Source organism: Triturus cristatus, chromosome 5_2 (assembly GCF_964204655.1).
Source record: "Triturus cristatus chromosome 5_2, aTriCri1.1, whole genome shotgun sequence".
Lineage (NCBI taxonomy): Eukaryota > Metazoa > Chordata > Amphibia > Caudata > Salamandridae > Triturus > Triturus cristatus.
Window position 1 is genome coordinate 542,206,492 of NC_140588.1, and position 288,358 is coordinate 542,494,849.

At 46.9% G+C, this 288,358-nt stretch overlaps 1 protein-coding gene across 1 annotated transcript; it reads right to left on the reverse strand.

Annotated features, from left to right (window-relative positions):
- Positions 1 to 30,383: 30,383 nt before the first annotated feature.
- On the reverse strand, positions 30,384 to 31,319 carry LOC146823280 (olfactory receptor 6X1-like). Its single transcript, XM_085606398.1, has one exon. It carries the CDS (start codon positions 31,317 to 31,319, stop codon positions 30,384 to 30,386), a length of 936 nt encoding a protein of 311 aa, XP_085462524.1.
- Positions 31,320 to 288,358: the final 257,039 nt, after the last annotated feature.

A 288,358-nucleotide genomic window follows, 5' to 3' on the forward strand; every position in this document is an offset into this window, starting at 1 on the left:
AATTGTAAGTTTGTGCAGGTGAGCTTATAGGCAAAAAGAATATCGCCAATTAGGTTAGAATAGCGGAAACCCTAGAAGAAAAGTTTTGGCAGCCATTTGTGAGTGTGTATTTTTATAGTGCCATTCAGCTCCTGTTAAAATATTGGCATATGGCAGAGTAAAGAGAGAGAATATTCATTTTTTGTTTAACAAAGAAACAACATCTAACATAACAGTTTCGCATAGTTTTAAGTATTGTTGCAATATTATCAAAATCATGTACTGCAATTGTGACTACATCGAACACTAAATGGAATAGAATTCAAAAAAGGATAGAACAAATATTCTCAAATTGAGCAGAGCTGTAGAACATATATCACATTGAATCTTATGAGTTTAAATCTATTCAAAATCTACGCATAGTATATATTCAATTAATGTGCATATTTCCAAAAAACCTGTCTTCTAAATTTACATAAAATGAAGAAAACGGGAAAACTAACAAAGAAAGAGCTTCTCATAGTGAACCAAAATATGGAAATGAACACATTAATGGGCATACCTAGAAATTTCAGCATTAGAAATCAATATATGGGTCCGGGTATTGGTACAGTCTTATTTATCTCATCTAGTCATTAGGAAAGACATATAGTTCTTTATCAATGTTAAGGCCCCTTTCTACCGCGCAGAGGCGGATAATCCATTGTGCCTCAGCTTTTCTGAACGCTAGCATCCTGTCTCCCCCTCTAGCATCTATCCGGACTTCTCCGATGCCATGGAAACTAAGATCTGTTATAGTTCTGTTTGGATGGTTGATATTGTAATGCACAGCTAGAGGGTAGCTAGAATCATTATTTCGGATAGCCCTCATGTGTTCTTAGATTCTCTCCTTCAACGGTCGTATTGTGCTGCCTATATAAATTAGGCCACAAATACAGCGTATGCAGTAGACAACATATCTTGTATTGCAATGAATAAACTGTTGAATCTGGTATGTTGTGTTTGTGTTATATTTGAATCCCTTCAATGTATTGCAGGCAAATTGGCACATATTGCAATGAGCACATTTAAAGAAACCATTCGGTTTACAGGGTAACCAGGTAATGTCAGTTTGTTTAGGTGGTAAATAGCTAGAGCACAGAAAGTCCCTTAATGTTCTGCCTCTTCTATAAACAATGGTGGAACATATTTTTTCATAGAGTTATCTAGATTGAGAAGATGCCAATGTTTCTTCATGATTTTATTTATCTGATGACTTTGTGAATTATAGTTAGTGACAAGACTGATTTTATCTCTGTTTTTCTTTTGCTGCACGCTACTTGACTTTTTCAATATTGAATGTCTAGTTTTCTGTAAAATTATTTTTTTGGATTGGTTTAACACTTGTGGAGGGTATCCCTTATTTTGAAAACGTGTCTCAAGATTTGTCAATTCCTTATTGAACACATCTTCCTCACTACAATTCCTCCTTAGTCTGGTCATTTCTCCAAAAGGAATTGCATTGACCTGCATTGTAGGGTGGGCACTAGAAGCATGCAATGTGGCATTGCATGCCGTTGGCTTCCTATATAGCTAGGACAGGATTTTATTGTCCTTGATGTAAATAGTAACACCCAAAATTTTTATTTCAAATTTGTCATCTCTGAAGGTAAATTTCAGATTGTAGATATTATTATTAAGATAGTCCGTCAGGGCCTCAAACTGGGTTGCACTACCTGCCCAGATGACAAAAATATCATCTATATAGCATGTTCAGTAAACTATGAGTCCTGTCAGTTCCGGGGGACCTAAAAGCCACAAATGTTTAGCCTCAAATCTACCCATATACAGATTAGCGTATGATGGGGAAAATTTCGATCCTTTTTTGGATTCTATTCCATTTAGTGTTCGATGTAGTCACAATTGCAGTACATGATTTTGTTAATATTGCAACAATACTAAAACTATGCGAAACTGTTATGTTAGATGTTGTTTCTTTGTTCAACAAAAATGTATATTCTCTCTCTTTACTCTGCCACATTCCAATATTTTAACAGGAGCTGAATGGCACTTTTTGTCTATTAGCTCACCTGAACAAACTTACAATCTGATATGACTATGATTTTCACCTAAATAGAAAAATTGCCTTTGACAAATATTCAGGTCAAGGAAACCGAATTAAAATACAGAGATTACAACAGGCACCATCTAGTAATGGCCGCTGTTGGTCCAATAGGGAATGGTGACCCTTGATCTTATGTCCTTCCTTTATCTTTATTGAATCAGCGCATTACTAAATATTGGATCCGGAAATGCGTCATAGGTAATGGACGCAATAGAGTTTAAAAGTAGAACACTTCGCAACTCATTAGCAAACTACTCGGTATGGCCTCTACACACGGCAGAACTCTCATTGACAGGTTAGTGCAAAATAAAGAGTAGCGTTAGAAAGTCGGTAGTTTCATAGTTTTGGAACTCGTAAAACTTTAGGGCCACCACTCCTTCCTTTTTTTTTCCTAAAAAACAACTGTTATGACAATTTTTAGTATCGAGATCAATGATGTACGACGGGTTTCACTCAATATAACTGAACTGGGGTTTTAAACAGCTATCGATTATAGTATTTCCCCACCTTTTTTGGCACTTTAATTGGAGACATGCACATTAGAAACGTGTCGGATGGTTATTCAAGGAGAAAATATACGCAATGAGTAGAGCTTTATCTCAGACACAATGATTAAATTTATACGCGTTTTGTTTTTTCCTTATCCTCTAGGGGCTCATCATAGCCCTACGCCTCCGCTTTTCAATATGTAAGTCTTTATATACATTTTTCAATCCATAATACAATTAAGTAAATTTGTAGTTACAACTGAGATGAATGTTTTTCTTTCTTTTTTGATAATATTTTACAGGGACTTATGTTGAACCATGATATAATAAGATATAAGACTTTTTAGCTTCTGGTAAAGTTTGTCTTATACATTGGATATACGTTTAACGGTTTTTTATTTGTACTTAATTATCAATGTGTGGTTGAAGTAAGAACCCCTCTCTTCAATGGTGATCTTTATATCTAAAAACTAAAGAACATGGAAAGCCTATCGACATCGGGCTAATTATTACCAGTTCTTTGCTTTCTGTATCATATTTACTCCGTGGTAATATCGATACATTATAAAATAATGAGTTGGCAGAAATTTAATTTTACTTTCACATGTTGTTAGTTTTACCTTTGAGATATGAATTTTATCTTCTGCTAACTTATGACTATGGGGCCTATTAGGATGGTGGTTGGAAAAGCACCCCGACTGCCATGGAAGCGGAAAACAACCGCCCGCCGGCACTGTGGAAAACCCGGCGGCCAAATTAGGATTATCCACCCAAAAACACATACCGCGGCGGAACGGGGCCAAGAAAACATCCCGTAGCGGGCAGTGATTGCCAAAATTCGTCCTCGGTGGTCGGATACACAGCGTAAAAACACCAACCCGTCGCAAGACCAACGGAGACACCACACGGGAATTCAGGATATCCCCGATGGTCCCGCGGTACATACCGCTGTTTCCGACCACCGCAGTCGCACAATGTGATGAATGGGAGAGCCAGCAGAAAAGCTGCAGCATAGCCACCGCTGCGGACGATCCGTGAAAAATATGGCGGACGAAGCAAAAAACCCACAATAAGGCCAAAAAGTGCACGCAGCAAACTAGCCATCCCCCCAAATACACAAAACACACCCTAATTACACAACCACATGGCAAAAAGAAAAATACAATTCCCAGGACAACACACCTGACAGCAATACCCCATTTGGACACACCCACATAGCTGAGTATAAAACCAGCCCCTTCCCTGACCACACTCCTTTGCAATACTCCAGGAGAGAAGGGACACACAGCCAGCTTAAAGGAGAGGCAAAAGAACACAACATCACTAGCCACACCACACACAGCACCAGCACCACTTCCACACCTGCACAACTAACCTCCTGCACATCACACACCATACACATCACAACCACAACCACCACTCACACTACTGCACCCACAACTACTTTGCCCACCACACACCATGGCCACACAGAAAATGCCCAAATTCACAGAGAGTGAGTTGACAGGCAAGGTAGATGAGATAGTCAGAGTGGAACCACAGCTGTTTGGTAGCCTGGTCTAACAGACACCATTAGCCAAAAGGGTACAAATGTGGGCAAGGATAGTCCAAAGGGTCAATGCAGTAGGGACCACTCCAAGATCAAAAAAGGAGATCATGAAGCGGTGGCATGATCTGAAGAGAGTTGTCAAGGAGAGGAGAAGCAACAACAGTGAGCTGGCTCAGAGGACTGGCGGTGGCCCTCCCATTCCACAAAAACCATTCACACCATGGGAGGAGAAGGTGCTTGCCATATTGCATCCAGAGAGTCTCACAGGAATAGCCGGGGGAATGGAGGCTGGTAAGTACAAACAAATGACTACCACCACAGTGCTATGTACTGTCTCGCACAACTACAAAGCTACACCACCTAGGACAAATTCCATCCATCTGCACCACACACTCACAAAAACATGTCTCACAGATCCAACATTCACTTACTCCCATTCACCCCAAACGTAGCTACCAACATTACCATGGGGGCATGTGTACAGGCAGACAGCACTACAACTCCCAACAGATCCCCTTGTCCCACAGCATCAGCAATATGGAGCCCTCCACCCACCCTCCCAGAAGCATGTGTCAGCCATTACATTACCCTCATCAAACTTATAGGTAGGTAGCCATCTGCACAATGAGGGTGTGTGTGGGTGAGAGGCCTGTACCACTACTCCCACCATGCCCCCTGCCCCCCACCTCAGCAGGATGGAGCCCTCCCCCACCCCACCTAGATGCTGTTGGAAGCCATTGCAGTATACCAAACAAACTCACAGGTAGGTAGCCATCTTCCCTGGGAGGGTGTCTGTGGGTGGGAGGCCTGTACCACTACTCCCACCATGCCCCCTGCCCCCCACCTCAGCAGGATGGAGCCCTCCCCCCACCCCACCCAGAAGCATTTGGAAGCCATTGCAGTACACCAAACAAACTTACAGGTAGGTAGCCATCTTCATAATGAGGGTGTGTGTGGGTGGGAGGCCTGTACCACTACTCCCACCATGCCCCCTGCCCCCACCTCAGCAGGATGGAGCCCTCCCCCCAGAAGCATGTGTCAGCCATTACATTACCCTCATCAAACTTACAGGTAGGTAGTTATCTTCCCTGGGAGGGTGTCTGTGGGTGGGTGGCCTGCACTACTACTCCCACCATGCCCCCTGCCCCCCACCTCAGCAGGATGGAGCCCTCCCCCCACCCCACCCAGAAGCAGTTGGAAGCCATTGCAGTACACCAAACAAACTTACAGGTAGGTAGCCATCTTCACAATGAGGGTGTGTGTGGGTGGGAGGCCTGTACCACTACTCCCACCATGCCCCATGCCTCCCATCTCAGCAGGATGGAGCCCTCCCCACCCCACCCAGAAGCAGTTGGAAGCCATTGCAGTACACCGAACAAACTTACAGGTAGGTAGACACATTATTCTGTCCTGTGACCCCACTGAGCAGGATGTAAGCCTCCACCATGCACACATAGATGTGGCACATAACAAACCCAAATGTATGCACATTACAGGTAAGTAGCCAGTACGTGCACCCACACATTCATCACAAAAGAAATGGTGCCATATGATAACACTAGCCCTCTCATTGCACAAAGAGGCACACCTACCCCATTGCCAATCACAGTGTGCACACAGGTAAGCTAAGGTAACTGTCACAGCTACCAAAGTGTGAAACACCAATGCACATGTAGAAGAAAGTCAGGGCACAATCATGCACAACACCTATTTACATGTGCATCGCCATGGGGTAAGTGCAACAAGGACCATTCGAAAAATACGAAAGCATGTGTGGTGGTACAAATCAAGATATGCACATGACAGGACAAAGGTATGCAGGAGAAGACAATGGCCAGTTAATGGCCAGATGTGACGACTGCCAGGTCAGACAAATCAACAATGAGTCCTCAATGAAAAACATGTTGTGCCAGTCCCTAGATGACAACAGGTCCCTGTAATCATTAATTATGCATGGGTCGCATGGTATGTCTTGACACCTCACACCATGGACAAGTAATGCATGTTCCACTGCATCATGTCAGGAAGCACAGTAGTGCACATAGTAAACAATGTGATGATCAGTCAATTTTGCAGTGTACAAAAAGTGAATGACACACAGCTAACACAAAGCTTGCCATGTGCACTACAGTGACCATTTCCCATCTGATCCACAGGTGACCAAGAACTCACTGCAGAGGACAACACCAGCAACCTGCAAAGCCAGTCTCCCCCCGGTACATGGACTCTTGGATGTTGACTCCCAGGATTCCATGGTCGATGAGCTCGAAGACGGCCCATCTGGTGTGCCAGGGAGCAACAGGTCTCAGGACCCCATCGTCCCCCCACCACATCTGCGGCAATAACAACTTCACAGCAGACCCCTGCTGTCGCGGCCTGTGCAGCCACCGCCACCACCATCATGTGCTGCCTGTAACACCCTCCCTGTCCCAGAGGATGACCACCCCACACCACCGATGGAGGAGGGCAGGGAGAGGATGCGGGTGCCCACAGTGGTGAGGCAACAGGTCCGTGGCAGCAGGGTAGGTGGAAGGAGCAGGGTCACCCACAGACACCAGGAGGTTGGGATCCAATCCCTGGAACACATCACCAGAGTCCTTGGCACATACGAACAGTCCCAGGGATGAACGGGTCAGTCGAACAAACTGTTGCACGAGCTCATCCTGCTGATGAGGTCCATCGACACCCGCATGGGACAAATCATGTACCTCTTGGGCCAGCAAGTGGCGGTACTGAGGGACAGGCCTGCGCCACAAACAACACCTCCACCTCACTCTGGTGGGCCGCAGGATGACAGTTCACCATCTTCCCCAGCGCCCACAGAGAGGGGTGAGTCCTCAGACCCCACTGGCCCTGCAGCAGGGCCCCCCCTGCCAAACGACGAAGGGGCCGTCCTAAGAAGACTCTGGGAGTATCTGAGGCAAAGCACCTGCCAGATGCCAGTCACGGAGCCAGCCATGATGCCAACCCTCTTCACCACTGCATTGACTTTTGGACTGTCCTTCCCCACCCTGCCTTGTGAATGGCATCTGTCTGTTGGACTGGGTCACCACATCAATGTGGTGACTACTCGATTATCTCATTTACCATAACTGTCAACTCACTGCTCCACCACCACCCCAATGGAAATGTACTCCCCTTCACATCTCACAATTGCAAATAAAATATCCTTACACACATGTTGTCATGTCTGCTCCATCTTTATTGCAGGATGTACAGTCTTCAACATGATCGCAATGTACCAGGAGTATGGGCTGTATGTAGGCAAGGAGAAGTTGAAGACACCTTGGGAAACACAACAGAACAACATTCACTGGTCTGGGTGTGGCATCACAGACATCACACAACACCTACCATCAGGATAACCCAACATGCACACGTCACAATGGGCAACAGGTGTCAAAATACATGTCCTGTAGATGTTCCCAAATGACCTGTCCCAGAAACATTGCCAACCACTGCTGAGTCCACAACTGGCTGCTGTTACAATTCTCACATACCCCTTCACGACAACAGCAATATCATGACACAATGGGTATGTTGTACATTGTCACCCACCTTCAAGTGAAGTAGCGGGCGATGAGCTGTTCACGCAGGTCAACACCTTTGTCCTCTCCACTGTCCTCATCACTGGACGCGGGTTGGTTTGCAGGCTGGGGCCTTGGGTCCTCACCATCATCCCGGAACAGGGAATCTCCTTGCGAATGGCTAGGTTGTGGAGCATGCAGCATGCAGCATGCAACTATAATCTGACACACCTTCCCGGGCGAGTATGCCAGTGCACCTCTGGTCTTGTCCAGGCAGCGGAAACGTGACTTGAGCAGACCAAAAGTATGCTCCACCACATGACGTGTCCTCCCATGTGCCTCATTGTAGCGGACGTCAGCTAGGGTCCTGGGATTCCTCAGTGGGCTCAGCAACCAGGCACGGTTGGGATATGTAGAGACACCTAGGTATGACAAACACAAATAAACATTGCAATGTTGCTGAGGCAGAGAGCAGCAGGTCACACTCCCAGCACGCCACACGACTAGGCATACTCACTCACAATCCATGCAAGCTCTGGAAGCAGATTAGCCATCAGCTGGGGCACAATGCTGTTCCGCAGGATGTAGGAGTCATGGGCTGAGCCTGGGAATTTGGCACACACGTGGGAGATGATCAAATCTGCCAGGCACACCACTTGCACAGTTATGGAGTGGTAATGCTTGCGATTCCTGTAAATGTGCTCACTTGCCTTTGGTGGCACAAGCCCGAAATGGGTGCAATCAATGGCACCAACAGCACTGGGGATGTGTCCAAGGGGATAGAAGTCTCCCTTCACAGCTGGCAGTTCAGCACCCCTGGGGAAATGGATGTATCTGTCCTTGTGTGTCATCATGGCGGACAGTACATCATGCAGCACCATGCTGAACATCAGTTGTGACAGCCCACCAGCACTGGCCACTGTCTCTTGGAGCGATCCAGTGGCAAAAAAATGCATGGCCGCCATCACCTTATAACTTGGGGTGAAAGCTGTTGGATATGTCCGGCGAGGCTGCAGGTGGGGCTCCAACAGATCACAAAGGGTTTTCAGGGTAGCTCTATCCAGACGGCATTTCCGGATGATCGCCACATCCTCCATGTCCTCCAGCACCATCAAGTGACTATTCAAATTTGGCCTCCTCCTATTTGAGATGAAAGTGGACACATGCCAATGCAATACATCATGAGATGGGCACAGCATATCACGTTCTGGATGACACAACGACAACAATGTCTGACATCAATATTGAGTAACAGACCAGCTCACATGTAGGGACACCTTTAGCTACACAAAGGGCACACCTGTCAACTTACACAAGACAAGTACCTCAAATAACACCGTGGTCAATGTGAATGCACATAGGGATATGGCCACATTTCACATAGCCACGCCTGGTAGTGTAGCATCCAGCATATGTGTAACAAATCAACCCCACTGTCTCCTACCTAGCTGCTGTACTTGTCACACCTTCATGCGTCATTTCAACCTGGCACACATCCACCACACAATGATCACGGTCGGCACAGGAATGATGAATGTGTGCATGAGCAGACATGAGAGGCCATGCAAATAGCTCATCATTCATTGAGACGAGCATTGCTGTGATTGTCACTGCATCTCAACACATTGACATGTGTCCACAATGTAGAGTCCAGAACAACACTGCCCTGCCTACACGACCATCAAATCCATAAGTGACATGTGAGTGAGTACAGGCCAATCTACGATATCACACACACAAACATGGCATGTGTAGTCACCGGTGGAGTAAATGGAACATTGGCATTGTGTGCACAATGATGTGCGATTGACCATGTGGGTACTGTGCACTGTTGATGTTTGTCAGATGGCCATTGCCATTGTATGGCACCCATATCGCGGTAGCTACCGCCTGGCCTCGGCGGTGTGTCACCAGCACCCCCATTATCACATGTGCGGTAGTGATAGGCATGGACTCAAGGGGAATGGCGTTTGGCATGCTCCGCAGCCAAAATCACGGTAGCGCACACCGGGCCCCTGCAGGGTGTCACCGCCATGGAGCCTGTCCTAGACCCAATGGGAACCTCGATAGCGGGGGCATGATGCAATTTTGAAGATCACTTTAGGTGTGCTCTGTCACCGGTGAGGCGGTTATTGGATGCATTTGAAAGATGCACCATCGCGCTAGCGCACACCAGGCCCCTGCAGTGTGTCACCGCTATGGGGCTTGCCCTGGAGCCAATGGGAACCTCGATAGCGGTGGCATGATGCAATTTTGAAGATCACGGTAGGCGTGCTCCGCCACCGCGGAGGCGGTCATTGGATGCATTTGAAAGAGACAGACCTGGACCACCAATTGCTGCAGCTTGGCACCTTTGAAACGAACCCAGGAGGCTATATATGTGTGGGAGTGAGCCTCACATTTTCACTGCTCCCAGAGCCTGCTGCCAGACACCCCTCACCTGCTGCTGCCTCCAGGGACTGCTGCCTGAGACCCCTCACCTGCTGCTGCCTCCAGGGACTGCTGCCAGTGACCACTCACCTGCTGCTGCCTCCAGGGACTGCTGCCTGAGACCCCTCACCTGCTGCTGCCTCCAGGGACTGCTGCCTGAGACCCCTCACCTGCTGCTGCTTCCAGGGACTGCTGCCTGAGACCCCTCACCACCCAATTACGCTGCTGTTGTCTCATGTCCACAGTGATGGCAAGGACAGAGAAGATCCATGCCAGTCCCTTCACGAGCGAGGAACTGGAGGTCCTTGTGGATGATGTACTCACACAGTACCCAAGGCTATATGGTGCCCCAAATGTTGTGGTAAGTCTTCAACAGTGGGGGGAGGTAGGGCAGGGGGGCCACACATGTAGTTGGACTGATGCAGTATGTGCCTGGGAGTATTGGGTAGTGTCATGCACTGCCTGACATGCTGTCTCCAGGGGGAGGGTGTGTGTACCCAATGCCACAGGTTTGCCTCCCTGCACATGTATGTATGAGTGACCTGTGTTGTGTTATCAGCCATACAGTGACACAGTGGGTTGTTCATACTGTAGTCAGGACAGTGATTGCTTGGCTGAATGGCTGTGTGTGCCCCTGTAGTCCGTCTCAGTATGAGCCCAGCTGGCCAGCACAGTCCCCGCCTACAAAGACAAGGACACATCACTTCACTTACAGAGTATGACATCAGTCTTTTCACATTGTACTCCAGCTATGGGCCATCTCAGCACTGTAGATTGCACACAACCAGCTTTGTGAAGGGGATTTTGGATTTGTGAAATCATGTCCCTCAATGTGACATCCACGACACAGTTATCTATTCACAGGGCAGGGACATTGAGGGCTGCACAGTCTTGGACACAGTGAGTCTACCCCCAAACACAGGTTGATATGTGATGTATGTGTTGCTCAACCCAACAATGGACTGAAGATGTGGGCAGGGTAAATAGGTGTTTCAATGCTGGCAACCGGCATGTGTGTGAGATGTGCAGGGACTGTGTCCCCCCTCCCACCTGCATGCATATACATCAGCTTTTCCCATGCAGAGGTACCATGTGAAATGTACTCTAGTCTCTGATAGACATATCGTTGGATATGTGATGAGTTTATATCTTGCTGCTATACTGAGAGATGTCGGTACATAACACTGTGTCACTGATCACCTCTTGTCTCCTATGCCTGCAGCTCAAGGTACACCAGCGTAAGGCCGTGTGGAGGGCCATTGCAGCGAAGGTTTGAGCTCTTGGGGTCTCAAACAATTGGCGCACCCACTGCCACAAGAGGTGGGACGACATCAGCTGGCTGGCAAAGAACGTGGCGGAGATGACCTTGGGGCTGCTTCCTCACCCTGGGCGTTTGGCATGGCGCAGCATGACACCACTAATGGGGCGCATCTTGGCGGTGACACAGCCTGAGCTGGATGCACATTTGAAGGAGCATCCGCAGCAAGCCAGGGGTGAGCATTTGGGGAGGGTGACTTTGGCTGGGAGTGGCTGCATGTGTATAGAGCCTGTGCCAGTGCTGGCCTATGTGATGTTGGTAGTGTGATGCAGTGGCATGTAATTGGCTGCTGGGCTGGGTGCTGGTGTCATGCATTTGCCATACCTGTACTTACAAAGGTGATTAGAATGCTGTGCATTCCCATTGCATTCTGAGTTGTGCTCTTCAGGTTTCTTCTGCATTGGGGTAGTCTTGGGAATCCCATGGGAGGAAACAGCAGTGTGCCCGATATGACTGTGCCTTCATCAATGCATCAATTGCATGCACCCAGATTGGGGAGGCCTAGACATCTGACAACATTGTGCACCAGTCTTTGGGCCCCGAAGTGCGACATGGTGGGTGTCATGGGCTAATGGCCATTGTGGACTGTCATGTTGTGGTCTGTGTCTGTGTTGTCCCCTCCTGTTCCATCCCGATCTGTTAGTGGCAACAAGTAGTGTGCCCCCATCATGTCCCTAGGTGTGCTCAGAGTTAGTTGTTTGTCTATTTGAATAGAGCCACAAGCAGGGTGTTGTGCTGTGTGGTCATCACATGGCTCACTCATGCGTGAATTTCCAGTTTCCACGCACTGTTTGAGTCTATATAGTGAGTTGGCACGATGTGATTGCACAGGGTGGTGTGCAAAATGTAGATTTGGTCATCTTTTGTTATGCATTGCTTGCATATGTTTGTTCTGTTGCTGCCAATTACCTGACCCTACATCTCTCTCTCTCCTGCAGCATCTCCTGTGGTCACGGAGGGACAGGAGACGGACACCGGTGGGGGTGAAACTGGCGCAACAGCTGCACAGGAGCCCAGTGACACAGACGTCACCAGCGCCCCAGAGGGGGAGAGGAGTCTGCTGGAGGAATCCCAGGCTGAGATGCAAAGCACCACATCATCTGATAACAGTGGGGATGCATCCATGTTGGCGGGCACAGGGAACGGGGACTCTGCATCGTTTTCCACCACACAGCGGCCAGTGCCCACGCTCCCAGCCACTTCCTCTGCTGCTGACCGTGTCCGCCTCAGTCATAGGGGAAGAGTTTCCTTCACCCCTGGCACCGCTGCTCATGCCCCTGTGCCCCCTGCTGCCATCAGTGCTGAGTCTGATCACCTTTCGCACCAGCTGTGTGTAGGCTAGACAGCTCTCCTCAATGCCTTCATTGACCACGACAAAAAATTGGCCCATGTGGTTGCTTTCATGGAGGGCATACATTCAGAGGTGGGTGGGCTGCACCGGACTGTCCAGGCTTTGTTCTCCACAGTGATGTCTGCCCTTCAACCGGCACTTACTCACAGTCCAGCTCCGGTCCCTTTGTCCACCCCCCTGGCAGTGGCCACGTCTAACGATAGTGACCACGGTCCACATACATCAAAGTCACGATATGGCACACGAATCACACAGCAGCAGCAACCCAAGTGGTCCCAGGAGCAGACACCACCCGCACAGAAGACCAAAGCCACCCAGAGCGCAGAGAGAAAAGCCCATCAGGTGACACCAGGGGACAAAAAGCAAAGCAGCAGGCCTCACGCACACATGACTCAGAGGCATCCCCATCCAAGGACTCTCCTGTCCCTAAAGCATCTCGCAAATAGAAGCATACAGTTTCTGTGCCTGCCACTGAGGCGGTGCATGCCAAGGGTACACCTAGGAAGGGCTCCAAGGCAGACTCACCCACCATCTCAACTCCCATTCCAAGCCCAGTGAAGCAGGGGAAGGAGGGTACTGTAGGGGTGACACCTAGTAAATAGGGGAACGGGGGCAGAGGCGAAGCCAGGCTAAGCGTACCGCTGGATCCAGCACATCACCAGAGGGGGTGCCAGCGTCTGCACCTGATGCAGCTTTGGTGGTGAGCGTTCCTGTTGTGCCCACACCACTTCCAATTGATCCAAAGTCAGGCAGGCCATTTAGGGTCCCCAAGAAGTGGAAGGTCACCCCTCCACAATCACCCATCTGCATGACTCCACCTCCACGTGCCACTACACCACCTGGTCCAAGGATCCCTCCAGCTTGCCAAACCACTGAGAGCTCTACCTCAGCTGTTCCGCTCTCTCTGCGATCAAGTGCCCCAACAGTCTCCGAGACACAGCCAGCTCCCAGTCCGTCTGACAGCCAAGTCTGAGTGTTAGTCACACTCACACACCTGCCTCTCACACAGGTGGGCCTGTACTGCACACTGTTACCCCCTAACTGTGTTGCTGACCATGGAAAGGTACAATCGCACACATTCCCTGTGCAGCTTCTCATGGACCTACTCTGCACTCTGCCCTGGCCACTGGCCTTGTTGTTCACTGCTGTTTTGCCCTTACATGTGCAGCTTCTCATGGACATACTCTGCACTTTGCCCTGGCCACTGGACTTGATGTTTTGCCCTTGCCTGTGCAGCCTCTCATGGACCTACTCTGCACTCTGCCCTCGCCACTGGCCTTGTTGTCCACTGCTGTTTTGGCCTTGCCTGTGCAGCTTCTCATGGACATGCTCTGCATTTTGTGCCTTGCTCTTCTCTTCTCATGGTTCCTATCTGTGCAATATGTGAATAAAGACAGTTGCTCCTGTTGTCTATTTTGTCAGTGTCCTTACTGAATAAAGTTATTTTCCTGTGTGTATATGGTTTACGGTGCCACATGCTCTGTGTGCCACTTCAACATGGTCAATGTTTGGGCTCACTTACAAATCAGTTTTCTGGGGTGACAGGGTCTTCAGTTCTTCCTGACCCAGATACTTGTGGGGGCAATGGTGTAGTTTTACAATGGGAAGCAGTTGTCATTTACTTAATTAGTTCATGTTGGCTATATTGTACACATGTGAGGTTGGGGGGCACTGCCGGCACAGAGTGCGTTTCTGCACACAGTATTGCAGGCAGGCTGTCCAGGGTCATCATGTATGTGTATTCTTCCTTTATGTGTACCCAGTGGTGTATGTGTGTGGTCATCTTGTTATGGCCAGTCATCCTAGTCCCATGGCTTACTTTCCACGTGTGCTCTTGGATGGTCAGGTAGTGTGCAGTGTGAAGGGGGTAAGTTTATGGGGAGTGTTGATGTGTGCATGCCCCCCATGCATTGTCAACTACACACAAGTGTCACCCAGGACTTGTATGTCTGTTGTTTTGATTGTTCAGCCCTGTGGATGTGGTTGTATGCACATGTGTGAGTTGTGTGTTGTGCACTGTGCAGTGTGTTGGTGTGTCCTTGCAGTTCTGTCTGACTCCTACTTGTTGTTTTTGTCACTTGAGAGTATGGAGAGTGTGTGACTGGCAAGTCAGTGTTGTGTTTTGCTGCACATCCATGTGTCTTGTGACTGTTTGTGGGGACTGTGCAGACCTGCTGTTCCACACTGCCATTGTGGTTGTGTTTTCTCATGCATTGCTGTCACATTGTGCCTTCTTGCCTCCAGTGTGGCATGTTGTATGTGTTGTCATACCATTCCCTATCTGTGCTTCAGATGCCTACCCATTGTGGGTCTGCTCTCCCTCTCTTTGTGTATGGTACACTCCTGCCATGTCCCCTACTGACATGCAGTACACTTCACTTTGGTGTCAGCTGTCCCCTTGGTTTACATGTGTGTGTGCCTCCCCATCACTTCATTTGTGACACTCTGCTTTATGGTGCAGTTCTTTGGCCAGGGTCAATGTGTCACTCAGGGCAATTGCCCAATGGGTTGTATGTGATGTGCTGGTGCTGTTTGTCAGTCATGGTTACTCCTATGCAGTCCAACTGTGTGTGCTGCCCAGTCCTCTGGTCATGTTGTTTCCACCTTTGTGTCCCAGACTTGTGCATCTGTTGGTGTTGTGTTGGATGTATGTGTGTTGTCTGTGTTATTGCTTCCCTTCCTGGGTGTGCTGTTGTCTTTGTGCTGTGCTGTATTGTGTTGTGGGGGTTGCTGTTCTGTCACTGATGTCTGTGTGTGGCTGGTATCTTGGTTTGCACATACTGCTTGTTGTGCATGCAGTGCTGTGTGTGTCTGTTGCCTTGTCATTGCCTGGTGTGCATCCCCTGATGTACTTCTGTGTTTGCTATGTGATTTTGTTGCCTGTTCATTTGTTGTTTGTTTGATTTGGCTGTGTTGTTCTGTGATGGTGCACTTCTTGTGTGGGCTGTGGTAGGTTGTCTGTGCATTGTTCCTGAGTGATGATTGTGTGCCCTTCTGTTGTGTCTGTGCTCCCATTGCCTTTCCACAGTTTAGCTGCACAGGGCATGTGTGGTCTTGTTGTGGTTCTGTGTGTGTTCAGGATGGGTAATGTGTTTGTGCGTTGTTTTTGTGAAGACATTTGTTGAGGCATCCCTGGTGTGTGTGATGTTTTGGCTACCCCCAGAGTGTGTGATTGTTTGTGTGTGTGTTGCCTGGCAAGTATTGCCAGCCTTCAGTGTGTTTGACACTGGTGTTGTGTGCTGCTGGTGTGAGGGGGGTATGTGTGTAGATTCCTACAGGTGTTTGTCAGTCATGGGGTGTGTCAATGGGCCCTGTATGTAGTGCTGCTGGCGTACTCGTGTGAAGTAGTTGTATACATATGAGTGGCTGTTCACAGTTTGACATCAAGGCCTTCCTTTCATCCGTGTGCCTCTACATGGTTTTCCTTGCTGTCTCCCTGTGTTGTTGCACTGTGATGTCTGTGGTTTGTCCTCACTGACTCTACTAGCCATGTGTGCTTTGATGGTCTGATGGTGTTGTTCTCTGCTCCTAGTCTTGCATGTGATGTACACATGCTTGTTGTGTGTCTCCATGGCCTTCCATTGTGTGCAGCCCACTTTGGTTTTCCTATTTGTTGTGCTCCATTGCTGTTGGCATGTGGGGTGTGTATGTGTCTGTGTGTCAGTCTGTGGTATGTATGTGTGACTATGCAGGCTGTGTGTCCATTTGGATGTTAGTTCCTTGTATGTGTTCATTTGGTGCTTGTCCTCATTTTTGTTTCCCTGAGTGTGGTGGTGTGTTTGTTTCCCTGGCCCTGTGCTACTGTCCTGTGTGTTGTGTGTTCCAGTGCAGCCACTCCTGCAGTGTCTGTCTCCATGATTGTTTGTTGTGTGGTACAGGGTGTGAATTTACCTGGCTTCTTGTTGTGCATGGTGTGCACAGGAGGGGCACATGGCATATGCCTTCATGGGGTGTGCTAGTGTGTGGTGGGAGGAGGTGTGGCCCCGTGGTCTTTGTGCCCTGCCCATGCCTGGCACTGGCCCTGCCTTCTGCATTGTGCGCATGTATTCCCTTGTGTTCACCGCTGCGGTGACGTGACCGGGACATTGCTGCATGATCGCATAAGATGTGTGTCCAGGATGCAGAGGGGTGACATGGTGGCAGGTGGGTGATGTGTGTGTGCCCTTGTGGATGTGTCCCTGTCCCCCCCAGGGTGTCTGATGTGGATTTGGACCCTGTGTCAGCCCATGTGTTGTGTTTGTGTTATTGCGTACCGGCGGCGGCGGCGGCGGAAGTCCATGAGTTCCTGGTGATGTATCATGTACAGCACCGGAAAGACATGTAGAGCTGGATCCATGGCGGTCATGACCGGGTGGTGTGGACCGGGACTCTGGTTTTGCGCTCCGCTGTCGAGCTTCCGCCGTCTCTGGTTGGGCGGTATCTCTGCTGCGGTGCGTCTGCTTGTTTGGGTCATCCTAATTTGTGGAGCAGAGCAGACGTCATTCCGCACGGCAGAGAGTCTCTATTGGCTCCCACCGTCGCGGTGGCCGGCGCACTTTGATGGCAGTGCGCATCACACCGTGGCGGTCGGGAAATGGGCTATGTTTGCGCATACTAATATGGATGACGTGAGGAACGCTGCTCGCGGGCAGAAAAAAGCATTTTTCCGCACTGCCAGCACCACAGTGGTGTCACCGCCCGACATCCTAATGGACCCCTATATCTCCTAATTTAACTTACAAGGCAGACTATCCTCTCTTTGGCATTGTAGAAGGCCCCCTTTTCTTTTTTACTTTTAGAGGCTCAGAAGACAATCATTGGATTCACTGAAATTGTATGATGCTATTATCGTTCTGGGCTAAATACACGAAGTAACTGAATAGGTATATACGCTGTTTCAGTGTACTTTCTATTAATTTTAAGACAGGTAGAATGCAAATGCTTCTCTCTTCGATTAGGATCTTTTATTAAAATGTCCTGCTTTATTCTTCCTAACCTTGTTAGAAATTGATCATCTTTACTGGAAGATAGTGAACGTCTACAGAATACACATGAACCCTATCCATTATTTATCTAAGGTAGAGACCTTCAATTGATATACCATACATGGATTAACTTATATTGGTTCCTATTACTTTTAGTATACTTACTATTCAATTCACTAGTACTTCCTTTTTAATAAAAGAAAAATTTCTTTGAGCACTACACAAATAATCTCATGTGCTGCCTGGTTATTTCGGGTCTGCTTTTTTTAACCTCTTGCACAAAAAAATCTTTGTGTTTCCTGTCACAACACTGTGGATAGGAATTAGAGTTAACTTTCCGTCTTCTTTAATCGTTTCGTGTTTCCAACACTTTTCCTTTTTTCCCTTTCTTCTTTCTTGCAAACATTTGATATATCTTTATGGCATTATTTGCAGCCTTCAAAAAGTTACTTTGTAATGAAACACGTGTCGGCCGCCGGTCCAACACCCTACAGGAGGATCACTGCATTATGTTTTCAATCTTTGAAAAATGATGTTATTGTAACTTTCTGCTTATTGCCAAATTTGTGTGTTCTGTATATGTATTATATTGAACAGCAAGCTAAACCCTTTTTTCTCTCTAAATTGATTCACGTAGCAACAGGAAAACTATTGATGAATTAACATTGAATTGATTAGAGTGCTGAGGTTTATTCTCATGTTAGATACTGCAATCTTTGCAGGCTGATCTTCTTGCATCTAAATACTTACTGACACGTGACAACCACACAAACCTGGTAATAAGAATTGTGCCAGGCGCAGTGGGTTTCACGTATTTGACATTTAATGAAGGTGACAGTCCCTATTGCTTGTACACTTGTACACTTCGGCTGGAATGCGCTTTTCTTCTGTCGAGAAAGTATTGACTGCTGTGCAGATGGTGATTCTAAAATAGAGAGCGCTGTTGCAGGGGAAACGCATGTTGGTTGTCACACCGTATCCTGCCCTTGAGAGCTAGTGTACCGAATTCTAAAGCTTTGCATCCACGTTGGATACAATTTGCCACTTCCTTGATGTCTCTGGATGTCATGTTTATCTTTGATTCCTCATTGCAAACTCAGGAGTACTTGCAGTATGAATGTGTTCATCCTGCTCCTCAGTCCATGTGCCTGCTTGAGGATTACCATTGTATCATTTGCACTGATGGTTCAGCGCAACCGACGACGTAATCTAAGCATGCTTATTCAGCAGCCTGCGCAATAGTGGTAGGTACCATAGTGAATGGCAAATTCAAGTCCGATGTCGTGCACACGCAGACATTAGGGGACTGTACTGCCCAATTGGCAGAGCTACATGCTCTGGTGCTTGCACTAGAGTTTGCTGATCCCCGTGTGACTACTCTTATTGTAAGTGACTCTTACTACTGTGTTCAGTCTTTCAACGACAATTTATTCTTTTGGACTCAGAATGAATATCGTGGGCCCGATTCACAGAACTAACTTAAGACAAAATCATAAACTTACTACCATTTTCGTATTCACAGAAGGCACTTACTCATTTTGGTATTCACAGAAGACACTTACTCACTTCGGTATTCACAGAAGTTAGGAGCCCTAACTTTAGGACTCCTAAATGCCTTCTGTGAATACCGAAAGTCTTAAAATTAGGATTTTTCTCAGTTTAGGAGTCCTAAAGTTAGGACTCCTAACTTTACTACTACTAAACTGAGAAACATCCTAATTTTAAGGCTTTAGGTATTCACAGAAGGCATTTAGGAGTCCTAAAGTTAGGACTCCTAACTTTACTACTACTAAACTGAGAAAAATCCTAATTTTAAGGCTTTCGGTATTCACGGAAGGCATTTAGGAGTCCTAAAGTTAGGAGTCCTAAGTTTACTACTACTAAATTGAGAAAAATCCTAATTTTAAGACTTTCGGTTTTCACAGAAGGCATTTAGGAGTCCTAAAGTTAGGACTCCTAACTTTACTACTACTAAACTGAGAAAAATCCTAATTTTAAGGCTTTCGGTATTCACAGAAGGCATTTAGGAGTCCTAAAGTTAGGAGTCCTAACTTCTGTGAATACCGAAATGAGTAAGTGCCTTCTGTGAATACCAAAATGAGTAAGTGCCTTCTGTGAATACCAAAATGGTAGTAAGTTTAGGATTTTGTCTTAAGTTAGTTCGGTGAATCGGGCCCCTTGATTCTAAAGGTAGCACAATCAAACATAAAATGCTTTGTGTTCGAGTCACAGAACTTAAAGAACGTCTGCCTCTCGTAAATGTAATTCATACTTTGGGTCACCAGTGCGTAGGAGTACACGCTGTTGGTAACAGTTTATTTGACGAGGCAGCAAAAACAGCAGTGACAACAGCATATTATCAAGCCCATTATCGCCTTTTTTAGCGGCAGTTTTGTGCCGCTAAAGCGGCGATAATGTTAACACCCTGCTTGATAATATGCCCCTTAATTACTGTATTCCAAGTCTTTTATGGATCAATTAGCTATAGGGGGCTATGAGGTGTAGAAAGATACAATTGATCTTAAATCACTTTGGGGTTCTAAAGGCTGGCAGGTGCAGGGCACCGAGGCTTTGCATCATGCGTGCCTCATCCCGAACCACATATTGTTTTTGAATTCTACTATTTTTCAAACAACTTGCTTTGGATTGGCTACCTCTAAAAAAACTAATGCCCTTGCCATTCCTGATCTGGGTGCTTATCCTACTTGGGACAATCACACAGATATGTCCCTTGATGAATTGCAGTCCCAAATTACCAATACCTCCTTCAATATTTCCAGCTTGGATCCCCGAGGATGGTTATTATGACAAACAAGTTCTGATTCATGCCAACATCATTTTCTGGGTTTGGCCCTAGGCTATACACAGGTTAGGATGGACCGCCATTTGGAAAGCTCCCATTCTTTTACTACCTATTCAGTAGGCAAATTATGTCAAAACTGGCTTAAACATTCCACCTTAGCGTCAGTTAAACTTCATTTGTCGCAATTGACTGACGATGTTGATCTGAATGACTTTGTTAAAGGCCCTGTAGGAGGCAGGTCCAAAAGATGGGTATATGCTATTTACAACGAAGTTTGAAAATTATCTCAAGTTGAAGCTGCTTCTAGACTGAGAGCTATTGATCAAGCTAATTTAGAAAAAGTGCTTGCTGTCATTGATAATAGCATTAATACTCTTTCTCCTAGAATTTACACATTGGATAATATTGTTTCATCTGTTGTGGCTATTGTACAGGATGAAGGGCCTCATGTAGGTAGCCAAATACCGGTCGGTAACGGCCGATTTTCGGTAAATATGCCGTTACCGACCGGTATTCAGACAAGTGAGATGTAGGAGTCCAAAAACCACTTTTCGGTAAATATGAGGCGGTAAATACCGATTCATAGTTACCGAATTCTAAAATACCGATTCATATTTACCGAATACATTATTAACGAATCGGTAAATATGAAGTGGTAAATATGAAGTGGTAAAAATTGAAAATGACATGTAGGAGCAGTCGGTAATTAAGAAATCCAGGAAAATCGGAAAATAAGAGTCGGTAATTAACACGGATGGAAAGCAGGTGGTAACCATCAACAATGCACATAAGCAATCCCAAAATGCAACAGCGTGGACAACATGGCCGCCATGTACGTCATTGCAAGGCGCCTACATCTACAGGCAGCAGGACTGAGGGTGTGGCGACGGGAGGAACAAATCTACAGACAGCGCATCACACTATTCCAGCTGACTGATGCAGAGATACATGAGAGGTACAGGCTACACCCCGAAACCATCATGGACTTAATCAGGGACCTTCACCCACTCCTGGACCAGCCAATAAGAAGGGCGCACGCCATACCCCCACATGTGCAGGTGCTCTGCAGCCTACATCTGTTGGCATCCGGCAGTTATCAGGTGGTGATAGCTGCGGTGGGTGGGGTATCCCAGAGTTGCCTGTCACGTTTCTTCAGGAAGTTCCTGGATGCCATGATGCAGAGAATGCACCACTACATCAGCTTCCCAAACACACAGGCTGCACTGCAGAAAACAAAAACAGACTTTTATCACATGGCACAGTTCCCCCATGTCATCGGCTGTATTGATGGTACACACATCCCAATCTGTCCTCCAGCTGACACAGAGCACATCTACAGGAACAGGAAGTCCACCCACTCCATCAATGTGCAGGTGATCTGTGATGCAGGGAACATCATCACAGATATTGTTGCAAAGTTTCCTGGGAGCACCCACGACTCTTACATCTTCCAGAATAGTGGGATCTACACACGACTGAGAGCCGGAGAATTCGGAGAGGGATACCTGCTGGGTAAGTAACAGTGACGCCCCTTGAAACCTGCAAATCAGAGTGTATAGAGGCATGTAACTGATGGTTCCCTTTTACTCATCCAGGCGACAGTGCATATGCATGCCGTTCATTCATCCTCACTCCCTACCTACACCCAGCAACCCAGAGTGAGAGACGATACAACGTGGCCCACAAATCTACACGCAATGTGGTGGAGCGCACGTTTGGACTGCTGAAGAGCAGGTTCCGCTGCCTCCACAAGAGCGGAGGCGCACGCCAGTACAAACCCATCACCTGCTGCAAGATAATTGCCACTTGTGCAATGCTGCACAACCTTGCCACGAAAAAAGGTACAGATGTGGAACTAACATATTTTGAGGACAACGAGGATGAGTCAGGCCAGCCAGAGGGCAGCGCAGCTAGAGTGCCAACTGCAATCGATGGGAGAGAGAGACGGGCAGAGATCACATGCAACTATTTCTGAGTAAGTGAGGGGACACAGCGAGTCGTGAGAAGTCATGACGTAGTTTAATGTGGCACCACGCCATGAACACATGAACAGGCCAATCTGGCAATATGCCATCTATACAATGAGTATGTCCAGGGTTACGTCACCCATTAGCAAGTGGATAAGCAGGGCCACATCAATGTTTGCGCATACGCGCTGCAGTGGTGGATTGCACGGCCTGTGCATCCTCACTAGAGCCAACCCCAAGCCGCCTGCTGCTCCTGCGTGCTTCGGGGACGGGGGGTGTGATGCTGCTGCTGGTGTCGATGCTCTCCGCAGCATCCCCTGCAGCAGTTGTCGACGCCTGACTTGTCAATAGCACCCCTAGTGCACTTGTCACCTGCACCATCCCCCGTGACAGGTCGCTGCAGCACTGTGTTAGGCCCTCCTGCATCGTCACAGAGCGCCGGCAAAGTAGGGAAGTCGCAGTTGCCAGACGGTTGAGTGCCCTGCTGGTAGTGTCCCTTCTCTGGCGTTCCCGGCGCCGTGCTTCGATGTCAGCATCTAATTTGCTGCACAACTGCTGGATTGACTGGGACATGTCCCGAATGCCCGCAGCCATGCCGCCAATGTTTGTGTCCATGTTGACTAAGCTTGTCCTCATCACCCGCATGTGCCTCTGGACTGACATTACTGCCTTTGATTGCAGGCGCTGTTGCTTCAACATTTGGCCCTCGAGCCCCAAGAAGACACCATGGCTGTCAGTGGGTGCTGGTGGACTCTGGACACGCGACCTGCGGCGCCCTCTTGCTCCCGTCTGTGCTGCCTGTGATGTTTGGGGCACAGTGGGATGGCTCCCTTCCTGGGGCCCGGTGCGGTCTTCTGGGCCCATGCTGTCGTCTGACGGGGTGTCTAAGGCTCGTAGCCTGGCTGCTGGACGCCTCCTCATTCTCACACCTGCAAGCGGAGATGTGGCCGGTGAATCGAACATGAGTGGCGATGCTGGCTCTGGTGGTGGTGATGCTGGCTCTCGGTGAGGTGATGCTGGCTCTGTGTGCGGCGAGGCTGGCTGCGTAGGTGGTGCGGCTGCAAGTGGGCCTGCTCCCTGGTCTGCACTCGTGCTGGCTAGAGGTGATTTTTTTGGCCGGTGTGCCGTCTCCCCTGCAGCATGCCCTGTACTGCATGATGTCACATCTGTGGACAGAAAAACAACATTGGCTCAGTGTCCCCGAAGGGCTGCATTGCAAGCGTCACAATAAATCATTTCACATTCCAATCTGTCCTCTGTCTCCTTGTGCCTCGAGTGCGTGACATGCCTTGTTGCCCTGTGACATTTACGTCATGGTTAGTGTTGCCCTGACTACATCTCCCGGAATGCATTGCCTGTCTGCACTGACACGTGTGGACTGCAGTGTGATTCTCGTGTCACAATGGGGGATGTGGGATAGGGGTAGGGGCGGCTACATTGCTGTGCTTTCGTCTTACCTTGGTGTGTTGCGGCTCTGGCAGAGCTGTCGGCGTCCCCAAGACCCACGACGCTCTCTTGCTCGAGTGTGGCCGCCACCAGCTCCTCCAGTTCGGTGAGGGCAGGTGCCCTGTTGGTTCCACCTCCGGTCTGGCTGGCCTCCTTCTGGATGTCGCCCATCTTCCTCTTGGTCACAATCCTCAGGTCATACCAGCGCTTTTTGAGGACCTCAATTTCCCTGTGGGTCACTCCCACAGCATTGACCTGCGCCTGGATGGCCAGCCATATGTTGCGCTTTTCGGCCTCAGGCACTTGCAGGGATTGCCTCCCAAACAGCTTCTGGTGCTGCTTCACCACCTCCTCCACCAGCACCTGGAGTTCCTTGGGGCTGAATTTGAGCTTCCTCCTCCTTTCCCCTCCGTCTTTCTGTGTGCTCTGGCTGGACATGCTGTTCGTTTCCCGCTCGCACATGCAACTGCTCCCTGCCTCTCCTCTGCACTCCGAGCCTCTCCAGGGTCGGCTAATTATGTACACCTGCCTGGGTGTGGCCACTTCGGCTAATTGTGTACACCTGCCTGGGTGTGGGCAGTTCCTGGTTGGGTGGGCTGTCGTTGCACAGGATTAGCTGTTTCGTCAAGTCATGTGATGTTATTTACCGAATCCGTACGTACCGATTCGGTATTTTCCGATTCGGTAGATACCACCTCGGTATTTTCCGATTCGGTAGATACCACCTCGGTATTTTCCGATTCGGTAATTATCACCTCGGTATTTACCGAATCGGTGAATTCCGATTCGTATTTACCGACTGTTACCGAATCGGTAACTGTTACCGAATTTTTACCTACATGTAACTTACCGATTCTAATTTACCGATTCGGTACGGCTCGGTATTTAAGAACCGGTAAAATTTATTTACCTACATGAGGCCCGAAATGTCTGTTTTATATCATGGACAAAATCAATTACGTTCCATAATGCAGTTTGCATGGACTTTACAAACATTGCACCGTGCGTGTAACACCCAAGCTCCGAAGTTAGCTTGCATTTTAAAGGGAAATCTAGTGCCAGCTATAACAACGTCTTTCACTTTCCTTGCTAACGGTAGTTATTTGCTTTTAAATAATGAAGTGTGCTGCAGGATGCTAGCATGGATTCCGTACATTGTAACTGTCTCCCAACGTGTAATTTGCTGTAAAAATGTGCTTTTCCTGACCCCGCATGGGAGACTCGACATATCCATCTAGCCTTCCATACCAACCTTGAAAGCAGAGTTCAACAAGATGAGCAGAATAAGGGCTCTATTGTCCCAAAAGGAAGTCGCCCTAACTTCTTCTCGTGAAACATTTGTCCTTCATGTAGCTAACACCCGCACCGAGGTGCATGCGCTTTTAAATAGTGATCTCCCACTACATTTCGGTGCTCTGATTCATACTATATTCAATGCCTTGTCAACAACTGGCTTGGCGCATTTTTTCAAAATTGTGGGCTCCGGCCTTTTGACCTCGTTCCAAACAATATTTGGAGTGATACCGGCGTTTTTTCATTATATTTTTTCCAGCATCTTTGGCGGGTTACCATTAATTCTCGCCTTGGCTGCCGGTGTGCTGCTGTTGATTTGTTTGACCCGAAATGGCTGCACAATATGTGCCAAAAGACCTACCCTGGCTGTTCCAGATTCGCAACCGGATGCTTGAATACTATGGAACGCTACCTCTGGCAACTTTGAGTGCAGCCTATGGATTATCCTTCCAGTTCTCATACATTACTTGCGTGCAACCTTTTTTCCATTGCTTGGATTGTACATTTGAATGGGCTCTATATTTGTGTCTCTCCAATACGGCGTCTCCTGCCCCAGATTATGATCGACTGATGAGTCCCTTAGTGGCTCATGAGTTGGACTGTTCTGGTATCAGGATTATGGCCTGCGTGGCTGCGCATGGAGTTCTAAGGAATTGGGATATATGTGCAGCGGCACATGACTTCCTGGCACAAAGTTACCTCGAAGAACACGCAAGTTGTCCTCTGATGGTGCTAGAGGCTCCGGCTATTGAAGAACATATATGTTTGTTTAGTTTATTAAATTGGATGGCTGAATCCTTTACTGATGATAACAATGACTTCCTCTTGGAGGCTGTTGCAACATACTGTGCCTATACGCTGATGGATTGAATTGGCAATTGTCCGTCTTCAACGCGTACTGTTCTCATATTTTTTAACTATTTTTTTCTCTCCAGGGTGGGCAGTATCCCGCCCCTTCTTGGTGTTTTTATTTCTTTTACCTCACAATTTCGAACTTATTACTAACCAATTATCCGGTTTGGCAAACTATGAACTTGGTTCTGTCTCACTCGAACTTGAACTCCACGTTCCTAAATTGCTTACCTTTTAGTTTGTGGTCCGATCAAGGGAGGGTGAGTGAAGACAGGGTTCTGCTTGCACACATTGCTATGTTAGCATAAGTGTATTAGAAGTTTAAACACCATTTTGCCACTTTGCCGCTTTTGCACACAACACTACATGTAACTGTTATTGTAAGTTAAACTGCTTGCTTTCCTTCGCATGAGAACGCTCTGTTTTTCACATTCCTAGACTTACACCACGTGCAGTCTGTGTGCAGAAGTCTTCAAGGTCAAATAACAATGTATGTTGTTGATTCAGGTTGATCGGCCCACGCGTTAGACACAACACACACACAGCTTCAAAGATCTGAAACTCGGGTGCCTTCAATATTGCATTGCATGCATGATGCTGGCACTTGGAGAAAACCTTTCCATCTACAGAGAGCGTTGTTGATCCTGTGATGTGATTCACCTTAGCTGATCTTGGAGGTATGGGGTTCCCCGTTCAAACCTAGAGACCTTCTATTATTATAAAACCTAGTTCCTAGCCAGGGAAGGGTGGTTCACAAGGCGCAATAAAACCTGTTTCCACTATCATTATAACATGATTTCTCCCTTTGTGTTTTATTGAATTGTAACAAAGCTGATTGTTTTATTTCTAATCATTTGCCTGCTTATGTTAGCCAAAATACTGCATCTTCGAGCACGTAGTTAAAAATAAACATTTTAAACTTTTCCGTGTCTCTGATTATTCACGTTGTGGACTGGTATGAGAATAAAAACGAAAGAGTGTTCTTGATTCCCACCATTCCTGAGAGTACCTTAAGTCACTTGTTCTGGGTTGTCTAATCATTTGTAGCTTTGCTGTAGTACGGAGAACGAATGAGACACTGATGCTAGTCGGGTAGGTGTTCTGGGTGCTGAGGTGAGTTTTTTGGTAGACCACAATTCACTGAGGTCCTGGTTTCCTGTGCATAGTTCTGTGCATGAGAAGAATCCCCGCAACACTACTAGACTTGTGAAGAATTCTTCCAGGAGTAAAAAATGCTGTGCTACAAGGATTGTCACTCTGTTGGACAGCTGCTCTGGAAGAAATACTTTTCGGTTTTGCTGTGCTGCCCAGCTGCCTGCTAATCTCAATTGAAAACCAGAGTGCCTCCAAGGTCTTGCTGGCTTTACCCCTGTTCTGAAGTCTCAGGGCCATCAAATGACTCCCTTAAAACCTTCAACTGCACCTGGACTTTGCCATCTGTTAGTCCTGCCCTGCCAAGTGGTGACAATAAAGTCCTGGGCCCTTGAAAGTTGATTTTTGCTTAGATGGTCCATCAAAACTGATGCATTGACGACTTTGTGCCAATTGGAACTGACACATCACATTTCTATGAGGCTGGCACTGTACTACATCAGTTCAACTGACTCCATGGCTCAACAACAACGGACTGCACAGCTCAAAGATGACACATCCTACATCATAAAGGGGTTCGTCGACAAAGGCTTTATCAACTGAGTGTATCAGAACTGATGCATCACCTGCATCCATGATATTGACAAATATGCCTTCTCCTCTGCACCTCACATCGAGCCTCCCTCCAAGGTACTATTTCAGTGGGACCTGAGTAAGTCCTGTAGCTGCCTGCCTTCCATTGCGGTTGGCATGAACTTTGGATTTACCCTGGTCTAGTGCAACCAGTTGTCCCCGGTAGATGCTATATGACTCTAAGCACTGTAATTAGATTCAATCTTTAAAAATGTTCAACTCCAGTTCTACTTCTTGGATTTTTGTTGTTTTGGTCTTGATTTAGCCATAAATGATGTATTTTCTATTTATCAAACCATGTGTGAAGTATTTTTGTGATGTGCTCATTGTGTTACTGTGTGTGTGTGTGTGTTGCATGAATACCTTACATATTACCTCTTTAGATAAGCCTGACTACTCCGTGCCAAGCTACCGGAGGGTGAGAACAGGTTATCTCTCAGTGTGTATCTAGCTTACCCTGAAAAGAGTGGTGGTTCCTGCTTGTACAGGGTGCATACTCTGACAACCAGAAACTCAATTTCTAACAGTTGCAATCTGCAGCACACATAGAAAAAGGAAAATTCCTCACAGGATTGTTATTTTGCAGGCACCAAACAATCTTGCCTACAAAGCATGCACCCTTTCAACATGCCGCAAGGATACTTGTGTTGGCGCTAGGCTACCCCTAGTGTACCAGCAATAGGAAAGGACAAGAAAGTGCTGTATAATGTTAAATACAGTGCTTTGCTGCCCTTTTTCATTTCTGGCAGTGGAGCACAGTAAGGTGGATTTCTGTGTTGCACTGCATGATAAAATGATAAACATCGGTTCAAATTTCAGTCAGCTTATGCTCATCTGGCCCAGCTAATGAAAACTTTTGATTGACTGCCCATTTGCTACGGACCCATTGGTGAATGATGCCAGTGCTATATAGGGCAGTTGTTCCTGCATACCTTTATTTATCTAACAGGAACAAATATCCATTTTGGGAGATGGTTATTAAACAATGAAAAACATTGTAGAGTTGGTGCATCAAACATGGCACCTATTTGGAAATGCTTTGGTGCCTTCAATGGATCTGCCACCAAGGTATGAGCGGTCATAGCATCCACTGTCCTGGTGGTCCACCTGTCATACTCTAAATTAGACCCATAGGAGGTGATTATGATGGCGGGCGGATCGGCACTGCCCAGCCAGCGGCCAGCGGTCGCAATCTGCCCGCCATCACAACCACATTTACCCCCCACCATATTCCCATGGCGGGGGTACCGCGGCGGATGGAAAGTCCGCCCACCGCTTTTCCACCGACCGGCAATCGTCACAATCATGACGCCTGGCGGTTCAGGCCCTTCCATGGCGGCGATTGGAAGGGCAGGCGGAAATTGCTGTGGGGTCCATTGCGGGTCCCAGGAGGGGTGGAGGGGTGAAGAGCTGCACTTTGGTGGGTACCTATGGTACCCCCCTACATTGCCATGCTCAAGGTGGCAGACACCGCGCGGTGCCTGTCACGTTGTGCATGGCAATGCACAGCATGCCTCTTTGGCATTGTGGTGGGTGCTGCTTACAGCAGCACTCACGGCAATGTTGGAGATGTGGGATGCGACTGCCAGGGTGGCAGTCGCATCCTAATTGGCGGTGCTGGACCGCCGCACCCCTGGCAGCCAGTCCCAGCACCGTTAGGGTGGCGGGCAGACTGAAGTCCGCCCGCCATCCTAATGGGGCCCTAACTGTCAGTTAAGAAACCTGACTTGCCCCATACTCTAGATAATGGAGGTCTTTTGAGGAAACCTAACATTAATTTTGGACTGGTCCCTGTTTTCAAGAGGTAGTACTGAATCCAATATGAAAACAACCTGGTGGACTTTCTGTGCCATATGAATAGTATGGTGAAAAATATCTCACCTACAAATTAATATCCACATTGTAACTAAGGGCCTGATTTAGATGTTGAGGGACGGGTTACTCTGTCACAGCAGTCACGGGGAGTCCATCCCCAAAATATAAACCCCATTATAGCTTATGGGATATATGTCAGCCGACGTGATATCCATCCCCATTGTGACGGAGTAATTCATCCGTCAACATCTAAATCATGGCTTAAGTCCAGAAACTGTGGAAACTTTTCACTAAATCAGACCCATCATCTTCCACAATAATCTCATGTGTTGAAGATGATAAAAATCACTTTCACTTATGTCTGTTTATGATTATAGCTCCTAAATTGAAGAGCTTGATATATCTAATGCCATGTTAGGAAATTGATTTGTAAAAATGTATTTCATTTGAGAAAATGTGGAAATTAAACAAACATTTGATAACTCTTTATTTGTAGAACTTATTTTCACTTTTATTCCATGAAAACACTGCCCATGTAAGTTCAAATCAAATAACACGCCTTAGAGTGCATTACCTTTTATAAAATCATATTTCACTAAGAGGACACAGTGCATCATGAAGTGTCCTCTATCAACTGCAGGGAGATAAAACACAATTGATACTGATGGAAGTAATAGTGTTGAATTCAATTTGTAGAATGCTTAGGTAAGATTGTGATTTTCTTGAGGTGTGCAATTTATATGTGGCATGATACCTGGTCCAGAGCATTGTCTTAGAATACCTTTCTCTGTCTCAGCATGGCTCTTTTAAAAGCATCTTTAACATCTTTATTCCTTAGACTGTAGATGAGTGGATTTAATAGAGGCGTCACCACAGATGGAAACACCGAAGCAATCTTGTTCATCTGGGAAGAACTTCTTATCGGACGTACAAACATAAAAATGATGGTCCCATAAAATATAAAGACCACAGTTAAATGAGAAGCACATGTTGAAAATGCTTTGTTTTTTCCCTCAGTGGTGGGGAATTTGAGGATGGTGATGACAATATAGACATAGGATGTCAGTATTACTAGAAAACATCCAACTATTCCTATAAATGCAAAGCTGAAAAAGTAAGTTTCAATGAAGAATGTGTCAGTGCAGGTGAGCTTTATCAGTGGGGCAAAGTCACAATAGTAATGGTCAATTACATTGGAGCCACAGAAAAGCATCCGAGAGACATAAACAGATAGGAAGGTAAATACAGAGAAACCAGTTCCCCAAGCCCCCAAAACCATCATCAAGCACATCCTATCGTTCATGATTGTGGTATAGTGCAAGGGATTGCTAATCGCCATGCAGCGGTCAATAGCCATGACAGCAAGAAGGATATTTTCTGTTGATCCAAAACAGAAATGAAGATCCATCTGTGTAATGCACTCATTGAAAGAGATTGATGTACTGCCTTTGAGCAGGATTACGAGGAGTCTGGGGACTGTGACTGTAGGGAACCAGATTTCCAAGAAGGAGAAGTTACAGATGAAGAAGTACATTGGTTTGTGAAGGTGATGATCAGCTCTGATAATGCCAATAATGTGTACATTTGTGACAATAGATAAAATATAGGTGGCAAGAACAATAGGAAAAAGACAGGTCCGCAGCTCTGAACTGACAGAGAAGCCCAAGAGAGTGACGCTCGATAGAACTGTGCCATTTTTCATTTGCATAGATTCATACTGCAAGAAAAAAAGATAGATGTTATAATCAACTGGCTATCAAGTTTTTAAATTCTTGTTTTATTTAGCTGAAGGATTTTATAGCATGATCCAGGTTGAAGTGTAGATGTCTACCTAGGTAAGTGGACATAATATCGACTTTCTAATGTCGAAATACATTAATATGGAGTTTAGTATATCGACAGTACTAAATATCGATGTAATGTATATCAATGTTAAAAATATTGTTTTTTAGTGTTGTAAAAAATATCGAAGTTTGACATGTCAACTGGCAAAATATCTTTATGTCAAAATATCATTATAGTGTTTTTTTATGTTTGATGTTTGTTTTTGGAATAATATTAGTTAATTAATATTGTAAAAATTAGAATTTGTATTTTAATTTTTAGGAGCGGGATTTTGGGTTTATAGGGGATAAGGGTGTGGAGTGTTCTAAAAAACATTTATTTCAAATTTTAAATAAATTCAGAATTTATAAATGTAATTTAAAAATGTTTTTTAGGAGTGGGATGTTGGGTTTATAGGAGATAAGGGTGGGGAGCGTTTAAAAAAAATTGGTTTAAATTTGTAAATACATTCAAAATGTATAAATGTAATTTAAAAATGTTTTCTTAGGAGCGGGATGTTGGGTTTATAGGGGATAAGGGTGGGTATGTTTTGAAAAAAGCAAATTGAAATTTAAAATACAAATGAAATTTCTAAAACTAATTGTAAAATGTTGTTTTAGGAGCAGGATGTTGGGTTATAGAGGATAAGTATGAGGAGTGTTTTAAAATATTTTCAAATTTGTTAAAAATTAAAAATATTTATTCAAAATTGCGAATATAATTTTATAATGATTGTATTGTTGTTTATATTTTGAGTGAAGGTGTGTTATTTCATTTAATTTTTGTTAAATTGTAAGTAAAATATTTAAAAAATATATTTTTTATGAAATTGTTTTTTTTTTTAAATTACTTGTAAAATATTGTGTTAAGAGTGGATAAGTTTAATACATATTTTACCATATGGATTAGTAGTTATTAATATTTAATAATCAATTTGTTATTAGTTTTATAATAATTATATATTCAAAATTGTTAATAATATTTAACATGTTTTAGAAATTAAAAAACTAAAAATTATAATAATACCTTTGAAATGTTAAATTTAATATATGTATTATGTATAATAATTAAAAAAATAAATTATAGGGGAAATATATTAATTTCTAATGTGTATTATTATTTTTTTTTTAAATAAAATTACAGAATATGTGTATTATATTAGAAAAAATATTCTGAGTAATCCAATTAAATATTGTAAATTTTTAAAATAGAGTAAATATGTTTTATGTATAGTATATTCCAAGATGTGATATTAATTGGAGTGGGAACAGTACATTATATATGTTTAGTGTCCAGCACCTTCCCTGACTTAATAGTAACTGGAGTGGAATTAGTAAATTATATAGTTTTAGTTTCCAGCCCCTTCCCTGACTTAATACTAAGAGGCCAATTCCGATGTCGGTCGGAAGGGCTCCGACCGATGGTTGGAGCCCTCCTGCCCGCATCAGAACGTGGCGTTCGGATTCCTTTCCAACCGAGCCATTCGGATGGGCTCAGTCGGAAAGGAATCCGAACGGCACGTTCCGATGCTGGCCGAAGCCCTTCCGTCAGACATCGGAATCGGCACCTAAGTGGAGTGGGAAAAGTAAATAATATTTGTTTATTGTCCAGCACCTACCCTGATTTACTACTAACTGGAGTGGGAATAGTAACTTATATATATTTATAAGTCACTACCACCGGGTGTACAGGAAATACTGGTGCTCATATAGTGATCACACCTCATACACTCTCACTATAAATAAGGTTTAGGTGCTTCCAAAAAACAGGATGGAAGAGAACACCCTAAATACAATCCAAGGATTGTACAATATTTTAACAATGTTTTGGAGCACACATATTATCAAATAACAGTTGTGAAACAAAATCAATAAATAATCAATTGGGCTCTTGTTGTTTTTTTTCTTTTAATATCATCAGACTCCAATCCCTTATGCCAACACGTTTCGCCGTGGTAAGGAAAACCACCGGCTTCCTCAGGGCTCGAAATAATACAAATATGCGCATTTACAATTACATTCTTCAGCGCTAATAGATTAATGTTATAGAGCCCACATTACCGACAACCTTGTGCACGAAAGTCTAGTCAAGCTTACAACAAGTGCACCACATTAACATACAGGCTTACATTCAAGTAGAAAATTATTTCTCATTCATTGATGTAACATATCTCATGATCAGTCTACAGTATTGTATACCATTTACATACAGTGATTGATACATTTCCCTATTGTGATTTGTTGTGTAATTGTGACCATATTCCTAAAACTCCTCACTAAGACCACAGTGTACTTATATTTATACAACCCATGTGAAGAAAATAACTAAATAGAAGACCACGTCAATAGACGCAGGTACTTAAGGCTTCTAGTGTTCAATTCCTATCGAGCCAAATAGAATGAGAAATCTCTTATTATATAGAACAAGCGAGGCGAAGGTCCAACCATGCATAAGTTTTGCTCAGTAACCAAAATATTTTCAATATAGATCCTGCCTCATTAATGGTAGATCACCACCATAAGTTCCTTTTCTTCCTCTTTATATTGCAAGTGCGCGTTGCAATCTCTATTTGTCCCAATCTAAACAAATACATAATGTTCCTATCAGTACATACTGTTATATCTTGTACTGACTTTGTTAATATCATAGCCCATAGTGCTACCTTACTCTTACCTTCTGATATTACGCTCTGGCGTGGTGTAATCCCAAAATTAGCTCTATAAGTCTATCTTATGCCAAATATTCCGCTTTAATTACACAAAATCTGAAATACAATTTATATACGACCGAGTCTTAATATATAACCAAGTCTATTATCATTAATAATTAACATTACATTCATTAAGTTGCCGATATCCCTAACCGTTATATTCACGTCTCATCCGAGATCAATCACACCTGTCTCGTTTTCCGGTCGTCACCCCCGTTTCCTGACCAAAGATAAATATCACAGTTCAAGTCTCCCCCGCTTACAACTTAGGGCCATATGTAGGTAGACTAACATTTACCACTTCATAAATACCGAATTTTACCGATTCGGTATTTATGAAGTGGTAAATGATATGTAGGTAATCCATCGGTAATATTTACCGATTCGGAATGGGTCGGTAGTTTAGAATCGGTATTTACCGATTCGGTAATGGTAACTGGCTTCCCATTGATTCCTATGGGCCAGGAGGCCCATAGGAATCAATGGGAAGCCAGTTACCATTACCGAATCGGTAAATACCGATTCGGTAATGGGGGGAGCACAATCAAGGGTGGCAGGGTGTCACAGTGACACCCTGTTGCACCCCTGATTCCTGCATGTGTGCACATGTGGCACACATACATGCCCTAAGGGCATGTATGTCTGCCACATTGCACACTTCAAAGTGCAAAAAAATGTTTTTTTACAGCTATTCGTCATTTACCACCAACTTTTAGTTGGTGGTAAATAACGAATCCCCACAACAACCACACACTCCCCCTACATATCATTTCAGGATTCGGTATTTACCAAATCGGTAAAATTACCGAATCGGTAATTTTACCGATTCGGTAAATTACCGAATCCTGAAATGTGCCCCCTACATACCAAAAGCCTGAATACCGGTCGGTAACGGGATATTTACCGAAAATCGGCCGTTACCGACCGGTATTGGGCTTCCTACATATGGCCCTTAGTCTTTAGTTACAAAATAGATCCACAATCAGCGATTATAGTCTCCCTTACCTAGTTCCTGCAAGCATAGACACCCGAGTACAGGAGATGATTCTCTTGCTTCCGGCTTGGTGGCTAAGGGATCCGTTCATTGAAATTGAAAACGGACTCCACCAGTTCCCTTTTTTTTGGCCGCCATCTTAGCATGGCTAAACATCACTCCATTGTGACGAGCGTCATGTGTTTATTTTACCCTTATAATCTTTTGCCCTTACTATTCTTGCATCATCTCGTGTGAGTATAAACAATAAATGCATGAAACCTACTCTTCATCAATTTTCTCACAATATACATTGCCCCATAATTTAATTTGATACGGCCATTTTTTGTCTCTCTTCTATCTTACCACGACAATCCACCTCATATATTCGGACATATTTCTAGTGACGTCTCAATGTCAGAGAAATACAAACTCTTGTTTATAAAGGGAGCTGAGCGAGCAACCTCACTACTCAGCTTCGGGTCCTAACTCAACTTAGTGTATCTCTGGAGACTCTCGATGTGGTCTCGTTATATACGAGCATTAAGAATGAACTGGGACTAAAGGCACTTAATCATTTTTGTCTACGAGACCAGCGAGCCACTGGGAACACACACAAATGATATTAAAATATATATGTTTATAGTTTGTTGACCTAAAAAAATGTATATAGTGTGTAGTGGGAATGTGTATAAATAATAACATAGTTTACAATGAAAAATAATAAAGTTAAATATATATATTCATTAAAGACATAGAGGTCCATTAGGGTGGCGTGTGGAAAAGCACCCCGACCGCCATGTAAGTGGAATGCAACTGCCCGCCGGCACCGTGGGAAAACCGGCAGCCAAATTAGGATCAACCGCTCAAAAAATCCGACCGCGGCGGAACGAGGCCAAGAAAAAACGCCTGTAGCGGGCGGAGATGGCTAAAATCCATCCGCGACGGTCGGATTTGCGGCAGAAAAACACCAAGCGGAGAAACCGCGCTGGAAATTAGAATATCCCCGATGGTCCCGCGGTCCATACCACTGCCTCCGACCGCCACGGTCACACAATGGGATGAATGGAAGAGCCAGCGGAAGAGCTGAAGCACAGCCACTGCGGCGGACGATCCGTAAAAACATATAGCGGACGAAGCCAAAAACCCACAAGAAGGCCAACAAGTGCACACAGAAAACTAGCCATGCCCCCCAAATAGACAAAACACACCCAAATGACACAACCACATGGCAAAACGAAAAATGCAAATCCCAGGACAAAACACCTGTCAGCAACACCCCAATTGGACACACCCACATAGCTGAGTATAAAACCAGCCTCTTCCCTGACCACAATCCCTTGCAATACTCCAGGAGACAAGGGACACATACCCCAGCTGACAGGAGAGGCAAAGGACACAACATCACTAGCCACACCACACAGCACCACCACCACCTCCACACCTGCACAACTAACCCCCCTGCACAACACACACCATACACAGCACAACCACAGCCACCACTCACACTTCTGCACCCACAACCACTTTGCACATCACACACCATGGCCGCACAGAAAATGCCCAAATTCACTGAGAGTGAGTTGAAGGCCATGGTAGATGAGATAGTCAGAGTGGAACCACAGCTTTTTGGTACCCTGGTCCAACAGACACCATTAGCCACAAGGACACAAATGTGGGCAAGGATAGTTCATATGGTCAATGCAGTAGGGACCACCCCAAGATCAAAAAAGGAGATCATGAAGCGTTGGCATGATTTGAAGAGGGTGGTCAAGGAGAGGAGGAGCAAGAACCGTGAGCTGGCTCAGAGGACTGGCGGCGGCCCTCCCATTCCACAAAAAACATTCACACAATTGGAGGAGAAGGTGCTTAATTTGAAGGGAGTGAGCAGTTCCTAGTTGGACATGGGGGAAGGAGGGAAAGACAGGTCTTTCTTTGTAATACCCTCACACACCCCAAGGGATGTCATGCTTCATCATTTGGGCATTTGTCCCTCGTCAGGCCGGCGCTACAATGCCTGACGGACTCCCGAGACTGGGGCTCTTTGTCGGGGATCTTTAGAAGAAGCCGTTTGGTGCGTGCGGGTGTGGGGGCTAGGTAGTGCATGAGAAGGGAAGTGTGATAAAATAGGTCTGGAGCAGTCCTGCTTAAGTCAAGTTTTTATTATTAGGTAGCTCTAGCCTACTTAAAATTGGTGTGTGTGCCCCTGTATTGGAATAATGTTCCTAAAGGGCTTGTAAAGTGTCGATGGTCAACATGTTTCGTGCCTAGACTGCCCCTAACGGGTCAATTGGCACTTTGTCAGGACCATGAAACTAAATGTGATAGGTGCACTACCGTCTGGTAATATGAGTCAATTATACCAGGGACGGTAGGGAGTATCCTAGTAAACTTGTACTGGGGAATACTTTAGACCTGTGGAAACGGGGAGAAAAAGGGGGAGAAAAAGGGGAACGGACAACCAAGGGAAACAAAACAAAATGAAGCTAAATTAAAATAGAGGCAATTGTCAACTCTATAGCAACATGTTCAAATCGAGAGAAGAGGAGTGACAAGTAAAATAATCAAAATAAATTGAGACACACTATTACGCGTCAAAGATAAATGTAGAAGTACTTGTCATGAGGGTGCCTGGCCCAAAGTTGGTGTTCAAAAGTAAAAGACGCGGTGTATAAATAAGTGGCGCTAGTACTGTGACTAGCTGTCTAGCAATACAGTGGCTATGAAGTTGTCACGATTAGAGGGCGCAAGGGAATTCATGCAAAGTGTGGTATGTGACATCGTGAGAATCACAATTGCGTATGTTAGCTGCTGGTCTTTAGAAACATCTCTGGATTGTAATGCGGTACACAATAACTATACGGTAAAGGTACAATTAGACGAACGTCAGCACCTTGAAAGCGCACTGTGATGAAGGACGTGGTTGGTCATGCGCCAGAGGTGGGAAGAAAATCACGAGCCACAGCTCCGTGTATCTCGCAAGACAAAGCGAAGCAGTAGCCCTGAGTTGCTCCCCGGTGGTGAAAGGTGGCGTGAACTAATTGTAAAAGCCGGAGACCATAAGAACACATATAAACCATCGTGACCCTGGCAAGACGGGTGCGCAAGGATTACTGACAGCGCGGTAAAGTAGTGATGGGGTGGTGTCAATGGCTGGGCAAGACAAAGAGTGAAGTGATCAGGAAGGCGCGGTATCACGTACTTCGTGGGTAACGTAGCAAGGATGGTAACTCTAAACAACAGAGACAATAACAAGGGGAAGGAACAGTAATGCACTCACTCCTAGCTAAACAGTCTAAGGCTGGCGGGGATAGACCAGAGCAGGTCGTTGCTCCGATCGCTGTGAAAACAGAGCACTAAAAATCTAGTATCAAGCGGTGGTAGCTTACCCGTCAAATGGGAAGTGTAGGCGTATACTCACAGGTGTAGGCAGGCAACTAGCAGTCGTCCTACCCTTGCTCAGGGTCCGGTGAGGAAGACTTCCGGTATTCAGCTATAAATATCGGTGTGTGGAGCGTGATTGAGCGTGGCAGCCATGTTGGAAGGATGGTATTGGGAAACTTTATTGAGAGGAAAAACGTTTGTGTATCCAACTCGAGTGTGTGGGATCTTAATGGCACTCAAAGGAAAGAATTAAATTGAGTAGTTTCTATCTTGGAAAACCGGTATTCTGCTGAGATAGGCCATGTTGGAGGGATGTGTAAGGGGAACTATTGACATATGTTCGTGTTTGCTACTCGAGAAAGTGTGCTTCTATAGAGCGGCACTCAAAAGAAAAATGATTCTTTTTTTCAGAGTTAAAGTAGAAAACGAAATAGATAGTTGCTATCGTAATTAGTGATATCATGTTGGAAGGTGTATGATACCATTGATTTACCCATTGGTGATAGGTTGATACCTCGCGTAGACAGTTAATTGGAGGGAAGAATACTTAGTGGTGTTTTATCTATGTCTAGAAGTCATCGTTATAAGTATATTACATCAGTGACATATACATGCCTGACTAAGGTGTCCTGTGCTTGCTGGAGGTGGTCAAAGGTATGTCATGGTGGCGGCCAAATGGATGATGAGCGGCAAGGTGGCGCTGCAAAGGAACAGGAAAGAGAGGTCCTAGTGGTGCAGATCTGCCCAGGGTATGTCATCGTTGAGTCCCCTAGTGTGTCCTCCCAATTTAAATACCCAACATTGTTCTTTCCTGCATAAGGTTTCCGTACTGAAGGTGAGAAAGGCTTCTAGGACCGTCCATTTTAATTAGTTGGGGGTCTGATTTTTTTCTACATAGTGCGAACACATTTTTGTATAAAAAAAAGGAGAAGGTGCTTCCCATACTGCATCCAGAGAGATTCACAGGAGTAGCCGGGGGAGTGGACGCTGGTAAGTACAAACAAATGACTACCGCCACTCTGCTATGTACTGTCATGCACAACTACAAAGCTACTCCACCTAGGACACATACCATCCATCTGCACCACGCACTCACAAAAACACGGCTCACAGATCCAACATTCACCCACCCCCATTCACCCCGAACATAGCTACCAACATAACCATGGGGCATGTGTACAGGCAGACAGCACTACAACTCCCACCAGGCTCCCTGGCCCACAGCATCAGCAAGATGTATCCCTCTCCCACCCCACCCAGAAGCATGTGTCAGCCATTACACAACCCACATCAAACTCACATGTAGTTAGCCATCTTCCCTGGGTGGGTGTCTGGGGGTGGGTGTCCTGCACCACTACTCCCACCATGCCCCCTGTCCCACAGCCTAGCAAGATGGATCCCTCCCCCCACCCCAGCAGTTGGAATCCATTACACCACCCTCATGAAACTTACAGGTAGGTAGCCATCTTCCCCGGGAGGGTGTCTGGGGGTGGGGGTCCTGCACCACTACTCCCACCATGCCACCTGTCCCACAGCCTAGCAAGATGGATCCCTCCCCCCACCCCAGCAGTTGAAATCCATTACACCACCCTCATCAAACTTACAGGTAGGTAACCATCTTCACAGTGAGGGTGTTTGTGGGTGTGAGGCCTGCACCACTACTCCCCACATCCCCTCTGTCCCACACCTGAGTAGGATGGAGCTCTGCCACTCCCAGAAGCATGTGTCAGCCATTACACAACCCACATCAAACTTACAGGTTGGTAGCCATCTTCACAGTGAGGGTGTTTGTGGCTGGGAGGCCTACACTACTATTCCCAACATCCCCTCTGTCCCACACCTGAGCAGGATGGAGCCCTCCCCCACCTATAAGCAGTTGGAAGCAATTACACCACCCACATCAAAATTACAGGTAGGTAGTCATCTTCACAGTGAGGGTGTTTGTGGGTGGGAGGCTTGCACCACTACTCCCAACATCCCCTCTGTCCCACACTTGAGCAGGATGGAGCCCTCCCCCACCCAAAAGCAGTTGGAAGCCATTACACCACCCACATCAAACTTACAGGTAGGTAGCAATCTTCACAGTGAGGGTGTTTGTGGGTGGGAGACCTGCACCACTACTCCCCACATCCCCTCTGTTCCACACCTGAATGGGATGGAGCCCTCCCCCACCCAGAAGCAGTTGGAATCCATTACACCACCCTCATCAAACTTACAGGTAGGTAGCCATCTTCAAAGTGAGGGTGTCTGGGGGTGGGGGTCCTGCACCACTACTCCCACCATGCCACCTGTCCCACAGCCTAGCAAGATGGATCCCTCCCCCACGCCACACAGAAGCATTTGTCAGCCATTACACAACCCACATCAAACTTACAGGTAGGTAGCCATCTACACAGTGAGGGTGTTTGTTGCTGGGAGGCCTGCACTACTACTCCCAACATCCCCTCTGTCCCACACCTGAGCAGGATAGAGCACTCCCCCACCCAGAAGCAGTTAGAAGCCATTGCAGTACACAAAACAAACTTACAGGTAAGTAGCCAGTACGTGCACCCACCAATTTTTTCCAAATTATATGGTGCCATATGACAACACCAACCCTCTCATTGCACAAAGAGGCATACCTACCCCATTGCCAAGCACAGTGTGCACACAGGTAAGCTAAGGAAAATGTCACAGCTAACAAAGTGTGACACAAGTAGAAGAAAGTCAGGACACAATCATGCACAGCACCTAGTTACATGTGCATCGCCATGGGGCAAGTGCAACAAGGACCATTAGAAAAATATGAAAGCATGTGTGGGCACATACGAACAGGCCCAGAGACGAACAGGCCGGTCGGGCGAACTGTTGCACGAGCTCATCCTGCTGATGAGGTCCATTGAAAACCCACATGGGACAATTCATGGACCTCTTGGGCCAGCAAGTGGCGGTACTGAGGGACAGGCATGCACCACAGGCAACACCTCCACCTCCCTCTGGTGGGCCGCATGATGACAGTGCACCATCCTCCCTTGCACCCACAGAGAGGGGTGAGTCCTCAGACCCCACTGGCCCTGCAGCAGCCCCCCCCTGCCAAACAATGAAGGGGCCCTCCCAAGAAGACCCAGGGAGTATCTTGAGGCCAAGCACCTGCCAGATGCCAGTCACAGAGCCAGCCATGATGTCAACCCTCTCCACCACTGCACTGACCTTTTGGACTGTCCTTCCCCACACTGCCGTGTGAATGGCATCTGTCTGTTGGACTGGGTCTGAATACTCGATTAGCTCATCTACCACAACTGTCAACTGACTGCTCCACCCCACCCCACAATGGAAATGAACACCCCCCTCACATCTCACCATTGTAAATAAAATATCCTCACACATGTTGTCGTGTCTGCTCCGTCTTTATTGCAGGATGTACAGTCTTCAACATGATCACAATGTACCAGGAGCATGGGCTGTATGTAGGCAAGGAGAAGTCGAAGGCACCTAGGGAAACACAATAGAACAACTGTCACTGGTCTGGGTGTGGCATCACAGACATCACACAACCCCAACCATCAGGATAAGCCAACATACACATGTCACAATGGCCAACAAGTGTCAACATACATGTCCTGTTGATGTTCCCAAATGACATGTCCCAGAAACATTTCCAACCACCACTGAGTCTACAACTGGCTGATGCTACAATTCTCACATGCCTCTTCAGGACAACAGTAATATCATCAGACAATGGATATGTTGCACATTGACACCCACCGTCAAGTGAAGTAGAGGGTGATGAGCAGTTCACGCTGGTCAACACCTTTCTTCACTCCACTATCCTCATCACTGGGCACAGCTTGGTTTGCAGGCTGGGGCCTTGGTCCTCACCATCATCCAGGAGCAGGGGAATCACCTTGCGAATGGCTAGGTTGTGGAGAATGCAGCATGTGACTATAATCTGACACACCTTCCTGGGCGAGTGTGCCAGTGCACCTCCGGTCTTGTCCAGGCAGCGGAAACGTGACTTGAGCAGACCAAAAGTACGCTCCACCACACGACGTGTCCTCCCATGGGCCTTATTGTAGCGGAGTTCAGCCGGGGATGTGGGATTCTACTCCCCACATCCCCTCTGTCCCACACCTGAGTAGGATGGAGCCCTGCCACACCCAGAAGCATGTGTCAGCCATTACACAACCCACATCAAACTTACAGGTAGGTAGCCATCTTCACAGTGAGGGTGTTTGTGGCTGGGAGGCCTGCACTACTACTCCCAACATCCCCTCTGTCCCACACCTGAGCAGGATTGAGCCCTCCCCCACCCATAAGCAGTTGGAAGCAATTACACCACCCACATCAAAATTACAGGTAGGTAGCCATCTTCACAGTGAGGGTGTTTGTGGGTGGGAGGCTTGCACCACTACTCCCAACATCCCCTCTGTCCCACACCTGAGCAGGATGGAGCCCTCCCCCACCCAAAAGCAGTTGGAAGCCATTACACCACCCACATCAAACTTACAGGTAGGTAGCAATCTTCACAGTGAGGGTGTTTGTGGGTGGGAGACCTGCACCACTACTCCCCACATCCCCTCTGTTCCACACCTGAACGGGATGGAGCCCTCCCCCACCCAGAAGCAGTTGGAATCCATTACACCACCCTCATCAAACTTACAGGTAGGTAGCCATCTTCAAAGTGAGGGTGTCTGGGGGTGGGGGTCCTGCACCACTACTCCCACCATGCCCCCTGTCCCACAGCCTAGCAAGATGGATCCCTCCCCCACGCCACACAGAAGCATTTGTCAGCAATTACACAACCCACATCAAACTTACAGGTAGGTAGCCATCTACACAGTGAGGGTGTTTGTTGCTGGGAGGCCTGCACTACTACTCCCAACATCCCCTCTGTCCCACACCTGAGCAGGATAGAGCACTCCCCCACCCAGAAGCAGTTAGAAGCCATTGCAGTACACAAAACAAACTTACAGGTAAGTAGCCAGTACGTGCACCCACCAATTTTTCACAAATTATATGGTGCCATATGACAACACCAACCCTCTCATTGCACAAAGAGGCATACCTACCCCATTGCCAAGCACAGTGTGCACACAGGTAAGCTAAGGAAAATGTCACAGCTAACAAAGTGTGACACAAGTAGAAGAAAGTCAGGGCACAATCATGCACAGCACCTAGTTACATGTGCATCGCCATGGGGCAAGTGCAACAAGGACCATTAGAAAAATATGATAGCATGTGTGGGCACATACGAACAGGCCCAGAGACGAACAGGCCGGTCGGGCGAACTGTTACACGAGCTCATCCTGCTGATGAAGTCCATTGAAAACCCACATGGGACAATTCATGGACCTCTTGGGCCAGCAAGTGGCGGTACTGAGGGACAGGCATGCACCACAGGCAACACCTCCACCTCCCTCTGGTGGGCCGCATGATGACAGTGTACCATCCTCCCTTGCACCCACAGAGAGGGGTGAGTCCTCAGACCCCACTGGCCCTGCAGCAGGCCCCCCCTGCCAAACAATAAAGGGGCCCTCCCAAGAAGACCCAGGGAGTATGCCAGTCACAGAGCCAGCCATGATGTCAACCCTCTCCACCACTGCACTGACCTTTTGGACTGTCCTTCCCCACACTGCCTTGTGAATGGCATCTGTCTGTTGGACCGGGTCTGACTACTCGATTATCTCATCTACCACAACTGTCAACTCACTGCTCCACCCCACCCCACAATGGAAATGAACACCCCCCTCACATCTCACCATTGTAAATAAAATATCCTCACACACGTTGTCGTGTCTGCGCTGTCTTTATTGCAGGATGTACAGTCTTCAACATGATCACAATGTACCAGGAGCATGGGCTGTATGTAGGCAAAGAGAAGTCGAAGGCACCTAGGGAAACACAATAGAACAACTGTCACTGGTCTGGGTGTGGCATCACAGACATCACACAACCCCAACCATCAGGATAAGCCAACATACACATGTCACAATGGCCAACACGAGCGAGGAGCTGGAGGTCCTGGTGGAAGAGGTTCTCACACAGTACCCACGGCTATATGGTGCCCCAAATGTCGTGGTAAGTCTTCAACAGTGGTGAGGTAGGGCAGGGGGGACACACATGTAGTTGGACTGATGCAGTATGTACCTGAGAGTGTGGGGTAGTGTCATGCACTGCCTGACATGCTGTCTCCAGTGGGAGGGTGTGTGTACCCAATGCCACTGCTTCCCCTCCCTGCACATGTATGAGTTACCTGTGTTGTGTTGTCAGTCATTGTTAGACCCGGCCTCGTAGCATGGCTCTTCCTGTCCTCGCACGACCTAACCTGGTACCAGGGACCCCAAGCACACGGCCCAGCCGATCCTTCCCACCAGAACACACACACGCCGCCCGGGCCTCCCCGACCACGGCCTCTCTCCTTTCGGCCACCCCGGGCACGCGTGCCCACTTCGTGCACCAAGATGGCCGCCCGGCCCCAGCACAACCCGGGTCTAGAGGCGCCACTCCGGCTGGAGGACATCACGCTTCCAGGGGATGAGAGAGGGAGGAGCAGTTTCTATCGCACCTCTGAACTCCCCTGGGACGATGGGTTTCGATCAGCCCGCCGGCCTCCCTGAGGGCTGGCTCCACGCCTGCTGGGTGTCTGGGACTCCTCCCGACCCGGCCCTGAAAGGATCAAAAGACAATAGCAGAAAACCTCGACAAGCGACCCCCAGGTGACAAGACCCCTGCCTGCACAGACTCCGGACATCAAAGAGGGGTCGACCTATAACAAGGGGTGCTCTGGGACTGTCCGGCAGATTCGCCTTGGAACATCTGAGCCCTGCTGAGTGACTCGCGGCTCCACGAAGAACGTAAGACCTCCGAACCGGTGCTTGAGCCCTGCTGAGTGACTCGCGGCTCCCTGAAGATCGTAAGACCTCCGAACTTGTGCTTGAGCCCTGCTGAGTGACTCATGGCTCCCTGAAGATCGTAAGACCTCCGAACTTGTGCTTGAGCCCTGCTGAGTGACTCGCGGCTCCCCGAAGAACGTAAGACCTCCGAACTTGTGCTTGAGCCCTGCTGAGTGACTCGCGGCTCCCTGAAGATCGTAAGACCTCCGAACTTGTGCTTGAGCCTGCTGAGTGACTCGCGGCTCCCCCTGACTCTCTTTGGTCCCGCCGGACCCCACGACGACAAGCGTATCCCCCAGCTCGAGGATTGTGAGCTGCGCGCCGGGTACGCTCCTGCATTTGATCCGATCCCCCCAAAGACTGTCCCGCTACCTCCTACCCCCGCCAAGACTCTGTGAGCCCACGCTCTGCTTGTAAATATCTGCCTTGCTGATCATAAAGATCCTACCACTTCGATTTGATAAAGCTTGAATCCTAAGAACCCTCGGTGTGGTGTCTCTTTGTCGTGTGGTGCCAAGTGTACGATCCAAGGTACGAGATTCCTCCCCTGCGGAATCTCCCACCAGTGCCCGGCTACGATACCTTGAGGGTGGGTCTCAGGACAGTCAGGGCCCCCTCCGGGCTCTCCTGAGGTCGCCTTCTAACATTGGTGGCAAGCGACGGGATTCGGGCCCATAACCTAGAGATCGTACCGTGAACGACTGACACACTACCGACAAAGATGGCAGAAGGAAGCGCCATGAGCCCCGCAGAAACCAACACCAACAGGGTGTTCCAGGTGGAACAACTAGAAGAATACACGCACAAAGAACTGAAGCAATTCTGCGAAGAACTTAAAATCGCTACCACCGGTCTCAACACCAAAGAAGATTTGCAGAAAGCACTGAAAGCTTGGGTGGATGCCGGGGCCTCCCGCCCAGAAGGCATGGGGGAGCGACACGACGAAGCAGAACCCACCCAAGGCGAAAACAGCAGCAATCAGGTGCGAGGCTTTGTGCCAGACGGGGGCCTTTCCCCGGAAGAGCTCGCAGACAGAGAGAGAAGTCGCAATCACGAACTCGAGTTAGCCAAACTCAAAATCGAAGGCGAATTGAAATTAGCAGAAAACAAGCTAGCAGTAGAACAAATGCGCGTACAAGGCGAATTGGAGGAGAAGAAGCTCCAACGGGAGCACGAAGGAAGGAAGCTTCAACTAGAGCACGAACGCAGCTTGAAGGAGATCGAGCTCAAAGCCAGAAACGAGGAAGGGAGGCCCCCGGGGAACCGAGAGGCGACCTCCCCGGCGGAACAGAAGGTCCACATCCCCAAGGACGTGGTCAAAGAATATTATAAAAATGATGACATTCAACAATGGTTCAGGGCCTACGAGGTCGCCATGACCTCTCATCGGGTCCCGCAGAAGGACTGGGGGGCAGGGCTGTGGGGACGGTTTCTGAGCGAAGGAAGGGACACCCTGCTCGACCTACCCCTCTCCCTGCAGACCTCCTACAGCCACATGAAAGAGGCTCTCCTCACGAGGTACGGCCTCACCCCAGAGATGTACCGTCAGCGATTCCGGGACTGCAGGAAGATCCCGGGCACCACCTGGGTGGAGTATGTAAACTTTTTCAGTCGGGCCTTCGATGGGTGGATCAAGGGCAGCAAGGTCACCACCCTCGAGGAACTCACCGACCTCATGTTGTGGGAACACCTGGCGGCGAACTGCTTTGTGGAACTACGCCAGCATCTGCTTGACAGCAAACTCACCGATCCCCGGAAGCTGGCTGTGGAAGCAGACCGCTGGACCAACACCCGGGTCCCCCGGAGCAGTGTAGGAGAATACCCCCGAGCCAGTCAGGGACCACCCCGCCAGAGAGGGGGAGGGAACCAGGGAGGGCAGAGAGAGTCCCAGTCGAGTCCCCCGAAGGCCCAACCTCCACCTTTCCCGGCGCCCCCCCCACCAGTCTCCGGACCCCCCGGGAGACGGGGGCACTGGGTAACCATCACTTGTTTCCGTTGTCAAAGGCCCGGGCACTACGCCAATGACCCGGAGTGCCCCATGGCCCCCCAGGTCCCCCCTGCTGCAAACCCTGCTAGACAGATAGCCAACGTAGCCCTGGGGGAGGAGGTTGAGGACACCGGGGAGTGGGAACCCGCAGCTATGGCCCTAGTATCCCTGGGAGACAGAGAGATGGTCCCTGGTAGCCTCCTGCCCTCCAACACGAAGAAGTACGGGCAGCTCGTCAAAATCAATGGCCACCAGATAGAAGCCCTGCGAGACACCGGGGCCAGCATCACCGGTGTCCTCAGGCACTTAGTCCCCGAGGAGCAGATCCTACCCAACGTCTTTTGCCCCGTAATTTCCGCAGATAATAGAGAGAGTATGTGTCAGGTAGCCCTGGTGCCGTTTGAGTGGGGAGGGGTGATAGGTAAACTGAGGGTTGCCGTAAGAACCTCCCAGCCGGTCGACTGCCTCTTAGGGAACGACCTGGAGAGTTCTCCCTGGAAGTACGTCGAGCGCAAGGCCCACCTAGAGATGATGGGACTCCCCGAGTGGGTGTGCGCCACCACCCGATCTATGTCCGCCCGACTCACCCCCCTGGGGGAAGTCGAGGACCCCCCGACCGAGGGAGTCAGAGCAGTCCCCGCCGAGGGTCCTCCCGTCCCCCCATCGGGAGGGTCAGTCGCCAGCGACGAACCCTCACCGTCCGACACCACCCCGGTCCCCGAGTTAAGCAATCTGGCCGAATTGGCCCCGTGGCGCCACGAGGGCGGGCCCACCCGGGAGGAGTTCTGCCAGGAGCAAGCCAGCTGTCCTTCCCTGGTCGGACTACGGCACCAGGCCGAGGGCCAAGCCGCAGGCGACCAGACCGGAGCACACCGAGTTTATTGGGAGAATAACCTCTTGTACAGTGAGCAGAAGTCGGTGGAGCTAGGATCCGGCCGGGTGCTGGTGGTACCCCTACGCTTCCGAGACTTCCTCCTGGGCTTGGCCCACGACGTCCCCCTCGCTGGCCACCTGGGTCAAGACAAAACCTACAGCCGTCTCGTGACTCACTTTTACTGGCCTAGGATGAGAGTAGCTGTAGAAGCCCACTGCAAGTCCTGTCCCACGTGCCAGGCTAGTGGGAAGAGTGGGGGGAAGCGCAAGGCTCCCCTCCAACCCTTCCCGGTCGTCAGTACCCCATTCAAAAGAGTCGGAATCGACATCGTGGGGCCCCTGGATCCCCCCACCTCCCAAGGTCACCGTTTCATTCTGGTCCTAGTGGATCACGCCACCCGATACCCTGAGGCGATCCCCCTATGCACCGTCACGGCTCCCGTGGTGGGCCGAGCCCTGATGGGGATCTTTTCCCGGGTGGGTTTTCCCCGCGAGGTCGTGAGCGATTGCGGCACTAATTTTATCTCGAAATACATGACGTCCCTGTGGCAACAATGTGGGGTGTCCTATAAGTTCACCACCCCGTACCATCCCGAAGGGAACGGCCTAGTAGAAAGGTTTAACCGGACTCTGAAGGGGATGATCAACGGCCTAGAAGAACCCCTATGGCGTAAGTGGGACGTCCTGCTCCCCTGCCTCCTGTTCGCTTACCGGGAAGTCCCACAGAAGTCCTTGGGGTTCAGCCCGTTTGAATTACTATATGGGCACCCCGTCCGAGGTCCCCTCAGTTTGGTTAAGGAAGGGTGGGAGGCAGCACCCCAGACCCCCCCACGAGATGTGTTCCAATACGTTCTGGCCCTCCGGAACCAGACCAGGAAGTTCCGAAAGCTGGCCGAGGCCAACCTGGAGGCAAGCCAAGAAGAGATGAAGCGCTGGTACGACCAGAATGCCACTCTGGTCGAGTTCCAGCCGGGCCAGCAGGTATGGGTCATGGCCCCCGTGAAGCCTGGCACCCTCCAGGACAAGTGGACCGGGCCCTTCAAAGTGATTGAGCGGAAGAGTCCAGTCACGTACTTGGTGGACGTCCAGTCGCCCCGGGATCCCCTGCGGGTCCTACACGTGAACCGCCTCAAGCCTCACTTCGTACGGACAGAACTGAGCCTCCTGCTGGCCACCGATGACGGGGCCGAAGATGAGTCCAATCCCCTCCCGGACCTCCTGTGTGTCAAGAAGAAGGATGGCTCTGTAGAGGGAGTGAACCTCCCCCCATCCCTCACTGACCAGCAACAAGCGGACTGTCGCCAGCTCCTAGGACAATTCTCCGACCTCTTCTCCCTGATCCCCCGAGTCACCGACTGGTGTGTCCATGACGTGGACACCGGGGACAGCCTGCCAGTAAGACACCGAGCCTACCGAGTCCCTGACCGAGTCCGGTCCTGCATTCAAGCTGAAGTCTCGAAGATGTTGACCCTGGGGGTGATCGAGCCATCCGATAGTCCCTGGGCCAGTCCCGTGGTCCTAGTTCCGAAGGCAGTGGCCCCCGGTGTCGCCCCCTAGCTCCGATTCTGCGTGGACTACCGGGGGCTCAATGACGTCACCCGGGCCGATGCCCACCCCATCCCCCGAGCAGACGAGCTCATTGACCGACTCGGGGCGGCCCGGTTCCTCAGCACATTCGACCTCACCTGCGGATACTGGCCGATTGCGCTCACAGAGGAAGCCAAGGAGCGGTCCGCCTTCTCCACCCCAGATGGGCATTATCGCTTCCGCGTAATGCCCTTCGGAATGAAAAATGCCCCGGCCACCTTCCAGCGCCTGGTGAATAGGGTCCTGGCCGGGATGGAACAGTTCAGTGCGGCCTATCTAGACGACATCGCTGTTTTCAGTTCCGGATGGAGTGAGCACCTCCAGCACCTCCGGAGAGTGCTAACCGCCCTGCCCCAGGCAGGCCTCACAGTAAAAGCCAGCAAGTGCCAGATTGGGCAAGGATCAGTAGTCTACCTGGGGCACCAGGTCGGGAGCGGTCAGGTCGCCCCTCTACAGCCAAAGATCGACGCCATCCTAGCCTGGGAACCACCCACCACCCAAACAGAGGTCCGAGCCTTCCTGGGCCTCACCGGCTACTACCGAAGATTCATCCGGGGGTATGGCAGCCTGGTTGGCCCCCTCACTGAACTCACATCAAAAAAACAGCCCAAGAGGGTGCAGTGGACGACTGCCTGCCAGGAAGCGTTCGATGCCCTAAAGAAGGCCATGTGCACGGCCCCCGTCCTCCAGGCTCCCGACTACTCCAAGGAGTTCGTAGTCCAGACCGATGCCTCCGAGCATGGCATTGGAGCCGTCCTGTCCCAGGTGAATGACCAAGGCCTAGACCAGCCCATCGCCTTCCTCAGCCGGCGGCTGTTGCCCAGAGAACAGAGGTGGAGCACCCTTGCGATGGCTCATGCAGATGCGAGGAGAAAACCCCAAGCTACTGCGGTGGTCAATCTCCCTCCAGGGGATGGATTTCACCGTAGAACATCGCCCTGGTACGGACCACGCCAACGCGGACGGCCTCTCCCGGTTCTTCCGCCTCAGCGAAGAGAACCCCCCAAGATGATGGGTAGTTCTCTCCGGCTTTCAGCTGGGGGGGACGCGTGTTAGACCCGGCCTCGTAGCATGGCTCTTCCTGTCCTCGCACGACCTAACCTGGTACCAGGGACCCCAAGCACACGGCCCAGCCGATCCTTCCCACCAAAACACACACACGCCGCCCGGGCCTCCCCGCCCACGGCCTCTCTCCTTTCGGCCACCCCGGGCACGCGTGCCCACTTCGTGCACCAAGATGGCCGCCCGGCCCCAGCAAAACCCGGGCCTAGAGGCGCCACTCTGGCTGGAGGACATCACGCTTCCAGGGGATGAGAGAGGGAGGAGCAGTTTCTATCGCATCTCTGAACTCCCCTGGGACGATGGGTTTCGATCGGCCCGCCGGCCTCCCTGAGGGCTGGCTCCACACCTGCTGGGTGTCTGGGACTCCTCCCGACCCGGCCCTGAAAGGATCAAAAGACAATAGCAGGAAACCTCGACAAGCGACCCCCAGGTGACAAGATCCCTGCCTGCACAGACTCCGGACATCAAAGAGGGGTCGACCTATAACAAGGGGTGCTCTGGGACTGTCCGGCAGATTCGCCTTGGAACATCTGAGCCCTGCTGAGTGACTCGCGGCTCCACGAAGAACGTAAGACCTCCGAACCGGTGCTTGAGCCCTGCTGAGTGACTCGCGGCTCCCTGAAGATCGTAAAACCTCCGAACTTGTGCTTGAGCCCTGCTGAGTGACTCGCGGCTCCCTGAAGATCGTAAGACCTCCAAACTTGTGCTTGAGCCCTGCTGAGTGACTCGCGGCTCCCCGAAGAACGTAAGACCTCCGAACTTGTGCTTGAGCCCTGCTGAGTGACTCGCGGCTCCCTGAAGATCGTAAGACCTCCGAACTTGTGCTTAAGCCTGCTGAGTGACTCGCGGCTCCCCCTGACTCTCTTTGGTCCCGCCGGACCCCACGACGACAAGCGTATCCCCCAGCTCGAGGATTGTGAGCTGCGCGCCGGGTACGCTCCTGCATTTGATCCGATCCCCCCAAAGACTGTCCCGCTACCTCCTACCCCCGCCAAGACTCTGTGAGCCCACGCTCTGCTTGTAAATATCTGCCTTGCTGATCATAAAGATCCTACCACTTCGATTTGATAAAGCATGAATCCTAAGAACCCTCGGTGTGGTGTCTCTTTGTCGTGTGGTGCCAAGTGTACGATCCTAGGTACGAGATTCCTCCCCTGCGGAATCTCCCGCCAGTGCCCGGCTACGATACCTTGAGGGTGGGTCTCAGGACAGTCAGGGCCCCCTCCGGGCTCTCCTGAGGTCGCCTTCTAACAGTCATACAGTGACACAGAAGGTTGTTCATGCTGTAGTCAGGACAGTGATTGCTTGGCTGGATGGCTGTGTGTGTCCCTGTAGTCCATCTCAGTGTGAGCCCAGCTGGCCTGCATAGTCCCCGCCTACAAAGACAAGGACACCTCACTTAACTTAGAGAGTATGACATCAGTCTTTTTACATTGCACTCCAGCTATGAGCCTTCTCAGCACTGTATTTTGCACACAACTGTCCTTGTGACTAGCATTTTGTGTTTGTGTGATCATGTCCCTCAATGTGACCACCATGACCCATTCATCTATTCACAGGACAGGGACATTGATGGCTGCGCAGTCTTGGACACAGTGAGTCCACCACCAAACACAGGTTGACATGCGATGTATGTGTTGCTCAAGCCAGCAATGGACTGGAGATGTTAGCAGGCTATATGGGTGCTTCAGTGCTGGCATGCTGCATGTGTGTGAGATGTGCAGGGACTGTGTTCCCCCTCACACCTGCATGCTTTAACATCAACTTTTCACATGCAGGTGTCCCATGTGAGCTGTACTATAGTCTCTGATTGCCATATCGTTGGATATGTGATGATTTTGTATCTTGCTGCTATACCGATAGATGTCGGTACATGACACTGTGTCACTGATCATTTCCCCCTCTTGTCTCCCATGCCTGCAGCTCAAGGTACACCAGCGTAAGGCCGTGTGGAGGGCCATTGCAGTGAAGGTGCGGGCTCTGGGGGTCTCAAACCGACGGCGCACCCACTGCCACACGAGATGGGATGACATCAGCCGACTGGCAAAGAATGTGGCGGAGATGACCTTGGGGCTGCTTCCTCGCACTGGGCGTCTGGCACGGCGCAGCATGACACCACTAATGGGGCGCATCTTGGTGGTGACACAGCCTGAGCTGGATGCACGTTTGAAGCAGCATCAGCAGCAAGCCAGGGGTGAGCATTTGGGGAGTCTGACTTTGGCTGGGAGTGGCGGCATGTGTACCGAGCCTGTGCCAATGCTGGCCTACGTGATGTTGGTAGTGTGATGCTGCGGCATGTAATTGGCTGCTGGCCAGGGTGCCGGTGGCATGCATTTGCCCTACCTGTTCTTACAAAGGTGATTTGGATGCTGTGCCTTCACATTACATTCTGAGTTGTGCTCTTCAGGTTTCTTCTGCATTGGGGTAGTCTTGAAAATCCCATGGGAGGGAACAGCTGTGTGCCCGATCTGACTGCGTACATCAATGCGTCCATTGCATGCACCCATATTGGGGAGGCCTACACATCTTACAGCAATGTGCAGCATTTTATTGTCCCCAAGGTACAACATGGTGGGTGTCATGGGCTAATGTCCATTGTGGACTGTCATGTTGTAGTCTGGGTCTGTGTTGTCCCCTCCTATTCCATCCTGTTCTGTTATTGGCAACAAGTAGTGTGCTCCCATCATGTCCCTAGATGTGCTCAGAACTAGTTGTGTGTCTGTTTGAACAGAGCCACAAGCAGGGTGTTTTGCTGTGTGGTCATCACATGGCTCACTCATGCCTGAGTTTCCAGTTTACACGCACTGCTTGAGTCTATGTGGTGAGTTGGCATGATGTGATTGCACAGGGTGGTGTGCAACATGTAGATTTGGTCAACTTTTTTCATGCATTGCTTGCATTTGTTTTCTCTGTTGCTGCCACTGACCTGACCCTACATCTCTCTCTCTCATGCAGCATCACCTGTGGTTACGGAGGGACAGGAGACGGACACCAGTGGGGGTGAAACTAGCACTGCAGATGCCCAGGAGCCCAGTGACACAGATGTCACCAGCACCTCAGAGGGGGACAGGAGTCTGCTTGGAGGAGTCCCAGCCTGAGACGCAAAGCACCACATCATCCGATGCCAGCGGGGATGCATCCATGTTGGCGGGCACAGGGAATGGGGACTCTGCATCGACTTCCAACACACAGCGGCCATTGCCAACCCTCCCAGCCACTTCCTCTGGTGCTGCCCGTGTCCGCCTCAGTAAGAGGGGAAGAGTGTCCTTCACCCTTGGCACCGCTGCCCCTGTCCCCCCTGCTGAGTCTGTGGACCTTTTGCACCAGCTGTGTGTAGGCCAGACAACTCTCCTCATTGCCTTCATTGACCATGACAAGAAATTGGCCCAGGTAGTTGCTTTCATGGAGGGCATACATTCCGACGTGGGTGGACTGCACCGGACAGTCCAGGCTTTATCATTAACAGTGGCGTCTGCCCTGGAATAGGCACATTCTCACTGTCCAGCTCTGGTCCCTTAGTCCACCCCCTGGCAGTGGCCACGTCTGACGATAGTGACCATGGTCCACATACATCAAAGTCACGATACAGCTCACGAAGCACACAGCAGCAGCAACCCAAGCGGTCCCGGGCGCAGACACCATCCCCACAGAAGACCAAAGGCACCCCAGAGCGCAGGGAGAAAATCCCGTCAGGCGACACAAGTGAACAGAAAGCAAAGCAGCAGACCTCAGGCACACATGCCTCAGTGGCATCCTCATCCAAGGACTCCCCTGCCCCTAAAGCATCGCGCAAAGATAATCGTACAGTGTCTGTGCCCACCAAGGAGGTGGTGCATGCCAAGAGTACACCTAGGAAGGGCTCCAAGGCAGAATCACCAACCACCTCGACTCCCATTCCAAGTCCAGTGAAGCAGGGGCCGGAGGGCACTGTAGGGGTAACACCTAGTAAACAGGTGAAGGGGGGGCAGAGGCAAAGCCAGGCAAAGCGTTCCGCTGGGTCCAGCACATCACCAGAGGCGCTGCCTGCACCTGCACCTGCTGCAGCTGTGGTGGTGAGTGTGCCTGTTGTGCCTACACCATTTCCCATTGATCCAAAGTCAGGCAAGCCATTTAGGATCGCCAAGAAGTGGAAGGGCACCCCTCCACAATCTCCCAGCCACACCGTGTCTCCCGGCTGCATGACTCCACCTCCACGTGCCACTACACCACCTGGTCCAAGCAGCCCTCCAGCTTGCCAAGCCACTGATAGCTCTACCTCAGCTGTTCCGCTCTCTCCACCGTCAAGTTCCCCGACAGTCCCTGAGACACAGCCAGCTCCCAGTCTGCCTGACAGCCAAGTCTGAGTGTTAGTCACCCTCACACACCTGTCTCTCACACAGGTGGGCCTTTACTGCACATTGTTGCCCCCTGACTGAGTTGCAGACCATGGAAAGGTACAGTCACACACATTCCCTGTGCAGCTTCTCACGGACATACTCTGCACCCTGAACTGGCCACTGGCCAAGTGTTTTGCCCCCAGCCTGTGCAGCTCCTCATGGACTCAGTCTGCACTTTGTCCTGGCCACTGGCCTTGTCGTTCACTGCTGTGTGCCCCATGCCTGTACAGCTTCTCATGGACTCAGTCTGCAGTTTGTCCTGCCCACTGGCCTTGTCGTTCACTGCTGTGTGCCCCCTGCCTGTGCAGCTTCTCATGGACTCAGTCTGCACCCTGGACTGGACACTGGCCAAGTGTTTTGCCCCCAGCCTGTGCAGCTCCTCATGAACTCAGTCTGCACTTTGTCCTGGCCACTGGCCTTGTCATTCACTGCTGTGTGCCCCCTGCCTGTGCAGCTTCTCATGGACTCAGTCTGCACCCTGGACTGGCCACTGGCCCTGTTGCTCTTTGCTATGTTGGACTCTTCCCTGTGCAGCCTCTCATGGACTCACTCTGCACTTTGTCCTGGCGACTGGCCTTGTCGTTCACTGCTGTGTGCCCCCTGCCTGTGCAGCTTCTCATGGACTCAGTCTGCACCCTAGACTGGCCACTGGCCTTGTTGCTCTTTGCTGTGTTGAACTCTTCCCTGTGCAGCTTCTCATGGACTCAGTCTGCACTTTGCCCTGGCCACTGGCCTTGTCGTTCACTGCTGTGCCCCCTGCCTGTGCAGCTTCTCATGGACTCAGTCTGCACTTTGTCCTGGCCACTGGCCTTGTCATTCACTGCTGTGTGCCCCCTGCCTGTGTAGCTTCTCATGGACTCAGTCTGCACTTTGTCCTGGCCACTGGCCTTGTCATTCACTGCTGTGTGCCCCCTGCCTGTGCAGCTTCTCATGGACTCACTCTGCACTTTGTCCTGCCCACTGGCTTTGTCGTTCACTGCTGTGTGCCCCCTGCCCGTGCAGCTTCTCATAGACATGCTCTGCATCTTGTGCCTTGCTCTTCTCTTCTCATAGTACCTATCTGTGCAATATGTGAATAAAGACGGTTTCTGCTGTTTATTGTCTATTTTGTCAAGGTCCTTACTGAATAAAGTTATTTTGATGTGTGTAAATGGTTTACTGTGCCACATGGTCTGTGTGGCACTTCAAAATGGTCAATGTTTGGGGTAACTTACTCTCTTTTCTTCAGAGGTGACAGGGTTACATTTCTTCTTGACCCAGATGCATGTAGTGGCAATGGTGTCAATTTTGAATGGTTAGCAGTAGTCATTTACCTGATTAGTTCATGTTGGCTCTTGTACACATGTCAGGGGGGGGTCACTGCCAGCACATAGTGGGTTTCTGCACACAGTATTGCAGGCAGGCTGTCAAGGGTCATCATGTATGTGTGTTCTTCCTTTATGTGTGCCCAGTGGTGTATGTGTGTGGCCATCTTGTGATGGCCAGTCATCCTAGTCCAATGGCTTACTTTCCATTTGTGCTCTTGGATGGCCAGGTAGTATGCTGTGTGAAGGGGGTGAGTTTGTGGGGAGTGTTGATGTGTAAATGCCTCTGCAATGTCAACTAAACACACATGTCACCCAGGAGTTGTGTGCCTGTTGTTTTGATTGTTCATCCCTGTGGATGTGGCTGTATGCCCATGTGTGAGTTGTGTGTTGTGTACTGTGCAGTGTGTTGGTGTGTCCTTGCAGTTCTGTCTGACTCCTACTTGTTGTTGTTGTCACTTGTGAGTATGCAGAGAGTGTTACTGGCAAGTCAGTGTTGTGTTTTGTTGCACATCCATGTGTCTGGTGGCTGTTTGTGGGGACTGTGCAGACATGCTGCTCCACACTGCCATTGTGGTTGTGTTTTCTCATGCCTTGCTGTCACATGGTGCCTTCTTGCCTCCAGTGTGGCATGTTGTGTGTGTTGTCATGCCATCCCCTATCTGTGCTTCAGCTGCCAACCCATTGTGGGTCTGCACTCCCTCTCTTTGGGTATGGTACACTCCTGCCATGTCCCCTACTGACATGCAGTACACTTCACATTGGTGTGAGCTGTCACCTTGCTTTGTATGTGTGTTTGTGCCTTCCCATGACTTCATTTGTGACACTGTGCTTTGTGGTGCAGTTCTTTGGCCAGGGTCAATGTGTCACTCAGGGCAGTTCCCCAATGGGACATGTGTGATGTTCTGGTGCTGTTTGTCAGTCATAGTTGCTCCTATGCAATTCAACTGTGTGTGCTGCCCAGTCCTGTGGTCAAGTTGTTTCCACCTTTGTGTTCCAGACTTGTGCATCTATTTGGTGTTGTGTTGGATGCATGTGTGTTGTTTGTGTTTTTGCTTCACTTCCTGGGTGTGCTGTTGTCTTTGTGCTGTGCTGTATGGTGTTGTGTGGGTTGCTGTTCTGTTACTGATGTCTGTGTGTGTCTGGTATGCTTGGTGTGCACACACAGCTTGTTGTGCATGCTATGCTGTGTGTGTATGTTGCCTTGTGATTGCCTGGTGTGCATCCCCTGATGTCCTGCCTAGTTTGCTATGTGATTGTTCTGCCTGTGCATCTGTTGTTTGTTTGCTGTGGCGGTGTTGTTCTGTGAGGGTGCACTTCTTGCGTGTGTTGTGGTATGTTGTCTGTGCATTGTTCCAGAGTGATGAGGTTGTGCACTCCTGTTGTGTTTGTGCTCCCATTGCCTTTCCCCAGTTTAGCTGCACAGGGCATGTCTGTTGTTGTTGTTGTGGCTCTGTGTGTGTTTCTGTTGGGCTATGTGTTGTTGTATTTGTTTCCACGTTTGTGGTGGCATCCCTGTGTGTGTGTGTGATGTTTGTGGCTGACCCCAGGGTATGTGGTTGTGTGTGTGTGTATTGACTGTCAAGCATTGCCAGCCTTCAGTGTGTTTGGCACTGGTGTTGTGTGCTGCTGGTGTGAGGGGGGTATGTGTGTAGATTCCTACTGGTGTTTATCAGTCCTGAGGTGTGTAGATGGTCCCTGTGTGTGGTGCTGCTGGTGCACTCCTGTGAAGTAGTTGTATGGATGTGTGGCTGTTCACAGTTTGACTTCAGGGCCTTCCTTTCATCCTTGTGCCTATACGTGGTTTGCCTTGCTGTCTCCCTGTGTTGATGCACTGAGCTGTCTGTGGTTTGTGTTCACTGACTGTGCCAGCCATGTGTGCTTTTATGGTGTGAGGGTGTTGTGCTCTATTCCTTGTGTTGATGTGATGTACACATGCTTGTTGTGTGTCTCCATGGCCTTCCATTTGTGTGCAGGCCACCTTGGTTTCCATATTTGTTGTGCTCCATTGCTGTTGGTGTTGTGTGTGTTTCCCTGGCACTGTGCTACTGTGGTGTGTGTTGTGTGTTCCTGTGCAGCCACTCCTGCAGTGTGTGTCTCCATGATTGTTTGTTGTGTGGTGCAGGGTGTGTATTGCCCTGGCTTGTTGTTGAGCATGGGGTGCACAGGAGGGGCACATGGCATGTGCCTTCATGGGGTGTGCTAGTGTGTGGTGTGAGGGGGTGTGGCCCTGTGGTCTTTGTGCCCTGCCCATGCCTGGCACTGGCCCTGCCTTCTGCATTGTGCATATGTATTTGCTTGTGTTTGCCGCTGCAGTGACATGAGTGTGACATTGCTGCATGGTGGCGGTAGCTGTGTGTCCAGGATCCAGTGGGGTGACTGTATGGCAGGTGGGTGATGTGTGGGTCCCCTTATCGATGTGTCCCTGTCCCCCCTAGGGTGTCTGATGTGGATTTGGACACTGTGTCAGCCTGTGTGTTGTGTTTGTGTTGTTGTGTACTTGCGGCGGCAGCGGTCCATGAGTTCCTGGTGATGTAGCAGGTACAGCACCGCAAAGACGTGTAGAGCTGGTTCCATGGCGGTCGTGACTGGGACTCTGCTTTAGCGCTCCGCTGTTGAGCTTCCACAGTCTCTGGTTGGGCGGAGTCTCCTCTGCGGTGCGTCTGCTTGAATGAGTCATCCTAATTTGTGGAGCGGGCCGGACGTCATTCCGCACGGCGGTGCGTCTCCATTGGCTCCCACCGCCGCGGTGGCGGGCACACTTTGTTGGCGGTGCGTATCGCACCACAGCGGTCGGGAAATTACCATACTAATATAGTGGGCGTGATGTCTGCTGCACGCGGGCAAAAAAATTGCATTTTTACGCACCACCAGCGCCGCGGTGGTGCCACCGCCCTACATCCTAATGGACCCCATATTTTTCATATAGTACATTGAAATAAAATATAATTTTTAATATTAAATAAAACATTAAGAAATTGATTAAAAACATAGTCACTGTTAGACCTGGCACCTTGGCGTGAGTTTCCCTTCCACTTTTTGATGGTGTGCCTCGATTGTTTTGCTGGTGTTGTCCGCTCAGGGCACTGCGCCACGGCTAATCCGTGCCGCAGTGCAAGTGCTCCCTAGGTAAAGTGTACCTGTAATTGATGTCCATGATTGGTTTATTGGATTCACTGTCAGTCCCCAGTAAAGTGCACCAGGGGTGCCAGGGCTTGTGAATGCCAATGTTGCTGGTGGGCTTGCAGCGCTGGTTGCGCCACCCACAGAAAGCGGCCTTGTAAAATGTGTCTAGGGTCTGCCACCGCAAACCCTGTGCGCGGTCTGGGACCGTCGCGCTGACAGCGCAAGTGCCCCCACTTGCCAGTCCCTAAACCTTCCCTTACCTACATATTAGCCACCCCTCTGGTAGGCCCAAGGGCAGGGTGCATTGTAGGCATAAGGTAGGACATGCCCTGATGTGTGTGGCATGTCTTAGTAGTGAATTACAGCCATTTTCGTTTTTCACTATTGAAGGCTACCTGCTCTCCATAGGCCAGAATGGGCTGCTGGAGTCACTACACGCTGTGATCCCAGTGGACTCAGAGAGCATGGTAGAATGTCAAGTTTAGTATGCCTGAACTCAGAATAATAAAATACTTCTTGTAGTCAAGTTTATTTTAACCCCTTCAGCGCGGCGGGAATTCCCCCGCGGTGCTGAAGGGTTCGAGCGCGGGCGGGGCCATGACGGAACGGTTCCGTCATGAGCACAGCGCAACCGATGCTCATGACGGAACCGTTCCGTCATGGGCATGGAAGGGGTTAATATCCTGGGTTTGTAAATACTACTTTTAGAAAGTTAGTATTTACTGACCTGGCCATTTCAGTCCGCCTCTGCTGTGTGTGTGTGTTCTGCCTAGCAACAGTAAGGAGCAGGGTTGGGGAATCCCCAGAGACAGGTTGGCTGCCAGGTGGTGGGTAGAGAGATGACACCAGGATGGGTGGGAGGAGTACACCTTGACTCTTGAATAGACCTGTGCTCTGCCACCACAAAGCCGGCGCCGCCCCCTGTGGAGCGGCTGATGTCTCTGCCCTGCTGCTGAAAGGAAAGAGCAGAGTCACCATAACAAAGTGCTCCAGAACTGGACTGAGCCAGGCCCAGGCCCCCTGGCGCTAAAGAACAAAAGAATCATGGTATAAAAGTAGGAGCCTGGCTCCTAAGAAATCAGAATCCTGTTTTACCACAAAGAACCTCTGCCCGACTAGAAGGAGAAGAAGACGCTGGAGGAGCTGGCCTGCTGCTTGCCTTGCTGAGAAAGGAGAGGAAGAGACTACTGAAAAGACTTTGCTGCTTTGTGCTTTAAACATTCTCCAAGGGCTTGATCTGAGCTTGCCCCCTGAACTGAACCCCAGGACCAGTGGGTTCTCTGTGCTTTTGCTCGTCCTCCGATTCGAGCCGTGTGTGCATCCCGCTGGAAAGAGACTGCGCCCCTCATCGCCCCTCCTAGGGCCGTGACACTCAGGAGCTTGCCTGCCTCAACCCCGTGAGAGCCTCGCTCTGTCCGGAGCCGCTCTCTGTCCCCGGGCTAGGTTGCCTGCACCCCTGTCACCGCCTGCCACTGGAGCGCGCTGAACGCGCTATCACCCCTCCGGCCGGAAACCGTCCGACGACTGTGATCTACGCCGGGTCATCCAGCTGCACTGACCGTGCCCTGTGACCCCGCTTCGCTATCCCCGGACATCTCGGGCCGCGCCGCCCCCGCTGTGGAGACCCCCCCTGCACCGCTGTGCTGAGGGTCGCTGGCCGCGCCTGCCTACCTGCCCACACCCGCTGATCGAGGACCCAAGACCACTTCCCAAGCTGAGAGTCGCACCGACCTGTGCCGACTCTCCACGTCACGAACGAAGTTCCAGTATCGGGCTCGGGGCCCGCAACGCCTTATTTCCCCGTTCGCAGGAGCCGATCTCTGTGAGTACTGGAACCACAAGTAACATTTGCGAGAGACTACAAAGTACCCATTTGAAACTGCGAACAAGGAACATTTGCCGGCTTTATAACCTGGTGGCATAGCGAAAACGTTATTGGTCTTGTGATAAGTCTGCTGAGATATATATACCTATTTTTACATAAAGAAGCGTATTTTTCTACATATCCAAGGCTGGTGTCCGTTTCTGGGGGGATTGATGTATTTACTGTGTGTGTGATTGTAAGTGCTTAACCAACAACGCCTGAGGAATCGCCTTGGCTGCTCACGCCACGCACCTAGAGGGTGAGCAAGGGTCATTCACAAGGGGTTATCCTGCGCCCTGACGTAGAGGAGAGGGTTCCTGCTAGACACAAGGGCAACCTTGTGCCAACCAGAGACCCCCGAGTCTAACATTGTTGGCAGCGGCTGGGATTTCGGATTTGCATTTGTAATTTGCATACAGTGAATTATTAATCACCAGATAGTGAGAGCAGACCAAGTAAAGCAGCCACAGGTTTTCATTTTTTAACTTGGTTGAGACATCTGCCATTGTTGCAACCATGCCTGGCTCACTCTCCGCTGGAAGAGCACTCTCTGTGATTTCTGGAATGGATGAGGTGGATTGGGAGGGACTGGAAGGCTACACGATAGAGCAATTGAAAGGCTACAGTGTAAAATTCAGAGTTCCCCATGCTGGATTCAAGAGAAGGGTCCAGTACACCAAGGCGTTGAGAGCCTGGAAGGAGTCAAGAGATCCACAGAATGCGGGGGACATCGTTCCACCCGACAACCTGGGGGAGCCCAGCAGAGTCCGGTCGCCAGAGGAGCTGGCAGACAGGGCCGCAGACAGTGCGCATGCAATGGAGATGGCAAAGTTGGCAGGACAAATGGAAATGGAAAAGCAGAAGTTGGCCCTGGAGGCACAACAACGCCAAATGGATCATGATATAAGATTGAAGGAGTTGGAGCTGAAGGCGAAAAGTTTGGACACCGCTCCTTCTGGTGGCAGCACTCCACCGGTGCAGGTAGAGTCCAAGGTGTACATCCCCAAAGATGTAGTAAAGGAGTATTTTAGAAAGGATGACCTAGGGCAGTGGTTTAGAGCCTATGAGGTGGCCATGTCTTCACACCGGGTCCCTGAGAAAGACTGGGTAGCGGGGTTGTGGGGAAGGTTCCTTGCTGAAGGGCGTGACACACTGTTAGATTTACCCTTAGATCTCCAAGCCTCATACCCCCATATGAAGGAAACTTTAATGACCAGGTATGGGTTAACTCCCGAGCTATATCGACAGAGGTTCAGGGAGACTAAGAAGATCCCTGAGAGTACGTATGTGGAGTATGTAACTTTTTTCTGCAGAGCACTGGATGGTTGGGTGAAGGGTAGCAAAGTGAATGATTATCAAGGGCTGCTTGATTTAATTGCATGGGAGCACTTGTCCAGTCAATGTTTTCCTGAGCTACGCCAGCACCTGATTGATAGCAAGCTGTCCACCCGAGGAAGCTTGCTGAGGAGGCGGACCGCTGGCTCAGCACCAGGGTCCACAAGGGTCAAGTGGGAGACTCCGCCAAAGGTGGGCAGGGTCCCCAGCAGAAGAGTGGGGGGGACAGGGGTAAACAGAAGGGGTTCCAAAAAGGCCCCCAAAGTAATCCCCAAGGGAACCAGCAGAAGGGTTCTCAGCCTCCCCCACCCCCGCAGCAGAACGGTGACCCGACAGGTAGACCTGTTCCAAAGGGGCCCTTCAATTGTTATAGGTGTGGTGACCCGGGTCACATTGCCTCTGATCCTAAGTGTCGCCTGTTTGGTAAGACCGCACCCACTGGTGCTCCACCCCGGCAAGTAGCTAGTATTAACTTTGGGGAGGAGGTGGCAGTCCAGGAGGGTGGGGGTCCCGGGCAGATGACCCTAGTCTCGCTAGGAGACAGTGAGATGGTCCCTGAAACTTACTTACCCTCTAACACTAAGAAATATGGGCAAGTAGTGACCATCAATGGAAAGAAGGTTGAGGCTCTTAGAGATACAGGAGCCAGCGTGACCTCGGTGAGGCAACACCTGGTGTCTCAAGAGCAGATTGTACCCCATGCCTACTGTAGGGTTGTCAATGCTGACAACATAGAGAGTCGTTGTCCAATGGCTCAAGTTCCCTTTGAGTGGGGGGAGGTCTCTGGTACTCTACAAGTCGCTGTGAGAACTGACATGCCTGTAGACTGTCTGCTAGGGAACGACCTGGAGAGCTCCCCTTGGGAAAAGGTGGAGAAGACCACGCATCTGAGGATGGTGGGTCTACCCGACTGGGCATGCGTGACCACCCGGTCCATGGCAGCCAGTAGGGGTGTTGAGAGGGTCCTGGAGCCTGAGGGAGAGGTCCAGGAACCGGCCTTAGGGAGAAGGCGCAGGAGGCGTGGGAAACCGGCCCCCGAAGTTCCCACGGCCCAGGAGGAAGTAGACCCTGAGGGGGATGCTCTGGAGCCTACCGGGGAACAGATTGCCGAACTGGGTGACCTGCCTGAGCTGACCCATTGGCAGCAAGAAGGAGGTCCCTCCAAGTAGGAATTCTGCAGGGAGCAGAAAGAATGCCCTTCTCTCGTGGGTATGCGGCAGCAGGCTGCAGACCAGGCCAATGGTGTTCAGGCCAAAACACACTACGTGTACTGGGAGAGTGACCTCCTGTATTCCGAGCCTAAGGCTGCTGAACCTGGGTCAGCCCGTGTGCTGGTGGTACCCCAGAAGTTCAGAACCTTCCTACTGGGGCTGGCTCATGATGTGCCTTTAGCAGGACATTTGGGGATGGACAAGACCTATGACAGGCTTGTCACCCACTTTTACTGGCCCCAAATGCACAAGAATTCAGATTCCTACTGCAGAACCTGTCAGACTTGCCAGGCAAGTGGTAAGAGCGGAGGGAAGCACAAGGCTCCTCTGCAGCCCTTCCCCGTGGTCGGTACGCCATTCCAGCGAGTGGGTATTGATATTGTGGGGCCTCTGGACCCCAAGACAGCCCTGGGCAACAGGTTCATCCTGGTCTTGGTGGACCATGCCACCCGGTACCCTGAAGCCATCCCTCTGAGGACAGTGACGGCCCCCGTGGTGGGACGAGCACTGATGGGAATTTTCTCCTGAGTGGGATTCTGTTGGACAGGCCACATGAAGGGCTTGCTCCCTCCCCGCATGACACGGCCCAAGCCCCGGCCCTCCAGGTGTGACCCACAGGACCAGCCCGCAACCCGTCTCCAGACGGAACTCCTGCCCCCGGACATCTGTGTATCATGGGGCCGACCCACTCCCGGCTCCCCCGTCCGGACCAGCCGCCATCTTGGACACGGCACCACGAGGCCGCATGGCCTCAGCTCGACCCTAACCCTGGGCCTGGCCAGGCCCCGCCATCCCGGCACCACCATCCACCCAGGAGGTGAACGGACCACTTGGCAGGTCGATGGGAGAAAGGAGTGTCGATGGCTCTCCCCCGCCAGGTGCCGATCGCCCTCCAGCTCCCCCGGGCGCTGGCTCCACCCCCTGCTGGGTGTCTGGACTCCCTCATCCCGGACCTCCCGACCTCCAAGTGCGAGGGTCTGGACATCAAAGGGCGCCAGACCTATAACTAGGGCAGCTCCAGAGCAGGGAGGTAGTTGTATCCTGGAGTCGAGAGACACCGCGAAGAACTCATCCTTGACGGACTACCGGTGCTGCCGTAGCCCTGCCTTGTGAACTACCATCCTGCCTGCTGGCTCTGCCGCGGCTTTCTTCATCCTCCATCCTCGTCGGGACCTGCTGGCGCTGCCGCGGACCGTGTAACGACCATCTTCCTCGGGACCTGCTGGTGCTGCCGCGGACCGTGTAATGACCATCTTCATCGGGACCTGCTGGCGCTGCCGCGGACCGTGTAACGACCATCTTCATCGGGACCTGCTGGCGCTGCCGCGGACCGTGTAACGACCATCTTCACCGGGACCTGCTGGCGCTGCCGCGGACCGTCCAAGCTAGACCACCAAGCTCGAGGATTGTGAGCTATCCATCATTGCATCTACCAGATTGGTAACCAGACTGTCCCGCTACCCCCTTTCCCAAACCCAGAGACTAAAATCGAGGGGACCCCGGAGTCCAGACCTCCTTGTACCATTTCCTCGTACCTTAAGAAACTGCTTATAAAGAGCGTTAAAACCTATCCTTGTGGTGTGGACGTCTGTGGGGGGGAAGTTACTTGTCTGTACGATCGCTGGAGACGGCTCTCCCCGGAGACCTCTCCCCTTGTCCTCGGCCGACCCTCCCGGTCCGTCTAACAGATTCCCTCTAGAGGTGGTGAGCGACAGGGGGACCAATTTCATATCCACATATATGAAATCCCTGTGGAAGGAGTGTGGGGTAACTTACAAGTTCACCACTCCTTACCACCCCGAAGGAAATGGGTTGGTTGAGAGATTCAACCGAACCCTAAAAGGCATGATCATGGGCCTGGACGGTCCAATGAGGCGTAAGTGGGACGTCCTCTTGCCATGCCTGCTCTTCGCTTACCGAGAGGTGCCACAGAAGTCTCTAGGGTTCAGCCCCTTTGAGCTTCTGTATGGTCACCCGGTAAGAGGACCTCTGAGTTTGGTAAAAGAAGGCTGGGAGCAATCTCCCAGGAAACCTCCCCAGAATGTATACAGTTACATGCTGGCCTTCCGAAACCAGACTCGGCGTTTCAGGCAACTTGCTGAGGCACATCTGGAAGCCAGCCAGGAGGAGATGAAGCGGTGGTACGACCAGAATGCCACTCTGGTAGAGCTTCAACCTGGACAAAAGGTGTGGGTCTTAGCCCCAGTGGAGCCTTGTGCACTTCAGGATAAGTGGACAGGTCCATTTGAGGTTGTGGAGCGCAAAAGTCCTATCACCTACTTGGTGGACATGCAGTCTCCCAGGAACCCTTTGAGGGTCCTACATGTTAACCGCCTTAAGCCCCACTTGGAGAGGACCGAAGTGGGCATGCTGCTGGCCACTGATGATGGAATGGAAGAGGAGACCGAGCCTCTTCCTGACCTCTTAGTAGCCTCTGAGAAAGATGGGTCAGTGGATGGAGTTAACCTCTCACCCACCCTGACGCCCGGAAAACAGGAAGATTGCTGCCACTTGCTGGGGCAGTTTCCCGATAGGTTCTCCCTGGTTCCTGGTGTCACAGATTGGTGCGTCCATGATGTGGACACAGGAGACAGCTTACCTGTGAAGCACAAGGCTTAGAGGGTAACTGACAGGGTCAGAGCTTGCATCAAGGAGGAGGTCTCCAAGATGCTTGTGCTAGGGGTGGTTGAGTCCTCCAGCAGTCCTTGGTCCAGCCCCGTGGTCTTGGTCCCCAAAGCTGCTGCGCCGGGAGCCACACCTGAACTCCGGTTCTGTGTGGACTACAGAGGACTCAATTCAGTAACTAAGACTGACGCGCAACCCATCCCCAGAGCTGATGAGCTCATTGATCGGCTGGGGGCTGCCCGGTTCCTCAGCACGTTTGATTTAACGTCTGGGTACTGGCAGATCGCCTTGACCGATGGGGCCAAAGAGAGGTCAGCATTCTCTACACCAGATGGGCACTTCCAGTTCCGAGTCATGCCATTTGGAATGAAGAATGCTCCTGCCACCTTTCAGAGGTTGGTCAACCAGGTACTGGTTGGGCTGGATGCCTTCAGTGCCGCCTACCTGGATGACATCGCCGTGTTCAGTGCCACCTGGCCCGAACACCTGCGCCACCTCTGGGAAGTGTTGATGGCTCTGCGCCGAGCAGGCCTCACGATCAAGGCAAGCAAGTGCCAGATCGGGCAGGGTTCCGTGGTGTACTTGGGACACCAAGTGGGGAGTGGCAAGGTGGCACCCTTGCAACCCAAAATTGAGACCATCCTGGCTTGGGAACCCCCCAAGACGCAGACCGCAGTGAGGGCCTTCCTGGGGCTCACTGGGTACTACAGGAGGTTTGTCAAGGGATATGGAACGATTGTTGCCCCCTTGACAGAGCTGACTTCCAAGAAGCAGCCCAGGAACGTGATCTGGACTGACACCTGTCAGAAAGCTTTCGACACCCTGAAGACTGCCATGTGCACGGCGCCCGTGCTCTTGGCCCCTGACTTCTCCAAGGAATTCCTAGTGCAGACAGACGCTTCAGAGCATGGTGTAGGGGCTGTTCTCTCACAGATGACTGAGGAGGGCTGGGACCAACCTGTAGCCTTCATCAGTAGGAGGTTACTTCCACGGGAAAGTAGGTGGAGTGCAATTGAGCGAGAAGCATTTGCTGTGGTCTGGGCGCTGAAGAAGCTAAGACCCTACTTGTTTGGGTCTCACTTCCGGGTTCAGACGGACCACAGGCCCCTCAGATGGTTGATGCAAATGAGGGGTGAGAACCCGAAGCTGTTGAGGGGGTCCATCTCCCTACAGGGTATGGACTTTACGGTGGAACACCGTCCTGGTACAGATCACGCCAACGCTGACGGTCTGTCCAGGTATTTCCGCCTTAGTGACGAGGAACCCCCTGGGCAAGGGTAGTTCTCCCCACATTTCAGCTGGAGGGGACACGTGTTAGACCTGGCACCTTGGCGTGAGTTTCCCTTCCACTTTTTGATGGTGTGCCTCGATTGTTTTGCTGGTGTTGTCCGCTCAGGGCACTGCGCCATGGCTAATCCGTGCCGCAGTGCAAGTGCTCCCTAGGTAAAGTGTACCTGTAATTGATGTCCATGATTGGTTTATTGGATTCACTGTCAGTCCCCAGTAAAGTGCACCAGGGGTGCCAGGGCTTGGGAATGCCAATGTTGCTGGTGGGCTTGCAGCGCTGGTTGCGCCACCCACAGAAAGCGGCCTTGTAAAATGTGTCTAGGGTCTGCCACCGCAAACCCTGTGCGCGGTCTGGGACCGTCGCGCTGACTGCGCAAGTGCCCCCACTTGCCAGTTCCTAAACCTTCCCTTACCTACATATTAGCCACCCCTCTGGTAGGCCCAAGGGCAGGGTGCATTGTAGGCATAAGGTAGGACATGCCCTGATGTGTGTGGCATGTCTTAGTAGTGAATTACAGCCATTTTCGTTTTTCACTATTGAAGGCTACCTGCTCTCCATAGGCCAGAAAGGGCTGCTGGAGTCACTACACGCTGTGATCCCAGTGGACTCAGAGAGCATGGTAGAATGTCAAGTTTAGTATGCCTGAACTCAGAATAATAAAATACTTCTTGTAGTCAAGTTTATTTTAATATCCTGGGTTTGTAAATACTACTTTTAGAAAGTTAGTATTTACTGACCTGGCCATTTCAGTCCGCCTCTGCTGTGTGTGTGTGTGTTCTGCCTAGCAACAGTAAGGAGCAGGGTTGGGGAATCCCCAGAGACAGGTTGGCTGCCAGGTGGTGGGTAGAGAGATGACACCAGGATGGTTGGGAGGAGTACACCTTGACTCTTGAATAGACCTGTGCTCTGCCACCACAAAGCCGGAGCCGCCCCCTGTGGAGCGGCTGATGTCTCTGCCCTGCTGCTGAAAGGAAAGAGCAGAGTCACCATAACAAAGTGCTCCAGAACTGGACTGAGCCAGGCCCAGGCCCCCTGGCGCTAAAGAACAAAAGAATCATGGTATAAAAGTAGGAGCCTGGCTCCTAAGAAATCAGAATCCTGTTTTACCACAAAGAACCTCTGCCCGACTAGAAGGAGAAGAAGACGCTGGAGGAGCTGGCCTGCTGCTTGCCTTGCTGAGAAAGGAGAGGAAGAGACTACTGAAAAGACTTTGCTGCTTTGTGCTTTAAACATTCTCCAAGGGCTTGATCTGAGCTTGCCCCCTGAACTGAACCCCAGGACCAGTGGGTTCTCTGTGCTTTTGCTCGTCCTCCGATTCGAGCCGTGTGTGCATCCCGCTGGAAAGAGACTGCGCCCCTCATCGCCCCTCCTAGGGCCGTGACACTCAGGAGCATGCCTGCCTCAACCCCGTGAGAGCCTCGCTCCGTCCGGAGCCGCTCTCTGTCCCCTGGCTAGGTTGCCTGCACCCCTGACACCGCCTGCCACTGGAGCGCGCTGAACGCGCTATCACCCCTCCGGCCGGAAACCGTCCGACGACTGTGATCTACGCCGGGTCATCCAGCTGCACTGACCGTGCCCTGTGACCCCGCTTCGCTATCCCCGGACATCTCGGGCCGCGCCGCCCCCGCTGTGGAGACCCCCCCTGCACCGCCGTGCTGAGGGTCGCTGGCCGCGCCTGCCTACCTGCCCACACCCGCTGATCGAGGACCCAAGACCACTTCCCAAGCTGAGAGTCGCACCGACCTGTGCCGACTCTCCACGTCACGAACGAAGTTCCAGTATCGGGCTCGGGGCCCGCAACGCCTTATTTCCCCGTTCGCAGGAGCCGATCTCTGTGAGTACTGGAACCACAAGTAACATTTGCGAGAGACTAAAAAGTACCCATTTGAAACTACGAACAAGGAACATTTGCCGGCTTTATAACCTGGTGGCATAGCGAAAACGTTATTGGTCTTGTGATAAGTCTGCTGAGATATATATACCTATTTTTACATAAAGAAGCGTATTTTTCTACATATCCAAGGCTGGTGTCCGTTTCTGGGGGGATTGATGTATTTACTGTGTGTGTGATTGTAAGTGCTTAACCAACAACGCCTGAGGAATCGCCTTGGCTGCTCACGCCACGCACCTAGAGGGTGAGCAAGGGTCATTCACAAGGGGTTATCCTGCGCCCTGACATAGAGGAGAGGGTTCCTGCTTGACACAAGGGCAACCTTGCGCCAACCAGAGACCCCCGAGTCTAACAGTCACAAATGTAATTTTGTATTTGATGTTTTTTTTGTTGTCAATGACATGGGAATGGTAAAATAATATATATTTTATTAAGTGCAAGAGTAAAAAAATTATCTTTATTTTTCAGACATAAAAGATTTGGGGCCTCATGTAGGTAGCCAAATACCGGTCGGTAACGGCCGATTTTCGGTAATTATACCGTTACCGACCGGTATTTTGGCTATTGGTATGTAGGTGGACGAAGTTTGGTTTCGGAATTTACCGAATCGGTAAAATTACCGATTCGGTAATAATACCGAATCGGTAATGTTACCGAATCGGTAACTTTTCCGAATCGGTAATTTTACCGATTCGGTAAATTCCGAAACCAAAATCGAGATGTAGGGGGAGTGTGTGTGTGTGTTTAAGAGTCGGTATTTACCACCAACTTATAGTTGGTGGTAAATAATTAATGTATGTGTTAATGCATTTTTACGCGCGTAGCAGTGTGCAATGTGGCATACATACATGCCCTTAGGGCATGTATGTGTGCCACATGTGCACACATGGCCGAATCAGGGGTGCAACAGGGTGTCAATGTGACACCCTGCCACCCTTGTATGTGTTCCCCCCATTACCGAATCGGTATTTACCGATTCGGTAATGAGGCATACCTTCCCATCAATGGGAAGGTATGCCTCATTACCGAATCGGTAAATACCGATTCGGTAATTACCGAATAGTAACGAATCGGTAATAAATACCGACTCATTACCTACATACGAGTTACCACTTCTAAAATACCGATTCGGTATCGTTCGGTATTTTAGAAGTGGTAACTGGTATGCTACCTACATGAGGCCCTAGGTGTATATGTATAGATTTACATATATCATTTTTTGCAAACGAATGTTTTCAACATTGGTACAGTTTTTAATACAATTATGTACATTTTGTAACATGAAATAGCACCGTACCCCACCACCGTACCCCAGCCGCGTACTTGGAGGCACCGTACCCCACCACCATACCCCACCACCCTACCCCAGCCGCGTACTTGGACGCACCGTACCCCACCACCGTACCCGAGCATCTCGTATGTACGAACCGTACAACAACATTGCATATGTGAGCACTGTATAACAACATCGCGTATGTATGTACGCACGTTACATACGCTAAAATGACTCATACAGAACCAGGACACTGCAAAACAGCACAAGGAGGGTCAATTCGAATCGCACAACACCACAAAAAACATCTACAGTACTAAAAACATCTAAAAGACTGACCTGGCACATCCAAACAGGCAAACAGAGGCCCAAACTCACAACCAACTCTTATAACACACCCACCAAAAATTCAAACCCAGCCACACCCACAAATGGACCAATAAAAAGGGCCCACACTCACAAACCATGAGCCTTTTCAACAGACTCACTGTTGACAGACACCACACACAAACAACTGCACCCATACACCTTAACTGACACACATCACACAACCTCCTTCACACATACCCCCTCTACACATTCACACACACACCTACACATTCACACCCACACACCCACAACCATCCACACCCACACCCCACACCATGCCCACAGACAAGAATCCAAAGTTCACAAGGGAGGAGCTGGACATCTTTGTCAACGAAGTCATCAGAGTCGAGCCACAGCTCTTTGGAACATTGGTCAGACAGACCAGCATAGCTGAAAAATCCCACCTGTGGCACAGGATCGCCGATCGGGGTAATGCTGTTGCACCCATCAGAAGGACCAGGAATGAATGCCAAGCCATGTGGTACGATCTGCGCAGGGCAGTCAAGCGCAAAATGAACGAGGACTACGCCCAGAGTAACATCACAGGAGGTGGGCTGCCCCGCAGACCGGTACATTACCATCCCTGGGAGGAGAAGGTGATGGCCCTGCTTCCGCCGGTGGGAGTACACGGAGTCGAAGGAGTTGCCGAGCCTGGTGAGTACACAAACAACTTACGTAACATGGGGCTAATGGCATCTGCACCCCAACTACAACAAATGCACACACCTACCCCCCAAGCCCTCACCGGACACAACCACACTTAAAAACAACACTCATGCCACTAACATGTGTATGCCCCATTCACAAAGCAAGGCCATGCCATGTCCCAGCCTACACAAACCCAAGACTGGATGTCCGGGATGCTGGGAGGGTGGGGATCACCAAACATATTGTACAACTCAGAAACAGACACCATTGCCCTCAGCCCATATGGCCCAGGTACATACCCATGCACCATGCGCAGTGCACAGGGACTGGCAAAGTACTTACAAGGTAGCTGACACTTGGCCCTGCTGTAGCCAGCACAAGGCCCTCCTGTGACAATTGCAAAATATAACCCTAACACAACCAGCTCAGATACCTAGGACAGGAACTCACACTCACTGACATGGCAGCATGCTCCATGGGGGGACAGATACATCACCTGGGAGACCCACTGCCAAATCACACTACACCCACCAGCAGGCACCATCAATCAATCAACAATCAATCAGGGTAGTTGTAAGGCGCGCTACTTACCTGTGAGGGTCTCAAGGTGCTGAGAGGGGGGGGGTCCCACTACTGCTCGAAGAGCCAGGTCTTGAGGAGTTATCTGGAGGCAAGTAGGTCTTGGGTCAGTCGTAGATGGGTTGGGAGGGTGTTCCAGGTCTTGGCGGCGAGGTAGGAGAAGGATCTCCCGCAGGCGGTCGTACGTTGGATGCGGGGGATAGCTGTGAGGGCGAGGCTGCCGGAGCGGAGCTGGCGGGTGGGGTTGTAGAAGCTGAGTCTGATGTTCAGGTAGGCTTGTCCGGCATTGTGGAGTGCCTTGTGTGAGTGGGTGAGGAGCTTGAAGGTGATCCTCTTGTCAATGTGGAGCCAGTGCAGGTCCCTCAGGAGGGGGGTGATGTGGCTGTGGCGGGGGGCGTTGTCGATCAGTCGTGTGGAGGCTTTTTGGAAGCGTTGTATCCACCGTTGGTGTTTGGATGGGAGTCCTGCATAGAGTGCATTGCCGTAGTCCAGTCAGCTGCTGACGAGGACCTGTGTCACTGTTCTACTTGTTTCGGTCGGGATCTAACAGTCGATCCGGCGGAGCGTGCGTAGGGTGTCGTAGCAGGAGGAGGAGACGGCGTTGACATGCTTGGACATGGAGAGGGAGGATGCGAGGATCAATCCTAGGTTGCGTGCGTGGTGGGTGGGTGTTGGTGCTGTCCCCAGAGCAATCGGCCACCAGGAGTCATCCCAGGCTGAGGGTGTGGGTCCCAGGATGAGGACCTCCGTCTTGTCTAAATTCGGTTTCAGATGGCCGCTCCGCATCCAGTCGGCGATGGACCACAGCCCTTGAGGATGTATTTTTTGGCGGTGTGAGGGTCCTTGGTGAGGGAGAGGATGAGCTGGGTGTCGTCGGCGTAGGAGATGGTTTTGAGGTGGTGGGGGCGGGCCACTTGTGTGAGGGGGGCCATGTGGATGTTGAACAGCATCGGGCTGAGGGATGATCACTCACCCCTTACACAAGCACACACCCCCGGGGCAGCCAATGGAGTTACCCACTCTCACAATGGACATGTGACACAACAAGATCAAGCCACAGCCAAAGAAGCATCCAAGCCCAAATTTGACATGTCAAACACCCTGGAGAACATTTCAATCAGTCCCCTGCAACATACCCATCCACAAGTGAACATTGATGTGAATGCTAGGCACATACAACTACCTGGAGGAACTGTGGCAAATAGAATATGTGTGAAACATGGATGTCGCATTAAACAGCATTAACATTGTCTCTCTCTCACACACAGGGCAACGTCATGGATCTCTCCCCAACAATGGGGGAGAAGAACCACAGTCCCAGGCTCGGGAGGAACCTGATCCCACCGGCAGCAACACCTCACAACACTCCGCGGATGACCCCAACCCACCTGGCCCCTCTGGTGTCCAAGCCCCTGCAGCACCTGCTTCAGGTACATCTGTGCCAACCACCACCACCATTCCTGCCACATCCCAGGAGACACCCAGGGGCCCTCCCCACACTGAACAACTGAGCCAGTCTGACCTGGAGGGACAAGGTTCGCCGGGCACCCAGGAGGAGGCAGACAACACCGACACTGCCATCTCTCAGGGGTCCCGTAGACCCGATGTGCCCACAACGGCAGGCCAGGCCCGTGTGGGCAGGGGTGGTGGGAGTGGAGGCAGGCGGAGGCGAGAACCTGACCAGCCAGCTGAAGGGACCGGTATGTCACACGTCCGCAACATCATGGAGGCATACCGGCGTGACACCAGGGCCATCAGTCAGGTAGTGGTGACCCTCACAGACATTAAGAATCAGCAGGCCGAGCAACACGCCAGTCAACAACAACACCAAGTACGGATGGAGGCAAGACTAGCTGAGCTTGTGGCGGTGCAAAGGGACATAAGCCATGCACTCCGTCGGATCGCCGACAACATGGGCAACCCTCCCTGTAACACCAGGCGCAGACCAGCACCAGCCACAGGGGGGAGGAGGAGGAGGATTCGTCCGACGGAGCGTCCCAAACATCTTCAAGGCCTGCATCTGAGGGTCCCCGGAGGAAGGTGGGTCGTCCACGGAAAAGACCGTAAGAGGCAGCGGATCATCCACATCTCCCAGGTCACCTGGACTGGCACCTGGCCTTCATGCGCAACAGCAGCACATCATTCACTGACATTCTCTGCCACATGGACTTGCTGGTCACAGTCTGACCAGTGATGACCAACACTGTGGTCTTGACTCTGATGCCTTCAAATGCCAAGGATAGCATCTCCCCCTGTGAACTTTGGATTCTATGCACCCGTTAGAACACCTTATTTTTTCTAGCAAAACACGCACCCCACCGAGAAAAAAACTATTTTATTTTCATGAGATGTTGCCGTCATTTTGCATTAGTCAACAACATACGTGTGTGTTAAGGTCAAACTATGCCTCAGTGTGGAACCAACTCCAGCCATCCCTACCCTGGGATCTGAGTCCGGTACAGGACACACATGGGTCACAATGTATCACCCAATACAGCCTGGAAGCCCAATACTTACCCGTGATGGCCTCAAGCTGCTGAGGGGGGGCTTGAAGTACTGTGCGCACACACTAATCAGGAAGACGATGATGAAGGCCTACAGGTCATGGCTCATGTGGAGGTTCCCGGGGAGTGAGTCCCAGGTATGTTTGGCCAGGTGGGAGAACCATCTCCTTCATGCTGGAGTGTTGTGGATGTGAAGAATGGTGGCCAGGCCAAGTTCGGATGTATTGAGTTGGGCCAACGGGGTCTTGGATGACAGACGTACAAGGTTGGTATTGGGCTCTGGGGTTGTTGACTGCCTCCTGAGTGTGTGTGAGGAGTGTGAAGGTCATCCTGCAGCACACAGTGATCCCTTGCAGCTATCTCAGGTGGATGGTGATGTTGATGGGCCATGGGATGTTGAAGCTGAGTTGTGCAGATGCACCCTGGATGTGGACAATTTTCCCATGAGTTAGGATGTACTTGCTCCGTAGAGGGCGGGGCAGTAGTTGACACGGCTGGTGTCGTGGACCTGGGGGATGGTCTGTCTTTACTTGGAGTGGATCTATCAGAGGATCATGTGCATCATGCAGAAGGTTCTGCAGCATGAGGTACAGATGATGGTGATTTGCATGGCAAATGTGAGTGACAAATCCATGAAGCACAACATCTTGTGTGCGTGGCCACTGGGTACTTGTGTAGGGCCCCTGCGGGTGGGACACAAGGAGTTGAACCAGTTGTAAGTGGACAATCCTCAGATGCTTACCTCAGTCCTGTACAAGTTCAGCCTCAGGTGTCTGATGTTCAGCCATTCATCCACAAACCTCATGCCTTCTTGAACATTGGAACTGGCAATGGCTGGGTCTTTGGTGAGGGTGAGCAGCACCTGGGTGTCAATGGCATACGACATGATGATGAGGTTGTGTGCGCATGTGATGGTGGAGAGGGGGGTACTGTACACATTGAAGATTGACACGCTGAGAGATGAGCCCTGGGCCATGTCCCAGATGATGCCACTATACCACATGCTGAAGGCCTGAGTCCCACTCCCATGGCCTTGCTGGTGTATGGAGCCAGTGTGGAGCAGGAGGGACATGATCTGGTTGGTGTGACAGGGCCTGGAAGGAGAAGCAGCGCTGTGTCGGCAGTTGGAGTTGCATACTCAGCATGCAAAGGTGTCATGTGTGCGCTTAGGGTATGGCTGAGAGCAGGCGGTTGAGTTTCGGATAGACATTGCTTGGAGGGTGGCTACAACCTGAGACTGTAGTGTGATGTGGGTCATGCAAGGACATGAGGGTCGTGCAATGTGCATGTTGCATGTGCTGACGGTCCTGCCTTTGGCACCGCGTGTACCCAACAGTGGCACAGACAAAGTGATGACAGCCAAATGAATGGCTGGAGGTAGGCAGGGAGGAGCATCTTTGAGGCATGTGTGTTGCGGAATCCCGCAACTTTGTGGGCCCTTGCTGCAGGGGCCGCAGCAGCAGGTGGTATGTCCTTGAAACTATGCCAAAAGTAGCACACAAAGACAAGGATGTCAGAAAGGACAAATGCAACAGGCGTAAGTAAAGGAAGGAGTGTCCATTTACCCATGGAACACCCAGAGAAAATGGATGCACAATCACCAAAGATGACTGACACAGGATCATGACACAGAAGGCCAAGCCGCGCACAGGAGACACACCCTCAGCAGGCGTTGACGGTAGGCCTGGGCAAAAATTTCGTTCCGTTCGCGGAAATTGCGATAATTTGACATTTTTGCGTTCCGCGGAGAGCGCGAAAATGTCAAAAATTCCGGTTTCCGCAGCTTGGCGATAATTTGTTTCTTGCTCGCGCTGTAAAATGATACATTCTCGCGCGCGCGCGATCGCCTTACCTGAATCCCTGCGTTCGCCGACAAGTTTTCTTGATCCGGTCGCGTTCTCCATGAGATGTTGTATTGTTTTTAGCCATTTGCGCTGTCTCGCGACAGTTCGCGCCCGCAGTGACGTCATGCGTCGCGCGATCACGTCTTTCTTCTCGCGATCATGCACCGCGAGAACAACTCAAAACAAGATGGCCGCGCCCGCAAGCAACCACATGGGTAAGTTGGCGACCCGCAACCATGCAGAAAATCTCGCGAACATGCCGGACAAAAACTTCCGCATCTTCGCGATATTTCTGCTTGTTTGCGATAATTTTAAACATTCTCGCGATAATTTGCGAAGGTTAATTCCGCAAATTCCGCCCACCCCTAGTTGACGGCCCGTCGTGGGGACCAACATGCCCAAATACATACACAACCAAGGACTTCATGCACAATAGAGATTCTGACCCATGAAGACCTGCATGCATGTAGCCAAACTACACATAGACTCATATGCACAATCTTTGACAACTATGCCAGAGATGCCACATGCAAAGTGGCAAGAGACCTGCATTGACAGGCACCTTGGAGGGTGAGGAACCCCTTTATTACTCAGGCTCACACCAAGGGAAAATCATCAATATGAACAGACACACAGGTCATTTGGCTGAACATGTGGGACCTACACTGGACACCCCCTTCACAACACAGATGTAGTAAATCCTAATGGCCTGGCACACAAGTTAAGGGGATGAGCCAAAAACCCCCTTCTGCACACGGAGAGGCTGCAATTCCCCATTGAGGCTGTTATAGGGATGTCCCACACCATGTCCACCCGTAGCATCCCGTATGTTTCTGAGGGAAGTTATACACACATTGATGACTTCATCAAAATCCACTAACCATTAGAGATGACTGTCACGAAGGTAGACTATCCATTCATGGGAGTCATGCTACATGTCATGTGCCCCACAGTGAGTCGACATGTATGCATGGTAACCCAACATGCACAGGAGCAGTCCCCACACATTCCAAACACCTAACAACCCCAAAATGCCTTGCTGCAATCCTTACCCAAAATGACTTTTCCACATGTCCGTGCATGGAACGCTGATTCAGCACACGTTGCAATACTCATGAGGAATAGCAGGAGGCCAATGATGACATGACCAGACAACATGCGCAAGAACCTGTGGATGACAGACACACAGCTAAAAGATTGTTATCCGCATACATGGTCATTTACTTGACAGGAATAATGTTGTCACCATGCAAATATAATAATTAGGGTCACAGCTAAAATGATTGGAATGACATCATCACTCGAGTGACACATCAGAACACACATCTAACTCACTTAGCATACAGTCAGCTGGACACACACATTGCAACACATGCCACACAAGGCTCCAAGTGTGCACACTCAGACCCAGTGACTCACCATTATGAGAAGAAGTTGCATATGAGCTGACTCCGGATATCCTCCTCCTCCTCCTCCTCCTCACTTGCCTCGTGACCAAGATCTTCATCCTCCACGGGTGGATGTTCCTGCTCATACTGCTCCAGGATGAGTGGCACTGCCTTCTCCATTGCCATGTTGTGCAGCATGCAGCACACGAGGAAGATTTTGCAGACCTTCACCAGTGCATATGGAAGGGCCCCGCCTGTCTTGTTAAGGCACCGGAATCGGCTCTTCAGGAGGCCAAACGTCCTCTCAATCCCTCGCCTGGTCTGCCCGTGTGCATCGTTGTAACGGTGATCTGCAGCTGATCTGGGGTTGCGGAGAGGCGTCATCAGCCATGGCATGTTGGGATAGCCAGAGTCACCTACATGGAAACATCATGGAAAAAAGTGGGTCACGAGATGCCGTAATATACAAAGATACCGCAAAACACAGTACAAACAGAGTATACCCACCAACAAGACATGCTCGTTCGTTGTGCAGCCGCAGCATCATGATGTAGGCATTGTGTGCTGACCCTGGAAAACGGGCACAGACATGGGAAATCAGCATGTTGGCAAGACACACCACAAGGGCATTAATAGAGTGGTAATGTTTACGGTTGCGATAGGCGACCTCCTGTGCCTGTGGTGGTACAAAAGCCACATGTGTCCCATCAATGGACCCAATTACCTGATGCATCCCTCCCAGGGCATAGAAATCTCCCTTGACACCTGTCAACTCCTCAGGAGTCGGAAAATGGATGAATTCATCCAGGTGCTCCAACATGGCTGCCAAAACATCATGCAGGACACGGCTGAACATTGTCTGGGACATGCCACTAACATCAGCTATGGTGAATTGAAACGTACCTGTGGCAAAAAAATGTAGGGCTGCCATCACCTTCATCTTGAGGGTCAGCGCAGTAGGATAACTGTGTCGCGGTTGGAGGTGTGGTGCCAGCCTGTTTGTCAGGTCCTCAATCAACTGTTGGGTGAATCTGTAACGGCGTATGCAGTCACGTTCCCTCATGGCACCCAAGTCTGGCATTGGTCTGGGGACAGGCGGTGCCCTGCAGAAATAGGGAACAAATAACGATGAGTGAGAACAAAACAACATCAATGTCAATGAACTGAGCACATGCTCAACTGCTAATACACATCTGCTAAATACAGAGTCTGGTCTGTGCAATACATCCAGGACACGTATGCTAGCCAGGTGATACTCCTACGAAAAGCCAGCTACACCCGTTGATTGGCAAGTGTACATGACATGCCCTGAAACGAGCTGTGGGCCAGTGTCAGTGAATAGCCATAGAAATCACAAGAGTGACATACATCCACATTTCAGCATTTTAAGGATGTCATCTCATTCAGACAGCTGACGGCAAGCTAGACGCACAGATCACATGGAAGGTCAAATGTACAGATCACACACATTGCGATGAAGGGGTACAGGTCAAATCAGAAAAAACAGACATTGAGACGACGCAGATATGTCCTCATGTCTAAATATCAAGTTAGATGCATACAGACAGACGTTATGTGGAAATCCACATGTGGCATGGTGTGCGTAGATGTGTGCCATGCCCATCTAGACACAGACACATGTTGGATGCAGGAGCAGCAGATGCAGTGGACGGGACACCAACAGCAAGCTCATGGGAACACATGACACACACAGGACATAGTCACATCGGTGCACGCTGGTCGTTAAATGTAAGTTGTCAGTGTCACTGTCCCTGGCACCAGGGGACAGTTGCGGGTGGTGGTGACTGGGCCATACCAGTGATGCTGTGCGTGACACGTTTGTACTACATGCACACATGTGCAAAGTGTGAAGGGGAAGTGTGCCACATAGTGTCCCATCACACATTACATGTGTACACAGGTCATCACACATCAATTGCGCAAATACATGAGGAGACATGTGCAATATCACTGCCTGACACACCTAGGCCCTGCACATATAGGACAGCAATGACAATGACTTGATGTACATCCTTCTGTGGGTCTGAGAACTCCATTCCTTTCGTGTGGGCATCCTATCAACAGTGTAAGCGTGTGAAACGCACTGTACACATGCTCTGAGGGCGTGTGTACGGTCCATATCACTAGAGTTGTGTGCCCGTAGGAGCACTCGTGGTACGGACCGTACACATGTACGTGTACTCACAGTGCCTACATGTATGTGTACTCACAGTGCCTACACGTACGTGTCTGCAATGGTAGTACACGTACCCGTACGTGTCCGCAATGGTAGTACACGTATCCGTACGTGTACTCACAGTGCCTACACGTACGTGCCCGCAATGGTAGTACGCGTACGGGTACGTGTACTACCAGTGCCTACCTGTATGTGTACTCACAGTGCCTACACATATGTGTACTCACAGTGCCTACACGTACGTGTCCGCAATGGTAGTACACGTAACCGTACGTGTACTCACAGTGCCTACACATACGTGTCTGCAATGGTAGTACACGTACGGGTACGTGTACTACCAGTGCCTAGCCGTACGTGTACTCACAGTGCCTACACGTACGTGTACTCACAGTGCCTACACGTACGTGTCCACAATGGTAGTACACGTACCTGTACATGTACTCACAGTGGCTACTCATACGTGTAGGCACTGTGAGTACAAGTACGGGTAGGCACTGGTAGTACACGTACGGGTACGTGTACTAGCATTGCAGACACGTACGTGTAGGCACTGTGAGTACACGTATAGGTAGGCACTGGTAGTACAGGTACTGGTACGTGTACTACCATTGCGGACACGTACGTGTAGGCACTGTGAGTACACGTACGGGTATGTGTACTACCATTGCGGACACGTACGTGTAGGCACTGGTAGTACACGTACGGGTACGTGTACTACCATTGCGGACACGTACGTGTAGGCACTGTGAGTACACGTAAGTGTAGGCACTGTGAGTACACTGTGAGTGACGATTATATGTTTTATATGTTTGTCCTATGTTCGTTTGTTTTTCATTACAGATTTTTCCTTTCGACGACTTGGAGAAAGGTTTTCCTAACCGTGAGTAGCGGGTTAGGTTTCACTGACCGAGGGCAGGGCACAACTTAGCGAGTGTGCACCACCCAGGTCACGTTTTATGGTCCTGACGAAAACCTAAGCAATAGCAACTGATGGTTGAAACATGTAGACCTTTAATATTTTTTCACTTCCTTTTTTGTATTTTTAGATACCGTAGGTCAATTTAACCTTTTTTGGTATCTTCACTACTTTTTAACTATTGTCCAAATTACCCTGGAATAAAATATTTTCAATTGGGTTAAAACTGGCCAATTTTTATCTAAATTCCCTATTCACCTTCATCCAAAAAAACCAGCTCCACTGTAGTCAGGTGTCGCAGCACACCCGGATGGCACTCGGCTATCTGGGTGGGACCTCGATGATGAAGCATGTCACCAACCAGGTTGGTGAGTGAGGGGTCTTCTTAAGAAAGATTATTTCTTAATTTGCTCCACGTGCCAATATTCTATAGAAAGTCTTCTGTCGATTGGGAGTACTCCCTATTTTTGTTTGATACTATTGATTAGGGGACTGGGAGTAACCCCCTCCAATGGTCACCCATTGTGAGAATCCCTTTCTCTCCATTTTGTTCTGAAAAAATACACATACGGGTAGGCACTGGTAGTACACGTACGGGTACGTGTACTACCATTGCGGACACGTACATGTAGGTTGCGGACACGTACATGTAGGCACTGGTAGTACACGTACGGGTACGTGTACTACCATTGCGGACACGTACATGTAGGCACTGGTAGTACACGTACGGGTAGGCACTGGTAGTACACGTACGTGTACTACCATTGCTGACATGTACGTGTAGGCACTGTGAGTACACCTACGTGTAGGCACTGTGAGTACACGTACGGGTAGACACTGGTAGTACACGTATGGTACGTGTACTACCATTGCGGACACATACGTGTACTACCAGTGCCTACACGTACGTGTCAAAGGCACTGTGCAACTGGTGCCATAGGGGTACGTGTGAAACGCACCGTACCTGTGTGTGGATTTGAAAATTACATAGGTGACACATAAGGGACAAGTATTAGGCACTAAATGCATGCTGGTTGTCATGGATACAGAGTTTTCTGTTCAAATTTTCCATCAGGTGGCCTGGAAAAGTCAGTTGGCCACAAAATACAATGTTTCAAAGTGGTTGTTGACTTGACATGATTCAGAAATTTTGAACGATGCAAATGCTGTCACTGGTGTATGTGGAAAGGGATTGGAGTAAACGTAAGATGCGAATGAATCTGACCAATCACTATGTACTCCTCCAAATGAATGCCCCTCAGCAAGACAGATATAAGTCAGCCAGAACCCATGAGAGGGCACTTGCCTGCACAAGTTTCCTGTCGACAACACTGCTGCTGTCTGTGCTTCCTCTGGCACCATGTCAAGGTCTGTGGAGAGGGCCCAGCCATTCACCCAGGAGGAGAATGAGGCATTGCTGGATGTCATCCTCCCACAGTACCCTAGCCTGTATGGGAGACCAGGGGCGCAGGTGAGTGCTGACTCCACTAGCTTTGACTGTGCACCTTTTTTGTGACTTTCACTTCTGGCATTGTGTCCAGGTGTGACAGACATGCAATGTTGCTTAGAGTGGGTCCCGGGGGGGGGGAATGGCTTATGTCTCCCATGTAGAGCATGATGTAGTTCATGTGTGCACTCCTCACTTGCATTGTGCTTACTGTGACATTCACTGCATAGAGCATGACACATTCAGCCTGGCTAATCCTTTGTGGCATTTTTTGTATATTGTCCTGAGGTGATTCTGTGGTCCCCCAGGTGTGACAGGTCACTGTTCCCACAGATGTGTGTGAGTTGAGTGGAGCTGTGGTGAGAGTGTCCAAGTGATGTGTACGCCCCCTGGACATTGATGTGTGTGAATGTTCCTTGTCATGTGGGTGAGTGTCTTTGTGAAGTGTTGCCCCACAGCTGCATGGAGAAGTAAGCCGTGCTGTGTGTCTGACTTGCTGAGCTAGCCCCACACCTGTGACACCCCACAGGCAAGTGGCACATGTGCAGAGTGAGATTTGTATCCGCTGTTGCCAATGGCATGTGATTGATCTGTGCCTGTGAGTGTCTGTGTACTCTGCTGAGGTTGCGTCAGTGGGCTGGGGCATGTAACTGCTTGAAGGTGCTGTCCATCAGCCTGGTGTCTCTTGTGATGCACAGTGTGTGCCATGTTCATGGAGTGTGTCGCACCCCTCATGCCACCTGTGTACTTTACATGCCATGTAGTGCATTGGGGCTTCCACAGAGGCCAATGTCCATATGACTAAGATGCAATTCCTTGGCAGCATCCTATGCCCTGTTCAACATTTCAAAGATGTTCAAATGTGTGTCTCTCTGACATGGAGTTGGTGTAGTGATGTTGTCTCACTTTGTTATCTTCACAGGTAACTGCCTACGCCAAGGGGGAGATCTGGAAGCAGGCCGTCAGGGCCGTGAGATCGGTGGAGGGTCGCAGTCAGCACCTAGCGCAAGTGAGAAAATGGTGGCAGGACATCCGATGCTGGACCCAGAGGATCGCCGGGTCCTGCTGGAGGACTCACCTCCATGCCGCCACGGCGGGTGCCGACGCCTGACCCACCAGATAAAGTGTGTCCTGGCGGTGGTTTTCCCTGAGATGGATGGGCGGTTACAGGAGAAACAGCAGCAGCAGCAAGGGGGTAGGTACATGTGTGTTTGTTGTGTGTCACTAGCTTTTGGAAGTGCTCAGTCGCCTGGATACACTGCCAGGGTTTATATGTGCAGTGCATATCCTTTTCCCCCAAGTCAACCGGTGCTGTTCTTCCTCTCTTCCCCTCCTTGACATGTGTTCCCTGGTCTGTGTGTAAACACTATTGCACATGGTCATCTAGGCTGCCAGTTAATCCACGTGCACATTGCTTTCTGCATCATGTGTGGGGGTGGTCTGTGACATGTGTTGGTACCTTGCCTGTGCCCTGTCCTGTTCAGTCATTTGGGGGTCCATATTTGTTGGCACTGATGCTGAGTCTCAACATAGGAGTGTGAGGATTCAAATTAACAGACTTGCAGCATGCAGGGCCGATGTTGTGGCCTCAGACATGATGTGCATGAGTGGGAGATATGCATAGTGTCGGGACAGTTGCTCATGTTACAGTCAGATCATTCCAGGACCATTGAGCAGTGTGCCCACTACAGTTCCCTGAGACACCCTTGCCTCTGATTCATGTGTGTCATCCAACACTGTGCCCATTCTCTGTGTGTTCAACATAGGTTGGCCTCTGTGGCATTGTTCCCTGCCCTCATTTGTATTAATGTCAAGTGTGCTACATGTGTCCACTGGACAGGGTGACCCCATTTGGCTTGTGCATCCTCACACTGGGCAGTGCCTGTGTGTCTATGTACAACTATCTGTTGATGGTTGTTTGTCACAAATATGTGATGGCAGCCTCACGAGGTGAGTACATTTGGGATTTCTTGATGCACATTTTAGTAAACCCAGATTAAGAGGTGTAACTTCTTGAGCTGTCTCAATCACATTGTGTCAGGTATGAGGGGTTTGTGCAGGCAAGGCCTACATGTCCAAACTTTATGGCTCCTTGCCAGGTCTGACCTGTGTGATAATTGTCTGGACAGACACTCAACATGCAGTGACCCAGTCATGTTGTGCAGGGGTACATTTTAGTGCTTTGCTGCATGTGTCAAAAGTTAAAATACATGATTCCTGCTCATCCATTTTTGGCACCAGTGTGTGGTCCAGATGCTACGTAGTTTGTTCTTTGTGTGGTTACATCTGTGTGGACATTCTTGCTTGCCATGAGTGTGTCTCCTCACTGCAGGTGATCCTTATTCCGACACTATTGGAGGCCCATTATCTTATGCATTGTCCTGTGTTTGGACATGTGTGCCACTCCACATAACGGACAGTGGGTCAGATGTGTTGGCAACTGTGTCATCATGGTACGGATGGCCATGTGACAGGTGGCATGATTCAAGTTGTTAGCCAAGAAGTCTTGTACCCTGGCACTCACTACACTTGTCAACATGTCTTCATGTTTTCAATGCTTGACTTTGATGTTTTGTTGTGAAGGACAATAATGTGCCTGCATGACAGATGTCTCCCACGGAAGTGCACAAGAAACCACCTTTACACTTTCAGGAGACACGCTGGCACATATTAAAGAAAGGCACAGTTCGAATAACACTTTTTTAAAGATAATACATATCCATGTTCCCACAGTGTGGTGGCATTTGGGTAAGTCCTTGGTTGTTGCTGATACAAACTTACGAGTGTCAAGTCATCCAGACCGCCGTGGGGCCATGTATATGTACTTAGTGAAACCCCATTTCTTTCTAACAGTAGCTTGTTTGAATAAGGCTGGCAGCTCATACAATGACTGTGTAAAAGTAGTTTTGTGTGCGCCTCCTTGTGTGCCTTCTTTTATACAGGCACATGTGTGTTCTGTTCACAAAGTGGCACATTCACACATTCTAAACATGTAGATTGTGTGAAGCGTTGTGATACCCAAGGGATCACAATGTTTTTCGTTCGGGTTTCCAAAGTACTCACAGGTCTCTGATTGTGGGGACACCTTCAGCATTGTGGTCTGTTATTTAGCCTTGGGTGCACCAATACTATTTCGTTCACAGTAAACAAGAGGTGGCATGCCTTCATAGTATTGCTGTGCTCATCTGTTCCCAGACACTAGCTTCTCAGTATAATTCGATATCAAGTCATTTGCTGTTGTGTCCTAAATTTCCTTGTTTCCAAGTGGCATGGTGGGTCAACCAACTGAGGAGTGCAGGGCTTACATATGTGCAGAGTAATGTAGATGTTATTCATGATGCTTTTCCTGATAAGCACTGTGACCTATTTTGCTTGGACTCATGTGTCAGGTGTATACAGGTAACTGATTATTTTCTGTATCTTCATCTTGCCCACAGCATCATCGGAGGACACCGAGGGAGACACCTGCACGGACCTTGTGGAGGGATCCAGCTCCGGTGCCATCACTGCTGTGGAGTCTGCGGGAGCAAGTGGCACGGAGGGCGAGGGGAGTCAGGCGGAGGACCTGTCTGGTGGCGACACCGACTACGACGCTGACGGGTCTGAGGCTGAACTCCTCGAGGAGGCGGAGGATGCTACAACACCTGGCAGCAGCACAACATCTGTCACCGCCTCCTGCATTCCCATCACCGCCCTCCCAGTTGCTCCGGTCCCTTCTGTCCGTGCAGGGCACCACCGTGTCTCCTTTGTGCCAGGCACCGCACCCCCTGCCCCTGTCCCCCCTGCTGCCCTCACTGCAGAGTCTGTGGACATTCAGCGGCAGTTGCAGGTTGGCCAGACATCGATGCTGAATGTCCTCCATGGCCACACCAGACTGCTGACATAGATGGTGTCGATCATGGAGGGCATGTCAGCAGCGATGTCTGACCAACGGATGTTGCTGAGGTCCATGGACTCATCACTGACGGCAGCAGTAACTCTCCTGCAGTGCTTCGTCCCCCCCACCCCTGCACCATCCACACTTCCCACTCCCATGCCTGTCCCATGCACACCCAGACATTCCCAAGCATGCACCCCACCAGACACAGGCAGCACACAAACACGTAAGGGCAAGCACACACCTCCTGGCACGCACACTCAGGGGGATAAAGGCGCACCCACTGGGTCTGGGGCACACAGGCATACACACAGCCACAGTCTGAGTCCGCATGCCTCACTACCCAGTCCCACCAAAGACACTCACCTTGGCTCCCCTGCCACACAGTCAGACAAGGAGAGCTACTTGGCTGTGCTGGGCCTCAGCCCCACTGGCTCACCAGCCCGCAAACGGGCAAGGCGCTCCCCGGTTAGGGGAGTTGATCCTCCCCCTGTCCACCCCCTCCCCCAGTAGCGCTGCACCCCATCCCTCCGACCCCACCCCCTCCTTTGTACCTGTGGTTTCTTCCGGTGCAGGGGATACTCTGGACGACCTGGCAGAAGTGTGCAGCGCCGAGCTCACCTCCACCTTTGGCGCTGCCCCACCCCCTGTGGTGGAGGCGTCCAGCCCTGCACCCACCACACCTACACTTCCACCTCCTGTCCCTGTGGTGCCTGGTCCTTCCCCACATGATGCCCCCCCAGTCGACGAACCTGAGGGTTCTAATGTGCAGGCAAGCTAGGGGAGACACGTGCCCATGTGTCTGTAATCTGGACTGGCCATTGGCCTTTGTATATAGTGTTGTTGATACAATTTTATCTTATGTTGATTAAAGCATTTTCTTTTGACTTTGCACACTATTGCATTTCAGGTATTGATGTTGGTGCTGATGCTCCAGGAGTTGGGGTTGTGGTAATGTGTTATGTTTTGGGCAAAGGTTCGAGTCTGAATGTCAGGATGTGGCCCATGGGATCTGCGTGCCATCACACGGTCTCTGCAAAGGATCTTTGGTTGTATGTGTTATTTGTTTTTTGAGACATTGTACCAAGGTGTGTCCCTTCCTCCGTGGCACCTGACATCTTCCCTGCAGAGAGTTGCACAATTGTTTTGCTGACCTGTGTCTACATTCCCTTTGTTGGTGACGGATCCCTTCAACTATGGCCATGCCTGCTCAGCAATGTCTCCGGCTGCATCGTCTGTGCCATCCTTGCTAGTCACTGTACTTGTGTATTATGTTGCCATGCCTTCAGGGAGTAATTCTCCCTTTTCCGCACTATGCATGTGTGTAATCCCAGCCTAGCACACATATGGTACTTGTTCTGCAGGGTATTTGGGCACCTGACTGACAATTGTGGGCATTGTATCTGTGGGACCTCCACCCTATTCCTTCCATGAGAGACAACATCTTGGTGGCTGTCCCAGCACCTGTACATTCCTATAAGTCCTGGGATGTGCGTGACAGTGTGTGTTCCCTTTGGCTCTCTTAGTTTAGTAGGCATTGACATGACTATACAGTCTTGTGGCATGATCTCTGTGTGTGTATTGTGCTGCATCCGCCAGGGGTGGGTATGCATGTGTCATTTGTCCTCACACCCACATGTGGTGTGTCATGCAGTGGGGGAAAGACATCCATCCTCATGGGAGTGGGACACTGCTGTCAGAGATGTATGGTATGGCACTTTCGACATAGTCGAAAAATTAGGGATGCGTACATTCAACCATGGAGTTGTGGTCATCTGATAATTATGTACACACCCCATGTCTCTGTCCACTGCTGGGAGTGATAGGCACCCACCCCCATGTCTCTGTCCACTGCTGGGAGTCCTCTGCACCCACCCCTCACATGTCTCTGTCCACTGCTGGGAGTGCTCTGCACCCACCCCTCACATGTCTCTTTCCACTCTGGGAGTACTCTGCACCCACCCCTCACATGTCTCTGTCCACTGCTGGGAGTGATAGGCACCCACCCCCATGTCTCTGTCCACTGCTGGGAGTCCTCTGCACCCACCCCTAACATGTCTCTGTCCACTGATGGGAGTCCTCTGCACCCACCCCCATGTCTCTGCTCACTGCTGGGAGTCCTCTGCACCCACCCCTCACATGTCTCTGTTCACTGCTGGGAGTCCTCTGCACCCACCCCCATGTCTCTGTCCACTGCTGGGAGTCCTCTGCACCCACCCCTCATATGTCTCTGTCCACTGCTGGGAGTACTCTTCACCCACCCCTCACATGTCTCTGTCCACTGCTGGGAGTACTCTGCACCCACCCCTCACATGTCTCTGTCCACTGCCGGGAGTCCTCTGCACCCACCCCCATGTCTCTGTCCACTGCTGAGAGTGATAGGCACCAACCCTTCACATGTCTCTGTCCACTGCTGGGAGTGATAGGCACCCACCCCTCACATATCTCTGTCCACTGCTGGGAGTACTCTGCACCCACCCCTCACATGTCTCTGTCCACTGCTGGGAATCCTCTGCACCCACCCCCATGTCTCTGTCCACTGCTTGGAGTCCTCTGCACCCACCCCTCACATGTCTCTGTCCACTGCTGGGAGTACTCTGCACCCACCCCTCACATGTCTCTGTCCACTGCTGGGAGTCCTCTGCACCCACCCCCATGACTCTGTCCACTGCTGGGAGTCCTCTGCACCCACCCCTCACATGTCTCTTTCCACTGCTGGGAGTACTCTGCACCCACCCCACACATGTCTCTGTCCTATGCTGGTATTCCTGTGCACCCACATCTCACATGTCTCTGTCCACTGCTGGTATTCATCTGCACCCACACCTCACATTTCTCTGTCCACTGCTGGTATTCCTCTGCACCCACCCCTCACATGTCTCTGTCCACTGCTGGTATTCCTCTGCACCCACCCCTCACATGTCTCTGTCCACTGCTGGGAGTACTCTGCACCCACCCCTCACATGTCTCTGTCCACTGCTGGGAGTGATAGGCACCCACCCCCATGTCTCTGTCCACTGCTGGGATTGATAGGCACACACCCCCATGTCTCTGTCCACTGCCGGGAGTGATAGGCACCCACTCCTCACATGTCTCTGTCCACTGCTGGGAGTGATAGGCACCCACCCCTCACATGTCTCTGTCCACTGCTGGGAGTCCTCTACACCCACCCCCATGTCTCTGTCCACTGCTGGGAGTCCTCTGCACCCACCCCTCACATGTCTCTGCCCACTTCTGAGAGTACTCTGCACCCACCCCTCGCATTACTCTGTCCACTGCTGGTATTCCTCTGCACCCACCACTCACATGTCTCTGTCCACTGCTGGTATTCCTCTGCACCCACACCTCACATGTCTTTGTCCACTGCTGGGAATCCTAGTCAGCCACCCACCAACCCACCAGCACCCTTGGTGCAGTACACTGCTGTCCTGGCCATACACCCCCCCAATGTACTGGTTATATGCTGCACCAGGCCCTAAACCAACATTCTTGGCGTGTTTACGCCTTGTCTCACAAATGTACTGGTGCCCTAGGGGTACGGGTGATGCGGTCTGTACCCCCGCATTCATCGGTTGGGTATGGTCCGTACCACGCGTACCCCTACATCAGCACTGCAATGGTGGTACGGACCGTACCGACGCTCTGAGGGTGGGTACGGTCCGTACCACCATTGTAGTGGTGATGTAGGGGTATGTGTGGTACGGACCATACCCACGCCCTCAGAGCATGGGTACGGTCCATACCACCATTGTAGTGGTGATGTAGGAGTACGCGTGGTATGGACCGCACCCATGCCCTCAGAGCCCGTGGGTATGGTCCATACCACGCGTACCCCTACATCACCACTGCAATGGTGGTACGGACCGTACCCACGGCCTCAGAGCGTGGCTACGTTCCGTACCATGCATACCCCTACATCACCACTACAATGGTGGTACAGACCGTACCCACGCTCTGAGGGCGTGGGTATGGTCCGTACTACGCGTACCCCTACATCACCACTACAATGGTGGTACGGACCGTACCCATGCTCTGAGGGTGGGTGCGGTCCATACCACCATTGTAGTGGTGATGTAGGGGTACGCGTAGTATGGACCGTACCCACGCTCTGAGGCCGTGGGTAGGGTCCGTACCACCATTGCAGTGGTGATGTAGGGGTACGCGTGGTACGGACCGTACCCACGGGCTCTGAGGCCGTGGGTATGGTCTGTACCACCATTGTAGTGGTGATGTAGGGGTACGCATGGTACAGACCGTACCCACGCGATGAGAGCGTGTGTACGGTCCGTACCACCATTGTAGTGGTGATGTAGGGGTACGTGTGGTACAGACCCGTACCCACGCTCTGAGAGCATGGGTACGGTCCATACCACGCATACCCGTACATCACCACTGCAATGGTGGTACGGACCATACCCATGCTCTGAGGGCGTGGGTACGGTCCATACCACGCATACCCTTACATCACCACTACAATGGTGGAACGGACCGTACCCACGCCCTCAGAGCATGGGTACGCTCCATCCCACCATTGTAGTGGTGACAGGTACGCGTAGACGTCCACTTCCGTTGTGGCGGTACGCAGGGATTGTTGGACACGCCCCCCGAAGTGACCAGAGCCTGGAGGTGATGTATGTACAGAATATAGTTTTTTTTAAATTGGGTAGGGGTTATGTTTCCTGCCTCTCGCCCCCCCCTTTGCCCCTGGGTGTTGTTCTGACCTTCTGCGGCGTGCGCGGCGGTTTCGGTGCACCAGGTCGTAGGCTAGGAGGGCCGGGATGACACGTAGGATGGGGTCCATGGCTGTCCGTCGCGTACCGGTGCTCCTTCTTCGCGTCGTCCTCAATTTCCCGGGAGTTTTTGGCTGCCGTAAAATATTAGCCGTGCGGAGTGACGTAGGCACGAAACGTACTTGCTGGTCCGTAAAACGCTGCCTGACTCCTTCCGGACGTCACATACGTGATGTCCCAGATCGGAATTGTGGGTAGTTTTTTCGCCGCACGTAGTTTTGTACGATTCGTACGGAAATGGTATTTCTGTATGAATCGTACTTGCTGGTTTGTAAGGTGGATTTCCCGGGTATGAGTCGTATGGAGAATACGCTCCGTAGAACCATTCGTACCCGGGTTTTACAGGATCGGAATCGGCCCCCTAATAATACTTTTTAATTAATATTCTTGATATATAAAATAGCAATTAGTACATGGTTTAATTTTATATAAAATGTTTTTACAATAGGTATACATTTTTTAACATTTATTACATTCAGTACATATTTTTAATAAACGTATATAACATGTATGCATATGAAATTATAATAATTATTGGATGTTTCACAATATTTATTTTTATAATTTGACAATGAAGAAAATTTGTTACACAATTGAAAACATAAAAGTTATTAATTGTATTTTTAGAAAACATTTCAGCAATGTTTTAGTTATGTTATAACATGTTTTTAAAGGTATAAATGAATGTGTAATGATTAAAGCAGCTATATTTGTTTACTGGTTGTATTGTGTAACCGCTCATGTTTGTTTTGGGTTATTTCTGAGGGGAGAAGCTCGCGGTTGGAAGCTGCATCACATCGAGGAAGGTAAGTTTACTTTCCTTTATTTATTCTATACTTTAATTTGAACGTAGTTAGTTGCTAGGTAGTGTGTCTAGTGTTATCTTTTTGGAGTTGTGGTGTTTTTTATGTGTAACTTAGGTTTTAGCGATATGTCGATTGTACGTTTTTGAGGCCTAGGTTAGAAAGGTTTAAATAAGTGGGAATATGTTTGAATATGGTGTGAATAATGTTTGCAACAGTATTATGTTAAAGTCTATGCGCATCAAAAGTCCGCCCGCCATACCGACGTACAAAGGAACCACCCGCCATATGTGCGGCGGTCCCATGGGGGAAATTAGGATGCTTCTGCCACAGTGGCGGGCGCATCCTGCATTTTTAACATTGCGGCGGGTGGTGCTTCCAGCACCACCCGCCGCAATGCCAAAAATGCATGTTGTGCATTTGCATGCACAACGTGGCAGGCACCCCGCGGTGCCTGCCATGTTGTGCATGCAAATGCATTATGGTACCCCCCATGTGCAGCCCCACCCCCTAGAATTCCTGGGGGCCCACTATGGGTCCCTAATGGCAAGGACTGCATGCCTTTCCGTGGCGGCTGCTGTCCTAATATGGTTGGCAGTGTCTAACAGACACCGCCACCATAGCAGGCCCCTTTTCCGCCCTGTGTGACCGGAGGAAAACCGGTGGACGGTCTTTCCGTCCGCCGGGGTCCCCCCGCCATACTAATATGGTGGGGGGAAATGGGTGGTGGGCGGGGAAGGATGTAGAACGGATCGCCACCGTCATCTACAACAAAGTCAATGCTGTACCGACCACCCTATGCACACTGTGTAACATCAAAAGGCAGTGGGTCGAAGTCAAGGCCCGGGTCAAGCATCGGTGCCAGAGGAACCACGAGGCGGCCCAAAGAACTGGTGGCGGCCCTCCCATACCACCACTAACCTTCCCTGAATGGGAGGAGAAGGTGCTTGCCATACTGCATCCTGAGATGCTCACAGGAATCGAGGGGGAAGTGGAGGCCGGTAGGTACAATCAAAACAAGCACATCCCACTGTAATGTACCGTTGGGCACAACAAGTGAGCCTCAATTGCCAGACAAAATCAAACTCCGGTAGAATGCACACTGTCAACATGAATGTCTCATAAGGCTAGCATTTCTTCCCTCTGCTTCACTCAACAGGTAGGTAGCCATCTTACTGAGGAGGGGTTGTTGGGACCTGACAGAAAGACCACAACTTCCACAAGGCCCTCTGTCTTCCCCCCAAACAGCAGGGAGCACCCACCCCACCACACAGCCATGTGGCAGCCATCACCCTCTTCTGCTTCACTCAATAGGAAGGTAGCCATTTTACTGGGGAGGGGGTTGTTGGGTCCTGACAGCAAGACCACTACACCCACAAGGCCCTCTGTCTTCCCTCCCAAACAGCAGGCAGCTATCTGACCACCACATCCTGCACTTGTGAGCCAACTCAGTCAAGCTGCATAAGCTGCTGCTAGTGCACACACAGAAAATACCATTGAGAGTTCACATGAATCACAGTGACATTGATGAAGCTTCATATCACTGCAAAGCAAAACCCAGGAACGCAGTGGCCAAAACCCAATGTGCAAGTACCATTATCCCAAAGCATAAAGGCTCACATCAACACCACACATGCATGTAGACTCAGTCAAACATCACAAACCACACGAGGTCAGTACAAAGCACAACAGCAATCAGGAAGTTGCGGCATAGTAGACAAACAGTCATAGCAAAGTCTCAAATATCCTAGCAAGTTCAGAAGTGGATGAGCAACAAGTTGGTACCAGCGGACATGTACTTCGAAATACAATATCTGTACAAATGAAATTGTTGCCACAGCCATGTATTTACCTCCACATCATGCCCCACTACTGACAAACTGTTAGAAATGACAAGTAATGCCAAGATGAAAAGTCATGTTGTCTCAATCGAAATGTGCCAAACATGAATATCAAAGTTATGCCTGGGACTGAACATGCTGACAATCCAACCTCTGTTCAACAGGTGACTCGCCAGCTGCATCAGGCACCCGTGCAATGGACGAGCCCAGCCAGTCTCCCACCCAAGAAGCAGAACCATCAGATGCAAACTCCCTAGTTTTTATGGATGAGGAGGACTGACCTGGCCCCTCGGGCGTGCCTGGTCAAGCTCAGTCTCGGGCCCTCACTGTCCCCACTACCACCACTACCACCACCACTCCCACAACAGCTGCAACAGCAACGCTGACCTGTATGGCAGCAACCTCCACCATCACCACCGCTGCATCCAACACTGTCCCTGTGCCAGTTGTAGCCAATACCACCAGGCAGACCGGGGATGCTGGAGACAGTGTGCGGTGGGATCGCCAGGCACCACCACAGGTCCGTGACAGCATGGCAGGTGGTAGGCCAACTGGGGGACAGTCACAGGAGGACAATGAGACTGAGGCCCAGGCCACCGTGCAAACTGTTTTTGGGACATACCAGCAGAACCAGGGACCAATGGGACAGGTCCATGACGAGCTGCGTGAACTCCGCCTGCTGCAGAGGTCCATGGACACTCGTTTGGGACAAATTGCAGAGTACATGGGCCAGCTTGTGAGTGTCCAGAGGGACATGCATGTAGCACAAATAGCTGCCCACCCCAGCAGCATCCACAGGGAGGGGTGAGTCACATCACAGCGAATGCTCAGGCTACTTCTAGCATGCAGCAGGTTCCCCCTGGCCAAACGGCTGAGGGGGTGTTCGAAAAAGTCCCAGGGAGGATCACGTGGCAAAACATTGTGCCGTACCATTTCTCAGAGCCAGTGTTGATGTCAACAGTGTCACACCGAACACTGACTTTGTTGTAAATCCGATCCCACATTGCCACAAGGATGGGAGTGTAATGTTGGACTGTGGAATCCCACCATTGTGTGTTCTAGCCGAACCATCCATGTACCATCACTTTCAACTTGAACCCTCACCTGCCACTCATTTGCAAATAAACACAAATCACACCTGTATGCCTTTGTGTCAAGGGGAATATTTATCATAGTAAGTAGCATGTTAACTCACATTGCAATGTATCATGAGACGTGAATGCGACAATCCATTGAGTTGAGGAACCAGGAACGACACAAGAAAAAGACAGTGATTTGACATATGTTGGCATTACAGGAAAAGCACTGCACTAGGCAACACTGTACAAGATGCATAACAGTTAACACAGGCCAACACCATTAACATGGACAGAAGGGGGATGGGAGCACACAGCTTCACCTCCCAGCACAGTTTACCCCTCAGCATCCTGGTAAACGCACTGCAGTTGAAATGCTTACTTCTTTTTCAATGGAAGTGAGTCACCATGGCTGGATACAGGTTAGTGCTGTCAATCCCTAGACACGTGTGTTGCGCAAAATTATACCATTGAGACCTGTGTCTGCTGAGAAAGCTGCCACAATACACTAATGTCTCTGTACCTATCTGTTGTATTCTTATTTGGTTAGGTATGTAACATTCACTGTATTCCTGGCATGCGCTCTGTTTATCTTTAGGTGTTGTTCTATGTTCTAATGTGGAACTGTGATTGTAAAATTCCAGCGTAAGACTCAGTTGCTGTTGGAGTCTGGAGCTGGAAGCAGGTCTGCCGTGCCATGCTGAATAAATCTAACTTATCTAAAATTCAAGCTTTGTGAATTTAATATTGGCGACGAGTTTAAGTCTCTCCTGTCAGGAAGGCACGGGTACGGAGAGCAGAAGAACCCACGAGGAAAAAAAACCAAAAAAAAAAAAAAACGGAAAAAAAAGGAAAAGCAAAATTAAAAGAGAAGGACGTCGTGGTATAGAGGAGCAAGGAAGAGGAAGAAAGAAGATTCGTTGTGGCAAGAGGAAAAGTGTGAAGAGGAGAATTCACTGAAGATATTTGTCGACGATTTCAAAAGGGAACATAAGTGGTAACGTACTTTACCGCTCGAGGAGCGTTCGGTGTATCCAGGCACTGAGGAGAGCGAGCGTGACGAGGACGTACAGGAGCGCGTCATAAGTACGTGTTCGGCGTTCCCTGGTAACGACTGCGACAGGCGGAAAAGGAACGAGAGAGTCTGCACGTCAGTGGGCGTTTCCTGGCAACGCGCTGACAAGGGAACCGGTGAGAGCGCACGTCAGGCGTTCACGTTGTGACGTCTAATGGTGTATGGAGTGGTTGCCTAGTAACGTCACGATCAAGGAAAGAAGAAGAGCGCCTGCGCAACGAGGAGTGTAACGCGAGCAAGGAAACATTTTGTTTTGGCAAGGAAGCCAATAAAGTGTTCGGTAATCGTTGGGTGCCTTGTGTGGAAGGAAGTTTTGAACATAAAGGAAGATGTCAAGGTGGGATTTCATTCTATTTAGCACCTTTTAAGCACGGATCAGGACTACACATGTTGTAGTTGAGAGTCTTTCTTCCTTTCTGGTTTAAGGAAGCATACGAGGTGTTTGATTTGGAATGAACCTTAAATTACATACTTAGTTTGTGTTTTGAACTATTAACCTGGTCTAAAGTAGTTTGGTCTTGGGTCTCAATCGTTTTTTTTGTGTAAATTATTTTGGTGTTTGGTCATTTGACACTCAGTTAGTGCAGTAAAAGAAATGCAGTTTGATCCTCCAGCCAAGTTTTTGCAAAGTAAAGGAGATCCACCACTACCATGGTCAAGGTGGAAAGAAGAGTTCTTGACCTACATGAAAGCTATTGACGGAGAACGTATGGGTGCAGAGAGGAAAAAAAGTATTCTTCTACATTGTTTGGGATCGGAAGGACAAGACGTGTTCAGAGCACTTCCACAAATGACTGCACAAGTGGGGGAAGAAAATTTGAATGTTTACAATGAGGCTTTACTGAGGCTAGAAAAACGTTTCAAACCAACGACAAGTATTGCTCTTAACAGATTCAAGTTCTATACTAGGGCACAAAAGGAGGAGGAATCCTTTGATGATTTTTTAACGTCGTTAAGATCTTTATGTGTACACTGTAAGTTTGGGGTTATGGCAGACGAAATGATTAGAGATCAGATTATTGTACATGTAAAAAACAAAAAAGTACAAGAAAATTTGTGGGTCATGGGAGACCCTAGTCTGTCTGAAGCAATAGTTAATGCGAAAGCAGTGGAACAATCAGAGAGCTGGATGCAAACTATTAAGCAGAGTACTAAGAAGGGAGAATGTGTGGAAGAGGTATGTGCTTTGAAGAGTAGTTCTGGGAACAATACGCAGTTGAAGAAAGACAGTGTTGAAGTTGCTCAAAAGAGAAGCTTAAACAATAAATATAATGGTGGGAGCCAGTTCAGAAGCAATGTGAATATGGGAGGACATAATATGTGTTTGAGGGATACATTTAGAATTCTTGAAAATAAAATCTCCTTCCACCTCCAGTTCATCTGCAACCTTGCAATACGACAATAATTCTGATCTTATTTGCCTTTTATTAGGCCAACCCTCCATCACAAACCTCCTGACCTCCAACAAATCCTCATCTTTACCCATACATTCTTTCCATAATTCCTCACTGATATCATTAAACTGCACTGGAATTACATCACTAATCTGAAGCACAAAATCGACCTCTCTCACAAAATTTACACCACTACTACCACAAGGAAGTCTTGACAAAAAGTCAGCCGTAACATTTTTTTCCCTGGTACATACTCTGTCTTGAAATTGTACTCCTGTAGCCTTGAGGACAACCTAGCAATCCTAGCAGTAGAATTCCACCCTCCACCAGAAGAAAGGATGTTTACTAAAGGCTTATGGTCCGTCCTTAACGTAAACTTGCTACCCCACACATACAATTTGAAATGTTCAATACCCCACACACACGCAAGTAATTCTCTTTCAATTACAGCGTACTTCCTCTCAGTCTCATTAAGTGTTCTAGAGGCAAAAGCCACGTTCCACTCTTCCCTTCCATGCCTTTGCGATAACACACCCCCAATACCATACAAACTTGCATCTACCGTTATGATGCATTCTTCCTTAACACAAAAAGGCTTTAAAGTTGGTGCTTTCACAATATCTTGCTTGATGTTTTCAAATGCCACTTGTTGTGTACCACTCCATTTAAAATCAATATTCTTCCTGAGTAACTCTCTCAACGGCTCCATTTTGTTTGCAAAATTCACTACAAACTTACTATAATACTCGCACATGCCAGCAAAACTCAATAATTGTTCCTTGTTTGTAGGAGCCGGAGCATTGATAATAGCATCCACATTTGACTTCTTAGGAACTACACCATCCCCAGATAATGTGTGCCCCAAATACTCCACAGACTTCATATACAATTTGCATTTACTCTCTTTTAAAGTGAGACCGTTCACCTCCAACCTTCTGCAAACTTTCTTAAGGTGTGAATCATGTTCTTCATTATTCTTAGAAAAAACTAAAATATCGTCTTGAAAACACTTTACAAAACGGTCAACATCTCTAAAAATTCTAAACATTACCCTTTGGAACACCGAAGCCGCTGAGGCTAATCCAAAAGGCATTCTGGTGTAACGGAAAAGCCCTTGTGGGGTAATAAATGCTGTAAGGTTCTTTGACTCTTCAGCAAGACAAATCTGATGGTATGCAGAACGCAGATCCAAAGTTGAAAATACATTAGCTCCTTCCAACATAGATACCATCTCGTTTATATTTGGGAGAGGATGGCAATCAATCACTATGTTGGAATTAAGTGATCTGAGATCAACGCATACCCTCAAATTTTTATCAGTCTTGCGTACTAAAACAATGGGTGAAACCCACTCTGAAGATTCAATCTCTTCAATAATACCCTCATCTGTAAGTTGTTTTAACATCTCTCTAAGTTCTTCTCTTACATTAATGGGTACTCCTCTTAGTTTTTGTACAACTGGGCGAGCATTTGACTTAAGAATGATCTTGTGTTCAAAATCTTTAAGTTTCCCTAAACTTTCACAAAATACTTTCTTAAATCTGTTTACCAAATTCCTTACTCTGACATTTTGATCAACCACAGCAATATTTCCAACTTCCCACTTTTCCCCTAAAATGACAGGATCTTCTGCTCGTGGATTTAACATAATGCCCAACTTCCACTGATCGCGCCATCCTAAAACATTAACTCCTTTTTTCGCAATGTACAATTTAATATCTGCAAATCTACCCTTGCACTGTAACGATACCTTGAAAAAACCTTCCAAATCAATCCTAGTGCCATCAAAACTTTCAGCAACCACATCATTAGCATGTAGAATTCTTCCAACACAAGCAACTTGCAATCTTTCTCTGAAATAATCTCTTGAGATTATGGTCCATGGCGAGCCAGAATCTGCCATAAGATGAAGTTCAACCCCCAAAACCTCTACTATACATTTTGGAGCCTCCAACCGTAACTCTTCCTCTCCTACCGACTGCTTATTAATGATAGAAACTACAAACCCTCTTTCACATTCGTCAGAAGACCTTTCTTTCCCTTCTCCATCCTGCACTATATCTGTACCACTAATGGTCGAGACAGAACCAGAAAAAGATGTTGAAGCATTATATCTCCTTATCTCCCTGCAGACAGTACTAAAATGGCCCATTCTCCCACACTTCCTACATTGTCTTTTTATGGCGGGACAACCTCCAAAAGACGCAAAATGTGACCTACTGCCACATCTGAAACACATATTATGTCTGGTATTTCATCTATGAAACGTTTAGTAAGGAATTTTTTTTGGTGGCCTGGAATTGACAGATTTATTGATGGAGTAGTAAGAGAGTGTGAGCTATGTGTCTCTAGTGAAAAAATGTTGTGCGTTAGAGTTCCACCTTTGAGAATGGTGGAATGGCCAAAAGTACCTTGGCAAAGGTTAGCTTTTGATATTTCAGGGCCATTCAATATGCTTCCAGAGAAATGCAGGTTTGCTTTGGTGTTGGTGGATTACCACTCAAAATGGCCGGAGGTAAAGTTTGTAAATAGGATTACAACGGATATTGTTGTTAATTTTTTAAAAGAGACGTTTGCACATGAAGGTTGTCCTTCGTATTTGGTCACAGACAATGGAGTGCAGTTTAAGTCGGCTGAGATGAAGGATTTTGTTGGTGAATGTGGTATAAAACATGTTTTCACTTCCCTGTATGGACCGCATGAAAATGGTCAAGTTGAGAGGTTTAATAGAGTGTTGAAGGAGTTTGTGGTTGATTCAGTTAAGTTTGGAAATGATTGGTTAAACAGGGTTAGAGAGAAACTTTGGTTGTACAGAATTACCCCTCATACCACCACAGAAGTCAGTCCGTTTAAATTGTTGAAGGGAAGGGAGCCAGCATCAAAGATTTGTCCGTGGTGGTTTAGAGAAAAGTGCACGAGAGTAGTCTCTAATGATGTTTGTGTGGATGACATTTCTTTGAAGGTTAAGAGTAAGCAAGGCAAGACTTGTGCGTGGTTTGATAAAAAATGGAAAACTCAATCTCCTTCTTTTGCAGTGGGTGATTGGGTTAGGATCAAAAAACCTGGTATTCTTTGTAAGGGTTCTAGTAGATTTGGGAAAGCTATACAAATTAAAAGAGTCTTTAGAAATTCTGTAGCTACTCAAGACGGGAAGGTTTGGAATGTCAGAAGAGTGGCCAAGTGTCCTCCCAGTATAAACAAGTTGGTTTCCAATCCGGTGTCAGGAAATGGTGTTCGTGACAGTGAGCACATTGTTGGGGATTCCTGTGATTCTAACAGTGTGGGAGGAAAAGTTCCTGTTGGATTAAATGTCAGAACGTCAAGTCGTGTAAAATATTTTCCCAAAAAATTGGATGATTTTGTTTAGTTGCTTATAAGGGGATTGTGCTTTGTTTGGTTCTTGTTATTTGTATTTTTGTTTTTTTAGTTTTGTTGTTTAGTTTGTTTTGTGTTTGTTTCTTTCAAAGGAGGGGGATGTGTTGTATTCTTATTTGGTTAGGTATGTAACATTCACTGTATTCCTGGCATGCGCTGTGTTTATCTTTAGGTGTTGTTCTATGTTCTAATGTGGAACTGTGATTGTAAGATTCCAGCGTAAGACTCAGTTGCTGTTGGAGTCTGGAGCTGGAAGCAGGTCTGCCGTGCCATGCTGAATAAATCTAACTTATCTAAAATTCAAGCTTTGTGAATTTAATATTATCACTGCCCAAATCAGGTGAAACACTCAAAGCTACATTGCAAGTGAGCATTTTTACGGAACTGCATTTACCAGAATGCCAAGGGGTGAACTGTGCTGGGAGGTGAAGTGGTGTGCTCCCAACCCACTAATAACATTAATATGGATATGACGTTACAACACACACAGCGCTGATCAATGAATACCACAAGAGCCAGCATCAAAACACATACTGTCATGTGGCCAAGGGTAACATTGTGGCATTCACAAACTCAAGGACTTTTCAGGGATCATGTCCAGTCTTTTTGCATTTGTTCCCACATGAACAATAGTCACTGATGACATACCCACGCCAAATCTCCTTCTCAATGGAAGTTATCTTATCCTGAATGACCACAACTGCTGCGGTTTACAGAAAGGTGTCCCGTAAATAGAAACACTTGCACTATGTGTTCCATGCTGTAGCAATGTTCTCTTTACTCCCCCATTTGTGCTTTGAGATAGTTAGTTGTGGCCTCACATTCCCACAAGGAAATCAGACTTCGATTAGTGATGCAGGATCAATGGGCTTTTGTTCTAACAAGTAGTCGCTCTCACATCAGGCCGTGAGACCTTCGATTCCCAGGTGCCTTGACCATTTCGCGCGATTCGCTGTCTGCGAGACATGACTCTCCCACTTGTTTTTGGGCTACTGACACACCGAATATCAATAGCGTCTGATACTGAAGACCTTGCACATTTTTTCTACTTGTAGGCTCTGGCCTTGTCACTTTGTTGCACACTATTAATGGAGCCCTACCGGGTGTTACTACTCATATTTACCGACTGCATTTGGAGGTTTCACATCAACCCTTTGCCAGTACTGCAGATTGTTGGTTTTACGGCTCCTCTCACGCAATGGCAGCCCGTCCTGTGATCCAGGCCAACCCCGGTCAGTTGCAACTTTACTGTGAACGGATGCAACTCGTCTTTGAATATATACCATTGGCTGACCTTCCACTATGCCTATTTCACCTGCGTTCAACCTGTGTTCTACTGTCACCGATGCCCCTTTCAATGGGCCATGGATCTCTGCCTTTCTAACACATCTCTTGCTGATCTAGATTTTGACCGGAGGGTGAGTCCTTTGTTGGCCCACCACCAGGACTGTTATCGGGTGCCTTTTTAATGTGTCAGACAGGCTGCCAGCTGCACTTGTGCATTTGCGCAATGGCTCCTGTGTCATGCCTACATCGTGCCACTTCCAGCTTGCCATGAAATGCTCCTTTCATCCTCGTGGTGCGAGGAGCACATCTGTTCCTTCATGCTACTGGATTGGATGGCGGTCTTTTTTGCTGAAGCTGATTTGGATGGTCTTTTGGAAATGGTTGCCTTCGAAGCTGCATGTGCCTTCTTGGATCCATAACTACTTACCAGCATCCGGAACTGTTGGCAACTAATTCAATGTTGTCTCAACATTTCTCTCCTCCTTCTGAAAAGGTTCTCAGTCATCTCTGACTTTGGCCCTGTCTGCATTAGCTTTGACTTTGCTGACCTCTGCTGTCTGTTTCGCTTGGAACCCCAGAACTGAGGAAGGGGAGGCTGTCATGTGTCCGTCAGGGTGATTGTCGCATATTATGAGCCCAAGCCCGGCTTCCATCGTGCTGTTGACGCATTTGTAAATTCCTGACTTTGAAGTCTTGCAAGGAGCTTTGTTCTTGCCTGTCACATGGGAGCTGTCCGCAGAGATTGATCTCTCTCTGCACTCCTGGAGTACTGTCTGCACGTTCTGTCCGTGGTCGAACAACAATGTTCCTTGTCATTCTGTGTGTGACCACGAGTGCCTCTTAGATGTTGTGGGGCAGCGGGTTAGGTGCACCGCACTTGGGGATGGGACTATCCCAAGAGAAGAGCGACACGGCACATGTGATGTAAATTTGACCATGTATGGGCTGAGGAGTGTGTTCTGCTGACAAAGCCCATAGTTTAGGGACATTTGATACGGGTTCTTCCAGCAGGGGGAGGGGGGATGGGTTCATGGGTCTTCATCCAGAGTGCTTTTTGATATACCATCTTTCTTAATGATATGTGGACATGTTAATCTGCTAAATGTTTTTGTGCAAAATGCATTTCTCAAATACTTTGGTGCCGTATACTGCATGTTCTTACACGGTAATTGAAATAAATTCAGAACTGTTTCTTGTCTTCAAATGAACCCCTTGTGGACAAGTATTAGAGTCAGGGCAACAGGGTGTGTCTTGTTAACACTATTCTTGTGAGTTCTCGGAGTGTTGTGTCCTGGGGTGTCTGTGCGCTTGTATCACTGACAGTGAGTGATTGAGCTAGTGAGGCACTATGGCTCTTAGTTCCAGGGCTTCATGGTGATCAGGTGGGCGGATGACTCGGTCCCGGCCTGCACAAGTCCTCTAATCCTGCGCATAGTTATGTGTGTGGACTGAATCCCTGCAACAATCCTCAAAGTTTGGGAGACAACAGCATAGCACACAGACTCAGCCATGGTCGCTCATTGTTAACTTACACTCAGCAGAAGTAGTTGGCGATGAGATGTTGACGCACGTCAAGGGCTTCTTCCTCACCACTGTCATTGTCACTGGGCATGTGTGGGTTTTGAGCAGGGGGCTGCTGCTGCTCATCATCGTCCAGAATCAGAGGATCTTCTTGCACAAGGTCAGGTTGTGTAGCATGTAGCAGGCAACTACAATCTGACACACCTTCTGTGGGAAGTAGAGTAGTGCACCACCACTGTTGTCTAGACACATAAATCTAGACTTGAGCAGTCCATAAGTGCGCTCTGCCACACAAAGTATCCTCCCCTGGGCATCATTGTAGTGGACTTCATCGGGCATTGTAGGATTCCTCAGTGGAGTCATCAACGACAGACGATTGGGATACCCTGAGTCACCTAGTTGTGAGGAACACATACAAACATTGCAATCAGAATATGTGATGAGAGCTGCATGTCACACATACATCACAGTCATTGACACAGCAGTCTCACCAACAAGTCAGGCCCGCTCGGGGTGCAGATTAGCCATCAATTGTGGTATGCTGCTGTTCCGCAAGATGTAGGAGTCATGTGCAGAACCAGGAAACTTTGCACAGGCTTGTGATATTATCTGACCGCCTGGCATACCACTTGCACAATAATGGAGTGGTGGTGTTTTAGTTTACGATAAATGTGTTCACGTGCCTGTGGTGGAACAATGCCAATGTGGGTTCCGTCAATAGCTCCCACCACATTTGGGATGCCTCCCGGATCAAAGAAATCCCCCTTCACAGCTGGCAATTCATCCCGCCTCGGAAAGTGTACATAGCTGTCCTTGTACAGCATCAATGCTGACAGGACGTCACGCAACACCATGCTGAACATGGGCTGTGACATCCCACCAGCAATGGACACCGTGTACTGGAAATACCCAGTGGCGAAGAAATGCAGTGCAGCCATCACTTTCACTGTAGCAGTCAATGCAGCAGGATAAGTTCACTTTGGCTTCAAATGGGGCTCCAAATGAGCACACAGCTCTCGCAGTGTGAGGTAATACAAACAAAATGTCCTGATGATATTGATGTCCTCCATCATCGCTAGGTGTGGGACATGTCAAAAGATATGTGGTCTCCTCCTACATATCCTGCCAGGGTACACATGCATGAGATGAGTCAAAGATGTGAGATGTGGTACACAGCTTATGCAAGACTCACACAAGCACAACATTGCCTTGAATCGTGGAAATGTGACATGCACAAGTGACACGCATAGAGACATTACTTTTCTTCACTCAATTGACATACTCACTACTTCAACAGCCATAGTTGCTTGATGTGTATTACTTATAGTATACTGCTACATCAAGGTTGGTCTGCCCTGTGGTTGATACCACAGCACTTCTGTTTTGCATCATCTATGCAGATTTGCATGTGGCTGCTGTCACTGCACGGTCTCAGACTTCAGTCCCACAATAAACGATGACATTACGTAATGAGGGCAGTGAGTGTCAGCTGGACAATGATACATGTATATTCAGTACAGTGGGCAGACAAATGTGAACATTATGGGGTCAGTACATCGTGACTGTGTGGGGATTTTGTGTGACAGACATTGGCATGTTCACCTTCATGAGGTACATAAACACATGGATTGTGTATACATGCACACATGGCTGTAAATGACAGATGATGTCATCCAGGCGATGATTTTTTACTAAACATGTGCACTCCTATGACATGTGTGAGACATTTACAGCCAATGGCAGCAAGGCACACTGCATGCCACACAGTATGTGTGTTGTAAGTACTAGGGATTACCAGTGTGTCTGATTTGCAAAAAATGTACACCTTGATTTTGGCAGCCTACATCACTGGCCCTTCAGAAGACGGCCCATGAACAAAGATTCGCTAAGCACATAGCAAGAGATATACAGGCAGTGTTAACAGGTTGCTAGTTTCATTACACTCCATTGGTACAGTGCGAGAGCCCTTTGGTCTTTTGGATGCCTTAATTCATTTAGGGCCATGCTGACCATGAGGCATGACAAAGAATGTAATGTCACTCTCCTTTTCTTGGACAAGTCATGTGTGTGCAGACTTGAATCAAAGGTCACACTCTATGATGCCTTATCTGGGTGCACACATCACTTTCGGCTGATGTTTTGGGGTGTGTGATGAAATTTGCATGGCGGCAAGACAAATGCATGATTTGCTGATAGGCGCAGTAGCTGGCGTCCACAGTGTAAACCCGTATTGGCCCCAATTGAGTGATGCAGGATTGCAGATGCCACTTCCTGGCTGACACGGTGTGGCACTGCCTATGCGAATACACCATCTGTCAATGGGAGCCACCAGCGGATTTTGAAAGTCACGGGGTATGCGCTCTGCATCGGTGGGGCATGGCATTGGGCCCACTTGCCTTCAGGGGCCCTGAGCTTGTCACTCATGTGAACTGGGTGGTCCTCGCATATTGCAGTTGGCAGGTTGCCACATACATCATGGGGCCGGCCCGGCCTGCACGCTCGCTGACAGTTGTAGTTGTACAGGGTTGCATGCATGGAGATGTTTTCGACGTACCTCTGCTGTAGGGCACGGCGGCGTCTTATCTGCTGGAGGTGCACCAGGTAGAACAGCGGAAAGGCCTGTAGCGCTGGATCCATGGTGGTTCAGCTGGTCTGGATGTGTTCTGGTTCAGCTTTTCCTTTCCTTAGTTGTGCTTCTGCCATCGGCGATGTGGTGGTTTTTACGCCGCGGTGGCAAGGGCTGTTTGTTATCTGGTCAGTGGACGGAACTTAATTCCACACGCCGGTCTTGCTCTATAGGCTCCGTCCGCCACCCTTACGCACCGAGAAAACGTACGGAGCCGGTAAACCCGGGTCAGACGGTGAATGGCCTCTGTTGGCCTATTGTAATATGGTGGTCCCAATATATGCATCAGGGGCGGGAAAAAAACGTTTTCCGCCACCGTTAGCACTACAGATGGGCTTCCGTCAGGCATCGTAATGAGCCCCTTAGTGTTGATTTCTGAAGGTGTCTTCATATACATTGATTAAAATGATAGTAGCAACCCTGAATTGCTGTGTGTGGGTAGGTTTTTAGGATTGCATTTATCATTGCCTGCTTAAAATCAATAATTATTTTTTGGGGGAAATAATTATTGGTTTCTTGCTTAATTTTAGATAGTAGTTCCATATAGGTGGAGTTTTGTTTATTTGGTAGTAAGGCGTAGAGAAAAGGGATGTTATTATTTTGGTATAGTTCATGGATAGTGTATAATTGATAGAATGGTTTGGGACATATTTAAAAAATCCCATCCATCATCCAGGTTTCTGACTGTTGAAGTTTTACCAAATTACTTGCAGTTCCGAACATAATTATTCTTTTATCTTTAGAGTGGTTATCATAAAGAAGAAATGGTTCTTCATTATGTGTAATTGATAGTTCTGGGGGAATTTCTACTTCTATAAATGTGTTTGGAGCAGGTGTGGTGGTGGTAGTGACTTTTTTCGTTCAAGCTATAGTTCTTTTCAAGGTAGCAATAGAGGGCATTTGGCCAGTAGCATGTTGAGGTACTTTGGGCAGCATTTCCTTCAGTAATTCAATGGTAGATTTTTGAGAGCTAGTGCTAGCTTATTTTATATTGTCTAGAGCATTTCTAATCACTATTTCAGTAACATTAGGATGATGTTTATGCTCCTAAACATACAGATCAATTGTTTCTTTAGTTGTAGCAGTCCCATAACACTTATTAGAATATTTCCAGTTTACTTCCAGTCCACTTTGCTTTTCTTGGATAGCCACATACCCCATGTAGCATAGTAAAAACTTTACTTTCTGTGAAGTTATGAATTGGGCGCCTTCAGTCATTGTGATGTTTGAAATTCTAAGAAAAATATATTTACAAATTACTAAAAAAGAATACTGTACAGGTTTTTTTATTAATACATATACATTGTTATTTATGTAATGTTGAATTTGAGGTCGTTTTCTATGCAGATGCCCTTTCTTTGTTGTTTGATTTCAGGTTTTTTTTTGCTGATATTTCTGTTGGCAGAAAAAAGATAATTGTAAAAATGTTGTTCAATTGTGCACGAGGTAAGGGATTTGGGAAAAAGTTGGGCTTTGGTTGGGTATTTCGGGTAATTGTTTTAATAGAATTACCTTTAATACTTACTTTATTTCTCAGTCGATTTTTCACACTGCTCTGTAACTGTTTGGATGTTTTGGGAACTATCTGTAGAGGAGACATAAATGTAAAGTATATATATTAATTATTTATCCATTATAAAAAGTTGTTGTTGAAGATTAGCAGTAGTGTTAGATTACAAATGGCATTCTGCTTACTTTCATAAGTAGGAAATAGAATTTTCTTTAATGAAGTCCTGATTTCTGGCAGCAATCCGGCAGAGTTTCGCCTTCTTGTTTCTTTTTGGTTTGAGGTGTAATATAATGATTAATTTTTAGTTCTTTATATAGTGTTTAATTAATTGTTTGTTTAATGTGATTGGTTTATTTTAATTGTGTGTGTATTTCAATGGTTATCATTTATTGGATTAATTGTTTTGGTCTTTGTTTTCCATATATGAAAAATGCTAATTAAGAATCAGTTATTGGTTTTTTTTCAGATTTAGTCCAATAATTGTGTATTATATTGTATTTCTTGTTAAATAATGTGTGTATATTTTTTAATTATAATATTTTTATAGTTATTAATAGTTTATTTATAATATATGTTAGGATTATATATTTTAATATTTTTAAAATAGGTTGTATTTGATTTATTTTGTATGCAATATATGTTTATTGATAACATATTTGTGGTGTTAAGTTTTGTATATTTTAACTGTTTTGAAGATGTCGATATTTTTAAAGAACAATATTATTGCTATCTATATTATTGTCATCGATATTTTTGACATGTATATTTTGTCCGCCCGCCATCCTGACGTAAAAAGGGACCACCCGCCATAAGTGCGGCGGTCCCGTGGGGGCGATTAGGATGCGCCCGCCACACTGGCAGGCGCATCCTGTATTTTTAACATTGCGGCGGACGGTGCTTCCTGCATCATCCGCCGCAATGCCAAAAATGCATGTTGTGCATTTGCATGCACAACGTGGCAGGCACCGCGCGGTGCCTGCCATGTTGTACATGCAATTGCAGGGGGCTACCATAGGTACCCCCATGTGTCCCCCTCACCTCCAACATCCTGGGGGCCCCCAACGGGCCCCCAACTTCAAAATCCGCATGCCTCCCACCTGCATCTTGATATGAATGAAGGTATCTAGCAGACACTGCCACCATATCAAACCCTTTTCCGTCGCGGTACTCCCCGCCATACTGATATGACGGTGGTTAATGTGCATGCAGCTGGTGTTTTATGGCGGCCGGATCGCCACCGCCGTTTGGGCAGTGGCGATCCGCCCGCCATACCAATAGGCCCCTATGTTCGATACTTTAGATAACAATATTTTAGTGTTCGATAATATTGATATCGATATCAAAGTCTGATGATATTTTGGCGTTGATATTAGTGTATTTTTTAAATTAAGTAAATGTTGTTGATATTAGTGTAATCGATATTTTTATGTCGATAATATGGTAGGTCAATATTGTGTCTGATGATATTATGTTAGTGATTCTTACCTAATATATCAAAATAACTGAAAATATGAAGATATTAATAAAATGAGTAATCAAGTAAAATAATACTCTAAGGAGCAAGTCATTGCCTGTTACAAAAATAGTCAGAGGGAGAAGATACTCTAACCATCTCAGAGATATTGGGCTACATTCAATTACATTTAAAATTTAGAAATCTGCTACCTTTGTGCAGTGTACCCCACTTGGATCTCCACATTAGGGAATGCTGCACAGATCAAAACCCCCCAGTTGCCCCCTTTTAAATGTTGTTTAGTCAAGCGTCTGCATAAACAATGACCCGCTCCTGATATATGGAATGTGCCAACCTGCCTTTGGTCATGTATGAGGCTCCAATAAGTGTTGGTCCTTTGTGGAATAAAATCCACCTTTGTGAGGGTTTCAGGGACCTATCATGAGTCAAGGGCAACTGCACAAAAATATAGACAGGCATGTCACCTGCTGCTCCACATCAGTAAACATATCCCAAAGAAGGGAATTCAGAAAAAGACAGTTTCCAACTTTTCTTAGTATGTATCAGTTTTTAATGCCAACAAGTAAAAGGAAAACATGCCAAAGATCATTCATTTGAAAGTATTAGGTTAATTTAATCACTTTTTACTTCAGTTTCATAATACAAGCATAGTTTATGATTTATTAAATTTGAATCTACGCATGAGAATGTCCTCATGACATACTTGCCCAAATCTCCATATGCACTAATTCCCCAAGTTAAACACCTTTCTTTATTTTTTTTGAGGGCCTGGGAGGCTCATTAGCAAATTTGAACACTATTGTTCTTTAAATATAAAGAACGATGTGTTCAATGACGCCATTTACCATGTCATGAGTGAGGTGATTTGTGAGAACATTCACAAAGGTAAACTTAGACCAGACTAGACTAGACTCAGACCTAGAGTCTAATTTTAGAACTAAAGTCTTACTTTAAAACAGAAGTTGAACTTTAGACCTGAAGTCTAAGGGCCATATTTATGGCAAAGTAATGGAGCGCCGCTCAGCAAGTAAGCTTGCTGTGCTGAGCTGTGTCACAGAGAAAGGGTAGGGATGCACTATACTTATCCCAATATGGTGCATTCCTGTCCTTTATCCAGCACTGGTGCACATTGGGCTGCCTCGAGCCAATGAAGGCACTCTTGAACCATGGTGAAGGGTGCCTCTGCTGCATGTAGGATTGTTTTGTAGAGGAAGGGGCAACTTCCTGCACAAAAACAATCCACTGAGGAATATTCCTCTTTCTATGTGTGCTGCAGAATGCAACATACATAGAAAGAAGAAGTATCAAGGAGAAATAAAGATATTTCTCCTCATTTCACCTCCCCTGGTGAGGGGTAACATTCTAACGCATTCCCACGTTTACCAGTTTTTGAAAATCTAGGATTGCATAAAAATCCATGGGAATTGCATGAGAACGCTGAGTTACTCCAGTTATATGAAGCCACTCAGGACCACACAAGGTGGCCTTGCATCACTTCATAAATCTCCTTTTTGAGTTATGTTGCACATGCACCATGTTGTCTGGTGCAAGTGAGATGCAACTGGCCTCATAAATACAGCCCCAAGTTGTGACCTGAAGTCTATGTTAGGACCTGAAGTCTAAGTTTAGACTTCAAGTCTTAACTTAGACTTCAGGTCTAAAGTTAGACTTTAGGTCTCAACATAGACTTCAGGTTTAAGTTTATCTTTGTAAGTCGGGCCCCCAGTGTTTTGCTAACTTAAGCTGAGGTCTTAGCACCTGACCTAACTGTAACATCACTTTATCCTTTAATTTCATATTGAATTTCTGTTTTTCTAATAATATTCTAAATTGAACAAACATCCCTTCCTGAGAAAGCAACCAACACCAGCTGCACACACATTTTGTCTATCAAAATGTTACTATTTTGAATTTAGGGAGTTTTTAATTGACTTAAAAGATGGGGAGGGTGAGTAAACAGATACTGAAAAGGGATGTAATACTTAAGAAGTAATCTCTCTCTTTACCTATTAGTAGCCCTTTTAAAAATAGATTGTCCTTCACATTACAAAAAACCCATACCTTCCCTTACATTTTAAATCCTGTGATTTCATATCTGTATTAATTTCTACAATTCTCATTTATTTCTGGCTGCTCTCTGAGAAAGGCTTTCAATTCAGCAGCATCTAACCCAACAAAATGGCGTTCAGGAGTGCCTCGTTTTTATCTTCAATACATAATGTTAGAACTATGTGGCTCTTTAGCACTCTGTGGTGAAGCCGCAATTGGTCGCTAGAGAGTTAATTGAAAGTTAATTGATAGGTTGCTGCTGGTGCTGGAAGTACATTTCTTACTCTGCTTATCAAATGTTTTCCTGACATGGATGAGTATGAAGATTGAGAATTTATTTTATCTTTCTAGAGCACAAACCATACATTTTATGACAGACAGAAACCACACATTTTCTTCATTTTCTACAGAATCCTCTGTAGAAAATGCATTCAGTTTGCTGCTTTGATCCCATCAGGATGGCATTCAAAGATGCCACAATTTTGAAAGACAGTGTTTTTTTTAGAATATTTTTTTTTAGTAGGTTTGGTTTTAGCGACACTGCATGCTAATTATTTGGATTCTTGATTACTATTTTAAACTTTCCAATTTTTAGTGACAGAACTGTCTTCAAGAAACAAGAGTATCTGTGAAAGAAATGTCATCAAGAAACAAGAGGATCTGCATGATTTTTATTTTATTTCAACAATTGTTATTTCATCTGTACTTAGTGAGTTTGTGTTTACATATCCTCTTGGTTCTCATCTTTCAAACACTGTTATTTGGTCAATACTTTTCAATAATTCTAAGCTTCATAATTAGAACTGAGACATTGGTATAATCAAGATTTCAGGTAAAATACTTAGGGGTCTATCTCAATGGCGAGAGGACTTTGTCCGCCCGCCATCGCCCAGAGAAATGAGACCACACGCTATGTGTGCAGCGGTCCTGCATGTGCAATTAGGATGCACCCGCCACACTGGCGGTCGCATTCCTCATTTTTTGCATTGCGGCGGACGGTGCTGTCAGCAGCACCCGCCGCAATCCAAAACAGGCATTTGTGCATTTGCAGGCACGACGTGGCAGGCACCGCGTGGTGCCTGCCACGTCATCCATGCTAATGCCGGGTGCGTACCTTAGGTACCCCCATGTGCCCCCCAATCCCCTAACATCCTGGGGGCCTGCAACAGGCCTCCAACTGAGGAATCCGCATGCCTGTTGCCGCCACGGAAAGGCTGCTTCCCGCTGACATCGTAATATGTATGGTGGTGTCTAGCAGACACAGCCACCATTCTCAACCCTTTTCCACCCGGTCGGCGAGAAGCGACGGACGGTCTGCCCGTCCGCAGCGGTACTCCCCACCTTCATAATATGGCTGGGGGAAATGGGAGGCGGGCAGGGCATGATGGCGGGCGGATCGCCACCGCCATGCGGGCGGTGGTGATCCGCCCGACATCATAATAAACCCCTTAGATGTGTTGAAGATTTATAGAGATATATTATTATTATTATTAATCTTATAAGGCGCATAGCTACCAAAAAAGGTTTCCCAGCGCCACTGTGCAGGAAAAAGTACAAGTAGCCAAGCTGTCACAAACCTATTGATTGAATAACCATGCCTTTAAGTGTCTACGAAAGTTGCTGAAAACAGTTTCTTTCCTAAGAAGTAAAGGAAGAGAATTCCAAAGAAGAGGACCTAAATAAGCAAAGGATCGACCACCCAGATGGGAACGTTTGATCCTAGGTACTAAAAACTTAGCCTGGGTAGCAGAACGGAGTGACCGCGAAGGAAGATAAGAATGAACAATGGCCCTTAGATATTGAGGTGCACTGCCAGACTTCACCTTGAACATATAGCTCAGGGTATTGAACTTTACACGACTCTCGACCCTGAGCCAATGAAGTTCACGAAGAGAACTGGAGACAGGAGTCATTCGCGGAATCTGGCAAAGCAGCCTAGCCGCTGCATTCTGCACCAATTGCAGTCGCGTTTCACATCCTTATTGGCTCCCAAATATAGGATGTTGCCGTAGTCCAATCTGGATGTGATAAGTGGTTGGACTACCGTTTCTTGAGTAGAACTAGGCAACATCCAAAGGATCTTCCTGAGCCATTTCAGGATTGTGAAGCAGGTAGTAGCCACTTTTACCGCTTGCTGCTTCATTGAGAGTTGATCATCAATAATCACACCCAGATTGCGAACTTGAGTGGCAGGTGTATGGAGAGTCCCCATTTCAGGTGGCCAGTGCTGGGGGCCCCAAAGGTCTACATTCTTACCCAAAATAAGGACCTCGGTTTTCTCCCCATTGAGCTTCAATGAGTTAGCCTCCATCCATTCAGCAATTTTCCTAAGCCCTGTCTGAAGAGAAGATGATTCTGAAAACCTATTTGCCGACAAAGAAAACATTATTTGAGTATCGTCAGCATAGGAGAAAATAGACAGTTCCACTTCTTCAGCAAAAGTTGCCAGTGGCTTAACATAAATATTAAATAATAGAGGACTCAAAATAGAGCTCTTGGGGACACCATAAGGAGATAAATGAGTTTTCTACGCTGCCTCAGATGAAAAAACCTGAAAGGTTCGGTTGGTCAAGAAATCACTGAGCCAGTTGAGAGCTGGGCCAGTAATCCCCAATGAATGCAAAGCCGTCAATAACACCGGATGAGACACTGTGTCAAAGGCGGCGCTTAAATCAAGATATAATGTATACTACATAGCCTTTACCATGCAGTTAAGCATTTATGCCTTTACCACTCCTGCCTTTACCAAGCATGGTAAGTATAGGTAAGCTAAGTTTAAGAAATTGGGCTACTGGTTGAGGGGGTAAAACCTTACTCAAGCAGCAGCTGCAATCCTTGTCAGGCTGAACTCCAGAGCAACCCCAAATAAACCTGTATTTAACACTTTTGTATCTCGGCACAGAGCAGACAGGCTTAACTTCGAGGCAATGTGTAAAATATTCATGCATCACTTCAAACAGTAATAAAGTGAAAACACAATACAAGAAAAACCCCACACCATTTCAGAAAAATAGAGTAAATGTCAACATACAAATCAAAACCAAAACGACAAAAATCCAATCAGTAGAATCAGAGACATGCAATTTCAAAGATTTAAGTGAAAATATTGCCAAAAAGCACAAAGCGACAAGTGTGGAAAGTCACAAGGTCGGACTGACTGCAATGAAATGCAGGCTGGCTACAGGAACCCAGTTAGGCCCGCTGAACTAGAGCACCTTATATCCTGGTTGGAAAGAGTTGCGGGATCCCATATCGAGGATACAATGTTTTTGAGGCCCTGTGAGGCTGTGATGTGATGTCCAGCCTCATCATCAAGGATATAGAGTCCTGTATCAGGATGAGCCATGCACTGGCTGGTTCCAAAGACGGTGTTGAGCTTGTGATGCACAAGTCCTTGTCGTCACTGAGGCCGTAGATAAGAGTCTAAGATGTGTGGACCTACATCAGGGATGCGTCATGCAGCGGCGGTTCTTATGGGCGTATGTACTGCAGTACAAAGACCTTGCGCCGAATAGTACATGCCGCAAACGTGATGTGTCGGTTCTGCTCAGGGTGGTGCTGCGCAGAAGAGGAGATGTGTCAATTCCAGACAGAGCACCTTCAGGTCCACATCAAGGTTGCTGTAACCCTGTTATGTCCATGAGGCTTCTGATCAGGAGACCAGCCAACTAGCCCTTTAAGTCCCGCTGGGGTCCTAGGTTTAGGGATGGAGGTCCATTCCTTCTCACCCAGGCAGGAGAGTAGCAGGTTAGCACATCATGGCAGCAGTCCTTCAAAGAAGCAGTCCAGCAGAGTGGCAGTAGTTTCAGGAGCACAGCAGTCGTTCTTCCAGTCAGAGTCCATAGGTCCAATAGTGTACTGAGAAGTTGGTGTCCGAGGTCCAGTAGTTAGACCGGGTTCCCAGTTCTATATATGTATAAAGAAAATTTTACAAAATATCTTTGGGCTCCTAAATGCCTGTACTATACAAGACTTTTAAAAGTGCAAAAAAAGGATTACTAATCAAACATCACACACACAGAAACACACACAAACACACACACACACACCAAGCACACACAGACACACACAAACTTCACAGAATGGCAAAATAGCACATGTCTTGGCAAGGAAGAGCACATGGATAAACAAAGAAAAAATGTCTGTCTGTGAGGCACCCACTAGTTTCACAAAATGGTGGACCACCGCATGGCAAGGAAAGAGTATACACTAAGGACAGCAGTCTATCCTGTAGGCTGCAGCAACACGAGTGATAGGCCTAAGAAGAAATAAAATAGAGAAAGAGGTGACTGAATGGGAAAAGGGAAGAAAGAAAAAAGAGAAACAAAAAGAATTGGAGAGGGAGAATATAGCCTTAGAAAAACAAAAATTCCAGATGGCAGCATCTAGCTACAACTCCAACTGAGAAGGAGTACCTATCAAGTTTCAAGAAAAACTTGTAAATATGTATGTTGAAGGCAAAGATATTTTTGATAGGTTTCTAAACTTTTAAATCACTTGTAGAGTACAAATATTGAATGATATGTCAAAGGAAGCCATTTTAACGTTTTGCTTGCCCGTAGAAGAAAGTCATTGGAAGATGCCTGCTGCTGATCAAAAGTCCTATGAGTGAATGAAGAAAGCTCTGAACAGACGGTCTGATCTAAAACTAGCTAAGTGCCTTCAAAGATTCAAAGAGATCAAGAGAGTGTATGGTGTTTTATTTGAAACATGGCTTTATTATTTGTTGTTTGATGGAATCAGTGAGTTAGAGGGGTGGAGGGCAATGATCTTCATACTTTACCAGTTGATGGTGACAGAGCAAATCAAGGGTGAGTATTCTATCCACTTCAGCAATATCTGTCATAAATGGTTACAGAGATGAATACAAAAGTGACTGACAGGTATATAGCTAACAGGGTTAACAAAGGGCATGAGCAATACAGCTCCAAGCGAATGGAAGACAACAATTCTCAATAGACTGGTTTGAAAATGGAGAGCAAGGGCCAAGAAAAGGCACAAAGGAGTACACAGAGGACAAGAAGGACACAGGCAAAAAGGAAAGTGGGATCCAAATAAAGAACAGAAAAGAAGGGGGGTGGGAATATTCTTCAAAGTCCAAAGTGACTACTTGTTATTGTGTCACCGTATTGATAGACCTCGTGCCAGTTTCAACCAGTATAATGAGTGTACTGTTTATGGATGAGGATCTCCAAAACAGCTTTGTGGCATTCAACTAGCAGAAATGGAAATTTTGGCAAAGGGTCTCAGATGTTCATACACGCTTCCGTCTAAATACTATTGGGTTTGTGATAGAAACAGTTATCAACGGAAGGAAGTGTCCTGCCCTAGTGAAAGAGGGTTTTACAAGAAGATAATTGTGATGAAGTATCTCAAACACAACATGATGCTTTCTGGTGCTAATGGCACAGGCTTGATAGCCAGCGGGATAACATGGAGTTCCTGATTGCCAGCAGTGAGGTAGACATCAATGGTAAGTCAGCTATGGTTGATGTAGGGTTAGAGGAAAGCAAGTTACTGGCTTCCACTTCCATAGTGTATTGATTGCCCTGGTTTAGTACCAGGACCAGAAGCCTACCACATTAATTTTTTTGACCAGGGCACAAGCTGAATTTCTTTCTCAGTAAGAGAATGTCACCATCTCAGATTTTCAAGGAAAAGAGAAAGGTACCAAGTGGATCAGAGACTCTGAAAAGGTACAAAAGTTGGAACCAATCACCTCTGATCCAGAGAGAGAGTTGTATGAGACATTCTTAGCAGACAAGTTGTTAGGGTACCTTCGAAAGTTGTCAGCTGTTAGAGGACCTACACAGGAAGAATTCTGCCAGGCACAAGTTCAGTGCCCTAGATATATGGGACCTTAGAAGGAGCCAAGGAATAGATCAGCAGAGAAAATGGTTGGATAACATTATTCGAGCTGGAAGGATAGTGAACTGATGGAATCTGAGTAAGGAGCAAATGAGAGGCTATTAATTCTCCCAGTGCACAGGAATTTCCCATTGTCACTGGGCCTCATAGTGCCGGGTACGTCGCCAAACACCCATAATAGGTTGGATTCTTTGTATTACAGGCTAGGGATGTACAGACACAAAGAAAGGTTATGCAGAATCATTTCTACTGACCAATTGAATAGTAGGTCTGGAGACAAGACCTAATGATGTTAGTGCCATTACTAATAGTAGGTCTTACATTTGAGCAGGCATTCTTTGGCATTGTGATCACTTTGACCCACAGCTCCCAGCATCAGGCAAAAAGTATATCTTGTTTGTTGTTGACCAGGCCCCCAGATAACTAGAGAGGCTTCCTCTGGGGGTTATATTTGCTAATCTAGAAGCTAAAGCACTCCTAGGAAGATTTTCTAGGGTTGGAATTATCTAAAACAGGAGTCTCAGCTGAGGAACACACTTTTGGTCTGATTTAGTATTTGAGAGACAGGCTGCTCCTTCATAAATGTTACAGATATATTGTCTGCCTATAGAACATCATTAACTTGTATTAAGGCAGCTGGGTAGCCCATTGACCAAACTCCAAATCACACCCTTTATCTCTTATGTGAGAGAGATGTAGAAGCAAGCTGGTGTGTCTTACCTCTTCTATATGGCACATAACAAACCAGCATGTCAGCAGCTCCCTGTGTGTAAAAAGCAATGGTGGATCTTTCAGGAGGCGGGACAGTGGGCGCCTTCAGGCCTCTGCAGTCCCCAACATGTAAAATGTGACTGCCCTGGGCACACACACCCCAGGCCGGGCCCCAGGGGGTGGGGTCAGTCGGGCCAAAATCAGCCGGGCCGGGGGGGCCACATGTCCCTATTCCATTTGTTTTTTTTAAAAAAGAAATAAAAAAGGCAGGCCCAGGGGGATGGGGACAGTAGGGGGCACTAATAATAATATTTTTATGTTTAAAACGTTTTTATTGAGACAAAACAAACCATGGGGGAGGGGGACAGGAGGCAGGATACGTGGAATACAGTCAAAGAAGAAGGGATGCATCTCCAGAGGGTTGGCAATAGGTGAAGCGTTGGCTCAGAGGGAAGAACACAGTAAATGAACGCTAGAATTACAAGCTGTGGAATCCCACGCGCGTATCCGACACCCAAAAGCAGAGCAATAAAACCCCCCCCAATCAACCCCTCAACAGAACACAGTCCCCCCCCTCCCATCCCCCATCCTCCCAGTACAAAAACAACAACACTCCCCCCTCCCCCCGTCCTATGGTCCCGCAGCAAAGTAGCCCTAACCAGGAAGCCCCGCACAGCCCCCCCCCCCCCCGCCGGGGGTCCCCATCTCACATGTAAGCTAGTCCGCCGGGGTCACCGGCGGCCGCAGCCTGAGAAGCCTAAGATACCTCGGGCAGGTGAGCTCCCGGAATTCAGTGGACAGCAGCGCTAGAAAGGGTTGCCATAGCTCCTCAAATTGGTCTATCTCCCCCGCAACCGTAAGCGACAGCTTCTCCATCCCCAGCACATGCCAGAGTCTGTGCAACCAACCGGTGATGGAGGGGGCGGTGGATGTGCGCCAGTGGATCAGAATGTTCTGAACCGCAGACCCCAGCGCTATCGCAATCTGCCTACCCCTGCGGGACTTCAGTGGGTACATTAGGTCATTGGGGAGGCCCAGCAGGACATACGCCGGGAGGCGCGGCAGCTCTATGCCAAAGTGCTCATCCACCTCGTCCAGAACTTCCTTCCAGTAGGCGGTCAGCACTGGGCAATCCCATAGGATGTGTGTAAGGGTACCTTCCTGCCCGCAGCTCCGCCAGCACCCCTTGTCAGTGTGTCTATGCATTTCATACAGTCTCTCCGGGGTGTAGTACCAGTATGTGGACACTTTAGTGAAGGTTTCCGTAAGGCCCGTGTGGTATGCAGAGTGCCGCGCCCGATACGCAATTTTGTCCCATTCCTTGTGGCTGAGTGTCCTACCCAATTCCCTGTGCCAACGCTCCCTCCCCGGATTGTAGTAGTGAAACGGCGGGGGTTGTAGGTGTTTGTACAGATCAGTGATCAGTTTAGCGTCGGAGGTCCGAGTAGCCAACCACCGCTCCTACGGTGTAATTGGACGGGCAGCGGCGGCACGCACCTGAGGCTGGAGGGCCCAATGCCGAACTTGCATGTAGCGCAATCTGTCCAGCTCCGTGTCTCAGTGGTGGTCAGTTAGCACTTCTAGGCTTCCCTGAATACTCTCTCCAGCAACACGATGACCAAATAACAGGATCTGGGAGGGTGACAAACCTTCCCCATCAGTGCCCAACCAAACCCGCTTGCTTCTATATTGTAATCAAACGAAGTGTCCCATAACTGCTTCTGTTTCATTTGGTTTTAAGTTTTGCCTTGAGGAACCAAGCAGTGCAGCAAAGAGGTGGAAAACCTCTCTCCGCCATGTGAGAGGACACTCCACTATTGAGGTAGCTGAATTTTCCGCTTATTTACAAAGGCAGGCGTGTTAACTGCAGTGTTGTGCTTCTGCTCAGTTCCAAAATCTAGTGCACATTTGAAGCATCATGGCACAGACTGCATCCATGGCTGCGGGACCTTCCTCTTGGCATGTTCACACTGGTTAAGACACTTGATGAGATTCTTCAAGAGAACCATCAGGTCATGAAGGTCCCCTAATAATGCACACAGTAACAGTTTATTGGTCTGCGATGGACACAGCAAGAGATGGTGGGGCTTTGTGTATATTTTGGAAGTTGTTCTATCCTGGATCACTTTCGTTTTCCTCTTAGCGGTGCCTTTATGAATTTCTTTCCCTTTATAATAATATTTTTATTGTCACACGGCCGCTGTGTAACCTTGAGCTGGAATCACGGATCTACCCAAAAAATAAATTAAAAATAATCCTATATTAATTCACTCAATAACGTATTGACTCACACATTTATACAAACAATCACACTTGTACTTGCGGAGTAATTCATCGACTTATGTACACACTCACAGAGCCAAAGAGACACTGAAGCACCTGCTTAAAGATCTAATTAGACAGTGTTTCCACACTTGCAGACACTGATGCACCCACTTACAGACCTAGTCAGACACTAACAATTCCGTTCACTAACCCATACAAACACTGACACACCCACTGGCACACTTATGCACCTACTCCCATATCTACATAGATGCTGAGACATCCTTTCAATAACCCTCTGAGTTACTGTTGTAGCCAGTCTGAGACTCACTGAGGTACTAATGCACTCACTCACTCACGCATCCACTTAGACACTACCACAACTATAATGCACCCACTGACAAACCTGCTTAGATATGTATCCACTGATCCACTCATTCACTGATGCACCCACTCATAGACTCAGACAGACACTGACTCACCGTCCCACAGGCCCTCTTAGACACTAACATACCCAGTTACAGACTGACACAGAGAGAGGCACTCACAGATTTACTTACATAGTGAACTCAGTCACTGACCTACAAGACACAGATGCATCCACATAGAGATCTAGTCAAATAGTGATACACCTAGTCACAGAGTTAGTGAGACACTGAATCACCCACAGAGAAACACATTTACACAATGGTCCAGTCACTCACAGAGCTACTTGGAAATTGATGCACCAATGGGCCTTAGGTTACTGTAATAAAACAGCTATAGCCGAGACACATCCCCGCAGTTTATCTGCCCATCCGAAATACATTTTATGTGTCTATTTCCCCTTTTTGAATATTGGTTGGAGATTTTCTAGTCTTCCTTGATCTCTGTCTTTTTTCTTTTTTTTCTTTTTCTTTCTTCTCTTCTTCTTTTTTGGTGTTTGTTTTTCTCCAACAAACATAATTTTTAGTTTCTGATTTTTTTTGATAAATGTCTTTAAATGAAATGCTGTATGTAAAAATTGAAATCATTTTTCCTCATACACAACTGTAATTAACTGATATTTGCTGTGCTGTTTACAAACTAAAAACTCAATAAAATGAATCTTTTTTTAAAAAAAAGGAAATTGATGCACCCATGCACATTTCCATTCGCACACTAATGCACTCAATCAATCAATCACTCAATCAATCAAATAAACTTTATTCGGTTTCACGTCGGAGAACCATAAAAGTTACAAAAATTACATGTACCTAAAAAACAGTAATACATTCAAACATGCTTTAAAAAGTAAAACCCCATACACAATTTATAAATAGAACCCAGTACCCAGCCTCCCAAATAATTCAGTAACCATAAAGTGCAATGTGCCAGCAGAACATGTCTTCCTATTATATTTACTTTATGGCGCAAGCTAAGCCTTCAAAACTAATAGTTCCTTCATAGATCATCTAAACATCCATACAGGCCCTGGATTTCACAATAGATTTTAAAAACTCCACTATGAAGATAATACAATCATCTTTCAATAGTTGCAGATACATAAGGGCAGGAAGGCCTGAATAAATTTCATTCTTTTTAAAATGGGAACCAGGAAATGCCTTTGAGGGGTTTCATAAAACTTGCATAAAACATGAAGTGCAGCAGATCCTGTGGAGACTGTCCGTCGCAGCCACAGGGAGCTAGCACTTGACCTCTACTGCATCCAATAGGCCTAGCTAACAGGAGGTGAAAAGGTTCAGGGGGAGCTGCATGTTAGCAGCTCCCACTGTGGAAAAACAATGCCGGCTCCCAAAGGACGCGGGGAGCTGGCGGTCTCCAGCGACTCCAGCGCGGCGCTCAGTGCGGCCCCCTGGTGTGAGCATGTTGGGAGCGCTACTCCCAGCGCGGCCTTCTGGTGTGAACACATTGGGTGCGTGACTCCAAAACGCGCTGGGTGAGCGACTCAAAACAAAAAAATATATATATTTTTTAAATATACATCAAGCTTATATGTTTAGATCTTGGGTGGCTCTAAAACGAGCCCTTGTGTTTATTGGGAGATATTGGTACCTACAAGTAAGTACCTATGCATAGTCTAAAGTTGTTGAGAAAGACTCTGTTGCCCTCATCTGTGAAATGTACACCATCTCTCCTATAGATGCCATCCATCTTAAAACGCAGATTGTTGTTGTAAATGGACCCCATCCTATAATCTCTGAGATAAGTAGGAACAGCTCTATTGACATGTTTCCTAGCTTTCTCAATCTGTGGACAAAATTGATTGGACCAGTTCCATTTCTGTCTTTGGCATATGTTAGAATAGACAAAGGCACTTTGGGGAAAAAGTAAAATCAATTCTGCAAAGGTGTCCTTTATAAGCATTTCCAGACCTACCCCAGTCAAAGTGCCTAGGTCATTGCCACCACAGCGCACAATTATGAGGTCAGGGTGTTGAAGATGCGAAAAGGATTTAACCAATGGCATCAATTGGTGCCACTTTAATCCTCTCTGTCCAATCCATTTAATGTCTACATTTTGCAAAGCTAGGTCTTTGTCAATACCTCTGCTTTCAGCATACCTTTTGCACCAGAAAACATAGCTGTGTCCATTAATCCGCACAGAAAGCATCTCAAAGGGATTTCTATAGGTAATCAGGAGATGTCGGAAGCTGAGGTAGACAGGTGGAAGAATAAAATCTAAAATGGTGGACAAGATGCTGTTTTTAAGAAAGTAGAGATTTGATTGGCTGTTTAAGAACACTCTACATTCAAATATAGGGTGCATTTTACTTTGTTTCCAAAGTATGTTTCTTATTGGTTATTAACATATGCTGGAAAGGTACAGCATAAAGGATAAGGTCAAGCATTGCAAAGCCAACCACACCTGCTATTGTCATTTGCAAAATTGCGTGGTGAACTTGTGACCTGGCAGCTAAGTTGAATGTTGCATGACCTGTTGCTATGGAAACTGATATTAAGGACAAGGGGTGAAGATGTCAGTTGAGAAGTATTATTCTCTGTGACCAATGGAAAATCATTTTTCAATTTGAAAAACACTGGGAAGCAATGACATTTGTTGCTTATGTCTATATGTGTTGAAAAATTGAGGGAACGTTTGCCAATACTGGTTCAACCTTGCAGAATGTGTTGATCTACATTCTCTGTGTGAAAAAGAAAATCTTGACTGAGTGTGTGAAATTCAGATACTTCTTAATCTATAAATCAATTTGAAAGGTGAGTTAATAATTTGTGAGGTGTTGTATGTGGTTCCTTTGTTTTTAATTAGAATACTGTGTTACTCCTGCTAAAGTCCAGGGAATAGTCTTGCTTGTCTAGAATCACACTGTGAGTCTGTGTGCACTTGTGCAACTATTGTGACAGAAGCATGTGGTAACTTCATGTCTTTGCTGACACATAACTGCTTAAAAACCTATCCTGTTGTCAAGTTTAAGTAGTGTTAGAACGCAGTCATTGCTTATGCATTCGCAGAATGAGTCAGGCATTCACACTAGAGTGCAGTAGTGAAATGTGTAGAATGTATGTAGTCACCTTACCCCTTTCTGTCTAGTGATTTTCTCCTGTTAAAGTCCAGGGAATAGTCTTGCTTGTCTAGAATCATACTGTGAGTCTGTGTGCACTTGGGCAACCATTGTGACAGAAGCATGTGGTTACTTCATGTCTTTGATGACACATAACTGCTTAAAAACCTACTCCCCTTGTACTCCTCTACTGACCCATTCAGCATGTACTAATACATTCACTGTGCCAAAACTCAACCACTTATCAATTCACCCAAGCACTCTCCTTGCAATACTCTAATCATTCAGTCAGTACCCAAGTACTCATGCAGTGACCCAGGCCTTAGCACATAGACTGCTTCAAGCCCCTCTCCAATACGCATGCAGTCCACTAACCACCTACACACTTGTCTTTCACACCTTCAATTCCCCAGTCAGTGTTCATACACTCCAGCAGGCACCCTGTCACTCCCCTTGCAGTCCTCTAGTGACCCATTCAGCACCATGTACTAATCCATTCACTGCGCCAAAACTCAACCACTTATAAATTCACCCAGGCACTCTCCTTGCAGTACTCTAATCATTCAGTCAGTACCCAAGTACTCATGCAGTGACCCAGGCCTTAGCACATAGACTGCTTTAAACTCTTGTCCACTACGCATGCAGTCCTCTAACCACCTAAACACTTGTCTTTCAAACCTTCAATTTCCCAAGCAGTATCCATACACTCCAGCAAGCATCCTGTCACTCCCCTTGCACTCCTCTAGTGACCCATTCAGCACCATGTACTAATCCATTCACTGCGTCAAAACTCAACCACTTATAAATTCACCCAGGTACTCTCCTTGCAGAACTCTAATCATTCAGTTAGTACCTAAGTACTCATACAATGTACCAGGCCTTAACACATGCACTGGTACAAACACTTGTCCATTACACATTCGGTCCTCTAACCACCTACACACTTATCTTTCACACCTTCAATTACAATTTCAATTAGTGATTACAAAAGAAAGTGCTTAAATGGTTTTTATATACAATGTGTTTGTTTAGTAATAGAAAAGTATAATTTATATATTTATTAAAATTAATTTATATATATTTATTTTTTACAGATATTCTTTATCATCATTAAAATAAACTTATCATGCCTTAAAAACCAGCAAAGATAAAAATACGTAAAAAGGACAATTAATTGAGGAAAATTCAACAACAAGTATTGGATGACCAACATCATGTAGGGAAAAAGAATAAGTCTTCCGGTAAGAGAACAAAACAATTTATCAAAAAACTTTCAAAGCCTACAAACAATGTGCACATTGATGAAAGTTGTGAGAAGTTGGCCTGGTATATGCTGGTCACTAGTTAAAGTGGCCACCTTGCACCAGTACAATTCGACTCTTATGGTAGATAGGTTTAAGACAACCTTTTAAAGAAAGCTATCCTAGTGGTAGCTGTGGAGAGCAGCCTTCAGGCTAAGTCTTTAGAGGAATGTAAAGCAGCTTGTTTTACCTTATAATCTCTTGAATCACTAAATGAAAGGACACCACACAGGTATATATATAAAATATATATGTATTTATTACTAGACACACTCTACTAATCTCTTTATGAGATTAGAAGTCAAGGACATATGCACAAATCAACATTTCACAACAAGTTAAGCACAAATATGGCTGGGGCCCTAGGGGCGTACCAGACCATATACTAAAAAAGAAATTTAGGAATATCGACTTGAGAAGAGACACGGCCTAGGGCCTTCAGAAGCGCTGGGGCCTCACTAATCCACCCAAGGCAGGTAAGTAAAGGACCCAAGGGAGACGCATGAAGTGTGGGAACACAGCCGCGGATCCCAATAGACTTCAATGGAGCAAGTCGCGGTTGGAATTTTAAAGTTTTAGGATACTTCGGGAGAGTCTACAAGCAAGTCAATTACAGGGTAAGTAGTTCTAGAGCCAACACCCACAGGAGCACCGTAGTGCTGGAGTTACCTCACCCAGGGAAGCCGGGTGCATAGGTGTCTTTTGGTGTCGGATTGCGACATCGTTTTCAATGGGAGCAAAAGAAGACTTGCTGCTAGTGAAGACAGGAGAAGTTTCCGGTGGAATGCAAGGCTGGATTCAGAAGAATGAAGACCTGAAAGCAGAGGAGACAGTGTTCAAAGTCACTTGCCAGTGACCCGGGGCCAGGAAGCTGGATGCCCACAGTAGTTGGGTGATTTCAGGTGATCATGGGTGTCTTGACTCTTCAGCCATGAGGTCCAGGAGGCGTCGACGATGACCAGGAGCTGGATTCAGTGTGTTCCACAAAGTCTGCAGTTCACTGAGGTGTCGGCAACCGGATTGGAGCCAAGAAGCCTTGGCAACAGCAAGTCGCATGGAAAGTGAAGAAAGTCAGTGGTGCAGACCAGCAAGGTCTGAGGGACTCACCCAGTGAGGGTGAGTCAGGGCAGTCCTAGAGCAATCGGGGTAGCCCTTTGGTTCTGTAGAAAAGTCTTCTGGGGACCCACAAGCCAACCAGCAAGGGATCGCAAAGATGCCTTGGGAGGATACCCTCACCAGGAGCCCACGGTCACTCGGGAAGAGGTAGGCCTCTGATCTTCAGAGGAAATGCTGCTGGTGGATTGGACCATACGTGGTCCAAAGCACAAGTTTGTAGATCATCGTGAAGGGGTTGCACTTGACAATAGTGCATGGTACATGGGTATTGCTGTTCCTCATCACTCGTGGGGTCCACATGCCTCAGCTTCACTGGGGACTTACAATGGCCTTGGAGAAGTCAGGAAATCTACTTCCAGGGCTTCAGGGACTTCGGACTCCAGTGGGAGTGGGAAAGTTTGTGACTGTTGATGCAAAGTTTTGGTGCCTGCAAAGCAGGGGAGTCACTCCTTGACTCCAAGGGAGATTCTCCTGTCTTCCAAAGGTAGTGGAACGTCGAAGGTCCAGGATTCTTCTTCAGAGTGTGGTCCAGGGATATCTAGTTTGCAATGGCAAGGGTATCCTATCTTATACTACAAGGAAGGGAGAGACTAGCTCTATGACCACTCCTATGGGAGGGTCAGGGGAGTGGGTGGCTACGCCCACTTCCCTTTGTCCAGTTTCATGCCAGAGCAGGGGCTGGTAGCCCCTGAACCGGTTTCAGCTGGCATATGCACAGAGGAGCCTACTGCTCCCGTAGCGCAGGACTTCAAAGCACTATGGGAGTGCACCCACCCAGGCCCAATACACTAAATCCTGTCTGGAAGGCAGTTACACCTCCCTGTGACAGGATACCTTTTGTTGGGCCTCCTCCACTGCGAGTTTCGGTCAGCAGCAGGAGGGCAGCCCAGTGTCTGTGCTGGTGGCATCCATTTTGTGATGCCAGGGCTCTTCAGGATTCTACCATGTTTCCACAGTGGGTACATGTCTATCCCTCTAGAAGGGTGGGATCATACTCCCACACCAGTTACTGGTGTGGGGGTATGATTCTAAAGCGTTTGACACCAAACACAACATGTTTTGATGCAGCCATCCCAAAGTTAGCATTTACTGCGAGGTTATGATGCACTTAAGAGTATATGGTTTAACCGCATCCACAAACAGCTACAGAGAATAGACTCTGAGAGATGCAGAGGGGCTCTGCTCAGGCAGAGGCACCCCCCACATGGAAACCAAGCACTCTGCCCTCAGGATTGTTAGGGTCTGCCTTAGGGGTGACTGATAGGTTTATATGTGTGTGTAAGGTGAGATGTAGGGAACCTATATCTCAGTGAGGAGTGCTAACACTACCTCACCGAGGCTGCAGTAGCAGGCCTGTGGTGTCAGATGTAGTCTGCTTCCCAGGGGTGGCATAATACATGCTTCAGCCCCTGGTAGGCCTGTGAAGTACCTATGCCCTTGGTACCTAAGGTACCATATACTAGGGGCTCATAAGGTACCACAGTATCCAATCACTAGTGCATCTAACATGCACACCAAGTTGTTTAGAGAGAACAGAGAGGCTGGGGCCCTGATTAGCAGGGTCCCAGCCAGACTATAGCAAGGAAACCAGTGTAAACATTAGAAAAAAAGTGGGGGCAACATAAGTGCAGATCCTACTCTCCTACAAAAGTTCAAAGAATGCTTCAACAACAAAAAAGTACAATAAGGAAAGAAATGTACATAAAAGAAAATCACATTCAATAGAGTTGTTTCTAATTTGTTGAAAGATGTGAAGAAATACAAAAAAAGAGCACTATTTTATAAAAAGAAGAAGGACATAGAATGTATTGTAGAGAAGGCTTTTGAATTAAAAAGGAAATTATTCATTTTAGTTTAAAACAGAATTCGATCACTAGATAAACCAATCCATTTTATGAAGGCTAAAAGTAAGAAGAAAAGAGTAATTAACAGAACTCATTTTTGTGATATTTTTTTGGGTGAATGGAAACACAGTTCAAGTTCAGAGCCTTTCTTTAATGAAGAGAGTTATTTTCAGACCAATAAATTATTGCATGCAGTTGATACCAGTGGTCAAGCTTATGAGGTTAGAAATGGTTGTCCAATTGACAAAGAGAAGATGGTTCCCAGAAATGTAGAAGAAGTGGTAGCTGATGAAGTTCTAGGGAGACGTCCTAAAGCCCCAGTGTATACATGGGATTGCAGTAGTATTTGTAGTATACAACAGGAATTTTACGCAATTTCTTACGAGAATATAGTAAAAAAAAGTGTTAAACAAAAGATTAAGATGTTGCAAGGACTAGATCTTTGCAGAGTGAGAAAAAATAGTGGTTTTCAAGGACATTCTCTGGCTTGTCTTTCTAGAAAAGTATGTCAAAGTGTTTTTCATCATTTCAGGATGTTAGTAGTACATCATTATCAAATGCAGAAGTTAGTCAGAAGATTTTATTACGCAAAAAGTCCAGCACTAATGTTAAATGAGTTGAACAGTGCTCTTTTGCGTGGGTCACTATCACATGTGAAGAAGGTTTGTGATGAAATTGAGTTTTGTTACTTTGCTCCTGGACAAGAGAGTGCAGAGACTGACACATTAATAGAGCAAAATGTTGAGGAGAATGTGCAACACACTACTACAAAAAAATTTGAAGAACAAATTACAAAGTTTAAAGTGGTTTCAGGTGAAAGGCCAAATTATTCTTGTATTTGTTGCCGGCGGACTCACTATAAAAATCAGACTAGGACTGTTGATCTGTATTCAAAAAGTGAAAGAGAAAATAATGATAAGTGGAAGGAATTTGCAACGTATTTGTAGGTAGAGAATTGTTTTGATTTGGGTTCTGATCAGAGTATTTGTAAATATTGTTATAACAAATTAGATGAGAATAAAATGCCCGCTAGAACTGTCCATAATAATCTAGAGTTGGTAACTATACCTCCAGAATTGATAGATTTAAATACGTGTGAGTCTATTCTGATTCAATGTGTGCACCCATTTCAAGCTATTGTTCGTATGGAGCCTAAAACAGGTAAATTGCCTCCTACAGATTTACAGAGAGGATTAAAAGGAAGAGTTGTATATTTGCCTCTAGATTTAAAGAAAAATATTGAAACAATTGGTGTAGAGAATGTAGAAAGTGAACCACTGGTTATTCTAGTTATTGGTGTTCCTACTAAGGGGTCGATTCCGATCCGGGTCGGACAGCTCTCCGAGAGCTGTTCGTAGCCTTACCTTGCGACAGACCCATACTCGGAGCCGGTCTGTCCTGTCGGTGAAGTACGATGCGCATAACTGCCAAAATTCCGACCGACACGTAGGCTGTGATTCAAGCTCCATTCTCCGTCCGAGCCGTAAGCCCTAACGCCGAACCGAGTCGCCCGTAAGCAGTATCCATAGCAGTTTCCGCCCGGAGAAGAACGATGCGTACTTCCTACGTGCCGGACGGGTCGCCACGTACGGCACATCACAGCATCCGGAAAAGAAGCATAGCAGGTACGATTCGCGCCAGAACTCACTCCATGGCTACGAGATGGACCAGCATGCAACGGGTACAAGACGGAGCACCAAGCAGCATGTACGAGACGAACACATCATGAATCCCATCGCGCAGATCATACCAGTACTGTACATCTATGATCGGATCAGGAACAGACGCGGACGGTGCAGACGGTAAGTCAGACACCCACCACACAAACAAACGACACGTACCCGCAAATTGTCACACACACACAGGGGATCATATCCTGGCCACTAACAACAGGCCACCATAGGGGTTGAATAGCCAGCACCACTACCACCCCCACCCATAGGGCTTATGTTGCCCAGCACTACTGCCACCCCCACCCATAGGGGACCTGTTGCCCAGCACCCCTACCACCCCCACCCACAGGGCCTATGTTGCTCATCACTACTGCCACCCCCACCCATAGGGCTTATGTTGCCCATCACTACTGCCACCCCCACCCATAGGGGACCTGTTGCCCAGCACTACTGCCAACCCCACTCATAGGGCTAATGTTGCCCATCACTACTGCCACCCCCACTCATAGGGCTTATGTTTCCCAGCACTACAGCCAGCCCCACCCATAGGGGACCTGTTGCCCATCACTACTGCCACCCCCACCCATAGGGCCTATGTTGCCCATCACTAATGCCACCCCCACCCATAGGGCTTATGTTGCCCAGCACTACTGCCACCCCCACCCATAGGGCTTATGTTGCCCATCACTACTGCCACCCCCACCCATAGGGGACCTGTTGTCCAGCACCCCTGCCACCCCCACTCATAGGGCCTATGTTGCCCATCACTACTGCCACCCCCACCCATAGGGGACCTGTTGCCCATCGCTACTGCCACCCCCACCCATAGGGCCTATGTTGCCCATCACTACTGCCACCCCCACCCATAGGGGACCTGTTGCCCATCACTACTGCCACCCCCACCCATAGGACTTATGTTGCCCATCACTACTGCCACCCCCGCCCATAGGGCTTATGTTGCCCAGCACTACTGCCACCCCCACCCATAGGGCTTATGTTGCCCATCACTACTGCTACCCCCACCCATAGGTGACCTGTTGCCAAGCAATCCTGCCGCCCCCACCCATAGGGCCTATGTTGCCCATCACTACTGCCACCCTCACCCATAGGGGACCTGTTGCCCATCACTACTGCCACCCCCACCCATTGGGCCTATGTTGCCCATCACTACTGCCACCCCCACCCATAGCGGACCTGTTGCCCAGCACTACTGCCACCCCCACCCATAGGGCTTATGTTGCCAATCACTACTGCCATCCCCACCCATAGGGATTATGTTGCCCATCACTACTGCTACCCCCACCCATAAGGGACCTGTTGCCCATCACTACTGCCACCCCCACCCATAGGGCCTATGTTGCCCATCACTAATGCCACCCCCACTCATAGGATGGGTGATGCGCCACACATCCATCATACACCAACATTAGGTATGTCAGCAAAATACACCCCCCCTAACATCATGACAACAGTGTGTAGTCTGTGACAAATGCCCACAACAGTGATTATGACTTTGAACATACAATGTAACTACCATCACATGTGTGACCAAAAACCGAGTGTGGCCTACACAAGGCAAGCATCATTAGCACTGTGTCAATGTAAAAATAACACCCCCTCACTGTGTAGAACAAAAGTTAAGTGTGTGCTCCAAAACTGCAGCAGATGTTGAGCATTGTGGCGATGGGGTCCAAAACCCCCCTCATCACAGTGACCAAAAGGTAAGTGTCATCATGGTCAAAGCTGCAAATGCCAAACAGCATGTATGCTTTCTGGTCCCAACACATGAAACACTTTTGGGCCAAAGTAGTGGTTGTGTCCCATACCCACAGAGATTTGGTGAGGCTAACAGTGCTGTGAAAACCTAACATACTCTCGGCCATGTGCAGGCAAGCATCACCCATGGGGGCTGACAATGCATACAGTGTACAATGACACAAAAGAAAAAGTGACCATCAGGTCACAAACTCCCATTCCATGCCGACAATGGCACCTAACAACCAGAATGAATGTGCAGAATGATGTGATATGACTCACAGGAACAGCATGGTAAATAACAAAAACAACATCCAGACAATGGCCCACAACAGCAATACCAATGCACTGGTGCAGATGCACAAACACAAACACGCAACCTCACACTGCACATCTGACACAACATGTGTGTGTGTGTGTCTCATTATCCACAGGCAACTACACAACACATGTGGGGGGCTGAACCACAGTGAGACAGATGTGGACACAGTGCCATACAAAAGTAAACCATCAATGGTGCCCCCTTAGTGGGCAATAAGGCATTGTGAGATGAGAGGGAGCACAACAGACACATGTGACACAAGCTGGAATGAATACCAACTAACACAGGAAGAGACTGACACACAACAGCACTACCCCCAGGGACCAGACATTGTGGTGACACAAGCATGCATGACACGTCCACTGTGCTGACAAAGGTAGATGTTGTACAAACTGTGAAACCCAGACATGAGTCCTGTGCCACAAACGTACATCGCACCTACACAAACACAAATCACTCAGCATGGCCCGTCATCCATGGACAAACGGGAGCTAGGGGCCCATCCATGCAAACATTTACATCAGTCCACCCTCAACACCACACACCCTGAACTGCAACAATGTGCATCTGTGAAGCCCACATGGACAAGTGACATTGCAAATGCACCCATGACAAACACATTAATGTTGGGAGGAACTAAGGTGCACAGACTCATCACCCAAGGACAGTTTACAGCCCTGGTGAATGACAGACATACTGCACAGTATGCGGTACATGGCCATGGCATCAAAGCTCCTGTAACCTGCAGAATACCTGCCACAGTCCCAGGACAATGCAGAAGCCAAGGAGAACCACAAGGCACACATGCTGACACCTGCAAACATTGCAGCCCTGAACTGGACAAGTGGGAGCAGTCACACACGCATACACATGTCTCAATGACTGAAAGGTACCACCCAGGGACAACAACATGATATTGGGAACAAACAAGTGCCTTGGGGACCCCTGACTGTGTCCCATCTGCGTATGACAACATCATCACCACTCAGAACAGACAAATCCCAATGATGAAACACCAATTAAAAGTAGTGTGTCATGCACCCACACATCTGGTAGACCATGGCAAAGTTGTGGGATGAACACAGTACCACTCAGCAAGCATCAACAACAGGAACATATCAGGGGAACACTGCCTGTGTATGAAATGGGATGTGGACACACACACTTGGCCGCATAACACACAACATGGGCCCAGGCAATGTCACGGAACAACACACTTACTTGAGGGGACTCAACTCCTGTGGAAGCTCAGCTGTGCCAAACATAGCCCCAGCAGGTCTCAGTCATGTCAGCAGAACACTTGGTCAGTCAGCCATCAGTTACCACACAATGATGGCTCTGGTCACAACAGCCTGGGTATGGCAGTGTCCCTTAAGTCATCTGCACATACTCAATAAATATGTCCAGCAAGTTGCACAGAGGACCCCGTTACTCCTACACTAATGATGCCCACACTTACATGTCCAGTGGAGATGCGCCCACAGTCAGGGAAATAGACAAATTGGACAATGGGAAGCACATCATATGTGCATGTGTGCAAGCCACAGATGTGACCATGCAAATTAAATGTTTACAGAGTGTGCACAAATTGTTAATCATGACACACCCAGAATAGGACACATATTTCAAGGACCACATGGAGTACCTCACATCAACACCTCTGTATTCAACATTTGAAATCCAGCATTACAACTGTAAGGTCATGCTAAACATCAGCAACATAATGTACAACTAAATCAAAATCACAAGGATAAAGAAAAAAGCTTTGTTCAGCAGATGAAAAATATAAAGTCCATTCAAAACAAAGGCCAATGGCCAGTCCATATCCAAATGACAAGAAGTTAACTTAAAAGACAACTGTCACACGTTGCTTGCCTGCACTGGTAAGGACAGGGGACATCCCCTCGGAGGGGCATACATGAAGGAAGGCCATGCACCACAGGGACAGGATCAGGGCGCAGCAGAAGGAGGCACTGAAGGGGTGGTGGATGCAGGAGAGTCACTGGCAACTGCAGTGGAGCTGACTGAAGTGGTGGATGCAGTCGCAACTGTGGGGCACAAGTCAGATGGGGTGGGTGCCGGCACAACTGCAGTGGGCAGGTCATATGGAGTGGATTGGGTCCCCACTGCCGTGCCCAAGTCAGACGGGGTGGTCATGGACCTGGGGGATGGAGGACGGAGACTTCACCGTGGAGCTGTGTGGCGGAGGTGGGGTCTTGCTCTTCCGGCTCCGGGGGGACTTGCGGGTGGGGTCTCAGTCTGACTGTGCCTGGGGAGGGTGTCTGGGTGTGAAGGGCACTCCCCTCTGTGTGTGGGCACTTCCTCTTCCCCTTGTAAGCTGGATCTGCTGGGTCGTTGGGGAAGAGGCCATGGTCACAGAGGAAGAGCTTCTGTGGAGATGGGGTTGCAGATGAGGCAAGGGAAGGGGGCTGGGAGGGAGAGGTATCGGAGGACTGCGGAGTGGTTGTGGATGACTGTGTGTGTATGCAAATCATCCCCTGTGAGTGTGGTATCAGTCCCCTGCGCTTGCTTGTGTGCACGTCTAGACCTTGGTTTGGGTGTTTGTGTGCTGCCCGTGTCTGTGGGTTTGTGAGAATGTTCAGGTGTGTGTGTGCTTGGGACAGGTAGGGTGCTAGGAATCATGGGTGGTGCAGGGGTAGGAGTGGTGCGGGACTGTTGGAGGAGGGACACTGCTGCCATCAGGGAGGAGGCCACGGACTGATTGGTCCTCTGTAGGGCAGACATGCCTGATGAAATGCCCTCCATGAACGACACCAGTTGTGTCAACAGACTGGTGTGTGCATGGAGGACACTCAACATATATCTGCCCTATATGGATCTGTCTAAGCAAGTCCACAGACTCCTTACTCAGTGCAGCAGGGGACACAGGGGCAGGGGGTGCAGTGCCTGGCACAAATGAGACATGCTCCTGAACACGGGAACTTCCACGGACCTCTGGGATGGGAGCCGATGGGAGGGTGGTGATGGTGGTGATGGGGGCGGTGGTGGGGACAGCCTCACTAGCTGGGGTTTGGTGGCTGCTGACACCCACCTCCACAAGGGATTCATCCTCCGAGCTGCTGTGGCCCTCAGCTGGGGTGGATGTTGCTGAGGACTCCTCGGTGTGGCTCCACTCGCCCTCTGTGCCACTGGGTCCCTCCGACTCCTTGCCTTCTGTCCCAGTCAGGCTCTGTGGCTCCTCCTGGTCCATGGAGCTGTCCCCTCCTGTGGCCGTGGATGTATCTGGATAGAATTAGGAAAAAAGAGAACAACATCAGTCACCTGCACTGACTGCACACACTACAGTGAGTACATCACATCACAGGGCAAGCCCTGGCATCATCAGCTGAACACTGCTCAAAGTGCTCACACTGTTTAGAATAAGCCAATTGTCAGTCTCACCATCAACCATGGCACTCATATCCCTCCTGGACTTGCACCCATATGTCTGTTGCATGTTGGATGCTAATATCCCAATGTGCTGACATGCACCACCCACACATTTGTTGGACATGCAAGTGAACATGTAAGAGTATGTCACTATACACACAGCACATCTCTTGCCACTGACTCAGTACAGGTGTCAGGATGAAGGGATGGGCAGAGACTCATTTCACATGCTTGTGATGCATGCCAGCAACACACACTATGATGTTCACATGTCCTGATAGCCAATGCCACCATGGGGTGCATGGAGCACACTTGACCACAATGCAGGATCACTCATAGCAAGTTAAATGCCATGGCACTGGCATGCCTGGAAAGTCAGTCAACACTGTCTCCTGTTACAGGGGCAGGGCATCCAGACAACAACAGTATGCACTGTGTCACAATCATAGCTCAGGAGTAAAGCAAACTCTGCAGCTGACAAGTGCACTTTACCATCCCCTGCAAACAACAATATCCCTGACCCAGAAGACCCCACATCATACAAATCAGACATATGAGTCTCTGCGAACACAACTCCCTGTACATTAGCACATCACAGTCTGCTGTGCATGTAACCCAGCTGCCTGAAGTGCACAGTTGCATACACCATTGTACACTGTCAAGTGATCACACACCTATATGTCACACAGGTCTTGTCTCTCAAACTCACATCTCAGATGTCCTGCTGACCCTCAAACTCATGAACACCCCAGTTGTACATAACAGGAAGCCACACCACAATGACAGAGAGTCAGGCACCTAAAGGCACATGTCACTAAGCACAACCTGTAAGTTGATACACAGGAGTGTGATTACAGAGTGTTTCTAAATGCCCTTGAGTAGGCATGACTGCCCAGGTCTACGTGAAACAGTGTTTAGCCCTGGACAGTAGTCAGGTGGCTAAGCAAGTGTGACACACTTGATATACATACTCCTGAGGCACACAAATTGGAGTCCCCTGCTGCATGGGTTTGTTTGAAATACCTCAGCCACATGTGGCGAGTCAGACCAGCAATTGTAACACATATCAAGGGCACACACAGATCGCATGTGAGGTCTCAGGCATTGTATAAACAGTTGACCCACCCATGAAACACACAACAGAGTCATGGTAACAGATGCTGACTGGAAGCGGAAGCATAGCTGACTGCAGGGACACAGTGCCCTAGTGACACATCAACAGACTGTAGGGGCCACACCTGTGAATCAGATGAGGAGGGTGCATCACACAATTGAGGGACATGAGTATTGGACTACAAGACCTACGTAAAGTGGAAGTGTGACTAGGTCAAAAGACTGCAATTAGCATGTCAGCCATAGTACACAGATTAGCCATGGACTTACCCCCTCCCTGCTGCTGTCTGACCTTCAGCTGCATATCCAGGTCCGGGAAGACCACCGCCAGTATCCGGAGCATGTGGGGGGTCAGGGTCCGGTGTCCGCCCCTCCTGCGAGGAGGCGACAGCTTCAGCTGGACCCTTGCGATCATCCGGGTCCAGCCCCGAAGGTCCTGCCACCTCTTCTGGCAGTTGCGGATCTGGCCCTTGTAGAAACCCAATGATCGAACTGCCCGGGCGATGGTCAGCCATATATCCTGCTTCTGGTGGGCATCAACCAGTGAGGATGACAAAGTTAAAAGTCCATTAACACACATGCCCCGTATTTGTGCTGCACACAGTTGGATATACATGTCATCATCACAAAGGAAAATGAGTGACACAGGCAGTGCACCCATGGAAAAGGACAAATCCCCTGCATGTCTGACATGTTAACAATGCCTGCGAAGTTTAAGCTTGCACAAATGCACTTTAGCTGCAGAACACCTGTTCATTACATGTACCTACACATTTTGGGGGATGAAAGTACTCAGTGAGTATGCTTGCCACTGGTGTACCCACTGCTAGTACTGCTAGTCAGACAACATGCACAATTAGGAAGGCAGGGGACTGCACACTCACCCGCTCCCCTGGTTTCCCATACAGCTTGCTGTACTGTGGAAGGAGCCCGTCCAGAAGGTCCTGGATCGCCTCCTCAGTGAAGGCTGGGGCCCTCTCCAGAGTACGCGCCATAACAGTAGCCAGAGGATGCAGAGACAGCAGAAGTGGTAGCAGGGATGTGGTCCAGTAGAATGTAGTGCAGGCAAGTGAGCCAGCCAGCCATTTATCTGTGCTGCAGAGGCAGACTCTGTGCCATGTGTCCCCAGTGATAGGTCCAGCACGGTTGCATTCTATGAATCTAGCCAATCCATGGAAATGTACGACTCGTACACGTCTTCCGCATCGTTCAAATCTTCACCTTCATAAAACCCTAGGAATAGCAACATTGTTGCAGTCATCCAACTGAATTTCCAACGCACAACTCGTACAAGTTTTGAATCTGCATCCGTCGCCATGACAGTCGAGAGCCAATGGGTGCGCCCAGCTCAGTCAACTGACTGTACAACGCGTATTTTGAAAATACACATGCACCCGTCTCCATACGATTCCATGGCCAAGGTGTACGCCTGTCTCGGACCATGCCTGCCCGCCGTGCATGCATGATAGTCACCCGCGTCGGGCCTCATTGCAGTCAATGGCAAAGCGTACGCACGGCTCGGTCATGAACCGGGCAATGTGTACGCATTGTCACCAGCGTCGGTCCTCATTGCAGTCAATGGCAAAGCGTACGCGCGGCTCGGTCATGAACCGTGCAATGCGTACGCATTGTCACCCACGTCGGACCTCATTGGTGTGACTATTTGACGGCTTCAACACACAATTACTTGCCAGGGACTCAGGTGCACACCTACCACACTACAGCATTGGCCACACAGTGTCCCATGGCATGTAAGGCTGCATTCCCTGTGTGTTGGGGGGGCAACATTTGATTTGTTGTGTGGCACTTTTGTGCAAAGCAAAACCAAAGGAAATGATGGATGGAGTGTTGAAAATTGCAAGCACTCACCCCCAGTCAACTGATATGGGTTTAATCCATCACCGTTCTTTAGCCCACTCTGCCACCCCAGTTCAGACATGGCCATATGTAAATCAGTCTGACCCTGTGCCTCATGGGAACAGTTCAGCCTGAACTGCCAAGCCATGTCTTCCCTGGACTGGAAACAAGCTTCCTAGGACCGGTTTCTGGCATTTCAGCCGTCTTCAGCCAAGCTTGCTTGAATCCAGTGGCAAAGTGAACAAGGGACTAACGTCTGAGCATACCCTGCCAACTTATGGCAAACAAAGCACTTTTGTGCAGCCACTCCCAGGCTGTGCACGTGATCATGGGGGCAGAATCCTTTGTGTGTTGTGCACATTACCACTGTGATGTGCAACTGTACAGTTATGGGCATGAGTCATGGACACAGTTACCAGTTGGATATGTTTAGGACATGTCACATACACCCTAAGTCCTGGGGTGATGGCATGTATGTCACAGTGAGACCAGTAGCCGCAATTCCGTTGTACACCCACAGTCTATGTGCATGTTGTGTCTCAATTGTGGCTGATCAAATGTGCCCAATGGGAGACAGTCTCCACATCCATGTTGTTTGTGCATCAACCTTGATGTTGTGTGTGTGACTAAGAGACGTACATGTAGGGCCTGCAGAGACAACAGTGGCCACTACCTGCGGGACTCACGGTTGCCTTGTGGCGTGTACATGATATGCCATGTCATGCCAGTGTCGATGTGGCAATACAGGGACCCTGGGTATCTGCAAGGCAAAGATCTGTGATGCCTGGATGACACCAGGCCTTACTTGTCACTGTGGTGTGTGTTTGTAACGTCACAGCAGTACATAGGTAGTGTGACACAGCCCAATGATTGGCCATTGCACTTCATGGGACTTATGTGGACATGTGGACTTGAGATGTGAGGTGATGGCCATGTAGGTGACATATGTGTCCATGCCCAACAGCACACACCTCAGTACATTGTGTATTGCCATGATGTATCATGTGATTTTTTGCTTGGTCATAGCCACATGGATGGATGAACCGACAATTGTCCTTTGTGCATCTCTGTTCTGCAGGGCACCAGCTGTCCTTAGACCGTTCCCAGACCTTGAAACCATGCAGGCACGCGACTGCATCCGACGGTACCGCTTCACCAGGCCACTGATTTAGGAGTTGGAGTAGCAGTTGGTGCCACATCTGCTACCTGGCCGGACATACCCTACAGCACTGACCCCAGAGGTGAAGGTGATGGCAGCCCTGTACTTCTTTGCTACTGGTACCTTCCAGTACACTGTGGCTACTGCTGGTGGTATGTCGCAAACTATGTTTAGTCGTGTGCTACACGATGTCTTGGAGGGGATGTTTCCTTTCCTTGACCTTGTACATCAAGTTCCCTAGCCCAGCTCAACTCCCTGAAATAAAGGATGCCTTTTATACACTGGGGAGGATGCCGAACGTCATCGGATCCATTGATGGTACACATGTGGCCCTGATACCATCACAGGCACATGAGCAGGCATATCGGAACAGGAAACATTTCCACTCCATCAATGCTCTGGTGGTATGTCTTGCAGACATGTGTATCACACATGTGTGTGCACATTTCCCTGGTTATGCACACAATGCCTACATCATGAGGAGTAGTCGCATTGCAACGCTGATGTCACAGATGCCAGACCAGCGTGCCTGGCTTGTCGGTGTGTACTGACTGTTTACCATTGTGTGTGTTTGGCAATGTTGTATTCCGCCCTCCTTCAAAACTCTGCTAATTGTTCAATTGATTGTGTGTAGGTGACTCCGGATACCCCAACATGCCCTGGTTGCCTACACCCCTGAGGAACCCTGTGACACATGCCGAGATGCGCTACAATGAGGCACATGGTCGGAGAAGGAGGGTGATTGAGCGGACATTTGGTCTTCTGAAAAGCCGCTTCCGCTGCGTCGACAAGACCGGAGGGGCCCTCCCATATGACCCTGCAAAGGTGTGCAAAATTATCCTTGTGTGTTGCATGCTACACAACATGGCAGTGCGGAAGAAGTTGCCTCTCATCCAGGATGACGATGACCGACCTCCGCCACCTGTGGAGGATCCAGGCCTGGGACACGATGCCAGTGATGATGATGATGAGGGTGACACCCGCACACAGCTCATCAACAACCTCTTCACCTGAATGTGAGTTTACAGGGTTGTTATGTCAATGTATGGAGTTAGCCTGAAATGTGTTGTGGCTTCTCTGTTGCTGTTTGAGTGTGTCTGTGTGCCAATTTACTGGATGAGTGCAGTGAAGTGTCCATTCAGGTGGTCTGTACTCCACAATAGTGTAGAACTGCTAACTTGTTTCTGTGTAGGTTTCTTGTGACATGTTTTGTGCATGTGTATTGCATTTCTCTCGTGTTCTGATGTGCTTTTGACTGTGTCTTGTGTCTGTCCTTCCCAGGGTACTTTGCTTGTTGTTTGGTCAACACTGACCCCCAACACCCAGAATCCAACACCAGCGTGGGAGTTGTCAATTACCATCAAGTGATGTGCCACACACCCCTGGACTTCAAATCTCAGACACTTTGTGACCATGTGTTCCCCTTAACGTACAATTACCTTGCAACAATTTTGGAATGAACATGTTGCTGATGTGTAATGAACCTGTGCTATGCTTTGTTAGGTGCGTTACCTGTCTTCTCACATCTGACTGACATTTGCTTACCTCACCTGTGGACTTGTTACCACTGACTGTGGATAGGTGTTGTGTCTGTGCATACCAATGTGTTTCAGGTCAACATCATTGTGTGCGATGAGTTACATGGACATGGTGAGTATGTGTTGTGGTGCCATAGTGGTGTGTCTCCCTCTCATGTGTCACATCACCATGACTCACATAACGGTGATCACATTGTTGTAGTATTTGGCATGCACTGTGTTGTTTAGCAGATCAACACCTCCATGACACATGACAAGTTGGAATCACAACAGAGGCAGGTATGGTGTACTAGTGAGTTTATTTACAAACATGTGTGAGGATAGTGCACAGGATGGTGGGTGCTGTACATTGGGTTTTGAATCCAAAGTTCACAGTAGAGTTGGAAGTGTTGGTAGATGAAATGTACACAGTAAAGTCCACAGTCATCTGCTACATTGGACCAACATGAACCCTCCATGTCATGTAGGCGAGTTGTGTCAGATACGACAAGGTGAACGGGTTGCGTGCAAAGAACATTGTCCAGAACAGGTTTAGAGGCCCTGGGGGATGTGCTGGGACATCTGCGTCTCACATGTCCTTCTTCGGACGACCCCTCTTCTTCTTGGGGGGGGATCCTCAGGTGCAGGCCTCTGCGGTGCAGAGGACTCTCCACCAGAGTCATCCTCCCTCCCTGTGGCACTGGCAGATGGTGTGGCAACAGATGTTGTGACCACACAGGGAGGTGTGGACATGTTTGTGCTGATCTGGCGGAGGCATTGGAGTATGTCCCGAAGCACCGCAGTAAGTGCATTCCACTTTGCCTCCATGCGGGCATGGTGGGCAGCCTGCTCCTGTTGAATGTCCTTGAGGATCCCCACTACCTGGAAAGATCCTCCGGTGCTATCCTGGTACGCATCTATGATGCGTGCCAGTTGGGGGTCATCATGCAGTCCAGACCCTGCTGCAAGGCGCGCCCTCTGCCTCCCACCCCTCCCAACACCCCTATCCACACAGGCAGGACCAGCGGTGGCACGCACAGGTGACACTGGGACTCCTTGGGTGGTGTTGCTGGTGGTGTTCTCTGTAGCTTCCTGGGGATCCTGTGTCCCTAAGCTGTCGGTGTTCTGTGACCTTGGTCTGTCCGTGTTGGTGGGGGTGCCCTGTCTGTTTCCAGGTGCTGGAGGCGTGGGTACAGGGGCTGCAGATGTTGGTGCTGCTGGTGCTGCATGATGACTCAGACCAGAGGTGCCAGGTTGTTCGTCGTCATCCGAAGAGGACAGAGACAGATTCAAACCAAAGAGCTGAGGGTCCACTAGAGTCTGGGACTGGGACTCCTCTTCATTTGGGGCTGTGTCCCCAGCACCACCTGTGTTTGGAAGAGACACAAAATGTAAGTTAGGTTTCTACAGGCATCAATGGTTCACAGACATGACATTTTCTACTGTACGTCCGGATGCATGCCTGTGCACTGCTTTGTCCAGGGTTGTAATGGACAGAGATTGATATTGTTGTTGCACATTGCCCAGCCAAAATGAAACATGTCAATGTGCATGTCAAAGTGTGTGCATGCCCAGCTCATGTATAGATTTGTCTGTACATGACCATTACTACTCAAGCGCCATCACGTTGCTGACACAGGTGTGTCATCCCTGTACACGTGTGAGCTTTAACAAGGACATACATGTAATACCACTGAGGATATGTTGTAGTATTGGGACATGTGTGGTAGCAGATATTGCTAGTCTTTGTGTGCCACTTTGGTGTATTGGTACGACATGGTCACAGTCCGGTATGCCTGTGAACTCTTTGGAAGAAGTGTTTTTTTTACAGTGTTCCTAGTTCCCATCTCATTTCATACAAGTGATGATGTCACCACCGTTAATGGTGCTGAGTTTTGTACGTGCATATGTGATTTGACTTGTCAATGTTCTCCATGGTGACATGGATTGGGCAAGGTAGCACTCTGGCTTTTCAATGCTCATGACAGTGAGGGCCGGTGGTGTGTGTGTTGCAGTTTGGCTGCTGTGAGTAGCATGTCTCCTCCAATGCAGTCCAGGTTAGACCTTGTGTCTACAGTGTCTATGTCAGTGAGTGGTGTGTTGTGTGAAGGATGCATATGTTTCAGCATGATGTAGGAGTGGAATGCAACTCACAACAGCACCGAGTGTGAATGACACCATGGCATGGTGTTGGATATATTGGTGTATCCATTCCATTCACTGTCAGATGCCCCCTGTCAATGACGTATAAGTGAGTTCCTGTGCGTTTTGTGCAATGTACCATATATGGCTCTCCACACTTGTCATCTGCAAGACACACCTCCCCAGCCCGGCCAGGGGGCACCCCTGGACACTGCATCCCCAGACATATGGTTGCAATGGCCGTCTGTGCGACCGGGTTTTGTTTGGCCAGTGCATATGTGTGATTGTCAGCCACATCATTTCTCAGGCCCAGTGTCAGACATCTTGTCAGTCCCTTCCCACTCCCTGTGAGACGAGCATGGTTCAGTGTGAGCTTGCTGGGCCATGTGGGTGGGTGGGGATTGTCTGTGACTGCAACTTCCATCATGCTCTTGGCTACACCCCCCTTCCCAGCATGTCCATACTTCCTTCCTCTTGACTCTGCTTCCCTGTGAGGGGGTGTGACAGCAATGGCAAGATGGCTGCCTGTGCAGTCCTGGTGTTTGTTGGTGCCCAGTTCCCAGCATGGCCTTCTGCTCCCCACAACAGAGCCCGGTGTCAGACATCTTGTCAGTCCATTCCCACTCCCTGTGAGGCGAACATGGTTCAGTGTGAGCTTGCTCGTCCATGTGGTTGGGTGGGGAATGTCTGTGACTTAAACTCCCAGCATGCTTTTGGCTACATCCCCCTTCCCAGCATGCCCATGCTTCCTTCCTTTTGACTCTGCTTCCCTGTGAGGCAGTGTGACAGCAATGGCAAGATGGCTGACTGTGGAGTCCTTGTGTTTGTTTGGCTACAAGTCCAAAGAGAGCCCCTGTGCTTCACACAGCAGCACCCAGTATGGTGTATCTTTGGCTGATATTTCACTATGGTGTGAGTCAATGCATTCTACCCGGTGAGTTGTGTGGAGTTTGTGTTGAGGGGTGTGTGTGTCTCCACATGCTGGTAAGTATGGCCAGAGCTGTCAGTCCTCCTTCCCACCAGGCTAGACATCCCACCATGAAACGTGCTTCCATTGGAGGGCGTGCAAGTTGTCTTTCAGGATGTCAGTCAGTGGTGTCCTGCTTCTGATTGGCGCACACACCCTACCAGGGCCTTGTGCTCCCCACAGCAGGAGCCAGTGTAAGCCATCTTGTCAGTCATTTTCCACTCCCTGTGATGTGGGCATGGTTCAGAGAGGTCTTGATGGGCCAATTTTGAGGGGGAGTATTATCTGTGACTACAAACCCCATCATGCTTTTAGATACACTCACTTCACCTGCATACCCACTATTCCTTCCTGTCAGTCAGCTGTCCTGTGAGGTAGTGTATTTGTGTTGGTAAACTGTCTGACAGTGTTTATTTGGCTTTGTGCCACTGCCTTGCTCTATTTGTTTGTAGGTTGGTACATGTCATGACACAGTTCCAAGTCACTATGAGATGGCAGGTATTGTGTTTGTCTGACTAGCATACACATCTTGGGATGATTATCTATTGGTTACTGTGGCTTTGCGTATGGTGCATGGTTTCACTGTCCCCTTGCCACACAATATTGAGTATGTTGTTTGTGTACTCACCAGGCTCTGGTATGTCTGCTAGACCATGGACGCTCTCTGGTGGTAGGATGTCCTGCACCTTCTCCTCCCAGGTCCTGAAGTAGACTGGTTTGGCAGGAGGGCCACCGCTGCTGCGCTGACTCAAGGTGTGATCTTTCTCGATGAGTTTCTTGACCTTCCTGCGCATGTCATACCACCTGTTCTGGATATCGTCCTTTGTGTGCAACGTTAGTGCTTGTGCGTTCACCTTGTCCACTTTTCTTGCCCACATCTTTGTTTTCTGTGACATGTGGGTCCTTTGGACCAATGTACCAAACAAATGTGGCTCTACTCTGATGATCTCGTCTATCAGCATTTCTAACTCATCATCTGTGAACTTTGGATTCTTCTTTGGGGGCATTTTGATGGGTGGTGATGGTGAGTGATGTGTGTGTGAGGGTGCAAGTGAGGGTGGGTTAGTGTTGGTTTTGCTAGCTATATGTGAGTGTGCTTTTGGTGAGGTGCTAATGGTGTGAAAGTTGTGTGATGGGTGAGTTGTGAGTGTGTCTGTGGTTGCTGTGTGATGGTGTTTTATGTTGGCTGTTGTCTCCTATTTGCAAAGGATCATGGTAGTGATTTATGTCCTTTATATAGGTGGAGTTGTGGGTGTGTCTTTGTTCCAGCTTTTTTTTGTGATATTTATTGGCTTTGTCATTGCTTGTTTGGTCCTTTTTTGTATTTTTTCCTTTGGGTTTTCTAGGCATGAAGGAGATGTTCTCATGACCGAGACGGATGCTGATGTTGGCTCGTGCAGGCTTCTCTGGTGCGTTCACGCTGACTTTCTTCTGTGTTTCATATGCATCGGTTGCGGAGATCTCTATTGCTTGACCTCCCTGTTTTCTGTGCGTGTCGGTCATGCGGCTTGGTCTCCGTGTGAGTCGGTCTGGGTTTACACACATTGCATCGTACTGTTCGAATCGGACAACGAGGGTACGTGTCGGTTGGGTTCATTCCGGGTACGTGTCGGTCGGTGTGAATTGCGTCCGTTTTCCGGCCGAATCACTGTTTTCCCTACAGCTCGGTCGTACAGCTTGTATTCCGTATGTGTCGGTTGTAATACACATACGTTGCATCGTACTGCACGGGTCGTACGGCGCCGATCCGTGTCGGTCAGTCTCCGTTCCGCGTCCGTGTTGGTCGGTACGTTTTGCGTCCGGAATCGGAATCGGCCCCTGAGAGTAAGAAAATCTGGCAAGAGTTAGTGGATGTTAGGAAAGTGCAAAAGGCAACATTATATCTTATGAAAAACAGTGAGTACTATGAAAAAGTGTATGTGGAAGAAGAAATACTTTTAGGAGATGAAACTGAAATGTCAAGTGGTCAAATTGAAAAAGTGGGCATGTCCAAAAATGAAGAAATCAATGAACATTATAGTGTACATCCACTTCATTCAAAAGAAGTCATGGGGAGTACAATTGAATTATTTCAAATGAAAAAAGCAAAGGGGAGTCCCATGAGTGTATGGGAAAAAAGTTTGGAAGCTCATTGTTTTCCACAGCTTTTTCCAACTGGAAAAGGTGGACGATATGATGAATGATCAGTGCAGATTCCTGCATCTGAATATCGGACAACAACATTGTATGCAGAAGATCCAAGATTTCGACAATGTATCCCATATATATTTCATCTTTTGTTTGAGAGTGACTTGTCTGGACTTTCATATGCAGTTAACCACATATTAAAAACAGGAGTACATCTTCAAAATATTTCTGCAAAGGAATTTATGGATAAAGTACATCAGAGAGACGATCATTTAGAATCTCAGCTGATTAATTTGATGGCATGTCAGTGTGGTACTAATGAGTATTGGTACCGTTGTAATGGAGAACTAAAATGTATGCTAAGGAACTTAGGAACTCCTACGTGGTTTCTTACCCTAAGCTGTGCTGAATACTCTTGGGATGATTTACTTTAATTTCTTCGAGAGGCAAATTCAAATATAAAATATATTGAATACAAGACACCTGAAGAATTGTGCTCTTTGGATTCTGTTAATGTATGCAGATATTTCAATCGTAGGTTTGAAGCTATGATGTCTTTTATCAGCAATAAAAAGAATCCTCCTCTTGGAGAAGTAGTCGATTTCTTTTGGAGAAAGGTGTATCAAGCTAGAGGTGCTTCTCATATACATATGCTTATATGGATCAAGGATGCACCCACATTCGGAACTGATTCATATGACACAGTTTTATCTTTTATTGAAGAATATGCCACATGTGCTATACCAAAAAGAACAGAAGAAAACACCTTAAGGCAACAAGTCTTACGATTCCAAAGTCATCGATGTGGAAAATACTGTCAACGAAAGTACAAGTCTAAGGAAAGGTTTTATACCAAATGTCGTTTTGGGTTTCCACATCCTGTAATATCCAAAGGAAGAGTAAACAATTTTATGTCAGCTGTGAGGCATACCATCACTAGAAAATCTCCCAAAAATACATACAATTTGAGAAGAAGTGAAGAATAAAAATATATCAATGATTATAATCCAGTTATTCTCTCAATGTCGAATGCTAATATGGATATTCAGTATGTTGCAGATAATTCTGTTGCTGTTGCCCGATATGTGACATCTTATATAACAAAATCAGAAAAGATGGAGTTAAAATAAATGTGGGAAGGAATTTCTCACGAGAAGAGTCTTAGTAAAAAACTTGTACAGTTTCAGTTTGAAGATGTTATCCCATCGAGAAATTGAAGCATATGAATGCTTGATCGGTTATCATCTGCAAGTTTATACTCAAAATCTAGAAGAATCATTTGGGTGAGTCTAGGTCTTGCTGCAACACAAAATCAAGTACTTAAATATTTAGGGGCCGATTCCGATCCGGGTCGGAAGGGCCCCGAAAACAATCTGGCCGGAAAAACTATGAGCCGTACGCGTGTTTTCCGGCCGACTCGTACAGCTGTACGAGCGAGCAAGTACAATGCGAGCTACATGAAATTTCGTAGCGCGCCCTGCATCACAAAATGCGGTGCAGCGCGCGCTACGAAATTTGTTTTATTTATTTAACTGTTTACTTACCTCCAATTATCCATATTTCGGTGTTTAGTACCCCCCACGCTGCCCCTCCCCCACCCCGCCTTTCCGCCCCACGGAACTCCCTCCACGGATCGCTGCTGGCAGTGACTATTCATAAATCTCAAGGATTAAGTGTAGACAGTGCTTTGGTGAACATTGGAAGTACAGTATTTAAAGAGGGTATGGCATATGTTGCTTTGTCCCGAGCCAGAACTTTCCCTGGATTGTATTTGATTGATTTTGATGAGGGAAAGATTAGTGCAGATGCAAACTGTGTAAAAGAGTATAATCAGTTAAGAAGAGTGTATGCTCCCAATTTAGGTGAATATCCTGTATTTGAAAAGCGTGTAGTAGGTCGAAAAAGAATATCTGTAGTGAAGTTAAAGAGAAGGAAAAAAATCAAGATAATGTTGACATTGCAAGGAAAAAGAAAAAGGACACAATTGAAGAAATTGTTAGGTATCTGTTTGAAAATAGTTCTGGTATCAACTGCTATGCTAATGTAGTGGTCAATGTTTTTTTTTTTCTAGAAAGTTTGCAACAGCAAATTATGGAGAATTGTGAAAAAAGATGTTGTTCCTTGTTGCATTGTATTTATGAAAAATTGAGAACTGATAAAAGGAAAATACAAAGTGTTTCTGATATTCGTAATCTTTTGGATATATGTTCTGGTTCTACTCAATTTACAGAGAATGTCCAACAAGATGCTCAGAAATGTCTAATGTATATGCTTGCAGTATTGGAAAATGAAGGAATAGAAATTGAAAATCTTTTTGGCCTTTCTTATAAATGGGAACATCAACATGAAAAACATGTAGCACTAACATAGATACTGAAAGATTTATATATTTGACATTACCAGACTGTAAAACGGTGTCTTTCAACAAATGAGTTAAAGCAGCAAATCAAAACATGGAGTGTAGCCAATGCAAATCAGAAATGTTATCAACACTATTTATACAAAGATTTGGACAATATATAATTTTAATGATACAACGTTGAACAGCTGATGGAAGAAAATTGGAAATTTTAATTAAACATTTTGTATCAAGTCAACTATCTATATCAGGAAGAACTTTTGTAGCAATAGCAATTATTTTCCATGATGGTCCTTCTCTTCTACAACATCTGGATATTACACTGTCTATTTAAAATGCAATAAAGGATGGACATATTGTAATGAGGCTCAATTGGTTTTTAATCAACGTTTGCCTAGTGAATTACCAAATTCCTACCTATTATTTTTAAAGCCAAAGTTTTAAGAACATAATTCGGCCTATTAAGAATATGTTAAAAAGTATTAATACGATTAATATTGGACAATTTCAGTATAAAGGATTTCAGGAATACCATTTGGCCTAGAGGAAAGGCACACATTTGAATTAAGGACTTTTTCTTGCACATTCTCACAGCATATTTTTTTACAGAACATCATTTACAGTGTATGGAAATTAAAAAGAATTGTTCATTGAATTATTATTTCAGTTCTTTCATATTCAAGTAAGAAAATTCTCTTAGAAGGAAGCATTTTATATATGTGTGATTTGTATCATATGGTATGTGTTAGAAATGGGATTTCTGGTTGGCTAGGGCTTGCGCCAAAGCCAGGCAGAAACCACCACTCTAGTCAGGGCTGGGGAGTTACACTCCAAAGATAAACCCTGCTCACCCCCTTGGTAGCTTGGCACGAGCAGTCAGGCTTATCCCGGAGGCAATGTGTAAAACGTTGGAGCCTCTCTCGGGCTCTAAAACAAAGAAGGTCCGACGTTGGAGCCTCACTCGGGGGACTCTTGAATAGCAATGCCCCCAATACGTTGCAGCTGCAGGGGGGGAGGCACCGGCAAGGCCCTTCACACACCCCCCTCCTCCGGTCTGACTATGAGGCCCCACTCACCGGACTGACGCGGAGACTCCTCCGGTTGGGTCTTCTCTCTTCTTGGAGACCTGCAGGGCTCCCTCCACACATGGGAGCCCTGTGCGCGGAGCCACCGCCGACGTCCTCACTCTCCCGGTCTTCTTCTGCTCCCGTCTGCTTTCCGCTGTTCGTTGACCTCCGCTGCACACCGGGGCTCTCCCTCGCTCTTGGGAGCCCCGGGGGTGGAAAACGCCGGCCTCGTCCTCTCTTCTGGTCTCCGTCACAGGAGTGCGTGGTGGGCTCCCGTCCGCTTCCTGTCTAAACCACGCCCACGTCTTCCCCGAGGCTGCTTGGCTTCCTGGTCGCCGGGTCGCGGCGGTGAGACGGTAAAGGAGGGGTAGGCTCCCTCGTGAGTACGATTACCAAGCGGGGTCGGCTCCCGCCAGTCCAGCTACGCAAAGCGCTTGTTAGGGAATACAAACAAATGTCCACAAGCCCTCCAGGAAGGCAAAATCAAAGGATCTATGGTGCTGGGGGACCCCAGCAAGTCTTTGCCAGGCAGGCCAGCATGCAGTGACCCACAGGAAACAGCAGCTGGGTCCCGCGGCGGTTCCTCCTGGCAGAGTGTCCCCTTAAGAACACAGGCACAACAGAACAACACACATGGGGTCACAGCCCCTTTTTATATACATGTTACCTTTGTTTCCAGGTGCAGGGGAGGGGCGAACCGGATGCAACTGGTTCCTGAGCACTTTGTTTTGCTCAGCCCCTCTCCCTATTCACAGAACAAGCCAGGGTCATCAGTCGCACCACAGGGGGCGGAGCCAGCATTGTGTGGGGAAAGCCCAGCCCTATTCAGGTCCCAGGTGTACTCCTCCCACCCATCTGGCTGCTGACCTCCCTATTCACCACTGGGCGACTCATCCTGACTCTGGGGATTCCCTAGCCCATCACATGACCTCAGCCAGCCAATCGCCAGACAAGGCACTCATCTCAGACTGCACACAGAAATGTCAACTTCTAGAAGTGGCACTTCCACACTAGGTACATTGACGCCGCACACATCATCGCGCATCATTTCATCACACGAGTCTGCACATACCAAACTCGCACCTGCACTCCCCACGTATCAGGAACTACCAGGGACACATACATTCCCCCATGCATTCCTATGGGAGGGCAGGCCAACCTCACTACACGCACGCACTTTACCCTGGGACACAGTGGTAAAGTGCGCAGAAGCCAAAAATCACTAACACCAGGTCACAATAAAAAGCAAAAAGTTTCAGGGGTGAACCTGCCAGAAGGGCTGAGTCCAACACAACCCCCTTCCAGCCAAAACGCAGGGTAGAGCAATCACCACCGTGATGGTCTTCCCTGCTTGGGGCGATAAAACACGGACGCAGGCCCGCAACTGCAGGGACACTCTCCGGTTTTACGCCACTCTGAACCCACGTGGTTCCCTCTGAAAAAACTCGGCGGACCAACTGGGCTACCCCACTGGTGCTCCTCAGCTGTCCACGGCCAGGACCAGGCCCTAGGCCATCCAGGTGTCACTGGTCCTTGCCTAACCACAGAGTGGGGGGTAGTAACCCCTGGCACATAGCAACCATTCTCCACTCTACCCCTCATCAGGGCAGTTCTAAACTGCCAGTGATCCTCCAGCCTAGGGTCTGTACCCTCAAGCTGATCACCTGTCATGGGCAAGGCTCTCCTCCCCCTACCTCTTCTTCTAGGGTTCCGCCCTCTCTTCCTCTGAGAGGCGACCTCGTAACGCAATTCACCCACCAGCTCAGGACCTCTTCCTGAGAACTGGTCTCCCAACCTAGGGTTTAACCCCTCAGGTTGGACCGGGGTCAGAGGCGCGGACTCCCTCCCTCTGCACCCCCTTCCAGAGTCCGGCACCCTCCCAACTGGAGTGGTGCCCCTAGAAGCTACATCGGTCAGGACACTGCTTACAGTCTTCCTTCCCTACAGGTCAGGCTGATCCTGAACCTGGCCTCCCAACCAGGGGTCTAAACCCTTTGGCTGAGTACTTGCCTGGCACTCCAGGACTTCTGGGGACTTACACACCATCCCCCCGAGGGTAACATATGTCTCATATGTTGCGTGACAGTCTGCCTGGCGCAGATCTCCTGTCCCCTGTCCACCTGACAGTGCGCGAAGATCCCCCAGGACAGACGTGTGGTCACCATGGTCACCTCCAGGAGATATGCACCCTACAATATACCACCATATCAGGGTCCTCCCTTCTGGCAATTTCCTTTATACCAACAAGGTCCCCCGCCCTTCTTCCAACCTGGGGTTGAGCAACCACCTTTTTTAGTCAGAGGAAGAGGGCGCAGAAGAGGACAAAAAAGAGTCCAATGGCAAGATCAACCAACACGATCAGTGGAGACCAGGAGCCAGACAAGGGGGAAGAGAAATTAATCATCAACCTCTCAGCGAGAACCTTAACAACAACAGAAGAGAGGGTCCTACAAAAAGGTCTGGGATTTGTCTCGAGCCCAAGGATTGACACATTTCGAGACATATGTGAGGTACAGGGCTTCTTCCGTAAAATTCGCTTACAAGCCTTTTTTCAAAATCAAGCACCAGTATCCAACAATGACTCAGGTCTACATAGACCATCTACGTTTACACCTAATAACAGCATGGTTCCCAACGAAGTACTGACTTTTGAGAAAGTGGTACTCCAAGACCTTAAGAATATGACGATCTCTACCCCTTTTCACAACCTATCTCGTGATGAAAATACTGCCATTAAGACCTTGGCAAGTAACACAAGTATCACCATCAAACAGGCTGATAAGGGTGGGGCCACAGTCATTATGTCTACTTCTGACTACAACGTTGAGTGCAATAGACAACTGAGTGATAGAAGGTACTACACTCCAATAGGAGAAGATCCCACTCCAAGGTTGAGTAGTATAATCTCTACAATGGTTTTCAATGCAGAAACACAGGGGTGGATTACCAAAAAAGAAGCGGATTTCCTTATAACCAAGGAACCTATAACTCCTTACTTCTATTGCCTTCCGAAGATTCATAAAAACACCACCCCGGTCCCGGGATGCCCCATAGTCTCAGGGATCGGATCCATTCTGGAACCATTGTCTAAGTTTGTAGACCACTTTATACAACCACTGGTCAGGGCAACACCATCCTTCATCAGGGACACCACAGATATGCTCCGTCTACTGGAGGGGACCCAACATCCAGACTCGATTGACCTCCTGGTCACACTGGATGTTGAGGCATTATACACCAATATCCCACAGAGAGCCACACTTGAGGTGATTGAAGATGCCTTGTCCAACAGTGAGTGGTGTTCACAGACACCAGTAGCCTTCATACTAGAGTGTGCTACTCTAGCATTGACAGAAAACTACTTTGAGTTCAACTCCCAACTTTACCACCAAACACAAGGTACATCAATGGGCAGCACATTTGCGCCGAGTCTGGCATGCATGTACATGTCGGCATTTGAAGATAATGGTCCCGGACCAATAATTTGAAAAATGCGAAAAAATGTTTGCTCACTAAGTTAAATCATTTACTAAGTCACGAGCAAGATTACTTAAGGGGGCTCGCAATATTAAATATGAATTCATATTTAATATTGCGAGCCCCCTTAAGTAATCTTGCTCGTGACTTAGTAAATGATTTAACTTAGTGAGCAAACATTTTTTCGCATTTTTCAAATTATTGGTCCGGGACCATTGTTTTTTGTACTAATTGTGCGCCCAGGTCCTTGACTACTGGGATACCCCATTTTTGTAATGGCATTTGAAGATAGGGAGATTTTCCACACTAGGAATCCCTATCTGCAAAACATTGGCTGTGGAAAAGGTTCATTGATGATATCTTCATCCTCTGGAAAGGGGAAAGAGCAAAATGTGTGCATTTTGTTCATGGATCAAAACCTTGAACCCTTACTTGAGATTTACCAACACTATCTCTCCTTCAGAAATCCCTTTTCTTGACCTCACGATCAGATTAGAGGGAGATAATATCTCAACCACCCTCTATCGTAAACCAACCGATAGGAACAGTCTCCTACTTTTTAGTAGTCACCATCCTAGGACCCTGAGACAGAACTTACCTTTCGGACAATTCCTTCGCATCAGAAGGAACTGCAGTAATCTTTCCGATTACAAAAAAGAATCAAACACATTGAAGAAAGACCTTCTACAGCGTGAATATCCTAAACAGATTGTTGATACTGCTTGCAAAAGAGGCTTAAACAATAACCGCGATAACCTGTTGGAAGACAGGGTCAAAGTACCAGATCCAGCGATAACTTGTGTCACAACATTTACTCCTGACTCGCACCGAATAAGAAAAATTATTAGTAAACATTGGAATATCCTGAACATAGGTACACTTAATCTACCTACTCCTCATTTTGCTTTCAAACGAACAAGCAACATTAAGGATATCCTTATCCACACTAGGCCAAAGAAACAACCAATCATTCGCCAAAGCACCTTGTGGGGCCTTCCCCCGGTCACGGGACATTACCCCTGTGGTTCTTGTTCCGTCTGTCACCTCACCAAGGCGACAAAAAATCTGGAGTTTCCTAATGGGGTTTCGTGGACCATCAATGCACACACCAACTGCAACTCCTCTAATTGTATCTATTTGTTGCGGTGCAAATGCAACCTGCTCTATATCGGCATGACCACAAGACCGGTAAAAACACGTATAATGGAGCATAGGAGTAATTTCAGATGCTTGAAGAGTAACACCAAAATGACCACACACTTCAAAGACACACAACATTCACCAGATTCTATCGAATGGGGTGTATTAGAGACTCATCCTGGAATAACAAAAAATGCTTTATTCCGCATTGAGCAACGATGGGTCCTACGATTAGCCACTGATAAAACTGGGCTAAATGAGAACATACCTTGGAGCCTTCTGACTTAAATCAGTCAAGTTGTGATCGTTTTGATATCTTGTTATATGTAGCTCTGATTTGACATTAACCACTACTGTCAACAAGCAATGACCTGATGGTATTTAATACAGCCATAGGGCCTAACCCTTGCTAAACGTTGTCCTCTGGAGACACACAGTACACAATAGAATCAATTTGTGTATTATCACGTTTCCATCTTCATGGGTACTGGGCACCTAGTCTCTGCTCAGACTCACTACAGATATACTTCCATGAGCTGCCTTCTGTCCTGTACTGTCTCTAAACCCTACTCTGCTACTGCCCTTCACAGCTAATACATGGGGTTATCAATATATGTTGGCACCTCCTTTACATCTTATTGCAACTCGCACAACACAAGCAGAAAATACTGAGTCAGTATTCTACACATACCGCAGGGTGTTCTTGTGAGCGGCACACTTTGTTCATTCGGAGCTCCAAATTTTTTAATTTTTTATTTGCTCGCGAGACTCTCCTTCGCCTATTCTACCTTGCGTTGTAGCGGCATGACTGGTTATGGGGGATGCGGCGATTCCTGGGCTTTGGCTTGTGTGGTCACGGAGGTTTCTCAGTGCTTTCCCCTCCCAAGATGGCGCCTATACTCAGGCTACATTCTAGCCTTGCCCGCTGTTCTGGTAAGGTAACCCGGAAGTCCTTCCCATCATTGTACGCCGGCCACGGGTATATTACACGCTAGCTGTCGGTATTCCTTTGTAATTCCCGGACCGGCGACATGGGGGTAGGTCTACCGCCACCCCCTTCCTTGGAAACCGTGAGTACCAGATATCCTTGACTATCCCAGGTAATGGTTTTACGTGCCCTGCCCCCCCACATACCTGGCACCGCACTGTGTGGGTTCGTTGATTGCACGGGCCCGCGGCATTGTTCTCGCGGCGGCCAGTACCAGCGATGCCTCATAACCATAATTTCCGCTGTATTGGTGATTGCGCCCGATTCTGCCCGCGTGGTCACTTTGCCTTCACCGTTAATACACAGTGGTTTTTCATTTTACAGTCCTGGGTTGACATCCCCGCGCAGGGCCCTGATAGGCACCTTGATTGCACTCCTGACCTCACCACGGTGAGGATGGGGGTGGCGACCATGCCTTCCGGGGTACCACGCGACGTCCCCCTGGGTTCCTGTATTTGATTTTACTTTGAGCGCCTCACCTTGGAGGCCTGGCACCACTATAGTTCACACTGAACCTATTGTTTGACCTACTAGACACGCAGATTCACTGTGTGACCTCCTCGACCCTGGGCGCATCAGCCCGGGACTTTCTGTATAGGTCCTCATTTATCAATTATGTCTCTCTCCGTTTTATTTATTTTCATTTTATATTAGGACACTACACCTTAGTGTCTCCACTAGCCGGATCTGATACCACATATCCATGACCCTAATGGGGTGAGTTAACTTCTTTTTGTGTGCTCCTCTTGCTGCCTCCGTTTTGGTTTATCTCACTGTTTAAAAACTGTATGACAGACACGTCAATATGCATGTCACGAGCAATCTTATACAGCATGAGGTTTACATCATTATGCTGCATGTTCTGTCGTTTACAAATGTTATATATTATAACTTGATTTTCTAATATTGTAAACCCATTTTTTACTTTGCAGGCCGTGTTTTTAGAATTACAGGTACCACACTTTCTTTGGGTGCTGTAAGGGTGGTCACCTGTATATTGTACTTTAGACCACCAACATTTAAGTGTAGGTAGTTCTTTCTGGTCCTGACGAATTACCATCAAATAGACTCAAGGGCAAGAAACATGTTGACCACTTGACAGACGCAATTAACCGACATCCTTAGAGTTGGATTTAGCGTTGTTTTGTCTTATTATTTTTAATTAGGGTAGGGGCTACGTTCATTAAAATTTTCTGAGTGGACCTTCTCCCCTATTTTAAATTTTCCCTACACATCACTATCACCTACACTATTTTAGGGCCCTCACACGCACTTCACCCACCGGCTTCTGGAAAAAAGATCTCCGCCAGGAAGGCCCCATCTCGGGTGCCGATCGGGGATTGCAGCGCCGCCCCGATAAGGATCAGACCCGATGATGAATCATGACACCTAGCTGGCTGGGTGTGTGAGGGTCTTTTTCCAGCAAGGAGAAGTTTCTTCTCCCCTCCTTCATTCTAATACTTACTCTCAATAGAGCTCATTCTTTAACACATTCCGCCTGCTTGCACATTAGGAACTGCATACTATTTTTGTTATAGTTCTATCAACGGACCTGTATGCTGGACCTGGTTAAATAATTGTCCGCTTTTCCCTTTCTTTGAATTCACCTCTAGGAGACTCAGCCCTCCCGGCTGGTCCCTGACCCATTGGCTCCTCCACTGGGGAACACAGCCCCATGCCACCCCTCTCGCTGGACTTCTGTACCCTCCCTACTGGAGCGGTATTGCCTGACATCAGAACCACTGGAGCTCTACTTCAGATGCCTCAGGTTCTCCATACACCAGGTGATCCTCCTCAAATGGACTAACAGGACAGCCTAGGCCCCCAACCTGGTGTTCCCTGAAGAAACCATCCAGGCTCTGAGACTGGGTTTCGGGCCTCTGGGGACTTGAAGTCACCCACTCACTCCTACTCTACTGAGATAGGTCGTGAGCCCCTACACCCCTCTCACTACTCTGGGAACTAGCTGGGCTACTCTGAGCCTCTTCCCCCATACTGGACGGGAAGATACCTGAGCCACTACTGTTGGAAGTACTCTCCCATACCTCATCAGAACCTTGGGCCCTTTCCCAGCAGTCTGCTTCCTCTGCAAGGTCCCAAGGACAAAGGGAGTGATACCTCAACAGGTGTTGGCGCAACCCGGGATAACAACTACTGAGCATCTGCTCTCTGATAACCAGATCATACAGCGCGTACTGACCACGTTCCGGGTTAACCTTTACCCAATCATCCAGTGCATCATCACATTCATCCAAAAACTCCTCCCAAGACTGGTGAGACAGCTTCCTACTGCCCCTGAACTTCAACCCGTACTCCTCCTCTCGGGAACAAGGTACCATACTCGGGGAACTGGGAATGGGACGCCCTGCACTGGACTCTATATCGCTGCCACCACTGGACTCTACCCTCCCTGGGGAATCCAGACAACTACAACTCCGCTCAGGGGACAACTTAACCTCCAGAGCTAATTTCTCCCTGGTGAAGGCCCTCTCAGCCTCCACCATCTGCTTGGCATGCTCTAACCTGAGCTTCTCCAACGCCAGCTGATGCTCCCTTTCTTCCCTCCTATCTACCCACTCCTCTGGGGACAGGAAAAGGGATGGGGCGCTGCCCCTGACACTGGACCCAGCAAGGGACTCCCTATCCAGGGGGTCTTCACTATCTACTGGCGTCCCTGTCCTGTCACTTTCTTCCTCCTCTTCAGACTCCTCAGGGCTCCCCTCAGACCCACCACCCTCTTGGCGTGCAGCCCCGGCCCTCTCCTCCTCACTGCGCTCACGTTCCCATTCATCCTTTTGCCATAGGATCAGGTTGTCCCTCAGTTTGGACTGGGTGTCTGACTCACCCACCTCTATGTCTCTCTTTTCACAGAATCTGACCAACTCTCACATACTGTATCTAAACAGACCACAGAAATTAAAAGCAGGCTCCATTTTGGCAGACGTTCTCGAGAAAAGTTCAACACAAGGAACCTAGGTGTCTGAGCTAAAACAGGAGTACACAATTCAAAGAGGACACCTTTAGGAGAAGAAATAATGGAACTCAAAACAATAATCCCCAAATACGTGATTATCTAAAATGCTGAGTTTTGTAGTGCAGCCAGTTGCTGCTGCGGTACAGCGCAAACGCAAGTCCTATCCCACCGCTGATCACCAATGTTAGAAATGGGATTTCTGGTTGGCTAGGGCTTGCGCCAAAGCCAGGCAGAAACCACCACTCTAGTCAGGGCTGGGGAGTTACACGCCAAAGATAACCCCTGCTCACCCCCTTGGTAGCTTGGCACGAGCAGTCAGGCTTATCCCGGAGGCAATGTGTAAAGCGTTTGCGCGCGCACTCAGCAACAACACCATAGGCCCACCACAAGGTTATATATAAAAATAGCCTTTGTATTATACCAAACACATTAGATAATAAATACACACTTTACTATGTGCCACTGGCACGGGCAGAATTTACAGGGGAATTATCTACATGGGACAGGGCCTCATGGACCACTGTCAGGAATAAGCACTTTTAGAACTAGCACTTTGTAGGAATAACACTTTAGAACATAGCACATATAATCACTGTAACACCAATTCGAAAATGTAGCGCACAACCAGTAACCACTGGTAACAGGTAAGTACCACCTACGCAACCCTAACCACCTTAGGAAAATATTACGCAGGGACCCATGAACTCACTATTATCACTATACTAGGTAACACAACCTCCTAGGTATAAAAATACATCTGGAGGGATACACAAAGCATTGCATAAATCACATTAGGCAATAATTACAAATAGCGCACAGATCACTTAGACCTGTCCCCTAGGCCAACCTGGCCTCCCAGGGGCTCAACCGCCCTTTGACCAGCTGAGTCAGGGCTAGCTGCGAATGCAGCAGCGCACAGGGTGCAGGGTACCACCTAAACGGTTCAGCTGCCCACTAAGTGCTGGGCAGCTGGGAAAATGAGCCTGGGCACCACTGTGCCTTTTAAAACACATATGTAGCACGGGAGCCACCAAGGCTCTGGGAAGTTGTATGCCACACGTTGGAGCCACTCTGGGCTCTAACTCAATAATGCCCCCTTAAACGTTGGAGCCTCTCTCGGGCTCTAAAACAAAGAAGGTCCGACGTTGGAGCCTCACTCGGGGGACTCTTGAATAGCAATGCCCCCGAAACGTTACAGCTGCAGGGGGGGAGGCACCGGCAAGGCCCTTCACACACCCCCCACCTCCGGTCTGACAATGAGGCCCCACTCACCGGATTGACGCGGAGACTCCTCCAGTCGGGTCTTCTCTCTTCTTGGAGACCTGCAGGGCTCCCTTCACACAAGGGAGCCCTGTGCGGGGAGCCGGCGCCGCCATCCTCACTCTCCCAGTCTTCTTCTGTTCGCAGGAGCGCGGGGTAGGCTCCCGTCTGCTTCAAGCTGTTCGTTGCCCTCCGCTGCACACCGGGGCTCTCCCTCGCTCTTGGGAGCCCCAGGGGTGGAAAACGCCGGCCTCGTCCTCTCTTCTGGTCTCCATCACAGGAGCGCGGGGTGGGCTCCCGTCCGCTTCCTGTCTAAACCACGCCCACGTCTTCCCCGAGGCTGCCTGGCTTCCTGGTCGCGGGGTCGTGGCGGTGAGACGGTAAAGGAGGGGTAGGCTCCCTCGTAAGTACGATTACCAAGCGGGGTGGGCTCCCGCCAGTAAAAATAGTGTGAAGTGGGCAACCGAGGGGTAGGCTCCCTCTGGAAATTAAAAGGACGGAGCGGGGCGGGCTCCCGCTCTGCAAATAAAGAAATAAGCGGGGTGGGCACCCGCGACTCCTCGGAGCACGGGGGAATCCTCCACACCTCGGGGAGTTCCCAACTGCTCACGAAGTCCAGCGCTACGCAAAGCGCTTGTTAGGGAATACAAACAAATGTCCACAAGGCCTCCAGGAAGGCAAAATCAAAGGATCTATGGTGCTAGGGGACCCCAGCAAGGCGCAGCCAGGCAGGCCAGCATGCAGGGACCCACAGGAAACAGCAGCTGGATCCCGCGGCGGTTCCTCCTGGCAGAGTGTCCCCTTAAGAACACAGGCACAACAGAACAGCACACATGGGGTCACAGACCCTTTTTATATACATGTTACCTTTGTTTCCAGGTGCAGGGGAGGGGCGAACCAGATGCAACTGGTTACTGAGCACTTTGTTTTGCTCAGCCCCTCTCCCTATTCACAGAACAGGCCAGGGTCATCTGTCGCACCACAGGGGGTGGAGCCAGCATTGTGTGGGGAAAGCCCAGCCCTATTCAGGTCCCAGGTGTACTCCTCCCACCCATCTGGCTGCTGACCTCCCCATTCACCACTGGGTGACTCATCCTGACTCTGGGGATTCCCTAGCCCATCACATGACATCAGCCAGCCAATCGCCAGACAAGGCACTCATCTCACACTGCACACAGAAATGCCAACTTCTAGAAGTTGCACTTCCACACTAGGTACATTGACGCCGCACACATCATCGCGCAGCATTTCATCACACGAGTCCGCACATACCAAACTCGCACCTACACTCCCCACGCATCAGGAACTACCAGGAACTACCAGGGACACATACATTCCCCCATGCATTCCTATGGGACGGCAGGCCAACCTCACTACACGCACGCACTTTACCCTGGGACACAGTGGTAAAGTGCGCAGAAGCCAAAAAATCACTAACACCAGGTCACAATAAAAAGCAAAAAGTTTCAGGGGTGAACCTGCCAGAAGGGCCGAGTCCAACAGTATGTTATTGAGGATGTAGTTTTTATGGAATGTTCAGAAATAGTGGAGTATATTAAAAATATTTTTGACACAGATTTGTTTTTTTTAAACAATCTAATTGATTGTTTTTTTTTTGCCCCCTGTTATGTGATGAGTAACATTGAAATCACTGTTTGTAGTGAAATTCAATATATTCTGAGAACAGCATAAAAGGCAAACAAAATATTTCATATAATGTTCAAATCATGTTCTGTTGTATAAAATATAATATTATATATTATAACTGTCTTTTTTTTTCTCTTTCACAGATCCTAATTCTAAAATATGGAATTTTTAGAAATTTAAATTATTAAAAACAAATGAAAAAAATATTTAGCATTTTTTCATATATACAACTATCCAGGTAAGATTAACTAAGTATTACAACGCACAATGGGCTGTGTTTGCACACTGGTGAAGAAAGGAGGGAAAAACTGAATTGGTATGTGTGCAAACATGCTCTGTGAAAGTTTTAATTGAGGGGATAAAGTCCCCTTGAATCCTGAGGGTCCCTGGGGGCCAACTAACCCACCAGGTATGTGCAGGAAGTGCCAGACAGTTGCATTGCAGAGAGGTGTAAAATGGGGAATGGCATCGGACCATCTCTCTGCAACGCAGCTCTATGATGTTTAATAGAGGGACATGGTGGGCTAGTAGGACCAGGGACTTTCAGGATTAAAGGAGACTTAATTCCTGAACTTAAAACACGCCACAGGGTGTGTTTGCACATGTCACATCAGGCCCCATCCCCTCCCTTCATCAGTGTGTAAACACGCCCTATAACCTTTTTATGTTGGGAGATTAAGTCACTTGGAATCCTAAGGGTTCTAAGAGTCCAACTATGTATGTCCAGTAAGCACTAGAGAACTGCGTTGCACAGAGATGTAAAAAGGGGCACGGTGTAGACCACCTCTCTGCAACGCAGCGCAGTGGTGCTTACTGGAAGCATGTATTCTATTTACAACAATGATATTATTTAATTAACTAGTTAAGTATCACAGGAATGGCCTAAACAGAAAAACTAATGCAGCTACAATATTCTGTGCAGTATGCATGCAAACTTCTAATCACCAATATAGAATTGATACACTCTTTTAAATATTCAGTTAGTAACTAAGCAGTCTAGGAAACCTTCTGTCTGTCCCAAACACTTGTCCATTCATCCATCCAGAACTATGTATCTATCCTATCACCTTGCTAAAACTTAAGTACTTATACATTTATCTTGCACTCTCTTTGCAGTTCTGAAATTACTCTAGTTATTAGTCATATATTTAAGGATTGGCCCAGTCACTAACCCTAGTACAAATCAATTTCTATATATACTATGTATGCAGACCTGCAAGAAGCTACAAAGTATTAATATACTCTTGAAAATAACCAGTTTATATCTATGTCGCTTTGGAATCTCTCTGTCATAGGATCCCTTGTGACCTGATGTTTTGATTGGTTCAAAACATTTCCCATTGTAACTATTGATGGACCGCAACTATTTAAATCATTCTTTTTTTAGCATCTTTGGAGAGATATCTCTGTGCTTACCTCTTGTCACTCTCATGCAATTCTTCAATCAACCAACTAGCAATATGTTCATATTGTAACAGTCTGCCAATACCTAAGCACTAATGGGGCAGATTTAGAAGCATCCTGTATCAACAATATGTCACTTTTTGTAACGTAGTAATGGCGCCAGACACTCCTTCATATTTACAAAGAGAGGAAAAGGCACCCTGTGTAGCTTTTCTTCTCCATGTAAATACAAACTCTTCATACACACCACTTTGCATTGAAAGGGCATTCCATAGGTGTTGCTGTGGATGTTTCCACACAACACTCATAGAACAAGACACATCTGCAGATTTATCATAAATCATAAATGTGGAGATGTGTGTGAATGCTGCACCATCCTCCAGTTGGTGTAGCAAGGCACAACAAGGAGAATTGTTTTAATTTCTCCTCATTTTTTCTCTTTCAATGTATGCTGCATTGCATAGCATACATTGAAAGAGGAGGATGCCTTTACTTATTGTTTTTGTGCAGGAAGGTGTCCCTTCCTGTACAAAAACCATCTCTCTACGACACAGACATTCTTGCACCATGGTGCAAGTAAGCCTGTGTCACTATATGTCTGCAGTTTCTGTAGCAGTGCAGAGGAAAGCAAAGAGTTGCAACATATTTATCTACACATGTTGCATCCCTGGGCTTGGGAAGTACCACAGCACAATGCAGCTAAAGAGCTTACAGTATCACGCTGCAGCACTTCCTTATAGTTCTGCACTTATACATTCACCATACACTACTAATGCATTCTTTCAGTCAATTATGCTCCACACATACATTCAACCAAACTTTCACATATTAACATACAAATATAGTTCTTTCTTTAATCAGAGAAGTTAGTTCTGATAAGAACTTTTTTTCCTTCTTTTTTTCTTTTGTATTTTTTTTGTATTTTTCTGAACAATTTTGAATTTTTTTTGGTGTTTAAAAAAAAAAAGAACGAAAAAACAGGAAGCTTCAGGAATTATGTGGCATTTCCCCCCAAAAAAAGTCTAGCAACGATTATTGCGTTGCGCAGCACACACTGCTTCAACAGACTGCTCACCATAACAAATTTGTTTGTTACACTTTATGCAGTGCTGCTTAAGTACAGCAAATTCTGGGCGTATGTCTGGTGGTGAGGCAGCAGTAGAAGTGCCAGATCTCCCAGGAACTGCTGGTGGAGGGTTCCGTTCTGCTCTCCTACACTCCTCACCGGATGTAGAGTCCTGAGGTGCTTGTACATGGAGGCGGTACCGCAAGAGTATTTTTTGTCGGCAATACCTCTGCACAAGACACGCTCACAGATCCGGCAGGTGACTTTGGGAGCATTCACTTTCTTCTGCCCCTCCGGAAAAGTGAAGAACTTTCACACCAAGGATACTGGCCTTTGTGAACGTGGAGGTTCTGCTGCAAATTCTTCCTCCGAAGAATGTTCTGTCTCCTCCTGTGATTGCTGTCCTGAAGCCATGATATTGTTTTTGTGATCAAAAACACCAAAAAAAAGTGATGATAATAGGTTCTTCCAAGCACAGAGATGTCTCTCCAAAGAAGTTCAAAGAAGAATGATTTAAATTGGTGGGGTCCTTCAATAGTTACAATGGGAAATGTTATGAACCAATCAAATCTTTTTTTTTCAGGTCACATGGGAGTAGCGCACCCTGCGCTCACGAAGAACGCACCCGACGCGACTCCACGAAATTATATTTAAAAGTAATATAACTTTATTACAAATATAAATATTTTATTTTTATGAATACCTTAGATAATCTCTAGCCCTAATATGTATATTAAAGACACATTTATATCATTTTAGAACATAAAAAATTCGCGGGAGTCGCGCACACAGCGTGCCCCACATATGACGTCACGCGAGTCCCACCACCACGCAAGCGTTGCGTACAGTAATGCGCATGTGTCGTGAATTAGCGGGAGCAGGAGTCGCGCATCAGTCACATACCTATTGTGCACAATACGTAATATTATACGTATATTACGTAACTGGAAAACACGCACCCGTCGCACACCATACACAGATCCTTCACAACTTTTCCAATATGGCAGCTCTAATACGCACACCCATCGCGTTAGGTACACTTAGGGTGCGCGGCTCCAAAATTTCTTTAAACAAAAAAAAAGAAAATAATATAAATATATTAAACTTTAAAAAAAACATGAGTATGTTTCATTTTAAATTTAAAAAAAATGTTTTTTAAACACTTCAAACAAATATATAATATTGTTTAATAAATAATATATTGACAAATTTACAGTTTTAAAAAATCTTCAAATTGTGTACAAAAAAATAGGTATAACTACTTTTATAATTAAAAATTAGCATTCAAAAAACCTTTGAAATTCACTGAAAAAACCATAGGTGTCAGACACGTAATTGTTAGGAATTAGCATTTAAAAAACCTTAGCAATTCACTGAAAAAACCATAGGTTTCAGGGGCGTTATAGTTAGTTGGACATTTCACTCGTACAAAACCATAGAAATTCCCCCGTTATAGTTAGTTCAGCTAACTATAACTTGCGCCCCCGCAATGCACTGCTAATGATGTCACATATTACATCACTCATGACATGGTCAGTGACATTACTGATGACATCACTGATGACATCTCAAATGACATCAATGATGACATCACTGATGACATCATCCAATGGCTGTGTGTTTCTGTAAAGTTTAAATATGTTTAATATACAGGGAAAGGCATATTGAAGAATGAATGGCTGTGTAAGTGTCTGAATGGATGATTTAGTAGGTGTGTGACTGACTCTATAAGTGAGTGATTAAACGTATCTTACTGAATGCATGGGTTAGCGACTAAACTGTGTGAAAGGCGGTAATTAACCCTGGGCGTAGTTCGCGAAGTAACACTTTGCGAAGATATGCAAAGTGCAGTTCGCACTACGCGAGCTACGCATAGCACTTCGCGAACTGCGTAGTACCTTGTTCGCACTGTGCCAGATGTCGTTTTCAATGATTGCACAGTGCGGACAAGCAACCGGCACTGTGCAATCATTGAAAATGGCATCTTGCACAGTGCGAGCTGTAGTTTTCTGCTGCTTGAGTAGATTTTTACTCGAGCGGCAGCTTTCTCAACACGAACTGGTAGTTTCTCATCACGAGCGGTCGCGAGCATACGTGACCACTTGCAATGAGAAACCTGACCTCCTCGCGTTGGAAATCTCGCCGGGAGGTTTATTTTCCATGCTCTTGATCGCCAACTTGATGTTGCTGATTGCGAACAAGGAAAAAGTCTCGCCGGGATGTCATTTTGCTTGCTTGCGGTCGCCAACTTGATGTTGAGGACCGCGAGCAAGTAAAAAAGGACCGCAGCACTACGCAACACTACGCTACGCGTGTTCGCACTGTGCTACGTTCAATTCGCGTAGTGCGAAGTAGCGCGAACTTCGCAAACTACGCGAGCGTAGCGTAGTGCTTTGCCCAGGCTTAGCGGTAATGTGGTGGTAATGGCCAAGGAGATGTATAAGGAGGAAGCGTTGCGGCTGCTTGATGATAAGTCAAGCTATGTAAGAATCAAAAGGGATAGATACAATACCAGTGTGTTATTGTTTTTTAACTTGCTTGACAAATGGAGAAAAAATGGTATTTTGGAGGAGGATGAGTTTCAATCCATAAAAGTGGATTGTCCTGTATTGCCCACATTCTATCATTTACCAAAGGTCCACAAGGACGCCCATAAACCACCAGGGCGCCCTATTGTCTCCAGCAAAGAAAGTTTGCTGGAAAAGCTACCATTTATGTGGATCACTTTCTTTTTCCTCTGGTGAAAGATTTAAGCTATTTTATTCAAGACACCACTGACTTCATTAAGCGTATTCAGGAGATACAGTGGGAACCTGATTTTCTCCTTATTATCATGAACATAACCAGCTTGTATACTTGTATAGCACATATTAATGGGCTGGAAGCACTCCAGTATTTTCTCAAAACAAGGCCTCTAAAATTCCAGATGCATAGTAAATGCAACTTGAATTTGCCGAATTCTGTCTGCATAACAACATTTTTCTATTTGCTGGCCAATTGTACTTACAAACTCAAGGAACCGCGATGGGCACGTGCTTCGCCCTCAGCTATGCAAACTTGTTCGTGGGCTGGTGGGAGAAGCACGTGGCCTGGGCGGATGACAATGAGAAGTGGGTCGAAAAATTCGCCCTTTGGGCGCAATATATTGACGACCTTTTCATTGTCTGGAAGGGTACACCAGAGGAGGCGACAGAATATATTGATATCTTGAACAAGAATATGCTGAATTTAAGGTTTACCAGCTATCTGAGTAAGACTGAGGTACCTTTTCTAGATCTTTCAGTTTTTGTGGCAGATGGCAAGATTTGCACGAAGCTTTATCGAAAGCCGACTGCAGGGAACACAGTCCTACACTATAGGAGTCAGCACCCCCGTACACTGATTCACAGTATTCCATATGGGGAGTTGCTGCGACTTAAAAGGAATTGCACACTCCCCTCGGATTATGTCCAGGCAGCGAGTGAATCGCTGGGAAGATTCAGGCAGAGGGGCTACAAAGGTGGTCTCTTAAATGAGACAGCTTTAAAGGTGTAGGCTATTGAGAGGCAATCACTTCTGGGATCTCAAGAACTAATGGAGACCCAAGTTGGTGAGATTACAGAAAGTCCGCGACTCTTTTTGGGGTTCTCCACAGAATCAGGTGCCATCAGGAACTTAGTAGAGAGAAATTGGAAAGTGCTACAGACTGACAATATTATTGGCAAGGCTATATCAAGTAAACCTGAGGTTACATACCGAAAGAGCAAGTCATTAAAAGATCTCTTGGTATGAAGTCACTTTTCAGAGAGTGATTCCAAAACTACTTTAGCTGGTTTTTATCCATGTGCTGCCTGTAAAGCGTGTGAGAACAGTAAAAAGGTAAAGGAGTATATTGTTCCGGGCAGGAAAGGGGCACGCAATATCATCAAATTGATGAACTGCAACACTAGTTTTGTTGTCTATTGTTTGGTGTGCCCGTGTGGTCGCCAATATATCGGAAGCACCATCCATCCTGCTAAGAAACGAATATTGGAGCACACACAGGCAATCACAAACCATGATGCAGCCTATCCAGTGGCGAGGCATTTCGCGGAAATGCATGAATCTCGGAGTGATAGATTAAGTTATTTTTGTTTAGATCATGTACCCGTGACAGAAAGAGGAGGAGATAGGGTGAAAGAGCTGTGTCAATTGGAGGCAAGATTTATTATCGAGCTTCAAACACGCATTCCTGGGGGATTGAATATGGAGGAGGAATTGTGGTCCTTCATTGGTTGAATTGTTCAAAAATTATGGTTGGATTTTCTTATTGTCGCTTTAGATATTTAAGGAACAATTCCAAACTCCCCAGGATTTAATCACTCTTCAAAAATAACTTTTCTGAAAGCCAACTTTATCATAATTGCTTTTCCTGTTTGAATTTATACACTTGTATATCATGTATGTGCATATTTGAACTTGGTGAACCATCTGTATACCAGATACCTAAAAAGGAGTAAACAGTGCTGCTTGACAGCATTATTGTTGATTGATAGCCCATTAGAGGGCTCAATTTTGAAAGAATTAAATTTTCAACTCTGCTAAAAGAGTTATTTAAGCGGCCATGTCTGTAATGTTCAAGAAAATGGGCATTAATATAACAGTGACACTAATCAACTGGTATAGATTGTGAAAAGTAAGAATTTGACAAATTAGCATATTTTTGACAAATTTGCTTTGTTCTGTTTATGAGTATATATATTTTTTAACAGAATGAATTTGAAAACGTCAATGTCACTCTGTATTAAATTCATATAACAGATCGATATATATGAACTAGGTTAAAATGGCCGCTGCAGTAACGTTGGCTTTTGCAATGTATTATAAAGTCCCTTGTCTATGTTGTTAGAGAGCCCTTTGGACGAATGAGCAAGTCTGTTACAAACTAACACTGACGAAGGCCAGGGTGCCGGAACGCGTGTGTCAGCTTTTCTATAGAAACATAATTAAAATGATTTTCCTGATTGAGCTGGAGTGCGCAGTACGTTGTCTTTGATGGGACGTGGTGTTTTGGAATATATATATATATATTTAAATATACTTTTCACTGTTGGGTTATAGGGTCGCTCTGAGACTAGCCTTTGTGTTCATTATGACTTTGTTAAAGCTATATGTAAGTGTGAATGCACAGTTTGAGGTTGCTGAAAAACACCCTGTTGCCTTCATCTATAAAGTGAACTCCATCACTCCTATAGATGTTAGCCATGTCAAAACACAGGATGTTGTTGTAGACAGAGCCCATGTTATGTTAACAGCATTATTAACATGCTACCTGGCTTTGTCAATCTGTGGACAGAACTGATTTAACCACTTCCATTTCTGTCTTTGGCATATGTTAGAGGACACAAAGACAGTGTGAGGGAAAGCAACATTAGTTGTGCAAAGGTATCCTTCATTAGGATTTCCAATCCTACCCCAGTCAGTGTGCCTAGGTCATTGCCCCCACAGTGCACAATCATGAGGTCAGGGGTTGGAAATTCAAACAGGTAGTAACCAAAGGAAGCAATTGGGGCCACTTTAATCCTCTCTGGGAAACCATTTAATATCCACATTATGCAAACCCAGGTCTTTCATTATCAATACCTCTGCCTCTAGCATACTTTGTGTCCCAGAAAACATAGCTGTGACCTACAATCCATACTGCAAGCATTTTGAAGGGAGGTGTGCAGGGAATCAAAAGACATCTGTATCTGAGTAACTCAGTTGGTATAATCAAAGGTGTTATACCAAGTACCATTGATGTGGGTCTCCCCTGCATTGTTTGCCTTTGCCTTCTGTGTTTTTTTCTGTGTGTTGGATGCCGTTTTGCTGGTCTAGATGCTTTTGGCACTTTGCCACTGCTGTTCAGTGCCAAAGTGCAAGTGCTCCCTTTGTAAGTAGTTGTTATGGATTGGTGTTTCCATTATTAGAAGATTTGATTTGCTAGTCAGTCCCTAGTACACTGCATTGTGTGTGCCCAGGGCCTGCAAATCAAAATGCTGCTAGTGGGCTGAAGCACTGATTGTGCCACCCACATAAACAGCCTGTAAATGTAACTCTGGCTTCCCATTGCAGAGCCTGTGGGCAGTCTAGTACTTACATTTTGACTTGGCAAGTGTACTCACTTGCCAGGTCCTACCCTTCCCTTTTCTTACATGTTAGTCACCCCTAAGGTAGGCACAAGGTACCCCTGTGGGCAGGGTGAAGTGTATGTGAAAGGCAGGACATGCCCTGGTGTGTGCGGCATGTCCTGATAGTGAATTACTACCAATTCCACTTCTCACTATTGCAAGGCTACCTGTTCCCATAGGATAGAATGGAAAGTTTGTTTAAAACGTCTTATAACCATAACTACCCCTGGGAACAAGGTGAGAAAATAAAGTTTAGTATGCCTGAACTCAGAATGTTGAAATGCATCTTTTAGTGATTTTTACATTCTGTGTTTGAAAATACCACTTTTAGAAAGTAGGTATTTTATTGCTTAGCCATCCAGTGTGCCTCTGCTAGGTTTGTGTATTGCATGTCTGGCTTTTGGATGAAGAGGGGATGGGGGGGACCAGTGGCTCCAGAGAGCCTGTTGAGTCAGGGCTGGGCTGAATAGATCTGGGCTACATTTAGAGTAGGGGAAATAAATTTCCTTTCACCTGAATGGGCCTGGTCTGCCTTATACAATGCTGTCTACACCTACTGCCAGGAAGCTGCACCAGAGAGGACAGAACCGGTTTTGACCAAGCACAGGGCTTCTCTGCCACCAGAGAACAACGGAGTTTGCTGTATAAAAAGAGGGGCCCGGACTACAGACTTTTAGATCACTTCTGGGAAATCAAGAGAAACCTTTTCCAAGAAGAAGAGCTGGAGAAATTGGAGGAGGATAACTGCCCCTTTGCTGTGTGCTGTCTGGGGTTGACCTGCAGTGGCGGTTTCTGCCAAGGAAAGGAGAAGAACTTTGCTGTGTACTGTGTTCCCTGCTTGAGGAAGATCTCCAAGGGCTCGAAGTGGGGATTGTCTCCTGTTCACGAGGTCTCAGGAACAGCAAAGACCTCACCAAGCTTCTGGGCATCATCTCTTGAACCGCTGGTTTCAGTTGCCACAGAAGAAAAGGGTAACCAACTCCATTACAGACTCACAACTCCTGAAGGGACCGTAGAGAGCACCTCCTCATTTCACAACGCAACCCTGGTCTCACTGACTCCATCATTGAGCCGATGTTTTCACAGCGTCCTGTGGGCATCGCACTTCACACAGCTTGACTACACGCTGCACTGACATCATCGACTCTGTCACTGCCCAACTCGAACATCGACCGGCCCCGTCACTGCATTGTGACCTGCCAGCACTGCATCAAGCACTGCTACACCCTGCAACGCAAGCCTTGGTCTTACTGACTCCATCAACGAGCTACTGCCTGCACTGAGCCATGAGGACACCGCATACTGCAATTTTTTCATCTCACATCGCAACCACGACGGTACCCCCGGACCGGCTTGTAGCATTGTGTCGGCCGCAACAACAAAAGTCCTGTCTCCAAGTCTATCAACGCTTTCGCTAACCCGGATCGATACGGTTGGCTGGAATTGTTAGACTCTGTCGTATTCAGTATTGCGGTAGCTCAGGACGGAGCTACAGAGTTGGAGGAACTATATTTTCACGTTTATTGTGCAATTTAAAGGTTATTTTGCACAGTAACAATTTCTAAGAGTATTATAGGTTGGATTTTTGTCATTTTTTGTCTTGTTGGTTTAGTTAAAGTTTGCTTATTTTTCTAAACTGGTGTGGTGTCCATTTGTAGTGTTTTCACTGTGTTACTGTATGCATGCACAAATGCTTTACACACTGCCTCTGAGATAAGCCTGCATGCTCGTGCCAAGCTATCCACAAATAGGAGCCAAGGGGGTAGAAAAAAACAGGTCGCCCCCTATTCACGAGATTCGACGCAAGAAAAGACCTGTTCAGTCGACTGTATGAACTGCTGTAAGCGTTCACCATGTGCTTTTACAATCACACAATTTTATGTGACAAGACAGTGGATCAGTATCTCCCATCTGCCATCGAGTGACCTCAATCACTCATTTATTTTAAAACCTAGTGTTAATGCTGTCTGGGCTTGTATAGCCCTCCCACGGATGTGAAGAGAAATTAAGAATAAAAAAAGTTGAGGAAAAGTTGGCAGTGCCTGACGGGAGTAACACCATGGGAGTTTACAGACTGGTACTCGCCTGTATCCTCAGGTTCTCATCATAAGCAACTGCCAATTTATAAAGGAAATAAATGGTGAAGAAAAAGGAAACAAAAAATGTGTTCAATGTAGTGTATGTGAACCCTATAAGGAGTGCCGCGATCTGACGTAGGAAACCCGTTACACCTAGTCTAAAAACGAGCTAGTCAACCACTAGCTATACTACTTTATTCCTTGCTGTGTGTCTGCTCAATTAAAACCAACATGTTTCATTGCCTATGTGCTCTGGCGGCAATTTCATCAGGGTAAGGGTCAGTATCCACACTGCACCACTTTTCTCTGTTTGTTTTACCTGCAGAAAACAAAGACAGAATAACACTTTTCATCAACACATATAACAGACATTGCATCAAACTAAAAAACATTGCTGTTAGTGGGGAATGTCGGCATCACATATGATATATCTACCGGGTGGTTGCCCTTCATCGGCATACCTGCAACCCCGTTTAAAACTGCGTTTAACACTAAGCACGTGTACTAGTCCACATGCGCAGAACCCGTTTCAGTCGCTGCAATCAGTCAGTCTGTGTAGGAGAGAGGAAGGTGTTCAAGTATTTACTGCCACCCATGAGCGTACATCATGACGTTAATCAGAGCAGGGGACACCCGCTACCTCGTCTACAGTCACTTATGTGAGTCCCACCACCTTACTGCTAACTCGTTTATATACCCTTCTCTCATACTGGTGACACCCCCAGCACTCAACTATGCCGCCTAAACTCCTCAATATTTCTTAGTAAAAAGCGCCCCTCTTGGTTTGTGCTAGCGCTGCCCAAACCGCGTAGCCGCCATATGATTTATCATTTCGCCGGTAGATGACGCGAATGTCGCCTACATTATCAATCACCCCTGCTTTTACCAGGGAGTGAAACAGGCTATCGCTCATGTGTATGATCTTAAAATGTCTGTAAGCAAAAGTCCCTACTTACACGGACTCCCGCCAGACCCAATACTGATAGATCCTGGCGATTAAGGAAAAATTCCCCGCACCATAGATCAACTAACCCCTGCTTACCGCGACGATGCGGGTAACTGGCAGCCGCTCAGCACTTCATCGTGCCTCGTTCATGGTGAACTATTTCAAAAGGGAGCGTGCGCTGCGTTGGGCTGAGTAGACCCGCCCTGCTTCCGGTCCTCGCATCTATTCACGTATTATCAGTCCACTACGACGGCCATCTTAAAATGACTACCAGCCACAGATACAGACCATGTATGTTATGCATCTGAACGCATATCATGTTTCTGTGATTAAAAACAAATTCTTTGCATCTTATTTTTATATCACTGGTGTATGCCAAGTAGTTGTATATCAAGAATGAAGCAGTCACCTAGATGTGTGTGTATCTTGCCTATCTGGTCCACTTGATTCAAGAAGTACATGAGCATCCCTCCTATCATTTTTAATGTGCATTTGATCTGTACTCAGTGCAACAGGGAATTTCTATGATACCTGAGAAGAAAGGTCGACACCAACCACCCTGATACATATGTTATTTACTCCAGTCGTCTATACAGTCTTGGAACAGTACCTGGTGGATTATGAACTGTATAACATGGTCTCTCTAGAATGGTGCCACTTTGTTCCATTCTATAAGGTCATTGAGCCCATGCTAGTCTACCCCCTCTTGGTATATCCAACAGGCTTCTTTCGTGCTCAATCTGCTCTCCATATTGTACTGATCCCCTAGTACCTTTTCTAGTACCACCCATCGTATATCCCTGTGCTGATGTTTCTAAGTGACAAAATGTTGAACCAGTTTGGTCGTGAGTTTGCCCGCTCTGAGCGTGTTCACATGCTTCTGGATTCTAACTTTGACTTTCCGTGTCATGAGACCAATATAATGTAGGTCACACGGACACGTGATTCTGTAGATGACATTTGCCGTATTACAATTGCTAAACCTGTTCAAATGCCAGGTTTTCCCATGTGTTAAAGTAACACTCTTAGTGGCTATTGTTAGTTGACAAACCGTGCACCCCCCACAAGGGTAGTGTCCCGGGGGCACTCCAGTTTCTTTGAGCTCCTGCACAGGTCATGTGTGTACAAGACGGTCACGTAAATTGGTAGACCGTTTAAAGGCAAATCTTGGTTGGGGCATTTTCATGGATGAAGTACTGCGCAAATGCCAATGTTTTCTTATGATCGGTCTGATTTTAGTTGAGCATGGTCCAAACGTAGTGACCACTGGAATACAGTCACTGCTGGCTTTATTAGTCCTTTCAAGGAGGGCAGTCCTAGGTGTGTTTAAGGCCCTTTTCCTGGCTTGTCTGATGACTTTTTTGGGGTAGGCACGGTCCTCAAATCTTTTGGACAGCTCCTCAGTTTGTTCTACATAGCTCTGAGTAGACGGACAGTTTCTGCGATAATGCAAAAATTGACCCAACGGTAAGTTATCACGCAGAGCCCTAGGATGATAGGATCTGTAGTGTAAAAGTGAATTCTTATCAGTGGGCTTTTGATGTACACAAATCAGTAGTTTGCTGTCATTCGCCTGTATATCTAAGTTCAGGTAAGTGGCTGTATTTCTGTTCACAGTCCAAGTGAATTTAAGGCATTCGTCCAAAGTATTGAGCCAGTTCAGGAACTTCTGAAGCTCTTCTTCTGCACCTGACCAGATACACAGGACATCATCAATATATCTCTTCCAGAGGACAATATTCCTCTGGAAGAGATTGATGGAATGATTGATGTAGTTGGATTCTAACTGGCCTACATAAATGCAGGCCAGAAGGGGGGCAAAAGTAACCCCCATTAAAGTCCCAGAGATCTGGAGGTATAGCTGGTCTTTATACGCAAAGAAGTTGCGTGTAAGGGCAATCTCTATGCATTGTAACACGAATGTCTGTGGTGTGGTGTAAAACCATTCACACTCCCCCAGGGTACGGGCAGCTGCCACCAGCATCGCTTCCAGGGGGATGCTGGTATACAGCGACTCGATGTCGATGATGACCAAAAACTGGTGGTCTGGGTCATATACCACTGTATCTAGGCGTCTTAAGATATCAGTGGTATCTTGTATGTAAGATGGTTGCTTTCCAAACATTTTTAAGCTTAATCTTTCTCATTAGTCCATTGAACTCTGTTAGTTTGCAAAACAATTATCTTTCAGATTGGTTATGGAGAAAAAGTTGAAAGGTACAATAGACTGGATATGCTAATATTTTGCATTTGTTAACCAAACCTGTTATTGTGGATTTGGAAGTTAGTGTGTTGCATTTACATATATGGTGAACCTTTCACCTACTGGTACAGTTGAATTTTGCAGAAACAGTTACTATGGAAACTAAGGTGAAGCACTGTGGGGGAGGGTTTAAAGTAAAGTTTGCTTTTAAAATATAAAATGGAGTATTCTATATGTGGTATATTTTTGAAAATTAAGTTTTTTCCAAATCAGTAGTATGTTTAGAAGTGATATGTTGTTAAAAAAAAATGGTAGTATTATTGCAAATAGGTTTTTGAAGTCCCATAAGGGTTTGCAACTCTATTGCGACTGGGGATCGCGATGGGCGCCGCAGTGGAGTCCGAACTCCACTAAGTTACAGAACCAGATTGGGCTGTTTTAGAAAAGACTAAAGAAGGGTTAATATGAGTATCCAATAGAAAGTGGTTTTAGATTTTTTTATTAAATGAAGGGAGTGCTCTGATTTCTTACTTACATTCATTTATGTGAAAAATGAGGGGAAAATTTTGCCGTTACTGGTTTTACCTTATTGAGAGTGTTGCATCGCAAGGGTGGAAAATAAATGTATTTAGGAATTTCTAATAGTTCCATAATCAACATCAGGATTTCAGAGGTAAGTTACACATGTGTAAGGAGTGCGATGTATGGTGTAGGAGTGCTTTAGTGACTGTATTTACATTTTTACCTTTGAGATGAAGTATTTATAAAAGTTGTGAAGCGTTAGGGAAATGTGAGGTCTAAAACATGTTATGATGGGCCAGATGTACGACCGTTCCAAATTGCGACTCGCAATTTGCGCTCAATTGCGACTCACAAATTGTAAGTCGCAATTTGGAATGTACAGCAATGTGTTTAACACTGTTTGTGATTCCCAAGGGGGTCGCAAATTGCGAAGCTCATGAATATTAATAAGCCTCTCACAATTTGCGAGCCCATTGGGAATGATGGGCCCTCTCAGGGAAGGTGGCCTGCTGGGCTCAGCAGACCACCATGTCTGGGACTGCTTTTAAATAAAGCAGCTTTTTTTTTTTTTAAATGGAGCCCTTTTTCCTTAAACGTTGTTGCTTCATTTTTTAAGGGCAGGGACCACTGCATGCCCTTAAAAAATAGTATTGCATACAATTGCAAAAGGGAAGGGGTCCTCTGGGGACCCCTTTCCATTTGCGGATGAGTTAACATCTACTTTAAGTAGGTGGTAATTTGCGAGTGTTGTGCGACTTCAACTGCGGTTGCAAAGCATTTGTACAAAGCTTTGCGGTCACTATTAGGATGAGAATGCCCCGTCCTAATAGTGAGTCGCAAAACAGTATTTTGCGAGTTGCAAAATACTGTTTGTACATAGGCCCATGTATTTTAGTGTGCGTAAATGGGTCTAAGACCCGTTTGCGCACGCTAAAATGATTCGTACATCTGGCCCCAAGTGTAGTAACCTGTAACCTGGTCTATATAATTCTACAGAAAAGTAGATTGCTAATAGGTCGTACATAGTGATATGTGTGCTTGAAACTAAAAGTGCATTATGTCAAATTTCAATGTCTGAGTGCTACCATATCTCGGGGTCATTTGTACTTCTCCATGTTATTTGATGCATGTGAAGCAGCCTAATGATTATAATTTAAAAAATATACCTTATATGATACCCCATGACAAATATTGTCAGAGCTCCTTCAGCATTCCGTTTCACAAGCAAATATCAGTTAAGTAGGCAGGGCTTGTGAAAGCACTTCAACACACAGTTTGATCTCTGACTGCTTTTTATAGTAATTAAAAAGAGATTCATGCAGCTTCCTCTACACACTTATTTACAGAGGATAAGCTGTGAAACAGAGGTAGTGTTGTATGTAAAGTCTACTTTACATGTGTTATTTCACCCGAAAAAGGCTGTTCGAGAATCATTGGGGTGTCTGGAAACATGCTGACACTAAAAAGAGTGTTATGGGACGATATGGTCTTTAATTTTGCATTAGGGCTGATAGTATGAGCTTCGTTTGTCTAATGAAACTGGTAGAGAAATGTGAGGTTTAAAACAAATTGCCAAGTGTATAACCCTCTATCCTGGTCCATATATATGTCCACAAAGGTACACTGCAGGAAAGCCGTAGATAGCAATGTGTCTGCTTGAAACTCAAAGCGTATTCTGTCAAGTTTTAATGTCTGACTGCTACCATGTGTCAGGTATGTTTGTACTTATATGTGTAGTTTGACAAGCGTGGTGCAGCTGATGACTCTAAGTTAAAATATGTACAGTCTATCATACATCTAGACAAATATTGTCAGAGTTACTTCACCTTTCAGTCTCAGAGGCACAGATCAATTAGCTAGGCAGGTGTCATGGAAGCATTTGAACACACAGCTTCATACCTGTGTACACTGTATAGTAAGCAAAAAGTGATCGATGCAGGTACTTTTACACATATTTACAGAGGATGTGTTGTGAAACAGAGGCAGCTGTGTACCTATAGCCTACTTTATATGTATTATCTAACCTCTAAAAGGCACCTACACAGTCATTGATGTGTATATAAAGATGCTAACAGTCACAATAATGGTATAATAGGAGTCAGCCTTTCCTTTTCACTTAGGCCTGGCTTTGCAAGCTCTACCTCTCTCATGAAACTGGTAGAGCAATGGGAGGTTTAAAACATGTTCCTAGATGTAGTAACCTTTATCCTAGTCGATATAAGTCTCTGCACAGGTACACTGCAAGTAGGGCACACACAGTAAGGTGTGTGATTTAAACTGAAAGCATACTCTATCAAGTTTGAATATCTAGCTACTACTATGTTTCAGGTATGTGTGCAGTTCTACATGTAGTCTGACACATGTGGTCCAGCTAATGACTCTAATGTAAAAACTAGACAGCCTATCAAACCCCTGCATAACCTTGTCAGAGGTACTTCAGCATTCATTTCCAGAAGCACAGATCTCTTAGCTAGGCAGGCATCATGAAATCCATTGAAAACACACTGTCATACCTAGCTAGCTTGTATAGTGATCAGAATGGAACCTGTGCAGCTTCTAATACACACATATAGAGTGCATGCAGTGTGAAATAGAGGTAGTGTAGTACCTGTAGGCTTGTTTACATGTGTCATTTTGCCCCTAAAAAGGCACTTGCACACTCATTGAGGTCTCTCGAAAGGCACTTAGGCCTGACATTGCAAGCTCTGTTTGAGGTGTATTAAAAGATGCTGAAACTGGTGAGCGTGTCAAGAGAGACTATAGTCTTTCATTTTGGGTAAGACCTGGCTCTGATAGCTTCCTCTCTCTGATATGTGTGCTTGAAACTGAAAGCGTATTCTGTCAAGTTTGAGTGTCTGACTGCTACGATGTCTCAGGTATGTTTGTCATTCTGTGTCATTGCAGACGTGTGAAGCAGCTGATAAAACTAACTTAAAAAGTATACAGTCTATGATACCCCTTGACAAATATTGTAAGAGCTACTCAATCCCAGAAGCTTAGTTCAAATAGCTAGGCAGGTCTGATGGAAGTATTTGAACACACAGAATCATCCATGGCTGTCCTGTGTAGTATGGAAAAAGTGATCTATGCAGTTTGTTTCAGACATATTTATAGAGGATACCATGTGAAACAGAGGTGGTGTTGTACCTACACAGCACTTTAGATGTGCTATCTCACTCCTATAAGGCACTCACATAGTCACTGAACTGTCTTGAAAGAAGTGATACTAATCAGAGATACAATAGAGGAGACTGTCTTTCATTTTGGGTGAGGCTTGGCACTGTGAGCTCCGTCTCTCTAATAAAACTGGTAAAGAAATGTGAGGTTTAAAACATGTTGCCATGTGTATTAACCTCTATCCTAGACTATATCTTTCTTCAGAAAGTAAAACTGCAAGTAGGCTATAATTAGCAATATGTCTGCTTGAAAATTAAAAGCGTATTCTGTCAATTTTAAATGTGGGACTGCTACCATGTCTGGGGTATGTTTGTACTTCTGAGTGTCATTACACATGTGTGGTGCAGCTGATGACGCTTACTTAGAAAGTGTATGGGCTGATACCCCATGACAAATATTGTCAGAGCTTCTTTCACATTTAGTCCCAAAAGAACAGATCACATACCTAGGCTGGCCTCGTGGGTGCGTTTGAACATACAGCTTTATTTCCGGTTACTCTGCATAGTAAGCAAAAAGTGATCCATACAGCTTCTTTGAAACACATTTAGAGAGCATGAAGTGTGAAGCAGAAGTAATATTACTTAAAGACTAGTCAGAGCTACTTCTGCATTCCGTCCTAGAAGCAGAGATAACTTACCAAGCCTGGTCTCATGGAAGCATTTGAACACACTGCTTTATCCACAGTTACTCTGTATAGTAAGCAAAAAGTTATCCATGTAGCTTCTTTTACACATATTTACTGAGGATATGATGTGAAATAGAGGTAGTGATACGTACATAGCTACTTTATATGATGTGCTATCTCACCCCTATAAGGCAGAGACAAAATCATTGAGGTGTCTAGAAAGATGCTGCCTCTCACAAGAGTGCAATATGCAATACGATGTTGTCAAGTGCATTAACCTCTATCCTAGTCCATGTATATTCCCACAAAGATACATTGGAGATAGTCCATAGATAGTGATGTGTGAGCTTCAAAGTGAAAACATATTCTGTAAACTTTTTATGTCTGACCTCTACCATGTTTCACCCATGTCTTGACTTCCACACATTGTCTGACACCTCTGGTGCAGCTCATGACTTCAAGTTAAAAACTATACAGTAAATCATAACCCTAGCCAAATATTGACAGAGCTCGTTCACAATTGTGTCCCAGAAGCTGAGATGTGTTTTCTAAGCTGGCCTTGTGAAAGCACTTGAACACAAAACTTCTCACCTTGCCGTTCTCTAACATTTCTGACCTCTACCATCTTTCACCCATGTATTTACTTATATACATAGTCTGACCTGTGGTGCATTTGATAACTGTAACTTAAAAACGATATAGTCTATCATGCCCCTAGGCAAATATTGATAGACCTAGTTCATCAGTATGTCCCAGAAGCACAACTTTGTTTGTTTAGCAGGCACCATAGAAACACTTGAACACACAGGTTCATACCTGGCTCCCCTGTATAATAAGTATAAAGTGATCTATGTATCTTCTTCAACACTGACATTAATAAGAGTGGCGTGAGAGGAGACAGCCTTTCCTTTTGGGTGAGGTCTGGCATTGTGAGCTCCGTCTTTGTAACAAACGTCTATCCTAGTGCATATAACTTTATTCAAAAGTATAGTGCAAGTAGGCCTTATATAGTGATGTATCTGTTTGATGCTGAAAGCATAATCCGTCAAGTTTGAATGTCTGACTACTGTCATGTCTTAGATATGTATGTACTTCTATATGTAGTCTGACATGTGTGATGCAGCTAATGTTCCTAATTTAATATGTTCTATCATACCCCTAAACAAATATTGCCAGTGCTATTTTAACCTCTGGTCCCAGAAGCACACATCTGTTGGGTGTATAAGTACCACATCTTCACTGGACAAATCAGAAGAGAAAAAAGTCCATGCTGACGCAAGATGCTGAAGTCCCTGTATGCAGACACTCCAGCACGCAGTGGTCTGACATCCCTTGCGGGTTTCCAACTCGAAACCAAGACGGGGTCCTTCGGTCTCTCACATCAAGTAATGGGGGTTTTTGGCTATACACCTGCATACATGCTTGGTACACTTAGGTACATCTAGTTAGGGTTCGCATTGTAGGAGTACGCATTATTACACTTGTGTGCTTATATGCCTGCATATATTCACTGTGTTAGCACTATAGTACTTTTTATTTACTCTATTGGTGCTGGTAATCATCTATATCTGTTTCTTTCTCATGGTTGTTGCAGCACACGTATTTTATACTAGAATGACGCTGGTTCAATAAATACTTATTGAAAATATCCCCACCGTTTATTTTGTGTATCTCTCTGAGACAAAGTGAGCATGAGTGACTGAGCGAAAATACCTTACTGTTTTCACGATCCCTGAGGGGTCAGGGTTTTCATGTTTGATAGTTGCCAGAAACTTTTTGCTCTTCTGTAAGGTTGTTGGGCTTATACTGGCACTGCGAGCTAGCTGGTCTACAGACTAACATATCTTTTGGGGGTGTCTGGAATCAATCTGGACACCAATTCCTTAGTTTATTTTGTCTAAAATGTGCAGATTTTATATGGATTGTAGGAACTACACTACATGGTGCATCCAAAGTTGGTTTTGTTTTTATTTAATGGTCAAGTTTGAGTAGTTCAGTTGTGCTTTTTCAGAGATCGCTACTCATATTTATCCAGAGATCTCTGGACTGGGAAGGGAAGCACCTGCTGCAGCAGAGTAGGTAGATCCTATGTATTGGCAGTAGGTATATTCAAGCTTGAAGGATTATAGTTTCCTACATTGTTCATAAATCTTTATTTCTATTTCCTTGAAAAACCTTTTGAAATGCATGTCCACGGAGAGCCTGTGGTAGCATTACATGCAAATGCTGTAGAGGACTGAGAGCAGGAAGGTGCAACAAACATTTCAGAAAATGTTTTTTGGAGTCTCAGTATTAGGTGGGAAGTGATTGAGGCACACTAGCAATACAGAACAGAGGTGATCTATTTTTGGGTCAAATTCCCACCTGCAGATGCACATACACATTCATTTAATTCTAATATAGTGGATGAAATACCAGAAGAATATAATCCATACAAGGACATAGAGGTCCTGTTACCCTACCAGGAACATATAAACTAATTTAAAGGTTCCATCCCACACACTACAGAAAAAGTAAGACTCTGTCCACTAAGCAGAGATGGGACGACTTGGCTTGTCCTAGCTGCTTACACACCACATCCAGCACCACATCCAGAAATTGACACATTACCAGTTGCAGACTTATGCCCACTTTACAAGAAAATAATAAAACTAAACAGAAACCTGATGCAGTTTGCTTAGGGAACACTCACACTTCAACCTACCAGGGTTACTCCAGCAGGTCAACTACAAGGGACCGCAACTAAAATCATCCCACAAACTCTGAACGCAGTTATGGGAAGAATGCCCACTAAATGTGAGTAAATGCCATTCTGGATAGCACAGAAAATATCACAGCTAGCGGCAGTGTTTCCACACACACGCCCCCAAGAAAAACACAGAAGACTAACAATTTGCTTGGCAATGGGGATAGCTTCCCAGATAGAGGATTGTTCCACATAGGGTACAGTTTGTGCTGCCATCTATACCAGGACTCATGGCACCCCTTCAATAACAGTGATACCAGAGGTATTAAGACCAATACAGAATCCATACGGGGCAGAAACTACCCTGAATTTAGTGATGAAATTAATAGGCAATTTTTCCCTGGTATCTACAATTATGTTAGCAGACATAAAAAGGGAGGCAGCAGTGGTGGCTATACGCCAATGCCTGAGGAAATGCACTCCTGCACAACAGGAGCAAGAATTACCTAATATTATCGAAGAAGCATATGCTTCATTTGGGTAGAAATAATTTGGGAGCTAGACCTATGAAACCACAGTTAATGGGTAATCCTGAAAAGGATAACGCCAAGCAAACACCCAATTCTTCCAAAAAGAAAAGGGATGATAAACTACAAAAACATAGGTATAATGCAGCACAATCACGGAGTGGGTCTCCTCAGCAGGAGCCCTCTGACAGGAGGTATAACCTTAGGACCCGAGAAAACACAAAAAACAAAAACGTACAGGTATCAGGAAACTGATACACGTTTCTCTTGTGCCTTTCAGGGTTCATAAAATAACTTAGAGAGCGATGGTTGGTCAGAACACAGATCAAAAGAGCGAGTCAAGCCAAGAGATACAAATCGCACGACAGACTACATTATCAAAAAAGAAGATAAACCCAAGAGTAATCCTCAATTTAACCCATTCAGTGCCCCGCCCTTTCCCCCTCCTGTGCCGGGCAGTGTATTAGCGGGCGGGGTCCAGGACGAGATAGTCTCGTCATGGGCACAGCGCAACCGCGCTCCATGACGAGACTATCTCGTCATGGGCATAGAAGAGGTTAAAAAGAAGAAAGTAGCTGGCCTTAATTATGAGAAATACCCAGGCTACTGAGGACTCAATTCTGAATGAGGAATGGGTTCTGATGATGCTAGACAGCACAGCAGACGTAACAATGACTAGCCAGAACTTGATGGAATTTCTGGTGACGTTACAACAAACAAATGATGGACGGAATGCTGACAATGCAGTCATTCTCCCCCAGTCAAGAGATCTGGGTTAAATCGATTGTTCCTTTGCCCACTACGCCACCCCAGTTCAGACATGGCCATATGCAAATCAGTCTTGACCCTGTGCCTCATGGGAACAGTCCAGCCCGAACTGCCAAGCCATGTCTTCCCTGGACCGGAATAAAGCATCCTAGGACCGGTTTCTGGCTATCAGCCGTCATCAGCCAGGATAGCTTGACTCCAGCGGCATAGTGAGCACGGGACCCACGTCTGGGCATACCCATCCCACTTAGGGCGAAAAGCGTTACAACAAACAAATGATGGATGGAATGCTGACAATGCAGACATTCTCCTCCAGTCAAGAGATCTGGGTTAAATCCATCGTTCTTTTGCCCACTACGCCACCCCAGTTCAGACATGGCCATATGCAAATCAGTCTTGACCCTGTGCCTCATAGGAACAGTCCAACCTGAACTGCCCGAACTGCCTGGTGACAGCAGCGTTGAATGAACATATCACGGTGGAGACACCTGATACCGGGGTCAAATATCAGTTATATGAAATAACACTCCATATGGAAGTGGACATACCAAGGAAAGTGAAAGGTGTCTTCTGGGAGAACCTGAAATATGGAGATGACATTGTTTTGGCTGAATAAGATTGGCCACCTGAGTTCGTTATGGACTGCCCAAAAAAGAGAAACAGTAATTTTACCAGCTTTCTCTGACCTCTTTCAAGAATCACTAAAACATTCATGCGCAGAGGAGTGGGCAGTAGCACTAGCCCCTGCATTATATCACAATCAGGTAGGGTGGGATGCTGAGTCCCACACCATGAAATCCCAGTTAAAACTACTCCAACTCCACAGAGACAGTACCCAATAAAACATGACATGAAAAAACAGGTCAGGGAGATTTTAGATCAACTTGAAGACCAAGCAGTAATAGAGAATTGCACTTCTTCCATGAGTAATCCTTTCTTTCCCCGTAATGAAACCCAAAAATTCATACCGTCTAGTTATAGGCTACAGGCATTTGAACACATCCTCGAAAACATTTGTAGTACAAAATGCACACAGTGCCGCAATAATGAATAACATTGTGCGGAAAAAATACAAAAGAACACAAGATATCACAAAAGGATTATTTTGCCAAAATATAGCACTTGAGAGCACATATTTGACAGCATTTTTGGCCCTCGTCTCTAAACGTCATTTCTGTAGATTGCCCCAAGGGTATAAGAAGAGCCAGGGTTATTTTCAGAAAGAGTATCAGACTTACTTCAAAATTCTGATGAGGAGTCATTGTCCTATGTAGATAATATTTATCTGATGGACGATGAACTGATGGATCATTTTACCAGGGTGAACAACATACTTCTGAAATTCACCTCTGAGGGTTACAAATTGAACTTTAAAAAATCTAAACTTGGCCACCTCAATGTCCTATTTTTAGCATATGAGCTCTCAAGTGAAGAGAAAAGCCTAGCAGCTTTTTTTTTATAAAATTGTGCGCTGCTCCAACCTCCAAAGACCATGAAAAACGTACAATCCATTATAGGATTCCTAACTTTTACCAGAACATACATTTTAGATTATGCTGAAAAAGTAAACCCTTTCTGCGGCTTAATTAAACTTGATTTTTCAGTTGGACATTGGACACAAGAACATACAGAAATTCTTTGTTCCCTAGAAGCTGACATAATAGCTTCAAAACATTTACATGCACGATTAAGTACTACAAATTTGGTGATCCTTGTAATCGCCAGTCAATCCGGGTACATTTACCTCACCTTCAATGAAGGCAAAACTGTACCCATTGCATACAAATCACATTTGTACACAAACGCTGAGATGCGTTTTTCATTGGCAGAAATTTTTTGGATAGCAGTACAGACAGCTGTAGTGAGAGAGAGAGAGCACTGGCTCAGGGGAAATGACTAATTGTTGTAACTCCAGTCCAAACCTTAGAGGCTGTTACTAAAGCAAGAGTTCCAAATGCTAAGGCACTGTATACGCGATTGATACAATGGGCTAATTCTTTCACTTCAACAGATGTATACTACAAGTTTGATTTTACATTAAAAACACACGCATTTTTGCAGTCTGGAAAAGAAAGTCCTCTTCCGAATGAAATAATGCCTCTAGATCAGTATGAATATATTGTTTACACAGTCAGTTCTGCTCAAACTGCCATAGAAAGTAAACAGCAATACAGTGCCACATGCACCATTGTAAAGGGATGTATGCAGGACGGTAAGTTCGTTTGAGCAATATGCAGACGCTGTATCTAGGAGACTGCATGACACAGCTGGCAGAACTAAAAGCCCTGATACTGGTGCTAAAAAATACAGATCTAGAATTCCCCACACTAAATGTGTGCGATTCATTATATTGTGTCCAGTCTTAAAATGAATATCTACACTACTGGGGCCAGTGTTCAGTCAACTCAAAATATCGAGTTGGAAATGTTGACCAATTCTGTTTTAAATATTGTTACACAGAAATATTGACAGCAAGAATATTGTCGTCAAGAATATTGAATTTAAGGTAAGAAATATTGATTTTGAAAATATAGAAGTCATGAATATCGTTTACAAAAATAAAGTTGTTCCAAATATCGATTTTTTAAATTAGTGTTATGTATTTTAGCATATATTTGAAATGTATTTTTTGTATAAGTAGTGTTTATGTTTTTTAATATATGTGCTAAACTTTTAGTAGTCATTAATTTTGTTTTAATTAAATTTTTTGTGTTTTTTAGTTCCGTAGCGGGTTGTGGGTTTATGAGGGGTAAAGTGTGGGAAGTATTTTATTTGTAAATAATTAATAATTAGTTGTTAATTTATATTAATGAATTAACAATTCATTATGGTAATTAATTTTAGGTGTTGGTTGTTGGGTGTATAGGGGTAAAGGGTGGGAAGTAATTTATTTTTAATTAATTTACAATTAGTTGTTCTTTAATAATAATTAATTGACAATTAAATATGAAAATTGTGTAATTAATTCTAGTTGTAGGTTGTGTTTTTTTTAAGGGGTACAGGTTGGGAAGTAATTTATTTTTAATGAATTAAAAATTAGTGAATGATTAATATTAATTAATTAATTAATTAATTGATAATTAATAAGGGAAATTGTTTACTTTTTTTCTGTTTGGGTTTTGGGTTGATAGCGGTGAAGGATGTATGATGTTACAACGCATGCTTTTACAACGCATGCTGTTACAACAAAATTTTTACAACGCATATGCAGTAACAACGCAAGTCTTTACAACGCAAGTCTTTACATCGACTTGCACTAGATGGCGTGCTAACATTAAAAAAGTGTAATTTACTATTCTAACTCCAGTCCACGTAACAGTAGGGAAGGTGTTTGGATAGTAAACTACACTATTTTTAATGTTAGCACGCCATCTAGTGCAAGTCGATGTAAAGACTTGCGTTGTAATGGCATGCGTTGTCAATGCATTTGCGTTGTAACAGTTTCGTTGTAATGGTAGTGCGTTGTAAAAGTTGTGTTGTAAAGGTTGTTCCCCACGGTGAAGGGTGGGGAGTAAATTAAATGTACTTACTTTATAATTTATAATTAGTTATTAAATACTATTTGCCATTTCATATAGTAAATTTCACCCTTCCGCAATCCAACACTTTTCCTATTGATGCACTGACTTGAGTGGAAATAGTACATTTTATTCCTGTGCTATCCATCTCTTTCCCTACTGTTGCACTCACTGGAGTGAAAATAGAAATGTTTACCCCTCCGCCATCCAACACTTTCCCTACTGTTGCACTCATGGGAGTGGGAATAGTAATTTTTACCCCTCCGTTTTCCACTCAAGTACTCCTACAAGTTAGATGCGCAAAATATTCTGTATAGTCAAATTCCAGGAGTGGAGATAGAGTAATACCAAACATGGATCACAGATTAGGTTTAATTGTGGTTGCACACGAGGGTCTGGGTTGAGCACACCCAGCTATTACTGCGACGATTTCACTACTGAAACAGCGTCTTACCAAACAGACCGAGGGTTTTGTGCTTAAGTGTGACATCTGCCAGCAGAGAAGGGTTCCACCATAGCACATCTGCCACAAACACCATTATTGATATCAGACAGACCTCTTGCATGTGTCTATTTGGACCACTGTGGCCCCATACAATCTGATGGAGTTTACAAGTACTTATTGGTGGCAGTGGATTCATGCTCTAGATTCCTATGGGTTTGGCCCCAGCACTCGTCTGACACTCGAACTGTTATAAAGTATTTTAAAAAATGTATAGGGACATACCCAATTGGCATATTACATTCTGACTGTGGACCAGCTTTTAGCTCTCTGGCTTACAAAGAAGCTATGGGAAATCTGGGTGTACTCCTCTCTGTATCATCCAGAGGGAAATTCAATTGTGGAGAGGAAAAACCGGGACTTAAAGCAATCCTTAACAGCAAGGGTATTAGTCTCGGGTGGTAGTTGTGCCATTAACCTATAAAGGGTCCAGAGGGCATTAAATAACATGCCAAGGAGGCCGTACTCTATATGAGGTCCTATTTGGGACGAGAATGTGGGTACCCAACCTCGATTGTGGCAAAACAGTGGCGGATGAAAAAGCATTTGACAACAATGCTTGTTTGGCTCTTTTACAGGAACTCAATGAATTCCGAGCACAAGAAAGCAATGTCCAAGTAAAACGCACTGCCACTGGGGAAGTGAAAGCTATTTTGGCAAGAGCTGCCTGGGTCCTGAAGATCAGGGACCTGGTCAGAGAAAATATTGTGGACAAGAAAAAATTTGGGCCATCTTACCTGTCCTGGCTGTAGAAGGAAGAACAGTACTTCTACTGCCTCTTGAGGGCAAGAAAGATAAGAAATGCATCTCCATTGACCTGTTCAAACCACACTATGTGACCGATACTGAATTGCAGGCCAGGTGGCCTCCTGAATAGCCACCAATCTCCTCTCGCTATCGTACTAGAAGTTCAGACAGAAAGACTAATAATGTTTGAAGATTCTACACAAAGGGGCCGATTCCGATTCTGGCCGCAAAACGTACCGACTGACACAGACCCGGACTGGATACCGACCGACACGGACCAGCGCCGTACGACCCATGCAGTATGATGCAACGTGTGTGAATTACAACTGGCACGTACGGAATACAAGCCGCACGACCGAGCCGAAGGGAAATGATCCGGCCGGAAAACCGATGCTAATTTCACCAACCGACACAAACCCAGAATGAGCCCGACTGACCCGTACCCACGATGTCCGATCCGCGCAGTACGATGCAATGCGTGGAAACTCAGACCGACTTGCATGGTGACCAAGCCGCACAACCGACACGCACAGAAAACCGGGCCCACAAGCAATAGAGACCTTCGCGGCCGACGCGTATGAAACACAGAAGTCAGGCAGCGTGAACGAGGTGGAGAAGCCCGCACGAGACAACATCAGCGACCGTATCCATCAGATGAACGTCTCCTTCATGCCTACAAAACCCAAAGGAAAAAAGACAAAAAAAGGACCAAACAAGCAATGACAAAGCCAATAAATTCCAAATTAAAAAAAACCTGGGACAAAGACACACCCACAACTCCAAATATATAAAGGACTACAATCACTACCATCATCCCTTGCAAACAGGAGACACAGCCAGCAGAAAACACCATTACACAGCAACCACAGACACACTCACCCATCACACAACTCACATACCATCAGCACCTCATCCAACATCACACACACATACAGCCAGCAAAACCAACACCAACCCTCCCTCACTTGCACCCTCACACACACATCCCTCACCACCACCACCCATCACCATGCCCCCAAAGAAGAATCCAAAGTTCACAGATAGTGAGTTAGAAGTGCTGGTAGACGAGATCATCAGAGTAGAGCCACATTTGTTTGGTACATTGATCCAAAGGACCCCCATGTCACAGAAAACAAAGATGTGGGTGAGGATTGTGGACAAGGTGAATGCACAAGCATCAGCGAGGCGCACAAAGGACGATATCCAGAACAGGTGGTATGGCGTGTGCAGGAGAGTCAAGAAACTCATTGAAAAAGATCACGCCCTGAGTCAGAGCACCGGTGGTGGCCCTCCTGTCAAACCAGTCTACTTCAGGACCTGGGAGGAGAAGGTGCGGGACATCCTACCACCAGAGAGCGTCCATGGGCTGACATACATACCAGAGCCTGATGAGTACACAAACAACATACCCAAGAATGTGTGGCAAGGGGACAGTGAAACCATGCACCGCAAGCAAAGCTACACTAACCAGTAGATAATCAACCAACGATGTGTATGCCAGTAAGACAAACACAATACCTGCCATCTCATAGTGACTTGGAACTGTGTCATGACATGCATCAACCTACAAACAAATAGAGCAAGCCAGTGGCACAATGCTAAATAGACACTGCCAGACAGTTTGCCACCACAAACACACCACCTCACAGTGCAGCTGACTGACAGGAAGGAATTGTGGGGATGCAGGTGAAGTGAGTGTATCCAAAAGCATGATGGGGTTTGTAGTCACAGATAATGCTCCCCCTCAAAATTGGCCCATCAAGACCTCTCTGAACCATGCCCACATCACAGGGAGTGGAAAATGACTGACAAAATGGCTGACACTGGGTCCTGCTGTGGGGAGCACAAGGCCCTGCTAGGACATGTGCGCAAATCAGAAGCAGGACACCACTGACTGACATACTGAAAGACAACTTGCACGCCCTCCAATGGAAGCACGTTTCGTGGTGGGATGTCTGGCCGGGTGGGAAGGAGGACTGACAGCTCTGGCCATACTTACCAGCATGTGGAACATCATCAAAAGACACCCCGTACTGGGTGCAGCTGTGTGAAGCACAGGGGCTCTCTTTGGACTTGTAGCCAAACACACACCAGGATTTCCCAGTCAGCCATCTTGCCATTGCTGTCACACCCCCTCACAGGGAAGCAGAGTTAAGAGGGAGGAAGTATGGGCATTCTGGGAAGGGGGGTGTAGCCAAGAGCATGATGGGAATCGCAGTCACAGACAATCTACACCCACCCACATGGCCCAGCAAGCATACACTGAACCATGCTCGCCTCACAGGGAGTGGGAAGGGACTGACAAGATGTCTGACACTGGGCTCTGTTGTGGGGGGCCCAAGGCCCTGCTGGGAACTGGGCCACAACAAACACCAGGACTTCACAGTCAGCCATCTTGCCATTGCTGTCACACCCCCTCACAGGAAAGCAGAGTCAAGAGGGAGGAAGTATGGGCATGCTGGAAAGGGTGGTGTAGCCAAGAGCATGATGGGAGTCGCAGTCACAGACAATCTACACCCACCCACATGGCCCAGCAAGCATACACTGAACCATGCTCACCTCACAGGGAGTGGGAAGGGACTGACAAGATGTCTGACACTGGGCTCTGTTGTGGGGAGCACAAGGCCTTGCTGGGAAATGGGCAACAACAATCTCAAACTCTGTCCGGGACAACCTGGAAAAAAGCAGTGTAAAGGAAGGCATCTGTTCGTACAGTAGAAAATGTCATGTTTGTGAACCATCGATGCCTGTAGAAACATAACTCACATTGTGTTTCTCTTCCATACACAGGTGGTGCTGGGGACACAGCACCAAATGAAGAGGATTACCAGGCCCAGACTCTGGTGGACACTGAGCTCTCTGGTTTGACTCTGTCTCTGTCCTCTTCGGATGATGACGACCAACCTGGCCCCTCCGGTGTGAGTCATCATGCAGCACAAGCAGCATCAACATCTGCACCCCCTGTACCTAAGCCTCCAGCATCTGGACACTGACAGACCAAGGCCACTGAACACCGACAGCAGAGGGACACAGGACCCCCCGGAAGCTACAGCAAACACCACCAGCAACACCACCCATGTGGTCCCAGTGTCACCTGTGCGTCCTGCTGCTGGTCCTGCCCGTGTGGATAGGGGTGCTGGGAGGGGTGGGAGGCAGAGGGCGCACCTTGCAGAGGGGTCTAGATTGCATAATGACCCCCAACTGGCACTCATCATAGATGCGTACCAGGATAGCACCGGAGGATTTGGCCAGGTAGTGGCAATCCTCAAGGACATGCAACAGGTGCAGGCTGCCCACTATGCCCGCATGGAGGCCAAGAGGGATGCCCTTACTGCAGTGCATTGTGACATACTCCAATGCCTCCACCAGATCAACACAAACCTGTCAACACCTCCCTGTGTGGCCACAACATCTGTTGCAACACCATCTGCCAGCGCCACAAGGAGGGAGGAGGACTCTGTCAGAGAGTCCCCTGCACCGCAGAGGCCTGCACCTAAGGATCCCCCCAGGAAGAAGAGGGGTCATCCGAAGAAGGACATGTGAGAGGCAGATGTCCCAGCACATCCCCCAGGGCCTCTAAACCTGTTCTGGACAATGTTCTTTGTGCGCAACCCATTCACCTTGTCCAATCGCACACAACTCGCCCACATGACATGGAGGGTTCATGTTGGGCCAATGTAGCAGATGACTGTGGACTTCACTCTGGACATTTCATCTACTAACACTTCCAACACTACTGTGAACTTTGGATTCAAAACCCAATGTACAGCACCCACCATCCTGTGCACTTTCCACACACATGTTCGAAAATAAACTCACCAGTATACCATACTTGCCTCTGTTGTGATTCCAAATTGTCATGTGTCATGGAGGTGTTGATCTGCTACATAACACAGTGCATGCCAAATACTGCAACAATGTGACCAACGTCAGGTGAGTCATGTTGACGTGACACATGTGAGGGAGACACACCACTATGGCAACACAACACATACTCACCATGGCCATGTTACTCATCACACACAATGGTGGAGACCTGAAACACATAGGTATGCACAACCACAACACCTATCCACAGTCAGTGGTAACAAGTCCACAGGTGAGGTAAGCCAATGTCAGTCTGATGTGGGAAGACAGACAACGCACCTAACAAAGCATAGCACAGGTTCATTACACATCAGTAACATGTTTATTCCACAATAGTTGCAAGGCAATTGCACGTACGGTGGACACATGGTCACAGAGTGTCTGAGAATTGTAGTCCAGGGGTGTGTGGCACATCACTTGATGTCAATTGACTACTCCCACACTGGTGTCGGATTCTGGGTATTGGGGGTCAGTGTTGAACAAACAACAGGCAAATTACCCTGTGAAGGACAGACACAAGACACAGTCAAAAGCACAGCAAAACAGGAGAGAAATGCAATATACATGTACCAAACATGTCACAATAAACCTACACAAAAACAAGTTAGCAGTACTACCCTATTGTGGAGTACACACTACCTGAATGGACACATCACTGCACGCATCCAGTCAAGTGGCACACAGACACATTCAGACAGCAACAGAGCAGCCACAACACATTACAGGCTAACTCCATACATTGACATAACAACCCTGGAAACTCACATTCAGGTGAAGAAGTTGTTGATGAACTGTGAGCGGACGTCACCCTCATCCTCATCATCACTGACATCTTGGCCCAGGCCGGGATCCTCCACAGGTGCCAGAGGTTGGACATCGTCATCGTCATCCTGGATGAGAGGCACCTTTTTCCGCACTGCCATGTTGTGGAGCATGTAGCATACAAGGTTTATCTTGCACACCTTTGCAGGTTCATATGGGAGGGCCCCTCCGGTCTTGTCCAGGCAGTGAAAGCGGCTTTTCAGGAGGCCGAATGTCCGCTCAATCACCCTCCTGCTCCGACCATGTGCCTCATTGTAGCGCATCTCGGCTGGTGTCACAGGGTTCCTGAGGGGTGTCAGCAACCACGGCATGTTGGGGTATCCGGAGTCACCTACACACACAAAAATGAACAAGTAGCTGAGTTTTGTAGGAGTGCGGAATACAACATTGACAAACACACACAATGATAAACAGTCAGTACACACCGACAAGCCAGGCATGCTGAACTGGCATCTGTGACATCAGCGTTGCAATGCGACTACTCCTCATTATGTAGGTGTGGTAAATATTTAAATTACCTGTACTATTTTTTATGCGGAGAAGTCTAGTAAGAATAACTCAGTCAAAATAAGAGGCAGAATCCGTGGTATTAGAGGTTCGGAAAAGGGCTTTATTCCTCTACAAAGGAAATACAGTTCGAACTGCAGGCTTCACATTCCATCACCATGAGGGTTCAGGAAGGAAGGGCAATACATTATTGACAGGTAATCACTTTTATAAGAAATGCATTATAGTGAAACAGATGCAGGAGGCGTAACAGTTGATAAGATAGATAAAATATGCATACGTAACCAAAAAGGCGGACATATAGGCGTAACTTAGAAAACGTCATTATACATGATGTCACAAGTGGGTGGATCCATAAGAGAATCCTGCAATGTCAGCAGAAATATTTGGCAGAGATGCGTGCGCAGCCGCATGACGTGTGATTGACGTGCAACTAGAGGGTGAAGGGGACTTGACATTTAGCTCTACATGTGGAGACAGAAGTCTGAGGGGTCATGTCAACCTAATCCCAAATCATATCTAATATCTTATGTTTAAAGAACTGTATTATCCAAAAGGAAAGGTCTCTCGGACGGAATCTATTCTATACTGACTGTTTGTGCGTGTACGAGCGTCTAAGTGTCTACATGAGATGCGAGGGGGCAGGAATCTTCCATGGTAACAGGGGCTATGAATTACTTGCATGAGGACAGCAAGGCCTGGCCCTTTGCACTGTAGCTGGAGGAATGTTTACCTAAACTACTAGACAGGAATGCATCAGATGAGGAGCGGAGCAGATAATCTTGAAGGTGAAATACAGTTTTTGGCAGGCAACAGGCTGGATCAGGCACCGTTAGCCGCGCAGGGAGTAGGACAAAGTTCATGGATACAGATGCAGGCTCGGACTGGAGCTTTCAGAGGCAGAAGGCAGGGAAAGGCTTGATGACAGAATTCAGGGCCTACTCGCCTGAATCTGTAAAATGTGGAAAGTGAACCACATAAAGTCGGTGGCCTTTCATACTTAGGAATGGCATATCTGACCCATTCATGGCGGATCTGAAAGAGGACATGTTGACGGTGGACGCACATGTATTTGCGTCTTCAAAACTGGAACTGGAGGGAACATACATGTACTTATAGCATGCACATGGAGCCGTTGGGGTCTACGATAGGGGACATAACTGATCACAAAATTCATATTTCCTCATTCCCTCCTTGTCCCCTACGGACCCTTAGGAGATATCGATCTTCATCAATCCATCGATCTGTTCATATAGCATCATTTGTTCTTCTTTCTTCTTCCGGGATCTTGAACGAAAACTTGGATGCGGGATACACGATGTGGCACACAGACCACAAATCGCTGGCCCACATTGTAGACATCAGCAGCAACTGAATAGTATGAGAAAACCAATACCTAGGAAGGATAGGATCCTCCATCCCCAGGCTGACAACACGCTCCAGAACCAACCGGACCAAGTCCAGGTGCCTGGGCTCTGGTGTATCTGGCTTATAATCTTATGAAGGCGGGTTATGGCTTTATATACTGACGGTGAATTTTCTGGTATGAAAATGCAGCAACTTGATCCGATGACTCTACAAGCTCCGCCCCTATCGGCCAGGATGACGTCAAGGACAAGACGATTTTGAAGCACAACAATCCGCATAGCAGACTGCTCTTCTGTTAAATTGCCTAAGGCGGACGTAGTCTCGTTTACTACTGCTTCAAGGGTTCTAGTTAATCTACGTATCAGTTTACTATTAGTGACTGTTCCTATATAAGGAAAGAAACCTTTATTGAAATCTGTGTATTGCTCCCATGCCGTTTCAGTGTAATCGACGATCGGGAGATCTCTCTGCTGTCTATTGTGTATTAAATGGGTATTTCTGTGGTAATCAGGAGGAGCTAGGAAAACAGGTGGCAGAAGGAATGCTATGTAACAGGTACCATCCCAATCTAGAGGTAGACGTATATATGCGGTCTGGCCACATATGAAGTAGGAATGACGGGAAGCTCTAAATGTAGATTTGCCTTGATCACTGAATTTTATTACAGTGGTGCATTTACTATGGCCCATGTGTATGGAACCATTCTTTCTTACACATAATTCCCCTTTAACTGGGAATACTGACATAGCGGGCAAGATTGGTGTGGCTTCGGATTCAACATTCAGGATCATGAGGTTAAGTGTAAAATTACCTAATCCATATACTTCATTTTCTAGATCAGTTCCTGTTCTTTTGGGAAGTCCCTCCTTGTTAGGGTAGCAGACTTTAAGCAAAACCAGGTTCAGGTTTCCCCATACCCAGTTGTCTTGATAAACTGCGGAATTTGAATCTAGGGAATTAATCAAACTAAACCATGCTCCACAGGAGCCATTGTGTGTGAACGGATAGGGAAAGAGGGGCAAAACTCCCTTATAGTTCTGATAGGGAGGGAGTCGGCCACATATCCAACAATTTGTAGCGTTGCTGGTCTGATGGGAATGATGTAACATACTAATGAATGTGTTGTTGCGCAGCGCAAATTTATAAGACAACTCATGCGGAGGTAATTCGCTAAAAGAATGTTCAGCAGTAACATTGTAAGCACGTTTAGAAATAGGGTAATACATATGAAGCAGTACACTAGTTATGATGATCAGAAAACTTAGAAAAAACAAAATTAATAGTGTTACTGTGCAATGACTACGAAGTGATTTACAATACGCATGCTTTTTAAGCTGCATCTGTTGATTTCTTTCTCTATTCCGGTCTAGAGGATACATGTCAGAGACAACTTCAACCGATTCACCTTGGAGAGGACTTAAACAATCAAATTGTCTGACTTGCTAGACCTTAATTTCAGTTTATAAAGTTCAGTTTTTGTTTGTTCAACCAAGGGGAGCTTTGAGTCTGTCTGTGAGGGAATGCAGGGCTGAGTGTTCACACTGGACGGTAGTCCATAAAATTTCTTGATATGACTCGAGTGCAACCACCCTTTACGTCCCTCGATCTTCACGGCTGTCCTTGTTGTTAGTAGAACGAGTTTAGGCGATTTCCACCTAGGCTCCAGTTGGGTCTTCCGGTCGAAATTCCGTACCAGAACCAGGTCACCTGGAACCACGTCATGGGGCTTCACCTCAGTGTTATCGGGAAAAGCTGCAGCTACCTGTGAACGACAAGATTGTAGTGCAGACATCAAGGAAGCCAGGTAATCTGTCAGCATATTACAGTCAACATCAGTGATTTTGCGAGGTATAGGCGTCCCCCACATATTTGGTGGTCTACCGAAGATCACCTCGTACGGGGATAGCCCTGTTCGAGAATGTGCTACCATTCCCATGTAAAAGAGCGCAACTGGTAAGGCTACTATCCAATCGACACCTTTTTCTCTACATATTTTGGACAATCTAATTTTCAGAGTCTGATTATGGCGTTCCACGAGACCTGCTGCCTCGGGATGTCGGACACAGTGGAATTTCCATTGGTAGCCTAACAAAAGGGAAACGTGTTTCATTAGTTCGGATGAGAATGGCTGGCCGTTATCTGAGTAGACAACACGTGGTAAACCGTACCGTGGGAAGAATTCTCGAACTAACTGTTTGGCAGTAGTCGGGGCAGTGTAATCTGAAACCGGGTAGGCTTCTGTCCAACGGGAAAGAGCACAGACGACTACGAGAACATATTTGAATCCTCGACATCGTTCCATCTGGATATAATCCATCTGGAGGACTTCAAAAGCATGATCGGGAGGTTGAAATCCACCCTGCTCTACGGGGATGCTTTTACCTGGATTAAACTGACAACATATCATACAGGTACGTACTTTCTGTTTGGCTGCTGCTCGCAAGTGTTTGTTGAACCAAATGTGTTGAATACTGTCTAGCATAGCTTTTTCTCCTAGGTGTGCTGGACTATGTATTGTGTTAATGATGACTTGAACCATGGAGTCGGGAAGAAACCATATAGATTTTTCCTTCGTCATCCATCCTTGATCCGTTTGGATCCCTCCTAATTCAGTCCATTTCTTTATTTCTTCTGGTGTAGCATGTGTCTGTATGTCAATTATATCAAGGGCGGGATCCTTAACTATCATGCAATGTGTTGGTGTCGGAACTATTGTCTTTGTCGCGTCAGTTGTATGAGTCTGGTTCTGAGCAGTCTGTTTAGCTGTTCTGTCAGCTAGGTCATTACCCTGAGAAATGATATCGGTAACTTTTGTATGAGCTTTGCATTTCATAATCGATATTGCAGTAGGTAGATGAATCGCGTCTAATAGGGCTTGAATGAGGGGTCCGTGTTGGATGTGGGCACCGTGAGAAGTTAAATAACCTCTCTCTCGCCACAGTACGCCGAAGTCATGGACGACTCCGAATGCATAACGTGAATCTGTGTATATGTTGACTTTCTTATTTTTAGCTTGAATACAGGCTTGTGTCAGAGCGATGAGCTCTGCTGCTTGAGCTGACAAAGTGTTAATACAATTTGTTTCAATGACTTCAGTGTCTGTTGTGACTGCGTAAGCGGCCACTAACTCTCCTGTACTTATTCTCATACATGACCCATCTACATACAATGTCAAGTCTGGATCTGATAAAGGGATATCTGTCAAGTCTTGTCTGGGTTTTGTCGTGATAGTAATGACTTCAATACAATCATGTGCTAATGGATCTGTTCCGTTTACTGGCAACAGTGTGGCAGGATTTAATGTATTACAACGTCTGATTTCTATGTGTGGCTGAAACAATGTTAATTCATAACCGGTGAGTCTCGCTATAGTCAAGTGTTGTGTTTGTGTGCGGTTCAAGAGAACCTCTACTGCGTGTGGTACTTGTACTGTCAATTGATGTCCTAACACTATGGCATCGCTTTGTCTGATTGCTAAAGCTGTTGCTGCCACTGATTTCAGGCACGCAGGAAGAGCCTGAGCTACTGGATCTAATGTACTAGAGAAATAAGCACATGGTTTGTGTGATCCTGCTTGTTCCTGAGTGAGTACTGACAAGGCAGTACCTTCGCGTTCTGTAACAAAGAGTGTAAACAGTTTATTGTAACATGGTGTTGCTAAAACAGGTGCTTGGCATAAAGCTTTCTTTAAGCTTTCAAAAGCATGTGTATGTTCTTGAGTCCAAAGGAGGACAGTCGATGTGGCTGCCTCCTGTGTTGTCAACTGGATGAGTGGTTTTGCTAGAAATGCATATTGAGGGATCCACTGCCTACAGTATGAGGTGAGGCCTATAAAAACCCGCACCCCCTTTTGTGTCTTGGGTGGTGGCATGTTAGCAATTAACTGGATGCGGTCGGGTGTAAGCTGTCTTCCCTCCTTGGACAGCGAGTGCCCAAGGTAGACAACTCGCGGGACACAGAATTGCAGCTTAGAAGGGGACACCTTGTGCCCCTTGTCGGCCAGAAATTTTAAAACCGTCAGTGACGCTGTTTCACATTCAGGTTCGCTTCGGGCGGTGATCAGCAGATCATCGACATATTGAAGCAAGGCAGTGTTAACTGGCATGTGGATACTGTCAAGTTCTCGTTTTAGTGCTTGGCTATAGATGCTGGGGCTTTCTGTAAATCCTTGAGGTGCGCGTGTGAATTTAAAACTTCGTCCATTTAAACTGAATCCGAACAGATATTGACTTTCCGGATCTATTGGGACGCTAAAAAAAGCATTCTTGAGATCAATTACCGTGAAGAACGTTGCTTCTGAGTCAATAGCAGTTAGTAATGAAGAGATATCTGGGACCACAGGGTATTGTGGTACAATACATTTATTTAATTCGCGCAGGTCAATAACTAATCGATATACTGGTGATGCTTTTGGATCCGTTCTTTTAAGAATCGGAATTATCGGGGAATTGCATACATTGGAGTCGGTTTCGACAACCACTCCTTGTGCAATGAGCTCGTCAATGATTTGCAGTAAGGCCGCAACAGCATCTGGTGGTAACCTATATTGTCGCATTCGTGGTAGTACTACTCCTGTTTTTAGTGTGACTCGATATGGTGTAATGTTCATGCAACCGACATCAGTGGGGCCTTGTGCCCATAAATGCGTAGGTAAACTCTGCAGCCGGTGATCCATGTCTCTGGACACGTAGTGACCTTTAAAGTCACGTAAAAATAGTCGTACTCCTTCCGGAGAACAACATATTATAGCTCCTAGAGCTTTCAATGTTTTTATACCTAACAAGTTTTCTGGGCATGATTTAGTAAGCAATAAATCTGTAGTTCGTGTCAATGGACCAACCGTGAGTGGGAGAGGTTGTGTTACGTCATTAATTATAGGTTTTCCTGAGAATCCAAGGGAAATATTTTGTGAGCCTGAGAGGGGTGCCCCTGGAACTTCACTGCGTCGTATAGTTGTTCTGCTTGCCCCTGTATCAAGTAAAAACTTTCTGTCTTCCCCTAATAGTTCACTATGTACATAAGGTCCCTCTTGATCTACAGGAACCTCAATAAGGGGTAAGCCAACTTCCCTCTCTAGGCTATTTCATGTGTATCGCTGATAATCGGGATAATCTGCTTGTGCATACTGATACATCTGTTGCGTTGTCGCTTGTGTGGCAGCAATAGGCTGTGCTTGTGGTGGTGCTATGGTCTGTTGTGGAGCTGCCTGTTGCGGAGCTAATTGTTGCGGAGCTGACCTAGGTTGTGCATGCTGAGGAATTTGTTGTTGATTCTGATCCTGTCTAGGTGGACGTGGTCTTTCCTGGGTTCTACCTGTGGCAATGTTATGTTTCAAGACTGGACAATCGTGTATATAATGACCTTGTTGTTTACAATAGTTACATGTCCCTTTAACTGGACCTGTTGAATCACCCTTTTGATGACCATCAGCTGGAACTGACTGAGCAACAAGCATTTTCATTTTTGTATCTTTCATACGTCTTTGTTCATGTTCTTGTTCTTCTCTAATTCTATTGTGGTGATATTGTAACATCTGTAACATCTGTGACGGGGTATTACCTTGCCAGGTACTCTCAAATTTCAATACTCTATTCTTAACTTGCGGTAGGGAATTTTCAACTAATTTTGTCACAAACAGATGTGGATATGACTCGCTACTTGCTTTTATGCCACTATTTATACCAAAACATTTTTCAAATCGGGAATAGAAATCACTAGTGTCTTCATCTTGCTTTTGTTTACAGGCTGAGATTGCACCCCAGTCCTCCTTTTTCGTAGTTAATAAACGTGGCAGTACCTGCACTAGTAATCCTGGTAGTGCTGTAGTCTTTTCCCCAAGTCCTGCTCCTGCAGCTCGGGCCTTTTCTTCGTTTTCTAATGCTGTCCAATCTATCTTTTGGTCTCCCACCTCCCATTCCTTTTCTTTGAGTTTCTCGTAAACACCGGCAGGCATTAACACTTTCAGTATTTTCATAATGTCGGGGTAGGTATACTCTCCCATGAGTAGCATGTCTTTTATCTCACGGTGGAAACCTGCTGGATCCTTGTCATGGCTGGGTACTACTTTCTTCATTTCTAATAATTCAATTTTAGTTATAGGCGTGTACACAAACACGCGTGTAAAGTTATTACCTTCACCTCTGATTGGGTGTACTTCACGTAACGGATTCAGTCTATCTATGTGATACATTTTTCTTCCCATAGTGGGAACTGGAACGTGTTCTGGGCACACGAAAATTATATACTGGTTTCGAAATTCTAGAATTTCTTTGATCAAATCAGTACCTGACCCTCTCCATTTATTCGTGAGTAGTTCTGTCAATGTGTCAGGTAAGGGTCCTGGATCGGAGTGTTGGCTTTTATATAATATAAGGAGGTGTTGAATCATGTATATACTAGCTAAACGCTGTTCGTCTGGGGCAAGATTCAGAAACGTGTGTGCTAGTGCATCATCACTGTATTTACTGGGACTGTCAGCCCATTGTACTGCTGACCTGGCTAATTCTTGTTCGTCCATGGAATCGAGTATATGGTACCCCCTTCGATCTCGGAGTAATTTATCAGCGACTTGGAATAGGTGTTCAGGGGACCTTGTATTTAACATAGGGGTTTGAAAATGTCTATTACACTCTGGACGTATCGGACGTATCGGATCATTAAAGCCTCTAGCTTTATTATGGGGTCTTCCTCTACCTACGTAAGCTATCGTTTCTAATTGTTCTGATTCTTGCTCCTCCTCTTCCTCTGATTCAATTCTGTCTGCTTCTCGTCTTTCTTTATGTATTCGTTCTACTTCCTTGCGGATTTTTCGATACATGGCGATTATACACGCCTGTTTATCATGTTTCTCGTCTGATATGTTCTGACCCCATTTGGCAAGTTTTTGCATGGTATCATGATCTGCCCCAGGCCTGTCTTGGTTCCTAATCACGCAGTTTATGAAAAAACGTAGTAGTTGTCTTTGGACATCCACTTTCTGGTATTCCATAGCTTCGTTAATACTTTCTGGACCTCGCCCTGTTTGGACAAAGTGATATATATTGTCTAGGTGTTCAACCATTCCTGGTATCGTCATTAAATATAATGTAGCTCGTCGTATACGTAGTGATGATATTAGCAATCTGTCCTGTTTACCTGGAACTGGATCGTATCTACAATCCACAAGATGTTCTTTAAACATGTCGGATGTCACTAGTTGGGGTGTACGTTGGAGTGCTAAATCTCTAAGGGTCTGTTTATTTCGCGGCGGTGTGGCAAACATGTCTGTCGTACCTCCTGTAGCACCATCTGAGGTGCTGGGCAAGAAAGGATTCGTTGGACGTAAGATAGAAATTGTAGATGCCGGAAAAACAGTAGAAACGGATGGACCTGTAGGAATGGGCGTAGGAGTTTGTTGTTGCGGGGATACAGACGGATGATCTTGACGTTGAACACCATCGGCAAGCGGTGTGTGTGTTGTGGTATTAGCATACTCGGGAGCTACGTCATCCAAATAGGAGGAAAGGAAAACGTCCTTTGCTGTTTTAGGATGTGCTTTTATCGGGAGCAATGGAGGAGTCAAGTCTTTTGGTATTTCCGGGGTAGCCTTAGGTAATCCTTCGGCCAGAAGAGGATACATACCATTCATAAGAGTGTTTCTTTGTCTATCTACTTGTTCTGATTTAACTCGGGTACCTTCCTCAATTAATAGATTTTCTCGGGCTTTATTTGAATTCTCTCTACCTTTCTCTTCCTGTCTGAGCGCTTTTTCTGTACGTCTATATGATTCTTTACGCCATAATTCAATGGCATCTTTCTGTGACTGTCTGGCTTTCTTTTTCCATAATTCTTCTTCTACTCTCATGATGCAATCTGCATCCCAGGTCCCCGCTGCGGGCCATCTCTGACTCTCTGGTAAATCCTTGGTGTAGTCCACCCATAAATCAAGAAATAACACGGCATCTAAGCCATGTTTATGATACATAAAGTATCCTGGAGTGTCCCTAGGTGGAATGGGAACAGCTTCTTCGAGTACCCCTTTTCTAGTTTTGATCTGTCTTAATTTCGAAAAGAGCGGCATTTTTAGATCTGGTTACTTAATCTCAAACACACTTAATACAAATAAACACAATAATGAACAGTCATTCACACCACAATGTATAGAACGTATTAAAACATTTAACACTTAACAGTTTTAACGAACGATGATAACTAATAGAAAACTAGTTACTGACATAATACTAACACTAAATAATACTTAATTATATGCAAGACATACTAGATATACTGCTAAACAGTACAGATACACTGCTGAAACAGTGCAGACCGGATTTGTGTACCCAAACCCGTCTTGACCGGCACAGATTATGTGCACGTTTAAATGCCTCCCCGGCAATGGTACTCACCGGGTAGCTCGGAACGGAAGGCCTCGGAACTGAACTGAAACTGGACCGGACTGGACTCGACTCGACTGGACTCGGAACTTCGGAACCTGGTGGGCCTCTGTATACCTCGGATCTTGCTCTCTCAGCTAGGTTCTGGTCGGGATACCTCGCACTTCTCACCGCCTCGTCTGGGTGTTGATCGCACCCTCAGTCACCCCCGCTTGGCCGGAGGGAGATACAGGAAATCCTGCAGGTACGCGTTTTTGTCCATTCAGCTGTGGCAGGAGACCGGGCCTGCAACGCACCTCCGGCGCGTGAGATGAGAAAGTGTCCCTATTCGGGCGCCAATTTATGTGGTAAATATTTAAATTACCTGTACTATTTTTTATGCGGAGAAGTCTAGTAAGAATAACTCAGTCAAAATAAGAGGCAGAATCCGTGGTATTAGAGGTTCGGAAAAGGGCTTTATTCCTCTACAAAGGAAATACAGTTCGAACTGCAGGCTTCACATTCCATCACCATGAGGGTTCAGGAAGGAAGGGCAATACATTATTGACAGGTAATCACTTTTATAAGAAATGCATTATAGTGAAACAGATGCAGGAGGCGTAACAGTTGATAAGATAGATAAAATATGCATACGTAACCAAAAAGGCGGACATATAGGCGTAACTTAGAAAACGTCATTATACATGATGTCACAAGTGGGTGGATCCATAAGAGAATCCTGCAATGTCAGCAGAAATATTTGGCAGAGATGCGTGCGCAGCCGCATGACGTGTGATTGACGTGCAACTAGAGGGTGAAGGGGACTTGACATTTAGCTCTACATGTGGAGACAGAAGTCTGAGGGGTCATGTCAACCTAATCCCAAATCATATCTAATATCTTATGTTTAAAGAACTGTATTATCCAAAAGGAAAGGTCTCTCGGACGGAATCTATTCTATACTGACTGTTAGTGCGTGTACGAGCGTCTAAGTGTCTACATGAGATGCGAGGGGGCAGGAATCTTCCATGGTAACAGGGGCTATGAATTACTTGCATGAGGACAGCAAGGCCTGGCCCTTTGCACTGTAGCTGGAGGAATGTTTACCTAAACTACTAGACAGGAATGCATCAGATGAGGAGCGGAGCAGATAATCTTGAAGGTGAAATACAGTTTTTGGCAGGCAACAGGCTGGATCAGGCACCGTTAGCCGCGCAGGGAGTAGGACAAAGTTCATGGATACAGATGCAGGCTCGGACTGGAGCTTTCAGAGGCAGAAGGCAGGGAAAGGCTTGATGACAGAATTCAGGGCCTACTCGCCTGAATCTGTAAAATGTGGAAAGTGAACCACATAAAGTCGGTGGCCTTTCATACTTAGGAATGGCATATCTGACCCATTCATGGCGGATCTGAAAGAGGACATGTTGACGGTGGACGCACATGTATTTGCGTCTTCAAAACTGGAACTGGAGGGAACATACATGTACTTATAGCATGCACATGGAGCCGTTGGGGTCTACGATAGGGGACATAACTGATCACAAAATTCATATTTCCTCATAGGCATTGTGCGCCGAAACAGGAAACCATGCACACACATGTGTGATAGACATGTCTGCAAGACATACAACCAGAGCATTGATTGAGTGGAAATGTTTCCTGTTCCGGTATGCCTGCTCATGTGCCTCTGGTGGTATCCGGGCCACATGTGTCCCATCAATAGATCCGATGACGTTCGGCATCCTCCTCAGTGTATAAAAGGCATCCTTTATTTCCGGGAGTGCAGCTGGGCTTGGGAACTTGATGTACAGGTCTAGGAAATGCAACATCCCCTCCAAGACATCGCGTAGCACCCGACTAAACATAGTTTGCAACATCCCACCAGCAGTAGCCACAGTGTACTGGAAGGTACCAGTAGCAAAGAAGTGCAGGGCTGCCATCACCTTCACCTCTGGGGTCAGTGCTGTAGGGTATGTCCGGCCAGGTAGCAGACGTGGCGCCAACTGCTCCTCCAACTCCTCAATCAGTGGCCTGGTGAAACGGTACCGTCGGATGCAGTCACGTTCCTGCTCGGTTGCAAGGTCTGGGAATGGTCGATGGACAGCTGGTGCCCTGCAGAACAGAAATAAACCAAGGAAGATTGTCGGTTCATCCACCCATGTGGCCATGACCAGGCACAATATCACATGATAGATCATGACATTACACAATATACTGAGGTGGGTGCTGTTGGGCATGGACACATAGGTCACCTACATGACCATCACCTCACATCTCAATTCCACATGTCCAAATGAGTCCCATGTAGTGCAATGGCCAATCATTGGGCTTTGTCACACTACCTATGTACTGCTGTGACGTTACAAAAACACACCACAGTGACAAGTGAGGCCTGATGTCTCCCAGGCATCACAGATCTTTTCCATGCAGAAACGCATGGTCTCTGAATTGCCACATCGACACTGGCATGGACATAGCGTATCACGTACACACCACAAGGCAAGAGTGAGTCCCACAGGTAGTGGCCATTGTTGTCCCTGCAGGCCCTACATGTGCGTCTCTTAGACACACACACACCATCAAGGTTGATGCATATACCACATGGATGTGGAGACTGTCACCCATGTTGCACCAGTACCAGTACCTGGTAGACTCTGATCTGACCTCTCCCCACGAATTGGGAAAGAAGGCAGACAAATGGGTCAGAACCAGGGTGAGGCAGAAAGTACAGAACCAAGGTGGTGACCCTAAGAAACAAGATTCCAAAAACTATGATAAGGGTGGGGACAAGGGTAAAGACCAGAAGTCTTCATAAGGCCCCCAAAAATCTTCTTTGGGTGGGGATTCACAGGCTAACAAATGAAAGGCCAAAAGAAGCCCTGGTGCAAAATCTGTAAGCAGAAAACTCACTGGACTAGTGACTGCACCAAGGCTAAAGAAAATACTCCAGCCCCCACCAATGCCCCTAAGGCACCTGCTCCCCCTAGTGCAGTTACAATTGGTCGTGGGAATACACAGAATAAGGGTATAGTAGGGTTGACCCTGGGTTCTGAGATGGACTCTGGCCTAGTCAGAATACCAACTCAGGCTGTGTTTGTCAGTTATGGGAGCATGGATATGTCCCACTTTGTGAGCCCCAGTAACCTGGGCAAATACAGACAGCAGCCTTTAATTAATGGAGTAGAAGAATGGGCATTCAGGGACACAGGAGCAAGTGTCACAATGGTGACAAAAGATCTTGAGGATCCTGGGCAGATTATACTTGGTGAAATGCACCAAGTGACCAATGCTAGCAATGTCAGAACATTCTCTAGCAGTTGTTAACTTCTCCTGGGGAGGGGTAACTGGCCTTAAGAAGGTTGTGGTAAGTGGGACCTACCAGTACAGTGCTTGCTTGGCAATGATCTGGAAACTTCAGCTTGGGCTGAAGTGGAGCTCAGGACACATGCAGAAATGTTAGGGATCCCTGCACATGTCCTTGCTGTGACTAGGTCACATGCTAAAATGTCAAAAGCTGTACAGGCCTGTGGTAAATATTTCATTACCGGTACTATTTTTATGCGGTAAAGTCTATTAAGAATAACTCAGTAAATATAAGAGGCAGAATCCGTGGTATTAGAGGTTTTAAAAGGCTTTATTCCTATACAAAGGAATACAATTCGAATTGTAGGCTTTCTATTCCATCACCACGAAAGTTCAGGAAGGAAGGGCATACATTATTGACAGATAATTGGTTTTATAGAAAATGCATTACAGTGGAACAGATGCAAGAGGCGTAACAGCTGATAATACAGATAAACTGTGCATACGTAACTAATAAAGGCGGTCATATGGGCGTAATTTAATAAACGTCATTATACATGATGTCACAAGTGGGTGGATCCATAAAAGAATCCTGCAATGTCAGCAGAAATATTTGCCAGAGATGTGCGCGCAGCCGCATGACGTGTGATTGACGTGCAACTAGAGGGTGAAGGGGACTTGACATTTAGCTCTACATGTGGAGACAAAAGTCTGGGGGTTACGTCAACCTAATCCCAAATCATATCTAATATCCTATGTTTAAAGAACTGTGTTATCCAAAAGGAAAGGTCTCTAGGATAGAATCTATTCTATACTGACTGTTAGTGCGTGTACAAGCGTCTAAGTGTCTACATGAGATGCGAGGGGGTAGGAATATTCCATGGTAACGGGGCCTATGAATTACTTGCATGAGGACAGCGAGGCCTGGCCCTTTGCACGGTAGCTGGAGGAATGTTTACCTAAACTGCTAGACAGGAATGCATCGGATGAGGAGCGGAGTAGATAATCTTGAAGGTGAAATACAGTTTTTTGGCAGGCAATATGCTGGATCAAGCACCGTTAGCCGCGCAGGGAGTAGGACAAAGTTCATGGATACAGATGCAGGCTCAGACTGGAGCTTTCAGAGGCAGAAGGCAGGAAAAGGCTTGATGACAGAATTCAGGGCCTACTCGCCTGAATCTGTAAAATGTGGAAAGTGAACCACATAAAGTCGGTGGCCTTTCATACTTAGGAATGGAATATCTGACCCATTCATGGCGGATCTGAAAGAGGACATGTTGACGGTGGACGCACATATATTTGCGTCTTCAAAACTGGAGCAGGAGGGAACATACATGTACTTATAGCATGCACATGGAGCCGTTGGGGTCTACGATAGGGGACATAACTGATCACAAAATTCATATTTCCTCATTCCCTCCTTGTCCCCTACGGACCCTCAGGAGATATCGATCTTCATCAATCCATCGATCTGTTCATATAGCATCATTTGTTCTTCTTTCTTCTTCCGAGATCTTGAACGAAAACTTGGATGTGGGATACACAATGTGGCACACAGACCACAAATCGCTGGCCCACATTGTAGACATAAGCAGCAACTGAATAGTATGAGAAAGCCAATACCTAGGAAGGATAGGATTCTCCATCCCCAGGCTGACAACACGCCCCAGAACCAACCGGACCAAGTCCAGGTGCCTGGACTCTGGTGTATCTGGCTTATAATCTTATGAAGGCGGGTTATGGCTTTATATACTGACGGCGAATTTTCTGGTATGAAAATGCAGCAACTTGATCCGATGACCCTACAAGCTCCGCCCCTATCGGCCAGGATGACGTCAAGGACAAGACGATTTTGAAGCACAACAATCCGCATAGCAGACTGCTCTTCTGTTAAATTGCCTAAGGCGGAAATAGTTTCGTTCACTACTGCTTCAAGGGTTCTGGTTAATCTACGTATCAGCTTACTATTAGTGACTGTACCTATATAGGGAAAGAAACCTTTATTGAAATCTGTGTATTTTTCCCATGCTGTTTCAGTGTAATCGACAATTGGGAGATCTCTCTGCTGTCTATTGTGTACTAAATGGGTATTTCGGTGATAATCAGGAGGAGCTAGGAAAACAGGTGGCAGAAGGAATGCTATGTAACAGGTACCATCCCAATCTAAAGGTAGACATATATATGCGGTCTGGCCACATATGAAGTAGGAATGATGGGAAGCTCTAAATGTAGACTTGCCTTGATCACTGAATTTTATTACAGTGGTGCATTTACTATGGCCCATGTGTATGGAACCATTCTTTCGTATACATAATTCCCCTTTTACTGGGAATACTGACATGGCGGGCAAGATTGGTGTAGCTTCAGATTCAACGGTCAGGATCATGAGGTTAAGTGTAAAATTACCTAATCCATATACTTCATTTTCTAGATCAGTTCCTGTTCTTTTAGGAAGTCCCTCCTTGTTAGGGTAGCAGACTTTAAGCAAAACTAGGTTCAGGTTTCCCCATACCCAGTTGTCTTGATAAACTGCGGAATTTGAATCTAGGGAATTAATCAAACTAAACCATGCTCCACAGGAGCCATTGTGTGTGAACGGATAGGGAAAGAGGGGCAAAACTCCCTTATAGTTCTGATAGGGAGGGAGTCGGCCACATATCCAACAATTTGTGGCATTGCTGGTTTGATGGGAATGATGTAACATGCTAATGAATGTATTGTTGCGCAGCGCAAATCTATAGGACAACTCATGCGGAGGTAATTCGCTAAAAGAATGTTCTGCAGTTACATTGTAAGCACGCTTAAGAATAGGGTAATACATGTGCAATAGTATGCTGGAAAAGATAATCAGAAGACTTAGAAAAAACAAAATTAATAATGTTACTGTGCAGTGACTACGAAGTGATTTACAATACGCATGCTTCTTAAGCTGCATCTGTTGATTTCTTTCTCTATTCCGGTCTAGAGGATACATGTCAGAGACAAATTCAACCGATTCACCTTGGAGAGGACTTAAACAATCAAATTGTCTGACTTGCTAGACCTCAATTTTAGTTTGTACAGTTCTGGTTTTGACTGCTCAACCAAGGGGAGCTTTGAGTCTGTCTGTGAGGGAATACAGGGTTGAGTATTCACACTGGATGGTAGTCCATAAAATTTCTTGATATGACTCGAGTGCAACCACCCTTTCCGTCCCTCGATCTTCACGGCTGTCCTTGTAGTTAGTAGAACCAACTTTGGCGACTTCCACCTAGGCTCCAGTTGGGTCTTCCGGTCGAAATTCCTGACCAAAACCAGGTCACCAGGAACCACGTCATGGGGCTTCACCTCAGTATTATCGGGAAAAGCTGCGGCTACCTGTGAACGACAAGATTGTAGTGCAGACATCAAGGAAGCCAGGTAATCTGTCAGCATATTACAGTCAACATCAGTGATTTTGCGAGGTATAGGCGTCCCCCACATATTTGGTGGTCTACCGAAGATCACCTCGTACGGGGATAGCCCTGTTCGAGAATGTGCTACCATTCTCATGTAAAAGAGCGCAACTGGTAAGGCTACTATCCAATCGACACCTTTTTCCCTACATATTTTGGACAATCTAATTTTCAGAGTTTGATTATGGCGTTCCACGAGACCTGCTGCCTCGGGATGCCGGACACAGTGGAATTTCCATTGGTAGCCTAACAAAAGGGAAACGTGTTTCATTAGTTCGGATGAGAACGGCTGGCCATTATCTGAGTAGACAACACGTGGTAAACCGTACCGTGGGAAGAATTCTCGAACTAACTGTTTGGCAGTAGTCGGGGCAGTGTAATCTGAAACCGGGTAGGCTTCTGTCCAACGGGAAAGAGCACAGACAACTACGAGAACATATTTGAATCCTCGACATCGTTCCATCTGGATATAATCCATCTGGAGGACTTCAAAAGCATGATCGGGAGGTTGAAATCCACCCTGCTCTACGGGGATGCTTTTACCTGGATTAAACTGACAACATATCATACAGGTACGAACTTTTTGTTTAGCTGCTGCTCGCAAGTGTTTGTTGAACCAAATGTGTTGAATGCTGTCTAGCATAGCTTTTTCTCCTAGGTGCGCTGGACTATGTATTGTGTTAATGATAACTTGAACCATTGAGTCGGGAAGAAACCATATAGATTTTTCCTTCGTCATCCATCCTTGATCCGTTTGGATCCCTCCTAATTCAGTCCATTTCTTTATTTCTTCTGGTGTAGCATGTGTCTGTATGTCAATTACATCAAGGGCGGGATCCTTAACTGTCATGCAATGTGTTGGTGTCGGAACTATTGTCATGTCAGTTGTGTGAGTCTGATTCTGAGCAGTCTGTTTAGCTATTCTGTCAGCTAGGTCATTACCCTGAGAAATGATGTCGGTAACTTTTGTGTGGGCCTTGCATTTCATAATTGATATTGTAGTAGGTAGATGAATCGCGTCTAATAGGGCTTGAATGAGGGGTCCGTGTTGGATGTGGGCACCGTGAGAAGTTAAATAACCTCTCTCTCGCCACAGTACGCCGAAATCATGGACGACTCCGAATGCATAACGTGAATCCGTGTATATGTTGACTTTCTTATTTTTGGCTTGAATACAGGCTTGTGTCAGAGCGATGAGCTCTGCTGCTTGAGCTGACAAAGTGTTAATGCAATTTGTTTCAATGACTTCAGTGTCTGTTGTGACTGCGTAAGCGGCCACTAACTCTCCTGTACTTGTTCTCATACATGACCCATCTACATACAATGTCAAGTCTGGATCTGACAAAGGGATATCTGTCAAGTCTTGTCTGGGTTTCGTCGTGATAGTAATGACTTCGACACAATCATGTGCCAATGGATCTGTTCCGCCCACTGGTAACAGTGTGGCAGGATTTAACGTATTACAACGTCTGATTTCTATGTGTGGCTGAAACAATGTTAATTCGTAACCGGTGAGTCTCGCTATAGTCAAGTGTTGTGTTTGTGTGCGGTTCAAAAGAACCTCTACTGCGTGTGGTACTTGTACTGTCAATTGGTGTCCTAACACTATGGCATCACTTTGTCTGATAGCTAAAGCTGTTGCTGCCACCGATTTCAGGCACGCAGGAAGAGCCTGAGCTACTGGATCTAATGTACTAGAGAAATAAGCACATGGTTTGTGTGATCCTGCTTGTTCCTGAGTGAGTACTGACAAGGCAGTACCTTCGCGTTCTGTAACAAAGAGTGTAAACTGTTTATTGTAGCATGGTGTTGCTAAAACAGGTGCTTGGCATAAAGCTTTCTTTAAGCTTTCAAAGGCGTGTGTATGTTCTTGAGTCCAAGGGAGGACAGTCGATGTGGCTGCCTCCTGTGTTGTCAACTGGATGAGTGGTTTTGCTAGAAATGCATATTGAGGGATCACTGCCTACAGTATGAAGTGAGGCCTATAAAAGCCCGCACCTCCTTTTGTGTCTTGGGTGCTGACATGTTAGCAATTAACTGGATGCGGTCGGATGTAAGCTGCCTTCCCTCCTTGGACAGCGAGTGCCCAAGATAAACAACTCGCTGGACACAGAATTGCAGCTTAGAAGGGGACACCTTGTGCCCCTTGTCGGCCAGAAATTTCAAAACCGTCAGTGAAGCTTTTTCACATTCAGGTTCGCTTCGGGCGGTGATCAGCAGATCATCGACATATTGAAGCAAGGCAGTGTTAACTGGCATGCGGATACTGTCAAGTTCTCGTTTCAGTGCTTGGCTATAGATGCTGGGGCTTTCTGTAAACCCTTGAGGTGCGCGTGTGAATTTAAAACTTCGTCCATTTAAACTGAATCCGAACAGATATTGACTTTCCGGATCGATTGGGACACTAAAGAAAGCATTCTTGGGATCAATTACAGTGAAGAATGTTGCTTCTGAGTCAATAGCTGTGAGTAATGAAGAGATATCTGGGACCACAGGGTATTGTGGTACAATACATTTGTTTAATTCGCGCAGATCAATAACTAATCGATATACTGGTGGTGCTTTTGGATCCGTTCTTTTAAGAATTGGAATTATCGGGGAATTACATACATTGGAGTCGGTTTCGACAACCACTCCTTGTGCAATGAGCTCGTCAATAATTTGCAGTAAAGCCACTACAGCATCTGGTGGTAACTTGTATTGTCGCATTCGTGGTAGTACTATTCCTGTTTTCAGTGTAACTCGATATGGTGTAATGTTCATGCAACCAACATCAGTGGGGCCTTGTGCCCATAAATGTGTAGGTAAATTCTGCAGTCGGTGATCCATGTCTCTGGACACGTAGTGACCTTTAAAGTCACGTAAAAATAATCGTACTCCTTCCGGAGAACAACATATTATAGCTCCTAGAGCTTTCAATGTTTTTATACCTAACAAGTTTTCTGGACATGATTTAGTGAGCAATAAATCTGTAGTACGTGTCAATGGACCAATCGTGAGTGGAAGAGGTTGTGTTACGTCATTAATTATGGGTTTTCCTGAGAATCCAAGGGAAATATTCTGTGAGCCTGAGAGGGGTGCCCCTGGAACTTCACTGCGTCTTATAGTTGTTCTGCTTGCCCCTGTATCAAGTAAAAACTTTCTGTCTTCCCCTAATAGTTCACTATGTACATAAGGTCCCTCTTGATCTACAGGAACCTCAATAAGGGGTAAGCCAACTTCCCTCTCTAGGCTATTTCATGTATATCGCTGATAATCGGGATAATCTGCTTGTGCATACTGATACATCTGTTGTGTTGTCGCTTGTGTTGCAGCAATAGGCTGCGCTTGTGGTGGTGCTACGATCTGTTGTGGAGCTGCCTGTTGCGGAATTAGTTGTTGCGGAGCTAACCTAGGTTGTGCATGCTGAGGGATTTGTTGTTGATTCTGATCCTGTCTAGGTGGACGTGGTCTCTCCTGGGTTCTACCTGTAGCAATATTATGTTTCAGGACTGGACAATCGTGTATATAATGACCTTGTTGTTTACAATAGTTGCATGTCCCTTTCGTAGGACCTGCGGAATCACCCTTTTGATGACCATCAGCTGGAACTGACTGTGCAACAAGCATTTTCATTTTTGTATCTTTCATACGTCTTTGTTCGTGTTCTTGTTCTTCTCTAATTCTATTGTGGTGATATTGTAACATCTGTAACATCTGTGATGGGGTATTACCTTGCCAGGTACTTTCGAATTTCAATACTCTATTCTTGACTTGCAGCAGAGAATTTTCAACTAATTTTGTCACAAACAGATGTGGATATGACTCACTACTTGCTTTTATGCCACTATTTATACCAAAACATTTTTCAAATCGGGAATAGAAATCACTAGTGTCTTCATCTGGCTTTTGTTTACAGGCTGATATTGCACCCCAGTCTTCCTTTTTCGTAGTTAATAAACGTGGCAGTACCTGCACTAGTAGTCCTGCTAGTGCTGTAGTCTTTTCCCCAAGTCCTGCTCCTGCAGCTCGGGCCCTTTCTTCGTTTTCTAATGCTGTCCAATCTATCTTTTGGTCTCCCACCTCCCATTCCTTTTCTTTGAGTTTCTCATAAACACCGGCGGGTAATAGGACTTTTAATATTTTCATAATGTCGGGGTAGGTATACTCTCCCATGAGTAACATGTCCTTTATTTCACGGTGGAAACCTGCTGGGTCCTTGTCATGGCTGGGTACTACTTTCTTCATTTCTAATAATTCCAGTTTAGTTATAGGCGTGTACACAAACACGCGTGTAAAGTTATTACCGTCACCTCTGATTGGGTGTACTTCGCGTAACGGGTTCTGTCTATCTATGTGATACATTTTTCTTCCCATGATGGGAACTGGAACGTGTTCTGGGCATACGAAATTTAAATATTGGTTTCGGGATTCTAGAATTTCCCTAATCAAATCAGTACCTGACCCTCTCCATATGTTCGTGAGTAGTTCTGTCAATATGTCAGGTAAGGGTCCTGGATCGGAGTGTTGGCTTTTATATAATATAAGGAGGTGTTGAATCATGTATATACTAGCTAAACGCTGTTCGTATGGGTCAAGATTCAGAAACGTGTGTGCAAGTACATCATCATTGTATTCGCTGGGACTGTCAGCCCATTGTACTGCTGACCTGGCTAATTCTTGTTCGTCCATGGAATCGAGCATATGGTACCCCCTTCGATCTCGGAGTAATTTATCAGCGGCTTGGAATAGGTGTTCAGGGGATCTTGTATTCAACATAGGGGTTTGAAAATGTCTATTATGTTCTAGACGTATCGGGCGTATCGGGTCATTAAAGCCTCTAGTATTATTATGGGGTCTTCCTCTACCTACATAAGCTATCGTTTCTAATTGTTCTGATTCTTGCTCCTCCTCTTCTTCTGATTCTACTCTGTCTGTTTCTCGTCTTTCTTTATGTATTAGTTCTACTTCCTTGCGGATCTTTCGACACATGGCGATTATACACGCCTGTCTATCATGTTTCTCTTCTGATATGTTCTGACCCCATTTGACAAGTCTTTGCATGGTATCGTGATCTGCCCCAGGCCTGTCTTGATTCCTAATTACACAATTTATGAAAAAACGTAGTAGTTGTCTTTGGACATCGACTTTCTGGTATTCCATAGCTTTGTTAATACTTTCTGGACCTCGCCCTGTTTGGACAAAGCGATATATTTCGTCTAGGTGTTCACCCATTCCTGGTATCGTCATTAAATATAATGTAGCTCGTCTTATACGTAGTGATGATATGAGCAATTTATCCTGTCTACCTGGTACTGGGTCGTATCTACAATCCACAAGCTGTTCTTTAAACATGTCGGATGTCGCTAGTTGAGGTGTACGTTGGAGTGCTAAATCTCTAAGGGTCTGTTTATTTCGCGGCGGGGTGGCAAACATGTCTGTCGTACCTCCTGTAGCACCGTCTGAGGTGCTAGGCACGAAAGGATTCGTTGGGCGTAGGATAGAAATCGTAGATGTGGGAAAAACTGTAGAAACGGACGGACCTGTTGGAACTTGCGTAGGAGTTTGTGGTTGCGGGGGTACAGACGGATGCTCTTGGTGTTGAACACCATCGGCAAGCGGTATGTGTGGTATGGCATTAGCATACTCGGGAGCTACGTCATCTAAATAGGAGGAAAGGAAAACGTCCTTTGCTGTTTTGGGATGTGTTTTGGGATGTGCTTTTATCGGGAGCAATGGAGGAGTTAAGTCTTTTGGTATTTCCGGGATAGCCTTAGGTAACCCTTCGGCCAAAAGAGGATACATACCGTTCATAAGAGTGTTTCTTTGTCTATCTATTTGTTCTGAGTTTACTCGGGTACCTTCCTCAAGTAATAGATTTTCTCGGGTTTTATTTGAATTCTCTCTACCTTTTTCTTCCTGTCTGAGTGCTTTTTCTGTACGTCTATATGATTCTTTACGCCATAATTCAATGGCATCTTTCTGTGACTGTCTGGCTTTCTTTTTCCATAATTCTTCTTCTACTCTCATGATGCAATCTGCATCCCAGGTCCCCGCTGCGGGCCATCTCTGACTCTCTGGTAATTCTTTGGTGTAGTCCACCCATAAATCAAGAAATAATACGGCATCTAGGCCATGCTTATGATACATAAAGTATCCTGGAGTGTCCCTAGGTGGAATGGGAACAGCTTCTTCGAGTACCCCTTTTCTGGTTTTGATCTGTCTTAGTTTCGAAAAGAGCGGCATTTTTAGACCTTATTACTAGAACACACTTTATACAATGAACACAATAATGAACAGTCATTCACACCACAATATATAGAACATATTAAAATATTTAACACTTAACAGTTTTTCGAACAATGATAACTAATAGAAAACTAGTTACTGACATAATACTGACACTAGATAGTACTTATTTATATGCAAGACATACTATATATACTGCTAAACAGTACAGATACACTGCTAAAACAGTGCAGACCGGACTTGTGTACCCAAACCCGTCTTGACCGGCACAGACTATGTGCACGTTAAATGCCTCCCCGGTAATGGTACTCACCGGGTAGCTCGGAACGGAAGGCCTCGGACGGAACTGAAACTGGACTGGACTGGACTCGACTCGACTGGACTCGGAACTTCGGAACCTGGTGGGCCTCTGTATACCTCGGATCTTGCTCTCTCAGCTAGGCTCTGGTCGGGATACTTCGCACTTCTCACCGCCTCGTCTGGGTGTTGATCGCAGCCTCAGTCGTCCCCGCTTGGCCGGAGGGAGATACAGGAAATCCTGCAGGTACGCGTTTTTGTCCGTTCAGCTGTGGCAGGAGACCGGGCCTGCAACGCACCGCCGGCGCGTGAGATGAGAAAGTGTCCCTGTTCGGGCGCCAATTTATGTGGTAAATATTTCATTACCGGTACTATTTTTATGCGGTAAAGTCTATTAAGAATAACTCAGTAAATATAAGAGGCAGAATCCGTGGTATTAGAGGTTTTAAAAGGCTTTATTCCTATACAAAGGAATACAATTCGAATTGTAGGCTTTCTATTCCATCACCACGAAAGTTCAGGAAGGAAGGGCATACATTATTGACAGATAATTGGTTTTATAGAAAATGCATTACAGTGGAACAGATGCAAGAGGCGTAACAGCTGATAATACAGATAAACTGTGCATACGTAACTAATAAAGGCGGTCATATGGGCGTAATTTAATAAACGTCATTATACATGATGTCACAAGTGGGTGGATCCATAAAAGAATCCTGCAATGTCAGCAGAAATATTTGGCAGAGATGCGCGCGCAGCCGCATGACGTGTGATTGACGTGCAACTAGAGGGTGAAGGGGACTTGACATTTAGCTCTACATGTGGAGACAAAAGTCTGGGGGTTACGTCAACCTAATCCCAAATCATATCTAATATCCTATGTTTAAAGAACTGTGTTATCCAAAAGGAAAGGTCTCTAGGATAGAATCTATTCTATACTGACTGTTAGTGCGTGTACAAGCGTCTAAGTGTCTACATGAGATGCGAGGGGGTAGGAATATTCCATGGTAACGGGGCCTATGAATTACTTGCATGAGGACAGCGAGGCCTGGCCCTTTGCACGGTAGCTGGAGGAATGTTTACCTAAACTGCTAGACAGGAATGCATCGGATGAGGAGCGGAGTAGATAATCTTGAAGGTGAAATACAGTTTTTTGGCAGGCAATATGCTGGATCAAGCACCGTTAGCCGCGCAGGGAGTAGGACAAAGTTCATGGATACAGATGCAGGCTCAGACTGGAGCTTTCAGAGGCAGAAGGCAGGAAAAGGCTTGATGACAGAATTCAGGGCCTACTCGCCTGAATCTGTAAAATGTGGAAAGTGAACCACATAAAGTCGGTGGCCTTTCATACTTAGGAATGGAATATCTGACCCATTCATGGCGGATCTGAAAGAGGACATGTTGACGGTGGACGCACATATATTTGCGTCTTCAAAACTGGAGCAGGAGGGAACATACATGTACTTATAGCATGCACATGGAGCCGTTGGGGTCTACGATAGGGGACATAACTGATCACAAAATTCATATTTCCTCAGGCCCTAGATTCTGGAATAATGGACCAGGTGCCTCACAAGAGGAGGAGCAGTAGGGTTAAGACAGAATCTTCCCACCTGGCTCAGGATACTGATCAGTCTCCTCAGGGGGATGATCTTGAGCCTGAAGAAGGACTGTCCTCAGGGGAGCTTGAACCTGACCAGGTTGAGTTCTTGGGGACAGGGGGCCCTTCCAGGTCTGATCTGAGCCAGGAGCAGAAAACCTGCCCCTCTCTTGAAACCCTCAGACAGCAAGCTGCTGATGAGGCTGCTGGGAATGCTAGTGACACCCATAAAGTTTATTGGGATAATGGACTCCTATATTCAGAGAGCAGAGACCCCACGCCTGGTGCATCCAGGAGGTTGGTTATACCTCTGAAGTTTAGGGGTTTCCTATTGACACTAGCCCATGATATTCCCCTAGCAGGACACCTAGGCCAGAACAAGACTTGGGACAGAATTGTTCCTCACTTTCACTGGCCCCACATGTCTGAAGACACAAAGGAGTTTTGCCGCTCCTGTGTAACCTGCCAAGCCAGTGGCAAAGAAGGTGGCACTGCAAAGGCCCCCCTGATACCACTACCAGTGGTGGGGGTTCCCTTTGAGAGGGTTGGGATTGACATTGTTGGTCCCAGAAATCCTCAAACAGCATCTGGGCACAGATTTATACTGGTGGTAGTGGATCATGCCATCAGTTATCCAGAAGCCATTCCCCTAAGGACCACTACAGCACCTGTAGTGGCAAGAGCTCTCTTGAGTGTGTTCTCAAGAGTAGGCTTTCCTAAGAAGGTAGTATCTGACAGAGATACAAACTTTATGTCAAGTTACTTAACTGCTATGTGGAAGGAGTGTGGAGTGAATTACAAATTCACCACACCCTATCACCCACAATGCAATGGTTTATTTGAGAGATTCAACAAAACCTTAAAGGCCATGATCAAAGGACTCCCAGAGAAGCTTAGGAGAAAATGGGACCTGCTCTTGCCCTGCCTTTTATTTGCATACAGGGAGGTGCCTCAGAAGGGGGTTGGCTACAGCCCATTTGAACTTCTGTTTGGTCACCCTGTCAGGGGTCCATTGTGTTTGGTGAAGGAAGGATGGGAGTTACCTCTCACGCCCCCAAAGCAAGACATAGTGGACTATGTACTTGGTCTCCGCTCCCGGATGGCTGAGTGCATGAAAAAGGCAAACAAAAACCTTGAGGCTAGCCAGGAACTGCAAAAAGCCTGGCATGACAAAAAGGCTGTACTGACTGTTTACCAGCCAGGACAGAACGTGTGGGTGTTGGAGCCTGTGGCCCCAGCAGCTCTCCAGGACAAGTGGAGTGGACCCCACACTATTTTTGAACTTATTTAGTAGACCTAGGAAGTCCCAGGAGTCCCCAGAGGGTTCTCTATGTCAACAGGCTGAAGACATATGTGGACAGGGCTGACATGGTCTTGCTCATGGCAACTGATGAGGGACAGGAGGTAGAGAGTGACCCACTTCCTGACCTCCTCTCACAGAACCCTGATGATGGGTCAGTTGATGGTGTAGCCTTGGCAGGCAGCCTCACTGCCCAGCAGCAAACTGATTGCAGACAGGTTCTCAATTGGTTCAGACATATGTTCTCACTGACTCCAAGTCAGACTACCTGGCGCACTCATGAAGTGGACACTGGGGACAGTCTGCCTATTAAAAATAAGATTTATAGGCAACCTGACCATGTCAGGGACTGCATCAGGACAGAAGTCCAGAAAATGTTGGATTTGGGTGTGATTGAACCCTCAGATAGCCCTTGGGCTAGTCCAGTGGTCCTTGTGCCAAAACCTCACACCAGTGGTGGGAAAAGAGAGATGAGGTTTCGTGTGGACTACAGGGGTCTCACTACAGTCACTAGGACTGATGCCCATCCAATACCAACGGCAGATGAGCTTATAGATACTTTGGCCTCAGCCAAGTACCTTAGCACATTTGACTTGACAGCTGGCTACTGGCAGATCAGACTAGCTGATGATGCAAAGCCAAAGACAGCATTTTCTACCCCTAGTGGGCACTATCAATTTGTGGTAATGCTCTTTGGTTTGAAGAATGCACCTGCCACTTTCCATAGATTGGTGAATACAGTTCTCACAGGCCTAGAAGCCTTTAGTGCAGCATATCTAGATGATATTGCTGACTTTAGCGCCACCTGGGAGGATCACCTGGTCCACCTAAGGAATGTTTTTGAGGCCCTGCAAAAACCTGGCCTAACTATCAAGGCTACTAAGTACCAGATAGGGCAGAGTCAGGTTGTGTGCCAGGTTCATCCATTGCAGAGCAAAATCCAGACCATAATGGACTGGGTTGCTCCAACTACCCAGACTCTGGTGAGAGCCTTCTTAGGCCTGACTGGGTACTATAGGAGATTTGTCAAAGGGTATGGATCAATAGTGACACCCTTGAATGACTTAACTTCTAAGAAAATGCCCAAAAAGGTTCAGTGGACAGCTAGCTGTCAAAAGGCATTTGATGACCTGAAGCAGGCCATGTGTACTGCTCCCATTCTGCAGAGTCCCGACTACTCCAAAAAAATCATTGTTCAAACTGATGCATCTGAATTGGTGGTTGGGGCTGTACTGTCACAATTGAATGAAGAAGGTCAGGATCAGCCAGTAGCTTTCATAAGCAGAAGGCTGACCCGTAGAGAGAAACGTTGGTCGGCCATTGAGAGGGAGGCCTTTGCTGTGGTTTGGGTTCTGAAGAAGTTGAGGCCATACTTGTTTGGTACTCATTTAATTTTTCAGACAGACCATAAGCCCCTCTTATGGCTAAAACAAATGAAGGGTGAAAACCCCAAACTGCTTAGGTGGTCCATTTCCCTACAGGGGATGGATTTTGCAGTGGAACATAGACCTGGGAGTAACCATGCCAATGCAGATGGGCTCTCTAGGTATTTCCACTTAGAACATGAACTCAACTGGTCAAGGTTAGTTTAATGTCCCTGCGTTTGGGGGGGGGTTGTGTAGGAGAGTAGGATCTGCTTCACATGGGTACCCCCACTTTTTGCTGGAGTTTCACTGTTTTTTTACCTTAGTCTGGCTGTGGCCCTGCTAATCAGGACCACAGCCTAGCTGCTTCCTCTCTAAAATAGTTCCCATGTACATTAGGTACATATCTAATTGGATTCTGGAGGGCCTTATAAGCCCCTAGTATATGGTATACTATGTACCTAGGGCATAGGTACCTCAGAGGCCTACCAGGGGCTGCAGCATGTATTATGCCACCCCTGGAAAGCACTCCAAAATGACACCACAGGTCTGCTACTGCAGCCTGGGTTTGGGTGTGCTTGCACCCCTTACTGTGGTATAGGCTACCTATATCACTAGCTTATACAGACACATATAACCCTATGGCAGGCCTTGACAATCCTGAAGGCAGAGTGCTTGGTTTTATGTGAGAGGGTGTCGAAGCATGAGCTGAGCCCCTCTGCAGCTTTCGGAAACACTTCCTTATGGCTGTTCTGTGATACAGCCATACCATATACTCTTAAGTGCATTATAACCTCGCGGCAAATGCTAACTTTGGGATGGCTGCATCAAAACATGTTGTGTTTGGTGTCAAACACTTTGGAATACTACCCCCCACCAATTCTGGCAGCGGGGGTAGCATTCCACCCTTCTAGAGGGAGAGACATGTTCACACTGGCTAAACCCGGTAGGACTTTCCTGAGCCCTGGCATCACAAAATGGATGCCTCTGCCACAGACACGGGTCTGGCCTCCTGCTGCTGACCGAAACTCCGGCAGGGGAGGCATGGACAATAGGTTTCTTGTCAAGGGGAGGTGTCCCCATCTCCCCAGACAGGCTGATGTGAACTGGGGCTGGGTGGGAGCACTCTCTGGTGCTTTGAAGTCCTGCACTGGGGGCACACTTGGTGTCCCTGTGCATACTCCAGTTCAAACCGGTTGCAGGTGCTACCTGCCCCTGCTCTGGCGTGAAACAGGACAAAGGAAATGGGTGTAACCACCCCTCTTTCCTGGCCCACCCATAGGTGGGGCCTTAGAGTTAGTTCATCCCCTAAACTTAGTATAAGTATAGGAATCCAGTCCCTAGGACTTTAGATTACCCTGCAATGTAAATCCTGGACCTTCGACGTTCTATCCCGACTAGAAGGCTGAAGAGATCTCCCTTGGGGTCAAGAAGTGACTCCCCTGCTTGGCAGGCACCAAAGAATCAACTTACCGGTCTGCAATTCTGAAGCCCCTGCCTTACGCCAATGTCTCTGCATCCCCAGAGGTAGATTTCCAGACTTCCCCGAGGCTACCCTGAGTCGACAGCAAAGCTGAGGCCCGCGGCTATCGTGGGTGATGTGGAACCGTGACCCCTGGACACCGTGAACTTTTCCAACAACACTATCTTCCTGGTCCTCCTTGAAGTTGTGCTTTGGGCTCCGAGTAGCCCCAGCCTTGAACACCTCCTGGACCGAAGATTGTTGACCTCCACTCCACGAGTGACCCATGGGCCAGTTCAAGTGCGATCGCTCGAGGCTCCTTCGCGATCATTAGCCCGTTGGCTAGCGGGTCCCCACAAAGGTGACTCATTCTCTGATTGGGCTTACCTGGTTGCTCCAGATGTGCCCTGACTTACCCTTGCTGGGTGAGTCCCTCAGACCTTGCTGGTCTGCTTCACAGTCCTTTCTCTGAATTCCAGTGACTTGCCGTTGCCAAGGCTTGTTGGGTCCTTTCTGGTCGTCGACACCGCAGCACTCGACCGACTTCGTGGGACAGCTTGAATCCAGCTCATGGACTTCGTCGACACCTCCTGGACCTTGTGGCTGAAGAGTCAAGACACCCATCAACTCACCTGAAGCACCCGACATCTGTGGGCATTGGTCCACCCTGCCCTAGGTCACTGGCAAGTGACCCAGACTCTGTCCCCTCTGCTTTCAGGTTCCTTACATCTTAGATCCAGGCTTGGACCTCTTCGGAGACTTCTCCCCTTCCCGGCAGCAGCAGTTCTTTGCAGGCTTCCATTGAAATCGACTACGTGACCCGACACCAAAAGACACCTATGCACCCGACTTCCCTGGGTGAGGTAACTCGAGTACTCTGGTGCTGTCATAGGTGCTAGCCCTAGAACTTCTTAAGTCCAAAATGGTTTGGTCCAGACTCGATTAGAAGTGTCCCTAATCTTTTAATTTCCAACCGCGACATTGCCCATAGAAGATAATAGGAACCCACGGTTGTGTTTTCACACTGCATACCGCTCCTGTGGGTCCCCTGTGTCACTACCTTGGGTGGTTCCTTGGGGTCCCAGCTAGGCCTGGGCCAAAATTCCGTTCCGCTCATGGAAATTGCGATAATTTGGCCTTTTCGCGTTCCGCGGAAAGCGCGAAAATGTCAAAATTTCCGCAATCCGCATCTTACCGGTAATTTTGTTCCTGATCGCGCTGTAAAAAAATACATTCTCACGTGGGCGCGATCGCCTTACCTGAATCCCCGAGTTCGCCGACAAGTTTTCCCGAACCGGTCGCGTTCTCTACGAGATGTTGGATTGTTGGTAGCCGTTTTGCGCTGTCTCGCAACAGTTCGCGCCCGCATTAACGTCATTTGTCGCGCGATCATGTCATTTGTTGCACGATCACGTCTTTCTTCTCACGATCATGCACCGCAAGAGTATGAGAAGATGGAGATCTCGAACACGTCATTCTCCACCGCGAGCGAGAGCGTTAGGACGCTGGCACATCATATCGAACGCGAAAAGGAGAAAGAGACCCCGAACACGTCATATCCAACGCGACAGGGAGCGAGAGAACGCGATCAAGTCATTTTGGACACGCCATCGACATCCGGCGGAAGAAATATGAAGCTCGAGAACTCGAACATGTAAAATTTTCAATTTGGAGAAGAATATAAGCTCTAGCAGCATGAAACCTTCTGCAAATGATGATTTGGATGAAAACAACGCTTCAGATTGACATTTGGCTATCCTTTTTTGTGCAAGGAGTCCTTTTTTTAAAAGGTGGGGAGAGGGAGGAAGTGCCACAAAATCTCCAACTTCCTGTTCCTGTCCAGCAGGCTCCTCCCAGTGCTTTGTCCATCTCCTGCTCATTCTGCCTTTGGATTTTGAGCTGGAAAAATCACTCTTTTTGTCTGCTGCATTATTGCAATTGGATTTGAGGATTTTTTAATTGGATATTTTACAAGTAAGTGGTTGTTGCGTCTGTTTGATTGGGGGCATTGCAGTTGTTGTAACTACAATTTATTTTTGGTAATTATCATCATTCCTTTTTTTTAAAATGTTGTGGGTAGTAGTAGTCAGTAGTAGGCCCGAGCTAGTCATGGCCTCATGGGTGTGTGCATGAGGAAGCAACTGTTCCTTTGGTGTTTTTTGAATGTATTTCATTTTCAAGCATCATTTAGGGCCTGGATGGCATTGGATTTATTTGGGAAATGTGTTTTTTTGGGGTGGGCTTTCTGTTGTGGGGCCTGGCCTTGTGGCTGGTGGCCATTTAGAAGCCTAGGCCTGCAAGCTTGTCTGGCCTTGTCTGCCAACAGGCCTGCTTTCATCGAATAAGATCAGAGCAGGTAGCCACAGCTTTATTAATCAAGTGTTTCTGTGTGGTATGTTGAATTTAGATATCATTTAGGGCATGGATGGCATTGGATTGAGTTGGGAAGTGTGTTTTTTTGGGGTGGGCTTTCTGATGTTGTTGGGCCTGGCCATGTGGCTGGTGGCCATTTTGAAGCCTAGGCCTGCAAGCTTTTCTGGCCTTGTCTGCCAACAACAGGCCTGCTTTCATCCAGTAGGCTCAGAGGCTGAGCAGGTAGCCACAGCTGTATTAATCAAGTGTTTCTGTGTGGTCTGTTGAATTTAGCCATCATTTAGGGCATGGGTGGCATTGGATTGAGTTGGGAAGTGTGTTTTTTTGGGGTGGGCTTTCTGATGTTGTTGGGCCTGGCCATGTGGCTGGTGGCCATTTTGAAGCCTAGACCTGCAAGCTTGCCTGGCCTTGTCTGCCAACAACAGGCCTGCAAGCTAGTCTGGCCTTGTCTGCCAAAAACAGGCCTGCTTTCATCCAGTAGGCTCAGAGGCTGAGCAGGTGGCCACAGCTGTATTAATCAAGTGTTTCTGTGTGGTCTGTTACATTTACACATCATTTAGGTCATGGATGGCATTGGATTGAGTTGGCAAGCGTGTTTTTTTTGGGTGCGTTTTCTGATGTTCGTTGTCTTAAAGACATGCTTTTGTTGTGTGTGTCTGGTGTGTGTTGGTGTGCAATGTATGCACCCTGCAGACCTTGTTGCGGCCTGTGAATGTTCGTATTTGCATTTTGTTGCATTAAAAAGGCAGAGCAGTGTGCTTTAGCATGCATCCTTTACCTGGCTTTTATAGGCCTTTCGTCAGCTCCTGGTATTGCCCAGGCCCCCTGATTGTTTGTGATTTGTGAGTGTCTATGTGGCTGGTGGCCTTTTTTTGTGTTGGGAGTGTCCTGCTTTTGCCATATAGGCCTGCATGGTTTTCCTATTGGCTTACTGCTTCCATCCATCCACCACCTTTGCCAGCAGCAGCTCCATGGATGACGAGATGCTCAAATAATTTAATGGGAAATAGGGTCCACCCCACTTCCATTACATTTTTATTTTGGTGGTTCTTATTAACTTTCCTATCCTTCCTGAGAGTGTAGTGTGTGACTGTACACAGTAGTTTAACATAGCCCTTGTTGAAAAAAAGTCAGAAATGGCTAGACTATATCTTATGTTTGCACTAGTACAGTAGTAAGTAACTGAACCACAACAACAAATGCAACATTTCACTGATGTTCTTCTCCTGGCTTATTTGCTTTTAGGTGAACAAAAAGCCAGAGGAGGAGGTGTCATCATCATTACCCGGCTACCCGTTGTACTGCCAGCCAGACAGAAGTCCTGCTCCACATCACGTCCACGTGTGACCAGAACTTGTTGTGCATCTGCATCCTGCCTGACATCTGAAGAAGATGGCCCCAAAGAAAGGTGCCAGGTCCAGTACCAAGAAAGTTGCCGGTGAGAAGAAGGAACAGAACAAGGAAGTGCCATTAACCACGACTGGTGTGACGGCCAATGTTTTTTTTGGCACCAAAAAAGTTACGCCTGCTGCAGCGTTGTCCGGGAACCAAGCTAGGAGCAGCACCTCAGCACCAGCGGACCAACCCCACCAACCTAGGCCCAAGGCCTTTAGTGTCGCAGAGGTAGCCAGTCTACTAACGAGCAGCGATGTTGAAATGTCACTATCGCCAAGTAGTACACAATCAGGTACACAGCAGGCGGAAACTCAGCAGATAAGTGTGCAGCCGCAGCAGCCGCAACAAGAACAGCAGCAGCCGCAACAAGAACAGCAGCAGCTGCAACAACAGCCCACCATAGTAGTTGTTGCTCCTGACGTAGGGGCATTTCAGGAAATTGAGCTTTCTGCAGACAAAGTGGAGCAAACCACTGTTTCGGAAGATCTATTGTCTTCTAGACGACCAGCAAGGAAAAGGAGGCTTAGCCCATCATCTTCTTCTTCAAGCCCCGCTTCTGATGATCGTGATGCCACTTGGCATCCACCAGCTCAGTCTGAGAGTGATGCACGCCACAAGACAATGCTTCTGAAAAGGAAGGTCCCAGAAAAACTTAGAGTTATGGAGGTAGATGTAGAAGAGGGGGGTGATGTTGATGAAGACGAGCCAGTCATCACGCACATCACTCCCACCCCAAAGGGATTGGAGACAAACATTCTCACCCTATCCAGAAAGGCTGCTACTGAGCGGGATGTAGCACGGATATCACCAACACAGGTTACACCACTATTACCTCCAGCTGCCATATTTTCCAAGGCCCGGCAGGGACCTACTTCCAGCTCAACCATCTCAGTAGGTAGTGGTAGTAAAAATCACAGTGTAGCTGCACAGAGTCACATTCCAAGCACACCCTCCAGTTCATCTGGTATTGAAAGTGGAACATCCAGCAGTGCCAGAAAGTTCTCCTCCCCAGTTTGGGACTTCTTTTCTGTAGCACCAAGTAGGAGAACGTTGCTATATGCTCAATTTGTCGACAAGGTGTTCGGCGGGGTAAGCTTGGTACAAACTATGGTACCGGAGGCCAAGCAAGTCATCTCAGAAAAACACCACACTATCGTGTGGGAGAATCACCTACTTCAGTTAAAAGAAAGTAGAAAAATTCAACCCATTGAAGTTGGTCAGGAAGAATCAGGGGGTGATATTATTGTGGTGGAAGGTGAAGAAGAGGGAGGCATTTCTACCCCTGTCCCCAGTAGTGTATTGGTACCGCCCACATCCTCCTCAGTAACATCTGAGTGGCACCGCAGTAAGAGCCATATTCAGAGTCAGGCTGAGACACCAAGGCGACCAAGTACCGCAATGAGACAAACTGTGTCGTTGAGCCTAAGTGGGTTAATGAAAACAACAGCACCACAAAGGAAAGTAATCCAGCCTACCATTGAGAGCATGCTTAGGTTGGAGGGGCAGTTCCAACGCAACCACCCAACGACACGGTTGTACAATGCGAAGCTGGCTAAAATGTTAGTGCTGGACCTTCTCCCTTTTTCATTTGTGGAAGGGGTGGGTTTCCTTGAATTTGTGTCAGCCATCTGCCCTAAATAGAAGGTTCCCAGCCGGTCCTATTTCGCAAGAATTGCTGTTCCGGCACTACATCATGATATGCTGGAATTGGTTGGACAAGCTTTGCAGCAGAGTGCTGTTCACAATATCCACCTGACAGCAGACATGTGGACCAGTTGCCAAGCCACAGATTACATGTGCATCACTGCACACTGGGTCTCTTTTGTGGGGGTTAGAGATAAGCTATCTGAATGAGGTGCTGTTGACACAGCTGTGATTTTTAAAGGTGCTTGGAAACATGCAACTGCAGCCATGTTCGCCAAGGAGAAATCTCTTACGGCTGTAAACATTTTGCAAGAGTTTCGCAGCAAGGTTTTTGAATGGCTGCGCCCAAGAGGGCTTAGTATTGGTTTTGTTGCCACAGACAATGGCCGTAATGTACTTAAGGCCATGGATCTTGGTTCCTATTTCAGGGTTCCGTGTTTGGCGCACTGCATAAACATTATAGTTCAAGACTTTCTGAAAAAAGAACCCATAGTCAGCAACTTACTGGCCATCTGCCGAAGAATATGCACTCATTTCAGCCATTCTTTTAAATCTCGGAAGCAGCTGAGGATCATTCAACATGAATATAGGATGTCATTCAAAGCACTCATCCAGGAGGTGGCAACACGTTGGAACTCAACGTATTACATGCTTGATCGTCTGTTTGAGCAGTACAGGCCACTCAATGAATATGTCTGGAAAAAAGGGGATGCTGCTGTTAAAGGCATGAACCTTCAGATGGAGCAATGGAGCCTAATTAAATGCCTGACTGAGATGCTTCATCCTTTTGAGGTCTTCACACGTGAAGTCAGCAAGGAGGACTGTACAATGGGCCAAGCTATCCCATTATTGCAAATGCTAGCGCATCAGCTGAAGAAGGTGTCTGAATCATACAAAGGTGTAGAGGACAAAAGGGAAGCCTATGACTTGGTGGAGAGCTTAGCCCGTCGCTTAGCTGAAAATACAAGGATAGAAAATCAAATTTTGTCACAAGAACATTAAATTTGTGCCACAATTCTGGATCCACGTGCAAAATTTGGACTGAAGACATTCTTTGCTTTTTCAGAGATTGATGTTGCCCGCTACAAAACTTGTATAGCTGAGGCAGCCAGTAAGTTGGAAAATGAATGGCTGCGAATTAAAAGCCCACAAGATCAACCCACAAGAAGTACTGCAGCAGGGCATGCAGCATCAAGTGCAACTTCGTCGGCTGAGGGCAGTGCGTTTGGATCACAACACTCACCATCACAATCGACAATAGCAACAATAACTGGATCCTTATGCCCAGTAGAATCGTTAGATGATTAGTATGTACAGTTAGGCATTAATAAGCACAGTGCTGATGCACAGAGAATAGAGCCCGAAAGCTTACCAGCAGCACCCCTGAACATTGAGCCGATGGTCCAGGCCTATCTGGACGACCCAACAGAGGTGTACATTGATCAAAACCCATTGTAGTATTGGTATAGGAAAAGGCCTGAATGGCCACTGCTCAGCAGGCTGGCGATAAGCTATCTGGCTTGCCCTGTCGCAAGTGTCTCTTCCGAACGTGTTTTCAGTGCTGCTGGTTCCATTGTAACAGTGAGAAGGACCAGTCTCTCGCCCAAAAACGTGGAGAGGTTAACAATGATCAAAATGAAACAGCACTTCATACCACCGAATTACACAATACATGAAGCAATGGAGGAAGATGAGGACAGCGGCTCAGGTGACGGAAGTAGTGTGTCACATGATTACCTACTACTGGCTGAACCCCCATAGTTTGAGGACAAGCTATACTTCCCTGACAATTAGGCTTGCACTTACTGTATTCCTCCCTTTTTTTCCCCTTTATTTGTGTGTCTGTCGTTCCGGTTACAAACTTGTGAATCACAACAAATCCATTACCACCGTCTTCTACTCTTCTTATTTAATATAGAAGTTTCAGGTGTCTGCAATTTGACAGTACAGTCCTCCGAATCCAGCTCCTCCGCTCCATCATACTGAATCTCCCGCCTAAATCCATTGCCCTCATGAATGATGATTGAATGATGGAAAATAGAAGAAAAAATAAAAACTTTCCTAGTCCCGCCAAAAGAAGTGGAGCATGAATCAGATGACTACTATAGCTATCCTCCTCTCAGAGCCGAGAGAGACTGCCCATTAACTGAAAATGAGATGGAACAGGTAATGATTGATGCCATGCATTGGACGCAGAGTCGCAGACTGAGTGATTTTGTTGTTATTTGTTGTGCATGAAGTTATGTCATTGGGCACTAATCATCTTTCTACAGTACACACTAAACGTAACTCAAGGTAAATTTTCCCCTTCTTGCAAATAGGAAATGTGTACTTCTCCTGCAGCTTGATACATTGCTTTTAATTGAATTCAGGAAGGGGACTCAATCTGCGCACTGAGTATGATTGACAACAGCACCGTCCATGATGATGATGGCAAAAAAGACGGCCCGTTAACTTAAGATGAGAAGGAACAGGTAATGACAATTAAAGGTATGCATTGGACACCTGACTCTGAGCGATTGGTGTTTGTGTTTTTGTTGTTTGTTTGTTGTGCACGAAGTGAAGTCAAAGTGTACTAGTAGTCTTACTGTACACACTAAAGAGTGACTCAAGTCAATAATATTTCTTCTCTTGTTGTGTAATAACAAAATTTTACTTCTACTGCAGGCCGATCTTCACAGTCAGTCAGTACAAGTATCGAAGATGATTGATGGAATAATAACAAGTCAGGAGGACGTTTCATGAGTGGCATAAAAGCCTAAAGGTAAACACGTCAACAACAACCACAGCAGGCCCAAATGTCTGTGTAGAAGTGGAGTCGAGTGTAGCGGTGGGATGACTGCGGTGCATTGATTTACTAACTTAAATTGTAAAATGCTATGTTTGGAATGGATATGTGCTCTGCCTGTGTCCAACTCTTTAAAAAAAAAAAAAAGTACTCTAAACGTAGGATGTGCTAAGCAACGTGCCGTCAGGCCAGTCACTGTGGGCCTGCTCTCTCCTGTTGTAGTTGAAGGTCAATGCTGGAAACAGACTAGAGTAGAAATGATGCATACATGCCGCCTCGGAAAGTGTTCTTGTTGCACTACACCATAACTTGTGCATTTGTTTCAACTTTGTTTCTCAATATCCCCTTTGTTTTTCCATCTACAATTACAGGCCAGGCCTTGCCCTATACTTAGGAAAAATTTACTATGCACACTTACCTTACCAATAAATCGATTTTTTTTCCAGCCGGGCAGTGGCGAGTGGCGACACCCAAGATTGATGGACGAGAGGACCAAGAGGAATTCCGAGATGCAAATCCAGTCCACATTTTTGACCAGGATAACACAGTAAAAGTATAAACTTTCATCTTCTTTTAAATATTTGTATTCATTTTTTTGTCTACAATCTTTACAATAGTGTGTTTTTGTTGTTATTATCATCATTAGGTTTGCTCTCTGTTTACTATTCATCCCTACCAATATTTAAAATTTCTATTTGCTATCTGTAAAAGTATTAAGGCCGGAACAACAGAATAGGAAGTGTATGTAATTCGGGTCTCCTTATCAATCATCATCATGCATGCATTTCCTTTTTCTCCCTTAACCCCTTCCCTGCTCATGACGGAACCGTTCCGTCATGAGCCACGGTTGTCGTGTGCTCATGACGGAACGGTTCCGTCATGACAATCCTGCCGGCGGCCGCTCCGCCTGCGCGGCGCTGTTTCCCCGCCTGTGCGGGGCGACAACGCAAATGGGCGGAGTCATGACGGAACCGTTCCGTCATGAGCACAGCTCAACTGTGGCTCATGACGGAGCGGCTCCGTCATGAGCACAGGCCCGCCGCGCTGCCCCCCTGCCCCCCCCAGCGCTGCAGCGGAATGTCCGCAGCAGCGAAGGGGTTAACATGTGGATATGGTAGTCTTCAAAGATTGTCATTTGTTTGTCCATGCGTACTGTTTTTCAATGTCAAACCTTTCCCCAAACCCCCTTCCCATCCATTCAACAAACCCTAACCCTCTTCCCCCGGGCTGTGTGACTTATTGTCGAGGTGTGACTAAATTAAATGTACACCAATACTTAATCACACGCTTGCTGAGGTGGATGTGGCGAAAGCAACAGTACTTCAATTTCAAGGCAGAGCGATGATCTTCTTCTGCTTGCCCACCCATGAGTAGTATATTTTAGAGTTGATTTTATTTAACAAAGGAACATACACCTCAGCATTAATTGCCGGCATTGATTGGATTTGTTGTCATTACTCATACACAGCACTAACTGTTACGCTGTAGGCCTAGTCAAGTGACTCGACACAACTATAGTTTGTAACTCTGTCTAGTAGGCTATCCCAACCACCATTATGTTTTGTTGTAAAATATTTTAGCATATTATGGTTGCTCGGTAAGTTCTGTACTGTACTTCATTCTACTACTCCTAGAACAGTCTCTCAAAAGCGACTGACTGTCTCAATTTCTTTTTTTGCAAATGCTGCTGCCCTGCCAGTGTCTACTACTACTTATATACGACCACCACCACCACAATCATGGCATGTTAGAAAAAGGAAACCATCTTCACCATGCAGCCATTGCTGTGCCTAAGTTAAACATCAAGCAAAGGTAAGAGAAGTTTGGGGGAGGCAGAATTAATAATGGACATGTTTTCAATTAATTCAATTTCACACACCCCTTTGAGTCCAGATAAAGAATGCATAGACTAGAGGAGAGACTGAAATTACTAGTAGGACAAGTCAATCAGTGAGGGGTGCCACATCTATCTGTTTGTGTCTTACACAGTCAGCCAATTATTTAAATCAAACACTGGCTATGGGCGAGCCGGCACCAGCAAGGAAACAGTGTGATGTAAAACAGTAACCCCACCTACAAAACATTAACAACATTGCATGTAATGTAGACAAATAGATTTAATTGACCCTAACAAAAATAAATTAAAAACCCACAACAGCTGACCCACCCCCCTCCCTAACCCCAACCAATGTCCGTAAGAAAGTCCAGAAAATAGTCCAAAAACCCAATGCCCAATTCTCATCCACCCAAACAAGAATTAAAAAAGCGGCAGAAGACAGGGACTAAGGTGTGGGGCGGGATTGCAGGAGGACACGCATCTGCTCCTCTAGACGGGCGACGCGGCATCTGAGGGCACGGCAGTTGCAGCCAGAGTGGGGGGGGCACCAGAGATGGTATTGCGGTGGCAGAGGGCAGCCGCCAGATGGTGGCGCCGTACCGCTGGAGGGCGGTGGCTAGGGCCCGGGGCATTGGAGGAGGCTTGAAGTGCTGCTGCAGTCTCCTCCTCCTCCTCTGCCAAGACCACCAGCCGCCGATATTCCTGCTGGATTGCCTCCAGCTTCTGGCGCCGTGCCTTGGCGGCCAACTCCTTCTGATTGACTTTGGAAGGAGTAGCTGTGTATCAAAAAGAAAAAAACAAGATAATTGTAAAATATACTCTACAGTAACACAGTAAACAGTAAGACAAGTTAATTATACACATAGTGGCATGGTAGCACTATAAAGCACAGTACATAACATTTTAAATCTCACCCGTCTTTCACTTTTTAGTTGAACACCAGGTGATTTGATCTGACTTTTAGTCTTCTCCATAAAACTTTCAAAGCGGAGTTGAAATCAGATAGATGAGGCCATTGATTACTCAATATTACCGCCCCTATGCCAATTACAGGGTGTCTAGTCTAGTTCACTCTACAAAAGTTAACAACAACTCTTACTTACTTAGGACATCGGATGGCGGGCGGACTTTGTCTGCCCGCCATCCTCACGCTAAAAAGGGTGTTGGTCCCGGCGGGACAATTAGGATGCGCCCGCCACAGTGGCGGGCGCATCCTGTTTTTTTAACATTCTGGTGGGCGGTGCCGAAAGCAATGCTAAAAATACATGTTGTGCTTTTCCAAGCACAATGTGACAGGACCCGCGCGGAGCCTGCCACGTTTTGCTTTGAAAGGCAGGGGGGTACCATAGCATAGGTACCCTCCATGGGGGCCCCCCAAGAATACTCTGCATGCCTTTCCGTGGCGGCCGGCAATGCCGCCAAGTAAAGGCATTCCAAAATGCAGATTATATGGCTGGCGGTGTGTTCAGACATATTGAACCCTTTTCTACCCGGTCGACATGTGGGGGGTCTGACTCTTTTCTACAGGGATGGCGGGAGGTTTGCCCCTGCGGGGTCGGCGCTGACTACCGCCGGCCCAGCGGGGGCAATCCGCCCGACATCCTAATGGGGCCCTAAGTCTCAACAGTACAGTATACATACAGTACACCCTTGCAGTGAGTGTAGTGTCAACAATAGTTAAGGATTATGAATCTAACTTACCACGGCCCGCCACTGGTGCTGGCACTCCCCCTACCGCTCCATCGTCCGTATCGGCAACTGCCGCATCCTCTCCCTCCACGTCGCCTTCCCTGGCCCCGGCAATGGTGGTCGGTAGTGCGCCTAGAAAACATTACACATTTATTAGGCGTCATATACACCTCCCCCTATTGGTCAGTAGCAAGATTGAAAAATGAGTTAATAGTATATAACATACATCACTAGTACAAATCAGGTAGTAGTAGAGTAGACACTAATAGTTATATATGGTCCCCCCTAGGGTCATTCTAGCCTTTGCTTAGTTAGCCCGAGCCATGCGACCATTTTACCTTTGTGCCTTTTATTTTTGCACATGTGACGTTACCTTGCAGCTTGTTGTATAAGACACCTTTGAGCCCACATGACCTGCCTCACACTGCTACTGTCTACGCACTGTGCACAAGCGGTCAACAAAAACATGAACAAGCCACTTTTTTATGAAGTACTGGTGTACTGTTAGTCTATATTGCTTATCCATAAATGCTACACTTTTTGGCACGGCTGAGAAATGCTTGCAAGTTGCAATATACTAACGCGCACCATTTCATTTTTCGCATTACACACGGAAGATTCCCTTCTAAGAATCAGAGCTTTGCAGAGCTTATAATGCAACAACTACCAGTACTAGGTTCTTTTAAGGTGAGGGGTCCCTTCACTCAGAGATCTTCATTTATAAATTTATATAAACTAAATTCCTAGGGGATGGTGGTGCTGCCTTCCACCACTGTTCAGTTATCATGATTCAATTCCCAACTGTAAGTAAGTGTAACAATGTTTATTGTTTTAATGTTATTGATTTTTCTGTTGGTGCTGCATTATATAATAGAACAATGTACAGAGCTTCTCAATTCAAATTAAACATTTTTAACTTACATAGACTTGGTGGTATTTGGTGTGGACTTACACGAGTGAGCAAATTAAAGGAAGGGTGTGCATGTGCATTGCTTCCACGACCGAGAGGTTGGGTGTGTTATGTTCTGGGTTGTCTACTTGTTGGGTATCTTGGGGGGAGGGTTCAGAGACCTAATAGTTATGACAAGACACTACTATAGTCGGGCAGGGGATTGTGGTGGGTTCTGAATTTCTGATTGAGGTGTGTGAGGAAGGTCCAACCTACCATCACCAACATCCTATTTTCTTGTGCAAAGGTCTGTATGTGCAAAATCCCTACAACAGTAGTAGTATGTCCTATAGGCTATCATATCAAAATAGTAATAAATCTGGTTGGGCATTTGTAGGTGTGAATTGTCAAAGCCTCAAGATTAACAAAGACTCAAGATCAATAAGACTAGAAGTAGTACAAGAGGACGACCCAAAAGACTGGACTCAATGGCAAGAGCTACTGGTGAATCTGAGTTTTATTTACAACCTTTCAAATAAAGAGTGGCCAACTGGGCAAGCTTAGCTACTACAGTGCAGACAGACTGATAGTAGTAGTAGTACAGAGAGTCATCATAGCAGAGGCAGGGATAACAAGATTTTTTAAACCGTACAGATCGAAGGATAATTGTTGGTAAAAAATAGCATTGGGAAACTGAAACAATAGTTTGTGAAAAATATGGTGCAGTAAAAGTTATGGAATAAGGAATATTATTAAAAACAAGAAGACTTACTAGTGTCCTCCTGGTGGTGGTGTTCTCCCGCCGACTGCCCACTCCCTGTCTGCCTGCCCCTGGGTGCAGATGAACAGGAAAGATAGAAGAAATAGACAAACATTGATGGATGGTGTCAAACAAATACAATATTTTTAAAAAACGGTCAAAAAACTTTTATGCAAACAACAATTGCAATAACTAAATTGACCGATCTCATCTGGTTAACAAGTAGTATCGGGGGATCGACTACTTAAGTTACTATTTATCAACAGTAATCCAGTCTTCCATTCTGATTCCAGAATACTAAGTTACAACTAAGCCTAAGTAAGACGTACCACCCGACCTAGCCCACCTATTCCAGGCGTGCCAATTGTACATTAAGTATGCATTTCCACTTCTTTTAGTCCTCAACAATGCATATGGTCAAATGGAGGACACATGACTAAATTTTTTGTATACACCAAATTTTGGGTTGATTGATTGATGCTGATGTTCTGCTAGTGCTAAGCCAATTACCACCACTCATTGAACAAACTAGAAAAGTTTCTAATAAAGACTGGCGTACTAGCAGCAAGTGACGTAACTGAGGGGCATCACGCATACCACTAAAAAATTACAAACTCATACAAGTACCTAAACCTAAGTATCAATCCGCCCCTATCTCTTAGTGACAGGACAAAGTAAGGACTAGAGACACTGTAGCATTACGTAACTCAATTTCTCTAAAAACTCTTACAGAATCACGCTAAGCAAGTGCAAACGCAAAGTTGCGAACAAGTAAGATTAGTAGTAGCGCAGAGGAGCACCTGTGTCATAACAATCACAGAAGACATTTAAACGTAATTAACCTGGAATGTAAGCAGCAACATTCTAGCTGGTTGGAAGAAAAAAAAGATATTCGCAATATAAACACAGAGCAGAAGAACAGACACAAAGTAGTTATAATTAAATAGTTACTCACCAAGACCCGGGAACTCCACTCCTAGCAGGTTCAGCAGGTCCTGCTCACGGTCCAGGATGTCGGACCACTGGTGCGTCAACTGCGCCTGGGTGCGCCGGACCCCAGAGCAGCGCAACACTGCCCGGCGCACCTTACCCCACCGCTGTCGATGCTCCCGGAGGCAGTACCCGGACCCAGGCCTGCCACCTGCTGCCAGGGTTGAGGGGAGGTGGCGCTGCACAAAGAAAATTAGTGCAGCCAACTCCACCTCCCCAAATAAGGCCCGTGCCTGCACACCTTGTGGGCGCCACCTTCCACAAGGAAGGCGGTCGCGGCTCTGGCTGCGACGAGCCCTACCCTTTGACATGGTTCTGGGGATGAGAGATGGGGCAGGAAAGAAAAGGTAATAAAATTAAAAAAGTAAGTAAAGGAAATAAATAGCAGGCAATAGAAAGAGTGAAAAAGTAGCTAAAAAACACAAAAAAGTAGACAAAAACCAAATATATAGAAGCAGGAAAATAGTTAGAGAAATAATAACTAAAAAGATTTTTAAAAAGTGGCTTCAAACAAAGGATTGGAAAGATGTAGGGAGGATTGAAAATCAGGCCCCAGAACCATGCAATAGAGTGAAAAACAAGATGGCCGCGCCCATTGCGACCACGTGCGCAAGTTCGCGCAATATTTTCTCCCCGAGCACGCAAAAAGCAACGCGAACAAGTAAAAGCGTTCGCAAACAGGAAATACGTACCGCGAACGGGCGCGAGCATGCATAGCGCGACCCGGAACAGGAAGTAAGCATCGCTATCGAGGGTGGGACAAGTGAAAACAAGATGGCCACGCCCGTGAGCAACCGCATGGGTAAGTTGGCAAGCCGCGACCACGCAAAAAATACCGCGAACAGGCGGGGAAAAAACTTCTTCATCTTCGCGATATTTCCGGCGTGTTTGCGGAGATTTTCAACATTTTCGCGATAGTTTGCGAAAGTGAATTTCACAAATTCCGCCCACCCCTAGTCCCAGCGATTCTAGAGGCAATAGGCCTAGTGCATATTCCAGTCGTGGTTCTTATACCACTTTTTTGGTATATGGCTTGGTACGCCCCTAGGGCCCAAACGTGTATTTGTGCTTTTACTGATGTTTGATCACTTGTAGCTAAAGTACTTCGAACTCCAGTCTCATAAAGAGACTAGAGGGGTGTGTGTTAACCTAAATACATATATTTTAAATATATACCTGGTGTGGTTGTCCTTTCATTTGATCATTCAAGAGATTATAGACTGGTAAAAACAAGTTGCTTTACATTCCTTCAAGACTTAGCTTGAAGACTGCTATCCATAGCTATCACTAGGATAGCTTTCATATAAGGTTGTCTTTAACCATTCACCATAAGGGGTTGTTTGGACTGATACAGGGTGCCCACTAGAACTAGTGGACAGCATATATCAGGCCACCTTCTCAAAATGGGCAAGTCCACCAGTCATCTGCAGAGTTAGCTTTATCCCTAAGCTATGATTGTGAGACAGTGCATACTGTTGTTGTCTGGATGCTCTGCCCCTTTGACAGGAGACAGTGTTGACTGACTTTCCAGGCATGCCAGTGCCATGGCATTTAACTTGCTATGAGTGATCCTGCATTGTGTTCAAGTGCGCACTGGGCACCCCATTGTGGCATTGCCCATCAGGACATGAGAACATCATAGTGTGTGTTGCTGGCATGCATCACAAGCATGTAAAATGAGTCTCTGCCCATCCCTTCATCCGGACACCTGTACTGAATCAGTAGCAAGAGATGTGCTGTGTGTATAATGACGTACTCCTACATGTTCACTTGCATGTACAACTAATGTGTGGGTGATGCATGTCGGGAAATTGGGGTGTTAGCATCCAACATGCAACAGACATATGTGTGTAAGTCAAGGAGGGATATGTGTGCCAAGGTTGATGTTGAGAATGACAATTGGCTTATTCTAAACAGTATTGGCACTTTGAGCTGTGTTCAGCTGATGATGCTGAGGCTTGCACTGTGATGTGATGTACTCACTGAGGTGTGTGCAGTCAGTGCAGGTGACTGATGTTGTTCTCTTACTTCCTATTCCTATCCAGATGCATTCACGGCCACAGGAGGGGACAGCTCCATGGACCAGGAGGAGCCACAGAGCCTAACAGGGACAGAAGGAGAGGAGTCGGGGGGACCCAGTGGCATGGAGGGCGAGTGGAGCCACACAGAGGAGTCGTCAGCACCATCCCCCCCAGCTGAGGGCCACAGCAGCTCTGAGGATAACTCCCTTGTGGAGGCGGGTGTCAGCAGCCACCAAACCCCAGCTAGTGAGGGTGTCCTCGCCACCGCCCCCACCACCACCATCACCACCCTCCCATCGGCTCCCATCCCAGAGGTCCCTGTAGGCTCCCGTGTTCGGGAGCATGTCTCCTTTGTGCCAGGCACCTCACCCCCTGCCCCTGTGTCCCCTGCTGCCCTGAGTGAGGAGTCTGTGGACTTACTTAGACAGATCCATGTAGGGCAGACGTCAATGTTGAAGGACCTCCATGCACACACAAGTCTTTTGATGCAACTGGTGTCATTCATGGAGGGCATTTCCTCGGGCATGTCTGCCCTACAGAGGACCAATCAGTCCATGGTCTCCTCCCTGACAGCAGCAGTGTCCCTCCTCCAACAGTCCTGCACCCCTTCTACCCCTGTACCACCCACGATTCCTAGCAGCCTACCTGTCCCAAGCACACACACACCTGCACATTCTCACAAAGCCACAGACACGGGCAGCACACAAACACCCAAACCAAGGGCTATACGTGCTCACAAGCAAGCGCAGGGGCCTGATACCACACTCACAGACACACACGCAGTCATCCACAACCACTCCGCAGTCCTCCGAAACCTCTCCCTCCCAGCCCCCTTCCCTTGCCTCACCTGCAACCCCATCTCCACAGAAGCTCTTCCTCTGTGACCTTGGCCTCTTCCCCACCGACCCAGCAGATCCTGATTACAAGGGGAAGAGGAAGTCCCCACACACAGTGGGGAGTGCCCCTCACACCCGGACACCCTCCCCCAGGCGCAGTCAGACTGAGACCCCCACTCGCAAGTCCCCCCGGAGCCGAAAGAGCAAGACCCCACTTCCACCACGCAGCTCAAAGGCAAAGTCTCTGTCCTCCATCCCCCAGGCCACCACTCCAGAGGTTCCCCCACCACTCCCTGCCCCGGGTTCCCCCACCCACAGATACACCATCCCCAAAATGCTGAGGCCCTCCCCCCCTACCACTTGCTCCTCCATACCTGGTCAGGCGGTTAGTGCCACTGATGTGGGGACCGTGTCCCCCCTCTGTCCTGCCGACCTCACCTGCACCCCATTCTGCTCACATGGATTTAGGCACTGCAGTGGAGTCCACGACCACCCCGTCTGACTTGGGCACTGCAGTGGGGACCCAATCCACTCCATCTGACCTGCCCACTGCAGTTGTGCCGGCACCCACCCCATCTGACTTGTGCCCCACAGTTGTGACTGCACCCACCACTTCAGTCAGCTCCACTGCAGTTGCAAGTGTCTCGCCTGCATCCACCACCTCTTCACTGCCCCCTTCTGCTGTGCCCTGATCCTGTCCCTGCGGTGCCTGGCCTGCCCCCATGTATGCCCCTCCGAGGGGATGTCCCCTGTCCTTAGCAGTGCAGGCTAGCAACGTGTGACAGTTGTCACTCTAGTTCACTCCTTGGCATTTGGAAATGGACTGGTCATTGGCCTGTTGTTTGAACGGACATTTAACTTTTAATTTGCTGAATAAAGCTTTTTTCTTTATCCCTGTGAACTTGATTTAGCTGTACATTATGTTGATGATGTTTAACATGCCCTTGCACCTGTAATGCTTGGTTTCCAATGTTGAATGCTGATGTGTTGATGTGAGGTACTTCATGTGGTCCATGAGATATGTGTCCTATTCTGGTGGGTATCTATGTCATCCTTTGCAGCTACCTGGGCGTGTCATGATCAACTATTTGTGGACATCTCTGTAAACATTTCATTTGCATGGTCACATCTCTGGCTTGCATCCATGCACATATGATGTGCTTCCCATTGTCCAATTTGTCAATTTCACAGACTTTGTGCGCATCACCACTGGACCTACAGGTGTGGGCATCATTGGTATAGGAGCAACTGGGTCCTCTGTGCAACTTGCTGTACATATGTTTTGAGTATGTGCAGATGTCTTAGGGGAGACTCCTGTACCCAGGTTGTTGTGACCAGAGCCTTCATTGTGGGGTAACTGATGGCTGACTGACCAAGTGTTCTGCTGACAAGAGTGAGACGTGCTGTGACTATGTTTGGCACAGCTGGACTTCCACAGGAGTTGGGTCCCCTCAAGTAAGTGTGTTGTCCTGTGACATAGCCTGGGCCCATGGTGTGTGTTGTATGAGCATGTGTGTGTGTCCACATCCCTTTTCATACACAGGCAGTGTTCCCTTGATATGTTCCTGTTGTTGATGCTTGCTGAGTGGTACTGTGTTCATCCCACTACTTTGCCATGGGCTACCAGATGTGTGGGTGCATGACACACTACTGTTAATTGGTGTTTCATCATTGGGATTTGTCAGTTCTAAGTGGTAATGATGTTGTCAGACACAGATGGGACACAGTCAGGGTTCCCCAAGGCACTTGTTTATTTGCAATATCATGTAGTTGTCCCTAGGTGATACCTTTCAGTGATTGAGACATGTGTATGTGTATGTGTGTGTGACTGCTCCCACTTGTCGGGTTCAGGGCTGCAATGTTGGCAGGTGTCAGCATGTGTGCCTTGTGGTTCTCCTTGGCTTCTGCATTGTCCTGTGACTGTGGCAGGTATTCTGAAGGTTACGTGAGGTTTGACGTCATTGCAATGTACCGCATACTGTGCAGTATGTCTGTCATTCACCAGGGTTGTGAACTGTCCTTGTGTGATGAGTCTGTGTACCTTAGTTCCTCCCAACATTCTTGTGTTTGTCATGGGTGCATGTGCAATGTCACCTGTCCATGTGGGCTTCACAGATGCACATTGTTGCAGTTCAGGGTGTGTGGTGTTGAGGGTGGACTGATGTAAATGTTTGCATGGATGGGCCCCTAGCTTCTGTTTCACAGTTTGTACGACATCTACCTTTGTCATCACAGTAGAGGTGTCATGCATGCTTGTGTCACCCCAATGTCTGGTCCCTGGGGGTAGTGCTGTTGTGTGTCCGTCTCTTGCTGTGGTAGTTTGTGTTCATTCCAGCTTGTGTCACATGTGTCTGTTGTGCTCCCTCTCATCTCACAATGCCTGATTGCCCACTAAGGGGGTCCCAATGATGGTTTACTTTTGTATGGCACTGTTTGCACATCTGTGTCACTGTGGTTCAGCCCCCCTCATGTGTTGTGTAGTTGCCTGGAGATACTGAGCCACACACACACACATGTTGTGTCATATGTGCAGTGTGAGGTGGCCTGTTTGTGTTTGTGCATCTGCATCAGTGCATTGGTATTGCTGTTGTGGGCCTTTGTCTGGATGCTGTTTCTGTGATTTTCCCTGCTGTCTCTGTGAGTCATATCACATCATTGTGCACATATATTCTGGTTGTTAGGTGCCATTGCTTGCATGGAATGGGAGTACGTAAGCTGACACCTACAGTCTACACAGGTTGTTTTGATTAGTGTGTCTATTTTCAAGATGTGTGTATGCTTTGTGATGGTCACTTCTGCTCTTGTGTCATTGTACACTGTATACATTGTCAGCCCTCATTGGTGGTGCTTGTCTGCACATGGCCGAGAGTGTGTTAGGTTTTCACAGCACTGTTAGCCTCACCACAACTCTGTGGGTATGAGAGACAACCACTAGTTTGCCCCAGAAGTGCTTAATGTGTTGGGAGCAGGAATCATACATGCTGTTTGTTATTCGCAGCTTTGACACTTACCTTTTGGTCACTGTGATGAGGGGGGTTCTTTTTACATTGACACAGTGCTATAGTGATGCTTGCCTTGTGTAGGGCACACTCATTTCTTGGTCACACATGTGCTGTTAGTTACATTATATGTTTGAAGCCATAATCACTGTTGTGGGCATTTGTCACAGACTACACACTGTTGTCATGATGTGAGTGGGGATGTATTTTGCTGACATACCTAATGTTGGAGTATGATGGATGTGTGGCGCATCACCAGTCCTATGAGTGGGGTGGCAGGGGTGATGGCCAACATATGCCCTATGAGTGGGGGTGGCAGGGGTGATGGGCAACAGGTCCCCTATGGCTGGGGGTGGCAGGGGTGAAGGCAACATATGCCCTATGAGTGGGGGTGGCAGGGGTGATGGGAAACAGGTCCCCTATGAGTGGGGGTGGCAGGGGGGATGGGCAATAGGTCCCCTATGACTGGGGGTGGCAGGGTGATGGCCAACATATGCCCTATGAGTGGGGGTGGCAGGGGTGATGGGCAACAGGTCCCCTATGGCTGGGGGTGGCAGGGGTGAAGGCAACATATGCCCTATGAGTGGGGGTGGCAGGGGTGATGGGAAACAGGTCCCCTATGAGTGGGGGTGGCGGGGGGATGGGCAATAGGTCCCCTATGACTGGGGGTGGCAGGGTGATGGGCAACATATGCCCTATGAGTGGGGGTGGCAGGGGTGAGAGGTAACAGGTCCCCTATGGCTGGAGGTGGCAGGGGTGATATGCAACATATGCCCTATGAGTGGGGGTGGCAGGGGTGATGGGCAACAGGTCCCCTATGAGTGGGGGTGGCAGGGGGGATGGGCAACAGGTCCTCTATGGCTGGGGTGGCAGGGGTGATGGGCAACATATGTCCTATGAGTGGGGGTGGCAGGGGTGATAGGCAACAGGTCCCGTATGGCTGGGGTGGCAGGGGTGATGGCCAACATATGCCCTATGAGTGGGGGTGGCAGGGGTGATAGGCAACAGATCCCCTATGGCTGGGAGTGGCAGGGGGATGGGCAACATGAGCCCTATGGGTGGGGGTGGCAGGGGTGATGGGCAACAGGTCCCCTATGGGTGGGGGTAGCAGGGGGGATGGATAACAGGTCCCCTATGGCTGGGGTAGCAGGGGTGATGGGCAACATATGCCCTATGAGTGGGGGTGGCAGGGGTGATGGGCAACAGGTCACCTATGGCTGGGGTGGCAGGGGGGATGGGCAACAGGTCCCCTATGGCTGGGGGTGGCAGGGGTGATGGGCAACATGAGCCCTATGGGTGGGGGTGGCAGGGGTGATGGGCAACAGGTCCCCTATGGGTGGGGGTAGCAGGGGTGATGGGCAACATATGCCCTATGAGTGGGGGTGGCAGGGTTGATGGGCAACAGGTCCCCTTTGGGCCAGGGTGGCAGAGGTGATGGGCAACAGGTCCCCTATGGCTGGGGGTGGCAGGGGTGATGGGCAACATAAGCCCTATGAGTGGGGGTGGCAGGGGTGATAGGCAACAGGTCCCCTTATGAGTGGGGGTGGCAGGGGTGATGGGCAACATAAGCCCTATGGGTGGGAGTGGTAGTGGTGCTGGCCTTGCAACTCCTATGGTGGCCTGTTGTTAGTGGCCAGGATGTGGATCCCCTGTGTGTGTGTACCATTTTGCGGGTACGTTGTGTCTGACTTACCCTCTGCGCCGTTGGCGTCGGTTCCTAATCCGGTCATAGATGTAGAGTACTGGTATGACCTGCGCGATGGGATTCATGATGTGTTCGTGTCGTACACGCTGCTTGTTGCTCCGTCTCATACCCGCTGCAAGCTGGTCCGTCTCGTAGCCGTGGATTGAGTTGTGGCACGAATCATAGCTGATATGCTTCTTTTCCGGATGCTGTGACGTGCCATACGTGCTGACCCGTCCGGTGCGTAGGAAGTACGCATCCTACTTGTCAGGGCGGAAACTGCTGTGGATACTGCTTCAGGCCGACTCGGTTTGGCTTTCGGAGTTACGGCTCGGACGGAGAATGGAGCTTGAATCACAGCGTACGTGTCGGTCGTGTTTTTTGCAGTTATGCGCATCGTACTTCATCTACAGGACGGACCAGCTATGGGTATGTGACGGTCGCGCGGTAAGGCTACGGACAGCTCTCAGAGAGCTGTCCGACCCGGATCCGAATCGACCCCAGAGAAGTAACAGAGTTGCCAACAATGGAATGGAACTCGTACCAGTCAAAATTGAACAACAACAAAATGCAAATGAAATGCAGATCTCAATTCGACCTAATACCGACATCTATGTGAATATGTCTGCCAATGAGTCAACTGCCAGTTCAAGAATCCTGCTGAGCTACTCAAGATAGATCTGACAGCGTCCGGCTACTTCATTGATTTTGACACCTTTTCTTTGGATCTTAGTGAACCTGAGTCACCATCAGCTTCTGTTACCCTTAAAGAAAAAATAAATCACTCTACATGTGGCTGAAAAAGACTTACTTTGTTTCTCCCTGGCTACAGCTCTGGATGACAATTGGTCTACTTTTCCTAGTTCTTTGGATAGGTGTAGTGGCTGTTTTTTCTTGCTCCTCAATGGACATTATCTCCCAGAATGTTCTGCAGTACAACATGTCAACTTGGTCCCGAAACCACATACCTCATCTGATCGTGAACAAAGAGACCTGTCCTTGGTGAACATTACTTGTGTTCCAATTTCTGAAGAAATAGTTTGGGATAGAGTTTCATATGATGTATTTGTTCCCACTGAACTTTTGAAAATACCATATGTATTTAAAATGTCTTTGCATGATATCCTCGCATCCAGTACATTCGATGAGGATTTTGTGCACAAAACAAGTATCCCACGTAATGTTTTTGCTCACCATCAACGGGAACATTGCCCAACACCACCAAAAGGTAGTTCACAAATGTTTTCACAAAAGTTTGTTTCTTTTTTTGGGTTTAGCACTTCAGACCCGACCTCATATTAATATGAGGTTGCATCTACACCTGCAAAGAAGAATATGCTCACTAATATGAAACAGATATACTATGCTTCCTTTATTCCCAGCTGCCTTTACAAGGTTTTGGCTTTTGTAGGGACACCCTAGACAAAAAAATCTGTCATGGGGACTTAAGATTGGCAAGTTCAGGGAACTGAGGCATGATTTAGAGCATGTCTCATACCACAGCAGATTATCTTCCTGAACAATACAGTGCAATAGACTTCCTGTCTTGGACTAGCCACAACCAAGGATTTGAACACACCTTTGACTCCCTCGCTTTCACACTTTGAGGGATGGCAAAACTACACAACAGAGTGAGGATATGCTAGCTGACATTCTACACGAGGGTTCATACAATTCTTCATTCCCCCAATTGGAAGGGATGGTTGGTTTGGCCTATTGACACAAATGGGTGTCAGTCAAGATTTAGGGGTACCACCGAAGGGTTTCGTATCCATAGGCCTGACCAACACTATGTACAATGAGAACATCTGGGGGTGGTGACATCCTACAGTGTTGGGAAGTTATGCCTTGAGTGGCTGAGAACCTCAACACTGTCCGAGGTGAAACAGCAATTGTCCTTACTTTCAGATGACATGGATCTAAAGGATTTTTAGCTAGGTCCCTGCAAACCACGTTGTAAGTGCATATTACACGCTATTTACAATGAAGTATGGAAAGTCTCTCAAAAGGAAGCTGTGGAGAGATTGCGTGAACTTGACAAGGTTCACCTAGAAAATGGTTTGGCAGCCGTCGACAATGGCATGACTGCACTAATATCCAGGATTTATTCACTGGGTAACATTGTGTCTTCTGCAATAGATATAATGGAACAGGATCTGTCCAATCTTCAACATGGGCAATTGCAGTTGCGCTCCCATTCTATAATCAAGCTGGACGCTGCAATCATTGTGCTCTGGTCACGTGCTGTGGCAATATATCAACAGTACGTCTCTGTTTTCTGCTTATAATCTAACAGAAAGGCAGACAACAATGTCACAAAGAGATGCAATGTATACAATGCTGCACATTGAAAAGTTGGACCAATTACCTTTCACCTTGGCTGAGTCACCTTCCATAGAATGGTTAACCCCTTCGATGCGCATGATGGAGCGGTTCCGTCATGCGCATAGGTTGCGCTGTGCGTATGACGGAACCGCTCCGTCATGGCCCCGCCCGCACAATAGATCCTTCAGCACAGCGCGGTAATCCGTGCCGCACTGAAGGGGTTAATCCATAGCCATATTATAATGCCAGTCACATCATTCCAATTTCAATATTGTCTACAGTACCATCAGGTAGGCAGATATGAAGCACTGGATAGGGAACACATACATGAATCGTGGGAATTACCTGACAGATTTAAATGCAGGAATTCGAACACTTATGTCTTTCTCAGTGGTCTAGACTGTCAGAATTTGTTAAGCTGGTCTCTAATTTGTCAGGATATTATGCTTTACGGAGCTTGTAATGCCTAAGTTGCCAACCTATCATGCCACTTAAAAGGATCCACAGCTGCCGTGATTAAACCGATATTCAAATTACTCTCGAATGGAAGTTATTTGATGTTGTTATAAATAATATTATCTAAATATTTTAAAGTTATTCATTTATGTAAAATACTATAAAAACTGTTCTTCTGTTTTAGACATTTACTTTACTTAATGTAAAAGACTTAAAGATGGCAAGAGAATATGAAGACAGAAGGGCACAAAAAACAGTACTACTTAAAGAAGAATGTAAAGAAGAAATTAGATCACGCACACACTATTACACAGGGAAAATTATCTTCTGGTAAGAGAACTAAAGAGTTTCTTAAAACAGTATTACAAAGATTGAAAACTGTGGAAATTGTTCAAAAGAAAAAGAACATTTTAACAACAAGTCAGAAACAAAAGATGATTTCTCATGTTGAAAGAACTTCAAATTGTAGAAAAACTACACATCTGGCAAGAAGGTAGAAACATTATAAAGATATAAGAAGAATGTTTAGAAGTAGAGTAATTCAAAATGTATTAAATATTTTAAAACAGTATAAAAGAAGATCAGTAGCTTTTAAGCAAAAACAACAGATTGAAAGTGTAGTGGATAAAGTTTTTTTAGTTGAAACAAAAATTATTTATCTTAATATTGAACAGATTGAGAACACTGGATAAAACAGTGATGGTTATGAAGGAGAAAAGCAAGAGATAATAGAACTGAATTTTATGAAACCTTTACTGGAGAATGGAAACACACTTCTAGCACTGAGCCTTTCTTTAATGAAGGAAGCTATTTACAAGAGAACACATTATTAAAGGCAGTTGATACTAGTGGTTGATGATATGTTATGTTATGAGGTGAAAGATGGTTCTCCAATGCCAAAGGAAAAAATGCTTCCTAAGTATGTAGTAGAAGTAATCGCTGAAGGAGTGTAATAAAAGCATACACAAGCTCCTATAATTGAATTGTAGTAGTATTTGCAGTATTCGATAGGAGTCTATTGATATATTACAAAATGTTTTACATTATTATGCAAAAAAAAGTGCTAAACAGAAAATGTACATGTTACAAAGACTAGATCCATGTAAGGTGAAAAAATATATCAAGTTACAGGGACATTCTCTGGTTTGTCTTTCAAAGAAAGTGTGGCAAAGTACTTTTCATCATTAAAGAATGTTGACTGTCCACCACTCAGAAATGCTGAAGTTAGTTAGGAGACTTTACTATGTAAAAACTCCTGCATTATGTGTAAGTGAAATGAATACAGCTCTTTTGCCTGATTCTGTAGCAGATGTACATAAAGTTTGTGAAGATGGACAGTTTCGCTTTTTCTTGGTTCTGAAGAGGAGTGTAGGGAATGCAAGGAATTGATGTCTTCAGGTGTAGTAGAGCAGGACAGAGAGCTTAGTATTGATGATTGTGCAGAAGAAATTACAAAGTTTAACACTGACCACCATCTTGTCGGGTATGAGACTGCCCGACTAGCTGTCGGTGGTCCCGCCATCGGTATTAGGATGCAACCGCCTTTGAGGTGGTCGCAATGTATATCTTTTGTATTGCGGCGTGTGCTGCAGGCTGCAGCACATGCTGCAGTACAAAATAAATACATTTTGCATATCTCCGCACTATGTGGGAGGCACCATGCGCTGCCTGCCACATGGTGCAGGGATATTATGTGGGGGTCACCATAGGTGTCCCCCAGGGCCTATAGCAGTGGTCCAGGGGCAAAAGAGGGCCTGCTATGGGCCCCAAGGTAACTTTCTGGCTGCTTTTTCAAGGCGGGTTAATTGCCATGAAACAGGCGCTAGAAACTGACATTTTAATCCCTCCGTCAGTGCCTAAGCAGGCACCACCACCATTATAGGGATTAGAGTCCATGCGACAAGCTCCTTGAGCCCGTCGGATTAGTTTTGCATGGTCTTTCCGTCTGCCATTGTAATGTGGTGGGTGGACCTCCACGGTCCGATGGTGGTGAGACCGCCACTGGCAGCCTGACGGTGGCGGTCCCACCCCCCAGTGTAACAAGGCACTCACTACAAAAGTCTAACTAGGAATGTTGACTTAAAAAGTCATAATAAGTGTCAACAATATGCTGTTTATTTATTTGTACAAGAATGATTTAATTTGTCCACTGATCGAATTATATGTAACTACTGTTACAATAAATTAGAAGAAAACAAAATGGCAGCTAGAGCAGTACATAAAAACTTAATAGCAGATTACGATTTTGTTAGGAAATCATTCCCACTGAATCTGGTTAGGAATGCTTTCTGAATGATTTGTATTCTGTGAGTCCTATCAACTGATTACGATGTTTCCGGATGCTTACGGACTCTGTTCTTTCAGACTTCCATTGACTGTAATGGGAGCCTGTGTGCCGAACGAGAACACAGGCTCCCATTGGAGAAAGGGGTGGTTGGGTAAAACCTTGCACCCTTTGGCACCCCATGCTGCCTGCCACATTGTACATGGTTGGGAAAAGGGGTCCTTTCAGTATACCCCCGGGCCACATTTGGTCACCTCCAGGTGAAGGGGGCCCGCAACAGGCCCCCATAGACTGATTCCCACAGCCACTTCATCTCGGTCAAACTGATTCGGAATGGCTGTCCGAATGGGCCATCGTACTCTCTCGTTCAGAAACTGTCTCCATTGGGCTGTAAGATTCGGCTCTGAACGACTCGGGCTGCCTGAATCCCGTTCAGAACCAATTCGGACAGCCCAGATGGCTTACTTGCATCGTACTTTGTCGTCCGGAAAGGTGACCGATTCAGTGGGAAACAAGGGTTCCAAATCGGATTCGACAATACTGAATCCCATCCGGAGCCCTTCCTAACGACATCATGATCGGCTCCTTAGAGTTGGTACCATATTTCTCAGGAACTGGCAGATTTAAATGTATACGAGTCTACTATTATCCAATCTCTACACCCATTCCAGGCCATAGTTCATATAAAGCCTAAGACAGGTAAGATGCCAACAACAGATTTCTAAAAAGGTCTCAAAGGAAGAATTGTTTACCTACCTTTAGATTTTAAGAAAATATTAAAACTGTTGGTGTAGAAAGAGAGAAAAACTGGCAAGACTTTGGAGATATTATTAAACTTCAAAATGGAACTTTATACCTGGTACAGAATAATACTTATCATAAGAATGTAAATGTTGATAATGAAGCAAGATGCTTTCAAGAAGAACCAGTAATGTCATCTGGCCAAATTGAAAAAGTTGGCGAATCCAGAAGTGATGAGATTTATGAACCTCATACCAAACATCCTCTCCATTCAAAAGAAATCATAGGAAACGCTATTGAATTATTTCAAATGAAAGAAGCAAAAGGAGCTCCCATGAGTATATGGGAAAAAACACTTAGAGGCTTGATGTTTTACACAGCTGTTCCCTAGTGGAGAAGGTGGTCAATTTACTGAATGGTGACCGATTCGGTTGGACTCAAGGGTTCCGAATCAGATTCGACAATACCGAATCCCATCAGGAGCCCTTCCGAACGGCATCTTAATCTGCCTCTTAGTTGTGCTGAATATGCATGGGATGACTGACTTGAATCTTATGAGAAGCAAATTCAAATATGAAAAACATTGAACTGAAGATAGCTAGAGAACTTTGTTCCATGGATCCTGCAAATGTCTGCATATATTTTAACCACAGATTTCAAGTTATGATGTAATTTATCTGCAATAAAAGCATACCCCCTCTTGGAGAGGTAACTGATTTATTTCGGAAAAAAGAGTGCCAAGCCAGAGGTTCTCCTCATATACACATGCTATTATGGATAAAGGGAGCACCAAAATTAGGAACAGATAGTGAGGAGGATGTTTTTTCTTTCATCGAACAGCATGTTATATGTTCCATCTCAAGAGAAGGAGGAGAAAACAGCTAGAAACAACAGGTTTTACAGTATCAAAGTCATAGATGTGGAAAATACTATCAACGGAAATACAAATGTAAAGAAATGTTTTGTACAAAATGTTGTTTTGGATTCCCATGACCTATAATTTCTAAAGGAAGAGTAAACAGCTTTTTGTCACCAGTAAAACATTCAAAAACTCAGATATCTCCCAAGAATACATACAACTTAAGAAGAACAAAAGCTTCAAAGTATATTAATGACTATATTCCACTCATTTTGAAAATTTGGAATACAAACATGAATATTTAGTTTGTTGGGGGCAACTCAATTGATTTTGCTTGTTATGTCCCATCAAATATTACAAAATCTGAGAAGTCAGACATGAAAGAAATGTGGGAAGAAATCTCTACAGAAAAGTCTCATCAAAAAATTGTACAGCTTTAGCTTGAAGATGCATTCCCATAGAGAGATAGGATCTTATGAATGTTTGGAGTGCTTGAACTCAGCCAGTTTGTTTTTAAAGTCAAGAGGAATCCTTTGGGTAAGTGTAGGCCTAGCCGCTACACAGAATAGAGTATTGAAATCTTTTTCAGAAATCCAATACTTACAGTGTATGAGCCAGAAACTATTGATATTGTCAAAACTAATATGTTGGATAAATGCTATGCAAAAAGTCTGCATCTTGAAAACTTATGTCTGTATGGAATACTTCAACATTATAGATTTAAAAACAATGTTACAGAAAATGTAAAAGAAGAAAAATATGCAGTAATTGGATGTGATAGATGTTTAGTGAAACATGCCAAAGGAAATCCTATTAACCACAGGAAACTCGGTAGCGAAACTCCAGGAATGTTTTCTATTTAGCACTTCTGCAACTGTTCAAGCCTTGGCATAGTGAAACAGAATTACTTTTGATTTCTTTGATATGATCCAGTGCAAGGTATTTCCTATGTATTTAAAAATGATAAATGACGAGACTGAACAAGAAGAAACGATTGCAGCAGAAGTTGCTGGAAAAAGATCACAAAGCAGTCAAAGTTCTGGTCCATTGACTCAAGATCCATTTGGACGACCAATAATTGAAAATGAAGCAGCAATTGCCATGAATTAGATAGAAACTGCAATACAGTAAGGACTACAGGATATTATTGAGTTTGAACAGTTAGACAATCAACTAAATATTGAACAAAAAGAAATATATCTGCAAGTTAAACAACAAGTTGAACACGACTTTCTTCATGAAAAAAAGAATGACAATATTCATTATTTCAACATATTCTATAATACATTAGTGCTCAAGCTGGGGCAGGAAAAGGTTTTTTAATTAAAGTTCTGACAAGTACTACAGAATCACCTTTATCTTGTGTCGTAACAGTACCAACTGGATTATTAGCACACAATATTAACGGTATTAATTTACATTGATTTCTTATGCTACCTGTTGAACATGATAATAAACTGGAATATCAGAAGCTATCTGGAGAAGCTTGTTAGAAAATCTCAAGATTACTAAAGAAACTAAAACTTTTAATCATTGATGAGGTGAGCATGGTCTCAAACTTAGGGGTCCATTAGGATGGTGGGCGGACTGGCCGCCAGTGGTTTGAAGTCCTGCAATGCCAATTAGGATGTGACCTCCACCGTGGCGGTCGCATCTCGCATATATTACATTGTGGTGGGCGGTGCTGTAAGCAGCACCTGCCACAATGCAATATATGCATGTTGTGCATTGGCATGCACAACGTGGCAGGCACCGCGCGGTGCCTGCCACCTTGATCATGCCAATGTTGGGGGTACCATGGGTACCCCCCAAGTGCAGTCCCCACCACCCCCCAGGAAGCCCACAACGGGCCCCCAAAGTGAACTCCGCACGCCTTTCCATGGCGGAGTGTCCGCCATGGAAAGGCATTGAAGAATGCCACATCATAATATGGAGGCACCGCCACTATATTATGGGCCTTTTCTGCCCGGTAGGCATTCGGGATGATAGCCTACCGGCTGAAAAGCGGTGGACGGTCTTTCCATCCACCGCGGTACCCCCGCCATGCTGATGTGGGCGGGGGGTAAAAAGCCGTCCGATAGGATGTGTTGGCGGGTGGATCGCCACCGCTGGTCGTGTGGTGGCGATCCGCCCGCCATGCTAATGGGCCCCCTAATGCTTGCACACATGAGAATGCAACCGATTTTAAAAACAGAGCATGATGTGCTGTTTGGAGGTAAGCATTTAATTGTATGTGGAGACATAGTACAACTTACTCCTGTTAAAGAAGGCTGATGATAGTGATGTCTGTGCTATTTACTGAAAAGTATCCTGGTAAATTTCAATTTCTTACCTTTTTCAAGCTAAGCCGTGTCTGTACTTGTACATGTAGTTTATACGTACAGTGCAGGTGATTATCCTAATTTGAAAACTATACAGTCTATCATAACCCTTGTTAAATATTGACAAAGCTACTTCACCTTTCAGTCCCAGAACCACGCATATCTTTTCTACGTAGGCCACATGGAAGCACTTGAACATATAGGTACATACCCCACTGTCTTCTATGATGACCAGAAAGTGATTCATGCTGCCTAATCTACACACATTTATGTAGCTTGTGCTCTAAAACAGAGGTAGTCTAGTGCCTATAAACTACTTTACATGTGTCATTACATCCCATAAAAGGGACTGACACACTCATTGAGATCACTAGAGAGATGCTGTCTCACTAATCAAACTAGTCGACAAATGTGAAGTTTAAAACATGTTCCCAAGTGTATTACCCAGTATCCTGGTCCATTAAACTCTCTGCAAAGGTATATTGCAAGCAGGCCGTAGATAGTGATATGCGTGCTTGAAATTGAAAGCATATTCTGTAAAATTTGAATGTCTGACTGCTACCATGTCTCAGTCATGTCTGTATTTGTACATGTAGTCTGAGATATGTGGTGTACCTGATGATCCTAACTTGAAAACTGAATGTTCTATCATACCTCTGGCCAAAAATTGACAAAGCTATTTCACCTTTCAGTCCAAGAACGACATGTATCTTTTTTAAGCAAGCCAAGTAAAAGCAATTACACAGAAATCTGCATTCCCCGCTGCCCTGTACAGTAAGAAGAAAGTCAGAGATGCAGCTTCTTTTACACACATTTACAGAGCATATGGCCTTGAACAGAGTTAGTCTAGTGTCTACAGGCTACTTTGCCTATGTCATATCACCCCTAAAAAGCACTGCCACTCATTAAGATCTCTGGAGAGATGCTGATACTAAAAAGAGTGGCATGATAGGAGTTGGGGGCATATGTATCAAAATCTCCATTTGCGAATCTCAAATAGCGATTTTTTGAGAATCGCTATTTGAGAATTGCAAAACGGGATGTATTTAAAAATTCGCACATATTTTGCGAATTCTTAATATTCCTTAATTGCGATTAGCAAATTGCGAAATCGCAATTAAGGAATACCTTTCCATTCATTCCTATGGGCCAGGAGGCCCATAGCAATGAATGGGAAGTCATTCTCAAATTGCGAATCGCAATTTGCTAATCGCAAATTGAGAATAATTTCAAAGGTGCAAGGGTGTCATGATGACACCCTGATGCACCCCTGAAATTAGCATGTGTGCGCATATGGCGCACATACATGCCCTAAGGGCATGTATGTGCGCCACATGGCACTTTCAAAAATGCCAAAAAGTGAATTTTTCAAAGATATCGCAAATGACCACCAACTTGAAGTTGGTGGTAATTTGCGATTTCTTAAGGAGAAATCGCACAACTTGGGTGCGTGTTACATAGCATTTAAGGAATCACAATTTGCGATTCCTTAAATGCTTACGCACAATTAAGAAATCGCAAAATTAGCGATTCCTTAATAATGCGACGCTAAAATGGCTCATACATCTCATTTTGCGATTTTATATTCGCAAACGCTGTTTTTTTGCGAATCACAGCGTTTGAGAATACAAAATTTGATACGTATGCCCCTAGGTCTTTGATTTTGGGCTATGGCTGGCACTCTGAAATCTGTCTCACTAATCAAACTGGTCGATAAATGTGAGGTTTAGAAAAAATTCCTAAATGTATTAGCCACTATCTTAGTCCTTATAAGTCTCTGGAAAGGTACACTGCAAGTAGGTTATGGAAACTGATATGTCTACTTTAAACTGAAAACAAATTCTGTCAAGTTTCAATGTCCGACCTCTTCCGTTTCTCAATCATCTCTTTACTTCTACATGTAGTGTTAGATGTGTGGTGTAGCTGATGATCATAACTTGAAAATTAAACAGTGAATCATACCCCTGACCAAATATTTAGAGAGCTACTTCACTTTTCCGTCCCTGAACCACACATCTCTTTTCTAAGCAGGCCTTCTGAAAGCAAATAAACACAAAGCTTCATACCCCGCTGCCCAGTGTAATAAGCAGAAAGTCAGCCAGACACCTTCTCCTACAATCAATTACAGAGCATGCAGTCTGAAACAGGCAGTCTAGTGCCTATAGGCTACTTTATATGTGTCATTTCACCCCTAAAAGGCACTGACACAGTGATTAAAGTGTCTAGAGAGAGGCTGGCACTAATAAGAGTGTCATGATAGGAGACAGCATTTCATTGTGGATTAGGCCTGGCATTGCAAGCTTTGCCTCTCTAATGAAACTGGTAAAGAAATGCAAGGTTTAAAACATGTCGCCAAATGAGTTAACCTATATCCCACTCTATATAACTCTCTGAAAAGGGACACTGCAAGTTGACCGTAGATAGGTATGTGTGTCCTTGAACCTGGAAGCGTATTCTATCAAGTATGAATATGTGACTGCTACCATGTCTCAGGAATGTTTGTACTACTACATGTAGTCTGACGTGTGTGGTGCAGCTGATGACCCTAACCTAAAAACTCTATGGTCTATCATACCTCAGGCAAGTATTGACAGAGCTACTTCAGCATTCTCTCCCAGAAGCATAGATCTCTTTTCTAAGCAGGCCTCATGAAAGGACTTGAACACATAGCTTCATACCTCGCTGTCCTGTATCATAACAAGAAAGGGATCCATGCAGGTTCTTCTATACATACCATACAGTCTGAAACAGAGGTAGTCTAATACCAACAATTTCTCAACAATACTAGTGTTAGAATAGAAATGATTTTGTTTATGTATTATCATATGTAAGTTAGCATTCACTGCACCATTTTCTATTTGGGTGCCATTTTGAATCATGATCAAAACTAATCCTTTGCTATTTCTGAGAAAAGGCCTCTGCTTAGTTGCGTTACTCCAAGGGTGAGTTCTGCTTCACTAATGAATACACTGTCATTATTAGTGCATATCTTTCCCACTAGCTATATTCTTCTCCCACTGGTCTAGTGGGGGGCACGGGCAGAGCGACCTTGAGTGGTAGATAGTGTGTGCCGGCCTCAAAATCGAAACCTATTCTCTGTATTTCATTGTTTAGCTGAATTGGTCCTGACATGTACATAATGTATCTCTATGCTTGCTGCCCTTAGTACCTTTGCAGCACTCCTAGCGACTGGACAGACAGGGCTCCGCTCTGAGTGTACTTTGAATAAACAGTTATTGGTTTGTATTCTCTACTGTCTGACTGATTCTTAATTTGGTATGGAAGGCTGAAAGGTGGTCATTAGTGACCCGGGTGACCCTAATCGGGCAACTTCTTTCAGTTGGTGCCCGAACAGGGACTCCTTCAGTTGAGTGACTCATATCCTTTCTGCGAACGGGGGGGAGGTCGAGGCTATCGTCGGGTCGGACTGACAGATCAGGGATCCCTGCATGAAGAGTTCCTGATACTCACAACTGCCCCTTCTGTCCGGCTGGACGCTGCCTCACCCAGAGGTCATCCCGAGTGGAGTCCTGAATGGTGAAACCCTTGGATCTGAACGTTTGGTCTGAAGAGTCAGTAGTGGAGAATTGGTTTGATCTACTCACATCAGGTGAGTTTATTTTGGTTCTTTGTGGATATGGTACCATTGTAGTTTGAATTTGGTACGGTCTAAAGACCGTCTTTGGATAAGAAGCATTTGCAATTACTTTGACAGGCATAAATAGTGAACTTGTTTTCCTTTTGAAAATGCCTGGCATCAGTAAGATTTTCTCTTAGTGTTGTCGCTGTTGATTTACAGATGCTCGATTAGAAGAAGCACTCCAGAAGGTACCCCTAATTTTGATATGTATGTGAAGCATGGTCTTGGCCCCATTAAGTTTAGTACATTATGGCACAAAAATTGGGTTCTTACAGGAACAGTTATTTAAGAGACGAAGTAGACAGTCTATGTTTGATTTTCTCAGAACATGGCAGAAAGCAGCTAAACAGAGACGATCGAGGATGGAAAAGGATGCACAAAAGGGAAGAATGCAGACATTGACTCAGAAAGCTGTAGCATATGACAAAGAAGAACAGCAGACAGGAGTTGAATGTGAAGATAGGAGATTTTGGTTGCAAATTGATAAATCGTATTTGGCTCAGGAGAAAAATTACACTTTTGTGGAGGAATTGTTAGACACTGGACCTCTGCCCCCATATGCTCTGCAGAGGATATATCCCACCATCCCCTTGCCATCGCAGCAGCCTGCTACTACTGCTTCAACTGTTCCTTTATCTACTGCTGTTGTTTCAATGACTTTGGCTTTGGCACCTTCTCCTCCTTCTTTGTCTTCGTCATCTGTGACAACTGTTACTGTTAGCACACCTACTGTCTCATCACCTCTATCTTCTGCTCTCTCTTTCGGTGCATCCGCGTGAAACGATGTTACCTGGTACTTCTGTTGTTTGTCCATCTATGGTTTTTCATCCCCCGACATCTTTAAGTAGTGAAACGCCAGTTCGTGTATTTGAGGATAGAGGTGGAAAGGAGAGGTCAGCAGAAGAGTACGACGCGATTACGGAGGGTGCAACCGGCAAAGCTGAACTGCTGGGTCGGAGGCGTGCCTGGTGATGTCACAAGCGGAGGTGGAGGTGGAGGCGGAGCATCGAGCATCGACCGTGGAGCCGGGTTGCGAGCGGCAAGCTTCTCATGGCGTTTTGCAGTCAGCGCCCAGCTGGGTGCCCAGTGGAATACAGTCCAGAGTAGCTGAGTGACTGAGGAGCCAACGGGAGCCGTGGAGGAGTTGCCGATTCAGCCGGCATTTGAACAGAGTACCGTGTCGCCCGCTCCATACCACACAACGCCATATAGCACTGTGTGAGTACTGGTGCCGGTGAGGTATGGAGGCAGAGGAGACGGGGTGAGACCTTTAGTTTCCTGGACTCCTAGCACACAGTGGAGGGGAAGGAGTAATTGGCAGGATAGTAGGTGGCTGCCCTCATTTAGAACTTACAATTTTGAACTTTGAATTTTGAATTTTGGCTTTGCTTTGCTTTTGCCCCAGCACCCGCCCCCTCTATATCGGACTATTAGAAATTACGGATTCAGTAATTTTGGAAACAGGGCTTCCTCCTGGAGGCACGAACGTTGTGTTCACTTAAAGTGTGAACAGTTCCTTTTTTTTTTTTTTGCCATTGGTTGAGGGAGTGTCTCTTTCCCTTATGTGCGCATGATAGTGAAGTAACGAGGCTGCCGAGTTGGTCTGCGCTGTGACTGCGCACGTCCAAATAAATACCCGCTAAAACGGGGGCGGGCTCAGGGGTGGTAGGGACCCTAGACGCGTTTCTTGTGCGCGCTGAGTCTGCCCTGATGCACTAAATTGCACTAACTGAACGGAGGCTATCCCTGGACCCGCAAACTCTTTTTGCACATCAGCCTGATAATAGATTAGATCAGGGACTAGATCAGGGAACAAGAAAGAAAAGATGTGTGCCACAGAAACAAAATCAACGATCAACTCATAAAACTGTACCTAGAATAACCTCTACGGTAACGAATAACAAAGCTTGCTCTCTATGCCATCATTTCCCAGTAATGTCACGGCGAATAACGGCAATAACGATGGGACTTCTAATATTGCGCGGTCAAGTGAGGACGATATTTGTAACCGTTTGGGGTCACTGATTACTGACCTTCTTGCCCCCGTGATACAGAAGTTGGACAGTATTGAAGAAAGATTAATTGTACTTGAAAGGTTAGTAGCTCCATCCCAATTAGCTAGCTCTGCTGTTGGTGATAATAATGGCAAAGGTGATGGGCCTATGCTCTTTAGAGGGAAAATGTTAGGGATAAGGGTATAGTCACTACAACTTATTGCCCAAATCCCAAATGTAGTCAGAATTGCAGTCAAGTAACGATGACCCAATTGCCCTCTAACTCAAGCACTGATCCTTCGATTAGTACACATACTCAGACCGACCGGGGCTATAACTTCCCATTGATTCGGCCTGTAAAATTACAAAACCCGGTCACGCACAATATGGGGGGGGGGAGAGCCCAGGGGAACATGAATGTAGATCTAGGTTCTGTTGCACCAAAGCAGTGTAGGACATACGAAGCCTCACCCAATATGGTCTTAAATCTTCCACCTGAAGCGACCCCATATACAGTGGTCTTAGCAAATGTCCCTCCTGTGCTTGGTAATGATCTTGAACACTGGTCAACTCTACGCAATTAAGCTTGTCATTTCCTTAATACCAGAACAGGGCTAAATAATGCTCTTTTCAGTGAATTCAAAATGGCAAGACGAGTCTCATGGGTTGGAAAGTCAAACAAACGATTGCAGGGAGATTGTATTGTTTTATCATTTAGATCGCCAAATCTAGTACGGCACATTCTAAATAGAGCAGGAACTGGGGAGATTAACATAAATGATATTAATATTCTTCCCCTGGGGTTTTTCCATAACCCCTTGACCGTTGAACAGTCTCATCTCCAACAGCCTCTCTTCTCCAATAGTAGTTCTTCTCGATATATTGTGCCAACCAGCAATCGTTTTGAAGTATGTGAGTCCCTAGACGCAATTGATTGACCATTCGAACAAGCTCCTAGTGTACCGTATAAAGAATACTTGCCTACCCTAGCCCAATGCTCCAAATGTAGCATACATGAACCATCTATCTATGATGACGCTGGTAATTCCTTTATTGTAGAAAGTTGTCTTAACTGTGATATCACTCCCACCCAAGGAGCTACCCTGCAAGAGCCGTTAGATAGAGATTACAATCATTCATCACTGCCCTGTGCCACTCAAGTAAATTTATTAGAAGGAGTTACAACTGCTAAAGTTATGCAACCCGTATTGCACCTTGATAATAATCTTGCCTCATTAAAATTACCAATGCATATCCAGGACAATAAAGGAGAGGATATCCTCTGTAAACTTGTCTCTTGGAATATAGCAGGATTACACCAAAAATTGTTAAACCCAATTTGGTGAGATTTCATTCAAACTCAGGATATTCTCTGCCTTCAAGAGACATGGGCTTGAGACCCACTACATATCAATGGGTATAGAACCTTACACACCGAGGCACGAGATTGTAAAGGAGGTAGACTAAAGGGAGGCCTCTGTACTTATATTGCAAATACGCTGAATTTTGGTAAAATAGAATCTAGGCTACACAATGCCTTTTTTCAAATTATTAATATTAAGATAGATAGTAAGAGGTCAATAATTTTGATTAATTTGTATAACAATATTCCATCGCTTGATGTAGAAGCTGTTTTTAATGAGTTAATAACTGATGTTCCAACCCTCTGGCATAAAATTGTCTCGGACACTCGGATCCTACTCACAGGAGATTTTAACTGTGTTTATGTCCCACTGATGATCCAAATGTTTGTAGATTCAATGTGGAGGAAAGGCCCAGTGGCACGCAATTTACACACTCAAAAGTTGGGGAGCGGTTAAATGAGTTGCTAAGCACCCTGGACTTAGGCTTTGTAAATGAAATGTGTGTGGAACCAGTATCTATGGGGTATACTTTTAATGGGCGGGGTTTATACTCCACAATTGATTTTTTATTGCTGTCAAATTTTTATGCTGCTCAGGTTAGCTCATTTCACATCAGAGATATTTCACTGAGCGACCATTTCCCACTGTGTGCAACATTTAAAGGATATTTAAAAAGTTCAAATAGAGATAATATTGCTCCAATGCCTCTGGAGTAGGGGTGGGCAGAATTTGCGAAATTCACTTTCGCAAATTATTGCAAAAATGTTAAAAATCTCCGCAAACACGTGGAAATATCGCGAAGATGCGGAAGTTTTTTTCCCGCCCGTTCGCGGTATTTTCTGCGTGGTCGCGGCTCGCCAACTTACCCATGCGGTTGCTCGCGGGTGCGGCCATCTTGTTTTCACTTGTCTCGCGGTGCATGATCACGAGCAGAAAGACGTGATCGTGCGACGCATGACGTTACTGCGGGCGCGAACTGTCGCGAGACAGCGCAAATGGCTACCAATAATCCAACATCTCGTGGAGAACGCGACCGGATCGGGAAAACTTGTCGGCGAACGCGGGGATTCAGGTAAGGCGATCGCATGCACGCGAGAATGTATTATTCTACAGCGCGAGCAAGAAACAAATTATCGCTAAGCTGCGTAATGCGGAAATTTTGACATTTTCGCGCTTTCTGCGGAACGCAAAAATGCCAAATTATCGCAATTTCCGCGAACGGAACGGAATTTTGGCCCAGGCCTACTCTGGAGTCACTTGCACTGGTTAGAACAAATGGTTATGCATTGAAATGGGCTATGATTGATCCTGATGGTGTCCAAAAAATTGTAGTGACTACTTGCAAAGATGAATTTGATATGTGTACTAGCAATTTAGCTGGCCCAGGTAGCATTTTAGAGGCTTTTGAATCAATATCAAGCACTGTGAGGAAAATCCTTTCTGTTCATAAGGCCAGGAAGGCAAAATTAACGGGTTGGTTTGACTCACAATGCACACAAGCACACACAAACTTAAAAAAGACTCTTCACGCTATTTCGAGAGATTGCGAGGCAATTAGGGTGGCAAGGAGAACGTATAAACAAGCAATTAAGGCGAGAAGAGATAGCTTGAAAAGAGAAGCCTGCGAGGCCCTACATTCGGCTGCCTTAAGTAGGGTAGTAGTGCCTTCTGGAAGGCGGTAAAGGCACCTTTTCTGAAACCAGACGGGAGTCCTTCCATTGAGATTGCTATCTCAGAGGAACAGTGGATTGGGCAGTTCACAGAGGTCTTCAGGGGGACAGATCGACCTGACAACAACAGCTTATTAAGGAATAAATCGCATACTACTGACCTCAAATTCACCCTAGACGAGGTGGTGACGACAATCTCCAACACCTGTGGAGGAAAGGCGCCTGGACCAGATGGTGTCCCCAGTGATCTCTTGAAGTCAAATTTATCTCTTTGGGGCCCGATCGTTACGCAAGTAGCGAATGCTAGTTGCCACGCTCAAATTCCAGCAACCTGGACAGAGTCAATCATAGTTCCTATTTTTAAAAAAGGAAACGTCAAGACCCTAGATGCTACAGGCCCATTTCTTTGCTCGACTCAATGACAAAAATCTTGGGCCGAGTAATTTTAGTAAGGCTAAATAGCCTGGGCATCCGATAATAAGATTTTATCCGATTTGCAGTATGGCTTTCGCGAAGGAGTGGGCACTATTGAGCAGTCTCTTAATTTTACTTTATTGGTGGGAAAATATGTTTGTGTGAAAAATGGTAATTTGTTTTTAGCCTTTGTAGATTTGACAGCAGCTTTCGACTCGGTACAACATATTAAATTGTGGGAAATTCTAGAAAGGATAGGTGTGGATCATCAAATTATTTACTTTTTAAGGCGGTTTTACTCTAATGCCCAAACCAGAGTCCGCTTTGAGGTTGAGGGTGGGACCACTTCTCCAATCCCAATCCGCAGGGGAGTCCGACAAGGATGTGTCTTTGCACCATTTCTTTTTAACTTATATATAAATGATTTGGAAGGCGCATTACTTGAGCAAAAGGTGGACTTCCCTAAAATTAATGGCCGCCCTATCCCTGCTCTTTTATATGCCGACGATGCGGTTTTAATGTCCAGAACTCAAGTCGGTTTACAGAGAGTCTTGAATGGTTTTAATGATTTTATGCGGGATTTAGGTCTAACCATGAACACGTCTAAGACCTATGTTATGAGCTGTGGGGTGGGGAGGAAAAGATGTCGGGAAGTGTTTATTGAGGATCAAAAGATTGACATAACAAAAACTTTTTCATATCTGGGTGTTATGTTCCACCAAGAGGACATGTGGACACAGGCAATAAGATGTAAAACACTTAGTTTTATTAATACTATATCCGCACTCACCCAGTTTTAAAAAAGATTAGGGTTGCGACCACCACTGGAACTTTTACAAATTTACCAGGCAAAATGTATTTCCACCGCAATTTATGGGTCTGGAATCTTGGGCATTACAAATACTAACTCCCTACAAGTAGTGGAAAATTATTTTTTAAGATATTTACTGTCCGTACCAAGAACAACATCTGCCTACATCTGTCATGCAGAATTGAGATTAACATATCTGACTGACATGATTAAACTTGAGCCAGTTTTATTGTGGCACCGTGTATGGACTAAAGAGGAATCCACATTAAATAGGGATGTTTTAAAGGATATTTTAAAATTGGAAAAAGTTTAAAGGATTCCTTGGATTTATTATGTCTCTAATTTCATGCATAATCTGGGCCATCCTGAATATTTTACTGACCCTGAATCCTTGCACTCAGTAAGTAGGAAGGAATTAAAAAAAGAAGGCATTGCATTGCTGGAAATTATAAGGTTTACGACGGAAATTTCTAAACCCTCGGTATTAGATAATCAAATGATTTTAAGTGTTTTTAAAATACAGCCTTACTTAGCCATAGTTTCAGCAGGGTTTGACAGGTTTTTATTAACAAGATTCCGACTTGGAATATTTCATAGACTCACCAGCTTTCCTAATATGAACAATTGAAGTCGCACTTTGACAGTTTGTCCTTGTGATGATAGCTCATGTCAATCCACCATCCATGTTCTTTTTTTTTGTGGTTTTTACTCTGAAATTAGGAAAGTGTGGATTCGACCAAGGTTAAAAATGATAGGATTTAGGACTTGTCGACCTGCGTATATTGCATTGCAAACCTTGGACAATGCTGATATGATATGGAAAGTTGCGATGTTTTTGAAAAAGACGGTCGCCTATAGGAAGAGCTTAGTGTTTTAATTAACTGTGGATGTCAATTATATCTTTCTTTTTATTTTTATATATGATCGATATTTATGGAGCTATATTGTTTTATACTGTCACTTTGATTTTATCGATTTATGTATTGCTTTTATGATTGCACAATGTTACAATCGAATAAAGCTTCTTGAATTGAATTGAATTGAGGACAGAATATTTTTTTAATTTTCTTTTGTGTCCTCATTCTGCCAACTCTCTTGCTGGTATTGCTCTTAACCCTCAGCTGCCCAGAGGGAGAAAGGGAGCATTTCCACACAAGAATACTGCTGTTTCCACTTCCATCTCCTTCACGAAGGGAACCGGGGCACAGGAGAACCAGGACCGACTGCATGTTTGGCTTAATCATCGGACCTGCTAGGCTTCTCTCTCCAATCCACCAACAATGTCCAGACCTTATCCAGACTTCTGGGATCACAGGCCTTATCCGACTGACTTGTACAGATAATACTCTTGAGGCACTCAGCAAAGGATGGGGGACTTTCAGATTTAGAAAGCCTACATTTCTCCCGCCTCGACAACAGAACCACATAGAAGGTGAACTTCGTGATAGCTATGTTTGTTCGTGCATCCTCTTCTTGATTAATCCCAAAATATTTGAGACGACGGCTTACCTTGATCTGTTTGTCAGTTACTTCGCCAAGAAAGTTAAATACCGAAGCCCAATAGGAAGCAAACTTCGGACACTGCATAAACAGATGCATGTCATCTTCTGATGTAAGCAAACACCTTGGACAGACATACGTATTGCCTGTGACCCTTGATAACTTTGCTGGAGACCAATATACTCTATGAGCAGTAAACAGATGATTATGTTTAAGCAAAGCAGGTTTCACTACTGCTCGTAAGATGGAAAAAGAATTGAACCAAACTTTCTCCAAGTCTCCTTCCCCGAGCTCTTCTACCCGGAGATGGGAGATTTAACAGTCAATCTTATTGTGCGCCTCCACAAAGGCCCAGTACCAAAAAAGAGACTTCCTTTTCCATTGGTCCGTTCTCATCATCTGATCAAGTCTCTGATCATCATCCTCTCCTGCCCATTCTTGTGGTGCTCACCAAGAACATAGTTGATAATATTGAAATCTCGTCTATTGCCCCTTGGTCCAATTGCTTAACACTTCCCAACTCACTATGCTTGCTCCAGTTTTCTTTAACAACAGATTTTATTTATTTTACATGGTACATACCTGGTTGTGACCCGGAGGATACATGAAGATGAATATCTGTGACATTACTAATCACGGATCGTAGTTTCTGTAAAACGACTGTTAACAACAACAGCAACCTTGCGCAGATCCACCCAAATCCCCCAAAATTATAAACACACTGTGGAATATGTAGTCTGAAGGGCTCACGTAACCCTCTCATGTGTATAGGGTCCAATCTGAGTACGGGGTCATGGCTTATCATGGGTCTGAGGTAATAATGGGAGGTAATTCTATGCCTCGGTAAACCGCCCACCACAGCCATATTTCCTTATGTTTCTGGGGGCAACACTGAGCCTGAAACACCGCTATCTCTGCATTCATACATTCATCTATGGCACTTTTCCATCAACTTATCTTCAGAGAAGACTCACTTTTCCACTGCTGAGCAATATCTTGTTTAGCAATGTTAACCGCAAAGAACAATAAGTGCTGTTTGTATTGGTTTCTCCAATGCCATCTGTGCAATGCAGTAACAGTAACTGCGGTTCAAGTGGCAGATCCCATGCCAGAACCTCACTCAGGCAAGCTATGACCCTACACCAGAATGGTTGTAATGCAGTACATCTCCATACTGTATGTATAAATGTCCCACTTCTCAAACACACCGGGGATTGAATGGCACCCATCTTCCAAAGTCAGAATCGTGTATAATATACACAGTGTAAATATTTGAACTGTATAAGGCGGTATCGTGTGGAAACTAGGCCTGGGCAGTAAATTCCGTTCCGCTCGTGGAATTTGCGGAATTTCGGTAATTTCGCGTTCCGTGGAGAACGCGGAATTAACCAAAATTCTGCAAACTGCGGCTTCGCGGATTTTTTTGCTTGTTCGCGTTCTCAAAATGCGTGTTCGCTAGATATTTCCCCCCGAGCACACAAACAGCGATCGCGAACAAGAAAAAAGCATTGCGAACAAGTAATTCCGCGTTTTCGCGGAATTTCTTCGTGTTCGCGGACATTTTTTACCGTTTCGCTGAGGTTTGCGTAGCGCGACTACGCAAATTCCGCCCACCCCTAGTGGAAACCGCTGCACCTCTGGGACTAGCCAAGGCCTCTGCCCAATCATCATCCCTTATGTCAGGTATGTCCTCTTCCCAGGTCTTTCTGGTCTTATGTAGTGTGGTATGGTTGTGAGTTGTCAGGGTTTGATAGATCTGATGGATCTTATGTGCGCCTATCACAGCCATCAATAAGCACCCTTCCAAGGGATGGAATTCAAGCAAGGTGTATGTCAGTTGTAGCATGGGGGTGAGTGAATGCCGGAGCTGAAGGTATTTTAAGAATTGAGTCTTGTGCAATCGATACTCTGTCTGGAGCTGTTGAAACAACTTCAAAGCTGTGCCTCATACCACATCCCCCAAGGTGGAAATTCCCACAATGTCCCACCCACGAAACCCGGCAAGAGCTGACACCAAGCGCAACATAGTGCCGTGCCTCAGCGGAGTCACTTGGGTCAGGCGGCCACACCATTCCATCGGTCGGACCGTAGCCCGCCATAGTCGGATTACGGTGCTGCTAGCAGGGGGCAGGAAATCTAGGTTCTGAGCAGCATATAAAAGCTGGAAGAGTGAAATGTTTTCCATTGCCATGTGGTCCAAGGCAAACGCTGGGTCCGATGGTGAATTGTACCACCATTCATTGACCACTTGCAGCTGGAAGGCCACATAGTAGGCGTAGATGTCTGCTGCCGCAATACCACCACAATACATTGACTGTGTGCACGTATTTAGAGCCACTCGCACCACCCCATCATGCCAGAGAAACTTTTTATGTATGGCATTCACCTGGGCAAACCAAGTCCGCGGAATGGCATATGGGAAGCGGAAGAGAGGACCGGACTGTTGTCTCATCCTTAAGGCTTTTGATAAGAGGATTGATATTGCGAGCCCAGGAGGTCTGTGGACACGGGAACATAAATACGCCTATGGGCTGAAATCCTGTGGTTGCATGCAATAATTGTTCAGCCCATTTCTCTCGGCCCAGATGCCCACACACCGGAAATAATATAGACTTGGTGGGGTTCATGTGGAGCACTTTGGTTTGACCAAAAACACGCAGGCTCTGCAAGATACGGGGCCCCAAAAACCACAGGTCAGAAAAGGACATCGTCTGCGTACAATGCAATACGGTCCGAAAGATACGAGTCGCAAACAAAGCACCGGGTCGCCCCAAACCCACACCGCCAGGGGTTCTATGGCAAGGGCGAACAATAATGGTGACAGGGGGCAGCCCTGTCGTGCACCATGGCATATTGGAAATGGTGCAGTGGGGTGGCTTGCAACCTGTACTGAGGCAGTAAGCCCTGTGTAAACGAGGCGCACAAAAGTTAGGAATCGTGGGCCGAAGTTGAGGGCATTGAGGAGACGAAAGAGGTATGTCCAGCTGAGGGAATCGAACGCCTTGTCAATGTCTGCAAGCAGCATAGCTGCATAGCGCCCAAGCCTTGGGGCTCTATCCATAGCATTGTGTACGCGTCTGATGTTGTGTCGTGGTGAGCGGTGGGGCATAAACCCTGACTGGTCAGAGTTAATCACGTCGCGTATACAGGAGTGAAGGCTGTCCGCACTGACCTTGCCCAGAAGCTTAGGTTCGAAATTAATCAGAGAGATAGGTCTATATGATGCGGGATTTTCTGGTGGGCGTCACGGTTTTAAGAATAAAACTATCTCTGCATGTCGCCACTCCATCGGGAGTTGAGATTGATCGGTGGCCTCCTGTATGGCACCGAGTAGGTGGGGGCCGGTTTGGTCATGTGCGGTCTAAGGAATTCCATGGGAAAACCGTTGGGTCCAGGGGCCCGACCAGGTTGTGTGGCCGCTAGTGCAGCACTCAGGTCATCAAGTGTGATTGGAGCATCGAGTACATTCCGTGCCGTGTCTGATAGTCTACGGGGGGGAATACCGTGCAAATATTCAGCTATGGTAGCCTCCGGTAATTGCTCCTGGCATGTGTATAGGAGCCATAAATAGCGTACAAACTCTGCAGCCACTGTCTCAGGAGATGAGCACATGGCCCCACTATCGTCCTGAAGTACCGGTACACCGGCTGGGGACTTCTCTGATTGGCATAATCTATGGAGCATTTGACTAGATTTATCTCCCCATTTGTAGATTCTATGTTGAGATGATAAGCAAATTGTGTGTCTTTTGCTTCCTCGCCCTAAGTGCTCTGGTATGCCCAGACGTGGGTCCCGGGCTCACTGTGCCATTGGAATCAAGCTACTCAGGCTGATGAGGGATGAAACCGGTCCTAGGATGCTTGTTTCCAGTCCAGGGAGGACCTAGCTTGGCAGTTCGGGCTGGACTGTTCCCATGAGGCACAGGGTCAAGACTGTTTTTTGCATATGACCAGGTCTAAACTGGGGTGACATGGTGAGCAAACAAACGATGGATTTAACCCAGATCTCTTGACTGGGGTTGAATGCATGATTTATTCAGCATTCCGTCCATCATTTGTTTGCGTAGCACTTTTCACCCTAAGTGGGATGGGTATGCCCAGACTCACTGTGCCACTGGATTCAAGCTAGCCTGGCTGATGAAGATTAAAACCCAGAAACCGGTGCCAGAATGCTTGTTTACGGTCCAGGGAGGACCTGGCTTGGAAGTTCGATCTGAACTGTTCTCATGAGGCACAGGGTCAAGATTGATTTGCATATGGCTGGGTCTAAACTGGGGTGGCATGGTGAGCAAAAGAATGATGGATTTAACCCAGATCTCTTGACTGGGGGTGAATGTATGATTTACGATTCCTGTGCTTTTTTCAGTGAATTTCTAAGGTTTTTTAAATGCAAATTTCTAACTATAACGTCCCTGAAACCTATTTTTTTCAGTGTATATATATATATATATTAACAGAAAAAACCATAGGTTTCAGGCACGTTATAGTTAGGAATTAGCATTTAAAAAACCTCAGAAATTCACTGAAAAAACCATAGGTTTCAGGGGTGTTATAGTTAGCTGGACTTTTCACTTGTACAAAACCATTGAAATTCCCCCGTTATAGTTAGTTCAGCTAACTATAACTCGCGCGCCCGCAATGCACTGCTGATGACGTCACATATTACATCACTCATGACATGGTCAGTGACATCACTCATGACATCACTGATGACATCTCAAATGACATCACTGATGACATCACTGATGACATCATCCAGTGAATGTGTGTTATTCTGAAAATTAAATATGTTTTATATATGTATATCTCAAGGTCGATGGAAGAATAAATGGGTATATAAGTGTCTAAATGGATGATTTGTTTTTGAAAAATTGATTGTGTAACTGACTGATTAAGTGTATCATAGTGAATACATGGCTTAGTGAGTAATGTTTAAATATGTAAATATCTGTATCAGTCTCTCACTTTGTGTATAAGTGGCTGCATGGGTTGGTGAGTAGCTACATGGGTGTCTATATAGGTTATTAGTTGGTTTTTTGAGTATCAGTCTGAGTGTCTGCATGGTTCGGTGGGGGGTATTACGTAGTGCATAGGTGCATGGATGAGTGACTCACTGTTTGTATGTGTTGAAGGCAGCATGTGTGCAGGACTGTATGGGTGGATGAGTGTGTGTATGGGTGTGTTAGTGAGTGAATGCTTGTCTCAATAGTGTCTTTATAAGTAACTACATATATTTTAAACTAGTATATGTGACTATTGGTGTATATATGTGAGTATATGTGAGAGTGAGAGATTGAAAGAGTTCCTGTATGAATAAGTATGTGTTTCTATAAGTGATTGTTTAAAAGACTAAGTATGTGTAAGTTTCCGTAGAAGTAAGTGTGGTGGTGTGTGTATAACTGTATATGCAAGTAAATGTATGTTTGATTCTTTATTAGCATGAGTGACTATGTGTGTGAGTAACTCTATGGATGAGTGGCATTGTGTAACAGGATGTATAGGTGTATGAGTACATATGATGAGTGAGTACATGTATGAGTGACTGTATTGGACTGTTGGTGAATGAGTGGATGTGTATGTGGATCTTAGAATTACTGAAGAGGTTGTTGTAACTGTTATTGGTATGTCCATTGTTTTGAAAAGTTTAGTCTCTATTTTTGAATGTGTGTATCAAAGGTTATATTAGGGAGAGAGGAGGTCTGCCACTCTATCACAAGGATGATGTCATCAGTGATGTCATCAGTGATGTCATTTGAGATGTCATCAGTGATGTCATGAGTGATGTCACTGACCATGTCATGAGTGATGTAATATGTGACGTCATCAGCAGTGCATTGCGGGCGCGCGAGTTATAGTTAGCTGAACTAACTATAACGGGGGAATTTCAATGGTTTTGTACAAGTGAAAAGTCCAGCTAACTATAACACCCCTGAAACCTATGGTTTTTTCAGTGAATTTCTGAGGTTTTTGAAATGCTAATTCCTAACTATAACGTGCCTGAAACCTATGGTTTTTTCTGTTAATTTCAAAGGTTTTTTAAATGCTAATTTCTAACTATGCCTACAGAGATAGGACATGTGAAGAAAGAAGAAAAAATGCACAGAAAGAAACAAAAGAAGTGCAGAAAGAAGCAACAGAAGTCCTCAAATACGAAGATAAGTGCAGGAAGAAGGATAACGTGCAGAAAGAACAAAAAGAAGAGCAGAAAGAAGCCTTGTTGCAAAATCATCCTGTACCCTCAACTTTTTCTGACGGATACTGGTGGTAACTGAGTCTGACTAACCAGTCCTAGAGCCAGTGCTATGTTCAAAGACACTTAGAATACAGTGAAAACACCTACATACACTAGGGAACATTATGCGTTGGGGTCCCCCTGTGATTAGCCTTACCTCCTCTATAAGCCCCTAGTAAATAATAGGGCATGGGGATTAAAACTACCTCTTAAAACAGGCCACAGGGCGTTTTTGCACACGTTAACTCAGGCCCCGTCCCCTTCTTTCACCATTGTGTAAACACGCCCTGTGTCCGTTTTTAGTTGGGAGATTAAGTTCATTTGAGTCCTGAGGGTCCCTAGGGTCCAACTAGCCCACTAGGTACCTCCAGTAAGTGCCACAGAGCTGCGTTGCAGAGAGGTGTAAAACGTGGCACGGCCTGGACCACCTCTCTGCAATGCAGCTCAGTGGCGCTTACTGGAAGCACTTGGTGGGCTAGTTAGCCCCCAGGGGCCCTCAGTATTGAAGGGAAATTAATCCCCAATTTAAAACGTGCTATGGTGCGTGTTTGCACACGTCACCTCAGGCCCCGTCCCCTCCCTTCACCACTGTGTAAACGCGCCCTGTGGCTGTTCTAAGTTGAGAGATTAAGTCCCCTTGAATCCTAAGGGTCCCTAGGGTCACACTAGACCACTAGGTACCTCCAGTAAGCGCCACAGAGCTGCATTGCAGAGAGGTGTAAAAAGGGGCTTGGCCTCAGAACACCTGTCTGCAGCGCAGCTCCCTGGCGCATACTGGAGATGCCTGTTGGGGGCGCGTTTGCAGAGTGCTGCATGGAGGGGGCATGGCCTCCGGGACGATGCCAGTCTTTTATTTATTTTATTTTTTTAAGAAGGGGGGCTGTGTGGTTCCCCTTCTTATTCTAATTTATTGGCCCCGTCCCCTTCTTTCACCATTGTGTAAACACGCCCTGTGTCCGTTTTTAGTTGGGAGATTAAGTTCATTTGAGTCCTGAGGGTCCCTAGGGTCCAACTAGCCCACTAGGTACCTCCAGTAAGTGCCACAGAGCTGCGTTGCAGAGAGGTGTAAAACGTGGCACGGCCTGGACCACCTCTCTGCAATGCAGCTCAGTGGCGCTTACTGGAAGCACTTGGTGGGCTAGTTAGCCCCCAGGGGCCCTCAGTATTGAAGGGAAATTAATCCCCAATTTAAAACGTGCCATGGTGCGTGTTTGCACACGTCACCTCAGGCCCCGTCCCCTCCCTTCACCACTGTGTAAACGCGCCCTGTGGCTGTTCTAAGTTGAGAGATTAAGTCCCCTTGAATCCTAAGGGTCCCTAGGGTCACACTAGACCACTAGGTACCTCCAGTAAGCTCCACAGAGCTGCATTGCAGAGAGGTGTAAAAAGGGGCTTGGCCTCAGAACACCTGTCTGCAGCGCAGCTCCCTGGCGCATACTGGAGATGCCTGTTGGGGGCGCGTTTGCAGAGTGCTGCATGGAGGGGGCATGGCCTCCGGGACGATGCCAGGCTTTTATTTATTTTATTTTTTTAAGAAGGGGGGCTGTGTGGTTCCCCTTCTTATTCTAATTTATTGGCCCTGATGACCCCATCCCCCAGGGCCTGTCTCCTAATTATATTTTTTTGACCCCAATCCCCAGGGCCGGCCACTGTTTTTTATTATTTTTAAAAAATATATATTTATAGACACACCTAGGACATGCTGGACAAACCGTACGTACCTATCACCATGACGATTTGCGTGATATTCATTAAAAGGCGACTATGCATGCAATTAATCCACGTGGAATGTATTTACACCACTAGTGAAGCTCTGACATGTCTGATGCTCTACCGTGCCTAATCCCGGTAGACACCCTTGTCGTTTATTTATACAAACATGGGTAGCTATTGACGGGCACATTTAATACACATGCACACTAAGCCATTCAAAGGGGATTCGACAAAAATTCGACCAAAACAATGCAAGAACCCCCCCTCACAGTTAATAAAACACACATCCACTGCCGGATGTGTAATACTTTTTATTTTACTCTCGGGAAAGGGGACGAACATCACTTGCGAGTCACAGCGCGCTCCTGACAGAGCCCAATGCTGTGTTACACCCACCATTGCCTGCCGAGTGCCACACACCTCTGTATTGTATTCCACTAGCTAGTGCATATGCTATGACACTCTCTAGCCCATGTGCACTGTAACACCACCCCGTGAAAATGTCATGCCACACTTGTCTTCGCACGGGTTATATTGCCCTATCTAACGTGCCTTCCTCGATGCCTATGTTATAACGCACAGTGCTATGCCATACATATTACAATTTGGGATCCATATCTTTGTCACAGTGCATATGCAACGTTACACTCCCCAGCACATATTTTATATTACAACTTTAGAGACTAGTTAGGTTACACAACACTGCCCTGTGCATATTACACTCCAAGGCGCATATCGCATAGCACGCGCTAGTGCCTGTGCTATCTCGCGCTCTCCAATGAATCTGTCATTGCGCACAATGTATTGCATATTATATTTCACGCCTGGTTCATCTTATATCACACTTTTTGGTGCATAGTTTATACCATACACTATATCTAGTTTTCATTTTCAATCGTGCTCTCAGGACTATGTTCTATATAACACTGTGTTCACCTACCCTTTTCACGGGCATTACATTTTGCGATAGGGGGTGGAGGGTCAGGGGGTGTTTTTGCCAAGTGAGCCCGGAGTCACAGTCACTAACGTCTTCTTCTTCCTGAATAAAAGTGAGATTATGCTGCATACTTGTTCATATTTTAAGTAGTTTGCACAGACAAAATGTTTTAAAAACAATAAAGTTTCTAATACCCGCCTTCTCTGAACAGTTAGCTTGCTGCCCCATCCCCCTCCTCCCTATCCTCTGTTGTGTGAATCCATGGACTAGCCTCCTCCCTCCTGCCATGCATGGTCTGATGTGCTGCCACTGCCCTCAATTTAGTATGATGTACCAGTCCACTCCTCCTGCCCTCCATTGCCCAATTCTATGCCCCATCATTGACCTCCTGCTTAAACTCTGTGCTTAGCTTGCTGCCCCTATTCTCCTTCCCCCTGCCCTCCGATGTCTTTGTGCATGCCCCTGCTCCATCCTTTTTGCCCACCATGTCCCATGGACCTGCCACTCCTATCTACTCTGAGTGTTCTGTTGAGCTGCCACTCCCCTCCCACCTGCCTAGCATTGTCAGATGACTGTAACCTGTCCCTGCCACCTCCACCCTGCCTGTCCACATGCCATGCCTCTATCCTCTTCCTCCTGTCCTACATGGTCCATTGTACTGCCACACCCTTCTGCCCTCCCTGGTCTGTTGTGCTGCAACTGCTCCTCCTGCCTGCCCCGTGTGGTCTGTTGTGAGGCCCCTTCCCCTGAACTTTCTTGTCTGTGCACAGGTCCTGACCCTCCCTTCTATCCTCCATCGTCCTTTGTGCATGCCCCTGCACCCTCCTTCTTGCCCATCATAGCCATTGTGCTGCCACTAACACTCCCACTTGCCATGCATGGTCTTCTGTGCTGCCATGGCCCCTCCCACCTTCCCTGTGTGGTCAGTTAGCTGCCCCTGACCCCCTCCCACCTTCCCTCCATGGTCTGTGTGTATGCCATCACAGTCTCACTGTTGCTCTTCATGTTGTGTCTTGCTTCTAGTGCCCATCCTGCCTGACCTCCATGGCTATCTTGCTGCTCCTGCCCTGCCCCCTTGCCCCCAGCCCTCTGTTTACATGTGCAGACCCCTACTCCCTCCCTCCTGGCTTGTCTGTTCCATTGTAATGCCCCTGATCCGTCCCTCCTGCCCTTTATGGTCTGTTATGCTGCAGCCTTCTCTCCTGTCTGTCCATTATGGTCAGCTAGCTACCATTGCCTCTTGCCCCTCTGTTCTCTGTTGTCCATGTGCATGGTCCTGTCCCCTCCCTCTTGCTTTCTATGGATTGTTGTGCTGCACTCCCGTCCTGCATGCCCTGTGTGGTGTATTGTGCTGCTGCAAACCCTGGTGCACCTCTCCATGTCTCTCCTGTCCTCTGTTATCCAAGTCCATGTCCCTATCCCATTTCCTTCCATGATCCAATGTACCATACTTGCGAACATTTTGAACTTGGTAAGAGGGAGATTTTGAAAAAAAACTGGGGTATTGATTTTCCCCTTTGAGTTACATTGAAAAAGAGGATATTGTAGACAGGAGACAGATCAAATAAAGCCCATTTGAGCTTAAAAACATTGGACGTTTCCTGGCTGTATCGGGTCTGTTGGCATGTATGGTTGTACTACCATTGCCTCTTCCTTCTGCCCACAATGGTCTATTACATTGCCACAGCCTTGAAGGAGGGTAGATTTTGTATCACAGGGGGCCCCTGGCCCGTTCTGTCCACACCTGAAGTATGAGACCCTTGTCCTTGCCCTGCCAGCCGCATTTGTAGGCCGTATTAAATTGACCAGCGGGTCCTGTGTTGCTATATAATTATCCTGAGACATCCTTACCACTCAGCCAGCATACAACCCCTGTGTAGGCCCTTCTGTTCAATATGTAGGCCTCTTTGTTAAATTGACCATAGCTCTGCAATTTTAGTGTATAGCAGTCTGAAGGCAGGTCTGCGAGGCCTTCTGCTCCAAACTAGTAGCCCCCACCCTACCCGAGTGCTCCGTGCTCGGTATCAAAGTTCAACATCCCCCTGAAGCTGTCGACATACAGTAGGCTGCATCCTGGACTGGTACTTGCTTCCTGGGCAGGTTTCCCGCTTTTAAGGAAGTGGCAACCGCAGAGCGTCAAGTTAGGAGAACTGAGGAGATTTTATACATGAATATATTGAATTCCTGTACAATACCCATTATTTTCTGCTTGCTCTATGGAACTTACGATAAGCGATTGGCCTGAGAGACTGACCTTTTCACCCAGTCCATTGTCAGCATTAAGTGGGTAAATGACGAAATGTCTGGTAAAATCTGCAGACGAAGCTTTTGGGTAGCATACGTAGGTAGATGTAGCGTGCAAAGGAGCCCACAAAATGATATAAAAAGGGAGCACCCACAGATATCGACGGACAACCTCGCCGTCTGTATGTAGGTTAACAGGCTGTGCAGGTTTTCCCCAAGAACTGGGAGCTCTTGTCTTCCTTTGCTTAAAATGTCTTGCTCTGCTTTGCTTGAAGTATCTTATTCTATTTTACCTATATGAAATGTCATGTTATGTTTAACCATTGTTCTCTTTACTTTTGCATTTAAAAGATGTTGTATTGTAATTGCAGGAATGCTTGCTCTAAGAGTAAATGTGAGTGTCCCTAGGTAACATTTTCCTTGGTGTAACTTGTTTCTCATGATGCATTTATAGATGTGTTTTCTCTCTCTCTCTGTCAGTCCATTAATTGAGATACAGAGAATATCATGACAGCTGTATGATTATCTGGATTCTGTATTTTGTACTTTATGTCTCTATTCTGCGGTTTCTTTGAAGTTGCATCTTCTCATTAAACTGCCATTGTATTCTGCCTCCAATTCCATGTCTCATATGTCTGTTTTCTTCATTTTTGGAGCAAGCGTTCCTAGGCACCCCGGCTCAAATTAAGGTGCCCCTTTTGTCCCTGACTCACTCTCCTGCTCAGTTCTGTGGTGGCTCCCGGGGCTCTGGGGACCGCCCCTAGCTTCCTTGACCCGTAATATATCTTCCCTCCAACAGCCTCTCTTGCAAGTCCTGTATTGTTGGTTTGTTGCCCCTGCCCCCCTTTCCACTGCCCTCCATAGTCTGTTGTGCTTCCACGGCCCTTCCTGCCTGCTCAGTGTGGTTAAATTGTTGCCTTTGCACCCTCCTACCTGCCTTCAATTTTCAGAGTCCGTGCCCCTGGCCTCTGCCTCTCAACAGTATCCTAATGAACAACTAGATTGCTAACATTCTATATTTATTACAAAAGTGTGGAACGCCTGACATCATCTTAATGTAATCAAAACTGTAATACCTAGAGCATTCCTTTAGAAATTACATATATGAGAGGGTCTTATTGGCTTCAAAATTATGGTTAGTGCTCTAAAAGACTAAAATAAGGACATATTTTCTGAGTTTTCAAATAGCGACAAAGCACTTTTAAATTATTTGTTATCTTTATGTTTTTTTATCTAGTTGACAACTTGATTAAATGTTGCACATAGGGGAGAGGATGTGGTGTTACTTCCAGAACTGCAGACTTTGCAACTGGGGAACCAGGTTGAAGTTTCTGCTTCAGCTCGACATTCTGTGATTCTGGTCAAATCACTTAGGGCCTCACGTAGGTAAATAAAATTTACCGGTTCTTAAATACCGAGCCGTACCGAATCGGTAAATTAGAATCGGTAAGTTATATGTAGGTAAAAATTCGGTAACAGTTACCGATTCGGTAACATTCGGTAATCACGAATCGGAAATCACCGAATCGGTAAATACCGAGGTGGTATTTACCGAATCGGAAAATACCGAGGTGGTATTTACCGAATCGGAAAATACCGAGGTGGTATTTACCGAATCGGAAAATACCGAGGTGGTATTTACCGAATCGGAAAATACCGAATCGGTATGTACGGATTCGGTAAATAAAATCACATGACTTGACGAAACAGCTAATCCTGTGCAACGACAGCCCACCCAACCAGGAAGTGCCCACACCCAGGCAGGTGTACAGAATTAGCCGAAGTGGCCACACCCAGGCAGGTGTACATAATTAGCCGACCCTGGAGAGGCTTGGAGTGCAGAGGAGAGGCAGGGAGCCGTTGCATGTGCGAGCGGGTAAACGAACAGCATGTCCAGCCAGAGAACACAGAAAGACGGAGGGGAAAGGAGGAGGAAGCTGAAATTTAGCCCCAAGGAACTCCAGGTGCTGGTGGAGGAGGTGGTGAAGCAGCACCAGAAGCTGTTTGGAAGGCAATCCCTGCAAGTGCCTGAGGCGGAAAAGCGCAACATATGGCTGGCCATCCAGGCGCAGGTCAATGCTGTGGGAGTGACCCACAGGGACATTGAGGTCCTCAAAAAGCGCTGGTATGACCTGAGGATTGTAACCAAGAGGAAGATGGGCGACATCCAGAAGGAGGCCAGCCAGACCGGAGGTGGAACCAACAGGGCACCTGCCCTCACCGAACTGGAGGAGCTGGTGGCGGCCACAATCCAGCAGGAGAGCGTCGTGAGTCTTGGGGACGCCGACAGCTCTGCCAGAGCCGCAACACACCAAGGTAAGACGAAAGCACAGCAATGTAGCCCCCCCTACCCCTATCCCACATCCCCCATTGTGAAACGAGAATCACACTGCAGTCCACACGTGTCAGTGCAGACAGGCAATGCATTCCGGGAGATGTAGTCAGGGCAACACTAACCATGACGTAAATGTTACAGGGCAACAAGGCATGTCACGCACTCGAGGCACAAGGAGACAGAGGACATATTGGAATGTGAAATGTTTTATTGTGACGCTTGCAATGCAGCCCTTCGGGGACACTGAGCCAATGTTGTATTTCTGTCCACAGATGTGACATCATGCAGGACAGGGCATGCTGCAGGAGAGACGGCACACCGGCCACAAGTATCACCTCTAGCCAGCACAAGTACAGACCAGGGAGCAGGCCCACTGGCAGCCGCACCACCAACACAGCCAGCCTCGCCGCACCCAGAGCCAGCATCACCTCACCGAGAGCCAGCATCACCACAACCAGAGCCAGCATCACCACAACCAGAGCCAGCATCGCCACTCATGTTCGAATCACCGGCCACATCTCCGCTTGCAGGTGTGAGAATGAGGAGGCGTCCAGCAGCCAGGCTACGAGCCTTAGACACCTCGTCAGACGACAGCATGGGCCCAGAAGACCGCACCGGGCCCCAGGAAGGGAGCCATGCCACTGTGCCCCACACCTCACAGGCAGCACAGACGGGAGCAAGAGGGCGCCGCAGGTCGCGTGTCCAGAGTCCACCAGCACCCACTGACGGCCATGGTGTCTTCTTGGGTCTCGAGGGCCAAATGTTGAAGCAACAGCGCCTGCAATCAAAGGCAGTCATGTCAGTCCAGAGGCACATGCGGGTGATGAGGACAACATTAGTCAACATGGACAGTAACATTGGCGGCATGGCTGCGGGCATTCGGGACATGTCCCAGTCAATCCAGCAGTTGTGCAGCAAATTAGATGCTGACATCGAAGCACGGCGCCGGCAACGCCAGAGAAGGGACACTACCAGCAGGGCACTCAACCGTCTGGCAACTGCGACTTCTCTACTGTGCCGGCGCTCTGTGACGATGCAGGAGGGCCTAACACAGTGCTGCAGCGACCTGTCTCGGGGGATGGTGCAGGTGACAAGTGCACTAGGGGTGCTATTGACTAGTCAGGCGTCGACAACTGCTGCAGGGGATGCTGCGGAGAGCATCGACACCAGCAGCAGCATCACACCCCCCGTGCCAGAAGCACGCAGGAGCAGCAGGCGGCTTGGGGTTGGCTCTAGTGAGGATGCACAGGCCGTGCAATCCACCACTGCAGCGCGTATGCGCAAACATTGATGTGGCCCTGCTAAGCCACTTCCCATTGGGTGACGTAACCCTGGACATACTCCTTGTATAGATGGTATATTGCCTGATTGGCCTGTTCATGTGTTCATGGCGTGGTGCCACATTAAAACTACGTCAGTACTTCTCACAACTCGCTGTGTCCCCTCACTTACTCAGAAATAGTTGCATGTGATCTCTGCCCGTCTCTCTCTCCCATCGATTGCAGTTGGCACTCTAGCTGCGTTGCCCTCTGGCTGGCCTGACTCATCCTCGTTGTCCTCAAAATATGTTAGTTCCACATCTGTACCTTTTTTCGTGGCAAGGTTGTGCAGCATTGCACAAGTGGCAATAATCTTGCAGCAGGTGATGGGTTTGTACTGGCGTGCGCCTCCGCTCTTTTGCAGGCAGCGGAACCTGCTCTTCAGTAGTCCAAACGTGCGCTCCACCACATTGCGTGTTGTTTTATGTGCCACGTTGTATCGTCTCTCACTCTGGGTTGCTGGGTGTAGGTAGGGAGTGAGGATGAATGACCGGCATGCATATGCACTGTCGCCTGGATGAGTAAAAGGGAACCATCAGTAACATGCCTCTATGCACTATGATTTGCAGGTTTCAAGGGGCGTCACTGTTACTTACCTAGCAGGTATCCCTCTCCGAATTCTCCGGCACTCAGTCGTGTGTAGATCCCACTATTCTGGAAGATGTAAGAGTCGTGGGTGCTCCCAGGAAACTTTGCAACAATATCTGTGATGATGTTCCCTGCATCACAGATCACCTGCACATTGATGGAGTGGGTGGACTTCCTGTTCCTGTAGATGTGCTCTGTATCAGCTGGTGGACAGATTGGGATGTGTGTACCATCAATACAGCCGATGACATGGGGGAACTGTGCCATGTGATAAAAGTCTGTTTTTGTTTTCTGCAGTGCAGCCTGTGTGTTTGGGAAGCTTATGTAGTGGTGCATTCTCTGCATCATGGCATCCAGGAACTTCCTGAAGAAACGTGACAGGCAACTCTGGGATACCCCACCCACCGCAGCTATCACCACCTGATAACTGCCGGATGCCAACAGATGTAGGCTGCAGAGCACCTGCACATGTGGGGGTATGGCGTGCGCCCTTCTTATTGGCTGGTCCAGGAGTGGGTGAAGGTCCCTGATTAAGTCCATGATGGTTTCGGGGTGTAGCCTGTACCTCTCATGTATCTCTGCATCAGTCAGCTGGAATAGTGTGATGCGCTGTCTGTAGATTTGTTCCTCCCGTCGCCACACCCTCAGTCCTGCTGCCTGTAGACGTAGGCGCCTTGCAATGACGTACATGGCGGCCATGTTGTCCACGCTGTTGCATTTTGGGTTTGCCTATATGCATTGTTGATGGTTACCACCTGCTTTCAATCCGTGTTAATTACCGACTCTTATTTACCGATTTTCCTGGATTTCTTAATTACCGAGTGCTCCTACATGTCATTTTCATTTTTACCACTTCATATTTACCACTTCATATTTACCGATTCGTTAATTATGTATTCGGTAACTCTGATTCGGTATTTTGGAATTCGGTAAATATGAATCGGTATTTACCGCCTCATATTTACCGAAAAGTGGTTTTTGGACTCCTACATCTCACTTGTCTGAATACCGGTCGGTAACGGCATATTTACCGAAAATCGGCTGTTACCGACCGGTATTTGGCTACCTACATGAGGCCCTTAGTCTCCCCATGTCTACAACCAAAATGAATTTGTTCTTGTGTGATGTAACCAATGCTCATGTAAAGCACTCCAATACCTGACAAGTCTGCACTATATAACACTGCAAAAACACAAAATAATAAGTGTTTTGCACACTTCTGTCATTGGGCTATATTTGGGCTATATCTGGGTGATTTTGGGCTACATTTGGGCTCTTTTGTCTCCGGTGGCCATCTTGGGAGATTTATTTGTTATGAAGTTTCCTAATTTCCTCATGTACTGCAGTCTCCTCAGTCGGAAATGCTTTCAGTTTTTTACTTTGATTCCATCATGAAGGTATTCAGATATGTCACACATTTGCCATAAATTCTGAATGTTAGCACTCTAGTTGCTCATTAGATCACTGTAGTAAAACTACTGTTCACCATGGAAGTCTGCTCCTGGTATTAAAAGTGCATGTTTCAGTCTGCATGTCAGAATTTTTTAATGAAATAGAAGAGGATTTGAGAAGTCACTCAAAATGTGCCCTCATTTTCTTTCTTCAGCATTAATCATCATTTCTATGGCAAAATGAACCCCCTCATTGTGTTCCTTTTTAAATTAAATGTTTTAAGTGTTACCAGTTTATTCCAATCAAGATGGCTTCAGGTGTGCCATACTTTTGTCATAATGAAGACAGTCAGTGCTCTAGTTGTTTTTAAGAACATTCTTGGACATTCTGTCATTGGGCTATACTTGGGCTACATCTGGGTGATATTTGGGCTACATTTGGGCTCTTTTGTCTCTGGTGGCCATCTTGGGAGACTTATTTGTTATGAAGTTTCCTAATTTCCTCATTTACTGCAGTCTCCTCAGTAGGAAATACTTTCAGTTTTTTACTTTGATTCCATCAAGAAGGCATTCAAATGTGTCACACATTTGCCATAAAATCAGAATGTTAGCACTCTTTTTGCTCATTAGATCACTGTAGTAAAGCTACTGCTCACCAGGGAAAACTGCTGCTGGTATTGAAAGTGCATGTTTCAGTCTGCATGTCAGAATTTTTTAATGAAATAGAAGAGGATTTGAGAAGTCACTCAAAATGTGCCCTAATTTTTCTTTCTGCAGCACTAATCATACTTTTTATGGAAAAATGAACCCCCTCATTTTGTTCCTTTTTAAATTAAATGTTTTAAGAGTTACCACTTTAATCCAAGCAAGATGGCTTCAGGTGTGCCATACATTTATCATAAGTAGGACGGTTAGCGCTCTAGTAGTTCTTTGGAACACTCTGGAAAGCTGCAGTAGAACACAAAGGAATCAACTGACAGTCTCTGCCCTTGTTGGATGTACATGTTTTACTGAGAATGTCAGACTTCATTCTCACATGACTGAGAAAGATAATGTGAATTTACAGAAAATAAGCTCTCAGTTTAGCTTATAGATCACCTTCCAAACCTCTGTGGTAAAAGCATGAGAAAATATTTTTCTCTCAATCATGATATCCCAGCAGAAGGCTTTTTCACATGGTGAAATCACCTTAGAACATACCACAATTCCTAAAATGAGTATGGTACCATCAACAAATGATTTATAATGTAACTAAAGTCTTAAAACCTTCTATTAACTGCAATGCTTTTTAATGAGGTGCTATCATGTATATTGGTCCCAAGATGGTTGCCAACACTTCTTGGATGAAGTGCTGACAGCCAATCAGATCTCAGGATGAGATGTGTGGTTAGGCTCCGCCCACATATATATATTGATTTAAATGCTATTTTCTCAGGAACTACTGAACAGATTTACACCAGACCTACAAAAGGCACTTCCTTGACCTGAGGACTACCTCTCTGCCAAATTTCAAGTAACTCTGTTCAGCCGTTCGGGCTGTAGCTGTGTCTAAAGGTCCTATGGAAAAATGCATGGGAAAAACGCGTTTTGGGACCCCCCTTTTTTCTCAGCCCCCGCTTGACGAATCCCCCCGAGACTTTCAGGGTAGGAGCGGAGCATAGCGCCCCACCTATTTTGAAAATTTCGCGAGGATTCATCGACCGGCGCCAAAGTTATTCCAAATAGAATGTTGCGGATTTCCTATGGAAACAGGGTCCTAACTATAACTATCTACTGGCGACCGCCAGTAGATAATAATAATATATATATATATATATATATATATATCTACATGTATATATATATATATATATATATATGTATGTATGTATGTATATATATATATATATATATATATACATTACCTACCGACAGTCGCCAGTAGGTAGATATAGTTAGGACCTATTTTCCGTAGGAAATCGACAACGTTCTATTTTGGAATAACTTTGGTGCCGATTGACAAATCTTAGCGAAGTTTTCCAAACTTTTGGCCAGCTCCGGTCTGCTCCTATTCTGAAAGTTTCACGGTGATTCGCCAAGCGGGGGCCAAGAAAAAAGGGAGGTCCCAAATCGCGTTTTCCCAATGCATTTTCCCATAGGACCTTTAGCCGCAGCTACAGCCCGAACTGCAGAACGGAATTACACAAATTTGGCAAAGAGGTAGTCCTCAGTTCAGACTTGTGCCTTTTGCTTAAATGGTGTAAATCCGTTCAGTAGTTCCTGAGAAAATTAGGCCCCCCGCAGCCCCGGGGACCGCCACCCCCTGGGGCTTCTTGAAAATGGGTAGGGGGGCTCTCAGCCCCCCCAGCCCCGGGGACCATCACCCCCGGGGCAACTTGTAAATGTGGAAGGGGGGCCACGTGGCCCCCCTCCTGGAGCCTTGTATAGGCCCTGGGGACCGCCACCCCACAGGGCCGGCTCCTGCAGTGTCCCGGGGTGCCCACACCCGGGATACTGTAGTTTGCAATGACAGGGCGGGAACCTGCTCTCGCTTCAATGAAGCAAAGCTGATTGCTTTTCCACATGGGGAGCAGCATGTTAGCTGCTCCCCATGTGGAAAAGCAATGCCGGTTCCTGCAGGACGCGGGGAGCCGGCTGGGACCATGGGGGGATTGGGGGCCCCCCACGGCCCCCAACGAGAGTCCAGGTCCCGGGGGATGGGGTCCCCGGGGCCATAAGTGGCCTGGGAGGGGGGCCACGCAGCCCCCTCCACCATTAAGAAAATGTTAAAAAAAAATAAAAATCAATGGCCGGCCCCGGGGGATGGGGACCCCGGGGCCTTAAAGTGGCCAGAGGAGGGGGCTACGCAGCCCCCCTCCATAAAAATATGCACTAATAATTTTTTTTAAATGTGCCATGCCCCGGGGGATGGGGTCCCTGGGGCAAAATATGGCCTCTGGAGGGGGCCCCCTTCCCGATAAAAAAAAAAAAATATTGGGGGCCGGCGCTGGGGATGGGGTCTCCAGGGCCTATAAATTCATAAAAGAAGGGGGGCTACACAGCCCCCCTTCCAAAACAAACACAAAAAAAAGACGAGATCGGGCTGGAGGCCATGCCCCCTCCTTACACCACTCTGCAAACGCACCCCCTGGAGCGTTTGCCGAGGGGGAACTAATTCCCCTTGAATACTGGGGGTCCCTAGGGGGCCAAATAGCCCACCAGGAACCTCCAGTATGTGCCAGGGAGCTGCGTTGCAGAGAGGTGTAATGAGGCCACGCCCCATTTTACACCTCTCTGCAACGCAGCTCCGTGGCACTTACTGGAGGTACCTGGTGGCCTAGTTGGCCGCCAGGGGGACCTCAGGATTCAAGGGGACTTAATCCCCCAACTTAAAACGTTTGCACAGTGGTGAAGGTAGGGGGCGGGGCCTGAGGTGATATGTGTGCAAACACGCCCTGTGGCGCGTTTTAAGTTGGGGATTTCATTCCTCTTCAATCGAGAGGTCCCCTAGGGGCCAACGAGACCACCAGGTACCTCCACTAAGCGCCATGGAGCAGCGTTGCAGAGTGTTGTAAAAAGGGGCGTGGCCTCTGAACACCTCTCTGCAAGCAGCTCCCTGGCGCATACTGGAGTACCTGGTGGGCTAGTTGGCTGCCAGGGGACCTCAGGATTCAAGGGGACTTAATCCCCCAACTTAAAACAACCCATGGGACTGCGGACCGCATCTGGGTTCCCGTCGGACTGCGGACCGGCTCCTTCGCTGCTCCTGATTTGCGCCGGTCGCCGCTGGGGGCTGCCTGCACCGGGGGTATCTGTACCACCGAGACCTTCGACTGCGACCTCCACCAGTGGTGCCGACTTTGGCCATGGTGCACCGCTCAGCCGCCGAGAGCCCTGCACGGCTCCCACTGACTCCGCGACCCCAGCTGCTGATCCTGGTGAGAGATCGCCGCCCTGCGAGATGTCCCGCGATCTCACCGGCCCCAGCGCTACAGGTATGACGATCTGACGATCTGCCCTCGCCTCGCCTGCTCCTGCTGCTGGAATCCGTCGCTGCGATCTGTGAAGCGGCTTGGTTCCCTCACCTCGCCTACCGTTGGAGTCCTTCGCTGCCTGTGCCACGGAACGCGCTTTCAACGTCCCGCCCTCATTTCCCCGGTGCTGCGGTTCTGCAGCTGACCAGCGCTCCTGCTCTGCCCTCGCCTCCACCGTCTGGATGGCCTGGGGGCCCCCTGCACAGCTCGAACAGGGCCCTGAACCTTCCTGCCTGACTCCAAAATGGCGCCCGTCCACTACATCCTCATTAGTCCCTCACTGCCTGACCCTAAGATGGCGCTTCCCTTGAAATATGCTGTTCTACCTCTATAGTACTTCACTGCTACCTAGGACATACCGCTGCAGCCAACACTTTCGCAGTTCCTATTCCGGGTCTGAACATTCCAACCCTCTCCCGGCTAGATGCCCCCGACCCGATCCTAATGCTGCCTCCAACGTCCGCTATCCCTACACCCTGCTCCAGTGCTATACCCGCAGACTCTGTCCCTATGAACCTGCGCGCAACAGTCTCATATCGCTGCCAACCACACCTGCGCCTGCCCTTCACTACTGTCTCACACTCTAGTGTCCTTCCCCATGCACGCTTGTGACACGAGAATCCCTCCTGCGAGCCCTGCTGCTCCCACACCAGCCTAACTAGAGATCCAGCCCTACCGCTACCCCACTAGTCTCCTCCCTCTTCAGGGCCCCTCCTCAGCCATCATGTCCCGCCCGGCCATTGCAAAGGCGGGTGACAATGCCTTCACTCTGGTCTACCCCCCAACCTTTCCAAAACCGCTGCTAAATCTTTCAAACACACCACCCTAAAAAACCACCCAGAGACATTGATATCAGACCTCCGCGTCAACTCGGGCAGTGGCACCTGCATAAATGACCTTATCTTCTACTCGAAAAAAACCGCTGCCTGGCGAAAAACCCTAACACACCTTCTGAATGTTCACTCATCTAAAAACATTCCCTATGGCACCAAACTTACTATTACTCCCTCTCCTACCCTCAGAGCAGACCTTACTATCACCCTCTACAAAAGCGGCATAGTCCTGGTCCAAGCCACACCTAATAACCTTAACAAATTCGCTGACCGGTTCACCCTCCTCAGAAACCACGTTCACGATACGGACAGGAGAACTGACTCCATCACCAGCAGCCCTCCGTCCTACCCGCCCACTATGCCTAGCAACCTGCATACCCCCACTACAGCCCTCACCATAGTTCCTCCTTCCCCTCCCAGCATACTCTGCGATCCTTACCATGGACCCCCCCCTACCCTAATATCGGCTCCTGAACCCTCGCCCCCCTCCCTGCCAACACCCCCAGCCCTCATCGACCTAGAAGCTTTGCACTCTAGAGCATCCACCCTAACTCAGAGCATCCACTGCTCCATTCTGGACCTTACGAACCTCTTGCACCTCGCTGAACTCTCCCTCGTGAACCTCAAACCTCATCCACCCCCCCCCTCAGTCAAATGCGCCCCCCATGCTCCCTCTCCCGCTTCCCTTAAGACACCTTCGCCCGCGCAAGCACCCCTGCCGCATCTCTGAAGCGGAATCCCGAGCTCTGGCACTCTCCTACAATTCCCCACCCACCTCCCCTACCCCAGCTGACCTCACTGAAGACGAAATCCTTGCTATCCTCCAAGATTACAATACTGCCCTTGCCAACCCCTGCCCCCCAGTCACAGGTCATGCACACCCCATCAGCACGGTCACCATCAACCCCAACAGGCCAACCACACGACGTAACAGAAATGTGGTTAAAAGCAATCTTGCGCCAATTCTTCCATCCTCCCAGACACTTGACACTTCCCCAGACCCCCCACTATCAGGTCTCCTAATCAACTGTCGTTCAGCAGTTAAACATGCAGCCGATATCGCTGACCTCATCCTGCACAAAAACCTGGACTTAGCTATTCTTACTGAAACCTGGCTAAATGAATACTCCTCCCCTTGTCTGGACTTATTAGTCCCTCCTAATTACAACATTGCTAGGCTAGACAGGCAGTCGAACAGAAAGGGCGGAGGCCTCGCCTGCATCTACAGATCCTCCCTCCTGGTCAAGGAACTCGGAACGCTCACTACCGACTCCTGCGAGTATCTCTCACTCTCCCTCACCAACAATGCCCTTCACCTTTGTAACTTGCACATTGTTTACCACCCCCCTGGCTCTAATGACTCTTTCACCGATCATCTACTGGAAGTCATCACCTCAAAAATTTCCTCTAATTCCAAAGAGATCTTCCTCTGTGATTTCAATCTCCACTGGAATGACCCCAATGACCCTCACGTCAATACCATCAAAGACCTCCTAAATGACCAAGCCCTGACTCAATCCTGCTCCCTACCAACTCACTCAAAAGGAGCCACCCTGGACTGGATCATATCCAAGGACTCCGTAGTCAAACTCATCTCTATCGACCCTTGTGACTGGTCCGACCACCACACCATCTCCTTCATCCTACCCGGATCAATCAAGACTAAGCCCCCACAACCGATGATTCCCAAACGCTGGATCAGGGACACCAAAAATCTGGACCTTACGAAGCTGGAGGCTCGCTGCAAACTTGAGCTCTACCCGACCTCGAACACTACCACAATCAATGTCCTCTATGACCATTATTCGGCGTCTATGTCGAACATTCTAGACGACCTTGCCCCCCTGAAACTAAAGAGAACACAAATCAAAGACAGAAACCCCTGGTTCTCCGCCTCCCTCAACTCAGAGAGAAGATCCCTACGTCAAGCCGAAAGAATATGGAGGCAGCACCCATCTACCGAGCACCTCAAACTTCTCCGGCAGGCAAGAAACTCCTACAACAGACACATCCTCAACTCAAAAAAAGATTACTTCAGATCCGAACTGGGGAATGCCACGAATAGGCCCCGCAAGCTCTTTGAACTGGTTAAACTTCAATCAAACAAGCTGGCCAAAACCCCTAAAGAATCACCGAAATCTCTTATATCGTCGGATGAATTCTCCTCCTTCTTCGCCGAAAAAACTGCCTCCCTAGGAATCGAACTTAGTACCACCTCTTGCGCTCAACCCCCTCATGACCAACTGCCTCCCCATGCACCCTCATCCTCGACCTTACCCAAAAACGAAGCTTGCTGGACTGACTTCAAAATCTACGACGAAGACTCCATTGCTAAAATCCTCTCTACATTAAAACCAAACAAC

Bases quoted from the DNA above. Each gene is read 5' to 3' on its own strand.
- LOC146823280 (XM_085606398.1), bottom strand. From the start codon at position 31,319: ATGCAAATGAAAAATGGCACAGTTCTATCGAGCGTCACTCTCTTGGGC.